Source organism: Triturus cristatus, chromosome 3_2, assembly GCF_964204655.1.
Source record: "Triturus cristatus chromosome 3_2, aTriCri1.1, whole genome shotgun sequence".
Taxonomy (NCBI): domain Eukaryota; kingdom Metazoa; phylum Chordata; class Amphibia; order Caudata; family Salamandridae; genus Triturus; species Triturus cristatus.
In genome coordinates, this window is record NC_140584.1 from 368,869,240 (window position 1) to 369,157,597 (window position 288,358).

The following is a 288,358-nucleotide window of genomic DNA, read 5'->3' on the forward strand; positions in this document are numbered from 1 at the left end:
CTTGTACAAATTCTTTCTTTTTGTGTGGTCTATTCTTTTCTACGTCTGTTACTTTAAAGTTTATTTCTCTGGGATTCAGTACTGGGACAACACATGCTTCCCAGGATGATGTATAGGCTGGGGGCATCTGGGTGGAGTGAGGTTGGGTTGAAATGATGTTTATTTAACACAGCGTCACAGACATCCCAACACGTAGTCAGACACGCATCAAACATTAGATGGCGGGCTCAGCTGCACGATAACTCGAGGAGTGTACAAGCTCCTAAGTTGGAATGTAAAGGGTCTCAATAACTGCAACACAAGGGTGCTAGTCATGCACTTCATCAAGAGGCACACCCCACAGATCCTGTTCCTACACGAGGCATCTTTAGCCATCTTTAAGTGTACTTTCCTGGGCAGAAATAGCTATGACAGAGTGTTGCATGCTGGCTTCACCTATAGTTCTAGGGTGGTAGTGATTCATCTTCAACGATCCAGGACAGTGGATTGGTTAATGCCAGATAGACTGGGCAGATACGATCTAGCATTAACCAGGAAGGCTGCAAGGGTGGACCCTCCCCTAGGTGTATGTTCTCCCCCTCACCAACCTTACTAGAAGATATCCTCAAGCATCTCACCTCACTGGTGGCACACTCGGCCCCAGGAAATTGCTAATTTCTGTGAAGTTTAACAGTGTTATGATATTGACAGGGACACATGGCACAGACACACCACCTCTATGCAAATAACTCGTAGACTACCAGAATGGGGTAGGGGGGCACCTTTGGGTTTTAGAGACAATGGTAGTCCTGGTAATATGTGATAGGGTATATCATTATTTTCATAGCCCTTAATTTGTTTTCATGCATCAATCGCTTCTTTCTCCCTCCAGTTGACACCCAAGATGTACTGGGACACCACTATGGAGTCCCAACAGTCTGGGAGTTTGAGGGATGAGACCACATAGGCCTCTCTAGGCTGGGAGATGTCTGGTGTAAGATAGGCGCTTGATGTTCTTGGAAGAGATCCTGGGGGAGGTCAAGCTATATATTTCTAAATACTTCCATTTTCTACAATAAATACACATGCTATACCTCATTCAAGCCCTCCCAGAAACCTTGCTAGAGTTCATGCCCTAAAGACCAAGCTAATGCTAGGACCAATTGGCATATCAAGGATTATACAGATCTGTTAAACTTAATGTCCCCAACCTCTTAACTGAGCTGCAGAGGCATGGCAGGGAGATCTGGAAGAGCTAGATGAGGATGAAGGGATGGATGCCAAAATGTGCCGGTGAGTGCTGGCGATATCTGCCGGTTTATGGCTAATTTTAATTCCATACCTTCATAAGGTTTATTATACACCAGTCAGATTGTAGAAGATGAAAGGTAGGCCCGACTCAATTTGCACTAGGTGCTCGGCAGAGAGAATGATGTTTCTATATATGGTCTGGGAATGTCCCTGATCCAAAAATACTGGTCATCTGTTAAACATTCTGTGGAATTTGTGCCAGACAGAACGATACAGCTCACAGTGTTGGAGCTGAGCTGCATATGGGCTAAGAGGGACATAGTGTAACAATGTACCCTACCTCTGAAACTGAAAGAAGGCAATGGACTGTTGTTCAATTATGGAAGGAGAGGTGTACATGGTTAGAGGATAGTTGTACGACATTAGCATGCATGCATGTATAATGCATTCTTTTACCAGGCATCTATTACAACGTAATGCCTTTACCAAACATATACCTTTTGCCATGCATGCCTTTGTAATGCAAGGTAAGTATATATAAGGTAAGTGAAACCCCTATATATAAATATATTCACTGAAAAAAAAGAAGGTTACAGGGGCGTTTCAGTTAGGCTGACTTTTCACTCATACAAAACCAAAGAAATTCAGCAGTTATAGTTAGTTGAGCTAGCCCTAACTCGGGCCCCTGCTTATAACCTCACATATTAAATCACTCATGACATGGTCAGTGACATCACCGATGACATCTCAAATGACATCACTCATGACATCACTCATGGCATCTGAAATGAAATCACTGATGACATCATCCAGTGATTGTGAGTGTTTTAGAAAAGTAACCGTGTTAAACATATATACTAAGGTAACTCACTGTGGAAGTGCCTGTATGGGTACGTGGGTAGGTGTGTAAGTGGTGTATAGAAGAGTGACTAAGTATGTAAGAGACTGTATACATGTGGGTGTGTACGTTTTTGCATAGGTGAATGGGTGTGTTAGTGCATGTATGAGTAAGCGAGTGGCTGTGTGAGTATCTGTTTAGTTGACTGAATTGGTGTATTAGAGGTTGTAAATAGTGAATGGGAGGTACATGAGTGGCTAAATCAATGTTTGAGGAGATACATGAATGTCTATATGGACAAGTGACAGGGTACATGAGTAGCTGTGTGAGTAATTGTATGGGTGAGTTAGTGGCTATGTGACAAATGACTGAGTAGGTGTGTGAGTAGGTATATGATTAACTCATTTACCGTGTCATTAGCTGTATGCATGTATGAGTGGGTGTGCAAGTGTCAATATGTCTCTGACTGAATCTGTGACTAGCTGTATTGGTAAGTCAGTAGGTGCATGAGTGTCTGTATATGTGAGTTAGTGGTTCTGTTAGTGGCTCTCTGGGTGAGTTGATGTGTTTTGGCTGTATGGATGAATAATGATATGTGTGAGTGTTTGCATGGGTTCTGAGAATGAGTTTGTTGTGATTGTGTAGGAGTGGGTATATGCCATGTTTTATGGGGAAGTAAATAGGTGTCAGTGTTTCTCTGGATGATGTCATCAGTGATGTCATTTGAGATATCATGAGTGATATCATCAGTGATGTCCTTTGAGATGTCACTGACCATCACATGAGTGACGAAATATGTGAGATCATAAGCAGGGCATTGCTGGGTCGCGAGTTATAGTTAGCCGAGCTCACTATAACTGCTGAATATCTCTGTACGAGTGAAATGTCAGCATAAATAAAATGTCCATGTTACCTTTTGGTTTTTTCAGTGAATGTCTAAGGTTTTTAAAATGCTAATTCATAACTATAATGTTCCTGTTATCTTTATTGTTTTCTTAGAGAATTTCTAACTTTTTTAAATTTAATTGCATAACTATAATGTCCCAGTATTTTTTTTCTATAATTGGATATTAAACATTACATGTGCATGGTGCACCACTTATTGTTGTATTTGTAATCTATTCATTTTTAAAAAATACATTAATTATCTTATTTCAAGATATTTTTGATTTTCACAATGATGTCGCGATTGCCGAGGACATACCGCGAATACCGCATATTTTTCACAAAGTGTGAAACGCATATATAGACATATTTTACATAAAGTTTGAGTCTAGCTTTTAGTAAGATATTAATTTCACTTTCCCCTTTGTGTTCATTTGTTAAAAAAAATAACAACATCAAAAATGCATTTTCCTTCTTCGCAGTAACATCGGAGGTCGCGATGACGTCAGTAGTCATAAATACAAGTGCCAAAGTGTAAAACAGATATATAGACATATTTTACACAAGTTTGAGTCTAGCTGTATATGAACATATTGGTTTACCATTATTTTAACAACTCATTAAAAAAAAACTTTCAACATAGGAACTCATGAATTCAACATAGCTACCAAATAAAAAATGTCATTGCTTTGCACAGTTTCCTTTATGAAAGGAAGTACACACCCATTTCTCTCTTCTTGAACTTTCCAGGTACTGGTTAGTTTCATGTAGAAGCTGTCCCAAACTGATCTTGAAATTGTGCTGGTTTAATGCTGAAGTACAGAGAAGGTGCAGCGAAGTGTCACCAGAACTAAAGTGTTTTGCTACCTGCAGCATGAACTATAACAGCATCATAATAGCTAGGGTGCAGGATGTGGATCTACCTTTCCACAATGTGAACAACAATAGTTGTTAATTTGTATTCTTATTTGTATTGCAGCAGTTCAAACACTGAAAAAATGTAAACAAAGAAAAATGTATTAGGATTTCATTTTGAACATTAAACAACCAAAACAAGAACAACGGTGAAGTGGAGACGAGACTTCTTAGATGCAACATAAGACTGCTGGTATTATAGTACCTCAGTTTAGTTTTTATATGTAGTAACAGAATGTAATCCTGTAATGTATTATAAATTCCTTTTCTTCAGTTGAGTCTTTCATTTCTGATAACTTGCTGTACACAATACCACTAATAGGCCGAATAATGTCTCAGAAACTCACAGTTTATATACATTTCAACAGAATACCACATTTTGTTATCCTAAATTTTGCATAGAACTTAGGTTCTAGAAATGGCAGATAGACGTTTGTTAACTTTTTACTTAGTCTGGATTTGAATGACGTGTATGTCATTGCACTCTGTCCATCCTCTTTGACCTCCTTAAATTAAAGACTAATGACTTTGGTAGTAACGGTGCTGACAATAGTGATAACAGTAGTGATGGTAATGGTAATGGTGACAGGGCTAATGGTGGTGGTAATGGTTGTGGCTGTAATGGTAGTATAATGTTGATGTTGAAGGTGGTGGTAATAGTGATAATGGTAATTACATGTTGATGGTTGTAATTGTAGTGATGGGGATAATGATGGTAGTTGAATTGGGCCTGCATCATAATTATGCACAGTGAATTGTTTGAAAAGCACACTGATAACGGCCACGAGATTTGTTACTTTTGTTTCCCTGCCCGCTTCATATGACATATAAATACATTTGTATGATAGATAGACAACTATAATGAATATAAGGTATGATTAAATTCAGGCACATTTACATTATTTGCCATAGTTGTTTCCTTATCAAGAGGAATGTACAGTACATGCAATAAAAACAAGTGTGTCCTGGAGATCTCACTCAAGGGATACATGAGCTCTGATCTAACTTCATCACAATACTCAATTATATTTAAATAATGGACTATGTAGCCGTGAGATGACAATACTTCGATGATATGACAACCAGGGACTCTGGCAATAACCCCTGTTTGTTAAAGTCATACAGAATCTTTCAGTGTAAGATTTGTGATGGGTTTTAAAGACATCATTTTTGTTTATAGTGTGTGACTACAGGTGTGGTCCCCCACTGTAGTGACTTATGTGGTTGGACCCTGAAGACTACAGGGTAAGTGCGAGCACGGGTGGTGCATGATCACATTTTGTTTTTTCCAGATGTAATCCAAATTAACAGAAGTGCATCACATGAGGGATATGTAGTAACATCTGGAGAGGCTGATTAATTTTCCTGTGAAAATAACTCGGCGTGATTTTCCTATAATTAATTGTGAACATACTACCCAGTTTGAATTATGGATGTTTTTTCTCGTCACTTTTTCCATGTATGAGACGTTGTTTTGACAGAGGTAAACTTCACTCTGACCTTAGGTCATGACTAAGGCATGTCGGACGAAATATAGGGGTACTGTTCTATGTCCTAATAAAGGCCCTGAATCCTCCCATGGGTTTTTGTTGATTGAAAGAGGTATCCAATAGGAGGCTGAAACAGGTTGGCACTTAATGGTTTTTTTGAGTCATTGAATCTCCGAATCACCCATGTTTAATGGAAGAAATTTTTAATCCTGCCCGGTGTACCTTTTGAATAAAGCATATTTCCTGAGTTAACAAAGAGGTAGTTTTAACTTGAATGTCTGGACCCCTAAACTGACCAGAACTACTTTATTCTGAGCTCCCATTTCTAGTAAAAAGGTTGAGACCACCATGTTGGCATTGTCCTAACACAGTGGGGCAGACTGAGTGATGATGAAGCATGCCACAACCTAGTGGGTGTGAGGCCTTTCCATCAATAAAAACCTGGGTTTTTGTTTTTTAGTTCACGAGAATAGCAAAGGTGAGCCGAATAACTAACTGCCATACCTTTTGTGAGTTTAAGTTGGTTGAAATGCCTCATTGGGAGAGCACATGGGGCAGCAAAAGCAGAGCTGTGGGTGCCCTAAATTGTACGCAACACCACTCGAAAAGAAGAGTCAGTAGGGCAATATAAAGCTGGAGCTAGGAGGAAGCTAAGGGAGTGGACAGTCTGAGTTACTAGGTCAAAGGCTACATTTTAAACACAAGTGCCTGGTAGGAGCTCATTGAACGGTGGGCTCTGAGGAGCTACCAAACATTCTCAAAGTGTGAGCTCCAGCCCTGCATTAGAAAAGCCACCAAAACAAGGAGGTCGGGGTTGAGCTGGAGTGGAGATCTCATTTAATGGGATGGTCATCTTAGAGTCAGGCGAAAGCAATGAAAAGATCCTCTTAAAGTCCTGACAAAAGCATTAAAAAACTGTATATCGCAGTAAACCAAATACAAAAAGGGATTGTTTTTGTTACACAATATATGCATAAAATAAATAACTAATACGTGTTGATTATGTGCATTTTATAGATGCAAAGGTTTATTTGACATATATGATCCTTGAAGATGTATGTGTGTATACATATATATATATATATCGCTAAGGTAAGTAGATGTTAAGTTGAGGACATTTATACGTGCCTATATATACCTATCTGCATGCTGTTCGGGAAGTCAATATTTTTGCCATATATAGGGAGGTCCTTATTTTTGTCCTCGATATACTGACACACAGTCACACCAAACAACTAATAGCATGTGGTGAGGCAAGCTACAGTCCTGTGGGTAGAGACAAAACCCACTCTGTTGTATTGTTTTTAAAGAATTGGCAATAAAACTGCTGGTAGGTAGCTGCACTGGCAAGCTAGATCTAAAACTGGATGTCTGCTTTAAAATGTTTGAGAAATATTATTGTTTTTAATTCCGTGTGTGCACATTTTGAAATTCTCAGATAAATGTGCAATATTTGAATGTCTAGTCTTTCCATTTTTTTAAATCTGCGTTTCAGTTGTATTGGTTTCTGTTCTGGCACTTGTATTCATAGTCTGTTTTTTTTGTTTTCTTTTATTTTTTTCCAACTCCTAAGTAAAAGTATAGCATATACTGGTTTTAACAATGTAACCTAATCTGATTATGAGATTAATGTAATATATCATCATAAAATGGGGACCGATTGAGTGCATGACAAGGAAATTAGAAGAATATCTAAAGTCAGGGAGTTTGATTTATTTTAAAAGCTGCAGCTCCAGTTTAGCAAACGTATTGAGGTAGAGCCACTTGTGCTGCCATCCTCACTTTCACAATAAGGGTGTACAATTAGAATATTAATAATAATTTGTAATTTTTATATTTCTTCTTACCACACATGCCACATTTCAGGCCTTTGAAAGTGCTGTAACTGTCTAAGAGATCAAATACTGACTTGGCTTTGCTGGATTTTAACTTTTGCCCTGCAGAGCACAACAGATATGTTTAGCAAGCATGTAAGTCAAAGGCCCATCTTTACTGGCTTTCTTGAAGGTTACCTTGAACTTGTGAAGGCGATCCATAATTTACTGATAACATTGTGTAGGCCCATCACTTACAATTGCTGAGTCCTGTGTCATAGAATGATACATATGATAGACAGCAAATTACATTGAAATTTTATTGACATTGAGAAAACTGGATATGACCCTTTCAAAGAGAAATTAATAAACGTGCACCAACTACACGTTTTAGAAAACATGACAGAACAAGATAATTTTAGTTACTGCATCATTAAAGCATGCAGAAAAAGTGTAGCTTAGATAATATTATTCAGAGAAATAATATAGATTGTGATTTCTAATGGACAAAGAACTATATTTCATTAACGTGTACTAGAAATGTGTAAATGGTGAAATCTCACGTTATGGAGTTTATCTCTAATCATTCTTTATTATCATTTATGTATGAACAACTACTGAGAATTAATCAAATATAATGAATGACTTTATGATGTTGAATATTATTGAAATTATTTGTTTTATGTGTAAAACGTGCACCGAAATGACAAAAGAAAAGTAGGTGTCACACATTCGTAATTAATGATGCTTTTATGAAACATTCATAGATTTATTTCATATACGAACTAATGCTGTGCATCCATAACGAATAATCAAATAATTATTTTAAAATATATTTACACGTTTGTACATTCGAACTGTAGAAATCTGTTACACTTACACGTTATTTGTAACCATACTAAATGATTTCAAGTGCATCAATGTCATATTAGAATCATGACATCTTTCTATTTCATATGAATGTATGCTTAATAATTCTATATTTCATGTTATATTAGCACGATTTAATGTAAGCCTAACTGCATATATGATGTTTTTTGACTCTTTGAATCTACTGCTTGTGAGAGAATTCCTCAGAATAATAAAATATTATGAAACCGTGTTTTCTTTCCAGAGTTCTCATGTACTGTACAAGATACTTTGCTACATTTATTTGATACAATCCTAACCAGCTGTCTGGGAAACTGTCCTCTTGAACTATGTGTTTATGCTAAAGGAGCATTGTTCCAACGTTTCACATACTGGATTGCTTAAGGACTGCGTAATAGCCCCACCTTTTTCTCTGCATTTTGTGTCTTCTTTGTGTCGCTTGACAACCGTCCTATATGAACTGACCAATGGACTGAATGGTCTGATCAAATGAGGTGATACCAGGAGGTGTCACCCCCGGAACTTTAAGAATATAATATTGCTCGATTTAACAAACGGGGGTTCGGCTGGCTATGCTTAAGGGAGGAGAGAAGTGGCTGTTGGATCTGGATGGTGACGGAAGGGCTGCTTATTATTCTTTGCTGAACTTTTCTATTGGCAAACTCAACTTGCCTAAATGGAGACATACCTAGCTTCTTTTCTGAACTGACGCATACGCTGTGTGCACCTTGCGGTCTCTTCCTTTTAGGAGACTGTTTGAACTGGCATACTTCATGAGCCTTCCTGAACTTTTGAGCTTTGATATTTAAATTGTCTTATTAGATTTTAACTGAATTGTCTATAACTTGATTATTGATGCACTTATTTACCTTAGAATGTATAAACTAAACTAGATGGCGGCCAGTCCATGGCCGGTTGAGTTGGTCTGAGACTCTCTCCTGCTGAGCCTCGCCACACTGAAAATGCTTACTTGAAAATTTTCTAGCGGCTGATTTCAGCTCAGATCTCCTCACGTTGGAATGCTGTCACGACTCCTAATTTTCTTCAATAGGCATTTTAGTCGGGTACTGCTGTGTCGCCCTGCATCCCGGGTGCGCGGCTCTGTCTCGGCTTCTCTATTACGGGGGGTCCTCTTGTGGAGATCAGCGGGAATGCCTCCGAAAGCCTTGAGGACTCTGGTGCAGGCACGGACCGTCGCAGCCTCTGCCTCACTTGCTGGAGCCGGCACCAGCCGTAGGGCGGTCACCCGCACCACAGTGCCTCTTACGACGCCCATGCCTGCAATCAATGGAGCCGCAGCCTCATCGGATGTGCCTGCAAGAGCTGATTCCTTGGCTGATGGAGCGGGAACAGTCTCTGCTGATATTAACATCGTGCTCGGGACTTGTAAATCAGGTCAGACCATTCCTACTATGTTTCGTAAAGCTGGAGAGCAGCCTAAATCACCGCAAACTGTTGGGGGAAAAGGAGAGAGAGCAGCTGCTGTGGCGGCAACAGCACTTACTACCAAGACTACTAAGAAATTTGCCGCAAATCGGCCAAATGTCCTCATTGCTTCCACAACTTCTCTAGTCTCAGAGGGAAAAGTCCTTAGCCAGCCGATTTTGAGTATTGGAGAGGCTAAATCGGCTCCAGTGGAACCCACTCAGTCAGAGGGCATTCTGGGAGCCGTAGTCCCGGTATCTGATATTTCAACTAGCGGTGCTGGGGCGGTAATCACAAACTTGGAAGGACTTCTGCAAGATAAGCCCCAGGCTGTAAGGTTGGATGCTGATACAGTAGACACATTTTATTCTCTCTCAGACCACACTATGTCCTCGGAGGAGGAGGATCCTGCAGATGGCAAGGGGTGGTCTGATGCTAGTGACCCAGGGGATTGGGACAGCAGCGAACCAGCACACACAGTCAGGGGCACAGTCCAGAAATCTGTAAGAACCCCAGACCACGAGTGCCCGGATGCAGGCTCCCTAACCTGGGACTATTCTTTCTCTGGACGGACCCCATTTGAAGATCCCCCTACACAGGGGTTGACAGCAATAGACGCTGGTAATTACGGTACAGCATGGAAATTACACTGGCAGTGATCTACCAATCTATTATGGCCCATAGGGAAGTGTCAAGGCAGGAAAGTGCTCGGACACAAGGAGCTTGTCGACGCATGCAGAATTGTATACGGCGTGTTGCTAAAACCTGTACCGAGATCGCCACGCGAATAGGCGAGACCGAAGAGAGAATTTCCACACTTGAGGATGACATGAGCGCACAAAAAACCGTAACTGCGACCATTCAGTCACAAAGGGACGATATTTTATGGAAACTTACGGACCTTGAAAATAGGGCACGTCGGAACAACCTACGGGTCCTCGGTGTTCCGGAAGGGCTAGAAGGGTCAGATACTAGGCAATTTATTGTGGAACTACTCACAGAAGCATTCCCAGAGATCCAGCAGTGGGACTGGGGGATGGAGGTGCTACGTGCTCATCGCTTCCCATTTAGGCAGAGTGGGGTTTCCGGTCAAGCTCTAGATAAGCCAAGAGCTATTCTTATTTGTCTAAACAACTTTCTGGCCAGAGAGAAGCTCTATGACTTGGCCAGGCCGGATAGAAAGAGGACTGCTAAGGGGTGCCAGTTTTTCGTACGCCCCGATCTCTGCCCAGCCACTGTCGAGCAAAGGTGGCACCTCCGCCAACTAATCGCCCCATTTCAGTCAAAAGGGGCTCAGGCTTTTTTACTTTTTCCCTCAAAGCTGAAGGTTATATTTCAGGGTCAAGTTAAATATTTCCAATCCGAAGTTAAAGCCAAGGACTACCTGGACTCATTATAAGGGAGTGTATAGTATAGTTAGACATGGGGTGAGGCTTAGGTGTCTTAAAATATAATTGCAACAATTCATGCCCTTCTACCCGTTTTTTCTCTATGGGGCTTTTTTTTTTTGGTGGGGGGGTTGGGTTGTCCTGGACTGTCCTGGCTTTTCATAGCTTTTTCCTTAAAGTTTGATAAGGCTCTGTGCCTGTATTTCCTATATGGCCCTTTATTGGTTCTGCATGCTGCGACCTATGGCTTAAAAAGAAGAAAGAAGGGAAAAAAAATAGCCAGAAGCCAGAAGAAAGTAATCTACTTAGGTTTTCCCCCTTTTTTCGGTGTGGCGATGGCCTTCAGGAGCTTGAGTCTTAACCGACTCCTCCATCTCAAGGGCCTACGCCCTGTTGCCTTATGTAGGGGTTGGGGGTGGTGGGGTGGCTCAGTGTAGGGCCCTGGTGGGGTTCTTACTCGGGTGGGGGTGGCTTGGGTGGAGGGGGGTTAAATTGAGCATTAAAAAAAGCTTGTGGTTAAACCCAATTGCTTGCAGCTTAGTAAATTGCGTTGGATTCAATACAGGAAAAATATGTGTTGGTAGTGCTTTGAAGTTAGATGTTTATTACCATAGCACAGGTATTTGTATTTATGTTGAATGGCACAAGCAAAGATTAGGATAGCTTCCTGGAATATCTGCGGGCTAAATAATGGGAGGAAAAGGGCTCTATTTTCGAAGATGATTGCGGCCTTACGGCTCGACCTGATCTGTATTCAAGAGTCCCATATTGCTTGGAATGAGCAGGGTATGCTTCGGATACCTGGATTCGAATGAATCTGCTGTTCGCGCCAAACATCCAAGATCAGGGGGGTGGCGGTCTTGTCACAACAGGGCCTGTGTACTTGTAGAAGGTCTAGTCAAGATCGTGCAGGCAGGTGGGTGATTGCTGAGGTAATTTTAAACGCCAGGTCTTATACAGTTTGTACGGTTTATGGGGCAAATTTAGATGACCCGGCTGTCCTGCACCATCTGAATACTGAATTAGCATTGTATCCATACCCTACTTTCTTTTGCGGAGATTTTAATATCAACTTGGCTGCTAATTTTAATTTATCTGTGGATCAACCTTATTTTGGGAAAAAGCCTAGGGTGTTCCGGGCACTACAAGCTTTGGTACAAGAACATTCCTTGATAGACTGTTGGTATTTTCATAATCAATCAGACGGTTTTACATATTATTCTGCCCCACATAATAAAATGTCTCGTTTAGATTATTTTTTTCTGTCCGATCAGCTAGTTATGTCATCGTCCATTTCACTTTATCCAAGGGTACTATCGGATCATAATCTATTTATTGTAGAATATATTCTGCCTCAGAAGGTCCCAGAATTTAGGGCCTGGACGTTTGAAAGGAAACTGCTGACAGAACAGGCCTACATGGATCATATGAGCTGCTGGATCAAGGAATTTTTTGATTTCAATGTTGGTACAGCTTCTGAAAATATGGTGTGGGATACATTTAAGGCGGCCATGAGGGGCGAGACGAAGAGCTTTTCTTTTTTTCGTCGAAAATTAGCCCAGCAACAAATTTATGAGCGCCTGGCAGAGCTAAGTACAGCAGAGACAGCATTGATTGAAGCTGTAAGAGCAGGAAAGGATATTACGCAAAGCCAGGTAAAAATAGCTAAGACAAGGGCCTCTCTGCTGGAGTTTTTTGGCCAGGATCTAGCCGCCAAGTTTTTGCAATATCGTTCTGAGATGTTTGAATTAGGTGAACGATCAGGCAGGGTTCTGGCAAAGAGACTTCAGCAGAAGGGGCTGGCCAATCATGTTACCAAGATACAGAATTCACAGGGTCAGCCTCTTGAAACTCCGGAAGGGATCTTGGAAGTTTTCCACCAGTTTTATAAAAACTTATACAATGAAGCCAGCAATGATGTCTTACATTCAGACCAGCAGGCTGCAGCCTACCTAGCTAGCATACCAACTGCTCAACTCACAGTCCATCAGAAGAGCATTCTTTCGGCCCCCATAGAATGGGAGGAGGTCGGGACAGCAAAGGGACAGCAATTAGAGCACTCGCTAATGGCAAGGCAGCAGGTCCTGATGCAATTCCTCTGGAGTTTTATAAACTGTTTATTCAGGAGATTCGTCGGGCCCTTCTCCCAGTCCTCAGGTCAGCACAATCGGGAAGCATTCCTGAGTCCTGGACCCTGACCAATATCATTCTCTTTAAGAAAAAAGATAAACCTGAAATGAATCCCGCCTCATTTAGGCCAATTTCACTTATAAACTCTGATAATAACATTTTTGCCAAGATCTTGTCATCTAGATTAGCAGCTATGATCACCCCCCTGGTCTCGCTACGACAGCACGGATTTATTCCAGGCAGAGATACAGCAAATCATGTATCCCGAGTAGTTGTGTTATTGGATTGGGCCCAGGCAACATCATCACCTGTAGGGGTGATCCTGCTGGATGCTGAAAAAGCGTTCGACAGGGTCGCCTGGCCATTTCTCTGGGCGGTTCTTGATCGGAAGGGGCTAGGCCCTGAATTTATCCATGCAGTCCAATCTTTGTATATTTTCCCTAAAGCTACAGTCTCAGTTTCTGGGCTAGTATCTAAGCCATTTACAGTAGGAAGGGGCACCCGTCAGGGTTGCCCGTGTTCCCCCTTGCTCTTTGCGCTATATATAGAACCTTTTATAAATTTAATTGAGAAAGCGCAGGACATTCATCCAGTCACGATCCACTCAACTGACTATAAGGTACTAGCTTATGCTGACGACATTGTCGTTGTGACCTCTGATGTTTCGTCTGCCTACACAGCTGTGAAAATTATAGCAGATCAGTATGGGGCCTATTCGGGTTACAAACTTAATGCTGCTAAGACTCAAGTAATTCAATCTGCAGCTATGGGGTCCTCGGATGTCCCGATAGTGCAGTCTGCAAAATATCTGGGGGTATATATTCCAGCGCGTGTCAACAGTATCCCTGATCTAAACATTCTGCCTATAATTAACTCAGTAAAAACAACACTGTCAAGGCTGGATAATCTCCATCTCCCACTTTATGGCAGATGTAATGTTCTTAAAATGCTGATTCTGCCTAAATTCCTATATTTATTTAGAACAGTACCCTTAGAGGTGCCTCAATCTAGCTTAGCTCTGGCGGATAGAATCTGCAGTAGGTTTCTCTGGGGTTATAAGCAGCCTAGGAGGACGGCTAAATGGATGCTTTTGCCTTGCTCACGTGGTGGCTGGGGAGTTCCTAGTTTATTACTATATTTTTGGTCCTCGATGGTTCAACATTTTGGCTTACCACTGTTGGGAGATGCCGCCGGCCCCCCTTTGGCTTGTAGGCCTTCAATTTTTGAAATCGGGCTGCGAGAAGATGCCAAACGAGTCTTAGTTCGGGTCCTAGAACCAAGCTATTATAAAAGAACTAGGTTTAAGGTTATTTTGTCTATGTTCTCGGTATGGCGTAAGATTTGCAGCAAGTTTTTAGTTCCTAATATCAACTTCTATACACCCCTCTCTGCAGCCCGGCTTTTGCCAGTAGTTTTCCAGGATCAAGTCACCTTTAACTGGTCTGCTTTAGGAATAACAGTACTCGGCAACCTTGGACATGAAGGGAGGCTGGCCTCTTTTACATTTCTAAAGGAGAGGCACATGCTTAATACATTCGATTTTTTTCAAATACCTACAGCTACGTAGTTTTATAGAGAAAAGTAAATTGAAGCCTGAAGCATTATTTGGGAAGATAATTTTGTTTGAACTTATTGCGACGCGCTCTAAAATTGGGTTAATCTATCGGCATTTACTTACAAGGTTCCCAGATGATATTACTGCTTCTACGTCAAAACTAGAAGCCAAATTCGGTGTAACTGGGATAGACATAGTCACGTCCTTGGAATTAGCAGGTAGAGTTCTCATATCTGGCAGCCTACGTTCCCAGTGTTACATGGCTATGTTCGATCTATATTATACGCCGGCCAAGATATCTAAGTGGGCGGGTCGCGGGGGGCATAGTTGTCCAAGGTGTGGGTTAATGGCGGTGGATGATTTACACATGTTTTTTGGATGTCAAAAGCTGAAGCCTTTTTTGAAGGAGGTAGAGCAGTTTCTTAATGTCAATCTTCGGATCCCTGCTGTTCTCTCCCCCGAGTTAGTCATCTGTGGGTATCAAAGTGATAGTGAGCATATCAGGCCCCGCTATTCCTCAGATTTCTTGTTAATAGCCATGGCCATGGTTTGCCTTTGTATTACCTCAGAGTGGATAAGTCCTGGGTCACCAACATTTATTGACTGGAGAGGGAGGATCCTAGCATTACATAATCTGGAGTCTGCAATTTGGGCTAGATGGGGCCAGACGTGACTTCGGTAAAAAGATCTGGGCCCCACTTGAGGCTTGGAAAGGCCAATAGTCGATGTTCTTATCAAGCCTCTTGGAAATATGTTATAATTCTGTCTGCCATTACTAATGTACACTGTGCTGTTTTTTTTCTCTTTTTTTTTTCTCTCCGCTGTAACCACAAGCTTAACAATAAAATAAAAAATAAAAAATAAATAAAAAATGAGAATTAATAAAATATAATGAATGACTTTATGATGTTGAATATTATTAGAATTATGTTTTATGTGTAAAACGTGCACCGAAATGACAAAAGAAAAGTAGGTGTCACACATTCGTAATTAATGATGCTTTTATGAAACATTCATAGATTTATTTCATATATGAACTAATGCTGTGCATCCATAACGAATAATCAAATAATTATTTTAAAATATATTTACACGTTTGTACATTCGAACGGTAGAAATCTGTCACACTTACACGTTATTTGTAACCATACTAAATGATTTCAAGTGCATCAATGTCATATTAGAATCATGACATCTTTCTATTTCATATGAATGTATGCTTAATAATTCTATATTTCATGTTATATTAGCACGATTTAATGTAAGCCTAACTGCATATATGACGTTTTTTGACTCTTTGAATCTACTGCTTGTGAGAGAATTCCTCAGAATAATAAAATATTATGAAACCGTGTTTTCTTTCCAGAGTTCTCATGTACTGTACAAGATACTTTGCTACATTTATTTGATACAATCCTAACCAGCTGTCTGGGAAACTGTCCTCTTGAACTATGTGTTTATGCTAAAGGAGCATTGTTCCAACGTTTCACATACTGGATTGCTTAAGGATTGCGTAATAGCTCCACCTTTTTCTCTTCAGTTTGTGTCTTCTTTGTGTCGCTTGACAACCGTCCTATATGAACTGACCAATGGACTGAATGGTCTGATCAAATGAGGTGATTCCAGGAGGTGTCACCCCCGGAACTTTAAGAATATAATATTGCTCGATTTAACAAACGGGGGTTCGGCTGGCTATGCTTAAGGGAGGAGAGAAGTGGCTGTTGGATCTGGATGGTGACGGAAGGGCTGCTTATTATTCTTTGCTGAACTATTCTATTGGCAAACTCAACTTGTCTAAATGGAGACATACCTAGCTTCTTTTCTGAACTGACGCATACGCTGTGTGCACCTTGCGGTCTCTTCCTTTTGGGAGACTGTTTGAACTGGCATACTTCATGAGCCTTCCTGAACTTTTGAGCTTTGATATTTAAATTGTCTTATTAGATTTTAACCGAATTGTCTATAACATGAATATTGATGCACTTGTTTACCTTAGAATGTATAAACTAAACTAAATTTACTCTATTGACTCAGATATCATGATTTATTGCTATCCAAATGAATGTGTATTCTCAATTTGGGATTGCTAATGACAGAGGAGATCATATTAGAGAGATCTTAGAGCATCAAATATTAATGCTGTTATTCTGAAAAGCTTTGTCTGAACTCTTAGGGCCTGATTACGATGCGGTTAGGAATGGCTTTGACCCTCGGTCGGAGCCATTCCAACTGCATTGGACATGCCCGTTCGGATTCTTTTCCGAACGAGCCATTCCGATGGGCTCGGTCAGAAAGTAATCCAACTCGGTTTTCCAGATGGCTTCCGATGGGCTTGGAGAACCCGTCCGCCATCCGGAAACCCTTCAGTATTCCCCCAGCAGGCTCTTTCCTGCAGAGGGAGAACGGTGGCAGTTTCCCACTGCCTTTCTGTGCCGGCCTTTCCAACACAGAAAGGCAGTGGGAAACTGTCTTTGGGGGCTACAGCATGGTCCCCATGGGTGCGAGTCTGCCGAATGGCAGCCTAGGAGGTACTGGTGCTGCCCCCCTGTTGATCCCTGCACCAGGTGGCAGGCACCTTGAGCTGCCTGCCACGGGGTGCAGGGATGAACTGCACCTCTGCACTTAACGATACGAGCATGCATTCCGATTGGAACGCATGCTCTCATTGTTAAGTATAGGATTGCGACTTAACAGGGTTTGGTCACATCCAACTTGCAGGTCTGGAACCGACCACAAGAGGTAGTTCGGTTCCATTTCCTGACGGACATCGGAATCGGCCCCTTAGTGTGTATGAGTTTGGCTCGCCTCCGTTTCTTCAGCAGATTTGGGCTTCCAGAGATAATCTTTTATTTTTATAGTATTGCCTGGAGAGTAATCTATATGAGTCTGACCTCTAGTTTGTAGTTCTGTCATCCAATTCTTGGTCCTCATTGGATGACTGTTGGAACCAGTTATATCCAACCGCTCTCAGCATGAAACAAGATCCAGCGGAGGACCAAGAGGGAGAGAACTGATCATTGAGAGGGAAACGAGAATAACGTTATCTGGGTGAGGATGATAAATAAGTTTACAAAAATAAAATTGATATGGACCTAGTAATGCTACGACACATATAACACAGAATTGTGCATGTAGCATTATAAAAAATTGGGAGTTTGATTGGGAGTCTTCAGTGTTGTAACCCTTGGGAACCACAGCAATGAGGTATTAGTAGCGCCCAACACAAATAGAGAAGAAATTATACACATTGCTATGACATCACCACTGTGCAGAAAGACGTGTGTAGTGCACCTGTATGATCTGAAATTAGTGGCTAATCATCAGTTGCCTTTGAATCCGACTGGTAGCTCCTTCGTTTGCATACAAGGACTACAAGCAACAATTGCATACTGTTAAGGGTGGGGGATAACACTGTGACATAATTAAGCCTCCCTTTTCCCTTACCTTGTTCTGCTGAGGTTCACAACTAGTCCAGGGCTCTGGTGGTAGTGAGTCCATTTGATGCATGTATCTGCTAATGGACTGTGTTAAGCAATATACCTGTAAAATGGTCACTATAGGATGACCACACAAAGTGATGTTGCCCTTGGATACATGATGCTATTTGAAGTCTCTAGCAGAGTTATGCATAATGATGCATCAACATTCTAGAAATAGGCCGACTGTTTATTACACCCTCAAAGGCCATAAGACAGATGGGCCAGTGCTTTTGTTTTCCTACTAAAACCTGACCTTTTTTGTGGTGGTCTCTTTTGCATACTGTTGGTTATTGTTGTGTTTGACTTAGTCTTTTTAGCTTTCTGGATCTCAGATCCTCAAATGCTATAGCTATTTGCAGAGTGGTTATATCCGAGTTCAACTCATTTTCTTCCTTGACAAGAGTGAGTTAAAATACTACATTGGCAACGCAACAGTTAATTTTGGCAGTAAGATGTTTCTGTATTGGAAAGTAATCAATTTTGTTTTCAAATAATTAGACTGCAGACTCTCTCATGCAAAATATGGTGAGCCAAGGGAAAATAGTTTTGTATTCCAGTCATTTCACACTGCAGATCTTTGAAGAGCAGTTAAAATTTTGGATCACGTTTGGTATTACCTATTAACAGTATGAAAATAAAATGGTATCAGTGTGGTTGATGATCCTATAGCAGATGAGATATTGATGACCTGAAAAGATGTTTTACCTTCAATTTTTTTTTAAGTATTTCAACTTTAGCTTCTCAGTAGTTGACAATGTAGATTTAGCAATACCCTCGGTGATGGAAGGAAAGGCTTTGCACTAATGAGGGCATTCTGCCAACAGCTAATTGCAGTGTTCCAGATTGCTCCTTCAGAATCATCTGAAGGTACATTGTTGGCACCTCCAGCACATATTTCATAGGCAGTGGCGGCTCCTCTGCTAATGCAGAGGAGCGTCGCCCCACTCCTGTGCAGCAGTGAAAGAAAGGAAAAATAAAATGATAGTAACTTGATGTTATTATCATATTATTTGTTCCTGCTGCATCGGCATCAGGGCGGGGCGGGGCTGCTCTGCTGACAGAGCAGGGCGGGAGCGGTGGGCACACTGAAGTGCGCATGATGCTTTGGCTGACTGACTCTGGCCGGCCTAACAGTCATGCACTCTTAGCATGTACTTCACCCAGGCTGCCTTACAGCTTGGGTAGAGAACATGCCAAGGCCCCCAGTCCCTGTCTGAGGGCCGGACTATGGCCCTTAGACCAATCACCATGCTGCCAATACAGTGTTCTGATTGGCTTTGGGGAGCCTGGCTGCTTCCTGTTCTGCTGAAGCGGAGGAGACATGATGTGGGAGAGAGCGACGAGGAGGTAAATGCCTTTCTTTTTTTACACCCCTTACCCCCTCGCTCCCCGCCCTGCCACCCCAGATCCGTGACGGCCACCACGGCCCATTGGGTCTGCCTTAGTGCACAGTCCTTTCATGTAAGCTTACCACAGTTTACTCATGCATTTAGGTGACTCTATTTCATTTTCTGTATCAGCTTCTGCATATGAGGCAAGAAGAATGGCTCTAATAACGTACTGCACAATATGACCAATCACTAGTACATTCAGAATTGAATGAAAAAAATATGATACACCTGCTGCCTACTCCGAGTTCCTACCTGTTGGCTCAGCCAGACCTATTTTAAAAGTTGGCATTACTAGCTAGCTTTGTTGCTCTGAACCTTTTGTCGTCCTACACAATATTTTCTCATCAAGCAACGCAACATTTTTTTTTTTTATCTCGATTCTCACCTCTCTCGAGTCTCTTTTGGAAATTACATGTGAATGCCTTTGCAACCTAAAACTTCTCATCTCCACGTCTGCGTCAGAACTTTTATCCAAGCACTGAATCAGAAGGTGATCTATAAATTATCAGCCAGAACTTCTTTCATATCAGACTGCCTCAGATACCTGTGGCTGAGGCTTGGAGGGTCTCCATTGCATCCAGTAAAGGGGAATTTCACCAGAAGACAAAAGCTGACAAAATGGCGTAGTGGGTAAAGTGCTTGCTGCTGACATCTGGTGTGACTTACTGGTCATAAGTTTGGAACCTGGTAAGACAACATAGACTTTCATCTTTACAAATGTCATTCGTTCACTAATTACAATGCCTGTTAATTGCAGCGCTCAGTAACTTAAAAAACTGAAGCATGAAACGCTATGTAGAAATACATTATTATTTTGATTCCCATAATTACTACTACTAACAAAAATAATGTCCTGGTTTTTTTTTTGGAGTCTTGGACTAATGTTGTCCATCCAGAGCACCCAGGGGGGTTTCACAATATGTTGTGTCTCACAAACCTACCACTCACAAATGTATGCACATATATACATTTTGATGTAGTCGTCTATTATGCTGCACTTCCTGTGCCATGGTGGAAACTATACAGAACTGAAACACTTCGCTGTGGCTGAAATAAAAGGTAGGTCTGAAGATGTGCTGACAGACAAACACCGTTCTGCAAACAATTGCTGAAGCAAACAAATAAATCATCCTGCATATGTCGTCCTGTACCAATGACAGATGCGTTATGTGTGGATTTTGAGGCAAATTTATATTTAATCCATTTGGTTCAAAGTGGCAATTTTTCTGATCTGGGTTTGTGATTTAGGTCTCGTTTCTGTCTTTCCTACTTTAGCTTTCTATTTCATTCTTCAGAATATTGTATACATATTTTGTCATTGTTTTTCTGTTATGTTGGTGATGTTTTATAAACTCACAATTGTGTTTTCCTGAATTTGTATTTTACAGCGTATAGAGACCTCTCTGACTTAGGATACACATAATGCACACATTTTACAATGGAAATGGCTGCAAACAGTGAATGCGACATGAGTACTTCGATTCACCAAAATACCAGGGGTAACAGAAGCGACCTTGCATGCCCTCTGACCGTGATAGTCTTACAGAAAGTGATTCCATTTGACCCGAATGACATCACAGGAAGTAATGCCACGTGATCTTTGGGTGATATTACAGAAAGTAACATCGTTCAAGTAAACAAAAAAAAATACAATTAAATGATAAGGAAAGAAAGCTAAAAGTATATTTTAGTTGCCTATTCTATGCTGAATGGACTGCTTTCATGATATGTCTCGCGTACAACTAAAAGAAGTCAGGAGAAGAGCCATGATAGGCCAGCTATAGTCATCCAATTTTCAAACATAGCAACAAATGGGGAGGCTCAGCTACAAATGTACAGGCAGTGTAGTTTCAACCACCAACAATCATCATTTGCCTAGGAACAACCATAATGTGCCCAGACACCATCTCAAATACCTAAATATAGCCCAAAGGTCTAGGCTGAATCTCCTCATGCGAAGACAAAATGAACGTGTGTCCAAGCATAATGTAGAGATCTAATGTATTATGTTGTATTATCTGTATTGGGTATTATGGTCTGTGGGGCTGCCAATGCTTAGTGGGTAGAATGTAGTGGGAGAGGTTGGAACATGGAACTCAGAAGGTAGACTGTTTATGAGTCGGTTAACTTCTGCGGGTATTATGGTTTATGTGGCTACCAATGCTTAGTGTTTTGGGAGAGGTTGGAACATGGAACTCTGAGGGTAGAATGTGGATGACTCAGTTTCCTCCTGCGTTTGAGGTGGCTGGGACGTTTCCCTGGCTCTCTGATATTTAATTAAAAGTAACTTTAGATCAACCTTGGTGTGGCTGCCTGCTAATTACTACATTTGGTGACTGTTGAACTCTGGTGCTGTTCCTGCCTTTGCATCAGATTTCTGCACCTGCGACATTCTTCACAGAATACGGGATGCTCAGTTAGTGACGTTATTTACGTTTTGAGGGAGGTCATACTACAGTTTGGTCCAGTATTGTTGAAGTGAGGAAATGTCCCATGACCACGAATGTCCCATGACCAAGAACAAGGTAATGTGTCTAAATTGTATTATTTGCGCCACGGGCCACTGTAACGTGCTACACTGATAGAGGGCGCTTTAATGAAAACCAGTCTCTTGGCGCTGCTGTACTATTGTTTTAAGTGTGAATACATCTGTATTATACTGTCACCTAAGAAAACCAGCCCATCGATCAAGGCAGTAGTGATGTGGTGGCAGCATCAGCCCATATTCTGCAAACCTAGGGCCAGATGTACGACTGTTCTTTGCGGTCGCGAAGGGGCATTTTACCCTTTTGCGCCCCCAAAAAACGGTAGCACAATGTACCAACCCTATTTTGTGAGTCGATAATGTAATAGCGACTCGCAAAATAGGGTTAGAGACTCGCTATTAGAAAGGGGCATTCCAAGGGAGTCCCTTCCTAATAGCGACTCTGAACCCTTTGTAAGAATGTTTTACGACCGCATTTGCGGTCGCAAAACACTCGCAGTTTACCACTCTCTTGAAGAATGTGGTAAACCATTCGCAAACAGGAAGGGGTCCCCTGGGGAACCCTTTCCGAATGTGTGCGCAAAATTTTTAAGAGCAGGCTGTGGGCCCAGGTACCACTCCCTGCCCTTAAAAAATTAAACGAAGACGTTTCATTTTTTTTTTTTTAATGCATCCCGTTTTCCTTTAAGGAAAACAGGCTGCATTTAAAAAAAAAAATGCTTTATTGACAAAGCAGTCCCAGACATGGTAGTCTGCTGGCCCCGGAAGGCCACCAGCCATTCTCAATGGGTTCGCAAATTGTGACAGCCTCATTAATATGCATGAGGCATGCAATTTGTGACCCCATTGGGAATCGCAAACAGTGTCTCGGACACTGTTGTACATTGATGTTTGAGGCTCGCAATTTAATGCAATTTGCGAGTTACAAACATCAATGGTTGTACATTTGGCCCCAAGCGTTCTTTATAATCCATTACTGAATCCAAATGCCTGCCTGAGGCGAACGTCCATATGTAGCGGGGGGTCGGGGGGCTTGGGGCCAAGGAGGGGGCGGGGCGTGAAAACCTTCTGCTGCAAGTTCACTTCCTATTGCTTATCATGAGCATAACGACTCGGGCAACGCGACGCTCACTTCTTACCTATCGGATCACTACTACGACAATGTGTCTCCTGAAACCATGCTTCGAAGTGGCACATTGACCCAGACCTGCTCAGAAAATGCTCATGTATTTAATTTTAAAAGTGCAGATGACTTCGATGAAAATTCAACTTGAAATCCTTCCTGACCTGAAACAGGGTACCTTGGAATGAATGGAATGTGTTTGTATTTTGTTCAAGCCATTTACTAATTCAAACTGTTTTAAAATAACGAGAGGTGCATCACTTCATACATTATTGAGGGCCTTTCCTGCTACCCTGTTTTGACACTATCCATTATAGGTGAAGCGGCGATGGACTTTAGAAAACGTAAATAGTCAATTGTCCATGTTCGCATTAAAAGACCATAATCACTGTTAAGGCACAAAGGGGTTTGTTTGAGAGAGAGGATGGAGCTCTGAAATCGGGATGAATGACAGATGTGCTGATCCACCTAAGTTTATCATTTGTATAAAACCCAGTGAAAAGGAATCTGGCCCTCACCATGTCCATGTCCACTGTTGGGGCAGTTACAGTCAGTTGTATTTATGCTGTTGGCACCCTGACACACCTGGGCCCTGGAGCAACTGGATTCGCTGCTTCGGTGACAGTTATACCCTAGGCACACCGCTGGTACCTGCTCCGGGTGGGAGATTACGCAAGTGGCCAGGCTGTCATCTGCTGCTGTACCTATGATGCTGTCTACCTTTCACTTCCCCAGGGTCAGGGACAACAGGCAGAAAGCGCAATAACACGCACTGAAGTGGCGAATGAGCAATGTGACGTGCGCATGTAGTCAACAGTTTTTTGATTGGTGACTGGCGGCAAGGGTCCACTGCAGTCATCCAGCACTCTTCTCCCTGCCTGAGAGAGGATGCTTGCAAAACACACCAAAGATGGTTGAAATAAAAGGAAAATCACACACCAAACAGCTACCGGCAAGAGGGTTGTAGGAGCGCATTGTTCAACTTGAAACTGCATCCAGATTCACAGGCAAAACACAAAGGACAGCGGGCGGTAGAGTTTCTGAAACAGGGAGTGGGCAGATGGGGGTGGAGAGAAAACAGATTGCAGCAGAGGGGAAAACACAAGCACTTGTGGGGAGTTCTGGAACATAAAAGAAACAGAGTGGAGCAGAGTGGCAAACACAGACACTCATGTGCAGTGCTGGAACACAAAGAGAAAAGTAGCTCCAAAAACATGAGCAGCGGCTAAACACAAGTACTTGGTACATGCTCCAGGGCAAGGCCAAGCACAAGGACAAGGACAAGGCATGTCTTCACAAACAGGAATGAAGGAAATGAGAGTGATACTGCAGCAAGCAAATGAAAATCTGTTTGGTTTGCTGAAGTCCACAATCTGTAAATAACGTCTTGAAGAGACAGTGCATGCGCCGTCTAGCTGAGACCTACAACTGGGAATCAAAGAGCAAGGTCTCCTTCCTTCAGCACTGCAGGACAGGTATCACATGCAGTTTTCCAGAGTAGTTAGCTGGTTTCAATTGCCACCTTTGGTGACCTCTAAATAACAGTCATGGTGGGACACGGGTATGGATGTGGGCAGTTTCTTTTTATTGCCAATCACCCAAGGGCATTTCATTTCTGCTGGACAATATCACTTTGTGGAAAATGACCTTCCATCAGCCTACCAGGTAAAATTCACACATGGATAATATGAAACATAAATTTAGAAATTAAGATTTAAAACAATTTTATTGAAGAGCTGTAGTAGGTGCACACATTTCGCACTTCCCATCCAAATGCACACAGTCAGGAGTAAAATTGTCTTAGAGGAGCAATACAGGCATGAAAGATATAACCTGTTTCATACTATTCCTTGACTACACGGAGGTACCACTGAATGCCGTAAGATGAATAGCTTCTGGAGATCTGTGGAGAACATAGATTAATACTTCGAGTACTCTCACTTTACTTTTTGAAATTCCATACCATAAAGATGCAAACTTTTGGTTTCATTCACAGGCACAATAGAAGAAGCCCCAAGAAAAAAGGGGACCAGATTTAAAACCCCCCAAATGCCAATGCAGGTTACACTTCGGAGACTTTTCAATACTTAGCTATTCAGCTTTTGTGTTTTTTGGAACATCTCAGATTTCAAGTGAAACTGCTGATTTAAAGTTGTAGCATCCACTTGCTGTGTTTCTACTACACTAAGGTTCTCTCTTTGCTCTGCAACTCTTTAAGCAAAAGCTATCGGAAGACATAGTCTCCCCTTTCTGGTAGTTATTGCTCAATATAACAGGTCAATGCAAAAAATCTTCTTCTTCATACTTCTTCTTGGACATCCACTTTCAGCTCATTACAATAGTCTTGAAAATATGTATCTGCCTATGGTTTCCTTAAACCACTGTTGGCCATATTCAGCTCAAGTAGATTTGAATACCTTTAAAGCCACTCATCTACTATTTACGAATGCATGGCTTGCCTTGGCGGAGGGACTTCCCATAAGCCGATGATCTACTTCTTTTGGAAACCCTTTAACCACAGGCCTTGGTATTCTATTCATGCAGGGGAATTTCTGCCCATCACATGAGCCACTGCTCTTTCTCCTTGTTGAAATATAGCGCCCACTTGCGAGTGAGTTCCAAGTATAAGTGTGGCTCATGGGGAAGGTAATCAAGGTAGAGGCGTGTCAGGGTCTTCTTGGGGGCAGACTTCTCTATCTGAGTGCCTTCATGCCACTCGTTGAAGGAGGTAATAGACACAATTTCTGGTCTCACGGTCAGAGCTGCTTGGAGCGCCGTCTCATAGTACTTGCCATTGACACGGTTCCTGGTATTGTGGTTGTTCCATGGGCGGATACTGGTGTCTATGTATCCCGGACCAACACTGGGAATGAACATGAGGTTGTTGGTGTCACAGAAGGTCTTGATGGCCTTCCAGTTTTGGTGAGAGGAGCCAAAGGAGAATCCATTGGACGCAAAGTAAGTGTACATCCCATCAAACCCAGCAGAGAGTATGTCTTGCTTATGGGTCTCTTCCACCAGCAGCGCAATGAAGACTGAGTCGTAGGGTGTGTTTCGGATGGAATGGGATCCAGATGTCGTGAGGAGGTTAGTCCAAGACTCTGTTGAAGTCAGGTAGGAATCATAAATGTAGAAAAGTGGGAGGGTTCTGCCGACACTCGTCTTGTACGCGTAAAATGAAGAATGCGATCCATACCTATAGAATGAGAAAAGAAAATTCTTTTTTAAAATGGAATAGATCCTGCCACACTGAAATGTGTTAAACAGTTAAAGAAAATTAGACAACTTTTTTTCAAATTTAAATTTCAATGCTTGCTTTTATTCTATTGTGAACTTAAAAATGTTTGTGAACTCAAAATCGTAATTAAACTTTGCTTCTCCTTTCCTCCATGTTTGGACTATTAAAGATCACCTGTTACTCCTTTTGTACCAGCCCTCCAGTCTACACACGCAGTCGTCCCTCTACTGTTTTCCTCTCACTATTCTGTCCTTCAGTCATTCACCCTGGGCTTAAGTAGATGGAAGGTAGCACAATGAACTGAGAAAACCACATAAAATAAATCCTAACTGAAAATTTCGTTTATTGTTTGGCATTCCACAATTGCCTCAGCCCTCACAGCCCGCTTTCTTCCCCCTTTTATATTTCTTCTTCTTCACCCATCTCTGCCTGCCTTGTGACTGTCATCTCACTGTATTACTTCTTCTCCCCCTGCCCCCAGTGGTTTGAGTTGGCAAACGGGCAAAATAGAATGATGCAGCTTAAAATAAAAATAAAAGAGCTTCTTGTTAAATTGCCTCTTTCATTTACGCTACAATAGGAATGTAGTTTCACCTTTTTTTTTTTTTTTTTAAAACTACTTTATTGCATATTTATTTCTGGCAATGTGCTGGTTATATGCAGCAGTACTAACTAGAACCAGTTTTTAAATCTGTCGCTATTGATGTTGTAATGGTTTCATTTTGAAAAACTGCTCCATTTCCTAAAGTTCAATGAAAAGGGATGTAGGGGGTGCACCTTTTTAAGACCCAAAATCCAATAATGTCTCTTGTCAGGGTGGCCTTTCCATACGCTTGACACTATTATACTTTGCATGTCTAAAGTGTGAATAAAGATTTGGCCAATTGTGAGTGCTGGTTAATTGAGGGAGGGAGTGTGAATAAAGATTTGGCCAATTGTGAGTGCTGGTTAATTGAGGGAGGGGGTGTTCAAGCTATTGAAATCAGTTCAGTAAGTAATTTACGGCTTGTTCTCACAAATAAATACTTTTGACAAAATTAGCTGTTAACTGTGGTTGCCATTCTGACCTAATGTCACTTTTTAAAATGATTTACATTGATTTTTATGTTGTAGATTTGCCCGATGCAGCAACAATACACAGTAGATAGCCCGCTTGCATCCTTGAACAACACAACACCAAACCATTTAGCAAAGCAAAGCCTCTCAAGTGGCATAACTCGCCCTTCCCACAAACTTCTCCCACCGAGACAACAGAACACATTAGTCAGACCATCCCACACACTCACTAGCACAGTACTAGAGTCATATCAATGGCCATCTAACACAACATGCTGGCAAAATACAATCATTCACTTTCTTGTGATGAAATAACTGGCGTGGTGCTACAGTTTACTCACAAACATAAGCCCCTAGAGTCCCACACCAGCTCAGTCACAGAGGGGATTCCTCCAAGTAACAATGTGAATATCACAAAGAATGGACAGACGGATCGCTAACACTGACCCATCCCATGGGTACAAGACTACCACGAGAAAGGTCAATGAGAAACCACCCTGCACAGCCAGAGAGCAAGGAGGAGTATTAAATGGCTGGCAGGCAATAAACTAATGTTGGCGACAGAATTCTTGCCATACTTTTAACCACATGCTCAACTTTGTCGGCCCACTAAGGCTCAGTGTGCATATTCTGATTACATTCATTATTTGAAAATTGTGATTAAAAACATAAAAAGAATATTTTATTGCATTTTGAAAATGAGGGACAAAAATATAATGTAACATAACAAGTGACTCGTGCATACATAATGTCATTTAGTGTAATTAAATGCCTAAATGAGAAAAAAATGACTTTCTTAAAAAAATATTTTTATTCATGCACAGAAATAATTGATGACGGCATACCAGCATCCAGAACCTTATGACTGCTGGTGTGTCTCTCCGGGTGTCTGTGCGGGTCAGTACCAGGTATATTTTCAGATGTTTACCAGACCTTGTTATGGCTCGTGCCCATGACGTGTACACACATCGTAAGGGCAGTTTGATGTCACCTTTTTATGATATCATTTTACTAGATTACCTTTTTGTAACATGGACTGGAACGTGATGGGGGAGGGGCAGAGTCACACAATAATTTCTTGAGGTAAGTTAAGAATTACAATGTCGCTCAAATACCCAACATTAGATGGTTTGTGTAGTTTACATTTTGTACAATTGTAATTCCTTTAGCTTTTCGATTAGCATGAAAGTTTCTTATAGGATAATTTTATGCTATTTTAATATCAAATACAAGCTTTATTGACAGTTTTCATAGGAATTTCCTTGTCATTACTTCCTTATCATATTTCCTTCTTACTGCTGTCATAGCTCGACATTATACTTTCTTTTCTGAATCCTATTAGATTGTTGTATCAGAAATTTCACCAATACTTTTCCTACTGTTCACATACGACGTTTTCATTCGTACTGTAATAAATAAATCCATAGGATTCCATTAGAATGTGCTAAGACAAAAAGTACAGGCTGTGTAGTCGAAAAAGGTTATGGGGAAATGATGTTTCAGGGTGTGACTAGAAACGCCCGTTGGCCTTGGAAAGGAGTCTTTCTTCTTGATGCACTGTAGGCTGCAGGTTGTCATGGCTCCTGTAACGACCCGATTCCCAGCATCCTCTGGTGCACCTCCATCCAATTCACATTTATGGACGTACAGCCTCTCGTCTGTTAAAGCTTCATGAGAGTTTCTTCAAACGAGCTGGGCATTAGTGATTGGGTCTGCAGATACGGAAATCAATGGCCATAATTTCCTGGTCAAGGATTTAAGGATTTATACATCTAAAAACCACTTTCAAGATTGATGTGTGTGCCTCTTTGACCTTGATATTTTGGCTACGGTCTGCTTGGCTTTCTTTCTTTAATGCAGCATTGTTCTGACTTATAAGAGGCGAGAAACTATAGCACACTGCCATAGAACACTTGCATTCCTTTCCTATAGCACATTACATTTCTTTGGTAAAGAAGATGTCTGTGGGTTTCAGTGCACAAGGAGGCACTGTGCCCTTTGCATAGAGATGTGCGTATGCTGATAAACAATGGAGTTCGCCCTTTCTTCATCTAAGGGGGCATGTGCAGTGCATTCGCTGTACACTCGATGCACCGTGCTGCACCGTGCATCCACTTCAGACTTCCATCCTTCAGAGGTCTTTAAATGGTGTACCATGAAAATCGGTGATATTAACATTTGTGATTCAGAGTTTAGACATGGCAGACTTCTCCAATGAAGTGCTCAATGAAAAGCTCACTATAACTGGTTCCTGGAGAGACAGCACTTTTTACCATTGGGAGTGTGTGCCTACTACTAAGTTCATGGAACATGAAGTAACAAATGTGCAATTTACGCTGCATTGCATATTGTGTACTGCTGCATGGAACTGAGAATTGATGATCATTTGAAACATTTCACGACCACCTGCATGATCACAGTAAAAACGTGCCACATCTGCAAAGCGTCCATTGGAGAGAGTAAAGAGACGATAACCTTCTACTACAGCATTTCTCAACCATACCCATATATTCTACACCCTAATAAGGACAGAGATGTCCCTTCTCGTGGTGTCTCTTCACACATCTGTGTATGGGGGCGAGCGTGGTGCTTTTATACTTAAGGGCATATTTACAATAAAGTGGTGAAGCGTGTTGTGAAGCCAAGAAGGCTAACAACCACTTTGTCACTTTAGAAACGCAGGGCTGCCCCATATTTACTAGAATATGGTGCAGCCCTGCATTTCCCCCTGTACTGGCGCGAACTTTAGCTGCCTACCGCCAACGCAGGCACCCTTGCACCATAGTGCAAGGGTGCCTGTGTTGAGGGAAATTTTGTTTATGTGCAGGAAGGGGGACTTTCCTGCACATAAAGAATCATAGGTAATTTGCTGTTTCTATGTGTACAGCACACATGGAAAGAGCTAAATCAAGGAGAAATAAAGCATTTCTCCTCGTTTCGCCTGTTTAAGAACCAGGTTTTGCTTGGTCTTAATTTTGGGGCTGCCTCCTATTTACGCTGCCCTTGTAAATAGGGGCAGCGTCAAAGTCAATGGGTCTTGTGGGTGGAACACCCACTCAACACCCATTGCCCTCCCCTTTCATGATAAATACAGCGTGAAAGGGTGCCTTATTTACAAGCAGCGTTAAGCCGCGTAAAGTGGCTTAACGCTGACTTGTAAATAAGCGAGGTCCCTATCGCCAACACAACGTCACTGTAAGTGACATTGTGGTGTCGATAGGGGCTTGTAAATATGCCCCTTAATGTGCCAAGCATCTCCTTTCTTAACTCAGACCAAGCCCAGCTGTGCAAAATAATTTCAACAAGTATAGCAAATACACAGAGCTGAAGATGACTGATAGCTGCATCATGAGGACAGGAAGAAGAGGGAACTGGATATCTGGAAATACTAGAGAAAGTAGAACCATTAGAATTTACACCAAATGAAGAGTCCAATAACAAAAAAGAAAAGAAAGGTAAGGGAGAAGAGAGAGGCATTGACCCACTCATTTCTCTCTTGGCAACTCAAATGTTTGCACCATGGAACTCAAAGTCTTTGTGAGAAATTAGTTTGCTGCTTGACGGCGTTGAAACCCCTACTCAAGCAACAGCCACAATCCTTTTTAGGGTGGAATACATAAAGTCACTAAATTAACCTGTGCTTAACCCTCTGGTAGCTTGGTCAGCAATGGTAAAGTGCACAAAGTCCTAAAGCCAACAAAAAACAAATTCAGCAAAACAGGAGGGGTGAAGGCAAAACGTTTGGGGGTGACCCTGCAGAGAGGGCCAGGTCCAACAGCCTTCATGTTAGGTAGCTGAGGGTCCTTTACAGTAAGATAACGCTGCTCAACCTTGCTGACCTGATAAATGGAGCTTAAGAGGCCTTTTGTCAAGCACATCATCTGTTCGGTTATTTGGAAATTCAAATTTTATGAAGTTTCAATCCTACAAAGAGGTATAAAAACCTCTTTGAATCTTTGCAATTGAACGTTCAAGCCATTGCTATGCGTGATAGGCCTTATCTTTTACGTGCCATTTAGTTGCCAATCTGCAGATTGTATTCCACAAGGAGCACAATTATTTTTTGATTCTTGGCTGGCTTCATAGGTTTAGTGAATAAATTAACCAACAAAAGTGTAAATCTATGTAAATGACTATGCTTGATTCCAAATAACTTGTATTTTATCTAGTGAACACAAAATAAACTGCATGGCTTTATGTTCAATGATGATGCATTTGAAAACAACATTATGATATGAATTCCTTAATGATATTATTCCATAGTGCTTGTTGCTATCTTGTTTACTCATCCAGACATGCAGCGGGGATTGAATGCTTATGCTTAATGAATAGAAAGACCTTGAAAGTCTCAGAATAACTCATTTCTATTCTAATTAGTCAAATGCATCAACTAATATAAAATGTGTCAGTCAGCACTCACGTTGTTCCCAATAACATTGGTACCAGAGGCTTTGAAACGTTTCATTATATGAAGCAAGATGCCACACACCTAGGGGCATATTTACAAGTCCCTTGCGCCACTTTTGCGTCGCTTTTCCCATGTTAAAAATGACGCAAAAGTGGCGCAAGGGGCTCGTAAATCTGCCCCCTAGAGCTTAAGTATGACAGACTTTCTCCACTGCTATTTATTCTGCATCTACTCCTTTGGCCACCCTGCTCCACGATCAAGGTCTGCCTTGACGTATACAGATGATACTCACTTCCAACTAAATAACTGAGAAACCGGGATGAAGCTGCAAATGACCGCCCTTTGCCCTTGGACACAGTGCAAGAATGGATGTCACTGAATTTTCTCAGGTTCATCCAGGCTAAATCAGACATATTGCTTGTGTTTAACTCTCCCAACTTCTGGGATGGCAAATTAGGATGAACACCATACTTCCATGTCATTGTGGGCACTAACTCCAATCCTGAGCTACAATCATTGCTTTTGTGTGTGTTAGCCTAATTAACACAAAGGGAGCAAATACAAACTACAATATCCAGAATGCATCAGTCTATCGCGCAAAAATCCAGGACTGGAAATGCTGTCTATAATGTCCTGGGGGAAGGTAGTCATCCGACAGCACACTGTGGCCTCTCACTAAGGTTTGTATGGGCTTCCTATAAAAAGGATAATTGTATTTAGGATTCTATATTTAGACCACAAACATGTTAAAACAGATCATCTGAGTTGTCTCGCTACTAATTTCTCTCTTCATCTTCCTGCTAGAAAACTGTGATATGCATCCTGTAGATTGTTAGATGTTGCCAAATTTAAGCTACCCAGCGGGGGAGGCAGGGTCTTTTGAGTCTGGAATAATTTTACTCACTCTTTCAGGATGAAGAAAACCTACAGAACTTTAGGACCAAGCTTAAAATGTGGCTTTGTCCACGTCTTTCTTCAGCATCATTTTCATTATTTCCTTTTCCCATTTTATCTGAGGCAGACTCTATAGCATCAAGCTACCACTTGCGGGGAGAATGCGGTGCTCCATAAGTGTCCACAGACGCAGATGGACTCACAAGCCAGCCCCCCTGAGAGCTGGCTCAAAATAGTTCCTATTTAACTCTGGGTTCAAAACAGGACCTTTGTTGCTGCAGGAGCTAAAGTGATCCAGCAATGGCTTTTGCTTAGCGCTGAACGCAATATTTTTCTTCACACAGGGAAATGTGCCTGATTAAAACTAAAGTGTTGGTGTAAGCATACATCCCCTATGTTGCACATCATAAAATTCCAAATCAAGAGGTGGGGATTGGAGAGTCAAATGTCCAGTGGGTAGCATCTTTTCTTTAACTGTAGTTTGACCCACGCCTGCACTTTGGTAACATTTGCTTTATCAAGGGAATTCCTTATCAGTTTGCTTACTGATTAGACATTTTGAGGAATCTCTTAGCTCCAGGGATTTCTGTGCCAGTCTTTTTAACACAACATTATCAGTATGGAGATAAGACTCCATCCTGCAACATGAGCGGACCAACATTCTGAACCAGACCAAGCAAAATGCTTGGAGAAGACCAATGTTTCTCCAGGCCCCTCATATGGACTACAACCCACTGCAACTTCATGTTTGTTCTATACCCAGTTTGTTTGCCTGCTTCCCCAGTGCAGTTTATTATAAAGGATTGTGTGATATTGATTTGGATTCCAGCAATGCTATAGACCTAGGAAATATAGGATGCCAACAGCCCAATCATGGGTCTCCTTAGAGGAGATTTATTGTTCATCCTCGATGACTTGAAAGAGTTAGTGCCAGGTGCCGGACATGAATCAGCTAGCAGCAATCCTTAAATCAACAGCTGTATTGCTTGAGGCCAGCTCTTATTATGAAGCTGACTATTTAATGGTGACAACATTTGGTGGTCTTGTGACTTCTTGTTGAACCGCCCCACAACAGTAGTCCCAAGTGGTTACAGGCAATGCTTCTGTTCTGGTATCCCGCTGACATTGTGGCAGACGGAGGCAAGAAACTAAGGGGCATATTTACAAGCCCCTAATGCCACTTTCAGTGACGTTGTGAATGCAATAGGGGCTTCGCCTAATTTACAAGGCAGCGTTAAGCCACTTAACGCTGCCTTGCAAATAAGGCACCCTTTCACGCTGTACTTAGCGTGAAAGGGGAGTGCAATGGGTGTTGTAGTAGGCGTTCCACCGCAACACCTATTGATTTTGATGCTGCCCCCTATTTACAAGGGTGGCGTAAATAGGAGGCGACGACACAATTAATACCAGGGAAAACCTGGTCTTAAACAAGCGAAACGAGAAGAAATGCTTTATTCCTCCTCGTTTTTGCTGTTTCCATGTGTGCTGCATTGTGCAGCACACAAAAAAACAGCAAATTGCCATTGATTATTTACGTGCAGGAAGGTGTCCATTTCTGCACATAAACAATCCAAATAAAAGAAATTACATTTTGCAACTTCTATGTGTGCTGCAATGATTGTTTATGTGTAAGAAGGGATACCTTCCTGCACATAAACAATCTTCCCCTCAACGCAGACACCCTTGCACTATGGCGCAATGCAGCATTGTGATTGCTAAGCACCCAAGGCTCCCCTGAACAATCACAACGCTGCAATACAGTGTTGTGATTGGTCTGAGCATTGCGGTTCGACACTCAGTCAGGGAATGGAAACCTGGGCATGTTCTCCACGCACGCTGTAATGCAGCCTGCACGGAGAACAGGGAAAATGTGCATGACTGTTTGGGCTAAAGCGGCGATAAGGGGCTTCATAATATGCCCATGTGAATTCCAATAGAAGCCCAGGTTTGATGTTCTTGACACCAGAACCTGGGCTTCTATTGGAATTCTCCAGGGCATATTATCAAGCCCATTATCGCCGCTTTAGCTGCAGTTTCCTGCCGCTAAACCGGCGATAATGGTATCGCCGTTCTTGATAATATGGCCCATTGGGTTTTGTGCCAAAATGAAAACTGACTGCACAACGGTTCATCCTCATTCGCCATCCATTGGAGGCTCCCCGCATGCCACGAGACTGCACTTCTGGAGCGCTCAAGCAAGGTCCCAAACATCGTAGCCACCATCTAATAATGGCTTTCGGATACCGTGCTGTCAGCAAAAATGAAAAAAAGATGTACGGTAAACATGAAGCCATTGTGGGTTTTGAATGTCAACTTTAACTAAAGCCCGTTTGCAATTGCTTCGGCTCCCTCCCTGAAAGCCTGTGCTATAAATGAAGACTTTAGAAAACTTGACCTTTGACCTAGATATTCAAGTTTACTACCACTTTATTATGTTAGATATAGCATATGGTGATAGTATTTATTATTCACCTATTGTGGAAAATAAATGAACAGAATGTAGACTACAGCTATTACCACGTTTTATCCAGCACCAAATACCTGCAATTTAAACCCCCAACTTCAAGGAAAGGCCTGTCCTTCGCCTCGGGTTAAGGTGACCCAATCAATGTTGCCGAGTCACTGTTTCCAAGCTTGCTCTTGTATTTGTTTTCATGGAGCTCAGACTATCCGGCGCCTTTTTGACACCACCGTGGACTCCTGCTTCTGTCAGCAGTAAATTCTTTCGAGCCCTCTTGTCTTACAGCAGCAGTACAGCCGCTCTATCTCTTTCTCGCTCTCTGTCGCTCTATGTTATATACAGTGACACTGGAATTATGCGTCGGGAGAGGGCCAAAATATGCGGCAGGGTGAGTCAATTATGCAACAAGAAAAGGCAAATTATGCGGCATAATGTGCCACATTTTGTAACAGTATTACTTCATTATTTCATCATTTTTAAACTTGGTAACACAGTATTAGCATTGGTTACACCGCAATAGTACCAGTTCACAACCAAATATAGCAATGAGCTACAGAAAGGAGACCCGTCCAGCTTTCCAAAGGGCTTTCCACTGCACAGCAACACGTGTCGCTGCATTTTTTGTAACTTTTGAACTGTTTGCACTAGAAACAAAATAGTTTTTTTGTTAAAATCTACAGATTATGCGGAAGACAGATTTTGTGGCAAATGTGGCAATTCTATAATTCAATCAATCGTTGTGGTCACACAATCGCATAATTCCAGTGGCCTGGATATATATATATATATATATATATATACTCACTGAAAAAAACAAAAGGTTACAGGGACATTATAGTTAGGCTCGGATTTCACTTGTACGAAACCAGTGAAATTCAGCAGTTATAGTTACCTGAGCTAACTATAATTTGCAGCCCCCCACTGCACAGCTTATGACCTCACATATTACATCACTCATCACATGGTCAGTGACATCACTGATGACATCTCAAATGGCATCATCAAGTGTGTGTACATGTTTTTAAGAGTTTAGGGGTGCTACACATATATACTAACCTACTACAAAAGTTAAATTAGTAAACTTGGTGCACTACTGTTGAGTGATTCTATTTCTAACATATATTATGTGAGTGGCTGTGTGACTATATGTATCCTTATGTGTATAGGTGTTTGAGTGGCTGTATGGCTGTATAAGTGGGTGTGTGAGGAGCTGTGTGGGTGAGTGAGATGCTGTGTGAGTGGCTGTATTGGTGAGTGGGTGTATCAGCGGCTGTATGGGTGAGTGAAAGGCAGTGTGAGAGGGTCTATGGGTGGGTAACTGGGTGTGTAGTGACTGTATGGGTGGGTGAGTGGGTATCTGAATGGGTGTATGAGTGAGTGACTGGTATGTAAGTATCTGGATAGGCTGTATGTGTGAGTGAGTGAGTGTGCGAGCGACTGTTTAGGTGAATAAGTGGGCGTAGTAGTAGCTGTATGGCTGATTATGTGGCTGTGTGAGTGGCTCATTGGGTGTGTGACTTGTTGTCTGAGTAGCTGTCTGTGTGAGTGAATGCTTGTGTGAGTGACTGTGTGAGTAAGTGGGAATGTGGAAATGTGAGTGACTCTGGAGGAGGGAGTGGGTGCGTGAGTACTGGTATGGGTCAATTGGGGAGGGGGGTCACACAGCCCCCTCCCAGAGCCAATTTTTGCCCCAGGGACCACATCCCCCAGGGGCTGGCCCTTAAAAAAAAAAATCGCTTTAGTTAAAGGGAGGAGGCCTGCCTTTAAAAAACAAACAAATAAGGGGAGGGGGGCCGTGCGCCACCCTCCCTGGCCAATTGTGGTCACGGGAACCCCATCTCCTGGGGCTTGGCCTCTATTGTGGCTGCCCTGGTGTCACCCAGGGCACCTACACACCAATGGTGGGAACCACTGGGGTGACTGAAGGCCCCTACGGTCCTTGCCGGCTCTCCGCCTCCTACGGAAGCCAGCATTACTTTTACAGATAGGAAGCTGCTAAACATGCAGCTTCCTCTGTGTAAAAGCAAGTTTGCTCCGCTTTAGGCAAGCAAGAGCATTTTAAATGCTCTGGCTTACTGAAAGCAGTGCGTTTGCTTTGGCTTGGCGGGAGCGCTAAAGATCCCACCAAGCCACAGCAAACAGCTATGTCCCAGGGTGGGCAACCCAGGGCACAGCCGGAGCTTGCCCTGTGGGGGTGTCATCTCTGGGGGGGAGTGGCCCCCTTACATTCATTGAAAGCAAAGCCCCTGGGAGGTGGTGGCCCCTGGGTCTGCGTGGTCCCTCACACTTATTTCAGGTAATAAATGGAGAGGTGGTGATCCCGGGGTTGGGGGTTCGAGAGGCCCCCTCATTCAATCCATATAAGCCTCGCAGTGGTCCCAAGCGCAGCGAGGGAGGCTGTACAGGACTACACCTCATTCATGTATTTTGAAGCCCTCAGGAGGTGGTAGTCCCTGGGCAATATTAAGCCCGGGGGGGGGGGGGGGGGGTGCCATGCGCCCAATTCCCTTACTAAAAAATGCCCCTAGGACCTGGCCCACTCACAGACTGATAACGAAGCGCAGAAGCCAGCGCTTCATTTTTATTTTTCATTTTCGGCGAGATCTGCAAATCCCTCAAAAATAATAAAATAATACTTTTTTGGCCCTGGGACCCTCACAAGAGACCTAGGGGGCCATGGTGTTCTATCCTACCCCCTTTTCGTTTTTCTTTTTAATGTATTTTTCTGGGACTCGGCTCAAGCAGAGTCCCAGGATGGCTACCAACACTTCCTGGTTTGATGTGTTGGCAGCAACCAGATCTCAGCACGAAGATCGATAGGGTCGCGGTTCCTCCATGTCCCTATATTTCTTTAAATTACTCAGAAACTACTGAACAGATTTACACCAATTTACAAGAAAGGGGCTTTTTAGACCAACAGCTACCTTTCTGCTAAATTTGGTGTAATTCCTTTCAGCAGTTCGGGCTATAGCTGTGTCTAAAGTTCCTATGGAAATGAACATGGGGAAAACTTGTTTTTTGGACCCCCCCTTTTTCTCTTCCCATGCTTGACGGATCGCCCCGAAACCTCCAAGACAGCAGCTCAAGTGAGCGACAAACTAGTTTTGAAAATGTCTTGGGGATTCATCAAACAAGGCCAACATTATTGGCAAATGAAAAAAACGCTCTTCCTATGGAAAGTGCACCCTAACTATAACTGCTATATACCTGACATCCTTGGGTGGTGGGGAGGTAGTTCCCTACCTTTTTTGCCTTTACCCCTCCTGTTTTGCTAAATTCAATTTTATTAGCTTTAGGACTCTGTGCACTTTATGACTGCTAAAGTGCTTGTGCTCTCTCCCTCGAACATGATACAATTGGCATACACCTACATGCTATCAATTCAAACAATCAAAAGAGAGGGGGGACCGGGAGCCTATTATTGGTCCAGTGCCGTGCTCCACAAGGGTACTATGTAAATAAAAAAGGGGGGGCACTGTTCCAGGATTTGTGTATACAAATAGTAGACACTGTAGTCTTCGCAATTAGGGGGACTAAAAAGAAAAGGAGAGAGAGAGAAAGCAGAGAGGAGAGGGAGGGAAAGGGGTGTCAGGTCATAGGTATGAAAAAGACATAACTTGTCTCTTAGAACCCTCACACATCCCAAGGGATGTCATGCTTCATCATTGGGTTTTTGCTCCTCGTCGGGCCGGCGGTGCAATGCCCTACGGGTCCCCCGAAGGGTCTCTTTAACAGAGATCTTTAAGAGAGCTGCCGATGGGTGCATGTGGGTGTGTGGGTAACAGGTAGGGTGTGAAGGGCAGTGCATGCGTGCCGTGTGAGTAAAAATGCCTAAGGGTATCCAAAAAAAAGGTTTTTAATGCGGAGGTACCCTTGGCAGAGTAAAATAACCCGTAGGTTAGGGGTTACCAGCGTGGGCGCAATGTGCCTTTGGTAACTGCATAAAAGGTCGACATGTTTCACGCCTGAAAACGGTCAAACGATCCTTGGCGTTTCTTCAGGACCAGGAGTGTAGGTGAGGTGTAGTGAGTGCACGAAAAACTGTGTACACGGTGGGGAGATAGTAGCCCACACGAGGTCTAATAAGAAGGAGAAAAGAAGAGGGGGGGGAGGGAGAAGCCTACAGTTACTAGTCAGTGGCTCACATGCATCCTAATAGGATTAACGCCCCCTTCAAAAATAACCTGTGGAAACATAAAGAACAAGAGATAACACACATGGGTCAGAGTGCAAGGTATTCTGTCCTCTGGTGTGCAAACCCTGCCAAAGAGGGTGCAGGGGAAACACTCGATAGAGCAGGAGTAAGACAGTGGACACAAGAGATCTAAACAAGATCTGAAAAAGTTATAAAGAGCACCTGAAGGGTGGTAGTGTCATAAACCGTGATGGGGCACAGAGAAGGGGGAAGCAATTCAAATCCCGAGTCAGCAGGTAGAGGATGAATTCCCGGGCTCAAAGGATGAGAAAGACCTCCTCCTGTCATAGAAAAGACATACAAACAACACGAAGGTTAAGCGCGAAGGGGCTCTGCTTACCTAAGTGTAAAGAAGAAGTGTCTTCATGAGCATGTCGACCCATGTTTGTTATCTCTTGTTCTTTATGTTTCCACAGGTCATTTTTGAAGGGGGCGTTAATCCTATTAGGATGCATGTGAGCCACTGACTAGTAACTGTAGGCTTCTCCCTCCCCCCTCTTCTTTTCTCCTTCTTATTAGACCTTGTGTGGGCTACTATCTCCCCACCGTGTACACAGTTTTTCATGCACTCACTACACCTCACCTACACTCTTGGTCCTGAAGAAACGCAAGGATCGTTTGACCGTTTTCAGGCGTGAAACATGTCGACCTTTTATGCAGTTACCAAAGGCACATTGCGCCCACGCTGGTAACCCCTAACCTACGGGTTATTTTACTCTGCCAAGGGTACCTCCGCATTAAAAACCTTTTTTTTGGATACCCTTAGGCATTTTTACTCACACGGCACGCACGCACTGCCCTTCACACCCTACCTGTTACCCACACACCCACATGCACCCATCGGCAGCTCTCTAAAAGATCTCCGTTAAAGAGACCCTTCGGGGGACCCATAGGGTATTGCACCGCCGGCCCGACGAGGAGCAAAAATCCGATGATGAAGCATGACATCCCTTGGGATGTGTGAGGGTTCTAAGAGACAAGTTATGTCTTTTTCATACCTATGACCTGACACTCCTTTCCCTCCCTCTCCTCTCTGCTTTCTCTCTCTCTCCTTTTCTTTTTAGTCCCCCTAATTGCGAGGACTACAGTGTCTACTATTTGTATACACAAATCCTGGAACAGTGCCCCCCCTTTTTTATTTACATACACCTACATGGTACATTTAATTTACTTGTATGTCGCTAGTAAATGGTACTCCATTTATTCAAGGCCTGTAAATTAAATGCTACTGGTGGGTCTGCAGCACTCATAATGCCACCCACTAAAGTGGCCTTTTAAAACATGTGCCACTGCATCCTTAAATTGCCATTTTAAACACACAAACTAAACCTTTTACCAGGCCTAAAACTTATTTTTGAATACATATAAGTCATACGTAAAGTAGGCCCGAAAGGCTCATAGGGCAGGGAGCACCGTATTTAAAAAGTTTAAAAAGTAGGATATATGGGTTTCAGTTTTACATGCCCTAGTAGGGAAGGCCTGTCTCCCCATAGAAAAACATTGGGTTATCCTATTAGACGTAGTAACTGATAACTTAAGTTTGAGAGCAGATAGGAAAATGATGTTTACACTCAAATGACTTTCAATTTTAAATCATCTTTAATGGTAAAGTTGGATTTTAAGTCACAATTCGGAAAACGCCACTTTTAGAAAGTTAGCATTTTTTTTTCCTAACCATTTGGTATCTGCTGCCTGTGTACTGGGCCAAATGACTGTGAACAGCTTAGCTGTTGGCCTTTGTGTATTCTTCGAAGACAGTGAGACAATAGGGGGGCTCGATGTTGCCAGGATGGTTGTGGCAGAGCTGTTCCCTACCCTGCTTATATTTCAGAAGGCTGCCTCCACCACACACACACACACAAAAGAACATCACACCAGTCGTTTGCAACCTCATACTATTTGGAGCATTGCCAGGAGAAGGGAAGAACGTTCCTGAATCTGATATGGGGAGATAGCATGGGGAGTCCCCCCACGTCAAAGGATGGCACCAGGTGTAAAAATTGGACCTTCTGAACTACTCATCAGATTACTTCTGGACCTGTTGAAGACTCAGAAGAAGGACTGTCCTGCTGCTGGAATGACTGCTCTGCTGCCTGAGGATGGCCTGCTCCTTGAACTCAGGACTGCCATAGTAACTACAAGGTCTAACTGGCTTGCCTTCTTTGTAAGGTACAGGTAGATAAGCTCCAGAGACTTGTCCTGCAGCTGACCAGACCTGCAACTTGACCTGCCTAGGCCCTGCTGCCCCTTGCTAGAGAGAGAGAGAGACAGTCTCTGATCCCTAAGTGGTGCCTCCCCAGGCCCTGGACCCTTAGCTGGCAACAGAGGGCACTCCTTTGAAATGATATGTGAAATCCTGAAGTTTTGGGCTTTTTGCAACTGCGATAAGGCCTGTTTGTGGCGAGGCTCTGTCGCTTGTGACTACTGCCAAAGTGAAGCTCTGGTGAATCTGACTCTTTGTACTACAGCAACTGCAAACTATGACCGGCAACACAAGATCTACATTTCACACTTCAGCAACATCAGCCCATGGTGACTCACCAATGCGAAGCTTCAGCAACGAACAACCGCGACGCCCTACAGGCTCTTTATTCTTCAGCAACTACAACCGGTGATGCAAGGACTGCTCTTTGTGCCACAGCGACAACCATTTGCAACACTGCGAATGGAATGGAAATCCTCGCGCCAAATTTTGAGAACATCGCCTAAACTTGTGACTTTCCCCTGGTCTATCATGACCAGGTGACCGCGATTGATGCTTTATGCTTTGAAGTGCATTATTTACCTAAAACTTTGATGTTTAATATCTTGGTTTCTACTGATTGTATTTTTGTTGTTCTGGATCATTTTATTTATTCAAATGTACTCTATGTTTCTAAATTGGTGTGAGATTTCTCTTGCGCTGTGATTTTGCTTTATCACTGTTTGTGTGCTGCATAAATAATAATAATAAATCTCTATTTGATAGTTAATTAAAACCATTCAGATTTTAATATTAAGACATGCATTTCATATACAACAGAGATAATTCTCATAAGAAATAACAAAATATGTTTAAACCGATAAAATCTTAAAACGGATTTGGAGCATACATACTTTACACTTTGCCTCTAAGTTTAGCCTGACTGCTTTGTGCCAGAGGGTTAACCACAATTTAAATCAGTGACTTTTGTGGTTCACCCTGACAAGGATTGTATTTATTAATTGAGTGGGACTTTCACACTTCATAACCCAATTTCTCAACTATACATATTTATAGTTGGATAGTTATAGTTAGGTCTGCTGTTCCATAGCAAGAGCATTTGTTGGTCAGCTAATAACTTTGGTGCTGTTTGAGAAATCTTCACAAACCTTTCCAAGAAAAAAGTTCATCCACCTCAGCTCTTTCCTGGTAATTTTCACAGTGATCCATCAAGTGGAAGCTGAGAAAAAAGAGGGTCCTAAAATCAAACTTCCCCATGCATATTCCATGGACTTTTTTAGGTAGGACAGCTGCAAAAACTGCTGAACGGAAATACCCTACATTTGCAAGGAAACTAAATATTGGCCCAGAAACGGTGCTATCTGTGATTTGATGGAAATCAGTGGGGGTATTTTAGATACAACCAAGATCAAAAATATTTGTATATCTGGCCAGCTGGGTTTGAGGGACTCTCTCTCGAGTTGCTCAAACCCAATTTAAAATAATAGATCGTAGAGCCTTCTGATTGACTCAGAAGGCTTTTTTTTCCTTGGGGCCAATTCGCTCCCATGGGAGACACTCCAGCAGGAGCGAGTGCTCTGATTGGCTGCTTGCAACATGTGGAAAAATGTTGAAGGTAGTCATTACAGGAATCAATGTCTTAGTACCCTGTTCTGTGTTTAATTAAAAAAAACTATATGTATGAGGAAAAAGATTAGGGATATTCTTCACCCCTAGACCTCGTGGAGGGGGGTCACAGAGGCCAAAATCAATTTAAAACAAATTTACGTAGCGATTTTGCAGGACTCTCACAGGGATCACAACTTTAAAAAAAAATGACAGTGAGTGTTTTAATCATAATTAAATTAGATCCCCAGGGTGGGCCATTGCCTGGAGGTCTTCACCAATATTTTTTTTGGGGGGGGGGGGCTTGAATTTGGCTCCCCCTCCCTGAGCTAGTCAGGGCCCCGGAGACCCTCTCTCCAAGGGCCAAATGAAGAATGAAGGGTAGTGGAGCACATGCCCCCCTCCCAGAGGCAGTAATGGGCCCTAAGATCCCATCCTCCAGGGCTGAATGCCTTAAAAAAGGCGAGGCGGTCCCACTGCCCCCTTCCCGAGCCTTAATAGACCCCAGGACCCCATTCCCCAGGGTTGGATGCATTAGTACAGGAGAGGGCTTCCCCTGAGACTGTAAAGACCTTGGAGATCCCATCCACTGGGGCCAGCTGAATTGTTGTTTCCTGGGGAGCCTATCCTCTGGACGCAGTAGTTTCCCTTTCTGCAACAGCGCCGCAGAAAAGAAAACAAATGTCTGCTCCCACTTGGCGAGATAATTTTGAAAGCTTCTGCCAGGCGGGAGCAGACATACCTACACACATTGGTACTGACTGGAAGAGGAGAAACAAAAACAACTTCTCCCGCCAGGCAGGAGCAATGCCAGCTCCTGCAGAACCCAATGCGTCACCCAAAGTATTGTTTGATGGGTGCCCCGGGCACCAACCACAAAGCCCACAGGCCCTGGAGGATGTTGTCCTTGGGAGCCCATAGCGGCATGGGCAGGGGGGCAGTGCATACCCCCTTTATAATAAAAGAAGGCCCTGGCGGATGGTGTCCCGGGATACCATAGTGTCATGGGAAGGGCCTCTGTGTGCTGCACTCCCCTTTATAATAAAGTAGGTCCTGGGGGATGGGGTCCCCAGAGCTCATAGTAGCAAGGGAGGGGGCTGCACTACCCCATCATTTTAATAAAAACTAAGACCCCAGGGATGGGGCCCCCAGGGCCCACAGTAGGTCAGGGATGGGGGCCATGTTCTACCCTCGCCCATAAAATAAATATTTTGGGCCTAGGGATGGGATCCCTGGGGGCACTATTTGCTCATGGAGGGGGGCCGCGTGTCCCTCTCTCCTTGCAGGCCCCGAGGGATGGGGTCTCTAGTGCCGCTTGTGGCACAGGGAGGGGGATGAGCATCCCTTCCCCTTGATAAAAAAACAAAGGCCATGGGAGATGGGATGTCTTTGGACCAAAGTGGCTTGGGGAAGGGGGCTGTGCACCCCCTCCCCTTAAAAAAAACAAAGTCACAAGGGTATGGGGTCCCTGAGACCCAAGGTGGCTCGGGCAGGGGCTGCGGGTCCCCAACCTGGAATTTATGTTTCCCCGGGATGGGGACCCCAGGGCCCGAAGTGGCTTGGGGAGGGGAGATGCGCCAGTGGGTTAGATGCAGCACCTAGCCACAGGCCAAGCCTTGTGGCGAACGTCACACTGTGCATGGACAAAGGCTGTGCACTGCATGGGGTTGGCTGCCTGCAGTTAACCTCCTGGGAGGTTGGCTGTATGTATGATAAGACAATATTAAGTTTGGTGAAAATTACAGTGACAAAGTAACGATTTATGCTAAAAAAAGAAAAGCCACTGAAATGCACCAGTTATAGTTGTCTCAATTAACTATAACTCATGCCCTTAGCTTAATACAACTCGTGCCCTCGCCATGTACAGCTGATTACTCCACATATTACATCACTCATGACAGGCTCTACAACACCGATGATATTATCACTACAACATTGCATCCACCAATGTTTTTTTTCTTGTATGTTGAGATTGTGTAACGGGGTGCCAGAATAGAGTATAGTTTCCATTATTGGATGTATTTTGTGATTTTTCTTCCTGACGAACAGTGTTTTTTGCCATTGGGTTTGAGGCTTCACAAGTAGGAGTAGTCTGGCCGCAAAGTTCTGAATTCTCAGTCATTTCCTCATTGGTGATAAAGGTGAGCTTATTCACTTCGGCATTGATGGGCAGCTTGGGGCCCATGGAAATTCCAAGGTTTCTTACCTCCTTGGAAGTTTTCCATAGAGGTCATAGATTGTCAGGCCAGGCAATAGAGAGTCATAGGTTTTTGAGTCATCATGGGTGAGCATTTCGGTTTTGGAAACATTCAATTTGACATGGCTCCTTGTCATCCACTGACCAACGGCCTGGAGGCAACTGAAGATTTTGGAGCTTCCAAAGACCTTGGGGCTTTCCAATTTATGAAATGTGTCATCTATGGAGTTGAATCAGGTGAACTCAAAAACACTGATCAGACCTGGTAATCATTTCATGTAGATGTTGAAAAGGAAGGGTAGGATAATAAAGACTTGAGAAACTCCTGCTTTTATATTGCAGGGTTCTGATGAGAAATGATGAGAATGGATCACATTTGTTATATCATGTAGGTAAGATGAGATTAAAGTGAGCGCAGCACCTTCTATGCCCTCTGCATTAAGTCTTAGGATTAATGTGTCATGTTTGACTATGTCGAACGCAGCTGAAAGGTCCAAGGGAAGCAGTACAGCAACCCCATTCTGGTCTATGTCTGTTTTTAAGGTCACCCCAGATAGAGACTATGGATGATTTAGTGTCTTTTACAGGACGGAATCCTATTTGGAAGTCGGAAAGTAGGGAGTTTTCTTCAATGAAATGTGACATCTGGGGTCAAGGCAGCTCTTTCAATAAGTTTGCCTAGGAATTGTCTATTTGCTATAAGTTTGAAATTGTTGCAATCTTGAGGGTCCAGGTTTGTTCTCTTTAATATCAAGAGTAATGAATGACTCTAAGTCTTCTTAAAAAACGTCTGTCGTTAAGGAGTTGCTGATCAGTGTTCTGACTCGGATGGCTGCTGAAGTTGTTAGACGGATGTTTTTGAAGATTTGTGGAGGACAGCGGTCAGAGGGGCTGTCGGCTGGCCTATTAGCTTTAACAATATTCTGAAATTTAGTTGTTGATAGTTCTTTGAAAGAGTGTGGAGGCTTTGTTAACCTACTCCTGGAGGAGGTTGATGAAAATGGGTTACTGCTGTTGGTTTTTTGTATATTAAGTATGAATCCAACATGGCAGCTTCGTTTGCGTAATGAGTGGGAAATTTCTGAAAATATTTTGGGAATATTTAAAAAAAATCTTTATTGCAGCATTTTGCATTGAAATTTAGGAGATGGTGTATTCTAGTTTTATTAATGTTGACTTTGTGATTCGTTATTTTATTTATTTAATTTTGTTGAAATCTAGATTCATCCAGGGGCTTGCTTTCTTTAGGTGTTTTTATGTTTTTGTGGGATTTACATTTTTTGTGGGATTAATATATCAAAAGCTTCATGGAGTCATCCATAGAGTTTCTGAACTGAGTTTATTTTATCCAGATCTGTGTTGAAGTAAGCTGGGTTTAAATGTACTCCAAATTCAGCTTGTTCCAAGGTTGATATGTATTTGTGAGTGAAATGAGTTTGGCTTGGGTGAGTTGTGCTGTCTTGTTTTATAAAGCAAAAACCAAAGGAAATGATGGACGGAGTGTTGAACATTGCAAGCACTCACCCCCAGTCAACTGATCTGGGTTTAATCCATCACCGTTCTTTAGCCCACTCTGCCACCCCAGTTCAGACATAGCCATATGCAAATCAGTCTTGACCCTGTGCCTCATGGGAACAGTCCAGCCCGAACTGCCAAGCCATGTCTTCCCTGGACCGGAAACAAGCTTCCTAGGACCGGTTTCTGGCATTTCAGCCGTCTTCAGCCAGGCTTGCTTGAATCCAGTGGCAAAGTGAGCTAGGGACTCACGTCTGAGCATACCCTGCCAACTTATGGCGAACAAAGCAAAAACCAAAGGAAATGATGGACGGAGTGTTGAACATTGCAAGCACTCACCCCCAGTCAACTGATCTGGGTTTAATCCATCACCGTTCTTTAGCCCACTCTGCCACCCCAGTTCAGACATAGCCATATGCAAATCAGTCTGACCCTGTGCCTCATGGGAACAGTCCAGCCCGAACTGCCAAGCCATGTCTTCCCTGGACCGGAAACAAGCTTCCTAGGACCGGTTTCTGGCATTTCAGCCGTCTTCAGCCAGGCTTGCTTGAATCCAGTGGCAAAGTGAGCTAGGGACTCACGTCTGAGCATACCCTGCCAACTTATGGCGAACAAAGCAAAAACCAAAGGAAATGATGGACGGAGTGTTGAACATTGCAAGCACTCACCCCCAGTCAACTGATCTGGGTTTAATCCATCACCGTTCTTTAGCCCACTCTGCCACCCCAGTTCAGACATAGCCATATGCAAATCAGTCTGACCCTGTGCCTCATGGGAACAGTCCAGCCCGAACTGCCAAGCCATGTCTTCCCTGGACCGGAAACAAGCTTCCTAGGACCGGTTTCTGGCATTTCAGCCGTCTTCAGCCAGGCTTGCTTGAATCCAGTGGCAAAGTGAGCTAGGGACTCACGTCTGAGCATACCCTGCCAACTTATGGCGAACAAAGCAAAAACCAAAGGAAATGATGGACGGAGTGTTGAACATTGCAAGCACTCACCCCCAGTCAACTGATCTGGGTTTAATCCATCACAAGAACGATGGATTTAACCCAGATCTCTTGACTGGGGGAGAATGTATGCATTGTCAGCATTCCGTCCATCATTTGTTTGTTGTAACGCTTTTCGCCCTAAGTGGGATGGGTATTCCCAGACGTGGGACCCGTGCTCACTAAACCACTGGAGTCAAGCTATCCTGGCTGATGACGGCTGATAGCCAGAAACCGGTCCTAGGATGCTTGATTCCGGTCCAGGGAAGACATGGCTTGGCAGTTCGGGCTGGACTGTTCCCATGAGGCACAGGGTCAAGACTGATTTGCATACACATGGTGGTGTAGTGGGCAAAAGAACGATGGATTTAACCCAGATCTCTTGACTGGGGGAGAATGTATGCATTGTCAGCATTCCGTCCATCATTTGTTTGTTGTCTTGTTTTATAAGGCAACCAGGTGGCAGTCCGACCATATGAACAGAGTTTGTAATGCGAGTATGTATGGGTTGCCAAAAAGAATACGTTTTTGTAGGTGGAGCGTGTCTTGGCCAGTGAGGATTGTTTTGGAGTGCGGCATATTAGGTTTGTGACAACATATGTTCAGGTCACCAAGGATGCATAGGTTTAAGTATTTGGTACATAGGTTCAAAATGCAGTCTAGAAAGGAGTCTGGGAATGTCTGGGAAAGGTGGTGGTCTGTAAAGAAGGACAAAGTAACAGGACACATTAGGTGTAGGGGTTGCATTTGACAAACATGGACTCACTGCCTCGCAAGGAAACATCCTCAGCTTGGTGACAGTTAAATATGATGGCTAAGCTGCCTCCTTCTTTGCTATGCAATTTTGAGCGATAGGTTGATAGCTTGGTGGAACAGCTTCATACAATACTTGCTCCATGTCTTCCCCCAGCTAAGATTCAGTTATGAAGAGTAAGTCTCGGTCTATGTCTGTCACTAGGTTGATGATGTGCTCTTTGTTTTTGGACATAGAACAAACATTTATTGATACCCATTTTAAAGGAGCTGTTTTGAAGGGGGTGTGATTATGTGCTGTGGAAGAGTAAATATTGTCTTTGGAGGTTGTAGGCGGTGTGCTAGGGCTGTTTGTGTTTCCTGTAGGAGGTCAGAAATTGTGTTGGTTTGCGATGTTGCTATTCTCATCCAACAGCAGATTGAAGAAAGGTGAGCAGAGCGAGTAAGTGCTGCTGGGGTGGGGGCAGAAACACGCAGGGGGTGAATGAAGATGAAAAGGAGAGAGCACAGAGTAGCCAATAAACAGAAAAAAACAGAGGGTGCAAAATGGGACAGCAGAGCAAAGAAAATGGAGCAGAGCGAGTAAGTAATGAGGGGGGAGTGGAGAAGAAGAGGCAAGAAAGAGAGTGCAAAGTGGAAGATAAACATAAAAAAACAGGCTGCAAAGGGCCGAAGCAAAACAAATAAAGGGGCTTAGGACCAGTAAGTGGCAGAGGGTAAAGGAGGGAGTGTGGCATCACATTGGAGAAACAATTGATATTATTTTTAGTTTTGTGTTGCGAGTCAATTTGGCTCAGTCATAGGAAGCTGCTGCTCCAGAACCTTCAGCCACTGGCTTGAGACAATGTAAATCATATCCTGTCTAGGAGAGGCCCACATGAGTATTTTATTACACGTTTTTTTCAATTTGGTGTTTGGGTGTGTCATTTTTCCTCCAATAGAATTGCATGAGTGACTATTTTGGTAAACATCAGTCACCCCGCATCCGTCACCCCGCATGTTGTTACAAAGCGGTTGTTACAACGGCTGCATTGTAACAATGCAATACCATTACCCCATAAGTCGTTACAACCACTTGCAGAGGGGGGAGAAGGTGTTGGATTTAAAATCCAACACCTTCCCTACTGTCCGCACAGACTGGAGTTGGAATAGTAAATTATACTATTCCAACATCCAGCGCCCCCCTCCGCAAGTCGTTGTAACGACTTGCGGGGTAATGGTATTGCGTTGTTACAACGCGGTCGTTCTAACGACCGCGTTGTAACAACATGTGGGGTGAGGGAAAGCGGGAAAAGGAGTCATATTCACTATTTTACCTCTGAAATAAGTCGGCGAGGACAACCTTTTGGGATTAAGCATTGTTGAAAGCATCTTAAAAATTGATGCTATGGCAAAGAAAGCGACCCTTTTATGGAATTGTCAGATGGAATTGCCTGCACTCGATATTTTTGCCAAGCAGGCAACTATTGTCGAAACCAATAGCTTTGACATTTGTTCTGGGTGCGCAAGCCTGATCCGCACACATACCAACATCAACCCTATTGGCTTTGCTAATGCTTCTTTATTTATGTATTTATTTCACAGCATTATATAGCCGTCCTGCACTGAAGTAGTGTAAAGGGCCTTTACACTTGAACAATGGATACCTACCTAACTCTGGAGCTTAGGGTAAGGGAAGGTTTGGTGTGAAGTAAAAGTAACTGAAGACATTACTAGGCACATTGACACAGTTGTAGTATGTGCTCTGTTACACTACATTACTTGGGTTTTGTAGCGGTGGGCTCGGCACTGAAAGGGTGTTTGCCAAAACCTTGACTGTACCTCGGTGTCTTTCTTTCATGAACTGTTTAAATGTATATGTGATGTAACTTTTGTGGATGTAATATTTCGATCCAGTAGCTCATTGTAAACCTTTATTCGACAATGTATTTTCAATAATACATTAATACTAATATAGTGGTGATGAAAATTGTAAAACGTGAATGGAAATGCAAAAGGAAATAAAAAATGGACACGTGAATAGAAAATGCGATTTATTTTTCCAACGTCCAGACACTGCTCATGAAGGTGCAGTCAATAATATATTAGATTTATTTCCTGCACATTGAACCACAAGGCTAAATTGTGGTGTTCTCTAATCCAAACATGGGTAAGCTGTTTATCTGAGCAGGGGGAATATTGTGTTTCTGTGGAGAGTAACTCTATGATTCTTGACTCTACGAACAAATTCTTAATGAGGCCTGAGAATAGTTGTTGGTATTGAGAGGAGAAAGGATTGCCTGAAAGGGAATAGGTGATGTGAAGTCCTCTGGGTGGCGAGTGAGGGTGTCTACAATGTATAGATGAACTGACTAATAAAGAGCTTTAACACATCTTACATTTAGAGGCATGAAAATGGTCGAATTCATCTCACAAGCTTCATGATGTTTGTGTGATAATTTCCTAGACAACACACTGTGTGCTAGTAACCTCTGTCCCGTATGATGTCACTTCCGACCTATTATCATATTTCTATACCAGGAAATCAAACAACCTCCCTATATGTAATGCCTCTAAATGCCAGGTTGTCTAAGGGCGAGGGCAACTGGAATTTTGAGATTTTGCAGCTAAGGAGTTTTCCTCCATGTTTATGAAAATTGTTTCTAGCGCACACACGTCAAAAGTTACTAAACACTCAGCAACTTGTGTTTCTGCGCTGTGGGAGGCCCTTTTCAAACGCTGACCCGTCACCTTTCTGTTACTAATTACAGCATTCGTGTGTTGAACTAATGAGATGAAACCTTTGCCCAGTTATTACATGTTTAATAACTGACAAACAGTGAAGTAATACTAGTAATTACTTCACATTTCCTATTGTTTTATTACTGTTTTCAGAGGTCACACTTCCTCCCTATAGGAACTTCTACAACAATAATATAAGACTCTCCTATAGGACTCCTTGAATAGCCGTGTATTACTGTTCACCTAGAGGCTTCCTAGACTTCCTGCAAAACATTTGCACTGATCATGTGTGACTCACTACGATCTGCTTTCTAAATAGACTATTGGCCAAGGAATGGTGTTGGCAGAGGCAATTAACAATGTGTGTTCAATACGATGCACATTGAGAGAAAAGCAAATTGATGGATGGGATATTGGAATTGTATCAGCCACTGGTTATCACTTTGAGCTGCATTCCAGTTGAGCTCTGTCTTTGCTTGCTGTACCACTCCAGAAATGGAACAACATATCCAAACCAATTCAGAAAGGACTGTTCTTACTCGAGCAGGGCCAAGACTGATTTGCATGTGGTTTCACTCCATCTGGACTCAGTGGGCAAAACAAATGATGGGCTGGAATGCAGCACACACTTTTGCTAGTAACTGAGGATTATTATGTACTTAATGTCCACAGATGATAAAAAAAAACAAAAAAACATAGTGGAAATGGTCGAGATGATGCTTCTTAACCTATGATAATATCATGGACACAACACTGCCACCGATCTTTGGCTCATGTGCACCGATATAGGGTGAGATCTACTTTATGCAACTCTAACCACTCCTACCCCAAAAGTAACAGTCTTTCCTAAATTGCCAGAAAACATAATCTCCGCAAGAGATGACAAGAAAACCCAGATGTGCTTTGTTCTCATTGGTCTCTGTTACTACGCTGTTGCTTGAGTCTTTTCTCTGCACACAGGGAAAGGGCCCCACATGCAGATAAGCCTACTTGACTTAGAGAGACTCAGTAGAGATAAAAGAGTGACTGAAGTGCATCTTGCCCTGAAAAGAGGTGAGGCCCAAATGGGTATACCGCCCACCCCCTTTTACTCAAGGTTAGTGACTCCTAGAATTGCAACAAAGAGTGTCTTTGCTCAGCCCCAGTCTCTTCAACATCGACATGGCCGCCATCGTCAGACAGCACGGAGCCAGCATAGTATCCTACACCGATGACACCCAGCTCATCCTCTCCCTCACTCAGGACCCAATCACCACCAGACTCCAGGAAGGAATGAAGGACGTCGCATCCTGCATGAGCAGAAACTGCCTGAAGCTCAACTCGGAGAAGACAGAAGTGCTTGTCCTCGTACCCTCCCCCTCGGCATGGGACAACACCTGGTGGCCTACTGCCCTCGGCAGCCCCTTCACACCCACAAACCAAGCCCGAAACCTCTGCATTTTACTCAACTCCTCCCTCTCCTTGACCCGACAGGTCAACGCCGTCACCTCCAGCTGCTTCAACACCCTCTGAATCCTCTGAAAGACCTTCAAGTGGATCCCACACAAATCAAGGAAGGTCGTCACCCACGCGCTCATCACCAGGAGACTGGACTGCGGAAACACCCTCTATGCCGGGATCAACAAGTCTCTAATCAGCTAGCTCCAGACCATACAGAACACCACAGCCAGACTCATCCTCGACATTCCTCAACACCAACACACCACCCAACACCTACGGAACCTCCACTGGCTCCCAGTTGAGAAGAGAGTCACTTTCAAGATACTCACCCACGTCTACAAATGCATCCACAACACCGAACCCCAATACCTCAACGAAAGAATCTCCCTCCACGTACCCAAGAGAAACCTCCGATTCGCCGACCTCACCCTCGCCGAACTCCCGCGCATCCGCAGAATAGGCGGAAGAACCTTATCCTACATCGCAGCCAAGACCTGGAACGAGCTCCTGCTCAATATCAGACACACCCCTACCTGAACATCTTCAGGGAGACGCTCAAGATCTGGCTCCTTGACTGAACTGAGCTGCTCCCCCCTATTCCCCCCGCAGGTGCCTTGAGACACTCACAGGGTGGCAGCGCGCTTACAATTCCCCTGATTGATTGATTGCCATAAATATAGTCCTAACTTTACCGTTTCTAAAACAGAATAAATTACACGCCTCGGTTCTTCATATATCTTTAAGAAGAGTAAAAAAAAAATTGTTTTTATTGTGCTGGATTAATTCCAGACTTTTACCCTTTTAAAAGTAATTTAACGACAGATGTCTTCAGAAAACATGGTGACAGTTAACGTATCCAGTGTGTAGCTGCTCCTCATCATCTTATGCCTTTAGTGGTATTTCAGGTCCTGCAGTGTGCTTAAATTGTAAAACATTAAGTTCCAGGGCACAAGTATTTCACACAGGTCCACATCAGCAGGCACTACCCACATGTTACTTAAAACTTCAGGTTTAAGTCCTAAGTTAATAATATTTTTAAATACATTAAATAGCTAAATGCTTCACTAATGAACTCTACCAAAGACATGTACACACAGTGCCTTTATGTGGTGGACTCTCATAAATACTTGTTGATGTTTACAATAAGCGTTGGTGCTGAGCACTGGCAAACACCGCCACAAATGAAAGTACTGAGGGGGTATATTATCAAGGACGGCGTTAAAATTATCGCCGCTTTAGTGGCAGAAAATTGCCGCTAAAGCGGCGATAATGGGGGCATATTATCAAGCACGGTGTTAACATTATCGCCGCTTTAGCGGCAGAAAACTGCCGCTAAAGCGGCGATAATGGGCTTGATAATATGCCCGTGAGAATTCCCATAGAAGCCCATGTTGACACCAGAACATGGGCTTCTATGGAAATTCACAAGGGCATATTATCAAGCCCATTATCGCCGCTTTAGCGGCAGTTTTCTGCCGCTAAAGCGGCGATAATTTTAGCGCCGTTTCTTGATAATATGCCCCATGAGCTTGATAATATGCCCTTGAGAATTTCAATAGAAGCCCAGGTTCACACCAGAACATGGGCTTTTATTGGAATTTTCCAGAGCATATTATCAAGCCCATTATCGCCACTCTAGGGGCAGTTTTCTGCTGCTAAACCGGCGATAATTTTTAACGCTGTTCTTGATAATATGCCCTTGAGTTCCTGTATTATTACCCTTACCTTCCCTATCACCTGATCTGCCCGTTCACCGATACTGCCTCAGTTTCTCAATTACGGTGACCATGTTGACAACTGGAACGCTTACAAGTGCCCCTTTTGCAGCATTAAGCAATATACAAATAATCAAAACAGCTAAGTATCCAGGGGGGGAAACATCCTTTACCACGCAACCATTACAACGCGGTATGGTTACATCGTGGTTTTAACAACGCAAGTCGTTACACCGACTTGCACTGGAGGGCGCTGTAGGCTAAGGAATAGTGTGAATTACTATTCCAACACCTTCCCTACTGTACGTAGACTGGAGTTGGAATAGTAATTCACACTATTCCTATGTCCAGCGCCCTCCAACGCAAGTCGATGTAAAGGCTTGCGTTGTTAAAACCGCGATGTAACATACCGCGTTGTAATGGTACGCGTTGTTACAACATACATCCATCCAGGGGTAATAAATGGTGAAAAGCAGTGATGCTTTGATGAATGAATCCTAAACTACCTTTCAACATGGTTTAAAAAAGAAATTATTCACCCTGTGGAAATTTAGCTCGCAAACTGAACATTATCTGCGCCATCTTGCCCCTCCCCAGCACCACGCGCAACGAATGCACGGCCGCCATTTTAGGCACCCCGCTCTCTCCGCTCACTCTCGACCGCCAGCGTTTTCCCTTGGCGCTGCAAGCATCCCCCGCGCGCCGGCCACCCCCGCTCTCTCATACAGGCCATAAACCCTCTCCTTCTGCGCGACCCTGCTACGGAACCACTTCCAACCGACAACCCATACATGGTCATGCCTCTCCTTTGATAACCCCCTTTCTCTGCGCCCCATTGTCTGAACTGGTCCCAGGCCATCACCTAGCCCTGCGGATGCAGTTTACTGCCCCTACTGTAAGGGAAACACCCCACATCAAAGGGATTACAGTAGATCAAAGCCCCTACCCCCTGAGACCCGGCCAGTTGCACACACCCCGGGAATTAGCGGAATTCCCTGCTGCGCGATAGCCATCTCCCACTGCGGGTAGGGTGGGAACTTCTACTGTATCTATGTGTGGGATCGGATCTGAACCGGGGCTCCAGGGGATATTCCCCCGTACTTCAAAAGAATCTCAAGAATGTACTATGTGTAATAAAGCAATAAACCAGTGTATAAGAGACCAGGTCTCAGAGATGCGGTTAGAGCACCTCGTGACGATACCTTGCTGTCTGATCTGATGTGTTCTGCTCCGACGGAATAAAACCTTGTTTCCTGCCTTCCAGTCTCCGGCGCCTGCCTCTTTTATTGGTAAATTATCGAGTGGTATGAGAGGCGATTATCGCCGGGCAAATACTTGGAAGGTTATCGACTGAAACTGCCGCTACCATTTAACAATTGGCGTCCCAAACGTGGGGCCCATCAGCGACACGTGGATCCAGTGGGAGAGGTCCCGACGACAGAGTGAACGACTGCAACGATCGGGAGAGCTCCTGCCCAATAGACCCTCGTCTGGCAGCCGATCATCCGAACTTCACTGGTTCCGAGCAGACCTCTCTCGAGTGATCTACGGTCCTGACTGGGAACCATCAGGAGTGCCGCGGCAAATACGGAGAATAGAGGACGATCGGGCGCTGGAGGCGGAAGACGAGAAACTGTCCATGCGGTCCGGGTAAGGTCGTGAAACACGACAAAAGTGCGAAATAATTGATTGATTGTTTGAATACTAGTATTGCTCATTGATTGTTCTTTTTGAGATATTCGCTGTCTACAAACGGGGAGGAGTAGAAATACTCTCTCTCTCTCCCTTTGCAGATAGTGAAGGGTAGGTAACGCAGACTTTTGTCCCCATTGAAACCCGTCGTGCCTATCTTTATCTCCCCATTGATTGATTGTCCGAACATTGATTGTTTTGAAGAATAGTGCTTTTTGAGATATTCTCTGTTTGCAAATAACGTAGAATAGGAATATTCTGTCTAGTCTTTGCAAATAGTGAAGGGTAGGTAACGCAGACTTTTGTCCCCATTGAAACCCGTCGTGCCTATCTTTATCTCCCCATTGATTGATTGATTGATTGTCCGAACACTAGTTGTTCGATATTGGTTCTTTGGAGGTATTCTCTGCTTACAAATAACGAGGAATAGAGATATTCTGTCTAGTCTTTGCAAGCAGTGAAAAGATAGGTAGTGCTGACTTTTGTCCCCGTTGAAACCCGTCATGCCTATCTTCTCCCCACTGATTGGTAGTTGGTTCTGCCCGGACCGCTTATTAGAGGTGAACCACCCGGCTCCACTGGAAGGCACCCCTAATAAGGACATGTTCACTAAATATGGACTAGTCGCTGTGGCTTATAGCAAGCTGTGGCATAAATATACCAAGAAGGAGCCCGAAAGTCAGTGGCCACTGATGGGATCCTCCGACGACCGCAAGATAGAAGCGCTAGAAGTAGCTCTGCGTAGCAATAAGACAACGCCTACTATGCTTGACAGTATTGGCATGTGGCGCAAAGAAGCAACGCAACGGAAAAAGAGGGAAGAAGTAAAAGCAGAAAAGGAATTACGAAAGGCAGCTCACCTTGCCGCTAAAAAGTTAGAAGAAGACATAAAGGAGAGAAGGGAAACTAAACTAAGACAGGAGCCCGAAACCTCAGGCCAGTACGCTGTTAGGACCCCTTCTTTGCTCTACCCTGTGTTGTCCTCCAAGCAGCAAACGAATGACGAATTACTGTTAGGTCCCCCGACCATTTACATGCCCCCTCCGTATGCACCCTCCCAACCAGTAGTGCAACACCCACAACCCCCGAACACGAACGAAGGCAGTACAGGGGCCTCGGCCCTCACGGCCTCCGCGCCGGCTGAGCCTCTTGTACTGAACCCAACGTCGGCTATAACGCTAGATGACCATGAGATGAGAAAGAACGATTCCACCAGAATGAATCGATTAACCAAGGATGAACGAGCAGGAATCGATAGGATAGTAGGGACGCTGGTGAAGCGAAAAGAAAGTGAGGAGTATATAACGGATGTGTATAAATCGTATGCCGACAACCGCAGACGACACTTTGTCGTACGGCTCTGTTATCACGCCCTGAATGCATATGAGGATAGGTACCGCGATAAAGGTCCCGAAGGCTTAGCGGCCCTATATAGAAAGATAGACATCGGGGAAGAAAGAGAGGGCGATGTAGCGAACCTCTTCACTCGTACACTCGAGGTCTACCGACATCTTAAAGAACATGGACAAACAACCGAAACAGAAACCCCCATAGCAACTAAACCCAAGGGAGGAAGGGCCGATGCCATGATGCCCATTAAAGAAGCTGCCCCCTACTGGGTCCCCCCACGGGGTCAGGGAACACACGACGACATCAACCACCAAGATGCGAAGGGAAGGGTTGTATATAACTGGGTCTACCAGCCGTGGGACCGGCAAGATATTTTGACCTTTAGAAAGACCCTACCCGACTTGAGAAAGAACCCGACTGCCTTCTACACTGAATTAGGTACAGCCTTAGGCTCAACGATAATGACGTTAGCAGATATCGACTTGTTCTTTGGGCTATGTCTGCCGGCTGATGTGTGGAAACAAATCCGGAAAGTTGACCACGCTGAGCCGTTCGGATATACCTGGGTACAACTCGATACCATAGATAAACAGCGAGAACCAGGACAGAAACCCCCGAAAGCCATCCTAGAGCTCCCAGATAAGATTGTACAAAAGCTGAAGACTCTAATCCCTGAAAGAAAGGTAGACTGGTCGATAGTGACGGCTTGCCGCCAGAAACCCCAGGAAGACGTGTCTGAATACTTCTCCCGATTCGAGACTGTGTTTTCCGACTACAGTGGCCAAGACATGACCACCGCAACCGGACACCACCTCTTTGTCCAGAATTATGTAAAGGGTCTGTCGCCAGAAGTTTCCCAGAAACTACAGACCAGCGAGAGTAGTTGGGCAGCCTCCAAACCCGCAGCCATTCTCCAGATGGCCCAATACTACGAAAACCAGAAAAACGAGAACGATAGGGCGTCAGAGAAGAAGAAAAAGGAATTAAAGGAGAGGGTGATGATAGCACAATTGCAAGGGGTGACAATAGGAAGGGAACCCCCGAAGGAGAACTACCAACCAACCGCCCCTAGAAAGCTACCCCCTAGAGACCATACACCTACACCCTACAACGGACGGAGAGACTTAGATGGGAACCAATGTGCGTTCTGTAGAGGGTTCGGACACTGGAAATCCCAGTGCCCGGTCCTTTTGGAACTGAACAAAAATAGGGACCCCAATAGACACAACCGGAAGTTTGTTGATACCCACCATCAACGTCACCACACTTGATTAGGATCACGTGCAATCGAGCAAACGCCATTTTTTTCCGAATACGCTAACCAGATCGCTGATACGTACAACGCTCCAGCAAAATAGTATGGTCAAACATTTTTAATAAATTACAAGTATAACAACATTCCGGCAAAATGAACAGGATAAAAAACGTTTTTAAACAACTATTTACATAACAGTCTGTTGCAACCTCCATCCCAAAGCCTTAACGTCCACGTGACACCGTCCTCGCCTCTCCTTCCTCGAAATTGCAACATTGGCCTGTTTTGGGCGGTCCCTCTTAGTTGACTTTGGGCTATAAAAACCATGCAAAAATCCATTGACATCAGTGGCGAGCGATTGTGCGAATAGGCCGGAGGCTATGCGAAGCGCCGAAGTTCTGGCAACACCGAGGCGGAGCCCGCCACGCTGTGCGGACCTTCCCGTTTTCTTTCTTTCTTCAATTATGGCTGCTGCCCTGGCGGGGGGAGGCGACGCGGACGGACCTCCCCCACCTCCCCAGGTGGAGGCTTGCCAGGCACCCCAACCGCCTTTAACTCTCCGGCCAGCTAAGCTGCACCCAGCCATCTTTTTCATCGGCCTGCTGAATTTCACCCTGGCACGCTGTGCGGGTCTTCCCAGTCACTTCTTCCTTCAATAACGGAGGGTGCCCTGGCGGGGGGAGGCGACGCGGACGGACCTCCCCCACCTCCCCAGGTGGAGGCTCGCCATCAGATGAGGGCACCCCAACCAGGTCTTTCACACGTCGGCCAGCTGGGTTGCGCCCTGCCACTTCATCCGCCGTTCGGCTGAGCCGGCACCCCTGCACGCGGCCACCAGGCAACCACCCAAGGACAGGGTTCACCAGGACTGCCGCTAGCACCCGACGCGGGGAGTGGGCCCCCGCAGCCAAGAAAGTAGGGGCCCACTCCGATGATGATGTCCTCCGGACTGCTGTTGTCGCTGCAACTGATGCCACTCCGGTGGCAGCACCACCCGAACTGCTGCTGTTACTGCTGCTGGCTCCTCTCCGGTGACTGTACCGAAGAGCTGCCGCTACTGCTGCCCTTGAACTCCGGCGGTCGACCCCTCCGGTTCCAGGCCTGGCCCACCGTGAGACAATTCTGGACTCGAAAGCTTGTTTGCTAGGGCATGGGCCCCACCCTTGACAGAACGCTCCCCTCAGCCTTGCAGAATTGGTTGGAGTCATTTGACGTTCGACTCCTGCGGACTTCCGGTAAGGACAGAACCACCACCATTGCCCTTTTTTGCCCCCCGGGCGGCAGCCACCTTGCCTCCGCTTGATACAGGGAGACAGTAAAGCGTCGGCGGAAGAACCCGCCTGCTGCCCCGCCCTAAGAACAAACCGTGGCATTGCTACAAGGTTGCAGTGACGCAAAGTTGACGCTAACGAAAGTTCTCGAACTACCGAAAGGAATTCTGGTTCAACTGCTAATTCATGGAAAGACTTAGACTGTGCACTGGCCCGACCCCGCCCCAAGATGGCGCTGATGTAGGAGTGGCCTATAACTCCTTGTGGCGTTCCAGCCACGTGACATTTGTGTTAAAAAGACATATATATATGTATGCGATGCTTTCACACATGATGGTGGGGGAAAGGGGGGAACCGATTTTTTATGTTAATCTAGTGTTGCTCATGTTGCTCGACGCCTCTCACACCGTGGCCGGTCTATGGCGGCTGTAGGCCCGTATTTCCATACTGACATTGTTTTAAATAAAGGGCTTCTTAAAAAGGAATTACGAAATCAGTGTCATGACTAATCATCTAGGTTGTTGAAGGTTTTTTCTTTTCAATAGATGATTGTTACTCCTAAGCGAAGGCATACAGATAATACAGACACAATTTGCCTAAAAATCTTTTTGTTTAACGGAATTTGTACCCATCACGCCTGCCCTTTTTCCAAGAATTGTCAAATCAATAATGAACTATAACTTAAGGTATATATCGCATGCAAGGTATGGTATCCTGCACCATAATACACGACCAATTGAGAAATACATGCACGACCAGGGAACGCGAATTTAGGAGATGAATGAACTAGAGCATCTTTGCCTCAAACTAAAGAATAATGGGTCCGTGGTATTACCCAACCCTGCGGCTAGCCTGGTACATGGTAGGTAGAACCTTTCGTGTCTGCGCGCGCTGGGGTATTTTGAATACTGCACCTCCCCTCCCCTCTTATTTCCCCTCTATAGGTCACGACGAAGTTCCGACTGAAGAGTGGAGTGGACGTGGACCGCACCAAGTTCAATATCAGGGAAAACATAGACAAATGTTGCGAGATAGTGCGAAAAATTACAGATCATCATTGGGAACATGGAAAACTGTATGACGTGATTGTGCGTGTGTACTACGACTATACGATATGAATGTGTATGCATTTCATGTTTGGGTCACTTGAAGAGAGCGTCATTGTATGATTGAAGTACTCGTCCACCGATCAAAGGGAGGAGAATAAAGGGTCAGACAACCCATAAGATAAACTACCAAAATACTAAAGGTACGCAGCATTGCATAGGAATGGAGGACAGGAAAGGAGAAGGTCCCCGTGCTCAACGCAGCCCTGAGTCCCCGTCTTGATGCATGTACTGTCACACCCTATCCAACATTTGTGTGTACGTGATCATCGAATTTATGTCTTTTCCCCGCTTGTGTTTTCTTACATGGAACAGACCCATGCTACTCCATGTTGTGTGTGCACCAAGTGACCTATTATCTCTCTCTCTCTCTCTCTCTCTCTCTCTCTCTCTCTCTCTCTCTCTCTCTCTCTCTCTCTCTCTCTCTCTCTCCCCTCCCTCGCAAAAGGCTCTTTCTTGCCCTCTTTCTTCTTGAATAAATTAACGACATACACCTCTTTGGTAAGTGTATAATTGGCCTGAACACAGTGGTGTTCGAACAAATTGATAGAAACAAAAACGACCATACTTTACCACGTTACTACCTCTCCTTTTTACAAACATTAAATCGGCTGAGAAGGAAAGGACAGGTAAGACGACTGATGTCTCCCAATCTGACCCACAACACGGGGACTATATGTCAGTGGTTTTTGTTCTTAACGGACACCATCTCCACCACCCAGAATTACCCCTGACCAATTGGCCCGGAATAAAATGTCTAAAGCACCCTGTTCTCCCAAAGATAACTCCAGCCCTATACTAGCCGTCTCAGAAGTATCCCGAACAAAACAGCTGATGGCCCCTGTTTTAAACTGATAAAGGGTCACCTACTGTATGAAAAGGATGCTCGTGAACGCATGACCATAGCACCTCGCACTTACAGGTATTACCAAACCTTGCATTATAGGGCGCAGAAACTGACACCTAGAAGGCCAGACGATGGACAGGGACACCCACAGAACCCTGCACCACAGCAGTAATTAATAGATTAGTAACACGCACCTTAACATCAGAGTTAATAGACACCAATCATATAGTAACAGATAAGAGCATTTCCGCAACTACTCGGTGGTTGGGAGAGAGAATGAAGTATGTAAATGTCTTCCCTGCCAAGATCTCTAAGACTTTCGTTTCTTATAACCTATTCAAGGATAACCTGCAGCCATCGGAAGAGAGGGGTCGGATGTGACGCACAGTCTGGCTGCGGATCATAAAACATCTATGACATCGACCAAGGGGGAAGCGACGAAGCAACAAGAGCGTGAGACGAGGCACCATTATCAGAACGATGAGCGCGAAGGGCTACATCGAGGCCCCTGCTCACTGACCAGCGTGCCTGAAGTCTTAACCCGTCGGGCCCGATTGATGGGCCCAGTGCTGAAAAGATTCTGCTCTCCTTGGTCCGCATTTTTGATCTGATCCCATGCCACCCCATTCTCTCTTCCTCTTTCATTTGGACTATGACTTTGACCTACTACCGAGGAACAAAAGGCCGGCACCCTGTCTCAAAAGTACCTGTGGTGAACTGTGTTAAGGAACAGGACTGTGATCAAAGAACAGTGAGTGGTCACACCCTGCAACGTGAAGAAATCGGATTTGAGCTGGACCTTAGTTCCACCGCCGGTGCTCAACAGTGCCAACGAAAGAAGAACAACAATGAGAGCTTACCAGTGATAGCTCTTTATAAACAAGGACACTGGAAAGAAGAACCCATGTCAAAGTTGAAAATCCTCTCCCAACCACCTTATTATATTAACTATCTTCTTATCAAGTTTTCATGATGTTGCATCAATCACTTCCGACTGTACACTGAGAAGTTAAGAAAATGTAACTTTGTATAGTAACCTTCATACAACACCAGCCATATACACAACTATACTGTAACTTTGAATGTACTTCCTCCTCGCCTGCTTCATCAAACTGTATGAGACAATGTACAAATGTGTCAGATTACTCCTGCCTACCCTAAAGACTCTGTATCTTTAAATGTGTGACGAACATTGACGATACTGTAACTGAAAGGCTAACAAAGGCGAATATTGGCCGGACAAGCTGGCGAGATATGTTAAAAGGGAGGACTGTGGAAATTTAGCTCGCAAACTGAACATTATCTGCGCCATCTTGCCCCTTCCCAGCACCACGCGCAACGAATGCACGGCCGCCATTTTAGGCACCCCGCTCTCTCCGCTCACTCTCGACCGCCAGCGTTTTCCCTTGGCGCTGCAAGCATCCCCCGCGCGCCGGCCACCCCCGCTCTCTCATACAGGCCATAAACCCTCTCCTTCTGCGCGACCCTGCTACGGAACCACTTCCAACCGACAACCCATACATGGTCATGCCTCTCCTTTGATAACCCCCTTTCTCTGCGCCCCATTGTCTGAACTGGTCCCAGGCCATCACCTAGCCCTGCGGATGCAGTTTACTGCCCCTACTGTAAGGGAAACACCCCACATCAAAGGGATTACAGTAGATCAAAGCCCCTACCCCCTGAGACCCGGCCAGTTGCACACACCCCGGGAATTAGCGGAATTCCCTGCTGCGCGATAGCCATCTCCCACTGCGGGTAGGGTGGGAACTTCTACTGTATCTATGTGTGGGATCGGATCTGAACCGGGGCTCCAGGGGATATTCCCCCGTACTTCAAAAGAATCTCAAGAATGTACTATGTGTAATAAAGCAATAAACCAGTGTATAAGAGACCAGGTCTCAGAGATGCGGTTAGAGCACCTCGTGACGATACCTTGCTGTCTGATCTGATGTGTTCTGCTCCGACGGAATAAAACCTTGTTTCCTGCCTTCCAGTCTCCGGCGCCTGCCTCTTTTATTGGTAAATTATCGAGTGGTATGAGAGGCGATTATCGCCGGGCAAATACTTGGAAGGTTATCGACTGAAACTGCCGCTACCATTTAACAACCCTCGAAGTTTTGCAAAGATTCAGAATTCTAAAGTTTACACAGTTTTATGTTTTTTCTTCGACTTCTCCAAAACGTTTTTTTCAGCATTTACCATTTCTAGGCAGTTTAATGCTAACAGAATCCATCCAAAGTCCAAGGTGACCTGATGAGCATGATTCACACTACTTGATTATCTGAATTATAATCTGCCCTGGAAAATTCATGTTGAATTATTCCTCTGCAACGTTATATAATATTCAGCTTTTTTCTAGGCAGAATTGCAGTGTTGGGAAGAACACTGCTTTTTTCAAGACAGATCCATCACCAAAATAATTTTTTCATGGAAAACAAGGATAGAAGAGTACAAACATTGTTATAAAATTATTTATTTTGCATAGAAATTCCCAAGCCAAATGCCTGCAACCCCAATGAAATTTGCACAGGCTGCATCAGGCATTTGTCAATTTTGTAAGACAAGAGTTGCATCTTTGCTCATCCCTCCCTTTTCCATAATTGGTAATGATTCTCGAAGTTGTTATGAGGTGCGAATTAACCACAGATCTGTTCTCTCTAATGAAGTAACTGTGCCTCCTAAAATCGTGTGTGTTGTGCTTAACTTCCTCACTTTGCTAAGACAAATATTTTTCACATTTCCAATAGTGGTCAATTTCCATTTTCTTCAGGTCAGAATGGGATTCCTGTGCTTCTAACAGATTTCTTGTGCTGATCAATGCATTCAGAGCCTGTGTTGGATGAAGATCCTTCGCCCAGAGAGCACTATGCGCATCTACGTCGTGTCGCAACATCATTTAGGACTCAGGCTCCGTGGAAATGGGATTTGATAGCGACAGGGCAATTACTAGGGAGAAGCAAAAGAACTATAGCTAACCCCTCATTTGGTATTTCTGTGCACTGTAATTAATTTGAATACTAAATCAATGGAGACACCGCCGCGGGAATAAATAGAGTAGTCAGTCAAGGTCAATGAACAATTCACAGCAGTAGCTGTTAAATACCATGTCTGGATAGGAGTCCAGCGGTTTTAATTGCAGGCGGACAGGGCCCATTAACCAAGCCACATAGACAGCAGGATATTATTCTGCATGGGTGGTCGCCTTTTTCATTAGGGGCATAATGGCTTCCACTGCGGATTCTTGTGAAGTCGTTATTGTGGACAGTTCTGTAGCTTGTTGGGTGGAACTTGAGACCCAAATGTTTAGGACAGCGCAGGATGGACTTTCAGTTATAGTTGATTGATGCCGCATTGATTCAGGGTGCTAGTGATCAAATGAACACCTCATCTGGTCGCTTGCTTGGCGGCCTACAGGAAATGTGTCGGGGATCTTACCCAATCCTCACAGTGGGTCTTGGTCACTTCATACAAAGAACTAAAGAATGGCATTGCAGTTTTAACTCATCATCATCATCAATTTCTTTATTCGATCCATTTAAAATACAGATCATAAAAGTACAAAGGCACATAAAAAAAATAAAATGTAAACATTTGACACTAAATTCATTTATAAATAAAGAGAGCCATTCATGTAAGGCTCAGATTTTATCCCAGTGTGCAGAACAGTACTAATATACTTCATAACCATTACAAATTTTTATACTGAATACTTTCAATATACTTCACGGCCATAACATGATTGCAATTGGAAAAATAATAAAACCAACCGTATGTCGATAAAACTTTAGGGCCCCCCGGAGTTAAATTCAATGCATAAACTGATCAAATTATCTTATCAGCACAAACGCCTTATAGTCACATTTAATGAAAGGTAGGGCTACTCAGTAGCATCTTTGACCGCAGTCTTCAAGGCACATAAAGGAATGAAGTCAACGTGAAGGTTTAACTTGCGCTATTAGCTAGAGCGAGGAAATCTTCAAGCAATGTATGTGTAATTTCAGGAAGTGTGGTGAGTCTGTAGGCAATGTGGTGGATCCTGCAAGTAGGAAGTAGTCGTAGATAATTTCTGGTAGGTTGGAGAAGCTTGCAAGCAGTTTTTGGAAGCTTATGTATAGTACGGATATAGCAGGGCCAATGGAAAAACGAGATTGCGTGCCTGTTGCATTTTCTGCAGTTATAGATTTAGCACACTTGCCACATATTCCATCTTTATCAACATGTTTTGCAGATTTCTACAACAAAACATTAGTTTCTAGCTCAAATGGATGAAAAGTTACTAAAAAAGTGCCATATGTGGTGCAGTACAGTGTCAGACTCCTTCCAAAAATGAACATGTTACTGCTACCTTTCCATTGTTGAATGAATTAGTAAGGTATTAAAACAGCACTAATAAGATGAAACCTTAGACCAGGCAGGATTGATGCCCCCATGTGATTGACTGCGGAAGGGTGTTCGCCTGCAACTTGAGATTAATCCTGACATATTTAAATTTTATTTCAGAAAGGAGATATGACGATTCCATCTTTATATTGAAAATGTTTGGTATCATTATTCATGAAAATTCATGTCACACCACAGACAGCAGTTCTTACAGAGGGTTGTCCGAGTATTCAAAAGTGGCAGAGTTTAGTCAACACTGCTGCAAAATGTGGCCCTCCACTGCCACATTAATCAAGTAGTTCTGTTTATCCATTACAGGCACTCAAGAGAGTGAAAGGGAGGTAGAAAGTCTAGGAAAGTTCATTGGCAAAACAGGGAACCCTGCAGAAAAGATCTATCTATCTATCTATCTATCTATCTATCTATCTATCTATCTATCTATCTATCTATCTATCTATCTAGATATAGATATATAGATAACTATATATGTGTTTATTGTTAGATTGATTGTTTAATGGCATCTTATTTTACACTAACTTACAGAAACCTTAAACGTACAAATTGCAAATAGTGTGGGGCAGCCTCAGGTATGCAGGCAGTGTGTGAAAACCTGCAGACACAAATGTAGTGATGCATGCTGATGAAGTGGGGGATCCTCCAGGCCACAGATACTCACAAACATTTTCCCAGGGACCATAAAGTATGGTCTGTGGTGAGCCCAAAGGCCGCATTGATGCTAGCAGGATGCAAGTGGGGCTTTGTGGGTGGTTAACTGATGCAGGATACTTTATTTGCTTCTTTTCCTTTACTTGAGCTAGCTTGTAAATTAAAGCGTCCCCATTTATTTAACATCTTTCTGAATGTCAGTTCTCTCTGAAGTAAACAGCAGCCCAGTGCTGCTGTCAACCGGGGGCCGCATGTGAAGGTTAGTAGAGCCGGAGGTGGCCCCTGGGCCATACTTTGAGTATCACTGCTCCAGTCGGTGAGGGTAATATTACAAGAAGAGTTTGGCATCTTGCTAGCAGCACAAGGAAGCTTGTAGGTAGGTAGGGAAGCCTCTGGCATTGCTGGAATACTACGGGAAGAGAAGAGAGTTGTCGAGGTAGTTTTTTGTAGCTTGCAGCCATGGGTTGAATGAAGGTTACAGGGTGGGCACATAAGCTGTGAGGAGTCGTCATTATAGTACAAGTGATTTGCAGGAAAGGTGGTGAAACTTGAAGATGGAGTGGAAGCTTGCAGGAGGTATGGAGCCCACAGGCACTGTGTAAGGATTTCATGAAGTGTAGATAGCTCGCAGACAGTGTGAGAGGCTTACATACAGTGCGGGGATCTCACGTGCAGTTTAGAAAGTATGTATGTAGTGTGGAAGCTTGGAGACACAATTGGACTTTTCGTTTTGCAGGAAGTATGTGAAACATTACAGGTAGTAAATAAAAGGTAGTAGACACTGTGGTAGAGTGGCTTGGTACTACATTAAGACCACCGTAGGCAGCTGTCTCGCTGCAATACCATAAATTAGCATAGGGTGGTGCTAAATTACAGCAAATGTGCTAAATAATACCTTGTTCCTAGAAGAAAATAAGGTACTAGATGCTAAAATATTATTTTGCCTTGGGCTCAAAAAGTCAATGCACTGCAGGTGGCAACACTTGCAGGCTGTGTGGTTATGCTTGTAGAAAGTGTGGGAGAGTTTGCTGGCATACTGAACTTGACGGCAGGCTGTGAAACCTTGTGGAACGATTTACACTGCTTTAATGGGTATCTTTCTTTACAATACAGTGATAAACACTAGTTCCTCCTGCTGTTTCTTTGAATACACTATTTATCTTTTACCTTTGGGTATTAATTGTTTAAATCTAAACTGTTCCCTTTTAACTTTATCCTAACGTTACAGGTGCTCGATATTTCTTTGTGCGCTACCTTCGTGCAAGGTTTTCTTGCTCTCTCATGAGTGAATATTTCTACATGAATCAAGTATTGATTGATTTCATCCTGCATGCTACGGACATCTTTAACACCCACCCACCAAATTACCATTTACCATTACAAAAATAGGATCAATATGGGTTCCGTTTCACCTCTTTTGAAATGGGGGGACATATTTACAAACATTTTGCACCGGGTTTGCTTCACAAAAGTGATGCAAACCTCCACGATATCATACACCTCATCACCTATCACAAATTTGAAGCACTCTTCATCATAGAAACAGCTTTTACTCTCATATTCTCACACATCCTAGACATCAAAGTTCCCACAGGCAACCATTGTGTGAAACACACATGTAAAAGAGAAAGAGGCCTCGCTGTCATCCATAAGTTCTGTTCTTGCACCCTAATCAAGTGAGACTCGACTCCATGGAGCTCCTCAAATGCAGCTTCCTCTCTTTTCAACTCAATCCGCAAACTTCAATATAATCTACAGGCTGCTAGGGCAGAAAAAAGACTTAATTGACAAATTCTCAGATCCTCTCACCATCTCATCCATCCAGCATGCCAACACAGCCCCTCTAAGTAATATCAGCCTCCCAGACGCACAAAAAACACAAGACACCCTACTCAAAGTGGTACAGCATGTAAACCTACCAATACACTGCAAATCAACAACCTCAACCTCATCTTGTCTACATCACCAACAACCTTGTGCAAACCACCAAAGCTTCATCTTAAATATGCAATTCGTAGGCGAAACCTTCAGCACTCAAGAACTTCAAAGACCATGTCAACAAAAAATCCTCCATGCCCAGAAAGGAAAGAAAATTGACGAAATGCAGAACCCCCAAAGTCTTCATACTACTCAGGTTCTGTCGTGCAACACACAGACAACAAATCAAATCAGCCAAAGCAAAGTATAATACCAACACCATCAATTAAGCTGCTAACAAAAGCAAAATGCTCTTCAAGACAACCAAGCACAACATAAACCACCTGCCTGGCCCTCCTATCCTACACACAACAGGCAAGTGCAATGTTATGAACCTCCTCTTCAGTGACAAAATAGAGAAGACCCAACAGGACATTGACAACACCAAAGCTGCTTATACTTTGAGACCCACCTCGAACTGTAGCATTGTGAAATCATTATCCTTCTATGGCCAATATCTTGTAGATCTTTCCAACATACTCAATCCCCTCAATGCCACCTTCTATGAAGAATATGTCTCACATGTACCTAATATCTCTGGAAAAGCTCTCTCACTACTGCTCTCCACTGTCAATGCCACCCTCACTCAATGCATCTTCTCTGAAGCTCCCAAGATGGGCCAGATTCTCCCACGTCTAAAGAAACCTACAAAAGACCGTAATGACTTCATAAAGTATCACTTATCACTTGCCTACTCTTCTTTGTCAAACTCATCAAAATCACAGTTTATGCTCAACTCCAATATCACATCCATGCCAACCATCTCCTGCACAAAGATCATACTGCAGCATGGAAACAGCTATCTGATACCTCGTAGATGATGTCCTCTGTCCACAGATGAAGAGGACTATTCTCTTGATGTTGCTGACCTCTCAGCTGCCTTCAACACTGTCAAAATCGTCCGCACCCTGAAATCTGAAATCTTGAACGGGCTTTACTAGAAACACCCTTCGATGGTTCTCCTCCTACCTTTCCAAATGACACTCGCTCATTCACAAGGACACCTTCGGGTGCCAGAAGATCCCTATCACCTGCGGAGTTCCCCTGTGTTTAAAAGTGTCTTATCATCTTCAGCCTCTACATGGAGGCTCTGGGGCACTATTCACCCATGACAGCATCAAAATTCATCAATATGCTGATGATACACAACTCTTCTTGAAAGTCTTGTCTGCCCTAGACATCCAATGCCTCAAACACTGTCTGCACCTCATCTAGACAGGGGTGCCCAGCACCTACCTGAACATCAGGCTTATCAAGACAGAATTCCCATTATTTGTCAAGAAAAACAAAAAAGCAATATTAAAAACCTGGCTCAATAACATGCACCTTGATGGTTTCAAAACCCAACATACACCCACTGTCACTCGAATTGGTGTCCTGGACACCAACCTCAGTCTCAAAGAACACTTTGCCAAGACAATAAAGACCACCTTGTTGTACCAGATAGCTCCACTGAAGAAAGTGAAACCAATCCTCCCAGAAAGCAACTTCAGAACTCCTCTCTTACTTTTGCATCTGTATGGTTGAAACACCACAACCCATGGTCTCCCAGACCTCGCAGTGTCCCTGCTTAAGAGCATCCTACATCCACAGCATCTGGGGCCAAAAGAAATATGATCATATCAACCCATCCCTATGAAACCCCACTGCACCTTCTTCAAAACCAGCTGCATTATTTACAAAGACATCACATCATGCAGCCTCATCTAGATAATGGACAAGCTCACCAACCATCCAAGGGAGATCTCGGCACATCCACAGCCAGCACACTATTAGACTGGAGACAAAGAAGTGTAAAAGAGAAACACCATACATGGTATGATTCATTTTTAAGCATTTTTAAATTCAGCTGTGAAGGTACAACGTGGAAGGGGTCAGTAGTTTGTAGGCCTTAAGTAAAATAAAAGTATTTTTTTTTAATTTGCACCTTTGCTATTTCAATTGAATTGCAGTCTGAACTTCCTACCCTTCTTTAATGTCCCTTCCTGTTTCAATTTTTGCTAGGGGAAATGCTGAGGAAAAGTTAGAAATATGCCAGACTGCATTAGATTTGGATTTGTAGCAGGAGTACAAAATAAATTATTAACAGCAAGCTATGTCATATCAATTTTTATTTACAATGTATGTCACCATTTAGATGGAAATATGAATTATAGACCAAAAGTGAAGATTCAGATAGCATTCTCATTAAGACACAATATTGATTATTTACCAGAAGACTTACTTATCAATGATGTACTTGATGTTATCGTGCACAGTGTTTTCATTGCGCCCCTTGTACGGCTGTATGTGGAAAGCAACCTTCAAAAGACAAGAGATTAAGATATGAGGGTGTGAAACATCCTTTTATTATTTTTTTTTAAATTGGTGCAATGTGCCATAAGCGTGCTGTGAAAGCATTATGACTGCTTATAGGGGTTTCATTTACAATTGGCATATCAACAAATAGGTACTTGCTTAACGTAGAACAACCATGTTTAAAGGTTTACAAAAAGCACCGCCCACATTCCCATTGACCAATCAAGGTCTATCATAGGTGCTGTCTTGTCAACCACTCCATATAAGAGGCTGCTATTGGTAGGTCAAGAAAAATGGATGCAACCATACCAAAGAACCTCCAGAAAGACAATTCATCAATAGAGCATCAAGCACTACCTCCTATAATAGGCTGCCAAATTTGCGCCACTGAAGACCTCACTGCATTTTCTGTTGTCTCCTTTTCTCTTGTGGCCTCTGTCAAAGCTGACCTTTGATATGAGAAGTAACTTCATGGGAAACTTGATAATTCTTTCACAACAATCTGAAATTTGATACATAATCAATACATTTTGCCAATGTACCGGTTAGATATTATTTCACTCTGTTCTCTTCTAATCTTTTCCTTCCACAGCCTTTCCTAATACCTCTCCTTTTTTTCTTTTCTAACAGGGTCATACTTATTATCTACATTATAGTAAGTATAGAGAGACGCTCAACCTAAATGAGTCATTAAGGGGCATATTTACAACGAGGCGATAAACAATTATCGCTGCTTTAGCTGCCGTTATTGGCCGAAAAGCGGCGATAAATTTATCGTTATATTAGCAAGGTCCCGCTAACGCGTGATACCTTGCTTTAGCGTGGGGATTTCTAACGCCCAGCTTTGCATCTCTAATGAGATGCAAAGTGGGCATTCCTGACCTGACATGATAGGAGAAATGTCGCTAAGCGACATTTCTCCTATCATCAAGCCCCACGCTATGAAGCATAGCGTCAGGAAAAGTAGCGATAACACCTGTTATCGCTACTTTCCTAACACCTGCTTCAGGACTGATTTAGCCATGATATCCTATGGAAGGTGGATATATTGGCTAAGTTTGTAAGTCCCTATCAACTAGCTAACGTGAGATTATCGCTGGGTTTCCAGCGATAATCTCACGTTAGCCAGTTAGCGCTAGGATTTTTATCGCCGATGAGATAAGCGTTGCTAATAGCACTGTATCTCAGCGATAAAAATCGGCGCTAGCCGGCGATAATTATCCGAGCGCTAAGTGCGCTCAGCAATAATTATCGCCTGTTGATAACGTTTGTTGTACTTTTTTCTTTCAGATAAAAAGATTTTGTAAAAAGCACAAACATTTATTAAATATAATCACTGGAACCTTTTTCGGTTTCTGCAAGCCACAGACTGTGTTGCAACTCATCACCTTAACTCTTGCTATTTGTTGAGCTACTCTCTGTCTATGTATTTTAAAATAATACGTGTGTGTATTATTTCCCTCAAATCCACCTTCATAACATGTAAGACTGAGAGGCACAGGATGGAAAGAGCATTGAGTCTGAATGGCCTGTTCACCTGCCAGAGCGGGTCTGATGCTCTCTGTGGGGCATTGGTGGACAATGTGAGATGCTTTCACTGATATGTACAACCTGAGGCCGCACTGCTCACATTTGGACCTATAACGAGTACTAAACACCCATCTTTATCTCATATTTGCTACACAGATACGTCACGCATTCCTTGAAGATATCAGCTTTGAGCTAACCGCAATAAACAAGGGGCAGGTTAGCTCTGGTGATCTTTAAATTAAGGTGGTGCTATGCTGGTTGCAAAGTGATTGCATTAATTAATAGCAATAATATTAACATGCTTTCTTACACCGAATGTTTAACCTTTTTGATCTGGGGCACTGCAAATAACAGATGCTCATTTTCTGAAAATATAATACTCATTTTATCGACCTCTAAAATATGAAATGCTGAGTCAACCTCCTGAAGCTCAAACAAGTGGCATTAACCAGTGAACTTTCATACCAGATAAAACACTGAAAGTTCAGACCAATATCATGAACAATTTACTTAAGACTGACATTAGGACTAGGAAATTGTATTAATAATTGGGAAGCAAATATGAAAAAGTCTATAGATTAGTCAAATAGTGAATATGAGTAGTATTTCTGCTGGATTAATATCCGTGAATCTTTTTTCGTTTCTTTAATTAATTTGCTTTGTTGACTTATGTTTTTAGGGCTCAGTTCATTTTTGTCACACAAGGTAGTTGCTGATTCGGTGCCATAGAGCGTCGTGGCATAGGGTGAGGACTAAGACAGTTCTATTCAACAAACTCCAACCAATGAACGTTTTAACAACGCCCGAATTTCATGCACAAAATGAATTCTTTATAAATTCTTCACAGTTGAAAGGTAAAATATTCATTAAATCAAATGCATTTCAATGAAAGTCCATTCTGGATCAGTTGGTCTAGATTAAATGGTCTTCAGTGCAAGCTGTGCTACATTTGTAATAATAATAATATTAATTGGAGAGTCTCAAAGTTTTACTTATGACCCTGCCCCTGACTGACACATGCTGGGGTTGCCAAAGACCAAGACTGCCTAGTTTTGATTCACACTCATTCTTCTTTCCACCAACCCCCTACACTTCTCTTTTTCTCACTCCTGCAATAGTTTTTTTTAACATTATTTTTTTCCCTTTGTCTCTGTTTCCCTGTCTTTCACTTCCTCCTTCTGTCTCCCTTTTCTACTTTTCTGTGTCTTGTGTTGAGTCAAATTCTATTGATGAAAAATAATTCCAGGTCCTCAAATATAAGTGCTGCTATCCCCTACCATGTACCCCCAAAAAGTTTGCACTTGTTTACAACTGAATTTGCTTTTGCGAGCAGGGCCCAAAGTGCTGACCGATTCCTTGCAGAATAGCCAATGTACAGGACCCAGAATACCAACTGCGGAAAGTCCTTTACAATCTGGGACTCTACTTACCACAGCATGGTCGGTCAAGCAATTAATGTCTGTTAGACCCTTAATGGCTGAAGCTAGAAGATGAAAGGCCTGCCATGCAAGTTTAACATTGTTCAGAATATTAAGAACTGCTTACGATATTGCAACATCACATATGCAAAATGTATGAAACTTAAGATTGAATGTTTTATAGTTTTTAGGTCTCGCCTGACCCAGCGCATGCGCTGGTCTGGCGAGACTTATTGAGAGGGCTCCAAAAAGTGCTACCAGGCCAGCATAGAGCTACAGTGCATGTGCGCGGGCCCTGCGCTTTACCGCAATTACTTTCACTTTCGCGGCCGCACGGCCGCTTTGATGTTTGAGCGTGATCGCGATCACTTTCACTTTTGGGGCCGCACGGCCGCTTTGCATAGCCAATAGGTCACGCTTTTGGACCCTTATAAGTATTTAGTTATGCAACTGTTGCATGGCTAAACACTTATAAGGTACCAAAGGCGAGACCTATTGGCTATGCCAATGCTTGTTTTGTAGTGCAATGAAGATAGATGACACATCTTCCGTGAAAATGATGATGTTTGCCTAGAGGGTCGCTAAGTTTTTTTCTGTTAGAAATTTAGATTTAAGGGGTGTTCGCTGGGCACCATTTTTATGTAAGAAAAGATGTTATGGAATTTACGCTGGGCCACTGAATGTGGAAAAACGATGTTAAAAGTTGATAGCTGTGGGATAGGACATTCCTGTTTGTGTTATACTTTAAGGTACATATATTGTCTTCCCCTGACTGTAATGACATATTATGATGTGTACACTGAGACTTTATAGCAGTTGTTATCACAATAGTTATAGCATCATGCACTCTCCATTGAAATTTCTCTACAGAAAGCTTGTTTTTCCTTACAAAGTTTGTGAACACAATTTATTTATTTTCTTTCTTTGTTTCTTTTCACACATTTTAAATCGAAACTGTGCTGGAGAATACAAGGATTACATATTTCGGTGTTCCAATAGGCAGGTCTGAAGTTGAAAATTAGTGGCCGATGCAGTTACTGTTGTGCGGTGCACACACAACACTTTACTACAACACTATCCTGAGCAGCGAGATTATCGGACACAATTAAAACAAGTCAATGAAGTGTCCATGTTTTTCAAAGAGAGGCAGAAACGTAATCTGAGCCTGCCAATAAAGCTCTCATTTGGAGGATGCATTCAACGAGATGGGACTCTGTTCAGAGGTGAAGTTGTCAATAATCAGCATTTCACATCATTCAAAAAAGCACATTATCTAATGGCAGAGGTTCCTAACTTCACTGACGCCCACTGCACATCAGCACTTTCAGCATCTACCTATATGCAAGGCAGAAGAGCTAGGAGGTACTTTCAAAATGCATTAAAAATATTAGCCAACAGAAGATAAATTCCTAGTAAAGTGATTGCTTTGTCCAGATACTTGGCATATTGTAGATTTAGCAGAACTCATTTGATTGTTGTACAGATACATTTAACAATACAGACCCTAACAGCTGAGAGGAAGTCCACGTCAACTCCGTCATTCTTGCCAGGCATTTAATTGTTTTAAATGAGAAACTGTAATTACAGACTCAGCCGGCAAACTATATCATTGAACTGAAGAACTTGTGGTGATATTGATTAGGTTCATAGGTTTGTGAGACTCCTCACAAACAAGGATGTAAAGGAAATGATTATTGCAACTATTGTGGAGAGAGGGCGGCAGAGCATTTGCCCCCTCCAGCATAGACCAGTATGCCCCGAGAGGTAGCATGTGGTGACTAGGAAGAAGGCCGGGGAGTGGGAAAGGGGAGCCGGTGCCAGAGCTGTGATGTGGATCCTGGAGCTCACCTTGCCGCAGGACTCAAGCTGCGTCTCAGTGACAAAGCCCCTGTGTGGCAGAGATGGGACTGATAGGCATAGGCTGGTCTCTGGCTTCAATGACGCATACAAGCTAAAAATGATGGAATGAAATGTGACCCATAGTAATTACCAGTAGCATAGGTTAATTCAATAATTCCATTCAGATTAATTCAAGCATTTCATGCATCACTTTTTGAGCTGGCTGATTCACATGAGGTGGGAGGCACACACTTTGTTTGCTCTCTTATTCCTTTATTTTCCTCAGGAACCTGGCCGCATGGCAATGTACGCTTCCAGATGTTACCCTGGCAGGTAGAACAACTGGTAAGAGGATTGCTGCCATTTCTTCTCCGGGTTTGTAGACCTGGCCTAGATGGTGGAAAAACCGTGTTGGTAGTAGCGGCCAGTGTGTCGATAGGGTGGCGGGGCAGGGAGGAATGGGGGGACAGACAGACAGATGCCGAGACTAATAAAATAAGCAAAATACTACGTACCTGTCACATCACCAATTCGCGCTCCTTTCCACTGCAGGCACAGTTTCCCAGAGTCCACGGAGGCCAATCCTGACGCTGCTCTTATGCTGCTGAAAGCAGCGTCAGGATTGGCCTGAGCGCCGATGATTATCGCTCCCAGTTAGGCTGGGAGCCTGTGCCTGCTCTCTCCAAACTGACAACGCAGCTTGGGTTGGAGAGCGCTTCAGTGTGCATGACGGTCTGGCCATTTTGAGACGGCTGGCCAGATCGTCATGCGCACTGAATAGCAATGCAACCACTCCTCCACCAGCCTGTCATCCCCCTGCTTCTGCCCCCAAGCCTCGACTCTGAGAGCAAAAATAAAACAATGATAAACAAGGGTTTATTATTGTTTTATTTGACATTTTTTGGGCTACTGGCAGGTGGGGAGACGCGCCTCCGCCATAGAGGAGGAGCCGCCGCTTCGTGATGGTAGTGTGAATCTGTTAAACACCATATGATTTCCTACAACATGAAGTGGCTCAGGGCTTTTTAAGAGATTTGTGAATCCCCCTATATTCCACGCTATATAGATATAAAAAAAACACTGCACTTCCTACCTTGTTTTTAACAAGGTACTTTACAGAATAATGAATAATTAAGAAAACATAGGAACACAGGAAATAACTGGCAATTATAATTCCAAAGAAATGTCTGTATCTATCATGCATAAATACTGCTCTTTCAACAACTGTGCAAAGACATAGAAAACAGAAACAAGTAACAATTTGTTTGGTCTGTTATTGATGTGGAGAATCTCGCTCCTTATTTCTAGGTGTGTGCGAACTTGCAAAGCCAAGCAACTTGCAATATGTGAATTTACTCCTCCCCATTGTGAGTGTCTTTCGGGTTTGCTGGATGAATTAGGCCCGCTTTTCTCCCCAGTTTAAAGAACTTCTATGCATTGTTTACAGTCCTCCTCTTTCTCACTGTTTCCGGTGTCAAAGCAAAAAAGTAACACTTCATGCTTTCCATATCGTAGTCCTTCCTTGTCACATATTGAAGCCATGAGCCTGGCCTTGTCTCTTGAATCAATCACTCTAAATGATGAGGTTGGCCACATCCTTGCCGACCTGTATGCAACCTTTCTTCATTATCTAATTTGAATGTTTCTGTCATCCAATGTACTACACAGAATATCTAGTCCTGTCTTTCCACGCCCTATGTCACTCCCAGTACTCTAATGTGATTTTACTCTATAGCATCTCCAGGTTCTCAGTTCTAATGGATGTGTTCCCCTTTTAAGAGTTCCACTATTAGTTTATCTCTGGTGGTAACACTTGTAGTAACTTACTACCTGTTGATATTTTCCAGGTTGCTCTCAATGCCAACCATCTTGCTCTCTCCTCCTTGGTGCAGCCAACTCTGAGCCCATCATATGCAATGCAGGCCCCATGTGGGTCTTGTCTCTGATATGAATCTCTGTATATGAAGGTCTCTGGTGCAAATATATTTAGGTTACCTTCGATTTCTTTTTACTTATTTTTGACTTTGGCCATAGTCTTTCACTGTTTCTAGCTGGAGTATATGGTGTGACCCAATTCTGTGGCCCCTGCCTCTGGCCAGACCACTTGCAGCAGCTGCCAGGAACCAAGATGACCACATACAGATTTTAACCACCTGACTTCAAAAGGACTGCCTATCTTGCTCTCCTTGTCATTTCGTTTTTAGTTCGAGCCGAGCTGCATGCTGTAGTCGATATGTATGCTGTAATTTTATTACCACTGCGCTTAGAACACACACTCGCTGTCTGAGTCCTCACTGGCTCTTTCCCAAACCACTACTCTCTGGCAGTTCACAAAACTGTCCTCTCAGAGCCCTGATACCATTGGATCCTCCAAACCCTCACTCTCTACTGAGAGCACTCTTCTCCAAGGGCTCACTCCCCGCTCGGAGCACTCTTGCATTCAATGTGAGCTGAGAAGAGCAGTCACCATGCGCTCGCATCACTCTGGTCTCTCACTCAGCGCACTCTCCTTGGCAGTGTGACAGCTACTACCCCAGAACACTCTCCCCAATGCTCACTGACTGCTCAAAACGCCCTCCCCGTTCACCCACACCTCTCACACATGGTCCAGATTACGCACTCTGTGGGCAGGGATGTGCGGTGCATATGGGGGTGGGGCGTGTGTATGATACAGCGGAGTTTGTGTGTGGTGGGTGATATATAGTGTGATTGATGGGCTCTGGAGAGTAAAGGTGTGATGCTGTTGGGCACATCATAGGGGGGACGGTGTCTAATGTGTGTTATGCAATACGAATGATGGAGGCGATATACATGTAATTATGGCATGCCTATTCGGCAGATGCTGGGCTATGGAGGTGTGCCCTAAAGCGTTTGCAGAGGGTTATTAAACTACTGTGAAAAGGCTGTGGTATAGAGATGTTAAGTGTGTGAGGGGATAAGGTGTGATATGTACGTGCTGAGAGAAAGGGGTGTGCTGGGATATGTTTTGGCATGCAGCGCGTGTGTATCTGTGAGTGTGGGTGTAGATGGGGTGTGTAGGGGTGATGGAGGCTGTATAAGTTCTCCTAAAGGTGCAATATTAGGTGCTAGGTGTGTGTGTAGGGTGTGTCCAAAGGTCAGTCGTGGGTGTGCCGGGTGTGACGTTGCCATGCTGCAGGGATGCTGAGGTCCTGTGTTGGTGTGCTAGAAGGCTGTGTACGTGGGTAGACAGCGAGCTGTGTATTTTAAAAGATGCTTTAAGTCACAGTCATAGTGCTTAACTGGTCCATAATTACGCCCACCAGTGAGTGCGGGTGCCTTAGTTGTAGTTAGGAACAACTCCCGGCACCTGTATACACCTGTCTGATTAGCTCACCCTTCCGGGCGCTCTGCACACCCACAGCCAAGACACTAGAATTCTATGGTTGAAGAAGTACAAAAAAGTAAAACAAGCATTTGCAATGCAATAGATCCCGCATTTGCGAGAGTTTAAGCTATTAGCATTGTAAATGACTTTGCCTTTTATTTATGTTTTAAAAACTAAAACATATATAAAAGACATGGTCATTTACAATGCCAATAGCTCAAACTCACGTAAATGCGAGACCTATTGCATTGCAAATGCTTGTTTATTTTTGATCTCTTGATGTGTCAAATATGCTTCTTTTTAGCATACATTTGTAAGAGCTCAGAGGGTTCCATGTTTAAGATACTCACCAGACTGTTCATGCTGTCACACAACTCCAATGGAACCATTCAATTGAGCTAAATGGGATTATCAGACACATGGAGCTCTGAGACATCCTGTCTCAGGCCTCTGCTGCTGCAGGGCCTGCGTGTGCACTTTACTGCCACAGTGACGTGGCATTTAAAGTTTTTGCCAAGTCTGAAACTCCAATTTTAAGACATATAGGTCACCCCTAAGGTAGGCTCTAAGGCAGGGTGCTGTGTAGGTAAAAGGTAGGACATGTGCCTTTGTTGTGTGGCATGTACTGGTAGTGACAAACAGCCTATTTGGTTTCTCACTGCTATGAGGCTGCTCCTCTCATAGGTTTGCATCGGGACTTCCCTGATATGTGTTTCAGTGGTAATTTCTGATATGAAAGGGGTGGTGTGGCCATGTTTGGTATGTTTGGAACAGTGGTGTTAAACCCTGCTTATTTGTGAAAGCGGATTTTTTGTTACTATTTTAGAAATGCCACTTTTAGAAGTGGGCATTTCTGCATGCTTATGACTTTTTGTGTTTTGCAGCCTGATTCCAATCAAAGTCTGGTTTAGACTGACGTGGGCATGTTTTGTGCATTTGCTCTAGACGGTCACAAAGGGGGGTTGAAGTGTGTCCTAACTATCCTGGGTGACTCATAGCCAGGCTGAAAAGACCTGTCTGCATTTAGAGTGGTGGGAGGACTTTTCACTAGCTCCTGAATAGGACTGTGCCTGCCTTTTTACAATGCTGTCTTCACCCCCCTGTAGTGTGTCTGGCACCAGGGCTGGGAATTGAATGGGGGTGTTGTGCACTTCTGAAGTTTATTTGAAGTATACCCAGAACAAAGACTTTGTGAGTATAAGTACAGGAGCTATGACCCCATGACTCTAGACACTGTGTGGGACTTGTAACCAGAACCTGCTGGCTATACAGACTGAACCTCTGCCAGAAGAAATTCTGAACTGCAAAGTGACTCACTGGATTGCTTTGCTGAGTATTGCCCTGCTGCTGGCCTGCTCCCGGACTCTTGACTACCTAGGCACTGCTGGACTCTCAGACAGAAATTGCCTCTAGGATGCTGACCTCTCTGTCAACTGCAGCCTGCCTTGTATTCGCCCTATCAGGGTTGTCCCAGGGGTCCAGCACATGGTGAACGTTGGTTGCTGCCCCTGCATCCAGAGCGCAAAGTGAGGGCTTTACTTTTCCCTTTACTCTGAGGCTAGAGGGCTGCTCCGGGAAGAGCTACTGATTTCCTCCTCAGCGCGGGGTGAGCGCTTTTTGTTCTCCCCTCCTGTGAAAAGCTGAGGCTACCTTGGTGAGCACATGGGGTGTACTCCTCACCTGTCCAGAAGAAGGCCCACACTCCACGGAGACAAGAAGCAGCATTTATGCCCCAGCTAGTGTCTCCCCTTCCCAGTGCATGGTGCCGGATGTGGCACGAGGGGGGCTGGCGAAGGTGTTGCCAGTTCGTCGGCTGCCTGCAGTATGAGGAGGCAGGTCCTGGGCGCAGGAGCCTAGCGCTGATGGTGGAGGCGGCCCGAGCTCCATCCACCGCAGCCACAGGAGACGGGAAGAGCCAGGTCCGCCGACCTGAGGAGCCAGCCGTGACCAAGGTCTTGGTCTGGGACGCTCACTGCGGTGTTAGCAGCTGGGGACCTAAAAAGAGAAGTAAGGCCATCCCACACCCCTTAAACGATCACAGCCCAAGGCGCCCAACTCCGGCAGCTCACAGTATCCCCCTGAGGGTATTGGGGAACTTACAGCTGTACCAGGGGTAAGCGGGTAGCTGCTTTGTGTTTAGTTCCCCTGCGGAGGGGATCTAGTGAGGTCTCCCTACAAAATGTGACAGTGGGTGCCCCCTCCCCATGTATGCACACATTTGGGTTGCATTTGTCCGGGTAGAGCATTGCGGGGTGGAATCTCCAAGGAGGCCTCCGTTCATTAAGTAATGCTCGAGAGCAGCTATCACCATATTCCCTATTGAAGGTGGGCATGGGGCCCAGGAACCTACGTGTAGAGAGCAGGGACACTGGACACTATATAATACGAGCACAGGTGCCACACTTTGTGTGTTTGTGGCATTGCCTCGTTATTTCCACGCCATGGAGGACTTATGGTGATCTGCTGATGTTCATGGGTTGCTTCCTTACATGCTGCATATATATGTTCTGAAATGGATTTATGACGTTTTGATGCCTTCTACTGGCCAGAATAATGAGCACTATTTTAGATACCCGCAGGATATGTCTAGTGATGGTATAAGGTGATGTTTTCATCGTATTTTTATGTTGTGTGCAATTTACTTTATGCACTAACTGTGATGTTATGACAGTTGCAAACACAAGGAGATGAGCGCTGACATTTTTCAGACACTCGCCCCCAGTCACAGATCTGGGTTGAGTCCATCATCGTTCTTTAGCTCACTTTGCCACATCGGTTCAGACCCAAACATATACAAATCAGCCTTGACCCTCTTCCTCATAAGAACAGTCCAGCCCGAACTGCCAAGCCAGGTCTTCCCTGGACCGGAAAAACAAACAGGAAAGTGAGCAAGGGACCCACATCTGGGCATACCCTGCCAACCGGTCCCAGGATGCTTGTTTCCCATCCAGGAAAGACGTGGCCGAGTTATTTACCCAGAATCACAGGATGCTGTAACGCCGCCGATAATCAAACCTGGTTCACCAGCTACAAAGTTGGCAGGTCTGGCCATTACGCCACATCCTCTCCCCCACTTTCATGGTTAATAGTTGGTTCTGTTTTAGGTGGCCCTAACAGGAGTAATGGGCTGGTGCAAGCTGCCTCTTGATTTTTTTTCCAAATTAATCACTGGTTTTAACATCTGTGAGATCAAATTCTGCTCTCAAAGAGTTCATACCTTGTTAAAGTGAACTTAGGTGTGTGACAGAGGAGTGTGCAAGCTGGCGTAAACACATGTAATTAGCAAAGCACACAAGTGGGAATGATATGGATACGAGGCTGATTGTGTGTACACAAAACTGAGAGATTATGCGCTGTGCCAGCGCTTCCTGTTGTTCATCACGTCCTCCATTCTCATTTGTGAAGATTCTTTTGGGCCAGTGGCAGTGGCCGCCGTTCAATTGGAGAGGAGGAGCACCCCCCTTACTCCCCCCCAGCAAATTAAACGATAATAAAATAGGTTTTAAACCTGTTTTATTGTTGTTTTATTTTAATCCCCTTGACCGGCCCGCGAGACTCTGACGAGGCTTGGGGGTGGGTCCAGGGGATGACTGCTGTGAGGGAGTGAGGCACTCCCTTCACTGCCCATGAGGTGTTTGGCGGCTGTCTCAGGCCAGCCAAACGCCTCATGCGCAGTGCAGCTCTCTCCAGCCCCAGCTGCGTTGCTGGGGCTGGAGAGCAGGCACAGGCTCCCAGTCTGCCTGGGAGCACAAGTTGAAGGCGCTCAGGGCAATCCTGATGCTGCTTTCCTGCAGCATCAGGAGTGGCCCCAAAGCATTCTGGGAGTCTGTACCCAGAACCAGGAAGAGAGTGATGCGGTGGGAGACGGTGGCGGTGGTCTTGCATGAATTATCTTGCGGAAGTAGACAGGTGCTTTTGTCTGTATGAGGGTATTTACTTGATCTTTGACTGTAAAAAAAAAAATGTAAGCCGAAAGCTTGGATGTCTTTGTAAGATTTAGGCTGGCACGTCAAGCCACAAGAGGACACCACACAGATGAGGGATAGTCACAGTGGAAAGAGAATTGCAAGACTATTTAGAGTCTGTTCAAAGACATGGCAAGAATTTGTGTCTTTCATGTCATGCAACTGACTCTTCCGGGGCTGTACTGACCTAAACAATATGCTGAAAAAACAGATTTCCCTAGAGGCCTTTAAGGAGTTTACAAACCGTGTGGCACCATAAAGGGATTTCTCACAAATGAATGCGGCAGAGGAGAGATCAACTGCATTGCGAACATCTCAAAGATGAAGACTTGTGAGCCTGGCCCACTACTGTCAGTACATCCAGTCAGTGCATCAGAATGATCTATCTATCTATCTATCTATCTATCTATCTATCTATCTATCTATCTATCTATCTATCTATCTATCTATCTATCTATCTGTCTGTCTGTCTGTCTGTCTGTCTGTCTGTCTGTCTGTCTGTCTGTCTGTCTGTCTCTCTACCTTTCTAGCTATCTATCTACCTATCTACCTATCTATCTACAGAATGTCTCTGGGCTCTGTCGTAGCCAAACATGGTAAGGTTCGCCGACTAAGCCAGTGGAGGACTGTTTCAACCAGCCATGCCTTCATCTTGTTTTCACGAATCTAAGGAACATAGTAACTCATATAGGCCCTCACTGCGATGTGAATGGAAAACTGCCAGGATTTACCCCACTCTCGGAATTACCATTACTGGCCCTATTGGAATTAGGAGGTCACTCGTAATAAGGGACATAAAACTTGGTGGGAATTGAAAATCCTCTCATTTTTGGAGGAAACTTAAAATACAGAATACATCCCACTGGCAGCATTTCCTCCACCATAGGGATATTATGGTGGAGGAAATTCAGCAGGTGGATTGTACTACATTCTAAAAGTTTCCTCCAGAAATTGGAAGATTTAAGTCTCCCTCCATATGATTTTCAGCTCCCTCCATTTGATTTTCAGCTCCCTCCATATGATTTTCAGTTCCCTCTATATGAGTTCCTTAGTCGGTCCGATCTAGTGGCTAAAAGAGTAACATGTTTATGGTCACCCATTCCCTGGTTCACAAGAAGTATAAGGCTTTGTGACAATATTTAATCCTATAGCACTAGCTTCAAAATGAGAAGGCATCTCATAGCATGCACTTTGACCAACAGAGAAATTGAATAGGACCACGCACACTGCCTACTTTGAGGACAGTACAGTGAACAAAGTACTTGCCTTTAACCCTGTCAATCATCAGAGTGGGGTTTTTGATTGATTCCAGCCTTTCCTCATTTGTTTAATCTCAGTAGACAGCCCTTCCATCTTTACCCTCCATGCTGGACAACCTTTTTGCTCCCACTTAATTTGCATCTATGTTGAGCCTCTGCCTGATGACATATACATCTTACATTGACTGAGCGGTGGACCTCGGCGAATCTGTTCTCCTTTCCAAAGTTGGATGAGAGATGTTTTGGACTGGCTCAAACTAAATGAATGGTGCGAGAGACAGTCAGCCGTAGGTGGTCTTTAAAATGGCCTTTGGGAATTCCCTATTGCCATTCTTTAGTCTAAGGCCCTCATTAGGAGTGGCCCGGTTAATTGTAGTGTGTGCAGTAGTTCTTACTAGCGTACGTATCACAGTTAACACCACACTCCAGCAGTTTCCCCTGTTCGATTTGGTCAGCTGAAACTTGCCGCAATTATTGGGTGAAAAAAGCTTGATATTTATTGATACATGGATAATTTGGTGTGTTAGTACCATGATCCATGTGTTATTACCCCAGATCAGTTTCCACTTAGAGATCGGATCAAGGTGAACAGGAATGTCATTAAGAATCCTCTTAAACGATTTACTGCGATCCGAAATAGCCACACTTTACAAATCTGTTATCCTGTTCAGCACTTGTTTGAGTTTCCACGACTCATCAGATATGACACGATTGTAAGATACATCTTTGAATCCCTTTTCATACTAATGCATAACCTCCTTTATGATGCACGTTTCTGTCTTTTGCTTATATTGTCAATCGTTTTTGTCCTTTACCCTGCACAACTTATATTGTTAAACTGGATTGCTTAATTCTCATGCTGTTGTGTAACGCACTCTACTACCCTGGTAAGTCTGGCTACCACCACATAAAACCTTAAATGAACGCATGAATTGTGGGGGCAGTAAATCTCTGTGCTAAGGACTTATTCAACAGAGGAGTGGTAGAAGGAACTGCAGCCATGTACGGTTAGCGGAAAAAAAACAATAATAGCACACGCCTCCTTGAAAGCTATTTCATATTCAGGGGTGACTCTCCTCCGTTGGAGTGGAGGAGAGTTGCCCCACTTAAAATCCCCTTAAACCCCTGAAAAATAAAATGGTAATTTATTACCATTTTCTTTTCTTCTCCGTCCTGAACAGAGCATCAAGACAAGGGCAGGGCCGCTGCTGAGTGACAACAGCATGTCACTCAGCAGGCTGGAGGGTGAGATGGCTGTGCACTGTTTAAAGTGTGCCTGTCTATTTGGCTGGCCGTCTTGCAACGGGCAGCCACATATGCACACTTTAAACAGCACTAACAGAGAAAAGACCGCTGGGCTAGAGCAAGCCAAAACCTCCAGAGGGATGTGGAGTGCCGAGTGAGACTGCTCCCTCCAATCAGGGCACTGCTGTCATGCTGCATGAGTGCAGCACTCTGATTGGTCAAGAGAGTTGCTGCATCCAGTATTGAGAAGAGGATCGGAGCGGAGGATACAGAGTCGCGTTCAGGAACGTTTTTAAATATTTTTATTTTATTTTGCGCGTGCATTGACCCCCCCCCCCCAGATGCCAAAGGCCACTGTTTATATGTGCATCCTCTGAAAGGAAACAGGTTCAGAGATATAAGACAGGAACCAGTCACTCACAAACCGGTATTTCTTCTGCAGAACAACTGCAGCACCAAATGCCAATAAAGCTCAAAGGCGCTCACAAACAGTGTCAGGCAATGTTATTAAATCCAAGTAATTTGCGTGGAATTAATATGAGTATTCCCTCCGGGACCGGAATATTGAACGGCGAGAGCAAGAGACGTCGTTTACATGGATCTCTTGTAGGGTTACTGCGAGCTTAATAACATTTCTTCTCAGTTGTCTCTTTAATATAAAACAATTGGCTCTTTCCCAACGTGTGCACCAGACAAGCTATTGCAGGTCTTAGAACTGGGAGTGCTGCCATTGTGCAGAACCGGCCCATCTTTCTGACTTTGCTGCATGATTGATAACTTTCTTAGCATAAAAAGGGAAATTGCAGCACATAACATTGTGTACTGTATTTTTGCACCACTGTTTACTACCCCCACCATGCACAAACATCTATACCTAGGACTTTAAAGAGGAGGTTTTATTGTAGAAAGAGCTTCTCAAACAGGAGAGGGCCTTTGCTACACAGCACTGTGTGTCTCAGTGGCAGCAGCGGCCCCTGCAGGTAAGAGCGGTGGGACCCGGTGGGTGGGGATTCCGACAGACGACCAAGAGGGGAAATTAAATAAATAATTAATTTTCCCTCGTCATCGTAGTGCAAGGGTGCCTGTGTAGTTGGCAGGATTGTTTTTGTGCAGGAAGGAGCACCTTTCTGTACAAAAAATATTCTGAGAGGCGTTTTCTTCTTTCTATGTGCGCTGCAGAAAGTGTTACATTTTCAGATACCCACTTTAGAAAACTCCCGAAGAAGAACAGAAAAAGACTGGACTTGCTGTCTTTGACCTAAGAGGAGGCCTGAAAGGACTGGACCTGCTCCCTCTTGTCTCCAGGACAAAGAATTAGACTCCAAGATCATAGGACTAACCTTCTTTAAAGCAACAAGGACACAACAAGCTACAAGAGGTCTTTTCCTGCAACTATCCAGCTGTCCAGTGGCCATTGGACTGGACCCTGCTGGCTGGCCTCTGCCTAACACCCTGTCATTCTTTAAGTGATTCACATGTGGACTTGGAGGGCTTCAGATGCGTACTCCTGTGGTGGATTGAAACCTTAAGGACTAAAGTCATAAGGTAGAATCTTCGACAAGGACAGACCTGGTTGGTGTTTCCGACCCGTGCTCCATCGCAGTCAGTGTCAAATTGCATATATGTTCCAGTCTACTGCGACCACTGTCTATCATCAGCACCTCATGCTTCTTGCCGCTAATCCTACTTAACATTTTTAAAATTAATATCTCAGGTTTCCCTTATTGGATTTTTGGTGTGATTTTGTTTATTAAACTAATTGAAGCTTTTTGTTGTTTTGAATTTCAACTTAATTACTGTTTTGGTACTGCATAAATACATTTCACATTGCCTCTAAGTTAAACCTGTCTGATCTGTACCATAGTTAGCAAGGGGTTGAACTCAGGTTAATTTAGTGACTTTGAGGGTGCAACCTGACAGGGGTTGTGATTTCTCCTCCAGGTGGGTAGTCACTCACTCCAAATAATAATTCAATTGATTGCACATATACTATTGAAAACATTGTGATGGACATCAGGAAGTGTGGCATACTTCACTACTACCAATATTCACTTTTGTGTCGGGTGAGGCGGGAAAGAGCCCAGTAGGCAGCTCCCTCCCTTTGCTGTGAAGAGTAACTGTTTTTTTTTCTTCTCAGCATATCGGGGTCCTGCTCCTCCAAGTGGCGAAGTTCAATCCACAAAACTTTCTTGAAATTATTTTTATTTGTTGGGCATGATGCAATGGTTTTGCAGTTTGAGTATTCATTACTTGCCACAGGATTTTTTGAACACTGGTTTTCATGGCTACATTTATACAACTTTAACTTAATGGGCCAGCATTTAGAAACTACTGAATACTGGGTTGAGAGTGTTTCTTAGCATGCCCCATTTATCAGACAGGAGAACTGGAAGCCTGCCTTCCTCTCTCTAAGGCAACTTGAGTGGCACACCTTCCTCCACCCACCAAACCACCCACAGCTAATAAACCAAGCGCCTGAAATCCATTGGCTCTCTGTATCCAAATCCTGACTTCTGCCTTGTCGATAAGCACTCTAAGAGGCAGTTAGTCAATATTTATGCCTCAAAAACATCTATATGCATACTATAACGAACAGATTTTTATTGACAAATATGTACACAGATTTTAACTCACTGCCCTTTTGACATATTTCTTATTTTCTTTACTTTCTCTCTGCAGACTGGGGCTTCATGTTCTAGTATGAGCTGCACTCAGTTCACGTCTTGGGATGAAATTCATTCAATAACTCCACATTAATAGGCTATGCTCGTATATTATATGATATCTGATCTCCAAATGCCGCTTGACATTGCCACATACACACACAAATAAGACAAATACTTTATCCAACGATGCAGTTGATTTTTGTCGATAAATATCTCTTAACTTCAGAGTAGGAAGGGTGTGAAGTGTATTATTCATTCTTTTATCACTTGTTATTTCCACATCTGTTGACAGCACTGACCCACCGTGAGGACCCAGTGGATTCATACTCTGGGAGCGAGTCTGGGCCTCGAAACATGGTTCAGGGTCAAAAGAATCGAGAAGCTGCTTATTGACCAAACTATATATATCAGGAGGGTGTGCCAAGCATGGGCACTCTTTTGTGCTGTGTGCATACTGTCTTCTGTGCTGATACAACACCAGCTACCACAGATAGAAGGGAAGAATGAAGGCCAATGACAGATCCTTGGAGCTCTGTGTACATGGACACAGACACACACACACATTTGCTGTCTGCTCTGAAGGAGACCGTCCCACTTATTTATTTTTGCTAATCTACATGGAGGTTTCTAGACACACAATATCAAAATAAATTTCTTTGATGGGGTTGGGAGACAACAGAGAAGAAACTACTGGTAGTGTATCATTGCAGATCTAATGATTGTTTTTTTAGCAGATGGGCAGCAGGAGAGCAGAGAAATCACGCATTACACATTTTCATGTTTTTTTCTCTTTTCAAAGGTGGAAGTGGGACATATGTTTAGAATGATGCAGATATCTTTTCATAATTTCACCATCCTCTCTTTAGCAAGACAGACTGGACTAACAGACTGGACTAGCGCATAGTATGTACTATTGATGAATTGTGCAGTTGGGGAGAAGGAAAAAACACTTTGTATCCTTGTAGTTTGTGGATACAACATACCATGGTTTCAAAAAAGTTTTTAATACCCTTCATGTGTACTTTTCTCACAAAAGTAATAGCATTCATTTTAAAAGAGACATATATTAATGTTTAAGTTGGTTCTTGTTTTTTGTTTTTTGTTTCCTGTGTTTTGTTGTTTCACGATGCCAAAAGCAATGTTGCAACCATATTTTTTAATCTGACATTTGTGTTTGTTTATCAAAATCAGTCTATTTTCAACAGAAGTCTATTTTTTTGCAGAGGAGCAGCATAGAATCTTAAAACCTCTTCCGCAATCTACAAGATCAGGTATACTTTAAAATGTATAAAGTTTGGATGGAATACAACCAAAGATCTAATGTGCATATTTTTGCAAAAGCTCCTTGGTGGCAGTGTATTTGTGGAGATTATGTGTCTGATTTGCAGTTCGGTACTCCTACACAAATGTGACGGATATCCCTACTGCCTTATTACAAGTGGATTAAATCCTAATGCACTTGAGAGAAAGGAGACGGGATATCATCACGTTTGTGAGAACTGGTCGGTGAACTATAAACCCGGACCTGTGTCTACTATCTATGCTGTTTGATGAGAACCCAGACGAGCATCTGCAATGCAATAGGTCTCGCATTTACGCGAGTTTGTGCTATTGGCATTGTAAATGACAATGCCTTTTATTTATGTTTTGTTTTTTAAGTCTTGCAAATGGAAGACGTATTGCATTCCAAATGCTTGAAGTCATTGCTGTGTTGCCCACTTCTGTCTCCCATGGCCCCTGAAGAGCTCCCCGTTTGTTATGAGTTAAATAAACAAGCCAGTGGTCACAACTGCGTATGAGAGACCCTCCTTCCGTAAGAGAAACTCATTAAAGAAAATAGTGCTTACAGACTTAAGAAGATGTACCGTGTAACAACCAAACTAAAAGGGCCAGTCCTACTGGGAGGTTACAAATGAAGACAAGGCTAAGGAGGGAGTAACAAGCCTAATAACGAATCAGAAGCCATCATTTACTAAGGACAATGATACAAGTCAATGAAAAATATAAGCGGAGAGTGGTTGGGCTTCAACTACATACTCCAATACAGCATGGCTCACAGAGCAGCGTATGCGCTGCCCAGGCTCGACCTAAAAAAAACCACGTTCCAATCATGACTTCAGCACATCACTCATTCGTGATATCCTGGGCAAAACCTTTCATATCCCTGCGCTGCAGTTCTTCAGTGCTAAAATTGGGAATGTTTAGAAACAGCATAACCCCAATATTACAAGCTGTATGAAAGCTGAAAATTCTATTTTAATGGAAGAGCAAAAGCCTAAAGATGGTATAGCTTTCGCGCTTGTGTTCTATACATCTGTGTACTTCTTGTGCTGGGCCAGTCAAGGGTATAACAAACAGCAACAACAGAATTGTTTCTTGGAAAAGCACGGCAATAAACAACCAATTTGCAGGAGCGCGAATCAGGAACAAACAGCAGCTTATGGTCTTAAGGGGATACACCATGGCGTGTTTTTCAATTTGTCAGAGGAAAGCTATTTACACTTGATTTGTACGTCCACCCTGAGTGACTGAGCTTCAGAAGAGCTTTGTGGCTTTGAGATAATATTTTCAGAAAATTCTTCTGGGTCACAGGTCACATTGATCTACAGAGCTGTGTAGTATGGCTCAGTCTTGCTGGGAAAAAAAGAGTAGTAGCAGGAACATCATTAACGATCCATGGGCCCAATTCACAAAGCATTATTCCTGGTGTGAAAAAAGACCTTATGTTTGGAAAAAGTCAGGCGTTGCTCCTGCACAAGATATACATAATCCACAGTGCCCTACACGCCCCACTCATGTGGCTGTGCATACTACTTATATGTAAAGCACCATACCACGGTGTAATTTATTCAGTTGTAAAGGTTATATAGGCTTCAAGTGGTGCGATTCACAAGTGGGATGAAGCTCTGTGAAAGGTTGTGTCTAAGTAGTTGGAGCCAGCACAGGTAAGAGCGGTGAGGCGGAGTGGGAACCGGGGAAGTTTACATACGACGGGATAAGTTCGATTTAGTGTAAAAAAAAAATCTGAAACCACTTACCTTGCGCTCGTCGCATAGCCACCGATGCTGTGAGCGCAAGGTAAGTGGTCTTTATTTTTTCAATTTAACTTATCCCGTCGTATGTCGACTTCCCCGACTCCCACCCCGCCCGCCCGCCCCACCGCTCTTACCTGTGACGGCCGCCACTGTGTCTGAGGAGTGGCCAAAGATACACAATGTACATGTGATCTAAAAAATCTTTTCCCAATGCACTTTTCTCACTTTTCAGAGGTCTTAAATGACCCATATATAGGACAAGCATTCATAGAGCAAAACGCGTGACACTGTGAACTTTAGAGCCTGAGTGGAAGGGGAAGTAGCCTATGCTTCATTTATCCTGTTAGTTGCAGTTGGTGGGCACCAGCATTCCTTTTGGGGAATGGGGCATATTTTTCTGATTAGACTTTGGGACAGAACAAGAGAAAATAGGCAGAAAAGGGAGGAAGGAGGAGGAATATAAATTTAAGAAAACAGTAACAAAGGGAGAATACATGGACGAGAAAGAGCCTACAAGAGTAAACTATAGACACATGAGGTGTAGGGTGATGGAGGAAAGAGCCATGTATTGGAATCAAGATTAGGCATATGTGGGATTCAGCAGCCCCGGGATTCGGCATCCTGGATGGTGGCCTAATAAGAAAACATTTAGGCCCCTGCGCCTGCCTTCTTTTACAAATTAAGATGGGAGGGAGGAACGGGAAACAGTGGCGGCTGGTATAGGATGGGTGGTGAAAAAGAAAAAAAAACCTTACCTCTGCACGCTGCTGTCTCTCATCCATAGTCTCTCTTCTCAGAAGCAGGAAACACACAGGATCCCCTAAGCCAATCACGACGCTGCTGTCAGCAGCATGACAGCAGCATCGTGATTGGTCTGAGCGCTGTGGTTCGGAGCTCAGACGAGGACTAGGAGCCTGTGCATATTCTATACCCAGGCTGTGCAATACAGCCGAGTGGAGAATATGTAAAGTGCGCATGACTGTTTGGCCGGCCCAAGATGGAAGGCCAAACTGTCATGCACACTTAAGTGCACATATTTCTGCCCTAGCCCAAAGCAGGCTTCAACGCAGAAGAATAAACAAGGTGTTATTATCATTTATTTTTGCTTTTTTGCACTGCTGAAAAGCAGTGGGGCGAAAATAGAAAACCGTAACAAATAAGTATGTTTGTGAACCTGACTAAATCATTTGCATAACACAGGCCATCGGTAGGGACCTGACATTGAAAGAAACATAGGCCCTCATTTATGAAAAGTGACGCATCGCTGCGAGAAAACAGCGGTGCGTCACTTTTCATTGCACCCTCCTTGCGACACCAATGATGCGTCATATTTACAGTATGACGCTCCATGTCACAAGGAGTTACAGATACGTCAGTATTTCTGACGTATATGTAGGCGCAAAAATGACGCATTGCTGGAGTGTGTCACAAAAGTGACGCAACTCCAGCAATGGGTCATTACACATGGGAAAGTCCCATGTTAAATGTGCCTGCGTCAGTCTTACGCCTGCCATTGGGCAGGCATAAGATATTGACGCATTTGCGTCCTAGAAGTGGCGCAGTGAAATCTCATAGATTTCACTGCGTCACTTCTACTACCCTTTCTTGCCTCCCCTGCATACATTATACCTGGTGCAGGTATAATGTGGCGCAGGGGTTTATAAAGTGACGCATCTACCTAGATGCGTCACTTAGTAAATATGGCGCATTTTTTACACCGCTGGTGCGTCACAAAAAGTGACGCACCGGCAGCGTAAAAGTGATGCAAGGGCCCATAAATAACCCCATAGTGCTTAACATCTTAATGCACTTAAAAGAAAATGGTTGAAAGGGATGCACACATTTTTTGACATTGAAAAAGTTATACATCTTTGGCATTTTTTAGGCGGGCGTTAGATAAAGCCTCATTTGCATTGGTACTGCTATACTATTTTGACATTGATTTCCTTTTTTGTGTGTAATCTTTATGGGTCAGAATACGAACGAAAATATACCATCAAGTTCTACCTTATTCTTGGTCATTATACTTAGATTAAAATCCATCTTAATGGTGTGGGGCGGGCAGTAAGGGCAAAGGAAATATTCAGCCAAGTAAATAGTGAATGACACCTAAGTGGCCAAGTACTGAATGCCGTGCCACTTAAAAATGCATAACAAACACTACACAATATTGTAGCACTTGATTGATAATATGAAATGCTTCTGAATTACTACAATGCACACTGTGAAACAAGCACGTGCAACGAGGTTTTGGGTATATAAGGGTCCACAGATACAGGGACAGCACAAAGCAGTAGATTTTGAGATAATTCACAAAAGACTGCCCTAAGCCGAAGACATGCATTAGGACCAACCTCAAGGGGTTACCACCCTTTCACCATTGCCTTATGCTCAATAATAGGAACTGAGAGCGTCGCATTAGAGAACAGTATGGAATAAAGCTGCGACTTTAATCCAATTTCTATACTAAAGGAAACTTTCTCAGCCCATTATTTCATCCTTGAAAACCAAAGTGTTTTATAGTCTTTATCCAGAAGTCCCTCGTCGGTGCCAGCCCATGACTCCCCTGGGTTATATTATTATTGCGAGGGAACCATTAAATCTGATATTTTGTTTCTGAGATTTTTGTGCAAGGTTTTTACATATGAATGTTTAGATTATTTCATTTCAGAATTCTAGGCAATCTTGCATTTCATGCAAGCAAAAAACGGAAAATAAACAATATAAAACTCATTAAAGCATGTTCTGTGACGTACAAAAAAATGATATGTGAAACATTTATTATTTTTCTCAGGTTTCTATGATTGAACTCGCACTGAAATCCTCTTTAACTTTTGGATGCAATATTAAGTTTGGGCGATACACCCAAGCTAGCAGGGATTGTATGAGACATTTATTTTGCATTTTTAACCCCTTCCGTGCTCATGACGAGCTCAGCTCGTCATGAGTCACAGTGGAGCTGATAGGTGGTGATAGGTTACCGACTTGCAAAATAGGGTTAGTACATGCCACACTTTTCTTTAGCGGTCGCAAATGTACCGGTTCTCTGTTTGTAACCGCTAATACGTACCGTAATTTTAGCCTGAAAAGTTTTAGCGGGAAAACATGGAAACTCAAGTCATGCAAATACTGAGTGACCGTGTGTAGAAAATCACCAGACCATCATGGTGAGACTTAACGGGCCAACTAGAGTATGACAGCCGCCGGAGAAGAAGGAGAGTGCTGGTGGTTGACAATAAAAAAGAGAGCGTCTGTGGGCCCAGGAGTCTCACCGGGTGACAGTATGCACCAATGTGGCCATGTCACACTCTAGGATACTGAACGGGACTACCAGGCCTCTGTCTCAAAGCAGATGCAAAGATGATAGTGGCTGCATGTCAAACAGGCAGAGGGCCTGCACTGGAGCCTGGTGACCTGGTGGTGCTGGGACCTGGAGCGTCTTGAACACTTAAATGAGAGAAGTCGGAGTCTGCCAACTGCCAGGTTGCCGGAGTAGGTGCATTAACTTGAGGAGATGAAACTGAGGGACGGAAGCAGTGCAGTGTGAATGGTGGTCCTGGGCCACTCTGAAGAGCCAGTGGATTGACTAACACCTGGAGCAGTAGCCATGGGATATGGTGAAGGAGCCGAATGCAGCACACATGGACGGTAGAGTCCACAGCTGTTGCCCATTTGAAGCAATGAACCAATGGTTCTGGATATCAATACTGAGCCTAACTGCTGCGCTGAGAGAAGATGGATGCTCTCGGGAGTCAGAAAATGAATTAGGGGAACACAGTTGGCTTAATTAGGAGGTTTTTTCTTAGTAGTGAAGAAGATTAGAGGAGAGAGGCTGAGGACGGCCCTCCTATGTCCTGGACTAAGAACCTAAAGCAATGACGAACTGCCTGAGGCATCAGGAGTTTGACTGGGATTGACTGATTTCTGCTCTGGAGAAACTGGTTGGTGCTCAAAAATTAAAAGAGCACAAACACTCACAGAGGCAGGACTGCAGGATCCCAAAAGAGTGCCCCACAAAAAAGGGTGGGTCCAAAGGGCAACAGGGTAAGCTGCAAGCAACACATGGGGCAGATTTCTGAACCTCTGGTGGGGGAGACACCTTGGGTTTGGTGTGAATTTGAGGCTGACTAACAGTCAAGAAATGAGGAAAGATTAAAAGGGCCAGTTACCCCAGAGCAACAAAAGTAACCAGTGCACAGCAGTGACTGGTTGGAACAGGTCTGCTAACCGCAAGGGGCTCACGCTAGTTAGAAAAACAAAGGCATGGCACTCTCAGATTGCGATAGTGGCACTAAGAATTGCTGATAAAAACTATCTCTAAAGATGTACTTCTTCTAAAGACTAACCTAAGAAAGGTCGCACAGCGCACTAAGGAAAATTAAGAACTTGTTGAACAAGCGAAAACGAAAGTCTCAGACCCACAAATGAAGATTAAAATGCCTTTAAGACTCACCCACACACTAAATGACAGAACAGAAAATGCCGAGGGCAGATCCCTGTGATTTCTGGGATTTCCATAGAGGGAGCTGTTTCCAAACGCCTGAAACAGTGAGCTCTTATTTCAAGGGTACCGTCAACACTTTTTCTGTGGAACAAGCGCACTGGATGCTGGTGCGGCAAATGAGGCACCGCCTAGAGTGCTAAATACAGAGACATTATTTTGCAGCATGTCCTTAGGGACTTGCATACCACAGTTTGCAAAAAAAGATCCAGATTTTTCTGGATTACATGCAATAAACAAGTAGCACTGCAAGTCCCTTGAAACAGTAAAACTGAAAGTGAGAGCTGTGGTACATGCTCCTATACCCAGCCAAACTAATGTTTATGTATGAAGGAAAAATACATTTTGAAGAGCCAGAGGCTGCCTGAGAATTGCTGGAGATGTGGGACCTGGTGCGACTGTTATGAGCATCTACAAGTCAAACTGGAACATTTGGCACAACAATGTGGGCACTAAGAGCCCCAGGAAGTGCAGATGAAAGAATTTGAAGCCTCTCCTTAGAGTCCGCTGAATAATAGTGCATGAAGATGGCAAGTTAATTGAGAAGGACACAGCAGATCCAAGAACAAGAGAAGGAGGTGCAAAATGTGATTTCAACAGAAGATATTATGAGAAAGAACTGAGCAGACTGCGATGCATGAAGCTTAGAACAGGCGAGACTACATCGACTGGAGAGTATACATTACATTACTACTACACAGAAGCCAAAGATCTACGGTTTGCTGAACTTTGCTATGACATATACTGCACACAGAATGTGGGTTGGATGTGTAAGAAATTGTCAGTGGATACATGCTTCAGTTTCTTTATTCTCAGGAGTAAAGAGCATATGAAAAATTAAAAACAAGGAGTCGGGATAGGTATGGTATGGTAGGAGCTGGGGGTACTTACGCGATGAGGGAAGACAAATAGGTAGAGGCTATACTGAGTTTAAGCTATTCAGACAACTATCTGGGGAGAGGCAAAGGGGCCGTTGCTCCCTAAAAAATAAGTGGGGTAATCTTCAGGCTTATCAGAGGTTTTTGCATGGTCTAGGGCAATCGCAGCGGCGGGCTCTCTGGATGCTTTCACAGTTTTGCCAGGAGCCCTAAGCACTTGTTGGTCCATTTTAATAAAGCAATGTACTCCATGTAAAGAGAAAACATGGCATCTAGTACAGTAGCAGCTGGGGAATGTAGGAAAAGGTGTGGCATAAACAAAGTCTTTGATTATGATTAAGCAAGCCAACGGCTAAATTTCTTGAGGGGGCTCCGGCACCAGGGGGTTCACCGCACCAGAAAAATTTATCTAATACATTTACTAAAAAAAAAAATCTAGAGGGTGGGCGAGCCATTGAATCTTGAGCCAGATGCCTGGTTTGGCTCAGGTTCAGTCTTCTTTGACCCTCAAGCTCAAAACAATACAATCTTTCATGTGGCTTCTGCCTGCCATCTATGCTTTACCTTCATGCGCCGAGAAAGACTAAACACTAACCTATGATGTAAAACAGTAGTGATGATATCCATGTAATATTGTCAAAGGTTTTTAACAAAGAAACCCAATACAATAAAGCTTATTTTTCATTCATTCATACCTATCTAGTGGCTGATTTAAACAATGTGAAACTAGAAAGCCTAGGATAAATTATGGCTTCCCAGTCTGACCAAATTGGGGGATCCTAGGCAAATACTTTATTTTAGTGAACCTCCTTTTCTTCCATTGTCACATGAGAGCACCTTCAAATATGTGAGTTCAGGATATGTGCAGTACAAAGATCTCTTTTATTAGATTTGATAAACTATAACGTTCCTTCATGTATAATAAGAATCGAGGCCACATTTAGGATACATATTACAACACTCTTGCATTTTAGTTCACCAATGGCATAGTCGTCAAAAGACTGGGTAGGTGGGGTGTGTTTCTAAGTTCATGTTTAAAAATCCAGGAGGTCGATGTGGCCTAGTGGCTTCCGCTAGACCATGCAGCATGGGGAAACAGTTTTGAATTCCAGCAAATCGCCCTGTGCTGAAAAAAGAAATGTAGTCTGTGTCTTTTTTGAAGCACCCCTAAGTCCTTGGACAAGGTTCACTATATGGAAAATTGCCAAAAATAAAATGTAATTTCTGTCTGTCACCAACGCTCTGATCTCATTGTCTAAGAATTAAAGACAAAGAATTAACATTTGATGTCAGAAAATAGTTTGAAATAAAGATGTCCTGAAACAATCTGTCCTGGGTCATATTCACTAAAATGCGATTTCTATATCTCCTCATCTGGGCAGAACTCATGAAACTCACTATTGCCCCCTTGCTTTTTTCCCTGTTTATAGCTGACCTGCCCTTAGAATTAAGAAAGGTTAGAGGGGCCAACCCGAAATTAGGAGGAAACCATATCCCCTGCTTATTATATGCAGATGATCTGGTCATTATGGATCAGACGGAGATTGGTCTGCAAAGACAATTAAACATGTTTAAAGAATATTGCCAAATCAAAAAACTAGTTGTGAACATGGAAAAGACCAAAATTCTGTGTTTTGGAAGAAGCAAAACAAAATTCTCCTGGTATCTGGGCACTGAGATGCTGGAAAAAGTAACAGAATACAGATATCTGGGGATGTGGTTTGCGAGTAGCCTCCATTCGCATACCCATCTAGATGCATTAAAAATTAGAGCTTCTACTTCAGTGAAGGGATTAAAAAGATGTAATAGTGTATACGGTGAAAGGTCTGATAGTCCGATGTTAAAGGCCTATCAAGCAATGGTCCCTCCACAATTTTTGTATGGCGCAGAGGTACTCTATATAAGTGGCAAAAATAGATGGGATAAAGAGGAGGGAAATATCCTCAAATGTTTGTTTGCGCTGCCAAGTTTGTCTATGGTACAAGCGGTAAGATTAGAATTGGGAATCACCGCATGGAGTATCATAGCCTGCACGTCCTTCTAATGTTTCTAGCAGCGGCTAGGTTTGGGTGAGGACCAAAAAATCTCACAGTGGTGTAAAAATGAAATTGCCAACAGTGAACTGACCTGGGCAAAAGAGACGAGAGCCTCAATTAATAAAGCGTATGGTGTTTTAAATCTAAAGTGGGTCCCTCAATCCCTTGAACTGAAGTTAGATAAGAAAGATCTTAGGAATCTGGGATTAGAAGTGTCTCGAATCCTTGATTAAGAGTACCTATCACAGAAAAGTTCAGTCTCCCATATGGCCTCAGCATGGAAAAATTATCTACATTATCCTTATAAGGCGGGAAGTGCTACGATTGAGAATTGGGATAAACCCTTGTTACATGAACAAAGGGGTAAAAAACCGTATGATAAACAGTAATGGAAAATGCACTTGCACTTTAGGTACTACGTGGGATATATTACACATATTGGTAGATTGCTGGATGACGTTAGATATACGAAGAGAGTTTTATGCCCGATTTAAAAAAAAATATGATATTAAAAATAGGATGCAAGCTGTAAATCTTTTAGTGGGAATGATGAATTTAGATATAGCCTGTGAAATTGGTAAATATCTAAATAAAGTTAAAGAGTTCCTTAAAGGTAAAGAGTATTGATGAAATATAGATCTTTTAAGTGATAGGGAGTATGAGGTATATATGGATAGAAGTATGGTGTGAGACATACTTGAAGGTCGATGTGACCCAAGAAAGGACAGCTTGTTTTAAAAGAGAATTTTTAAAGATATTTATCTCTTATTTTAAGGATATGTTAACTATAAGCTTAAGAAATGTATTGTGTATTCTATGGTTCTAATTGCTTACTTTATTGTCTTATATGCTGCTTAGTGTATACTTTTATGGTTGTATAAAACCGAAATAATGTTTTTATTGATTGATGAAACTCAGTCCATGCATTCACTAACTCACCCATCTCCCGCCCGCCATACAGGCCCCTTAATTACCATGCAGTTTCATTATTAAAAAGCTACAATTAGTGGTGTAGCCAACAATTCATTTTACTTCCGGTTCAGTTCTTTCATCATGGGAGCCAGTCTTCAGCACTGAGGATTGTTGTACTTCCAAGAGCGATCGTTTTATTTAGCATGTATTACATTTCCAAGCACTGAAGACAAGCCAGCAAGTATACTCTAAACGCATAAACTATTTCCACACGTTCCGTTTGTGTTGTGTTCAGTTACACTGGGTTTGGTTATGTCCCATTCAACAGTCCTTTCCGATTTTTTACGCATACAGTTAATATGTGCATATTGTGATGTATGGGAATTCAAACCCAATAAAAACAATCCTAGCTCATGCCCCTTATGAGGAATCATACTGATCGGCCAAGGTGCACAATTTATACCTGGTGTAAGATATTTTAAAAGAAATGCCCATGACAATATAAGTAGCCATTTAACTATCAGATGAAAGGCCATTTTGCTGGCATACACTTACAACATCTCAACAATAGTTTTTATAAAACGATATTCAGGACTCAAATTAGTGCATTTAAGGCTCTCATCTGTGCTGTTTATTTTGGCTTGCCCACGCCTAATGTTTGCTACACTTTTGCCAAATTCTGAAGAATCTCACATGCAAACACTCATATGTTATGTTATGTTATGTTATTGTGATTTTATAGCGCGCACAGCTACTCCTAGGAGTGTCCCGGCGCGAGCTAAGAGGATAGTGACACAAAGGAAATTAGAACAGGAATGTTTTGAGGTGCTTCCTGAACAGCATTGAGTCCTGAATAGCACGCATGGATAGCGGCAGTGCATTCCACAGCATGGCAGCCTTAAAAGCAAGAGATCTACCCCCATACGATGAAGACGAGCGCATGGGGTGGACGCAAGAAGCTGAGAAGAAGATCTCAAAAGCCTGGTAGGCCTGTAGAAAGAGAAGCGCTTCCTAAGATAGAGAGGACCTCCATCATATAGAGCGCGGTGCGCAAGAACCAGAGCCTTGAATTCGACGCGTTTCCTGACTGGAAGCCAGTGCAGCAAGTGAAGCGAAGGCGCAATACAGTTTCAGATGGGAAGATTTACCACCAGCCGGGCTGCCGCGTTCTGAAATACCTGCAATTTTTTAAGTAAATAGTCGGGAAGACCAATATATAGACCGTTGGCATAGTCAAGACGAGAGAGGATCAAAGCCCGGACCACTGTTTCCTTAGCTGGTCTTGGTAGCAAAGGTAAAAACTTTCGCAGAGATCTGAGAATACCGAAGCAGCAGCCTGTAAGTTTTTTAATCTGAGTCTGAAAGGACAACTGCTCGTCAAACCAGACCCCCAAGTTTTTGACTGGAAGACCCGTGCAGGAAGGAGAAGGATAGGCTGAGGGCCAGAGAGAGTCTCTAAAATGAGGAGGAAAATTTACCATAGAGTAAGATTTCCGTCTTATCCTCATTGCATTTCAATTGAGCGCCGGATAGCCAATGAAAGACGGCTGACAGACAGCCCTGTACTCTGGTAGTAGAGAAATCAGATTTACCCCATGTGAACAGGAGCTGAGTGTCGTCAGCATATGCAACATCCTTGGCCCCACATTCCTCTGCCAGTTGAACTAGGGGCGTGACATAAATATTAAAAAGCAGGGGACTCAGCGAGGATCCCTGAGGCACTCCGGTAGTCACAGGCTGAGGAGGAGACGCAAAAGGCAGGAGCCAGACCTGTTGTGACCGTAAAGAGAGAAAAGATTCCAGCCACTTCCAGGCCTGACCTGTAATACCGATATCAGCTAGCCGAGACAACAACATAGCATGCGGAACGGTGTCGAATGCAGCCGACAAATCCAGAAGGATAAGGGCTGCACTTCCCCCCGAATCCAAACACTCACGGATAGCTTCCAAAACCTCAACTAAGGCAGACTCAGTGCTATAGGAGGCTCTAAAACCCGATTGAGCCGGATGGAGAAGCCTCGATTTCTCAACGAAATCAGTCAGCTGTCTGTTGACTACTTTTTCACAGATTTTTGCCAGGCAGGGGAGTAAAGAAATCGGGCGATAGTTGGCAGGGTTGCCGGTGTCAAGGGATGGCTTTTTTAACAACGGGATGATTTTAGCTTGTTTCCATTCCCGTGGAACAACAGCCTCAGTGAGGGACAAATTGACAAGTGAATTTACCTCCGTCTCGGCAATAGAGGCCAAAAGCCTAGCCGGGCACGGATCTGACGGGGACCCTGACTTTAAAGATTGCAATAATTTCAGGGAATCGGAGAGGTCCACAGGAGAAAAGGTAGAAAATAACAATGCAAGTTCACATACACACAGATAGACACATAATTAAAATAAGCATGCTCTTACTCATACACACAATGTGTAAACTTACCTGTGGTAGTCCTCGGCACACAGTTTCCTCTGCATGCCGATTCCCAACTTTCAGTTCAAACAAACGAGGCCCCAGAGCGAGGCTCATACCCTTATGTCCAATCAGAAGCACAGCTACAATGGGAGGCTGCCTTTTTAGGTGGAGCCTGGGCAGCGACATTTTTCATTGATTTGTGTCATTGTCCTTTGTAAATGCTGGCTTCTGATTCGTTAATAAGCTGGTTAGTCCCTCCTTAGTACCGCCTAGTCTTCATTTGTAACCCCCCATGAGGAATGGCCCTTTTACTTCTGTTATTACACAGTATGTCTTATATGGTCTGTCAGCACCATTTTCTTTAATAAGTTTCTTCTACTGAACTACTGAAGGCACCACATTCTTTCCTGCAACATTTAGCACTGCATGCGTGCTTTCACTTTCCAAGTAGACAGGGACAATGGTGGCCGCTTCTTTGAAATGAAACAGGTCTCGTATTTACAAGAGTTTGAGCTATTGGCATTGTAAATGACAATGTCTTTTATTTATGTGTTAATTTTCAAAGCAGATAAATAAAAGGCATTGCCGTTTACAATGCCAATAGCTTAAACTCTCACAAATGCGAAACCTATTGCACTGCAAATGCTTGTTTCCTTTATCATGGCTTTTGATGGGGGAATAAGGGTGCATGACTAACAGGCCCCAAATCACCATTATCTGACATGCTGCACTGCCTGAAGCAAAAGCGGCATGTCAGAAATGTATTACATCTGTGTAGGGATGGGCTGTAGTAGCTCACGCATGACACATGCACACTACAGCCCAGAGGAGCCCTCTTCTGGTGTAAGGTGATATTGCAGCTTTTACATGTAAACAATGATTAGTGAGATTGTTTTCATATAAAAGCTGCAATATTTAAGCAATGAGATGCGAGTGAGACGTGATTGTGTGTGGTCTCCGCCTTAGCACCCCCTATGAAGGAGCCACCCCTTCCCTAGTCGTATACCCATTTAAGCAGCTTAACAACGACGGCAGGTTTGCTTGCAATTAGAAGTCCATAAATACATTTGTTGAATGACAGAGAGAGGACCCCTCTGCCCCCCTCTTTCTGATTGCCTTGGCAAGATCAGCAAAAAACAAACCCTTGGCTAAAAAATCGCAGCAACTCTACAGAAAGAATAATTCTAGCCATTTTTTGGGACAAGGATCTTAAACATCAGATATGGTCTACACCGAACTGGTTTATTTACTTTGCACTGAAACCGTCGGACAATCCACCACCATACTCAAGAAGTAAGACAGGGATTTGGTGAGAGATAGCATAATATTTATGGTATACACCACAATACAAAGTGGCTTATAAAATAAACCACAGATGACCAAAAATTGTGTCCTTGTATTGGTTAATGGTTTAACAAAAAAGGAGTTAGTACCCTGAGCCTGCAAGGGCATAGAATGTTTACAAGTTCAATGTGCATAGTTTACAATGCGGTATCTTACACAAAATACTGCAATGGGCTGTCTCTATATAAAAGACAAATAATACATTTTACAAAAATACCTCTCCCATAACAATCTCATGATCAGCCAATCAAAAGCACTGGAGATGCCCAACGTTTACATTAGCTCCTCTGCTATGGGAAAGGAAGCCTGTACTTTCAAGCTCCTTCACATAGAATAATCTTGTGAAATGAGACTGGAAACATTCCCTCCTAGGCGAAATTTACAAAGGCTGTGACATCTGATTTGCCCTTGTGCTTAGATGAGGTTAGACTCTGACGTCCTCCACATACATTTCTCATTCAACTACTCACTCAATACTCTCCTAGGGAAGGGTGAATGAGGCCTCGCCTTCTCTCCGCCCATATTTTTGATTGGCTAGTATCATTGTCCTTGGTAAATGCTGGTTTCCGATTGATAATGAGGCTGGTTAGTCCCTCCTTGTTACCGCCCTGTCGCCATTTTTACCTTCCATGAGGACTGGATCTTTTACTTGTGGCGTTACATGGTCTCCTTCATAATTCGGTAAGCACAATTTTTTTTTTTTTTTATTTGCAGCGTGGTCCGCTTTCACTTTAGCGGCCGTGCTTGTTTCTTTAATTAATTTGCCGCACGGGCCGAAAGGGAGCATTTCTATTCATTAATCTAACAAGCATTTGCAATGCAATAAGTCTCGCATTCACGCAAGTTTGAGCTATTGACATTGCAAATAACAATGCCTTTTATTTTTGTTTTCAAAACATAAATAAAAGGCATTGTTATTTACAATGCCAATAGCTTAAACTCACGTAAATGCGAGACCTATTGCATTGCAAATGCTTGTTTTGATTGGTTATCTGGATGAAAAAGGTATTTAGTAATATCTAGGGTCACAGTTATGTTTGTTCAACTACTCTCAAACAACCACTGATAATCACTGCAGTGCAAGGGTGAAGATTAGTAATACTTGGGCTGGGATCACACAGAGGTTACTGGCATTGCATTGTGTTATACATAGCTTCACCCTTTGCCTGCCAAAGGTTTCACTAATCCTTTCTCAGAGACGTGACCCCTCATTTATTTTAACGAGATGGGAATTGCTACTGCATCTTTTTGCGCACAGCCACAACTGCACGGACATACGTCTGCAAAGGACAGAAGACCTTTGGCTCAGTGTTCGCTATGTGTCACCGTGGGTCCAGGTCCTAAAAGGTGCAACAAAGTGAAAATGAGAGCGCTAGGAAAACATTACTTGGGAAGCACAGAGCGGTCCATGGCATTGGTCATTGCACCTCCCAATGCCAGCAGCATGCACAGGCATAGTGGAAGCTGTAATAAACGGAGGCCCATATTAACTAAGGGCTTGACGCAAGGTAACACAAGGGCATTGCAAGCTCTAAAGTGAGATTTACTGTGCCAAGCAGAGCCGCCTTGCACGCAGAGCCACCTTGCATGGCTCTGGGTGGCGGAGTAAATCTGGAGTAACGCAAGTTGCTGCCTTGTGTTACTCTGCCATGGGAAGGCGTTCCATGGGTGGAGAGAGAGTGTTCCTACACATCCACTCATAGTTTCTGGTGCATTGCCAGATTTACTAACAATAGTATCAAATCAAAGATAGCTTTATTCGATTTTACATTAAAATCATAAAAGCAGATAGAGTAATTACAACCAGTATAACAGTAACAATTAATGGTTAAAAATCTATATACAATACATAGTTCGTAAATACCAAAACCCCTTGCTCCAAGGGTGCAAGGATAGAACAACAGTCATACAAACTCATGAGGATTTCAATCAAACCATGGTGGATCTACATCTAATCACATATTTCAGGTACCTAGACACAGCGGTAATAGTTATTTCATCAGATAAGGTCAATAATTTAAATAATGCTGGTCTGCATTGTCTCAGGTTCCAAAGTTTAAGGAGAGGTAGTAAATATCTTTTCCGCCCCCACTCGTAAAATCTACAGAACAAAACCGAGTGAAGGATTGATTGGGTGGAAGAATCATCACACGGACAAGTCGTTAATTGCGATGACCAATCATTTTGGGTAGGAAAAGTTAACATCCTGAAAAAACTTCCAGTTCTCAAACGAGCTAAAAGCATTCTGCTACAACTTGTCTGATCGGGTGACAAATAAAGCGGTAGCTCGGGATTTTGCAGCAGGAATTGATGATAAACAACAGAGGCCTTTTTTACCTGGAGGCACCAGCGTCGATCTTCCAGACAGGCAAGGCAAACTTCTTTCAGAGCCTGTCTGGAGATCGAAGACATTGTCCTGGGGGAATCATAAAATTCAAGGCGTCCGATATTCTTAAAAAATTCCTGAACATAAGAGAGCCACTGGATCTTTTTAGAGCCTTCAAGTTTGATACAATCAGCAATAATCGCCCTATTAAAAGCAGTTTCTGCTGTAGTCCAGATCTTATGCCACAACAAGAGAGGACTGATTTTAATTAGATCCGAAATAAAAGACAAGGCCAGTTCTTTGTGACAAACATAGGACGAGGTGGAGCGGGGAACAGCGAGCAGGTAGCAGAGAAAACGATTTTCCTTTATTTGAATTTCATGGCAATCTGCAACCCCCCATATACCAGCTCCGTACACAGCCGTCGATACACATTTCGCCTTATATATGTCAATCAGGATGCGTACTGGCCTACCCCCTAGCTTATTTGCAAATTGCTTCAGAGCGCCAATAGCCCGTGAAAACGCTAAATTCCTAGTCGTAATTGCTGATCTCCAGGTACCCCTCTTGTTAAAAACAATTCCTAAATAGGAAAAGGTATCGATTAAGCCTATCTTTGATTTTTCTAAGTGAATATTACAGGTAATATTTACCTTATTCGAGGAGCACATAGTATAGGTCTTTCCAATATTAATCCTAAGGCCCCTATCTCCCATGTATGCCGAGAAGCTGGTTAAGGCCTTCTGGAGGCCGGTTTGTGTTCGGGCCATAATGACCGCGTCATCGGCATACAGAAAGATAGGGACACGTTCACCATCTATTTGCGGGTAGTCCGCCTCTATTTTTAATAAATGGTCTGCCACCCCATTTATATATATATTAAAAAGAAAAGGAGCCAGGATACATCCCTGGCGGACACCTTTCTCAATTGGGAATTTGGGCGTGCATTCTCCCAGTTTTCCATAGCGGACTTTAGCCCCTGCTCCTCTATATAGCTCTTTCAAAAAATTAAGAATATGAAAATCAATACCAAGATCTGCTAAGGTAGCCCACAAAATATCATGATTCAAGCAGTCGAAGGCCGAGCTGAGGTCTACAAAGGTCATAAATAAATTTCCCCTCTTTGCTGCCGAATATTTACCTATTACTAAGGCCAAGTTTAGGCCTTGTTCGACAGTGCCAAGACCTGACCTAAAGCCGTACTGGAATTTCGAAAGAACGGTTTTCTCCTCAGCCCATGATTGGAGGCGATTTAAAATTTAAAAGAATTCTGCCCGCTACCTTCATTAGCGAGTCAAGGAGGGAGATTGTCCTATAGAATTTAGGATTGTTTCTGTCCTCCTTCTTAAAGATGGGGACTACAATGGCTTCCTGCCAGGTAGTTGGAAAACCCTTGATGTTACAACTGTTTAAAACGTTGGTCAGGAGCGGTGCCCACAGGGCGACGTTATCCTTATAGATGTCAAGTGGAATACCGTCTGGTCCCGGGGCTTTACTATTTGAACTATCTGCCAATGCTAATTCCACCTCATCTAAAGAGAAGACTACATTAAGGGGAAATAGGACTAATGCATCCGGTTCTGTGGTGCTCGTAACTCCCACCAATGAACTCATTAGTCCAGTACGAGTCTCTTGTTTGTATAACTCGGTAAAATGTTTAACCCAAAGCGTTTCTTCAATGACAATCTCTACCTGGTCAGAATTTCTCTCCACAAAAAATGGGGCATTGACTGCATTCCAAAATGCAGTTGTATCTTTTAATGCACTCGCTTTTAATAGGGCTTCCCAGGCAGAGTGCTTCAGATCCTTCCTGCGTTTTTTAAGGCATCCTTATAAGAGGCTTTGGCTACTCTAATGTCTAGCTGGTTTCTTGGTTTTTGAATGAGCTTTGGTGCACTCTTGATTAAACCATCTCTCTATTCTACTGTGACCCCCTTTTCGTGCTGTACCAGTTAATTTGTTGCTAATGTGGACTGAAATCTTGTCAAAAGCTGCAATGACCTTGGTGGGGTTAGGGTTCTCATCTAAACAGGTCATAAAATCATTTTTCAGTTCTGCTACCAGGCTCTCTAAGAAGTTAGTCGGATTTACCTTACTCCATTTAATAACGTATCCATTGGTTCTAGCCAAGGAAATCCCATGTAGATAGATATTTTCCACCACATTGGTGGCTTTACTGCCTCTCTGCCCTATTTCAAAACTAGAGCCAATTGGATAGTGGTCACTAAGTGCAATGTGCTCTAAGTTAAACGAGAGTACACTGCGGTGATAATTGTTAGAGACCAATATAAAGTCTATAATAGTCCGGGACCCCCGCCCACAAAAGGTGGGTTCGAAATGGATCGGAGGAACACAAAGTTCATTTACATAGCCAAGGTCCCACTCAAATAGAAAATGGTTTAGTAAGTTTCCGAGTACAGAATGCTCAAAATGAGTACAGGGATCACCCCTAAGATTCACCATGCCACATATCTCCGTATCACTGTGCATACATAAATGGCAATTAAAATCCCCCGTTAAAATGATAAAGTGTTCTTTTTGGTCAGATCCCAATCCCTTACGGATAACATCATTTAGTTCCTCTAAGGTCCTTTGCAAAGCAGCCTTTGGGATATTATTGTAAAAATTAATCAGGAGGATAGGGTGGTTTTTGCCTGACCTTAGGGAGAGAAGTTGATAGTATTGAGATCCCCCGTTGGGTAAGCATTTACTGGTTATATTACTTTTATTCGATATGTAGGTACATAGCCCCCCAGAACACCTCCCTCTATAGTTAGTTTGCGCTGCAAGGAAATGTGTGCGAAACCCCACCATATGTATCTCATCCTTCACCCAACATTCCTGCAGGCAAATTACTTCAAACCTATCTATAAGTTCCACAAAGATAGGGTCCCTAATTTTGTTTGAAAGGCCCGCTATGTTCCATGATAATAACCCCATCCTAGTCTTTTGGGCACGTCGTGATGATCCTATGTCTAGCGTGGTGGGATTCGAAGTATAACCTGGGCTTAATAAAGGAGCCAAAGTTATCTCATCATCCCTTATGATCTCAACAGGAGACATACTACATGCTGGACTATCTATCCTGGGCGGCTCGGTTGAGGTTTTAACTTGTAAGCTTAACCATGGATTTTCGTTTACTATGGGGCAAAGAGGGTTGGAGGGTACTACTTGTTCCGTAAGCTTTCCCACGGGAGTCGGGTCCAGTCAGTCCACCATCTCCAAACACTCATATCTATTGGTGGTCTGTATGCCTCTCCAAGGTTCTCTAAAGGCTCGCTCTCCATTAAAACCAAAGTTACCATTCCAATCCCCCCAATCGCTCCCCCAGTCACGTCTGCCTACTCTGCGCCAATTTGCCTATATGTAATAGTAAACCTGGCAATGTGTCAAAACGTCATTCTTTCCCAGAGGAGTAATGAGGAGAAATATGTTTATTTGTCCTCGCTTTTCCTCTTTCTACGTGCGCCGCATTGTGCAGCAAACATAGAAAAAGGAAAAAGCCTCAGTTGATTGTTTTCGTGCAGGAAGGATTCCCTCCTTGCAAAAACACAATCCTGCCAGCAACACGGGCCTCCCTGCAACCATGGTGCAAAGGTGCCTGCAATGGCTCTTGGCATCCATTAATGCACCAGCTCAGAGAGAGAGCAGAAATACACCATATCTTAGTAGATATAGTGCGTTTGTCCCCTTTCCATTTGAAGCAGTGCAGCAAGTTGTCTTGCTGCGTTGCAATGCATCAAATGTTAGTAAAACTGCCCCGGAGTGTCCACTTTGTGACCACTGGTGTAGCAAGAGTGCTGTGAGCCCTGGTAGAAGCCAAGAAAATGCCCACCCCCCCACCTATCTACAGGTTGGGTCTTAAATACAGAGATAATTGTGGCTTTGTGGGCTCTGGTGCCACTGCACCCGTTGCACTATCATTAGCTGCTCCCGTTTGCAAACAGTAACCACCTGCCCCTGGCAGTCAAGAACCATTCAATGCGTCAATCTTTTTCGACCACAAGAACAGCTAAAAATCAATGGTGCATTTCTTTCCGAGTCACAAGGATTGGCGGTGCCCTTTTAACACCATGCAGGCCCTGTGACTCACAAGAGCTCGTAAATGGCTTGCATTGTGATTGGAAGTGGTAATTGTTAATTGCAATACACATAGCTGCATTGTGAGCTAGTAATTTGCATTCTCAAAGAAAGCTGCACTGGCTCGGAGAATGTCCTTTTCTGAATCTGTCCACTTGTGTATTGGGGCAGAAAGGGGGAATATAAGATTGATGGAGTTGAATTTGTGATTGATCAGGATTGCAGAGTCGGTTCTTTTCTTGATATCCTGAAGGGACTTGCTGGTCCCAATGGAGGCGAGTGCAACATGATTCATGTACCCGATTTTTGGGACGCTGCCTGCATCCACATGTGTACTTATTAAATAAAGGGCACAGAAGGAGAGACTAAACTATTGAAATTGTCTGTGCGCCTTGTCCACCAATGAAAGATGGATAAGAATTCATACCACCATCGACAGCCCCTTTTACTTTAATTAGATCTCAAGACATAGCGTTATCACTTCAGGCGAATGGTGCCATCTGCTCGAGGACACTTCAAACCCAAGACAATACAAACATTCCTCTCATAGAGCTGCCCAAGGTGATCCAGTGGACATTGTAAAGATGCATGAAATTCAGAGACAGTGCCACCGAAGAGATATATTTTCGTATTTCCTTTTATCAATTTTAACCCTGTGGTGTCATCACTAAGCCTCATATGAGGAACAAGCAAAACCAGCAGACAAGCGTTTCCCAAACTGTGGGTAATGACCCACTGGTGGGTTGCAAGTTGATTTTTGGTGGGTAGCGAAAGTCCTGGTCTGTATGTAAGTAATATTTTAATTGATTAGCCGTTTGTGCACCAGTGCAAAGGTGCTGAATGATGTCCCTAAGTTCGGTTTTAAAACAATCCCTTGCAAGTATTCGCTAGCATGGCTGTGAGTGAACCTGACAGTATTTGACGCTTCTGGTTTTTTATTCACAAAGCCATTTTATTAGAGAATGTGCTCACTATACGTGAGCGTACACAGCCATACCACCTGCATATGACTTACACATAAAAAATGATTGGGAACATGGATGTGGCATAACAGCCGGAGCTGCCAAATTTGAAGCTGGAGAACCTGGTTCATGTCCAAATTACTTAATCTTCCTTTCTTAAAATAAACTTTATCTGACCTTTTGTAATGTAATCTGATGCTCATGTATAGAGCTCCAATGGCCTTGGTTTGTGCTATATAAAACTACGATATAAATATTTATATATATTAGGGGTGGGCGGAATTTGCGGAATTAACCTTCGCAAATTATCGCGAGAATGTTTAAAATTATCGCAAACAAGCAGAAATATCGCGAAGATGCGGAAGTTTTTTTCCGGCATGTTCGCGAGATTTTCTGCATGGTTGCGGGTCGCCAACTTACCCATGTGGTTGCTTGCGGGCGCGGCCATCTTGATTTGAGTTGTTCTCGCGGTGCATGATCGCGAGAAGAAAGACGTGATCGCGCGACGCATGACGTCACTGCGGGCGCGAACTGTCGCGAGACAGCGCAAATGGCTAAAAACAATACAACATCTCATGGAGAACGCGACCGGATCAAGAAAACTTGTCGGCGAACGCAGGGATTCAGGTAAGGCGATCGCGCGCGCGCGAGAATGTATTATTTTACAGCGCGAGCAAGAAACAAATTATCGCCAAGCTGCGGAAACCGGAATTTTTGACATTTTCGCGCTCTCCGCGGAACGCAAAAATGTCAAATTATCGCAATTTCCGCGAACGGAACGAAATTTTTGCCCAGGCCTAATATATATATGGAGTCCAAAATGCACTCTAACACAAAATTTGATATGTGACCTTACCCTGTACACTGCTGCAGAAGGGTTTTTTCAAATTTGCTAAAATCACAGCTATCAACACCAACATCTTTCAGAAGCCTTGTGATTTTAGTGAACAGATACCTCAAGCCAGCAACCCACCGTAGCGCAAAAAAGGCGCCAAAGCAGTAATAACTAATCCTGAGAGTAGACTCAGCATGTAAGGAGCCTGGTTAATGCAATTAAGGCTGCCATCCTTACAGGGAGAAAAGCCAGATTTTTAAGGCCTTCCTGAAAGGAGTATGCAACTTTATGCAGGTCAGATGGTGGGGGAAGGAATCCCAGAGTCTAGCCACAGTGACAAAAAATACTCTGCCTCCACAACTTTTCATGCTAAATCTGGGAATGACAGTTAGATCACGGGCTGCCAAGCAAAGATGTCTACTGGGGGAATGCCATTGGAACATGCTTTGATTCCACCGGGCTGGCACTGTACAGGACTTTATGAACAATGCACAGAGATTTAAAAGTAATACACTTCTGTACTGGAAACCAGTGAAGTTCAAGCAGTCCTCTCGAGACCACTGATGGTTGGGGATGTCTAAGATCATCCTTGCTGCTGCATTTTGCACCATTTTCCGCTTCGATTGACCTGTCCTATTGGTATCAAGATAGAGCGCATTGCAGTAATCAATTCTGGAAGAAATTAGTGCTAAGGCTACATGTTTCTGAGCAGGAAGAGGAATAACTGGAAATATGTTCTGCAAGGTTCTGATAATCCAGAAACAAGACGCCACAGTATGATTGACCAGGAAGTCCCAAGACAGGTCACAATCCAGAATAACTCCTAGATTTTTCACTGAGTCCGTTGGGGTGGGTAGAGTCCCCGGGCTACTCAGCTGCCAATTTGTGTTCCATAGAGATAGTTGGCTCCCAAAAATCAGCACCTCTGTCTTCTCACAGTTCAACTTTAGGCAGTTCTTGCCCATCCATATGGCCTCCATCTTCTCAAGCAGTTATTGAAGTTGGCTGCAGTGGCATTCATGTCTTTAGAAATAGACACAGTAATCTGTGTGTCATCAACATACGACATGGTCTGCAACCTAAAAAAGTGTATAAGTTTGGGTAGTGGGGGAAAAGTATAAAATAAACAGTATAGGGCTCAGGGAGGAACCCTGAGGAACCCCACATAGCAAGGAGAAAAGGTCAGATTTAAATTGATTTACAATCACAATCTGTGATCTGTCCATAAGGAACCAGGTAAGTAGTTTCAGCACCATATCTCCTAAACTCAAATCCTGTAAGCGTGCAGTGAGTAGGATGGGAGAGATGGTGTCAAAGGCCACGGATAGATCCAAAAGAATCAGAGCTGTGGCTTGCCTGTGTCAACAGACACCTAATGCTGTCTTTTGCAGATACCAGGACAGTTTCTGTTCCATGATTGCTTCTGAAATCGAACTGTGAGATGTCCAACAATCAATGTTTCTCCACATGGATTATCAGATGCTGGTTAAGATGTTTTTCTAGGATCTTGGCCGGCATTGGAAGCAAGGAGATGGGGGTGATAGTTCTTCAGGTCACTTGGGCAGATCAATATTTTGGCCACAGTCCAATTTTGGAGAGCGTGGTCAAAGTTGTGACGCTTACAAACAATTGCTGGTATTACTTCAATAAATCACTTTAGTATGCTTTAGTTCGTTATGATGCCTAGTGCACCTGTCTTTGTGAAAGGAGATCGAATGTGTGTGAATACGCTATAGAGGGTTACCCAAAAGAGCACTTAGATTAACAACTTTCTTACATGCCTCTTTATTAATCTATTCCACTTGTTGGATCCTATTGGGGTCTTGAATGAATTCAACATTGAAAGACCACCCTAGTAATATTACACAAAGCATGATTCTACAGAAATTGGATCAGTCGATAAGAAACTGAGATTCCATGCAAATTTGTGAGGTACATGTCCGACCGCTTAAAATTCCCATTTTAGTGAGAGACTGCAGGAGGGAGGAGCAGCAGTAAAGTAGGTCTCATTGACGCCTTTGCTTTGGCATCACCAGAGAAGGCTCCTCTGTTTGAGAGAAGGGGCGTCGCCCCCCACAGGGCAGAGCTGAGAAATAAAATGTTAATAAATTTATTTCATTTTTATTTTTGAGCAACTGGCCCTTCCTGAACTGAGTGACAGGCCGGGGTGGGGCCAGTGCTGCCATGCCGAGTGGTAGCAGCAGGGAGCTGTGTGCTTTAAAATGTGAATGTCTGTTTGGCTGGCCGTCTAGCAATGGCCAGCCAGACACAGGCATTTTAAAGTTCTCTAAAATAGCTGTATCAGACAGCTAGGTTAGAGAAAGCGCAGGCCTCCAGCGCTCTTAGGAGCCCTGAGAGAGGTCGCTCCAACAAATCCTGGTGCTGCTCTCGTGCTGTGAGAACAGCACCAGGTTGGTGCTGTTTCCTGGTCCCGCGTTGGAGCCTGCCTGGAAGGGAGCTGACCGATGGAGGAGGATGTCTTGTTGCACCTCAAGGTAAATGTTTGATTACATTTGTCTTTTTTAGTCCCTCCTCCCCCTCCCCGCCACCCCAGGGACATGGCATCTGCCTCTGGGCATCACTGTATCCTTGTAATGTAATAAGAGAATAGAGTATTGTATCTCTGCTATAGGAGTCATGCATGGCCTGGGGAAGTGAAAAAGGGGCAGTGATCAAATACAGAGATGCTGCCTTAAGCATCAGGGGAGCAACCCTGGCGGCTTTGAAGCACTTCACTGGCCTAGCATTTGTTGAATAAGATTAATAGCTATCCCACTCCCTAGGTAGAAAAAGTACTTGCATAAGGTGTGTGCCTTTTGTGAAGCATATGTGTTTGGTGGAGATTTAAAGTCATCCTAAATTGCTTTGGCATACTTGTCTATTATGTTGTGGTGAACTTTGAACACACTGCATAAAAACTGTAGAAACACCAGCTGCCAAAAATGACATTAAATAATGCTGTGCATTAAACGTGTTTAGTATCTTTGTGTTTTTAGAGTACTTTTTGCCTGTTCCATTTTTGTGTACCCATGGGACTGTGTGGACTGAATGTCTGCAGGCTGTGCAGAACATGAGAAGCAGGAACATTTAAAAAAATATTTTTACCTACTGGCACGCTCTTCCTACATACTGTGAGAAATAGGGTTGTAAGTTGTCTAGGGAGGGAGCCCTTTTCAAGCAACAGCCACAATCAATGTCAGGGTGAACCACAAAAGTCAGTACATTAACCTGTGCTTAACCCTCGGGTAGTGTGGTACAAAAACTGTCAGGCTTAACTTAGAAGCAATGTGTAAATTATTTATGCAGCACTTAAGCAGTAATAAATTGAAAACACAACAGAAGAAAAATCCCACACCAATTTAGAAAAATAGAGTACTATTTAATAAATTATTTGATACCAAAGCATCAAAAATCCAATCAGCAGACCTGTAGATACGCAATTTTGAAGATTTAAAAGTATAGCACCTAAAAGCACAAAGCATCAACTGTGGTTATCTAGTTGCGCTGGACCAGGACAAACTCACAAATTTGGGCCGACATTAATGGGCTGCGGGCTGCATACAGGGACCAGGTTCTTCCCACTGAGGATTGTACATTATGTCCTTGATGTGGGGTGTTGAGTGACGCTGCAAGGTTTTGAGTCAAGCTGGGGCACGCTGTCTTGGTTCTGATGAGGAGCTGCAAGGGCTGCGATGCGAGGTCCTGTGTCAAGTTGTGTTACATTGTGTCAGTCCTGAGGTAACCCATAGGTGGGTAAGGAAGCATCCACTCTGATGCCAGCCAAGGGATCAGGACCTGGGGGACACCTATTGGGGATCAGGACTCAATCCAGTGGAGGCCAGCAGCAGGGCACATGAAGGTCCAGTTCAGTCCGGGTAGCTGGGCAGATGCATGACAGGTCTCTGGTCTGGAGCTTAAGAAGCAGGTCCAATCTTCCTACCTGAGGTAGTAAGGCAGTCCTTCGTGTGGCAAAGCAGCTGGGCAGTCCTTCCAGCAGCAGGGCAGCAGAGCAGTCCTCCTTCTGAGTCTTCCACAGGCCCAGGAGTGATCTGAAGATTGAGTCTGAGGGTCATACTTCTATACCTAGTGCTAGCTTTGAAATGGGGGAAGCTTCTGGAGTTTCCCCCCACAGAGGTGTTTGTCATTTCCTGCCTCCCTGTCCTGATCCCAGTCTGTCTGTATTCACAATAGACTAATGTGATGTTCTCTGTGAGTGAGCTGAGACAATGTCTTTAAAGTGCAAGTGTTACAGGTGACATCTCAACCCCCCTCATCAAGTCCGGCTGGCGAATCCTGCCAACACTCAGGTCCTTTATTGCGATAATATATGGGCAGAACACACAAAAGCCAACTTCCAACTACACCTAGTCACATGACCCAAGAACCAGGCTGCAGGCACCATATGGTTAGGACAAGAAAATGGCAACTTTTTGAAAGTGGCATTTTCAGAATTGTGACTTCAAGTCAAGTCAAGTCAAGTTAATCTTTATTCGGTTATTAGTACAAAATAACCATAAAAGTACAAAGACAAAATTACACATATAAAAAAATTACAATTATAGTACCACATATAATAAAAAACCGAGTAAGTTCAGATCTCAATTGTTTTCCGTAATTTAAAAACATTTTTAAGGAATGAGGAAATAAATACGACAGTTAAAATATTATCAAGTTTCTGTACAGCTAAAAAAGCAGGGCGACACCGATTAATTTCCATCATTTTTAGCAAAGGAACAACAAACATTTGTCTTGGTCTGGTATAAAATTTACAAAAGAAAAGTATATGCATATCTGATTGTACTGATAAATCATCGCAGGGACATTTGCTCATAATTTTTGACCAATTATTCATAACTGGAAAGCTGAGTGATCTGAATAGTAGATTAAATCTAAAACGTGTCACTAAAAATCTTTCATAATCACTCGTTTGTAACTTTAAGTATGGCTGTAAACTATTGCAAATTACAATTTGCTCGTGAGCTACTACCGTAGATTTCTTAAACTCTGTTCTAGCTCTGGTCTCTTGCAAATAGGTCATACATCTATCTTTTAGACATTTCCTAGAAATATTACAAAGAGAGGGCGGGTCAGTATAATAATCCCCTAGCCCTAATAGCATAAGAAAATTATTAATGTAATTCAGCCATCTAATTTTCCCACACTTCTCTAGGCCCATTGCATTTTCCATAATCTTTCGGTTTAAACCAGATTCATCTGCGGTCCATATTCTATGCCATAATAGTACTGGTGCAGTTTTTATTATATCTTCTAAGTATGGTTCCCCTAGTTCTATATGGCAAGCATATGTTGAAACACTCTGTGGGACGCCTAGGAGATATTTCATAAAATTGTTTTCGACAACTTGTAATATGCTGACGTTTGCATATCCCCATAGGCCTGCCCCATAAGTGACGATAGCTACACAAGTTGCTTTGTAAACAGTCAATATTTCCTTAATTGGTTTCCTCCCTATTTTCCGACTAAAATTTTTTAAAGCCATGATAGATTTACAGTACAGCAGTTTCCTTGTCTTAATTGTATTGTTCCATAGCCCAGAGCTATCAATTAAGACCCCTAGATAGGGAAATGTTAAGGTGTCCTCTACTGGGGTAGTTCCAATATAAATTGCTTTTTTCCTCCTCTGTGCACCCGACCCACAGTGCATGGTGAATGTCTTAGAACAATTTATGCTTAAATCAAGCTGATTCATAAAATCCGAAAAGGAAGTAACTACTCTTTGCATGGCCTGCGGTGTTCTAGCCATCAGTACCGCGTCATCTGCATATAACAGAATCGGGATTGATCTATTTCCTACCATTGGCACATCCCTACACTCTGTTATCAGTGTCTTTTCCACGTTGTTAATATAAAGTGTAAAAAGAAACGGCGCCAGGACACAGCCCTGTCTCACACCCCTTCTGATTGCAAAAGATCTAGTGCATTCACCATTTTTCCCATATCTTACTCGGGCCGATGCTCCTGCATATAGATCTCTCAGGAAGTCAATAATCTGCTTATCCACACCCAGTTTGTCCATTACTAACCAAAGTTTGCAGTGTGTTACTGAGTCGAACGCTGAGGTAAGATCCACAAAAGTTAAAAACATTCGTCCCTCTTTCACTTTGGTATATTTTTCAATTAAAATATGCAAATTCAAACACTGTTCAATAGTACCAAGACCTTTCCTAAAGCCATACTGCAGGTCACTTAAAATATTAGCTTCATTAGCCCATATATGTAACCTATCTAAGATTACCCTTCCTAGAATTTTAATAGTAGAATCCAGGAGTGATATTGGGCGATAACACTTGCAGTTTTAACGGTCGCCTTTTTTAAAAATTGGGACTATCAGGGATTCACACCACGATGGGAGGAGGCCTTTTTTCAGAGTGGCATTAAACAAACGTGTAAGGATTGGTGCCCAGAGTTCCTTGTTATTTTTAAATAGGTCAACAGGGACTCCATCAGGGCCAGGTGCTTTTCCCGCCAAACTTGCATCAATACATTTCTGCACCTCTGTTATTGTTATTTCAGGTTCAAGTTGAATACTCCTCTGTGCACGATCTCTCAATTGGTTATCATCATTAGTACTAACCCTGTGAACCTGTACAATGGAATACAACTTAGTAAAATATTCGGCCCACTCACTCTCGGTGATTGCTACATCTAGTGGGTCCGTATCACTGAAATTTAGAAAGGGGGCATTAACAACTCTCCAGAATGAGGCAGAATCTTTACTTAACGAGGCGTCACATAAAGCATCCCATGCTTCCTGCTTTAATGCATTTTTCCTATTTTTAAGGGTCTGCTTATAGACACCCCTACACTTCCTGATTAAGTCAGCATCCTTCTCTGTAGCATGTATAGCATGCTTTAGACTTCTGTAAGCCTTTGTACATTCGGAATCAAACCACCTCTTCTTCCTTGTGTTCCCTCCATTTGTACCAACCCACAATAACTTCCTTGTTTGGGCAATAATCAATGAAAAATTACTAATAAAATCAGAATCATTGGCCTTTACATCTGTACATACATAAAATTGAAGCAACATGCTTTTAATTAGTTTCTCCTGGAAATCTATGGGGCAAATTTTTGTCCACTTCAGAGCATAGCCATTTTTACGGGCCATAACGATGTTATCTATTATCACTTTAGATTTGGTCCTACCACGACATTTCTTAAATCCCATGGTTATTTTAAAGCTTAAAGGGAAATGATCACTAAGTGGGCAGTCCAGGATTCTATAGTTCTGGATCATATCCCTATGTCTAGAAGTCATTAAAGCATAATCAATAGTTGTATTTGCCCCTCTGCCATTAAACGTTGGTAAAAAGGGGATTTCCGGGCTAATCAGCTTATTTACAAAGTCCAGATCATTTTCAAATATTAATTCATTTAAACAATCCCCTCGTCCAGAATGTTCAAAATGACTAGAGCCAATGTCTCTATCTAATTTTATCCCACATAGCCCATTCTCACCACTCCTGCATATTTGGCAGTTAAAGTCTCCTACCCAAATAATACAGGTATCCTCTGTCCTCCGCCCAGTTGCTGAGGTGATGTTACTACCTAATAATCTAAAAACATCCATTAGGTCTTCTCCTTGGATGTTATCATAAAAGTTAATCAAAATTATGGAAAACCCCTTGTTAACTGTGATCCTTATGATATGATAATATACAATATTAAAAACTAACTCAGTTTTAACTCCTGCTAACAAGTTCGAAACATACGTACACAAACCTCCTTTAGCCCTACCATAAACTGAGCTGACCGCTGGGGAAAAGAATGTTTTAAATCCATTAATGTGTATAGGTTCAGTTGTCCATGTTTCCTGGAGGCTAATTACATCAAAATTGCCTACCAGTTTTTCCCAGTTTTCATTGCCCACTTTGGACCTCAGTCCTGCGATGTTCCAACTCATAAGAGACCAAGCCTCCCCACTAGATTGATCATCCTCTAAATCATTACTACTATCAAGAGGTATTTCCTCACCACAAAATACTTCAAATTGTGGACTATCACTAATAGGGACCACCTTAGCTGTCTCTATTTCGGCGGAGGTATTCCGAGGCCCTTGGTCCCTTGTCTTATAACTTTTGAGAATATTCAAATCAGTGGGTCTGTTGTCTCCCTTGAGTCAGTCAATATCTTCTAGCCCCTGCAGGATCTGAAATCTATTTGCTAAAGGGATTTTAAAATTTGGGCTAACATTACCTCTATGTCTGAACCTATATTCTCCAGAATGCCAGGTATCATCTCTCCTTAAATCCATTAACGGGTAAAAGTAGGTTAGATCTAAAGTATGAATTCTGCCAGTATTAAAGTTTGGTTCCCATTGACAAATAAAACTCACAGCTCTTCTGTCCCTCAAGTTTACGATAATACAATCTCCTTGAATATCTTTATGCCTCTGTCCAATCCAGTGTACCCTCCTAACATTTAGAATTTCTACACGAGTTTGTCCAGGCAATGGCCTATTATGATTCAGCCAATAAATTACCTTATTCTTGAGTTCCTGATAGTTTTCTACCTTTCCGTTACTCAACTCTGGTACCCCGGTTAGCACTACGGTATAGGGTAATGACTGTGGAGGGAGGTCAATATGTATTCTCTTATCCTTATCATTTTGATTATAGACTTTTTGGTCTGCCATTCCCTCCTTCTCATCACATCCCTTACCTTTCTCTTTTTCAATTCTTTTTCCACCAGTATCTATTTTATTCGGCATATTTGTCCCCGTAGGTAGAATAAGGGGTGCATCATCCTTATTGCTCCTTTCAGGTAAAGTCGCAGGTGCTAGTGTGTGCGGTACATTAATAGCGACATCGTCTGTATTAGTAGTACTTAATGCAACTTTAGATTTAATTAATGCACTAAAATGTTCCAAAGTTTCTAGAGTACCTGCCCCTTGCTTTTCTAAGCCCTCAATTTTATCAAAAAGGGTCTTTAATCTTCCTACCACTGGCAATATCAAGGACTTCATTACCTGCTCTATTTTTATCATGAAGTCTACCAAATCACTCAATGTAATGGCTTCTTGTAGGGTGGAGTTATCTTCAATACTATTTAATGACTTTCTTTTGACTCCGTTCTCTTGGCGGGGGGGGGTAAAACAAATTTCTTATTTTTCCCTTTTGGTTTCCCTTTCTTGCGCACAGTCTGCGCCACTTTTGTTTTTGGTCTACTCTCCTGTATCTCCTGCAGGGAGGTTGCACCAGTTGTCGAACCCACAGTGTTTATATCTTCATTTTCACAAACAATTATCTCCTCCCTATGATCAGACACATCGTTTGTATTAGATTGTCCCTCACTTAATCTAGGAGTTAAAGACAACCTATTTTCTCGATTCATAAAATCATCAGGAGGTGTACTTTGCGAGATTACAACACAGTTCGAGTCCTTGACCGGGAAATCCGCATAAGAGGCCATTAATATAGATTCTTGTGATAATTGCATACTCAGCATAGCATTAGAGTGATCCTCTGTGTCCTGTTGCTGTTGCGCTAGCAAACATAGGCTAGGAGGTAGTGATAGCCGCCTCTCGGTGCTCTCAATCGCATTGGCGACTACCCCAATTGTTTTTTGCAACATCCTGTCTATTGCTGTTAGACTTGGAAGAGAGGTCTTGGTTGGGGCTTTAGTTTTGACAGATGAGCGAGTGGCCATCCGTGTAGTTTTCCCCATTATTCACAATCAACATACGCTCAGTATATACACTTAAACCCTTAGATTAAGAGAGCAGCTAAATACCTGTGGAGCAAATCAAGGGGGGTGGCCCAGCCCAGCCACGGTCTGCCCCGGACGGCCACAGACGGCCCGCCCTTTGCCCGGGCTTAGCCCGGCGCTGCCCGCGCGCGTCCCGCGACGCGGGGGCTGAGTTCGAATTTAAGCGCCTCCGTGCGCGAAAGTGACGAAAGCGGACTTCCGCCGCTAAGGCTCCTGGGGGCTGTAGTCCCTCCTACGCTCTGCGGCCGCGATGTGATGGAAGTGCGGCGGCGGCAGGAGGGCTGCGTAGATGGCCAACAACAGCAGCAGCACCGGGACCAGGTAGGGAGAAAGACACCAAGTGTGGCAGGGAACCGCAAAGTTCTGAGGACGCCCGCTCTGCCGGGGCTGAGTTCGAATTTAAGCGCCTCCGTGCGCGAAAGTGACGAAAGCGGACTTCCGCCGCTAAGGCTCCTGGTGGCTGTAGTCCCTCCTACGCTCTGCGGCCGCGATGTGATGGAAGTGCGGCAGGAGGGCTGCGTAGATGGCCAACAACAGCAGCAGCACCGGGACCAGGTAGGGAGAAAGACACCAAGTGTGGCAGGGAACCGCAAAGTTCTGAGGACGCCCGCTCTGCCGGGGCTGAGTTCGAATTTAAGCGCCTCCATGCACGAAAGTGACGAAAGCGGACTTCCGCCGCTAAGGCTCCTGGGGGCTGTAGTCCCTCCTACGCTCTGCGGCCGCGATGTGATGGAAGTGCGGCAGCGGCAGGAGGGCTGCGTAGATGGCCAACAGCAGCAGCACCGGGACCAGGTAGGGAGAAAGACACCAAGTGTGGCAGGGAACCGCAAAGTTCTGAGTGACTTAAAATACGACATCACCATTTTATGAAGGTTTTAAATTACAATTTCTCAGACACCTAAACATGACAGTACTATGTGCTCCCAAACAAACGTTATCATTTATTAAATGTACTAAGGCAACCCAATATTATCCTATGGGAGAGGTAGGCCTTGCAATAGTGAAAAACGAATTTGAGAGTTTTTTACTACCAGGGCATGTAAAACTTAAAAGTACATATCCAACTTTTTAAATGCAATGCACCCTGTCCTATGTACTGCTATGAACTGCTTAGCGCCTACCTTAGGGGTGAATTATAGAATTGTATGTAATAATAAGGAAGATTTATGGCCTGGCAAAAGATTTATTTGCCAAGTCGAAATGACAGTTTAAAACTGCATACTCAGGATGCAATGGCAGGGCTGACACATGGTTTCTAAGGGCTACTTAAGTGGGTGGCACAATAAGTGCTGCAGGCCCACTTGCAGAATTTAATTTACACGCTCTGGGTACATGTAGTACCACCCTACTGGGGACTTACAAGTAAATTAAATGTGCCAACTGGGTGCAAGTCAATTTTACCATGTTAACATGGAGCGAGCACAAGCACTTTAGCACAGGTTAGCAGTGGTAAAGTGCACAGAGTTCTAAGGCCAACAAAAACAGATTCAGAAAACAGGAGGGGGTGAAGGCAAAAGGTTTGGGGGTGAACCTGCAGAGAGGACCAGGCTCAACAAATATGATTTGTTGCTGTTTTGGTCCTTATGCTATATTTTCACCACCACTAAGAAGCAATAATAGTCTAATGCCTTAACCCACCAGTACCCTTTACCACTTTCCAATGGACACAGTTGCTCAGCTGAAAGGTCTCCGTTTAATAAAAACAATAGCACTTACAGTATGGGTCATTGTTGTAGCTACATACCTTTATGTTGTACGCATGCGCAGCATCCAGAATGAGTGGCACCAGGTCATCAGTGGGCTCCCCGTTATCATCTGCCAAGCCGGGTGGAAACCAAGCCAGCACGAGCACACCTGAAACACAAGATCAGGATTATATGTCAGGCACCGCAGGTCACCCATAGAAGCAACCCTTTCCATCCTCATTAAGGAGAAACGGCGTCAGTAATATGCATACTTGGGTTTCTTATACTTTCTTATTTATTCAAAGAAAGGAAGGATAAACAAACACAGAGGGTCATGGAGGGTGAAAGGTGACACTTCGATGATTCTTTTGTGTGCTCCCTGTTCAATGTTAATTTGGAATCTGCTTGGAGAGGATTGCTTGTTGGTTAAACCATTGGCAATCTTTGCACTAGCATATACTTATTGTAATATTAGAAAATACGGAGTGCTGAAATTATTTTCAAATTACTTCCAAATGTAATTTTTGGAATCTGTGAGGTCAGTTTTCTGTGGTCGGTGATATTGGGTGTGCGTGTTCAGTATCACTCATTTTTTAAAGGTAGACCATAAACACTCTGTGTCTAATAAATGCAGCTATAAGGCATAGAGTCAATGTGTTTATATGTAAATGATATGGTTCAGTCCTTGTACTGTGCCTGGACAGGTTGCAATCTGGAAGCCATTACCATAACTCATTTAAAGCCCCTCTCTGACTTTGGCCTGCCCCTTCAATCTCGGTCCAACGGGAATATATTCACTTGTTTTTATGTACTACAGTTTCCAAAAAGCACTGCCGAGTAGGCATGAAAACCTGACAACCACTGTACAATAATTTCAGTTCTACTAGTTCTGCTGTGAATCAACAGTGGATTCTCTCTTCCAAGCGCCATTTGAGAATCGGATTTGGACCCAAGGGCACGGACTGGCGCTAAAGGGCAGCAGGGCTTTTCCCAGGCACCTGGCAGGGCGTGGGGCACGTTTCACTCCTGGTGGGGGGGCAGTTTTGTTGCTGGGGTTCGGTGACCATGTTTCATACCTGCCAACTCACATGGAGCCACCGTGTGACACACGATATCGGCTCCCATCACACGGATTTCCTGTGAGAAGCCGATTTCACATGGTGGCAGGGAAAACGAGCTGAAAACCGCTGTAAATAGAAGTTTTCCAGCCCGTTTCTTGCGGCTACGAACTGCTAACGTCCATTAAGGGGTGAGATTGTTCCTCAAGTTGGTAGGTATGGTATTTCCTACCTGCAGGGCTAATAAATAAACAACACAAACGTATAGCTTTAAAGTGTTTTCCAAAACCATTTTTTTTTTGCATTTGGCTGGTTCCTGCCTCATGCAGGGCTGTCACCCGCAGCGGTGAACTTCAGGGCTTTGTGGGGCACAGGGGGAGAGGCGTTTGGTATTGCATAGCTCACAGAGTCCAGTAGATTTCAGATAAAGACTTTTTCAAAGTTCAAAGACGTTTAATCCTTTATAATGTGATTTATGTAATGCATTTTAGTTTAATATATGAAATTATACTATTGCATTGAGTGTCAGTTAGAGGCGACAGACTCTAATCATGAGCTTAGAAATAAATATTCATACTGTAACCACAGCCCTGTTGACAAAGCAGTCAGTGAACAAAGAGGAAAGCTGTTTTTTGTAACATACGCAGGCTAGGCTGTTACTATAGATGGAACAACATTATAGACTTTTGCTTTTGTGCAGCGCATGCCTAATAAGATGTGTTTAGGATGTTCTCATATGGTGATGAAAAAACACAGGCACTGTGAAAAAAGAAGTTCCTTAAGATCACAGAATGTGGTCAAGTAGAAGCTGAGATTCATGCAAGGTTTATGTGCAATCCAGCCAGTAAATTGTTATCTCAGTCCCTCTTCCAGTTTAGATCGAAGTGTAAATGTTTTGTGCTCAATTCTTCCAGGTGATAAATCAGTGCACTGTGTTAAATACATCCAGGCTAGGCATGCTTCATAGGGATTGGTGGTAGTAGTGTTTTGAGGAGGGTGATGTTTTAATTTGAAAGCTGAAATAAAAACGAGATGCCTACCCTTGGTCAGTGCATTGAGACTATTTGCTAGACATTGTTAAAAAAAACTCACAGTCTTTATTCATTGGCATCCATCTATGAAGTAGTTCCTCTATCCACTCCTCACCATCAAACTATTTATTCATCGTGCTCACAGCCCTTTCTTCAATCCTCATCCATCCATTCAATAGCTGGACAATGTCCGATAATGAAAAATGTGTAGGAGAACATCACATTTGCAATATTTTTCAATAATTTCTTGAGGTGTTCTTGGGGTGATCTTGGGTAACCCAGTATGTTGGTCCAATGGGTACACAGTAGGGTTTCCTAGCCTCTGCTCCCTGGCCTTCCAGATCCTACCCGCTTCTGCCGTTACTACTATTGTCAGCTCCACATCATCTCTACATCATCCCACTGCACTTTAGTTTGACATTGCCTGATCTTAATGCCAATAAAATAAAGCCCTTTACATGAAACATTTTATATACACATACATAATCAAAACTGTACTTAGTTTGTTGACCACAGAAGGATTAAATGCTCTGCCCACCCTTCTGTGATCTGAACCTGTGTTCCCTGATTTATTTTACGGATTTACCACGGAAGACCTAGAAGGCATGTCATCCAAGAATCCCCTTCGGAAGCCTTTGTCACCTGACGTTCAGAGGTCTCCTGGGAATCTGAATCTCTGAACCAATATAATCAAGTCACACCAGAAGGTTAGAGGTGCCAGTTCTTGTTTTGTCAATGTATCTTGTATGTTTGTTGGCATATGTGACCGGAAACACTTGGGGATGCTTTCAGCCATGTATGTGGATTCAAAGAAGCACCTGGAAGGCGAACGTATCTACAATATACACATTTCAACAAGTGTTGGCATTGTGGTGACTGTTGTGAAAATGTGTGTGGACGAAAAATACAAAAGGGTGGAAAACGTGTGCAGTACGATATAAAAATAAGGCCACAGACTATGAATTCTGCTAACAAGCAACACACTGAGATTGTTTAAATTAAATAATAGAAATTATTGGTGGAATATCATCTGCAATATGCATACTATAAGCAACACTTTAAAAAAAACGAATTGCTTGTGCTTCATCCTGCAGAAGGAGCACTCATTCACAACTGATTGCACCGAAACATTGCTAAATGTCATGTTTTTTTCACTAGAACCTTTTGTGATTATTCATGTACCAGTGATGTAAATGATGTTACCATTTTTATCCACTATCCACTAGTACCACACATTAGTCTTTAATACATTCCAGTGTGTTCTACAACTTCATTGGGCTGAAACATGTGCCAACTTAGAATTTGAGTGGTGTTATTTCCCAAGGTGTACAGTTTGTGGACTGTCATGTTTGATCACCTCAATTACACATCATACCTGCACATACTGCCCCCTAATCTACAATTTGTTATGCACACCAACTTTGGCTCAGTAGAGTATTTTGATTGCGTATGCAGTTTTATGAAATGACTACTTATTGTAGCAAAAATATAGTTGGGTGCCAGCTCAACAATATTTATGCATATACCATTACAACTAAAACAGCATTATGCATATGGAACCTTTATAGTCCTTGCACTAGGATACTGAGTATCACCGTGAACTTCTTTAAATGGATGCAAATTGTAGGTGTAGGGCCACCCCGTGTGTAAGGACCTAGGCTTTGGGATCTGGTGTAGAAGAAGGGGATATTATTGAAAAACAAAAAGCCTTATTTACAGTTTGAGGGATGGGACACTCAGTCACACTCTGGGGGTGTCGCCTCCGCCTTATGACAAAGTACACTACATTTTATGGCACTGGTAAAGCGAGGGACCGGATATCCGTCATGTTTTGACAATTCATCTTGACTGCCAAGCTCAAAAAAATGCTAAATGTTATTGAGGAAAACACAAGGAATATTTAATACGTTTTTTTAGGGGCCAATTATTTGAAATGGGAGTCGACTGACACAGGCTGGCTTCTTTATTGTTCATGACATTTACCCCCAAACCAGCCAGTAATAGTGCAGAAATGATACGTTTATTGCGATAGGTATATATAAACCACAATGCACAGTGCATACAAAATTAACACTACTTACAAAACGTATAAGAACTCAGAGTCAAGGAAGGTAATAAAAATATGCATAAATGAGAGAATTAACCTGTGCTGTTGTTTCTAAAAATAAGGATAAGGAACCCGAAATGCTCGCCTTCTGCTCCAACCGCGGTGGACTCTATTTCTGTTTTTGTTTGCTCTGATTTTTGTAAACTGACAATGGATCGCAGCTGGAGGCTGAGGCAAGGGATCGATCCGCCGAAAGCAACTGGTGCCCGGGTTCACAAGCAGGAACCTGCACTGTGGCAAGGCAAGGATCCGCTCTACATGCAAGGAAGACACAGGTATTCTGCAGAAGTGGCAAAGACTAAAAGAAGGGGGTCAGGGGGACTAGTTATAAGGTTTGATTAGAGACTGTCGGATCCTCAATGTTATTGGGGTGGGGGCGGGGCTGCTGTGTCTTACTTTATAGTCAGCAAATCAGGCCCTTTTGCTTTTCACGTTTTGCACAGGTCGATTCTCACTTTATATTTAGACGGGCTGTGAAGGGTGGCTGGGGGGCACACAGGAGTCTTTTTTTCCTGACAGCCAAGGAATGGGGATGCCTTTTTCCCAGGTGTTACGCGAGAGCGGGTGGGGAGGCGGCTGCATCTCTAGTTGTTTATTCTTGATACACTGATAATAATTCCTATTCCATTGTCTGTCGACATCCCCCCGCCCCGCCCCACCGTGCTTACGTGCACAAACCGCTGCTGCATTTAAAGATAGGATGCTGCTTCGGAAACTAGACCGCAATACTTTCTCATGCACCGCTCAGCAGGTCTCAACCCGAGGGGTAGCCATCCTAAGACTTTACCCCTTCGATTGTAAAGTTCTACAATTCGCTACTGAGCCACATGGCAGATGGGCAACCTCCCAGATCAAGGTGGCTAACCAAGTTTATACTATCTCTGCTATCTATGGCCCCAATAAAGGTGACCCAGAGCTGTTAGATGTGCTAAATTTGGAACTCACGCGGTGGCCCGGAGAGTAATTGGTTCTTGGTGAATTTAATTGTATCATGAGTTACAAGCATGACACAAAAAATAGAACTGCCACTCGGCACATGACTTAAACTAGGCAGTCTATTAAGGAGCTACTTAGAGCGCATGGCCTGGTAGACCTTTGAAGAATTCTTCATCCAGCCACCCCTGGGTATACATATTACTCCTTGGCTTATGGCCACTACCCCAGGATTGATATGACATTAGCCTCGCAGAGTTTGATCTGTGTTTCTTGTATTGAGCTGTGCCCCAAGATTACTTCAGAACATAATCCTTTATTGCTAACACTATTTTTGACTCCCAAAGTGAATCACAAAGATGGACTTTCCTTAGATCATATTATTAATTATGGCGTATATAAAAAGGATGAATATCCCGCTAGCAGAATTTATATCTCTTAATTTGAGCTCTTCCCCTCTTAAAATCACCAAGGACACCATGAAAAGTTCTGTGCGGGCAGTCACGGCACAGTTTACTTTTTAGCAAAAAAGATTCGTAAACGTCAAGTACATCTATTGTATTCTGAACTGCTATGGAGGGAGCAGAAACATGCTAGAGCGGTTCTAGAGAAGCATCCAAATGAGCTAAAGATACAATTTGATATGATAAAGTGGCCGAGCAGTGTCGAACGTACAAAGGCCGCTGCGGCCAATACTGCTAGTAGGGAGATTTTATTTGAATACGAGGAATAATTGGGAAGGTATTGGCTTACAAAATTGCTGAAAGCAAGAGTCAGAATACAGTTAAATGCCTTAAAAGCAAGGATGGAAAAAAGCACCATGGCTCCGATCATATGGGAAATGGAGTAGATATTAGCAGTTAATATTCCTAGGCTGAGCCCATTCAAGCTAGAGGCACTAGAAGATGCGATTACTTTGGAAGAGCTTAACGGGCCTATGATGAACTCTCCCCTCGAGGAAGGCAGCAAACAAGGATGCCTCACCGCCGGAGTTTTATAAAAACACTTATTGATACAGTGGCACCAGTCCTACTTATGGTCGACATTCATGTTGACCAAGGGGGTGATACTCCAGATTCCTGAAAGTAGAGTAATATAGTTTTCTTTCTCAAGAAGGATGTCAGCTGACAAGAAGGGGTCATATCGACCTATATCTCTAATTAATTGAAATGTTAAAATCTATGCTAAAGTATTGGCCTTGAGGCTGATGTGCTCGCAGGAGCATGGTTTTATCCTGCGTAAGGACACCATCAATAATATTAATATCACTATAGCATTATTTGATGCAGCGAACACTTTGGGAAAAATGTAGGATTGATATTATTAGATACCGAAAAGGCGTTTGGATAGGGTCTCTTGGCCTTTTTTGTGGATAACTCTGTGGTTTATGGGCATCAGGATGGGTATTTCAACTGGATCCATTGTTTATATCCGCACCCAGGGGGCCACGTGGTTTTAGCAGGACATAGTTCTTCAGTGTTTAAGTTATCTTGGCAGGGGGTTGCCCACTAGGCATTCTTTTGTTTGCCTTGTATGGGGAACCCTATCTGCGGCATATAGCCAAGAATCCTGGGATAATACAGGTAGTGCTGAACAGAATCGAGATTAAGATCAATGCTCATCTAGATGACGCAACTGTGTACTCATCCGCCAAATACGCAAACAATTCTCAATTATGCATCTACCGCAAAGAAACCACGCGTAGTTGGAGTGGCAACCTATTTAGAAGTGAAGATCACCTCTTCCATTAATAGCATAACAGACTTACATTATAAACAGTGGTTGCATCAGTCTATAGCTAAAATGCATTTATGGAATCAGCAACCAATTAGTAATAGACTGCTGAAACACCATCAAGACGAATATCCATCCTAAATTTCTCGATCTCTTCCATGCGATCCCCATCCGAGTGCCAGACTCTTTTTTTAGGACACTTGAAAGAGCAGATGGTAGCTTCAGATGAGGATACAAGAGGGCCAGGCGGGCTATTCCATTTTTGAAATTGCCACCTAATCAAGTGGGGTGGTCACTTCCTGACTTCAGGATTTATTTCTGGACCACTTTTGGATCTCATATTTGGCGCCTCCTCACAGATTGCCATACACTAGTTTATCAAATACTGGCTGGGGAAGAATGAAAGTTTTTTGTGTAGACTATTCAACCCTAATTATTTCAATAGGATACATTTTAAGTTAGTTACTGATGTTCAGAAAATATGGTGAGATATGTGTTTGGCATTTCAAGTTCAACCTTTACACTTTTACACCCTTATCTTGTGGAATCCATCTTTACCGCCTATTTTTCAGGATACTGCTTTTAGATCTTGGTATTTTAGCGGAGTTCAAATGGCAGGGCAATTATTCAATCATCAAGGTTTTTGTACCTTTGCTGGACTTCAATTAACACAATGTCTCCCCCAAAATAATTTCTTCAAATATCTATAGGTAAATAACTATTTTCAATGCAATGTTTCTAGTAATGCCATCAGTGAAGATTCAGAGTTGAAGTCATATATATATATATACATATATGTCTATCTATCTCTCTATCTCTATAAATATATATTCCAACCAATACCTCTTCATGGAGTTTAAATCAGGCTCAGACACAGCACAGGGTGCAGTTATAAACCACTCTATTTTATCCCAGTAAAGCAGCCATTGTGATGCGTTTCGGCCGAGGTACCAGCCTTTCTCACACATAGCAAGCACCATATTGCATTCGCTTTTCAAAAAGTTAAACGGTGCACGTGATATATACTCTAGAGATGGTAAACTACCTATTCAGAAGCTTTATCACATGATGACTGAACATAGAGAGGGTGATCTAAGTAGTCTTGCAGGTAAATAGAGCCTTAAGATCGGTCGACCGGTTCAGACGTTGGACATTAACGATTAAGGATGCTTTTCAAATCATTTCTTCTTCAGTACAACAATCTAGAATCCTCTGCATGAAAGAAGATTGATAAATGGGATACTAAAAGATCCGGTAAGAGGGGTCTTTGTCCAAGATGCGGGCTACATGCAGCAGACATAGTTCATATGTTTGCAAGCTGTCCACATTTAAAGCAATACTGCAGTGATATAGCCTAGCACCCGTCCCATCATTTACAATTCGATCTACAGCTAACTGTGAGAGATATTATGCTGGACTGGAAAGAAGATGCTTGTCAATATTTCTATTGCAATAATTATATCACGCTTATGCATTTCTAGAGAATGAGTAGCAGCGGTACCCCCTATGGTTTATCAGCTGTGTACATTTCTTAGTCAGGTTTGTGAGACAGAGATCGCAATACTTTGGCTGAAGGGGGAAAAAGGGAGCAGATGTATAAGTCAGACTAGGGCACCTTTGTTTAGATGCTAGAGGTTGTTTTCTTTCTCTCTCTCTTTTTTGATTTAGTCTATTTTATCAGTATGGGGCATGACATTTAAAATTTAAAGTGGAACTGCTCAAAAGTTTTTATTCCTTTTATGTTTGGCTATAACTATTTTTTTTGTTTCTTCTCTCCTCCTTTATTTCTCTTTGCTTTTTTCCTCTTCTTTTTTTATTATTTGAATGCATGTTTAAGCATTTTTATCACATCTAATTCGAATAAAAATTAAATTTAAAAAAAAGAAACTGAAACCCAAGTAAATCACCCCCTATGCATACACTATAAAATGCAAATGTATAACTCATACTGCAAAAGAGCAGTCCATAATCGTTACCACTAAATAAAATTGCACCATTGTTCATCCGAGGGCATATAAACAGAGCCTCATTCATACCATTATGGCCCCCACTGTAGAAATAAGCATTTTAGATATGTGTTCCCTCGCCCCATGAAGGCAGTGCAGATGCATAGCTAGTAACGAGGCGTTGCCTAGACCACAACCTTCACAAGTGAGCAGGCTTGAGACCAGAAACCAAGCACGAACTGATGCCTCAGGTGCAAGAACTCCACATTTAGGAGGGACTTCTTTGGCCTCTTTCTTTATTTTCTATGTTTGTACATTTTCGGGCTAGCTATGCAAGCTTCTGTGCCTAAATCTCACTTAAGAAGAGCTCAAAATAAATTAAGCAATAAATAAATATTGTGTAGAGCTATTTATATATCAAAGATGAGGTATACTTATACATCTGTATCCTCTGGCACAAGGACTTAACATCTTTGTTTATGGATACTTTTCAAAACAGCATTGATGTCCTGGCAACAAAGAGAACTCCCTCTTGGGTTTCCTTGAAATGACGTTTTTTGAGGAAGCCACGAGCATGGCTAACACCGCCAGAGAGCAATAATCCCCTTTAATAAGTAATTACGGAAGGGATACCAGTCAGAAACATATGCGGGCCGTAACTGCTTGTAAATGTCGGAGTAGACACATACATTAAACAGGAGTATGCCAAAATCAACATGGGATTCCATTCATCAGTGGACTGAGCTTCTGGTCGACAGGAAATCTGGGTGCTGATGGAATGTGGAAAAGCCTTGCGTCCGGGCCACCCCCGTCATCCGTAAGTACTGGGACTGCCTCCCACCTGTGGCTCAGGCTCCGCCTCCATGTGTGGCCCATCAAGTGGCACGCCAATAGCAGCCACCAACAGTTGTGGACATGAGTGGTGCACTGTGGCCACGACTGGCGAGCCTAGGAGATGCGGGTGATGGAGGTAGACAGAGGGCAGTAGGTATCCGTAAGTTCTTCTGTTTCCAAAGCATCTGGGCAGAATTCTTTTTTTCTGTTTTTTACTGAGACACAACTCGTTCTCAAAACCGTTCCACAGCTCTGTACATCCAAATCATATGCAGCAGACCAGATTCAACCACACCACATCTAGGTAATTTCCTTCGGTAGGTGGGATATGATATACGTTGTGATCTGTGTAGGTGTTTAACAGGGTAGGTGATATCTGCATTTGTATGTTTTTCTCAATAATAAACCAGATGTATTCTTTGCCTCTTGAAATTCTGTTTATCCTCTCTCCTACTCTGGTAATGAAGTAGGCAGCAGCAAGCTTGTGCCGGCGATTGAGATTGTCTCACCCCCTAGCAATGTTGTGGTAATGCCAACATCTACATGAAGGGGAGGCGAGAGTACCCCACCATGCCTTATGGAACTTATGATAATGGGTGTTCTCAAAGCTGCCAGGTTTATGCATTTACATTTGGCCTCTGTTTGCATTTCTGTTTGCATGTGCATACTTCCTTTACTTGACATTCTCTTCATCTTTTTTTTCTTCTTAATTTTCATATAAAGCTACAGGTAAACCTATAGTACAGTAAATAAAACAGCTATATGTATTGGCTTCCTACTACAGCCACCAGGTTTCACTGTACTCTTCCTAAGTCGTCGAATAAGCATCAAAACATTATAATTCAATGTCTCAAAACACTGAGGCTCTATGGTCTGATGAACTCTATTATGGTTCGGTTGTTACAAATACATATTTAAATAGAAAGTATAATATTTAGTTTGAGTTATGGTCGGTTTTGTGGTGTCATATTCAATATATATGTATATTGAAGATCAGCCATGTTATATGTCTGTATTTAGCCGGAGTGGGTAAGTTGGTCCTGTAGACCATAACTGTAACCCTTGGGTGCACCCTGAATACTAATTTGTGATCAATAGTTCTCAGCAGTGTGTTTATTGCGAGCTTCAACTCTACTTTAATTATTCTCAACCATGTTTAAGACTCCTAGTCGCGCATCTCAACTCACGAAGGAGAGTCATTACCTTCTATTAATTTAAAAATGACTAGTAGCTTATTGTTAACCTGGCATCCTTGACATGGTTTTGCCCTAACGTTTTGCCTTCAGACTTCCTGTTTTTGCTGACTTCATTTTTGCTGGCCATAAGACTCTGCACACTTTAACACCGCTAGCCAGTGCTGAAGTGCTTGTGCTCCCTGCTTAAAACATGGTAAAATTGGCTTATACCCAATTTGCATATTTAATTTACTTGTAAGATCCTAAGTTCCTAGTAAAGTGCACTACATGTGCCCAGAGCCTGTAAATTATATGCTTCTAGTGGAGCTGTAGCAGTGATTATGCCACCCACTTAACAAGCCCTTTAAACATGTCTCAGGCCTGCCATTACAGAACCTTTGTGTGCAGCTGAATGTGCCATTTCTACCTGCCAAAATAAAACTTTTACTAGGCCCAAACCTTCGCTTGTTAGCCATTTAAGTCAACCCTAGTGTAAGCCCTGGACAGCCCAGAGGGTAGGGGCAGTGTATTTGAAAGGTAGGACATGCACTTTTAAGTTTGACATGTCCAGGTAGTGGAAAACGCAAATTTATTTTTCATTACTGCGAGGCATAATCTCTCCCATAGGATAACATTGGAGTTGCCCTATTACATTTCTTAAGTGTAATTGCTAAATGCAAAGATATAACCAGTTTACGTTTGGTGTCTCTGGACTCACAATCTAAAATCCTAACTTATGGTGAAGTTGGATTTTAAATTGCAATTCTGAAACTGCCACTTTTAGAAAGTTTTTTTTTCTTGCCTTAGCCATTTGGTGGCTGCAGCCTGTCTTTGGTCACATGATTGTGTGTAGTTGGCAGTTGGTCTTTCTGTATTCCTCATAGGCAGCCGAACACAATAGGAGCTTAGTTGTGACTGAAAGGGCCATCACTGGCAGGATGAGTGGGAGTAGCTGGGCCAACCCTCATTTACATCTGAATGGGCTGTCTCCTGTCTCCGCACAAAGGACTGCATACCCCCTGTAGTGAGTCTGGAGCCAGGGCCAGGAACACACGTCAAAGGCATGCTTCTAGAAGCTTCTTCCCTCTTCAACCGCACAACTGTGTACAAAAGAAGGACTTCAGACACAAACTCTTCAGTACACTTCTGGACCTGTGGATACTCTGCCAAGAAGAAGGACTGTTGTGCTGCTACAAGGACTGCTATTTTGCTGTATTCCTGTACTGAAAAAACTGCTGTCTTGCTGTGCTTACCTGCTGCCTCTTGCCTGGGCGAGAAGAGCAGGACCTGCATCTCTTGAATCCAAAGTGACTTCAAGGGCTTGCTGGCAGGCCTCTTGAGCTGAAGCCTTAGGGACATAACAGGCTTACATCAACCTTGCATCTGCACCAGGACTTTTCCAACTGAGAGTCTACCCTGCCAAGTGATACCTCCCAGACCTGGATCCTTTGACGTGGGCTTAAGGTGCTCTGCCACCCTCTGTGGATCCAGTGGAACTGATGCATCTCCTCTGTTGCATGGACATGCAGCTAAGGACAATGTGCTTGACTATGTAATAGGCCTGAGATCTTGCATGGCAGAGTACATGTTCAAGGCAAGCAGGAAGCTGGAGTCCAACCAGGAGCTCATGAAGCACTAGTACGACCAGAAGGCTGCAATGCCCGAGTATGCCCCAGGTCAATTGGTATGAGTATTGGAGTCTGTAGCTCCTAGGACCTCCACAACAAATGGACTGGCTCCTATCCAATCCTTGCTAAGAAGGGTGGGGTCACCTACCTGGTAGACCTTAACACCCACAGGAACCTTTACAGGGTTCTGCATGCCAACAGACTGAAACCCTACCATGCCAAGGTAGACAGGACCATGTTGTTGGTCATAGATGAGGGTGGAGATGAGGAGACTGATCCAGTGCCTGATCTCCTCTCCACCAGTTTGCAAGATGGGTCAGTGGAGGGAGTTGCACTCTCTCCCAAACTGACAGACTAGAAACAGAGAGACTGCAAGCAGGTGCTGGGACAGTTTGCTGGTCTCCTCTCTTTGACCGCAGAGGTCACTAATTAGTGTGTGCACCACATTGAAACTGTTGACAGCCTACCTGAAAAAGTGTACAGGTTATCAGACCATGTCAGAAACAGCATCAAGGCTGAGGTAGCTAAGATGCTGGAGCTGGGTGTAATTGGGCCCTCTGGCCATGGACCAGCACAGTGGTGCTGGTGTCCAAACCTAATCCCCGAGGAAAGAAGAAGTTAAGGTTTTACGTGGACTACAGAGGAATGAATGCAGTCACAAAGACTGATGCTTATCCTGTAGCTAGAGCTGGTGAGCTCATTGATAGGTTAGTGGCTGCTAAGTATCTGAGTACATTTAATTTGACTTCAGACTACTGGCCGATTGCCCTCACTGAGGGAGCAAAGGAGAGGTCAGCATTCTCCACACCAGAAGGCCATTCATTACCAGTTCAAAATAATACGTTTTGTTTTAAGGTTTGCCCCGCCACCTTACAAAGGCTGGTGAACAGGGTTCAGGCGGGGTTGGAGCAGTTCAGTGCAGCTTATCTGGATAATACAGCTGTGTACAGTTGCACCTGGGAGAATCACTTTAACCACCTGAGGGAAGTGCTTCAGGCCATGCAACAGGCAGGTCTGACTATTAAGGGCAGCAAATGCCAAATAGGGCAGAGTTCTACAGTGTATCTGGGCCACCTGGTAGGTGGAGGGCATATACAGGCTCTCCAGGTCAAAATCCAAACCATTTTGGATTGGACAGCTCCTATTACCCAGACACAAGGCAGGGCATTCCTTGGGCTGACTGGGTACTATAGAAGATGTGTCCAGAATTATGGGACCATTGTGGGTCCCCTGACAGAAATTACATCTAAGCAAATGCCAAAGAAAGGAATGTGGACCCCAGAGTACAAGAAGGTTTGACACTCTGAAGGATGGTATGTTTTCAGCCCCAATGCTGCTGGACCCGGGGCACACCAAGGCATTTGCTGTTGAGATAGGTGCTTCAAAGTAAGGGATTGGATAGTGTTGGCACAGGTAAACAAAGAGGGCCTTGATCAGTCAGTTGCCTTCATTAGCAGGTGACTTTTCTCAAGAGAACAAAGATGGAGTGCCATTGAGAGGGAAGCTTTTGCTATTGTGTGGTCCCTGAAAAAGCTGAGGCATACCTGTTTGTTACTCATTTTCATGTTCAAACTGACCACAGACCTCTCGATGAGGGGGGAGAATCCCATGCTCTTGAGGTGGTCTGTTTCTTTACAGGGAATGGGCTTCATAGTGGAACACAAACTTGGGGTTGCCAATGCGGGTAGACTTTCCAGGTTTTTCCACTTAGCTGATGAGCACTACCTAGGTGCAGGTGAGTGACTGGTGAGCAATGTAAGAAAGTCACCCTTTTTGGCCTGTTCTTCCCCATTTTTTTGTGCTGAATCAAACTGATGGTAGATGACTCTGACTGTGTCCTGGGCTCTGCTAGTCAGGCCCAGGGCCTGTGCTATGTTAAACACAAACACATACATTGAGCTACAAATAAAATTGACATGACCTACCCTATACGTCCCTAGTAGGTAATAGGGCCAGGGGATACAAACTACTTGTAAGTCCCTAGAACAAACCATGGCATGGCAGTTTAGAGGCCAGCAGCCTTTGTTGCACTTGCATGTGTGCACTTCTGAAATCCTGAGGCGATTTTAAAAGCAACCCTGTGTTGCAGAAGTTCTTTCAACTGTACAATTCACTGCAAACTCGACTTTGGTGGTATGGGCACTTTAAAAGTGATAATCTCCCTTATTTTCACATTGTGGCCAGCCCCAAGGTCTCCCATGGAGGCACCCCGGGTGGGGTATTATGTAACTATAAGCAGGGTCCCTATAAGATATGTTTTATAAACGATGGAGGGTGAAAGCTGCCCATTTTAGTTTTCCCCAGTATAGGTAATTCACTACAAAGTCATCCTTGGTGCTGTGGGCACTGTGAAGTAATAACCAAAATCATTTTTGCACATTATGAACCACCAGGTCTCCCCTAGGTGTTCCAGGGCTGGGGGGAGCTATAATTATCAGAGGACACTCTGGTTAGGAAGAAATTGCACATTTTGTTTTCCCCATTGAAGACACTTGGCCTCATAGGCTAACATGGCAATATTTTATGGACGCATAACTACTGCTAGGAAAGTATACAAAACGTTATTCAAAGATTTAAGAGAATGGTACTGATAAATCCAACAGATTGCTCTTGTTGAATTTATCGTAACGTATACAGAAAAGAGGTTATAACAATTTCCTGTCTGTAAGCCAAAATCCAGCCTTCCTTCAGTCTTCCCTGATTAGTCAGTGCTATCAGGCTTAGCAAGGCTGCCATAAATAGATGATGGACTTTGGAGGAATATTGCTTTCTGGAACAAGAAGATGCCACACTTTGGAGGAAGTGGTCATGCGCCTGGGTGGCACCCTGCATCCCGCTGGTCAGGGGTGCCCCCCTCTTGGTGACCAGAAGCTGAGATCAAATATGTAAGAGGTTCTGCTGCCTGATACTACAAAAAGAAGGAGGATTTACCTGCTGGCATCCTGATCTGCACCCAAGGGCCTTCTTGGTGAAGACTGTGCCTGCTGCACTATCTGGGACTACAGCATTGAGGACTTTCCCTTGCTTCAAGAAGGAGTAAGAAGTTGACTCCCTGCAGCTACAGGTTAACAGAGTTTAAATGGCCATTCTCCAGCCAGAGTCTCCCCTCCTGGAGTGAGTCCAGTAGAGTTTTAAGGGGTTGACACAGTGCATTGTGGGAAGTGAATACAGGCTTGCCAAGGACCATCTAGGAGATTCCAGATCCTTGGGTTTGTGCTCTGGATACTATCCAAGAGGTGACCTACCCGACCGCGAGAGCCACGCCGGCCACCTTTAATCAGATTCATCCTGCTGAAGAGCTCCAGAGATCCGACTTCCAGAGTTTGATTGGGAGCTCACTGAAAGTCAAGCTGGCGAACTCTCACTGAATCCAGACTGGTGGAGAGAAGCGTAGGCTCTCGCCAGAAAAAGCTCTGGAAACGTTTCTAAGTCCGAAGGTAAAATTTGGATTGAGGTCTACTGCAAGGGGTATCCGAGCAGAGCTCCATCACGGTCAGCCTCAAACTTTGACTATATCTTGGTCAAGAGCAACCAGCTGTCCAGAAGGGGCACTATTGGTTTCTAAGCACTAGAAGGGTTTATTCTTTAAAAATTAATATCTCATGTTCCTTACATTGGAGTTTCATTGTTTTTATGTCATTTCCTATTGTTATAAATTGAAGTGGGTTTTGTATTGTGAGTTGTGTCTTACTCATTTACTGTATTGGTGTTTTTAAATGCTTTACATGCCTGTCTCCTATGTTAAGCAAGGGACTCATTTATAGAAACCCTATTTAGGACCCAGTTGGTGGCCTGGTTCCGGGTGTTAGGTGTCTACCTACCCTCCTGATAACCCACCTTCCAACACATCCAATTCAACGGATGACAGAAGACTACATCTGAGCGCGGTACAGCAGAAGACCATTCAAAATGATGCAGACCGGTTTAAATGTTGTTCACCGGAAAGCATAGTGCCCAAGAGAATGAGAATTCTTTGTAATTAAATAGAAACAACGTTAATGAAAGTAGCTATAATGTAGAATTAATAAATGATTAATGTAACAGTGGGAATGAAAATATGGACAATTTAAAAAAAGCGGTATACTATTTCCTGGTGTGAATATTTGCAATTTGTAATTTAATCAACATCATTGACGCAAATTCATAACAGTTGATCAAATAAACAGGAATCTCAATGCAATTGGTTTACAGCGACACCTTACGCCTTTTAAAAAGGCTAAATATATGCCAAACCGCATCATCCACTCACCAACAGTAATTGAATATTTAAACGAACCAGAGGGAGTTCAAGAGAAAGTGGAAACAAACAGCATGCATTCCAAAAGATATGGTGATAGTGTTCATGGAAAACAAACACCTTTCGGTAACAGATTGCAGCTCAGTGAGTTGAAAGCTTGCATCGCAAACGTGGTGATCTGCATATCTCGAGTCGTAAAAGGGTGACTCAAGCTTCCATCCTTCTGGAGTCAGTCAATTCAGTGCAATTCAACTGGATAACAATAATACCTATTACTTACACTGCTTAGAAACGACCGTATGAGGCACTACATAGAAATGGGTAAATATGAAAATGAGACATGCCCAGTGAATAAAACCCTTATTAGCATTATGAAATGTAATAAAGCAAAAAAATCGGATACCTTGATCTTAAAACTATCAACTCATTTGGACATTTCCAGCTAAGGACCGCATAAACAAAGTTTTGACATAGCAGTGAAATACCACATTTTTCTCTTCGAAGAATGCTACTCCCTGAACGCACCCCGGATAAAGAGAAAGTAATTGCTACCTCGAATACCAGAGCTCTTTGCTCTCCTGCCTTCCTGTATTTTTAATGAGGGAGCTGTCCGTAGAGCCGGGTGCTGAAACCTTATCTGTACTTAATAAGCAGTGTAGTATGACTGCTTGTGGCACAGGGGAGAGCTCGCGTCGCTGTTTCCCCTCCCACCTTTCACCGCTGCACTATTTTCAGTAGTGACACGCTTTCTTTTTCAACACGGCTTGCCAAAAACGTTTTAGACTAGGGCGTCCTGTTTGTTGAGTCTTCTAAACTTATGTTAAATACAGTTCAATTCGGAGACAGAGAAAGCTTCATTGGAATGCATATATGGATATGATATTTGTATAGCGAAGATCTCGTAATACAGTACATTTTCACGTACATTTTAAGGACATGTAAATATGTGTCTAATGAATTGGAGCCTTCATCCTCCGTAGGTAAAAAAGTATTCCATGTCCTTACTACACAGGCTAGTTCTGACATCACTACTGAGCTATAAAAAGATAGTGACATCATAACTCCACGGAGGTACTTGTAAGCCAAGACCCTTTGATTTGACTAAAATTATATAAAATGTATTTATTCAAGGGCACTTTCACCCAGCCCTCTGCATCCATTGGTCTGCTGTAGTGTCATTCCCACTTTGCTACTGTACACCACAGTATAAATCATAGTGTAGTGGGTCAGCCCATTTCATCCATTCGCTCACCTTTTTATAATATAAGTGTCTACATGTTGCTTATGTACAAATCAAACGATTGTTTAATTAAGTTTAGAGTGTTTTTTGATTTTACTGCAGACTGACATACGAACCCAGGGCCAGATTTAACACTTATTCACGCAGCGCAGTGCAGCAGCCGCAGATGCTGCGCTGCGTGAAAAGGAGAGAGGAGTAGAGTGCCATATTTAGAGAAATATGTCTCTCTCCTCCCCTTTCCCTAGCGCAGAAGCTGCCGTGCTCACGGAGACATCTTTGTGCCATGGTGCAAGGGTGTCTCCGTGAGTGTAGCATAGGTTTTGTACTGAAAGGGTGGCCTTCCAGTACAAAATACCAAGCTCAGACTAACTTTAACCCTTTTCCCTCTTTGTATGTGTGCTGTAAAGTGCAGCACACGTACAAAGTTGGAAAAGGAAGGTTGCGCCGTCTGCAAAAGGGGGCTCTTTTCTGACACTAAACCCGGTCTACTTTATTTAGAAAATAGGGTGTAGCGTCAGAAACCTTGGGTGGTTTCACAGGAATGCCCATGCTCCACCCATGGAATACCCCCATGGCGCTAAGTAATATCCGCGTTACTTTTACTTTATTTCCAGCGCTGCTGGAAAGTAAATCGGGAAAAAAAATTACATCGGTTTGCGTCACTTTTGTGACGCAAACACGGCCTAAAATCTTAGTAAATCTCCCTGTCAGTCTGCAGTTTGTAGTTTCAGTTTACTGTGCACGCGCTATACACAATGTTTGATCTCATGCTTGGCTCATTCTCACTGTGGCCTCCCCTCCTCGGATTTCATGATATAAGTAGAAAGGAAATGTAATATGGATTTTCTCCTCCGGAGTTAGGGACAGGCCAGAAAAAGGCTGCCGATAAAGGGTGAATGACCTGATCTGGTAGTTTAATAAGGCGGGTTTGATGGTATTCCTGCTCTTTTTAAATGCCTCGGCCTTCTGCAGTGTTTGGGAGTTGCTCAGCAGACTTGATTTTAATCTTTTGTCTGACCTTGAGCGTCAGTCCTCTTCTAGGAGCCCGGCCAGATTTTCTTTCGGTTAGTTTCATTTATTATAAGCATGCAAAATGCTGCCTCCCACCTATTTACGCTATTACACTAGTGGTAACTTGGGGTTTGCTTGTCTGGCTTGGCTTGTAATTTTTCAAAACAGCAAACGAGAGAATTTATATACAGGAAAATATGTGCTGGAGTTAAAGCAGCCAGAACTTGTATAAAGAAATTCACGTATAAAAGAATACATGCTTTCATTTGGTCGGCTTAAACACCACATTCGATTCCACTCCCCCAGACACACATAGAGTTTGACTATAACAAGTTGATGGCTTAGACAGACATACATACAATTTAATATGTTCAACGTGGGAGTTGTTTTACATTTTCCCAAGTAAATAACAGTGATTCACAGATCGAGGCATTTTTCCAAAATGCAATAATATTCATCACAAACAGAAAAAAAGCAAACCTGAGCAAGACATGAGGCTAGGATGGTCTGCCAAGTATATTCAGCATGTAGGTGAGATTGGAGTCACCTCAGTGATGAGCTTCCATTCCCACTTGGCACATGAGACGAGTGTTCTGATAGCTTCGACAGTCAGAATTGTAGCATGTAGATTTCTTGGGAATTATCTAAATGCCTTCTCCAGGCTGTACTCTGATGGTGGGGTTGTGGTGCCAGACATGAATAACTATGCAGTCCACAGCATTGTATTGTCAAGGCACAATGACAACACTAGTTATTTGGCCCCTATGTTCGACATCTGTGTTCGCTCTTATATACTTTTAGGCATCGTCCAACGGCGAGAGGTCCTACAGGCCATAAATGTAAAGACCACCTAGGTGTTCTCTCTTTTTTTTTTTAACTAAAACCACAGGCATCCTCAAAAAATAACACAAGGCTTTCTCAGCCCATTTTTTCCCATTGTACTCAATAAACCTTTTCTATACTGTCTTAGGTAAAGGCTAGCAACAGCTTTAGCTCCCTAACCAGTCTCATGTCCTCCAAAAATATTATGCTAGATCACTTACAAATACACATACTGGGGATTTGTGTGTGCCCTCTTCATCTTTTGGGCTCACACTTGTCACATTTTACTTTCACCACCCACAGCATACAGCTGCTGTACTGAGTCCACCCACTATATCAATTAGTTTTCTTGCACTGACAATGACAGAATTTTGCATGAGGATTAAACACAGACAAATGAAGGAAAGCACACCTCAGTGCCAGGGCTGCTGTGCTGCGCCGATCAGCCACTCTTTTATTTTTATTTTTTAATGTTGCATAGATTTCCAAACACAAAAAAAAGAAAAAAACATTGAACTCTTGCCAATACCAGACTTTTTAGCTTAGCCAATGCTTGTTTAAGTATGGTGTGCATTGGAAGCTTCTATTGTGAATAACGGGATCCAATGTAACTATTCACTGCTGTGACATAACAACAGTAGGAAACAAAGTTGCTGCCGACTGTTGCTACGTCATAGGGGGAAGAGTTAATTTCCCTTCTATCCCCTGCCTCAACCACATCAGTGGCGACCAGAGCAGGGGGGGGGGGGGGGGGGGGGAAATGATGACCCCACCTGCCTTCTTCTGCTTATTCCAGGTCTTCACAGATCCAAGGGAAGTTGGAGGATGCGGGGGCATATTGCTTCAACCAACCACCTTCTCCCTTGTCAGCAGTGGGTCTTTGTATTGATAGGAGAAAACAGTCTGCTCTGACTAGCAGCTCTCATGAAGCGGCTGTCAACGGGGTGCCAGATCTCAATGTCAGCGTGGAAAGCTCAACCTTTGCGGGGAGGGAAGGGAAGGCACAGAGGGTGTTCCGGGGGTGGCACAGGGCCAGATATTCATTTTTCAGTTTGGTCAGGGTGTGGGTTGTACAAAGAAGTGCGGGTAAGTTGCAGGAGATCAGGTACTTTTTTCCAGTTTGCGTATGGTTGAGTGGGTATATGTGGAGGGCGGTGCGGGTAGGTAGCAGTAGGCCAGGTATTTTACATTTTTTTAAAATATTTAATTGGGGTTGGAGAGGGTTGAAGAGAGAGGGTGGTGTGAGTGGCTGGCAGGGCACCATGTAAATTTGTGCAGGTGCAGGGTAAACATTGAGGGGGGGTGGAGGGTGGGTAGAAAAAGGTAATTGTTTTTTAACCTTGGGAAAGGAGGCTGTGTTATGACTCTCCCATAACTCCTCGGCCCCAGCAGAGATGTTAAATTTATGGGCAGATGATGTGAGGAGGCCATACATAACTGAGGCTCTCACTTTAAAAAATGTTACTGATTTTTACAGCTAAATAGAAACAGTAAACAATTTTTTTCCTTTCTGTATTTATTTTTCAATATGGAAAAATACAGAAAATAGTTTTTTTTTGCAAGATTCTCACTACTGTCAATCATTAGTGTTAGTTCAATAACTGCTGATTGACATGTAGGAGAGTTAAAACAACGAGAAAATAATGATTTTCTAATTAAGCATGAGAAACTGTAGCAGTGCAGCTGTTTAAGCTGTCCTACACTGCAGATGATTTAAGACGACTCTACTCTATTGTACTGTAAATGACCAAACCCCATCGGACATTCAAACACGAGTAAACATTTGTTGGTTATAAACATGGAAATATACCCACTGCAGCTTCATTTTTTACACTAAGCACAAAATAAATATGGATAAATACTAATCAATCAATCAAAATAGCTTTATTTCGGCACAGAGCCATAAAAGCAGAATAAAACAAGTGATAAAAATAGTACAATAAAACATCTTCAGCAAAACATACAATAAAGGAGGCAGTCCATTAATCTAAATACTACTTCCACTGACTCCTGAGATAAAATGTGGTCTCTCTCTCTCGCTCATATAAAGACACTTTACTTAAATAAATAGTAAAACAATTATAAATACACATCTCCACTTAAAGTGACTAGTTCAAAATAGACTATTACTGCCTGTCTCTAGGGTATCTGATTTAACAAGGATACATTACTGGATATCATGATGGTAAAATTCCCCTTAAGTTACGTATCACTAGTACATATACACAGAAATAAAAGTATAGAGCAATACACTAGATGATTTACACGCCCGTTTCTACCAAATCGGAGACCATCTTCTGTCTTAGTCTCCATACTAATAAAATGAGACAAGAAATAAAGAGATAAATACAGATGTAAAAAAAATAACATATAAGCAAGAGTCCTATACATAACATAATTTTATAGATGGATAAAAACTAAATAACAGTGATGTTTTTCACATCAGGGCTCTGAATGACATCATGCTTCACTTTCATTGTCTATTTGATGTCTCTTAGAACCTCTTGGGTAAAAACATATTTAGTTACCCATTTAAAATTCTTTATGTTACGTCCGGCACTCACTGAGAGCCACTAGCGTGAATAATGGATTCTAAATCTGGTAATTTGCTGCTATCTAAACAAGAGAGGGACTGTTGGGCTTTAATTCAAGGAGGTCCAGCATACATGCCCAGTTTAGTCATGTGTGTAGAAGAGAGTATGCAGTTCCTCAAAGAAAGGCGGGGGGGTGCCAAAGAAAAGAAGAGACCGTGCAACAGAGGAATACCTCTATTCGGAACTAGGGTCCTCACACACCCAGCAAGCTAGGTGTCATGCTTCATCATATGGACCTGCTCCTCGTCGGGCCGGCGCTGCAATGCCCGACGGGCACCCTAAAAGGGGCTCTTTGGCGGAGATCTTCAGTTCCTGGCCGTATGATGCAGTGTGTGTGAGAGGGACCTAGTGGTGTAGATGTGAGTGCAGGTAAGTGAATTAAAACAAGTTAGAGAGTCCAAAAATAATTTTATTGGGGATGGCTCTCTACCTGAATAAAAACTGTGTGGAAACAGAATGGCAGCTAACTGATGTTAAGATTCAGTTTGGCTATGCTCATCTGCGCTGGTCGACATGTTTCTTGCCTATTGGTCCTAGTGATCTGTGGCAATTCCTCAGGACCTAGAAGCTGTCAATAATCTACACTGGGTGGTAAGTACAACTGTTACCTACTACCTGTTGTGAGGGAACGGTCTCGCCATCTGTCTAGGGAAACCTAAAAAGAGAAAGGATCATGAGCAAGGCATCCCTAGCAAAGGCAATGTCGAAAGTGGTTATATTGCACAGGTCTAATTCACAGAGTGATATAAACCCCCTTATTGACTATGTGGTCTAACATGACGTCTATATATACAAAGTGTCAGTGACTCCATACAGTAAGTAGTGATAGACCTAATATTAGTGAAATTAAAAACCAATAAAAATTAAAACAGAAGACTGTAATTCACATGTTGTCCCTAAGGTGTTCTAGACGCTCAAAGTGAAACTCAACGGACACTCACCTAATATGGTTTAGTACCATACTCCTATCCGTGGCCGTGGCGCCACCTGGACACCAAGACTCAGGTGTCCTAGTAAAAATAAAATGATACATGGGGTGACTACAACTGGTCCGACAATTATTAAGGGCAAATACACCCATCAACCCTGATGCCCATGTGTGGTCCAGTTGTATGAGCTGCTGTGATGCGAGTCCCAGCCCGCTGGAGGTAATCAGATGGTTGGATAGCACCACTGAGCAAACTTAAAAACAAATAAAGAGGAAGTCACAATAATTGTTAATGCCAAGGTCGGTCAGGGTATCAGCCAGTGGAAACCGCGTGACCGAAGACTGAAGGCACCAATTCACACTCGCTCGTACCACTCAGAGAATCAGGGGCAAATCCGGGTCTGCCGTCAGTGTTTAATCGGCAAAGTGTCAAGGAACCACCAGCTCTGCCCAGTATCGAGTGAGACGCGTAATTGCGCCCGTTGTGTCTGTCCCGTGTTACTCACTAGCGAGATATTGTGACAGGATCTAAAGCGGAGCAGGCACTGACAACAAAGTGTCCTAATCATGTATTGTCAGTTTGGCGGCGGAAGTAAGAACACCAACAGATATCCCAATCAAGGCAGAAAGCGCAAACACACCACTCACCTGACCAGTCAGTAGCCTCAGAGCGTGCAGTCATATCGCCGTTCTACTTACTTTGAGGTTGTTGCAGGAAGTGCTATCAACCTACCCTCGCGCCACTCGACCCGGGAATGCGGATGGCCGGTGTAGTGCCAGAATAGATATACCCGCTGAATCGTTAAGCGGAGGGCGTATCGCGGAGGGCGTGTCTACTACCCGGAAGTGTATGGAAAGCGTGAGTGAAGATACCGCCTCGCATGAGAGTGTCGGACAATGGCGGCCATCTTGGAATGGTGTCTAAGTTCATTAAAGTATACGTAACCCTTGAAAAACAAATCCGGTGATAAAAAAGAGACAAGCATGGCCGTTGTACCACATAGGGTGTCAATTGCAGCGGCCATCTTGGAATGGTGTCTATGTACATACAGGACTAAGTCAACCTAAGAAAACGAGTATGGTTGTTATGTTGAATAGCATGGCTGGAATCCCACATAGGGTGTCAACTACAGTGGCCACCATAGATTGGTGTGTTTATACACTGTAATCTAAGGGACCCTCTGGAAATGGGGGTAATCAGGTGGAGACATGGAGAGTGTAAGCTGCTAAGAGCCGTGGAAGACTGCTTTATCTGTCCATAAGTGCTGCCCACGGGATCTGATCATTTAAGCCTTCTCGGTCTGTCTTAAGGCGATGCACCCAACGCTGTTCGATCTTGAACAGTGCTCTCTGTGTAATCCTAGGATGTGCCTCAAGGATTATCCATCTGAGAGAGTCTGGTGTGTGGTTGTTTTCTTTGCAGTGGGTGTACAATTTAGTGGTGACTCTCTGACATCTCACATTGCTCTTGTGCTCAGTTATGCGTGTTTTTACAGATCGCATGGTCATGCCTATATATCTCTGTTCACAGGGGCAGGTAATTAAATAAATACACTTCAGCGTGTTGCAATTGGTATGCCGTTGTAGCCTCCATGTGAATGAGTCAGAAAAAACCACCTCTTTAGTCACAGAAGTTTGGTGGCATACAGCACAGGATCCACAGGGGTAGTGTCCTCTCACAGGGGGGAGACCCCAGAGAGTGTTTTGGTCATGGTGGTGAGTCTGTCTGGGCCTCGTGTTGATAAGAATATCTTTCAGATTTTGTGTGCGCTTGAATGCAAAGCGAGGGGGCGGGATAGTGAGGTCACCTGCATTGAGTATTACCCAATGTTTCTTGATTATACCCTTGATGGTAGTGGAATTGGGAGTAAAAGATGTGACACAGGTTAAGGTTTCTGTCTTCTCCTTATTGTTAGTTTGTAGTAGAACTTCTCGCGGGTTATTGCGAGCCCTTTTCAATGAGTTCTTAACTTGGCGCTCAGGGTAGCCTCTTTGCTTAAGGTTCTTACTCAACTGGTCAGCTTCAATTAAGTAGTCATTGGTGTTAGAACAGTTCCTCCTCAGGCGGAGGAATTGCCCAAAGGGCAAATTATCCCTAAGGGCCTTGGGGTGATGGCTACTGTATAAGAGTAAACTATTCCTATCAGTAGGTTTTTTGTAAAGCGTGGTGCTCAGGCCTGTGTCCCCTAGTGTGACCATGAGATCCAAGAAGGGTACATTAGAGACAGAGATAGTGTGTGTAAACTTCAGGAAAGGGTTCTGGTTATTGATCCAATCACAAAATGCTAGGCATGTCTGCTGGTCCCCCTTCCAGAAGATCAAAATGTCATCAATAAAACGCCTCCACAGAGTTAGATTAGTGATAAAGGGATTACTGGGGTGCCTGATGACTTCCTCCTCAAAGCTGGCCATGTAAATACAGGCCACACTAGGGGCGAAGGTGCTCCCCATCGATGTACCCTGTGATTGGTGGAATAGCTGTGAATTATACTCAAAGCAGTTTTCAGTTAAAGCCAGTGTGGCGCACTCCATCACAAAGGGAATAGGGGTAGGTGATGTCCATTCCTCTTTCATGAGGGCATCCTCGATTGCTACCAAGGTAGCACGTTGGGGGATATTCGTGTACAGTGCCTCCACATCCAACGTGACCAGGAGGTCGATATTGCTCGTGTCATGTGTCTCCTCTATGATTTGTAAGATGTCCGTAGTGTCACGGATGTAAGATGGAGTTTTCTTAACCAGAGGCTGTAAGAAGTGATCAACAAATCTAGAGAGGGGTTCCAGGAGTGAACCTATACCCGATACAATAGGTCGTCCCGGGACTGGTGTTGTGCCCTTATGTATCTTAGGTAAAGTGTAAAAGTACGGGGTCCTGGGCTCCCTGGTATTGAGGAATTCAGCTTCCTTTTTGCTGATCCATCCATTGCTCTCAGCTTCAAAAGTGATGGTCGCGATCCTGGTGGACACACTAGGGGACACAGGCCTGAGCACCACGCTTTACAAAAAACCTACTGATAGGAATAGTTTACTCTTATACAGTAGCCATCACCCCAAGGCCCTTAGGGATAATTTGCCCTTTGGGCAATTCCTCCGCCTGAGGAGGAACTGTTCTAACACCAATGACTACTTAATTGAAGCTGACCAGTTGAGTAAGAACCTTAAGCAAAGAGGCTACCCTGAGCGCCAAGTTAAGAACTCATTGAAAAGGGCTCGCAATAACCCGCGAGAAGTTCTACTACAAACTAACAATAAGGAGAAGACAGAAACCTTAACCTGTGTCACATCTTTTACTCCCAATTCCACTACCATCAAGGGTATAATCAAGAAACATTGGGTAATACTCAATGCAGGTGACCTCACTATCCCGCCCCCTCGCTTTGCATTCAAGCGCACACAAAATCTGAAAGATATTCTTATCAACACGAGGCCCAGACAGACTCACCACCATGACCAAAACACTCTCTGGGGTCTCCCCCCTGTGAGAGGACACTACCCCTGTGGATCCTGTGCTGTATGCCACCAAACTTCTGTGACTAAAGAGGTGGTTTTTTCTGACTCATTCACATGGAGGCTACAACGGCATACCAATTGCAACACGCTGCAGTGTATTTATTTAATTACCTGCCCCTGTGAACAGAGATATATAGGCATGACCATGCGATCTGTAAAAACACGCATAACTGAGCACAAGAGCAATGTGAGATGTCAGAGAGTCACCACTAAATTGTACACCCACTGCAAAGAAAACAACCACACACCAGACTCTCTCAGATGGATAATCCTTGAGGCACATCCTAGGATTACACAGAGAGCACTGTTCAAGATCGAACAGCGTTGGGTGCATCGCCTTAAGACAGACCGAGAAGGCTTAAATGATCAGATCCCGTGGGCAGCACTTATGGACAGATAAAGCAGTCTTCCACGGCTCTTAGCAGCTTACACTCTCCATGTCTCCACCTGATTACCCCCATTTCCAGAGGGTCCCTTAGATTACAGTGTATAAACACACCAATCTATGGTGGCCACTGTAGTTGACACCCTATGTGGGATTCCAGCCATGCTATTCAACATAACAACCATACTCGTTTTCTTAGGTTGACTTAGTCCTGTATGTACATAGACACCATTCCAAGATGGCCGCTGCAATTGACACCCTATGTGGTACAACGGCCATGCTTGTCTCTTTTTTATCACCGGATTTGTTTTTCAAGGGTTACGTATACTTTAATGAACTTAGACACCATTCCAAGATGGCCGCCATTGTCCGACACTCTCATGCGAGGCGGTATCTTCACTCACGCTTTCCATACACTTCCGGGTAGTAGACACGCCCTCCGCGATACGCCCTCCGCTTAACGATTCAGCGGGTATATCTATTCTGGCACTACACCGGCCATCCGCATTCCCGGGTCGAGTGGCGCGAGGGTAGGTTGATAGCACTTCCTGCAACAACCTCAAAGTAAGTAGAACGGCGATATGACTGCACGCTGTGAGGCTACTGACTGGTCAGGTGAGTGGTGTGTTTGCGCTTTCTGCCTTGATTGGGATATCTGTTGGTGTTCTTACTTCCGCCGCCAAACTGACAATACATGATTAGGACACTTTGTTGTCAGTGCCTGCTCCGCTTTAGATCCTGTCACAATATCTCGCTAGTGAGTAACACGGGACAGACACAACGGGCGCAATTACGCGTCTCACTCGATACTGGGCAGAGCTGGTGGTTCCTTGACACTTTGCCGATTAAACACTGACGGCAGACCCGGATTTGCCCCTGATTCTCTGAGTGGTACGAGCGAGTGTGAATTGGTGCCTTCAGTCTTCGGTCACGCGGTTTCCACTGGCTGATACCCTGACCGACCTTGGCATTAACAATTATTGTGACTTCCTCTTTATTTGTTTTTAAGTTTGCTCAGTGGTGCTATCCAACCATCTGATTACCTCCAGCGGGCTGGGACTCGCATCACAGCAGCTCATACAACTGGACCACACATGGGCATCAGGGTTGATGGGTGTATTTGCCCTTAATAATTGTCGGACCAGTTGTAGTCACCCCATGTATCATTTTATTTTTACTAGGACACCTGAGTCTTGGTGTCCAGGTGGCGCCACGGCCACGGATAGGAGTATGGTACTAAACCATATTAGGTGAGTGTCCGTTGAGTTTCACTTTGAGCGTCTAGAACACCTTAGGGACAACATGTGAATTACAGTCTTCTGTTTTAATTTTTATTGGTTTTTAATTTCACTAATATTAGGTCTATCACTACTTACTGTATGGAGTCACTGACACTTTGTATATATAGACGTCATGTTAGACCACATAGTCAATAAGGGGGTTTATATCACTCTGTGAATTAGACCTGTGCAATATAACCACTTTCGACATTGCCTTTGCTAGGGATGCCTTGCTCATGATCCTTTCTCTTTTTAGGTTTCCCTAGACAGATGGCGAGACCGTTCCCTCACAACAGGTAGTAGGTAACAGTTGTACTTACCACCCAGTGTAGATTATTGACAGCTTCTAGGTCCTGAGGAATTGCCACGGATCACTAGGACCAATAGGCAAGAAACATGTCGACCAGCGCAGATGAGCATAGCCAAACTGAATCTTAACATCAGTTAGCTGCCATTCTGTTTCCACACAGTTTTTATTCAGGTAGAGAGCCATCCCCAATAAAATTATTTTTGGACTCTCTAACTTGTTTTAATTCACTTACCTGCACTCACATCTACACCACTAGGTCCCTCTCACACACACTGCATCATACGGCCAGGAACTGAAGATCTCCGCCAAAGAGCCCCTTTTAGGGTGCCCGTCGGGCATTGCAGCGCCGGCCCGACGAGGAGCAGGTCCATATGATGAAGCATGACACCTAGCTTGCTGGGTGTGTGAGGACCCTAGTTCCGAATAGAGGTATTCCTCTGTTGCACGGTCTCTTCTTTTCTTTGGCACCCCCCGCCTTTCTTTGAGGAACTGCATACTCTCTTCTACACACAATTTGCTGCTATCGACAGAGAGAAACAAATTGTGCTTCCACTTTTGATATGTAATAAAAGAATTCCAGGCTACTCTAAGAGGAATGTTTGGGAGCCTGTCACTGTGGCATTGGCTCTCTGCTTTGATGGAGAGCAGAGCAAAAAGAACAATTGATGGATTGGCTGTCAGATCGCTTGACTGGGGATGAATGCTTGTTTGTTCCACCTTCCGTCTATCATTTGTGTGTCTTTTGCTTTCTCGCCCTAAGTACGTTGGGTATGCACAGACGTGGGTCCTGGGCTCACTGTGCCTCTGGATTCAATCTAGCTTGGCCGATGAGGGGCGATATCCTGAAACCGGTCCCATGATGCTTGTTTCTGGTCCAGGGAGGACCTGTCTTGGCAGTTCTTGCCGGACTGTTCCCATGAGGAGCAGGGTCAAGACTGGTTTGCATTTGGCTGGGTCTAAACTGGGGTGGCTTGGTGAGCAAAAGAACAATGGATTTAATGGACTTAACCCAGATCTCTTGACTGGGGGTGAATGTTTGGTTTGTTCTGCATTCCGTCCATCTTTTGTGTGTCTTTTGATGGAGAGCAGAGAGCACATTTTTCAGTGGGGAAGACACAAAGGGACATGGGGGTAGGTGGCAAGAGACCAGCCATTTTTTTATATACTTGAAAGGAATGACAAAGGTGTAGATTTGAGAGAGCGGTTGGTGTTGGTGTTTGGCAGGACATAATTTTTTTAAAATGTTGTTGGTGAGAAGGTGGTAAATGCAGTGATTGGTGAGGGTGGCTCGCAGGACACTGGGTATGTTTCAATATTTGGGGGCTTGATAGAAGGTAATGCTGGGGATGGTGTAGGAGGGTGGAAGAGTGCAAGATATTGTTTTTGCAAAGGTTGTGATGGTCAGAGGGTGGTGGGGGTGGGTTAAAAGAGACTAGGTTTCACACCAGTCAGGAGAGCGAGTAAGGTTGGCCACACTATGTATGGCTTCCCATTGACTCCATTCCCCCCTAAGGCTGTGGAAAGTAGGGGCAGACGTTATTCGGGGCCACACATAACATATGATTGTAGATGGGTAACTGTGGATAATTGGAATATTTTTCACCTCAGGGTTATGAGTTACATAAACAATTCAAGCTTCACGCTCATCTATTAGATGTCAAAAACATGACCATTATAAACTGCTATACATCTATAATTCTATATATTTTTGTTGAATTGTGCCATCACAATCCTTTGCTGCCACAGCCCGCCAGCCATCCAGCAGTAAGTGTGAAAAACGACTTTGTGGCCAAAACCTCAACTTCTATAGCAACTTAAACACCTAAAGGACATAGAGCCTGCCTTCACGTAACTCCATCACAGACATGACGAATATCCAAGCCACCTTATTAGATAAGGGATAGATCACCCTCTGCCATAAAGTATAAGGATATTGTAAGTCGCTGATGAGTTTCATAACCATATAGAGGAACGAAGCAGAAGGCTGTGGATCCCAAAGTGGCTTGCAATATCATTATTTTTTTTTTATCAGAGTTTTATATAGCGCGAACTTGACCTAAATCCAATCAGGTAGCAGAGCGCTTTACATAGCACCAGTTACGTTATATGAGGACACACATTCATTTTTTTCATTAGGCACGGGGAGATTAAGTGATTTCCCCAGAATCACAGGAGGTTTAGCGTCGTTACCGAGTCTCGAACCCAGTTCCCCCAGGTCCGAGGTCGAGCGCCCTAACCGTTAGGCCAACTCCTCTCCCCGAGGGTGTTATTATGTAGGGTGTATACTTATACATATAATAAATGGTCACACCATCATCTTTCCCACATACCGGTAAAAACTTGGTGCACAGCTCTTTCACGTGAAAGAGAGCACAATTACAAACATAAGGAATACAAATAGAACTTCTAGTGGCAAGTTAAGCAAACGTTCGAAATTTGTTGCAAAAAGATATTAGAAACCGTTCAATACAAATCAGTTTAAAAACAGGCTGCAGTAGTTCAGAATGTGTTGGAATATGCAGAGAGATTCTAACTTTTCTATGATTATCTAAGGAATTAAAAAAATAATCATGTTCTTTGTGCTAGTAACTGTAAGCTAGAAAAATAGAGCAGAAGAAAGAAAAGCAATGGTTCATTTTTGTTGCTTTAAAAAGCTGCTCCAAGACCTGACCTGCCTTTCACCTAGGCTGTTAGCTCTGTCAGAACTCAACAGCAATAACTTATTACAGTTGAGTTCTGATGATGTTTCTTTACAATCGGCGACTGGGTGCATCACGTTGCTGATTTTAAAGAAATGAGAGACAGTCATTTATACAGGGATTACAGAATACCATGTATTATAAGTGCATTATATCCTATGCACTGGTAATAAGGATGTAATATACGGGCAGAAATTCAACAGTCAAAGTCTAAATCAGGTCCACTGCCATTTTCCATCTCGCTTCCTTTTTCTTTCCCCTGCAAATTCAGTCATTGACTGTTAAGGAGATTTGTATGATAGCAAGTTTATTTGTTGCAGTGCTGGAGTTTGGTAGAATGAATCTGAATGTTAATGCGCAATATAAACATCAATGTTAGTGACTCACATCAAAATACTTCAAAAAATCTTTGTATCAAGTTACAATCTACATTCTGGCATGTTTATTTTTAGTGCACAGATTAGATTTGTATTCTATACACATGAAACCAGAAGAGCTCTTTAATTAGGAGGAGCAAGATACAAAGGCTTTAGTTGTCGGTTAAGGGGGGAGTAGTGGTTCAACCATGTGCCGTAAGGAATGCAATGAAATGCGCTAAATGGGTATTGCACATCTGGGATTTCCATGATATATCGGCCTAATTCATATAAGTGGTCACATACCTCAACGGTGACTTACAATATGTTTATAATTTAAGGTATGGGGAGTGTTATCCCAAATATCTTTTAATTCTCTACAAACATATAAACAACACACCCCTGAATTCTAAAGACCTCTGAGATAATAGAGCAACTCATCAAAATAAGCAGTTTAAGGAAATATCTTGTAAAGATATATTCCTAATGCGTGTCTATATCATTCTATAAACTGGAAATCCTCGGCTTTAGGCACTAATCCTTTTGATGATCATATAGCACCGTAAAATATAAAGAAACAATGGGTATGGGGTTGGCGTGACAGTGAAACATTGCTTGACAGAACAGCAGTATTGACCATTTTTCTCTTCCAAGAGACCTGTCAGAGCAATGATGGATGAGTGGCTTTCCATTGTCAAAGTGATACATGAGTAGCCGATGAATGTCAATAAGAAATATTGATTAGTCATACGCGACAAAGGAGGCCAATTGTGCCCATGAGGCATGAGTTCTTTAACATTGTATATACAATATTTTTCAGGGCTCATTTATTGGCAGTAACGTTCCCCCAAATAATACATTTCATATGTCTTCTTCCCAGGGTCCACACGTCAGGAATGTCATTTTCAGAGTGAAGAGGCAAATGAAAATGTATGGCACGTCTAATCTGAACTATATACATATAACCGCAGTCCTTCTGACAAGGATGACGATGCCACGTGTAGTTGCTTTTCAAAGCTTTAATCTGCCACCATGGTGGCCGATTAAAGCTTTGAAAAGCAACTACATGTGGCGTCGTCATCCTTGTCAAAAGGAGTGCAGTGATTTATACGGACCCTCTCTCATTCGGTACCTTGAGGCGACATGCCTTTCGTTCAGGAGGCAGCGGATGGACACGAGAGAAAGTGCAGAGGATATATATATAGGCTGTCATGTGATCAAGGTCCGGCTGGACTGAGACACGTTATGGCCGATGTAAAATAAATAACTGAAGCACTTACTTTGTGGTCCACCCCTGCTTTGGTCTATGAGGAGCTGATAAAGAAGGAAGTTGAATTGGATATATATTATCTACTGGCGGTCGCCAGTAGATAGTTATAGTTAGGACCGTGTTTCCATAGGAAATCTGAAAATTCTATTTTGAATAACTTTGGCGCCGGTTGACGAATCCTCGCGAAATTTTCAAAACTAATGGGGTGCTCCGCTCAGCACCTACCCTGAAAGTCTCGGGGTGATTCGTCAAGCGGGGGCTGAGGAAATAGGGGGGTCCCAAAACACGTTTTCCCCATGCATTTTCCCATAGGACCTTTAGTCGAAGGTACAGCCCGAACGGCTGAACAGAATTACTTGAAATTTGGCAAAGAGGTAGTCCTCAGTTCAGGGATGTGCCTTTTGCATATATGGAGTCAATCTGTTCAGTAGTTCCTGAGAAAATTGCAGTTAAAAGTACATAAATATCTATAGGGCGCACCGTGCGCGCACGGTCCGTGGGCGAGCGTAATTCTGATTGGTGGTTTCATGTCAGTCAACGTTCGAATCGGTCGAAATCAGGAAGTGTCGGCCGCCATTTTGTGTGTTTTGTGTGTGACAGTGAAAAAGAAAGGTGGAGAACGTGAAAAGGGGGCAGGGTAGAGAGTTCCTGACCCCCTAGCCTTTGTCAGGGGGTCCCTGAAGGACCCCGAAGGGTGACATTTTTATTTTATTTTTGTTACAATGAATCGCGGGGTGCGCGCACGGTGCGCGCACCATGCACGCACGGTGAAAAATCTTTAAAAAAATATATATATAAAAAATATAATAAAATATACATAACTTAGCATTTAAAAAAACTTACAATTTCACTTAAAAAACCATAGGTTTCACACATGTTATAGTTAGCTGGACATTTCACTCGTAAAAAACCATTGAAATTCCCCTGTTATAGTTAGTTCAGATAACTATAACTCGCGCGACCGCCACTCTATCACAAGGATGATGTCATCAGTGATGTCATGAGTGATGCCACTGACCATGTCATGAGTGATGTAATATGTGACGTCATGAGCAGTGGATTGCGGGCGCGCGAGTTATAGTTATCTGAACTAACTATAACGGGGGAATTTCAATGTTTTTTTACGAGTGAAATGTCCAGCTAACTATAACATGTGTGAAACCTATGGTTTTTTCAGTGAATATATATATATATATATATATATATATATATATATATATATTCACTGAAAAAACCATAGGTATATATATATATATATATATATATATATATATATATATATATATATATATATATATATATATTCACTGAAAAAACCATAGGTTTCAGGGGTGTTATAGTTAGCTGGACTTTCCACTTGTACAAAACCATTGAAATTCCCCCGTTATAGTTAGTTCAGCTAACTATAACTCGCGCGCCCACAATGCACTGCTGATGACGTCACATATTACATCACTCATGACATGGTCAGTGACATCACTGATGACATCTCAAATGACATCACTGATGACATCATCCAGTGAATGTGTGTTTTTCTGAAAATTAAATATGTTTTATATATGTATATCTCAAGGTCGATGGAAGAATACATGGGTATATAAGTGTCTAAATGGATGATTTGTTTTTGAAAAATTGATTGTGTAACTGACTGATTAAGTGTATCATAGTGAATACATGGCTTAGTGAGTAATGTTTAAATATGTAAATATCTGTATCAGTCTCTCACTTTGTGTATAAGTGGCTGCATGGGTTGGTGAGTAGCTACATGGGTGTCTATATAGGTTATTAGTTGGTTTTTTGAGTATCAGTCTGAGTGTCTGCATGGTTCGGTGGGGGGTATTACGTAGTGCATAGGTGCATGAATGAGTGACTCACTCTTTGTATGTGTTGAAGACAGCATGTGTGCAGGACTGTATGGGTGGATGAGTGTGTGTATGGGTGTGTTAGTGAGTGAATGACTGTCTCAATAGTGTCTTTATGAGTAACTACATATGTTTTAAACTAGTATATGTGACTATTGGTGTATATAAGTGAGTATATGTGAGAGTGAGAGATTGAAAGAGTTCCTGTATGAAAAAGTATGTGTTTCTATAAGTGATTGTTTAAAAGACTAAGTATGTGTAAGTTTCCGTAGAAGTAAGTGTGGTGGTGTGTGTATAACTGTATATGCAAGTAAATGTATGTTTGATTCTTTATTAGCATGAGTGACTATGTGTGTGAGTAACTCTATGGATGAGTGGCATTGTGTAACAGGATGTATAGGTGTATGAGTACATATGATGAGTGAATACATGTATGAGTGACTGTATAGGACTGTTGGTGAATGAGTGGATGTGTATGTGGATCTTAGAATTACTGAAGAGGGTGATGTAACTGGTATTGGTATGTCCATTGTTTTGAAAAGTTTAGTCTATTTTTGAATGTGTGTATCAAAGGTTATATTAGGGTGAGAGGAGGTCTGTCACTATCACAAGGATGATGTCATCAGTGATGTCATCAGTGATGTCATTTGAGATGTCATCAGTGATGTCATGAGTGATGTCACTGACCATGTCATGAGTGATGTAATATGTGACGTCATCAGCAGTGCATTGCAGGCGCGCGAGTTATAGTTAGCTGAACTAACTATAACGGGGGAATTTCAATGGTTTTGTACAAGTGAAAAGTCCAGCTAACTATAACACCCCTGAAACCTATGGTTTTTTCAGTGAATTTCTGAGGTTTTTTAAATGCTAATTCCTAACTATAACGTGCCTGAAACCTATGGTTTTTTCTGTGAATTTCAAAGGTTTTTTAAATGCTAATTTCTAACTATGCCTACAGAGATAGGACATGTGAAGAAAGAAGAAAAAATGCACAGAAAGAAGCAACAGAAGTCCTCAAAGACGAAGAAAAGTGCAGGAAGAAGGATAACGTGCAGAAAGAACAAAAAGAAGAGCAGAAAGAAGCATTGTTGCAAAATCATCCTGTACCCTCAACTTTTTCAGACGGATACTGGTGGTAACTGAGTCTGACTAACCAGTCCTAGAGCCAGTGCTATGTTAAAAGACACTTAGAATACAGTGAAAACACCTACATACACTAGGGAACATTATGCGTTGGGGTCCCCCTGTGATTAGCATGACCTCCTCTGTAAGCCCCTAGTATATAATAGGGCAGGGGGATTAAAACTACCTCTTAAAACAGGCCACAGGGCGTTTTTGCACACGTTAACTCAGGCCCCGTCCCCTCCCTTCACCACTGTGTAAACACGCCCTGTGTCTGTTTTTAGTTGGGAGATTAAGTTCATTTGAATCCTGAGGGTCCCTAGGGTCCAACTAGCCCACTAGGTACCTCCAGTAAGTGCCACAGAGCTGCGTTGCAGAGAGGTGTAAAAAGTGGCACGGCCTGGACCACCTCTCTGCAATGGAGCTCAGTGGCGCTTACTGGAAGCACTTGGTGGGCTAGTTAGCTCCCAGGGGCCCTCAGTATTGAAGGAAAATTATATCCCCAATTTAAAACGTGCCATAGTGCGTGTTTGCAGACGTCACCTCAGGCCCCGTCCCCTCCCTTCACCACTGTGTAAACGCGCCCTGTGGCTGTTCTAAGTTGAGAGATTAAGACCCCTTGAATCCTAAGGGTCCCTAGGGTCAAACTAGACCACTAGGTACCTCCAGTAAGCGCCACAGAGCTGCGTTGCAGAGAGGTGTAAAAAGGGGCTTGGCCTCAGAACACCTGTCTGCAGCGCAGCTCCCTGGTGCATACTGGAGATGCCTGTTGGGCTAGTTGGACCTCAGGGACCCTCAGTATTGAAGAGGAATTAATTCCCCAACTTACAACTCGCCAGGGGGCGCGTTTGCAGAGTGCTGCAAGGAGGGGGCGTGGCCTCCGGCACGATGCCAGTCTTTTATTTAATTTTTTTAAGAAGGGGGGCTGTGTGGTTCCCATTCTTATTCTAATTTATTGGCCCTGATGACCCCATCCTCCAGGGCCTGTCTCCTAATTATATTTTTTTTACCCCAATCCCCAGGGCCGGCCACTGTTTTTTATTATTGTGTATATATATTTATAGACACACCTAGGACATGCTGGACAAACCGTACGTACCTATCACCATGACGATTTGCGTGATATTCATTAAAAGGCGACTATGCATACAATGAATCCACGTGGAATGTATTTTCACCACTAGTGATGCTCTGACATGTCTGATGCCCTACCGTGCCTAATCCCGGTAGACACCCTTGTCGTTTATTTATACAAACATGGGTAGCTATTGACGGGCACATTTAATACACATGCACACCAAGCCATTCAAAGGGGATTCGACAAAAATTCGACCAAAACTATGCAAGAAACCCCCCTCACAGTTAATAAAACACACATCCACTGCCGGATGTGTAATACTTTTTATTTTACTCTCTGGAAAGGGGACGAACATCACTTGAGAGTCACAGCGCGCTCCTGGCAGAGCCCAATGCTGTGTTACACCCACCATTGCCTGCTGAGTGCCACATACCTCTGTGTTGTATTCCACTAGCTAGTGCATATGCTATGACACTCTCTAGCCCATGTGCACTGTAACACCACCCCGTGAATATGTCATGCCACACTTGTCTTCGCACGTGTTATATTGCCCCATCTAACGTGCCTTTCTCGATGCCTATGTTATAATGCACAGTGCTATGCCATACATATTACAATCTGGGATCCATATCTTTGTCACAGTGCATATGCAACGTTACACTCCACAGCACATATTTTATATCACAACTTTAGAGACTAGTTAGGTTACACAACACTGCCCTGTGCATATTACACTCCAAGGCGCATATCGCATAGCACGCGCTAGTGCCTGTGCTATCTCGCGCTCTCCAATGAATCTGTCATTGCGCACAATGTATTGCATATTATATTTCACGCCCGGTTCATCTTATATCCCACTTTTTGGTGCATAGTTTATACCATACACTATATCTAGTTTTCATTTTCAATCGTGCTCTCAGGACTATGTTCTATATAACACTGTGTTCACCTACCCTTTTCACGGGCATTACATTTTGCGATAGGGGGTGGAGGGTCAGGGGGTGTTTCTGCCAAGTGAGCCCGGAGTCACAGTCACAAACGTCCTCTTCTTCCTGAATAAAAGTGAGATTATGCTGCATACTTGTTCATATTTTAAGTAGTTCGCACAGACACACGTTTTAAAAACAATAAAGTTCCTAATACCCGCCTTCACTGAACAGTTAGCTTGCTGCCCCATCCCCCTCCTCCCTATCCTCTGTTGTGTGAATCCATGGACTAGCCTCCTCCCTCCTGCCATGCATGGTCTGATGTGCTGCCACTGCCCTCAATTTAGTATGATGTACCAGTCTACTCCTCCTGCCCTCCATTGCCCAATTCTATGCCCCATAAGTGACCTCCTGCTTAAACTCTGTGCTTAGCTTGCTGCCCATATTCTCCTTCCCCCTGCCCTCCGATGTCTTTGTGTATGCCCCTGCTCCATCCTTTTTGCCCACCATGTTCCATGGACCTGCCACTCCTATCTACTCTGAGTGTTCTGTTGAGCTGCCACTCCCCTCCCACCTGCCTAGCATTGTCAGATGACTGTAACCTGTCCCTGCCACCTCCACCCTGCCTGTCCACATGCCATGCCCCTATCCTCTTCCTCCTGTCCTACATGGTCCATTGTACTGCCACACCCTTCTGCCCTCCCTGGTCTGTTGTGCTGCAACTGCTCCTCCTGCCTGCCCCGTGCGGTCTGTTGTGAGGCCCCTTCCCCTGAACTTTCTTGTCTGTGCACAGGTCCTGACCCTCCCTTCTATCCTCCATCGTCCTTTGTGCATGCCCCTGCACCCTCCTTCTTGCCCATCATAGCCATTGTGCTACCACTAACCCTCCCATTTGCCATGCATGGTCTTCTGCGCTGCCATGGCCCCTCCTACCTTCCCTGTGTGGTCAGTTAGCTGCCCCTGAACCCCTCCCACCTTCCCTCCATGGTCTGTGTGTATGCCATCACAGTCTCACTAATGCTCTTCATGGTGTGTCTTGCTTCTAGTGCCCATCCTGCCTGACCTCCATGGCTATCTTGCTGCTCCTGCCCTGCCCCCTTGCCCCCAGCCCTCTGTTTACATGTGCAGACCCCTACTCCCTCCCTCCTGGCTTGTCTGTTCCATTGTAATGCCCCTGATCCATCCCTCCTGCCCTTTATGGTCTGTTATGCTGCAACTTTCTCTCCTGTCTGTCCATTATGGTCCTGCCTCTTGCCCCTCTGTTCTCTGTTGTCCATGTGCATGCTCCTGTCCCCTCCCTCTTGCTTTCTATGGATTGTTGTGCTGCACTCCTGTCCCGCATGCCCTGTGTGGTGTATTGTGCTGCTGCAAACCCTGATGCCTGCCCTGCAGGGTCAGTTTGGTGCACCTCTCCATGTCCCTCCTGTCCTCTGTTATCCAAGTCCATGTCCCTACCCCATTTCCTTCCATGATCCAATGTACCATACTTGCGAACATTTTGAACTTGGTAAGAGGGAGATTTTGGAAAAAAACTGGGGTATTGATTTTCCCCTTTGAGTTACATTGAAAAAGAGGAGATTGTAGACAGGAGACAGATAAAATAAAGCCCATTTGAGCTTAAAAACATTGGACGTTTCCTGGCTGAATCGGGTCTGTTGGCATGTATGGTTGTACTACCATTGCCTCTTCCTTCTGCCCACAATGGTCTATTACATTGCCACAGCCTCTCTTGCAAGTCCTGTATTGTTGGTTTGTTGCCCCTGCCCCCCTTTCCACTGCCCTCCATAGTCTGTTGTGCTGCCACGGCCCTTCCTGCCTGCTCAGTGTGGTTTAATTGTTGCCTTTGCACCCTCCTACCTGCCTTCAATTTTCAGAGTCCGTGCCCCTGGCCCCTGCCTCTCAACAGTATCCTAATGAACAACTAGATTGCTAACATTCTATATTTATTACAAAAGTGTGGAACGCCTGACGTCATCTTGATGTAATCAAAACTGTAATACCTAGAGCATTTCCTTTAGAAATTACATATATGAGAGGGTCTTATTGGCATCAAAATTATGGTTAGTGCTCTAAAAGACTAAAATAAGGACATATTTTCTGAGTTTTCAAATAGCGAGAAAGCACTTTTAAATTATTTGTTACCTTTATGTTTTTTTATCCAGTTGACCACTTGATTAAATGTTGCACTAAGGGGAGAGGATGTGGTGTTACTTCCAGAACTGCAGACTTTGCAACTGGGGAACAAGGTTGGAGTTTCTGCTTCAGCTCGACATTCTGTGATGCTGGTCAAATCACTTAGTCTCCCCATGTCTACAACTAAAATGAATTTGTTCTTGTGTGATGTAACCAATGCTCATGTAAAGCACTCCAATACCTGACAAGTCTGCACTATATAACACTGCAAAAACACAAAATAATAAGTGTTTTGCACACTTCTGTCATTGGGCTATATTTGGGCTACATCTGGGTGATTTTGGGCTACATTTGGGCTCTTTTGTCTCCGGTGGCCATCTTGGGAGATTTATTTGTTATGAAGTTTCCTAATTTCCTCATGTACTGCAGTCTCCTCAGTAGGAAATGCTTTCAGTTGTTTACTTTGATTCCATCATGAAGGTATTCAGATATGTCACACATTTGCCATAAATTCTGAATGTTAGCACTCTAGTTGCTCATTAGATCACTGTAGTAAAACTACTGTTCACCATGGAAGTCTGCTCCTGGTATTAAAAGTGCATGTTTCAGTCTGCATGTCAGAATTTTTTAATGAAATAGAAGAGGATTTGAGAAGTCACTCAAAATGTGCCCTCATTTTCTTTCTTCAGCATTAATCATAATTTCTATGGCAAAATGAACCCCCTCATTGTGTTCCTTTTTAAATTAAATGTTTTAAGTGTTACCAGTTTATTCCAATCAAGATGGCTTCAGGTGTGCCATACTTTTGTCATAATGAAGACAGTAAGCGCTCTAGTTGTTTTTAAGAACACTCTGGGACATTCTGTCATTGGGCTATACTTGGGCTACATCTGGATGATATTTGGGCTACATTTGGGCTCTTTTGTCTCTGGTGGCCATCTTGGCAGATTTATTTGTTATGAAGTTTCCTAATTTGCTCATTTACTGTAGTCTCCTCAGTAGGAAATACTTTCAGTTTTTTACTTTGATTCCAAAGGCATTCAGATGTGTCACACATTTGCCATAAATTCAGAATGTTAGCACTCTTTTTGCTCATTAGATCACTGTAGTAAAGCTACTGCTCACCAGGGAAAACTGCTGCTGGTATTGAAAGTGCATGTTTCAGTCTGCATGTCCGAATTTTTTAATGAAATAGAAGAGGATTTGAGAAGTCACTCAAAATGTGCCCTAATTTTTCTTTCTGCAGCACTAATCATACTTTTTATGGAAAAATGAACCCCCTCATTTTGTTCCTTTTTAAATTAAATGTTTTAAGAGTTACCACTTTAATCCAAGCAAGATGGCTTCAGGTGTGCCATACGTTTATCATAAGTAGGACTGTTAGCGCTCTAGTTGTTCTTTGGAACACTCTGGGAAGCTGCAGTAGAACACAAAGGAATCAACTGACAGTCTCTGCCCTTGTTGGATGTACATGTTTTACTGAGAATGTCAGACTTCATTCTCACATGATTGAGAAAGATAATATGAATTTACAGAAAATAAGCTCTCAGTTTAGCTTATAGATCACCTTCCAAACCTCTGTGGGAAAAGCATGAGAAAATATTTTTTTCTCAATCATGATATCCCAGCAGAAGGCTTTTTCACATGGTGAAATCACCTTAGAACATACCACAATTCCTAAAATGAGTATGGTACCATCAACAAATGATTTATAATGTAACTAAAGTCTTAAAACCTTCTATTAACTGCAATGCTTTTTAATGAGGTGCTATCATGTATATTGGTCCCAAGATGGCTGCCAACACTTCTTGGATGAAGTGCTGACAGCCAATCAGATCTCAGGATGAGATGTGTGGTTAGGCTCCGCCCACATATATATATGATTTTACTTTTGATTTTCTCAGGAACTACTGAACAGATTGACACCAGACCTGCAAAAGGCACATCCCTGACCTGAGGACTACCTCTCTGCCAAATTTCAAGTAATTCTGTTCAGCCGTTCGGGCTGTACCTTGGACTAAAGGTCCCTATAGAAAATTGCATGGGAAAACGCGTTTTGGGACCCCCCTTTTTTCTCAGCCCCCGCTTGACGAATCCCCCCGAGACTTTCAGGGTAGGAGCGGAGCGGAGCGCCCCACCTATTTTGAAAATTTCGCGAGGATTCGTCAACCGGCGCCAAAGTTATTCCAAATAGAATGTTGCGGATTTCCTATGGAAACACGATCCTAACTATAACTATCTACTGGCGACCGCCAGTAGATAATATACATACACACACTTCATATTAGGCATGTCATACATTTTCATTTGTCCACTCACTATGAAAATGACATTCCTGACGTGTGCAATCTTCACTTTTGAATCTTTACCCCACTTCCATCCTACCTCTTTCCATCATTCCTACTGTTTATATCCACATTTCCCTCACTGTTCCATTACTTGTTTTCTTCTGTTTTGGCTTTCTTCATACTCATACTGTCCTTGCTCCTAAGTTTATTTTCCTGTTTCAATCTTCTCCTTCCTCGTTGCTGCCTTTCCTGTTCTTATTTCCTCCTGTTTTCTTTCCTACATTATTTTGCCCATGAGCTCTTTCCCTACCCAGGCTCTCTCATCTCCTGCTCCCCCCCTACTATTTCCTCCAACCTTTTGTTCCAAGTGCACATAGAAAGTATGCATCTGCATTGAATTTAAATGCAAAGGGTGACATCACTGACACTGAACCTGTGTCAGGCAATTGTGAGCTGTTGTCCTCTAATCTGATCTGTTGTAAAGCAATGTTATGGTGATATTTGTATCAACGACCAATGGAAATAAAATTACATTTCCATCTGCTGACCAGTGCAGAAACGACATGTTGTATAACTGATCAATGCACATCATTAGGAATACTACAGTATGGGCCAGCCAAAAGCGCAAATGATCAATTACAGGCATTATTTACATGATCTGCCTCCAAGTGTGGCGAACTGTTCTACACTTATCCAACGCTCAAGCAGCAAGATGCTGAAAAAGCACAGAGATGGGTGAACAAGAGAAGTGTGGGACATGGCTTAGTTAGATATTTGGACCACTAGAGATGTGATTTATATGTCGATTCACATTTCAGCATACTGAAATTCGAGGTGCGAAATTAATAAATTTCCACATTCCAAGTTTGCAAACTTGATTCTTAACTGACCTTTTTATTTTACCTATTGATAGCATCTGAGGTGTAGCTATTTATGGTCTATCACACTTCCGGCCTAACAGCATCGGGAGATGTGTTTGCAACCTCTCACATGGCATAGACTGTTCTGTCAGCCTCAATTGAATTCAGGATCTGGTGACAATCTCAGATAAAAGGTTCTGGGCAGACGTTATAGCGTCTCTATTTTGGTGTAGTAACCCATCACTTTAACAGGCTGTCCAGTAAAAAGAAAATCATCCCAATCTCTTGATCCAATCCCACATCACCAATAACAGCTGGGATTATAGAACGTACCATTGGTTGCTGATATTTGATTGAGACATGAGAACTGTTATGTCATCATTGACTAGAGGGCGCTCTTCAATCATTTTCATCGCCATCATCCCACAATATCAAAGAAGAGTGTTGAATTCTTGTGCTGACCAGTCGACAGATCCACTAATGGGAGGCTGAGAGGCGGCCACACACATTGCTTCTGCACAACAGAACTGATTTCAGGGCCAGCATAAATGCTGATTTTATGTGAGTGTTTGAAGGTCGAATCCACTGCGATTAATCAATAGCCCACATCATTTTATTCATTTTGATGTTTTCTTTCATGTGTAACATTTACCTTAGTCTCTGCATAAACTGCATTTCAAGGGGAATTTGTTGCTATAGTTTACTGTAGTGTGCTTCAAGCTCTCCTACAGCGCATGAATAGATGACGTTTCCCAAAGCCCTCATTATTCCAGGACGTCTCTACATGACCACCACCTACACAACCTGTTCTCTGCCTTGAAACTGAAATACTGTTTTGTTATTAGAACTACTTAAGTGCACACGATCAAACGGAGGACAATAGAAGGCCCTCCAATAAAAAACACACATCGACAACAATAGTCCTGAATGCCTTCACTTTCGAAAGCACAGAAAAGGCCAGAAACAGACACAATTCAGCACCAGAAACACCAAACAGCGTTTCTGCTGCGAAGTTACTGTGGACTGTTGACTGCTGCGCCCGAGGATGCTCGTCACGATTCTTTAAGGGAAGTCGTTTGCAAATCAGTTACCACCTCAACCTGGGGATCAGCGGCTAATTATTGGGGTGTGACTGCAATTGCGGTCACAAACCACTCATACCTACCTTAAACAGGAGGGGTGTCCATTTCACACTTCCTTCTATTTGGGATTCTGAATGGGTGGGAAAACTCTTTTACAAGTAAGACATACTTTTCTGGCTTGTAAAAGGAAGAATGTGCATTGTTAAAAGTACTTTTGTGGTTGCAACCCTTGTGGTTTCGTAAATAGCACATTTTTCATTCCAAAAGGGATTGTATATCAACTCCTAGAACTGTTTTTGAAACAAGGTTGGGGGCACAGTCCTTTACTTGGTAAGGTTTAGTACTTATATGGAGATGGAATTTGGGTAACGACTGAAGTCATTTGGGTAGCACATCATGAATTTTAAATCTTATCAGGTGTATAGGACTTCTGCCCTCCACGAACACATTTCATTGGGATTAAAGTGGGGAAAAGTAAGGGTAGATGAGGTACTTTGGGATCCCATAGGTTTCGGGGAACATTGTAAAAATATTAGCAACATTAATATGCTTGTCCTAGTGAATTCAGGGGCCAGGACTTTCCTACAGAGCTGTGTGAACAGTGTCCATGGCATCTTTAATGTATTCAGTGTGGGGGGTTCAATTTGACCATAGAGAGGATATGGAGCCCCTCTGCATTAAGGAAGCTTTGGAGCCCCGTGTAAATTGTCCTTCATGGAGATCACATGTTTTAACTCACTGAGGGGTGCTTTAAAAATGTAGCTCCCCTAGAACTCAGAGGGAGGCTTGAGTGAGCACAGTCTGTAAAACCGAATAAACTGGCAGCTGCAAACTCCAGCGACGCCATGAGGCACAACATGCATTTCCACACTCGGCAAGACTAAAGAGGGTTGTGACCTCTTGTGTAACACCAAAGTAAGCCTGGTGCTCACAAACCTAGACAAAAAAGTGCTCTGGTCACTTGCCAGTGCATGTTTATATAATAAGATCCATTCAAAATTCTTCAAATTATGGTAGTCTGCTGCATTCACAAAATGTTCAGGATACAGCAAGTTTCCAGAAAGCAAGATAGCTAGTGAATAGAACCCTCGCCGCTGACAAATGTGGGAATGTATGACGTTATAACGTATACATTTACAACGCATGCCTTTACAATGCAATTTCTACATCGTAACATCCTTTACAATGCATACATTTACATAGCATGCCATTACAACAAAAAATTTAAAACTACATTTACAACGCATTCTATTACATCGCATTATACCTTTACAATGATACCATTACAACGCATACCATTACATTGCATTTAAGGTAGGTGTTGGATAGTGTAGGGGTAAACATTACTATTCTAACTCCAGGAGGTGCAACAGTAGGATAAGTGTTGGATAGTGTAGGTGTAAAAATGACTATTCTAACTCCAGGGGGTGCAACAGTAGGGTAAGTGTTGGATAGTGTAGGGGTGTTATGCGTTGTAATGGTATGCGTTGTAATTACATGCGATGTAATGGCTGCGTTGTAGTGACATGCGTTGTAGTGTCATGCGTTGTAGTGACATGCAATGTAATGGCTGCGTTGTAGTGACATGCGTTGTAAAGGATGTTGCGATGTAATGACTGCGTTGCAAATGTAGTGCGATGTAATGACTGCGTTGTAGAGGTTGTTCCCCAAATGTGGTATGCAGTGGCCTATTTGAGTTCCAGCAAGACAAATAGGCCTACTACCCTTCCGAGATTGGTAAACTGAGTACCATAAATTGGGAAATAGTTATCTTTGTCATTCACAGTGCATATAAATGGACGAAGCGTGGGATGTAGCACGATACTATAAAATTGAGTTGTTCTTTTATTCATTGTTCTGACAGAACGACATTATTTTCATAATTTATACAAATATCTCTACCTTCTTATGTCAACTCTTTTCTGCACCCTGTTAGTTTATGCCATTCACACCTCATTAAACCTCAGTAACTGTCTAGTATGTATCGCTGTCAACTAAACAGTAAATCAGGCACGGTCGGTACATTTAAGAGTGGTGGGGCGGGGCGGAGGGGGTGGGGGGAAGTCGACAGGCGAAGGGATAGGTAAAATAAAATAAAAAATGAAACCGCTTACCTTGCACTCGTCGGCGATGCGGAAAGCGCAGGGTAAGTGGTTTTATTTATTTATTTTATTTTAACAATCCCATCGTCTGTACGCCACACCTGCTGCCCTACTGCTCTTACCTGTGCCAGCCGCGCCTGAGCAGTATATTCTCTAGTTTGACATAATATTTTTTGATGCCAAAATCAGTGAGTTAATTTTTCAAGCATTTGTGTTACAAACTTATCTTACTGCAGAAAACAGTAGACTGTGCCCGAAACCGGGCATGCACTAGCTTGGGGTATTTCTTCTGAATTCACCAGCCGACCTGTCCAATGGGCGGACCTATTGCGTCCTATGCACTTGCAGAGTATGTCACTGATTGGCATTCAGACCTGATAAAGGCTGTGACATGGCAATCCGCTCTGCTAAGGGCAGCAGAGGCAGGGTCTGAAACACAGCATGTTCCCTCTTGCAAGGAGCAGAGAGCTGTGGAGAGGAGAGTGTAAATAATTCAGCAGAACTTCAAATATCAGTTGCAGTGAAGGTTGGATGGAGATGTCTCTAGGGAAATAAAATATAAGATCTAAATTTACATTAAAGACTATTATCGAAATGATGTGATTACCTAGACAGTTCCTATTGCAATAGAATTAGCTCTTGCGGATCACAGGTTGAGTTTGACAGATCTAAAGCGAGCTGAGATGGAGATTGAGTGCGCTTTAGTGTACTTAAGGATCCAAAACCTCTGAGATAAGCGCTGAAGAGGTAAAACATTTAGGAGGCCACAGGGTTCCGCACGCCCTCAGGCACCTGCTGTCTGTGCAGTCCGCGTGGACCAGTCATTCTTCCATAGCACAGAAGACCCTCGGAAGTCGCAGTCTGTGCGCTTGTGATGTACAGGTTTGAGGGATACGTTTATAAAGCCATCCGCGGCTGTGAGCTCGTGATAACGGACAGTGGCTTGATTGCTAGTGTTGAATGGTCTACATTGGTGGTCTTCTGTTGGTTGGTGGGGATGAAGGACTGACCTCATCACCCACCTTCCTTCGTAGTGTGACGTTCTCCTCCCTCTGGTGTCTTCCAGGAAGCATCCGATGCAGGAAACTGCACTACCCAATCCTGGCGCTGCTTTCACATCAAGAAAGCAGCACCAGGATTGGATAGAGCAGCCTCTCTCAGAGCTCCTAAGAGCACTGAAGGCCTGTGCTTTAAAATGCGCATGTCTGGCTGACCGTCCGAAGACGGACGCCAAAAGAGACATGCACATTTTAAAGCACACAGCTCCCTGCTGCTGCCACTCGGCAGCAATGGCCCACTCCATTCTGACAGTTCAGAAAGGGTTGCTGAAAAATTAAATGGTAATAAAGAAACTTTCACCGTTTTATTTTTCAGGTCTGGGGCTCGTGGGGCGATGCTCCTCCGCTCAAATGGAGGAGCCGCCCCTGATTAGGTGTGTAAAAAAGTGATCAGCCTTTGAGTTTGTGTGTAAAGCTCTAAGGAATAGATGCAGCTTCTCATCAAATATTTATTTCAGAAGGTGGTACACCTTATCGTATCCTCTTTTGTTTCATCTACGCTACTGGGTGTCATTAATTCTCCTGATCACAGTGCACATTTGAAATAGCCCTAATTTTAAAATACACTGACTACTCTTACACCCAGACAGGATGTGGCTGAGGGTTTTTTGCCAAAACTAGCCGAGGACAAAGTCAGTGTAGAGTTGGGGTGAAGGGCAGAGATGGGCTCTCTTGGTGGGGTCCAACAAGCCAATATTAAGTCATAGCTCACTCAAATCATGTTGAAAATTTAAAATTAAGGTATCCCTTTCACACACAGTCGAATTCCTGGACCCTAAAAATAGTTGGTTCACATAAAAAAAAGAACTTGGGGAAAATCTGGTTGAGTCAATAGGGTGTTTTTGACCACAGCAATGGTGGGTCGCTGATGTACATGCTGTGTAATGAATGTTTGGTGATTTGCTATAAAAGCTAAGCTGCGGTTTCCCATCTCATTGTTTGGACCTCTTGGAAGCCAGCCTTCAGGGCCTGTGAGATATCACATACACATGGCCTGCTATACGACCCATGCTTGAGTACACGCAGATCTGCTTACACTTTCCAAATGAGTGTTAAAAAAGAGGGTATTGTGCATCATTCAGAACCATGGCCGACTTGGTATCAGCTAAGTGTTGATAATTACCTCAAAACTTAATCTACTCTGAGTATTTTCTGTCATTGCCAGATCTACAACAAATACAATAATCATCAACGTCGATTTCAAGGCCTCACATAGCACTGCACAAGACCTTTAACTGCTTGCGTGCTAATGACGAGCCCAGCTCGTCATGAGGCACAGTGGAGCTGTGCTCATGACGAGCTGGGCTCGTCATAACGGCCGCTGCCCGCCCACGCACAACTGATTCCCCGCCTGTGCGGGAGAATCAATCAGTGGGCGGGGTCGTGACGAGCTCGTCATGAGCATAGCTCCACTGTGCCTCATGACGAGCTGGGCTCGTCACGAGCACCGCGGCGCCACGCGCGCCCCCCGCGCCATGGGGGAATTAGCCCCACGGCAAAGGGGTTAAATAAATAAGTACATGTCTAGCCGTATTGATTTCCCCTCTTCTAAAGTACCGATTCATAATAAAACCTGTCATGAGGGCTCGTCTTTGGTGGATTCAGTGTTTACAGTGCTTTTTGTACTTTCCTATTTATCCTAATTATGTTGTTTGGATACGCAAACAAAAGGATCAGATTCTGCTACATAACATGGCAAAGTGGGTAGGCATCAATGTCCGACTGGACTGACACAGTTCACAGACCTGACATGGGACAGGTTAGGACCTCTTTAGATTTCGTCTGCACATTGCCTGCGCTGTGCTTGAGAAATCTATTGTTTTTAATATAAACATAAAAGGGACTTACGTCCCACCTCCTCTCTTTCCTGCCTTGCCTGTGGTTCCTGTGTGAGTCACTTACCTTTCCTCTATTTCTATTGGCTGTAGCATATTTTCCTGCATTTCCCAATGCCTGTTCCTCATCAGCTTCTCTTATCAGTTTCCCGCAGCTGAAATACTGTTAACATCTGCTTTAGTGGACCTATATTTTCATGAAATGTTGCCTTTTACTATTGCAGCATATTTATATATCAATTTATCACCTGGAGATATGTAAGTGATTTGCAAAGAATCACAGCATGTTGTGCGGTGCAGCTGGGACTTGAACTGGGATCCCCAGCTCTAAAGTCAGCAGCTCTGGCCACTGCACCACATCCTCTCCACTCCCTTGTTATCTGTCAGGGAGCTCTTTCCTTCTACCGGACAATGATTGATGAAAACAGCTCTTTATTCAATTCATAGGTGAAACTGATGCAGTACCAATGCTTGTTTTTAATCGTGAACAAAGCAGATGCCGACCTGGATTTAGGACATTTTACTGTGTCCAGGTAGGCTGGGTTCTCAACACTGCTTACCCCTACTGATCTATCTCCACATGGAGAAGGCGTGGTCCCTTTGCAAGCAGTCTTGAATCTTTGAATGGAACTAAAAACAGTCATAACAAAAATACAAAAAATAAAATGCTAGAAAAATACGCTAGGCGAAATTCCCCCAAAAAGTAGTACACTGCAACGAAAGTAGGACTTCTATGAATGGGTGCAGATTTTCTACTTGTTGGAATTCACGAACATCCCCAATAGTACACCTGGAAAGCTGTGCCACTCACTGTGTGTGGTAAGAATGCCGGCACTACCTACTATTGAATGGCTGACTTCTATGTTTAGTGACAAGTGCTGGCAGGAATGGGGACAGTTTGTCTGTTTGTCTGCATATATAGTGTGTGAGTATGGGAAGTCCCAATGTTATTAACCATTAGCAGCTGTTAATTATTGTCCTTCTCCTCAATATTTGACACTCTCTCGCCTGTATGGATGGTCCAATGTCTGCAGCAAGTCGGTGTCTGTGGGACCGCGGTGAAGCTCTTCCACTCCTTTCTAGCCAATTGAGTACAATTTGCCAGCTGTGGGGTTTTAAGGCGGAAACCTTTATCCTTCTGTGGGGTGGCCCAAGGGCTTGTCCCTAAGCCGACACTTTTTAATGTGTATGCTGCCTCGCTGGCTGAATTGGTGAGTTCTTTTGACTTTCAAGTACTATCGAATGCCGATGACACTCAAATCATCGTGTTAATTTCCAATGATCTGACATTTGTGGGTGAGAAGTTCAATCAATGCATGTCCAGCGTTAGTAGGTGGATGAAAGACTTTGCCTTAAAACTTAATGCAGACAAATGTGAGGTATTGGTGTTTGCCACTCAGTAGTCCATCTGGTCCAATATCTGGAGGACGGAGGATTGTGGACCCCTTCCCACTCCTGTTGAGTCATTCACAAATATGAGTGTAATCTTCGATAACACCTTGAGTTTTGATACTCACGCCTGCTGCACCACTAGTAGCTGCGTCCTCATAAAAAGAACCCTGAGAAAGATCTTCCCTTACATTCCCCTGGAAATGTGCCAATCAGTCATCATTGCATTTGTAACCTCGCGATTGGACTATTGTAACTCATTGTACCTCAACATCGATGCTTCCTGTCTCAATAAACGTCAAGTCACACAGACTGACCGCCTCATCCTTGATATTCCCAGACATCTCTCAGTCAGACAAGGGATTTGTTCCCTTCACTGGCTTACAGTCAGAAAGAGGATTACCTTCATGGCTCTTTGCATCTTTTTTTTAGCCCTGCATCAGAAAGGCCAATCAACTCAATTCACTCTTTCGCTGGTACGCTCCCAGCAGGCTTCTCAGATCCTCCTTCTGTAAGAAGGTGAGGATTTCCAGCTGTCAGAAGGCCAAACGGGGAGGACGTTCCATTTCGGTTGCCACTGCAAAACTGTAGACTACCCTACCTGCTCAAATTTCTGAAGTTGACTCGTTTGCTGTTTTCAAAACACATCTGAAAACATGGCTTTTTTCCTCTTAGATCCCTTCGCTATCTTCTGTTCGATTCTAGACTGTTGTAGACTGCCTTCCCTTAGCGCTTTGACACCTTCTGGTTTAGTGCGCTCCATACATTCTTTTAGTTTCATTATATTTCATTTCAAGTATGCGTCCTTGCCGCAGTCCCATAATTGTAGGGTTGGCACGAGTGGCTAATGCCTTCTGCACAGGGTGTTATTCACTTTTAATGTCATACACAGAGAGAAGTAGCTATTTATTAGGTCTCTCCCTTTCTACTCATTATTTCCTTGAAACAGGTTGTGAAGATTTGAGCTGGCTAATCTCTCTTGCAAGTAGCCCCTGCTCATTTAGCAAGACTCCTACAAAATCCCAGTTTACAGCTTATGCTATCTGAAACCCCGATAAGTGGAGGATTTAGCTTTGGGGAGTTAATTGGCTAATGACAGTAGCCCTCATGGGCCAATGTTAGACAATCCTGATAAAGAACAACCAAATGCTTCTACCTTACTGCGATGACTATTGTGAATCAGCCTTGGCATTCAGTATAAAATAAAGGACCGACCCCAGTTGGTTTCCATCTCCCTTTGTTGAGAGATTTCAACATATCATTTCTTTGTCCCTACACAGGTCCTCTGGCACTTAATCAACTAAAGGGAAAACGCCAACAGCCTGGTCTACAGATAATTGAGACAAGCCTTGCACTGGAGAGATACCAACCTCACACATGCTGGGTGAGATAAGAAGGAAAAGGACACCTCTCTCTTCAGGGAGATCAAGGCACATCTCATTTTAGTCAGACTTATCTCAAAAGTAGTCCAAATCTGTAAGTGGCTAGTGGGAGGCACTCTGCCATCCTTGTATTCCAACCTTGAGTAGGTACAGCTTGGATGTTTTAAGGAAAAACAAAGCTCTTACTGACTGACAATGCAAAAGAAAGTCTGCACATAAACTAGAATGGGGAATATATATATACACACACATATTCACACACACCAGCACCCCCCCCAAAAAACATATCTATTATTATGAGTAATAGTCATTGACCGTAATGAAGTGTATATTTACTCTTCTAACTCCACACACGCTTTGATGGTAGGGTAGGTTATAAAGCAGACCAAGGCAAATATAAGTGCACTTTTAGCTTTTTGATAAACTTGCTCGAAAGTACCTAAACACACTACGGGGACCGGTTCTCCTCACGCACCAGTCCTCACAAAGATAGAGTTTACCTGGCTCTGACAAGGTTAACCCAAGCTATGAGGACCAAGTAACTATTTAGTGGCTCTCTGAGCCGGGGAGTCGACGGACTCAGGTTACGCACCTGCGTTGCTACGAGAGGTACTAGACCTGATAATGACTAACTATTTAGTGGCTCTCTGAGCCGGGGAGTCGACGGACTCAGGTTACGCACCTGCGTTGCTACGAGAGGTACTAGACCTGATAATGATTTTAGCAGCTTACATTGCAACCCTACACTCTTTCCTACTCCCTGCTGACGAGAGGCAACTACCTCGAAACACGTGTCCAGGGATGGCTAACGCTATTCACACTTGCACTCACGACACGAGCATAGGTGTATCCGCCGACGCTAACTACAGGGACCACAGTTCTTTGGGGTAACACGCAGGTAGGTCAGCAGTGTGCGACCATTTTGTTGTAACTATTTAGTGGCTCTCTGAGCCGGGGAGTCGACGGACTCAGGTTACGCACCTGCGTTGCTACGAGAGGTACTAGACCGGATAATGATTTTAGCAGCTTACATTGCAACCCTACACTCTTTCCTACTCCCTGCTGACGAGAGGCAACTACCTCGAAACACGTGTCCAGGGATGGCTAACGCTATTCACACTTGCACTCACGACACGAGCATAGGTGTATCCGCCGACGCTAACTACAGGGACCACAGTTCTTTGGGGTAACACGCAGGTAGGTCAGCAGTGTGCGACCATTTTGTTGTAACTATTTAGTGGCTCTCTGAGCCGGGGAGTCGACGGACTCAGGTTACGCACCTGCGTTGCTACGAGAGGTACTAGACCTGATAATGATTTTAGCAGCTTACATTGCAACCCTACACTCTTTCCTACTCCCTGCTGATGAGAGGCAACTACCTCGAAACACGTGTCCAGGGATGGCTAACGCTATTCACACTTGCACTCACGACACGAGCATAGGTGTATCCGCCGACGCTAACTACAGGGACCACAGTTCTTTGGGGTAACACGCAGGTAGGTCAGCAGTGTGCGACCATTTTGTTGTAACTATTTAGTGGCTCTCTGAGCCGGGGAGTCGACGGACTCAGGTTACGCACCTGCGTTGCTACGAGAGGTACTAGACCTGATAATGATTTTAGCAGCTTACATTGCAACCCTACACTCTTTCCTACTCCCTGCTGACGAGAGGCAACTACCTCGAAACACGTGTCCAGGGATGGCTAACGCTATTCACACTTGCACTCACGACACGAGCATAGGTGTATCCGCCGACGCTAACTACAGGGACCACAGTTCTTTGGGGTAACACGCAGGTAGGTCAGCAGTGTGCGACCATTTTGTTGTAACTATTTAGTGGCTCTCTGAGCCGGGGAGTCGACGGACTCAGGTTACGCACCTGCGTTGCTACGAGAGGTACTAGACCTGATAATGATTTTAGCAGCTTACATTGCAACCCTACACTCTTTCCTACTCCCTGCTGACGAGAGGCAACTACCTCGAAACACGTGTCCAGGGATGGCTAACGCTATTCACACTTGCACTCACGACACGAGCATAGGTGTATCCGCCGACGCTAACTACAGGGACCACAGTTCTTTGGGGTAACACGCAGGTAGGTCAGCAGTGTGCGACCATTTTGTTGCAACTATTTAGTGGCTCTCTGAGCCGGGGAGTCGACGGACTCAGGTTACGCACCTGCGTTGCTACGAGAGGTACTAGACCTGATAATGATTTTAGCAGCTTACATTGCAACCCTACACTCTTTCCTACTCCCTGCTGACGAGAGGCAACTACCTCGAAACACGTGTCCAGGGATGGCTAACGCTATTCACACTTGCACTCACGACACGAGCATAGGTGTATCCGCCGACGCTAACTACAGGGACCACAGTTCTTTGGGGTAACACGCAGGTAGGTCAGCAGTGTGCGACCATTTTGTTGTAACTATTTAGTGGCTCTCTGAGCCGGGGAGTCGACGGACTCAGGTTACGCACCTGCGTTGCTACGAGAGGTACTAGACCTGATAATGATTTTAGCAGCTTACATTGCAACCCTACACTCTTTCCTACTCCCTGCTGACGAGAGGCAACTACCTCAAAACACGTGTCCAGGGATGGCTAACGCTATTCACACTTGCACTCACGACACGAGCATAGGTGTATCTGCCGACGCTAACTACAGGGACCACAGTTCTTTGGGGTAACACGCAGGTAGGTCAGCAGTGTGCGACCATTTTGTTGTAACTATTTAGTGGCTCTCTGAGCCGGGGAGTCGACGGACTCAGGTTACGCACCTGCGTTGCTACGAGAGGTACTAGACCTGATAATGATTTTAGCAGCTTACATTGCAACCCTACACTCTTTCCTACTCCCTGCTGACGAGAGGCAACTACCTCGAAACACGTGTCCAGGGATGGCTAACGCTATTCACACTTGCACTCACGACACGAGCATAGGTGTATCCGCCGACGCTAACTACAGGGACCACAGTTCTTTGGGGTAACACGCAGGTAGGTCAGCAGTGTGCGACCATTTTGTTGTAACTATTTAGTGGCTCTCTGAGCCGGGGAGTCGACGGACTCAGGTTACGCACCTGCGTTGCTACGAGAGGTACTAGACCTGATAATGATTTTAGCAGCTTACATTGCAACCCTACACTCTTTCCTACTCCCTGCTGACGAGAGGCAACTACCTCGAAACACGTGTCCAGGGACGGCTAACGCTATTCACACTTGCACTCACGACACGAGCATAGGTGTATCCGCCGACGCTAACTACAGGGACCACAGTTCTTTGGGGTAACACGCAGGTAGGTCAGCAGTGTGCGACCATTTTGTTGTAACTATTTAGTGGCTCTCTGAGCCGGGGAGTCGACGGACTCAGGTTACGCACCTGCGTTGCTACGAGAGGTACTAGACCTGATAATGATTTTAGCAGCTTACTTTGCAACCCTACACTCTTTCCTACTCCCTGCTGACGAGAGGCAACTACCTCGAAACACGTGTCCAGGGATGGCTAACGCTATTCACACTTGCACTCACGACACGAGCATAGGTGTATCCGCCGACGCTAACTACAGGGACCACAGTTCTTTGGGGTAACACGCAGGTAGGTCAGCAGTGTGCGACCATTTTGTTGTAACTATGAGGACCAAGCAGGTCGCCACGGCGTGGGTTATAAATGCGCGTGCACACACACACACACACTCACATACACACACACGCACGAACACACACACGCACTGTCTCTCTCTCTCATCTTCTCTCTCTCTCGCCTTCTCTCTCTCTTTCGCTCGGTCTATCGACATGCAGCAGCTACCAGGTGGTACTGATGAGTTCGATGCAGAGCCCATGTTTTCACAAGAAAATACCATTTGACGAAAACACTAGTCTGCAAAATACAAAGCAAGTTCCTAAAAGTGGATCGCAGTATACTCAAACCTCACAGTCATCCAGAAATAGCAAGCATTAGCATAGTTGGGAGGTGGTGGGGGTGGTCAAATGGGTGGGTGCCATGCCGACTCGGGGAAAATGGCATGCATGCAATGAATAAACATGAATGAAATTACTGACATGCATTGCATTATCGTTCTAAAGTTAAAATGTTTAACTTTAAAATGTTATTGTAATGGATGTCATCGATTTAGTGTACATTAAATAAAGTAAAATAGAACATTAACTTATCTTTCTGCACGTCCTTGCTCTGGTCCTGGTGGTCTTCCCGTCATCAAGCATGGACCCCAGCCACCTACCCTAGCCAGTCCAGATGCTGCTCTCATGGTGTTAGCCAGTATGAGAAAAGTGCCAGAATTGGATTGAGTGGGCTCTCCCAGACCTCCGAAAGGCATTGGAGGCCTATATTTGCTTGCCTCCCAACTGTATAAGACTACTTGTTTGGAATGGTTGGCTGATCATTGCAAGACAGTTGACCAAAGTGACATGCGCACTTTTAACTTAGGTGCCCGGCCCTCCACTCCTTCCTGCTACTGCCGCTCCGCAGCATTGGCCCCGCCGGCCCTGACACTCGGCGCGGGATGGGGTCGTGAAAAATAAAATGGTAGTATAATAACTTTATTACCATTTTATTTTTCATCTCTGGGGTATTTTTATTTAGTATGGCAACGCTCCTCCGCCCTAATGGAGGAGCCGCTCCTGAAAAGAACAGCATATTGTTGTTACACTGCAATTACTTTTTTGGCCTTTAAACATCAGGCAAATACTTTTAAAATAAAATGCACACCTTTACTGAAAAATAAATATCTGTTAAAGTTATCAGTGGGAACGGAAATCGTACATGATAAAGGCTCATTTGGTTGATCAGATGAGTGTTTGTGAGTGAGTTACACTATATCGGCAGCACTGATGCTGGTTGGCGCAATCTGGAATAGTGACACGTGCATTTACAGTGCTAAGAGGTCCCAGCCTCCAGTTGAAAGCTTTGTAAGTATGCAAGTTATGACTTTTAGAATGTTATTACAAACAGTAACACTATTTTCAGAAATAAGAATTTATTTTTAAAGGTAACCAGGAACATTTTGTTTGCAAAGGAGAGTGCAAAAGGGGAGGTGTGTCCTTGTACCTGGTTGGAAGGCAGAGCATTTTCAGAGGTTTGCTCACCTTTGATGTTAAAACAACTCACAGCCCCACCTGTAACTGGGAGACGAGGCCCTTAGGCTCCATTGTTTTCAAACCTAATATTTAAAAGTTGGTGGATGAAGCAGGAGATGAACTGTGGAAGATGGGAACAGCAGTTGTCTCTGAGTCCACACAGAGGGTGGCAAGCACAGATTTTCTGTTAGAGCAAGCAGTAAAAATAAAGCACCCCCTCCGGAGAGGGGAATGGAGTCATGGGGAGAAAGAGACGATTGCAGCAAAACCACCGCCAACCCAGCCACCCTCCGAATGGGTGGGTGAGAAAACTTTCAAACTGCTCCCAACAAGCACACGTAAGCAACAAAATGGCATCAGACATACCATAAACGGCACCCGAGGAGAGCTGGAGACCCATACACAAACCACATCCTGAGGTCAGGATGGAGGGAGAGGTTTTTAGTAAACACGGATGCAGGAAGATGCATGCATTTTTCTTCCCGATATCATAGAGTGTGTGCAGCGACACAGGAGTGAGGGAGGCCAGGTCCAAGGAATGACGCCGGATGAGAAGGGTGGGAAGCCTATAACAGATGTACTCTCATGGAGTCTTAGAACTGAAATGAAGAAAAAGCACCTCCAGATGTGCATGTCCAGTGGAAGGACACTGGCCGCTGACCGGAAGCTGTACTTAGTCCATGCTCCATGGAAAACAACCATTACAACACAGTATTTACCACACAATCATTACCACACATAAGTCTTCACCACACATTCCACTAACACGCCTATCCCTTTACATGCATGCTCCATGGTATGGACTAACATTCAAAGGCAAAGTTAAAGCACAGGAAGAAAAAATGTGCTGATCAATGACAACCATCGAAATGAGAGCAACATTGAAGCCAACCAATAGTAAGTAACCGGCAGGCTCTTAGCCCTTCTTAAGTTATTTAACGTTTATTTTTTAAGAATAATCGACATGCAGACAGAGCTGTCTCAGAGTCCACCTAAAAATGCATGATTTCATATTTATAGTCACTGTTATGGCTAAGTAACATATTACATACATCTTTTAGTGCTTCGTACATTTTGGGATCACCTGAATATACGGTTAGTGGTACCGACATGGAATAAATTGAATGTCAAAACAAATTATCTTACCAATTGCAGCTTCTTTCAGCTGTTTCATGTGTTCTTCCAGCACATTTGGGTCTCTTGAGCTGTACGGGCCAAGTTCAGGGTAGAAGCTGGAGCCGATATCCTCTGGAGGGCTATGCCTTCCCTTTGGGTAACTGGCAGATATCTTGGGATCCCAGTGTGGCACCATCACGTGGTCCCAGTGCACAAATTTGCCATCAAATTTGGGGTTGCCATACCACGTGTAGTAAAATATATGGATATCATGGTAGACAACTGGTTCGGTGTGGCCATCTGTGCCTGTAACTCCATGCGATGGGGGCACAGCCTTGTGGGACACAGACCGCCGGTCCACATGTTCCATGAAGGGCACCAGCTCTAGTCCTGGTGCCAGGTCTGAGAAACCATCACTCGGCTTCAGGGTCCGTAGCCCCATCATAGTTCCAAAGATGAAAAGGGTGAAGAGGAAGAGAGCTATGCCTGCTTTTTTACGTAGCCTTGCCATGTCTAATCAGCTGATGTCTGGGCTGCCTCCTCTGGTTCTTAAGTAGGTGGTCTCTGCAGGTGAATGTTCTCTAGTAAGATCCCCTGTAGTGGTGGAAAGATGAAAAAGCGTCAGCAGTGGTAAATCAACATTGACAATAATACAACTTTATAAGTCAGTGATTAACAGAGAGCAATATGAGTTGGTAGAGCTACAGGTTAAAGCTGGAGGCTAAGTATGTCTCTGTTTGCTAAAATTTGTGAGTACATTTGGGAAAGTGTTCCTTTGCAGCTGCTTTCTGTGACTCTCTGTAAGTTAGCAGGGCAGTAAGTTAGGAGAGCATTAACCCCTTCCATGCTGCGCAGATTCCGCCGCTGTGCTGACGGAATCTTGCGCGGGCGTGGTCATGACGGAACGGTTCCGTCATGAGCACAGCTCAACCGTGGCTCATGACGGAACCGTTCCGTCATGAGCACCGAAGGGGTTAAGTGCAATGTGATGTATGCTCTGTGCACAGGCATGCTCACATGATGCACATAATTTGATGTATAGGATTGTATTTTCTGAATTACATTATTACTTGTTTTTACTTATATGTAGTCTTATGCAAATTGTTGTATTTTCAAAATTATATTATTACCTTTTTTCTTATAAATATGTACAGCACCTGAAATCTAGACCTTGTTGAAATTTGAATTACACGAGTAAAATTTACAAATTCTGCCATTTGAAAATCTTGATTTTTTTTCCCTTTCACATTATTCAGTTTTGCTTAATTTTTGCTCACAGGAGACTTGCAGAAAATATCTTCCCGGGAGACATTTTCTGCTGAAAGTGTAGTTTGATAATATTTTCATGGAACTTTGTGAAAATGTGGTGCAACTTTCACAGCCTAACTCAAATCCTTCTAAAAAAGTGTGCCTTTCATGAGTAGTTATAGACTGCTGATTGTACATTCTCCGAGTTTCTAAGCTACCCTTTAATTTGACTATTCCTGAATACTGCTCTCTAAAAGTGAGTCTACCTTCATCTTTACCAAGTTTTGCTAACGGTGTGATTTGATTGCTACTGTTCTAAATCACTGCTTATCAATTAAAAAATGCTAAAAAAAGAATTACAGTTCAGACTGTTCATTAGAATCGAAGCATGTGGGGGGCGTGGCTTAGGAGCCGTCGGAGATGGCAGCCGTTCTCGGGAGCTCTGTAGCGGCATGAGAGACGAGGATCCTCCAGGCTCTTCTTCCTGTGTTACGGACCTCGGAAGTCAGCTCCACAGACGTCGGAACCTCTCCGCTATGCTTTGTGACCGTTGCAGAGGTATGCGGAGCAATTTAATGATGCCGGTTTGACTTTTTCCCTCAAGCGCGGAGCGTCAGAGTTACGGCCGCCATTTTGTTTTGTTTATTTTCCCAGTGCTTCTTTCATTTTGCCGCCAATTGCCCTGCAACCTGTTTTCCTCACAATTAACACTGGCTATGAGTGGCCAAAGGCTTTTCTTTGCCTATTTTTGGTATTTCCTCATCATTTCATGCAGCGTTCACTACAACTTATTCTCCTGGAAAGTTAGTTCTTTTTTACTCACCTTAAAGCTCCATACTGTACTTTCCTGCATTGGGGTTTATACTTATTACGTGACTTTATTTGTCCTGCTGTTCTCTCTGGGTCTATTGGAGGGAACCTCTGCCTCCTTTTCTTCATGGCAATGCCTCGTAACAATCGTAATGGTGCTCAGCAAGCCAGCAATCCATCATTGGCAGATCCTAATCCTTTCACTGTCTTGCGTGACAATATGGATGAGGTGTCCATTGAAACTTCTGACCCTAAAGGCTCTGCTTCTTCGGTCACTCGTCCCAAACAGAATTCTAAATTACCAGCAGCTTCGACTTCCGCATCAGGCAAAAAGGTGAAAGTTAATCCTCCTTCTCCTACTAATCCCTCATCTCCCATCTCCATGGAGCTCCTACTTGAAGAAATTCGTGCTCTGAAACCGTATATGGAAGAAACCAATCTACACTTACAAAGCCTCGAAGACAACTGGTCCCACACTGCTCAAATGGTTGTGGACCTAGAGAAACGAGTTGGCTCAGTCCAGGACTCCATAAATCAAGTTCCCCTTTTGCATAAAGAGATTGGTCACCTCAAACAACAAGTTGAAAATTTGGTAAACCGCAATAGACGCAACAACCTACGCATTTATGGTCTGGTTGAAGATCTTGAAGGATCCAATCCAATTTCATTTTTTCAATCGTTTCTACCAACTCTTCTTGGTCTCCCTGAAACTCCTCCATTAAATATTCAACGTGATCATTGCTTGGGACAAAGCTCTCACTCCTCATCCTCTTCAGCAAAACCTAGAGGAGTCATTTTATATTTTTTGGAATACACAGATATAGTCAAAGTGCTCCAAGCTGCCAAACAACGAGGAAAAATTTCATGGCATGGTTCTAATCTATTTTTTGCCCAAGACTACGCCACGGTGACTGCGGACCGCCGGAAAAAGTTCCTGGATATGAGACCTACTCTTCGCAGTCTCAATGCTCGATACGGTCTTTTCCACCCTTGTCTTTTTAAGGTGACTTACAACAACAGGACAACAAATTACGAAGACCCAGCAATACTTCAACAATTTTTGAACACTTGTCGACAAGATCCCATGGACATATCTAGAGCATAAATGTCTTAACTGTCTTCACATTGGTTACTTGTTGCTTATTTTGTTTGTGTTGGCAATGTTGTTTTTTACTACTGATGTAGTTTGTAATTTTTTGTAATGTTTGTTGTTAACATATTTGTTCTTTCTTTTCTTCATCAGATAAGAATATGTGGTCCCCCGTATGCTGTTTCTTTCATTTCTCGTGGATGACGTACTCCTTGCTGTTGTTGATCTGGAGTTTCCTGTTCGGCGTCCCTTCTCCCCTATGTGGCTCCACCATCCCCATCTTTATTGTCTTTTTGTGGTATGTCTTTTTGTTATTGTATTTTCATATCAAAGGCTTCTTTAGCTCTGTCCCTTTATCTTTGTCTTGTTCTTCCCCTTTACTTTTTTCAGATTCTATTTTATTCTTTGTTTATCTATTTTCCTCTTTGTTTTTATCTTTTGCTCTTTTCTTTCTCTCTATTTTTCTCTTCTTGATCATCTGGCTCGTTATACTTATTGGTTCTCTTTTTCATCTTCTTTTTTCAATCTCCTCTTCTTACTTCAGTTTCATATGTTTTTCTATTTTCTAATTTCCTCTGTTTTTAAATACAGTTTGTCTATGGCATTTCTTCAACTTTGTAAATGGTTATGTAACTTTTCTCTCTTTGCATATATAGATAATCCTTTTGCTTGCATTGTTTATATTCTTCGATTTACAATTTACCAGTTGTTGTTTATACTTTAACATTTATACAACTATTTCTTCTCCATTTTTATGTCCTATTTCATATCCTTAGATGTCTCGGAATATTTTATCTTGGTATGTTAAAGGTCTAGGTTCCCCCATTAAACGTCAACGAGTTCTGTCTCATATAGCAAATTTAAAAGGGGAAATTGCACTATTGCAAGAAATTCATGTTAAAGATATTGAAATTTCTAAATTACGTCGTTATTGGGTATGTCATGTTTTTGCATCTCCTGGGTCTGGAAAACGTAATGGTGTTGCTATCTTATGCCATAAACGGTTAGATGTTCATCTCGTTAATCAAGATAATGATTCGGAAGGTTGGTGGGTCGCAGTATCTTTGTTGATTAATACAATTCCTCTAACTATCTTTAATGCATATGCTCCCACTGTTCAGGATAAGTTATTTTGGCCCCACATTCTCTCCTCTCTGATGCAAAACGCTGATAATTATCTTATTTTGGGTGTTGATTGTAACATTATTATGGATCCGTTTTTAGATAGAAGATCTGATTCTAGATTCTCTCCCTCTCCCATGCATACTCTGTTTACTTCCACTATTTCTCAAAGAGCTCTTGTGGACTCCTGGAGACTTTGTCTCCCTACTCTAAAAGAATACACATTTTACTCACCCCCTCATTCCTGACAATCCTGGTTGGATTATATTTTTATTTCCAAAGCCCTGATTCAACACATTACTCACTCTGACATAGGTTCTATTTTAATCTCTGACCATGCCCCAGTTTTCCTTAAGTCTAGATTTATTCCCCCCCATGAAAGGCACTAGGAGATGGAGGTTTAATAACTCTCTTCTATTGGATCCCAACTTTACACAGGCCTTTCTTGAGTTCGCCTCATGATTTTTTGATGACAATGACTCTTCTCAGGTATCTCCTTCTCTTACTTGGGACACTTTTAAAGCTGCTTCTAGGGATTTCATTATTTCATTTGTTGCCCAAAAAAGACGTATGGCCTCTCAATCTATACATTTACTTAACACTCAAATTAAATGGCTAGAACATTCCTTTTATTTAACCAAGACACAATCTGACCTGGATAAACTTATTAGGGCTAAACTCTCCTTTAACAAGCTCTCCACTGAATCTGCAAATTTATTTTTACTTAAGTCTAGTGCTAAATATTACAGCGCGCAGAATAAAGCTGGTAACCTGCTTGCCAATTACCTCAAAGTCAAAAAAGAACGTACTAAAATTGAATCCATTGTCACTTCCTCTAATGTTACGATCCATAAAGATGAAGATATCCTAGCTGAATTCACAGATTTTTACCAAAAACTTTATACACCTGAATCCCCACCTTTACTGTCTGACATTACTCATTATTTGTCCTCCATTCCTCCGCCCTCCTCTTCGGATGTTGATTTCTCCCCATTGGAAGCTGATATAAGGCCTATAGATATTCTGGAATCCATTCAGGTTCTTAAAAGAGGTAAAGCACCTGGACCGGATGGGTTTACCATAGAATTTTACTCTCATTTTTCCTCCCTGCTTATCCCTAAACTTCACCATTTATTTTCATTTTTTATAACATCACAGAAATCTGAAGGATCTTTTCAGGAAGCTTTAATTTGTCTTCTTCCAAAAGAAAATAAAGATCATACTTTATGTAAAAATTATAGACCGATCTCGTTAATTAATCTAGATTATAAGATTTTCGTGAAAATTCTTGCGCTTCGCTTGGAAAAAACTTTACCAAAATTTATTGGTAAAGAACAATGTGGTTTTATCAAAGGCTGTCACCTTTCTGACAATACCTGTCTCTTTTTCAATTTTCTAAGTACATCTAATTCTCATAAGAAATCATTAGCTGCTGTTGCGTTAGACGCTGAGAAAGCTTTTGATAGAGTTAATTGGCAGTTTATTTTTTCTTGTTTTACTTGGTTTGGTTTTGGTCCTAAATTCCTTTCATAGATCTCATTACTTTATTCCTTTCCTAGATCTTTTATTTAAGCCAATGGTCTTGTCTCTTCTTCATTTCCTCTCCTCAGAGGTGTCAGGCAAGGATGTCCACTTTCTCCACTTTTATTTATTTTAGCTTTAGAACCCTTTTTAACAAAAATTCGTATGAATGAAGGAATTTCTGGTTTTCCTTATGGTGATAAACACCTACAGATTTCTGCTTATGCAGATGACATTCTTTTATTTATTTCTAATCCTCAAACCTCTCTACCGATGTTTCTATTAGAGGTCTCAGATTATGCACTGGTATCAGGTTATAAACTTAATGTTGATAAATGTGAGATCCTCCCTCTAAATAAATTCTGCTTTCATGCTGACTTTTTATCTTCCTCTTTTCTTTGGAGTCCGACTAAAATTAAATACCTCGGCCTCTGGTTCACACCTTCTATTAAAGGTACTGTAGCATTACATTTAAAAAATCTGCTAACAACCCTCTCCACCTCTACTACCCGATGGCATCCCCTGTTCTTATCTTGGTGGGGTAGATTAGACTCTATCAAAATGATGTCAGTTCCAATAATTTTATTTTTCTTATCTAACCTTCCAGTTAATATCCCTAAATCCTGTTACCAAAATATTTATTCTATTTTATCAAAATGTTTATGGCAAAACAAACCAGCTAGGATGTCCTTTTCAAAACTTAAGTCTCCTAAGCATTTAGGTGGCGTTAATTTCCCAGATTTCTCTTCATATCACCCTTTGTTTTTTCTCACTCACTCTGCTACTTTCATATCTGAACATATGCCTGATCCCTTTTCTCAGCCTTTGTGGGTAGAGGTTGAATCCTCCTTTTTTATCCTTTTACGTTTGAGGAATTTGTTTCACTATCATATGCCCCAAAGAAATTCTCTTCCCATCCATAACAATACTCGCAAAGTCTTTTGTCCTATCATTTTGGATGGTTTGGATGATTGTACTCGATTTTTACAATCCCCTATTTGGTGTAATTAACATATCAAAATTAAAAATAGGACTCTTTTTTGGAGTGATTGGTTGGATTTCGGTCTTAAATGGACTCACCAGCTTTTTCAAGACGGATCCTGTATTCCCTTTTCTGTTCTTCAGACTCGCTTTTCTCTACCCCTATCTTTCCATCCCAAATATATATTATTGAGAGCAGCTGCTCAAAATGCTTATGATACCCTTCCACTTTCCTCCACTTACTCTAAATCTTCTTCTATTGCTTTTTCATTTTTATATTCATCTGCCTCCGCTTCCCAGATTTATAAAAAATTACGGGATGATTCTACCACTCGTGAGAAGTCTATTGTAGAATGTGCTTGGGAATCAGATTTAGATGATTCTTTCTCTATTTCCACCTGGGATAAAATTTGGATCAAAATAAGGAAATAAGCAACTACAACTCAAACTTTATTTTTTGTATACAATAGACTTCTGATTACCCCATCCAAATTACATAAAATTGATCCTTCTATCCCATCTACCTGCTGGTCCTGTTCTGCCTTAGTAGCTGACCTTAAACATGTTATTTACTTGTCCTTCTATTCATAATTGCTGGGGTAAAGTGTGGCAACAAATTAATAAAAACATTTCTTCACATTTTCCCTTTTCTCTTTCCCATATTTTCCTTGGTGGCATTTAACAGATATGGTCCTCCTCCAATATTAACACGTCCATTGTTGATTTACCTATAGCTGTAGCATTTCAACAAATCACCAAGGCGTGGAAAAATGCCTCAAATGTTTATTTTCAAGCCTGGTGGTATGGTGTTTGTTATAACCATAGACTAGACAGGGCCTATGTTCACCCCATTACTCTTGCTATTAAACGAGACTTATTATGGTTGCCCATCACTAACTCCCTGAATATATCTGCTCCATCCCTTCCTTTACATATTCCTTGCAATGAGGAAGTGTCCAAACCTCCTTGAAGCTGTTATTATTAATGATTGTTGATTATTACTTGTGCTTTATATCCTGCTATTTTATAAGTTTTTTAATAGAGGAATTATTTTAGTTCAATTGTTATATTTATTATACATTGTTTTGCTTTGTTATTTGATACATCTTTCTTTCTCTTCTTCTTTCCCTCCCCTTCTTTCTGTTTCTTTCTCCTTTTTATAATTCCTCTGTTTATCAATAAAATATATTTGTAAAACTTAAAAAGAATCGAAGCATGTGGTTTTATCAAACTACGTTTTTATAATTTGCATTTTTTCTATACTACGGACTTGGCCCATAGGCATTATAGGTGCACTAGATTACATGTCAAAAGGTCAGAGTTTAATTTATATACCGTGAACAAGCCTTGATGGTGAAACGCGTTGGTGGCAGTGGTGAATAAAACCCTCTGATTCATAAAGTACTGGAGTGCGACATCGTCTTGTTTGAAAAAATGATAGGGGATCTGATTCCACCTAATCTTGATGTATGCACCGCGCGCTGCTTGGCTAAAGGAATCAATTTGTTTGTATATATATATATATATATATATGTCCCCCAACCTGATGCCAGTGAACAAGGGCTATCAGCCTGAAACGGGTTTGGCCATGAACTTTTACTGAAAAGGTGATGCTTTGCTGCCCTCCAACACTGCCAATAAAAAGGTGAACAACATACCGTGTGCGGCGCCTCAATTGTGGTGTGCTTTCATATGGAGATATATAGATATATATATATATATCTCTCTAAGGGGGAGATTAAGTGATTTGACCGGAATAATAGGATGCTGTGCCCACACCTGAACTCGAAATTGGTCTCCAGTTCCATATATGGCATCTTTGGCGGTTAGGACACATCTCCTCCCGAGAATTATATTAAACAATAACTAAATACATACATTCTTTTTCTGATCAATGATCCTATTTTTATAGTCTTCGTGCCCCCGTTTTCTTACCATGCTTTAATTCTAAACCATAATGATGTGTAAACTGACATATCTAGGGGGTAAAAGGTATATGCACATTTTTATTCAGACAACTTTCGTAATATTAAAATCCCTGCTGCTGTGAAAGTATTTCCAGATATTGCTATATGTCCCTTGTTTAAATGTTCGGGGCTACAGTAAAATGTACCACTTCACCCCCCCTTAGCCAGGAAATGGCACCACAAATTTGCTTTGTACCTAGGTCAATTTTAGTAGATTTTGTGCAGCAAACATATTCTGAACAAATGTTTTGTTCTAGCATCTTTGGGTGCAACACACGCCTTTTGATGTCTACAAAACCCATCTAGGGTGAATTCCTGATGCTTTCAGATGTTTCTTGCAAATAGCTGGTTTGTAATGATTCCGGTGGGTTTGAGATGGTGTTTGTTTCTTCAGTAAACCATCCCTTGTTGAAGTGGGAGGGTCCAACCAAAACTATTTTGCAACTGATCAATTGAAGTTTCTACCAGGAAACAAATGGCACAGACAAAGCCACTATTACCTAACACAGTTGGTGAAAATATATTGTTTAGCACCTAAATTACCCCCAAACTGGATAGTTTGTGGCAGGATTCAATTTTTTTCTTCTGCTGTAGTCAGATGTGAACAAGTGTAATTTTGCAGCTTCATCACATACTGAATATATTCAACTACATTTGGTCTTAACACGGAAAAAAAATCGGAAGCACAAAAAAACCTTCTTTAAGCGCTCTCTATGGACACCTCGCAGAGCTCAAAATACCAGTAGTCCCTGCACCAAACACAAGTCCCTCCAGGACCAAGGTTAACTGCTGTAAGCAGCACTACACTGAGCAGTACATAGGAATCGAGATCCAACGACATTCGGAAAACCTGCCGACCAAAGCTCAATTGGTAAAAGCTCCGGGACGTGCTCCTTGGAGTAGAGTGCTCCAAGTGCTTCTGCTTAAATCACAGCTACAAACTGCTCTTCTCAATCCATTTAAGTGCATATGCAGGCCTTGAAATACATCAACGGAGTACAGATGGACGCAGTACATATTTTGTATCTTTACCCAGTACTTATTCAGTGGCGGCTCCTCCGCTAAGGCGGAGGAGCGTTGCCTCACTGCTCAAAAATAAAAAATAAAATTATAATAACTATTGTTATCATCATTTTACTTCTCCTGTTGAAGTCAGTGGCTCTCGGGCGGGGTGGGCTGGCCAGAGCAGGGAGAGGAGTGGTATGCACTCCTCAAGTGCACACGGCTGCTTGGCTGGCCCTCACAGCCATCTGGCATAATGACATAATTTCAGGAATTTTGCATTGCAAGCATTAGGTGAAATTTCTTAAATTATGCTGGTGTAATTAAAGTTTTGCCTGGGCCTAATTCACATCTCTTACTGTGCTACACTTGACCTGAGACTATTGTCCTTGAAAGGTTTCAAGCCAGTCTGCAGAAACCAGCTCCTACATCTTGAGCACACTTCCAACTTGTCTAATGCTCATCAAGTATGTGCCTTCCACACTTATTGTAGGATCGAATATACATACAGAACTTATCCAACCGCCCCCCCCCCCCATCACCCACTCCCACCAATCCTGGGTAATATTTCCTATACAACATTTGTCTCATCTCTTCTTCAAAGTAGAACATTCTAAATACATTTTGAAAAGTTCTACCCATTTTTTAAGGTGGGGTGTCACTATATTGCATGTGACATATCACGTAACAATGATATCCTGTCCACTGAACCAACATACACTATATTGTAGGGTAAATGTGTATTCCCTATTCTTAATTACAGCTATACTTATCCACCAAGCTAATTCTAGGCGGAATGAAGATAATAGTTCTATACTTACCTTATGATGGTGCCGTAGTCTCCATTGTATTAAATGCAATAATGATGTACGTTGATATGAATGACCTTCATAAGGTGTCATAAAATGGTTTAAGTGCCTTATGAATAAATACGCCTAAGGTGTAGACGCATAATCACCTGTAGAATCATCACCAGGAAATCTGGGGTTGTGGGAGCAAGTCCAGCCTAGTCATACTCAGCTGTTAGAGTGGACTTTGTCCACTCTAAAATCTAAAATCTCTCTCTGTAGAATCAGAGGTCCCCTGCTGCTTTCTAAGGTCATGTAGGGGTTCACTGCCCTCTCTGAACATGCTACTGAGATGTTTGTCGATTCACCTGCTTTTACTCTTTTTTTTTTTTTGGTAGTACCGAGAATTATATGTTTTGGAATGACATGCAAACTAATTAACACAGAATCCACCTTCTTCATGATTTTATTCACACCCCTCCCACCCGCCCGAACATTAGAGGAGAGAGAGAGAGAGAGAGAGAGAGAGAGAGAGAGAGAGAGAGAGAGAGAGAGAGAGAGAGAGAGAGAGAGAGAGACACTTCACAAGCCTGGTGCAAATGGCATTGCATAAAACATTAGCAAACATATGGAATTAGAGCATGTAGTTCTGGAGCTGGGAAATCAGGAGAAAAACTACAGGTATGCTTTTTGATGTTCATGCGGGGCTGGAACCAGAATGTGTGTAGGTGGCTTCTGAAAAAAAGACACTTGGAGCCTACCACTGTTGTATTTTATATGCAGAATAACACTTCTAAGAACACTACTCCAGGAACATATTACATCTATTTTAAATTACACATATGAGTTTGCCCCCATGACCTGCCTGTAGTATATTTGAAAAACAGGTTTCTTTCATTTAACAACAACTTCATTTTTACATTAAGCATGAGGCAAGAGAGAGAGAATGTGATCATGGAAAGCAGTAGAAAAATCGGCCCCACTCCCTGCCTTGATGTGTAAGACATTTCTGTAAGTCAGGCACTGTCTGCTAGGATCTGTGTCTAACCTGCTTCTCGCAGGTTCCAATCGCCACCACTGCATTTTGAGGCAGATAAATGGAGTACCATCAAATTGGGATGTAATGAATGCCTGTTACTGCAGGAGCTTTCTATGTAAAAAGTGTTAATAAGTATTGTATCGCTAGGATACCCAACTTGTTTTTATAGATTTATCCTTTTAAATTATGCGCTCCTATTGCCCTACACCTCTATGTTTCAGTGCCCTTCACTTTTAATATCTAGATTGTGTACCCTGCCCACTGCCCCCTGCCCCTTTTCATGGCGATACAAATTTTTGCCATGAACTCTTCTCATGCCCCAGTTATGCAGGCAGGCCCTCACTGGCCTTGTCATGTTTCCTGCTTTGTGAAAACAGGTGGCCAGGCTAGTGACTGACTGACACAGTCTCCTCTAACATCACTCTCAGGCACCCAGCAAGCACACAACACCTTCCTGTTCCCAGGCTCAGAACTCAATTCAAACTGATATTGAGTGTCAGTGATATCTGGTCTCACCAGATCCCCTCTATCAATCTTTCAACCCTGAATACCCTCCTTTCTACATCCACCAATCTACCCAACATTGAACGAATGAATGAATACTTTATTGTGTGATTAATTTAAAAAAAGATACAAAACATCTTTTTTGTTTGGGTTAATAAAAACCGTAACAATGTTGCTACAAAACAGAAACAAAATGTAGGGCAAGATTCAAACCCAAAATTCATAACATTCACGGTCTCACCGGAGACTGTAGTCTTTGTAAATCATTAATGGAGAATTTAACCATCAGAAGATTACAGTTTCAAAAAATGAAGACAGTAAAATCCCCTTTACTTGTCAGTAAGTAGTCATCAGCAAAGTGCCACAGTGCTCTTAGTGCCTAGATCATTAAAAAGTAAAAATTGTTATGCACAATCCAATTTGTCAGTAAACATTATTGAGCATAATACTGCCTTTATATCCAGACCAGCGTGCCATTACCCCGCATTTTTTACTCCGCAAAATCTTTTACAACGCAGTGCTTTGCAACGCATTCCATTACAACACATTATCCATTACAACGCATTTTACTATTCTAGCTCCACTGGGGGTTGTAATGGGGAATGCATTGTAATGATTTGCAGTTTAAAGCCCTGCGTTGTAAAAGTGTTTGCTGAGTAAAAAAATGCTGGGTAATGGACTGCGTTGTAACGCAGCCGTTGTAAAGGATGTTTACTGAACAGAACTTGGTGATGTATTGCCTGTGCTCTTGGAAATTTAGTCTAATATCTATGTACACTCCTAGAAATTGTAGCTACTGTCCTCCTCTAGGACATCATCGTGTAGCTTAATTTTGAGGGGTTGCCAAGGTCGGTTAGTTTTAGTTTTTGTTATATTAATTTCAAGTTTGTGGACAGTAACATATTTTTTTAATTCGATGAGCGATCTTTGGTGTCACAGTCTTGTTAAGCTAAGCAAAACTATGTCATCTGCATAGGAGAGGTGTGCCAAACTTAAAGGCCCCAAGCGAGGTGGATGAGAATTTACCTGGTTGAGTATTAAGGAGAGATCAAATTGAACAGGTGTAGGGCTAACACCCATCCTTGTTTGAGGCCTATTTCTGTGGGTATTTTCCTTGATAATTTGGTAACATTGGCAACTTTAACTTGGGTTCAAGTGGGAGTGTACAGTTGTTTAATAGCACATAGTATTCTAGCTGGGTGGTCCCATTCCCTTAGTTTTCTCCACAAAATCCCCCAATCAACACAGTTGAATGCTGCTTAAAGTCTATGAAGTAAACAAGCGGCTTTTTCCAGAGACGCTTGCACGTGTCTGCTATTAGGGAGATGGCTAGGATATTCATAGTTGTTCCGACTCTCTTCAAAACCCTGTCTGGTTGGGTGGAACCAGGTTGTTCACGTTTGACCATTCTATAAGCGCCTCAAGAATTAGTGATACATAGTACTTTGCCTCAGAGTTTGTTAGCGCTATGAGCCTTTAGTTTGCAGGGTTAGATTGGCCTTCCCTCTTACAGACCAGATTAATATCACCCCTCTCCAACTCATTGGGATCGAGCGGGTTAGTGCGACTCCCTTGTACAGTGCTGATAGAAGGTTTGCCCAATATTCAGAATTTATTTTAAAAATAGCCTGCCGGGTGGCGTTTGGCCCCAGCGCTTTATCTCTTCGCCTTGCCATTATTACTTTCACTACGTCACTATGTGAATTGTGCTGGGCTTTATACCCAGGTGAACTGACTGAAGTGATGCACAGGTTTTGTTGTTGCTAATATCTTCTGTTGCAATTTGCTCAGTATTGCATTACTTTCTTTATTCACCGACTTATCCATGTTGAACTTTTTTTTTTTTAACAACAAAATTTATTGTTTTGTGTGGAAATTTAGCTTGTAACTGAACATTATCTGCGCCATCTTGCCTCTCCCCAGCGCCACGCACAGCGAATGCACGGCCGCCATTTTAGGCACCCCACTCTCTCCCCGCTCATTCTCGATCGCCAGCGCTTTTCCCTGGCGCTGCGAGCATCCCCCGCGCGCCGGCCACCCCCGCTCTCTCATACACGGGCCATAAACCCTCTCATTCAGCGCGACCCTGCCATGGAACCACATCCCACACCTGACCGACATCCCATACATGGTCATGCCCCTCTTTGATAAACCCCCTTCCTCTGCACCCCATTGTCCGAACCGATCCCAGGCCATCACCTAGCCCTGCGGATGCAGTTTATTGCCCCTACTGTAAGGGAAACACCCCACATCAAAGGGATTACGGTGGATCAAAACCCCTACCTCCTGAGACCCGGCCGGTTGCACACACCCCCGGGAATTGGCGGAATATCCAGCTGCGTGATAGCCATCTCCTACTGTGGGTGGGGTGGGGACTTCTACTGTAGATATGTGTGGGAACGAGCTTGAAGTGGGGGTTCCAAGGAATGTCTTTCCGTACATCAAGGTCTCAATAAGAATGTACCATGTGTAATAAAGCAATAAACCTGTGTATAAGAGGCCAGGCCTCAGAGATGCAGTTAGAGCACCTCGTGACGATACCTTGCTGTCTGATCTGATGTGTTCTGCTCCGACGGAATAAAACTTTGTTTCCTGCCTTCCAGTCTCCGGCGCCTGCCTCTTTCATTGGTAAATTATCGAGTGGTATGAGAGGCGATTACCGCCGGGCAATACTTGAAGGGTTATCGACTGAAACTGCCGCTACCATTTAACAATTGGCGCCCAACGTTGGGGCCCATCAGAGACACGTGGATCCAGTGGGAGAGGTCCTGACGACAGAGTGAACGACTGCAACGATCGGGAGAGCTCCTGCCCAATAGACCCTCGTCTGGCAGCCGATCATCCGAACTTCACTGGTTCCGAGCAGACCTCTCTCGAGTGATCTACGGTCCTGACTGGGAACCATCAGGAGTGCCGCGGCAAATACGGAGAGTAGAGGACGATCGGGCGCTGGAGGCGGAAGACGAGAAACTGTCCACGCGGTCCGGGTAAGGTCGTGATACACGACAAATTGCGAAATAATTGATTGATTGTTTGAAGCTTTGGAATACTAGTATTGCTCATTGATTGTTCTCTTTGAGATATTCGCTGTCTACAAACGGGGAGGAGTAGAAATACTCTCTCTCTCTCTCCCTTTGCAGATAGTGAAGGGTAGGTAACGCAGACTTTTGTCCCCGTTGAAACCCGTCGTGCCTATCTTTATCTCCCCACTGATTGATTGTCCGAACATTGATTGTTTTGAAGAATAGTGCTCTTTGAGATATTCTCTGTTTGCAAATAACGTAGAATAGAAATATTCTGTCTAGTCTTTGCAAATAGTGAAGGGTAGGTAACGCAGACTTTTGTCCCCGTTGTAACCCGTCGTGCCTATCTTTATCTCCCCATTGATTGATTGATTGATTGTCCGAACACTAGTTGTTCGATATTGGTTCTTTTGGAGGTATTCTCTGCTTACAAATAACGAGGAATAGAGATATTCTGTCTAGTCTTTGCAAGCAGTGAAAAGATAGGTAGTGCTGACTTTTGTCCCCATTGAAACCCGTCATGCCTATCTTCTCCCCACTGATTGGTAGTTGGTTCTGCCCGGACCGCTTATTAGAGGTGTACCATCCGGCCCCACTGGAAGGCACCCCTAATAAGGACATGTTCACTAAATATGGACTAGTCGCCGTAGCTTATACCAAGCTATGGCATAAATATACAAAGAAGGACCCCGAGAGTCAGTGGCCACTGATGGGATCCTTCGACGACCATAAGATAGAAGTGCTAGAAATAGCTCTGCATAGCAATAAGACGACGCCTACTATGCTTGACAGTATCGGCATGTGGCGCAAAGAAGCAACGCAACGGAAAAAGAGGGAAGAAGTAAAAGCAGAAAAGGAATTACGAAAAGCAGCTCACCTTGCCGCTAGAAAGTTAGAAGAAGAAATAAAGGAGAGAAGGGAAACTAAACTAAGACAGGAGCCCGAAACATCAGGCCAGTACGCTGTTAGGACCCCTTCTTTGCTCTACCCTGAGTTATCCTCTAAGCAGCGAACGAATGATGAATTACTATTAGGTCCCCCGATCATTTACATGCCCCCTCCATACGCACCCTCCCAATCAATAGTGCAACACCCACAACCCCCAAACACGAGCGAAAGCAGTACAGGGGCCTCGGTCCTCACGGCCTCCGCGCCGGCCGAGCCTCCTGTACTGCACACAACGTCGGCAATAACGTTGGATGACCCTGAGATGAGGAAGAAAGATTCCACCAGAATGAATCGACTAACGAAGGATGAACGAGCAGGAATCGACAAAATAGTAAAGACACTAGTGGAGCGTAAGGAAAGTGAGGAGTATATAACAGACGTATATAACTTGTATGCAGACAGCCGCAGACGACACTTTGTCGTACGACTTTGTTATCATGCCCTAAATGCATATGAGGATAGGTACCGCGATAAAGGTCCCGAAGGCTTAGCGACCCTATATAGGAAGGTAGACATTGGGGAAGAAGGAGAGGGCGATGTAACGAACCTCTTCACTCGTACACTCGAGGTCTATCGACACCTTAGAGAACACAGGCAGACCACCAAAGCAGAAACCCCCATAGCGACTAAGCCCCAAGAAGGAAGGGCTGATACCATGATGCCCATCAAAGAGGCTGCCCCCTACTGGGTCCCCCCACGAGGTCAGGGAACACATGACGACATCAACCACCAAGATGCGAAGGGAAGGGTTGTATATAATTGGGTCTACCAGCCATGGGACCGACAAGATATTTTGACATTTAGAAAAACTCTACCCGACTTGAGAAAGAACCCGACTGCCTTCTACACTGAACTGGGTACAGCCTTAGGTTCTACGATAATGACTTTAGCAGATATCGACTTGTTCTTTGGGCTATGTCTGCCGGCTGATGTGTGGAAGCAAATCCGGAAAGTTGACCACGCTGAGCCGTTCGGATATACCTGGGTACAACTCGATACCATAGATAAACAGCGAGAACCGGGACAGAAACCCCCGAAAGCCATATTAGAGCTCCCAGACAAGATTGTACTTAAGTTGAAGACTCTAATCCCGGAAAGAAAGGTAGATTGGTCAATAGTGACGGCTTGTCGCCAGAAACCCCAGGAGGATGTGTCTGAATATTTCTCTCGGTTCGAGACTGTGTTTTCCGATTATAGTGGCCAGGACATGACCACTGCAACCGGACATCACCTCTTTGTCCAGAATTATGGGAAGGGTCTGTCACAAGAAGTTTCCCAGAAGCTACAGACCAGAGAGAGTAGTTGGGCAGCCTCCAAACCCGCAGCAATTCTCCAGATGGCCCAATATTACGAAAACCAGAAGAACGAGAACGATAGGGCGTCAGAGAGGAAGAAAAAGGAACTGAAGGAGAGGGTAATGATAGCACAGTTGCAAGGGGTGACCATAGGAAGGGAACCCCCGAAAGGGAATTACCAACCAACCGCCCCTAGAAAGCTACCCCCTAGAGACCATACACCTGCACCCTACAACGGACGGAGAGACTTAGATGGGAACCAATGTGCGTTCTGTAGAGGGTTCGGACACTGGAAATCCCAGTGCCCGGTCCTTCTGGAACTGAACAAAAATAGGGATCCCAGAGACACAGCATATGACCCCAGAAATAGAGGACAGGGACGAGGGCACACGAACGACGCCATCAACGACAGGCCAGGCAGACCAAACACCTTTGATCGCCCCCGACAAAACCAGTGTCAACAGTCCGACTATGAAAGCACCCATGACTTCGCATAGGACCGCCAGGGGCAAGGGAGGGATCCAGTCGGACTCCGTGTTGACCAGCAAGGTCCTTACGTCACTGCTAAGGTCTTGGGCACAAAATCTCCATTCCTGGTAGACACTGGGGCGACACGTAGTGCGTTATCCAAACGACTGATTCCTAGGGCACCCTTGTCTGGCTCACATGTAACCTCAATAGGCTTCGATGGAACGCCCTCCACTAACCCCTTATCAGCACCAATCTCCTTTGACTTAGAAGATAACACCACCAACACGACCTTTCTGCTCTCCTCCAACACCCCCGATGCTATTATGGGACTTGATTTGCTAAAACATTTTCGAGCTACCATCAGATGCTCCCCAGACGGAGTTCGAGTCATCCTACACGATAACCCAGATCTGTCCAGACCCTGTCACACACGGCGTATGCTCTCTATAACCGATGCTGACATGTCCCTACTCGACACATTACCTTCACATCTATGGGCTAAAACCGACTCAGATGTAGGGCGCATGGTGATCGACCCGGTACACATAACCGTCCGGCCGGACGCAGTGCTCCCAAAGCTTCCACAGTATCGGATATCACCCGAAGGCGAGAAGGCATTGGTGGAAATCATCGAGTCCCTAGTCGAGGCAGGAGTGGTAGAAGAAGTAGTCAGTAATGTTTGCAACAGCCCTATCCTACCCATTGTAAAGAAGCAAGGCGAGGGAGATGAGAAAGCCTACCGTTTCATTGTTGATTTGCGAGAGGTTAACAAAGTAGTCATACCCCAGTACCCCGTGGTCTCAGACATCACCACCATCCTCACCCTGATTCCATCCACTGCCACCACCTTTACTGTTATTGATCTCAAGAACGCATTCTTTTCCATCCCCATCCACCCAGACAGCCGCTACCTGTTCGGCTTCACTTTAAAAGCCCGTTCGTACAGATTCTGCAGGGCACCCCAAGGCTACACTGAGAGTCCCAGTATTTATAGCCAAGCCCTCAAGAGGCAACTAGATGCAGTCCAACTACCCGATGGAGTGGTGTTGATACAGTACGTCGATGACATTCTTTTGGCGGCCGACACCACTCCACTTGCCGTCACAGCCACCATTCACCTCCTCCGCTTCCTTGCGGAGAACGGTCACAAGGTCTCCAGAAAGAAATTGCAATTCTGCCAGCCCCAAGTAACGTATCTAGGCCACCTACTATCCAAAGACGGGAGGAAACTTACCCCTGACCGAATTCAGACCATCCTAGAAACCCCTGTTCCCAAAACTCAGAAGCAAGTGCGGTCCCTAGTAGGCCTCACCTCCTTTTGTCGACAATGGTTGCCAAACTTCAGTCTTATCGTAAAACCTCTGCTTTCCCTGCTGGCTAAAGATGTCCCCTTCCCCGTCCCCTGGACACCCGAATGTCAATCCTCCTTCAAAGAATTACGAGACGCCCTCTGTTCGGCCCCAGTCCTAGGAACCCCAGACTACACTAAACCTTTCTCCCTCTACACCCACGAAAAGGAGGGATGTGCGTTGTCTGTCCTAACCCAGTCCATAGGCCCTAAACAACGCCCTTGTGCCTACTTCTCTGCCACTCTTGACCCTGTAGCCAGAGCTTTGCCCGCATGCCTTCGAGCAGTAGCCGCCGCGGCTATCTCTATCCGGCAAAGCGAGGGGATCGTACTCTCAAACCCCCTCACAGTATTGGTACCCCATGCGGTTGACACCCTCCTGAACCAAACCAAGACTCAACACCTGACTAGCGCACGACTGACCGGTTACAAACTGACTCTGCTTGCACCCCACATCACATTGAAACGATGCACCACTCTGAATCCAGCTACTCTACTACCTCTCCCTGACACTGATCCCAATGCGTCCCCTATACACGACTGTGTGACCCTCACCGACGAACAGACCAAGAGTAGGGTCGACCTCCGAGATACTGCCTTCCCGGACCCTGACGGAGAACTGTGGGTGGATGGCTCATGCATCAAGCTCCCCGATGGCACCACCTCAGCTGCCTATGCAGTCACCACAGCCCGAACAGTTGTTGAGACAGCCCGCATCACACAACGATCCGCACAGGCGGCGGAACTAATTGCTCTCACACGAGCCTGCATCCTGGCAGCAGGGACAACCGCAAACATCTACACAGACAGTCAGTACGCCTTCGGGGTAGTTCACCACTTTGGGCTCTTATGGAAAGAGAGGGGATTCTTGACTTCTCATGGCACACCCATCCTGCATGGAGATCTAGTCTCTGCCCTGACCGAAGCAGTCCTCCTCCCCACACGGTTAGCTGTGATCAAATGCCAGGCACACAAGAAGGTGACAGACATTATAGGACAGGGAAATGCACTGGCTGACATTACTGCCCGAACCACAGCCGAGAATAGGTCCACGACCCGTATGTACGTGACCAGGTCACAAACTGAGAAATGGAAGGATGCTAGGGAAACAATTAGGGATATCCAACTAGCCAGCACACCACACGAATTAACTGAATGGGCCCGGGTGGGATTAAAGGACGATGACGGTTGCTGGCGAACTAAAGACTTGAACAAATGGTTGCTACCAGATTCATACTTGATCCCCATGCTGACCATGGCACACTCCCCCGCACACATAGGGTCTGCCCCCATGATCGAGCTCATCTCCAAAGTCTGGCACAACGACAAAATCCCAGACTCAGCCAAACGTCTGGTCCAACAATGCCTAGTATGCCTCCAACACAACCCTGGGAAGGGAACTGCTGTACCCCGGGGAGGGTTTGGGGTCCCCAATCACCCCTTTGAAGTCCTACAAATGGACTATGTCCAGTTAGAAAGGTGCCAAGGTTTGAAGTATATACTTGTCGTTGTGTGTGCCTTCAGCAAGTGGGTGGAAGCCTACCCAACCCATGACAACACCGCTATGACTACCGCAAAAGTACTACTGAAGGAATTCTTCCCCCGATACGGCCTCTGACGAATTTTGTGGAGCGACAACGGCCCCCACTTCGTAGCCGAAGTTATCCAACTCATCTTAAAAGGGTTGGGTGTAAAACAGAAATTCCATGTGGTCTTCCATCCCCAATCTGCAGGCTTGGTTGAGCGACACAACGCCACATTGAAGCTTAAGATAGCAAAAATAGTCGCCACCACAGGACTGAGATGGCCAGACGCTCTCCCGCTAGCATTGCTATCAATGCGTTCCACCCCCACTAAACACCACTTAACCCCCTACGAGGTCGTTTTCGGGCGGCCCATGAACCTTTGGGCTGCTCCAAAGCCAACATCCATCCACGACGTCCCGGACGTCCTCATGTCTGACTATTTGTATAACCTAACTAAAACGTTGTCTGTCATCCATCAGCAGGTGCTGCACGCCATTCCCGATGTTTCCAGGGGCCCCGGACACGACATCCAACCCGGTGACTTCGTCTTAGTGCGTAACTTCCAGCGCACCAAGAGTCTGGAGCCCCGGTGGACGGGCCCCCTGCAAGTCCTGATCACCACCCGAACAGCTCTTCGAGTGGAGGGGAAACGCAATTGGCTGCATGCACACCACTGCAAGAAGGTATCACCGACCCTGACAACCACGGACAACATCACCGCCCAAGAAGAACTTCTGGACAAAGACCGACCATCCCTGAGCCGCTGCACAGATACAGAGACACTCGAGTTAGTAAGATATCCTGATCCCACCGTGCCATCCAAGGAAGGGTATAACTTGCGACGAAAGGAGAGAACTTCGGCTAAGCAGACCACAGGCTAAGTGGAAATCTCAGAGCGGTAGCCTAGTCACCTCAAAGGCCACCAGGAGAGAAACTAAACAAAGTCTGTGGTTCTGCCCGCTACCGAGTCTCTTGAAGGTGATGGAAGCGCCCGACATGAAGATGATGGAAGCAACCGGACGTCCGAAGGTCCACTACAAAAACCCAAAGACTGACCGAATGCACAGCTTAAAGACTATTGCACTTTTCATTACCCTTCTCTTTTGCCTTCTCCTCGTGGTCACCTTCTGGATCATGGAGGAGAGCACACCCGCTCATAAGACATTGCTGACCACCGTTCAACCTACCACCACGAAAGAACACCATCTGATCTCACTTTCACCCCAACTCCGAGAAAGGCGTAAGGAGTTCTGGAATAACTCTTTTGTGCAGTTGCTCCACCAACACAATCTTGCTGCCAACGCCACTAATTGCTGGATCTGTGGATTGCTACCACATGCCACTGGACACTCTATCCCTTTCATCCCTTCACCTTTTTCTGTCCATGGTTCCTGCCTCGCCTGGCTAATCCTCCTGCAAGAAAGCTACAAGGACAATGCCACTTCCGGCAGAACCATGTCACACTTCTACCATGGGTTCTGGCTGAACAAAACTGGAAGAACTTCTGCCCTCTGAGATCGAACACTTCCTTTCACATGGACATCCCTGCCAAAGAACGAGTTGAAATGCAAGTGTTCAACAACCCAGCCAGACCCACCTTCTCTTACCTCCGGAAACGGACGGCCGCCACCCTAACAGTGGCCCTGTCCGTCATCAACATCACTGGATTTGTGTGCCTCGAAGGCCTGGGGGCGCAGCTGGTGGGCCACAGCTCCTGCCTCATCACCCGAACATTGGACTCAGTTGACCCACCCTCCTTTGTTGCCTCCCCGAATATGTACTTCGTCTGTGGTACTAAGGCCTACACCTGGCTTCCGAAAGGTTGGGGAGGCACCTGCTACATCGCCTTTGTCCTTCCTCCGACATATGTGGCTCCAGCAAACCATCACTGACAGAAACGGGCCAAAGACATTGTGCAAGCCGACTCCGCCGGAGCACAGTTCATGGACGCAGTGAAAGGCCTTGTTCCACTCTGGGGTCCAATGGCAAACAGCCGTGCCATCCGCCACTTAACCCAGGCAGTCGAAACGGCGATGAACATTATGGCTGGCGCCCTCGCCAACAACACCGCCGAGCGCCAGGCCGTCCGCTTAGTGGCCCTTCAGAACCGCCTCGTTCTAGATGTGGTTCTGGCTGATCGTGGAGGAGCATGCCGCATCATTGGGTCCAGCTGTTGTACCTACGTACCGGATAACTCACCCTCAGTCTACAAAGCAATTGAACACCTCCACAGACTGTCCGCAGAGGTCCATCAAGAGCAAGAAGAATGGTCACTGGGGAGTTGGTTTTGGGACACTATTAAAAGTTGGGGATGGAGGCTGTTTTCATTTATCCTCATACCAATTGTGATACTATGTGGATGTTGCTTGGGGATTCAGTGTCTGACACCTTTATGTTCGCTTTTTATGAACTGCATCTGCCCTAAGACTTTGGACTTTGAAACAGAGCGAATGAAAGCTCTGTATGAGGTGGAAGTTCGAAGTATTATGGGGATAGATCCGAACTAGACAAGCTGGCGAGATATGTTAAAAGGGAGGACTGTGGAAATTTAGCTTGTAACTGAACATTATCTGCGCCATCTTGCCTCTCCCCAGCGCCACGCACAGCGAATGCACAGCCGCCATTTTAGGCACCCCACTCTCTCCCCGCTCATTCTCGATCGCCAGCGCTTTTCCCTGGGGCTGCGAGCATCCCCCGCGCGCCGGCCACCCCCGCTCTCTCATTCACGGGCCATAAACCCTCTCATTCAGCGCGACCCTGCCATGGAACCACATCCCACACCTGACCGACATCCCATACATGGTCATGCCCCTCTTTGATAAACCCCCTTCCTCTGCGCCCCATTGTCCGAATCGATCCCAGGCCATCACCTAGCCCTGCGGATGCAGTTTATTGCCCCTACTGTAAGGGAAACACCCCACATCAAAGGGATTACGGTGGATCAAAACCCCTACCCCCTGAGACCCGGCCGGTTGCACACACCCCCGGGAATTGGCGGAATATCCAGCTGCGTGATAGCCATCTCCTACTGTGGGTGGGGTGGGGACTTCTACTGTAGATATGTGTGGGAACGAGCTTGAAGTGGGGGTTCCAAGGAATGTCTTTCCGTACATCAAGGTCTCAATAAGAATGTACCATGTGTAATAAAGCAATAAACCTGTGTATAAGAGGCCAGGCCTCAGAGATGCAGTTAGAGCACCTCGTGACGATACCTTGCTGTCTGATCTGATGTGTTCTGCTCCGACGGAATAAAACTTTGTTTCCTGCCTTCCAGTCTCCGGCGCCTGCCTCTTTCATTGGTAAATTATCGAGTGGTATGAGAGGCGATTACCGCCGGGCAATACTTGAAGGGTTATCGACTGAAACTGCCGCTACCATTTAACAATTGTACAGTGCAAGGGTCAATCAAGAAAGGCGACTTCGTAATAGTGTGAAACAAAAGCCCCCTCACTGCAATTTCCTCCCACTTCCCTGGTCTGCAAACATCAGACCCCTAAACCCCCCCCTCCCTTCCCAACTCATGCCCACACCCTCTTCTTCCTCATTGCACAACATGACAATTACCACAATACTGTAGGGTTTAGACACCTCCTTGATACAGCAAGCGAGTCGTGCTACGTGGTTCTCAGCAATCTTTCTATGGGGTCTCCCATATCGGGCTGTTCCAAAAACGCCAGGTCTATACCTCTATATGTAGCCCATCTGGACCATATTTTCCCATGTTTTGCTGGGCACCCCCGGGCCTGAAAGACCGCGATTTCCGCAATCATACAGCGGTCCAACGCCTTCTTCCAAGGACCCTCGGCCCAGATGCCCAGGGGTCGGTCATATAAAAAAGGGCGTCATCAGCGTATAGTGCAATCTTATCTATGTAGTCACTAGACCACTCCATTCCCCGCATCACCGCGTCCCGGCGCACCCAGGCGCACCCAGGACGCCAAGGGTTCAATAGCGAGGGCGAAGAATAGGGGGGAAAGCGGACACCCTTGACGGGTGCCACGGCGGAGCGGAAACGAGGTCGACTGGTGTCCCGTGACCCGGACCAACGCCGTCAGGCCCGTGTACAAAAGTCGAATCCATGTTGAACTTTTCCTTAGTAAAATGTCACATACATAAGTAGGTTCTTGACAGGAGTCCCATCAATGCATGTATCAGTCTGAAGCACGGCCCAATCCTTGGGAGAAAGATGTATATGCTCACCCTGCACTGGGATCTCCAAGCGTGAACCATCAGTGAACGCCTTAGTCAGGTGGACGACCCAGATTTCTAAGACACATTTGGGATGTTTATTATACTACTAGGCCTGCCAATACCATTTATAATCTTCCTAGATGCTCCAGAGTTAGATTGCTTAGCACTAAATAGCAGCTTTGTTCACAATGTATCTGTTTTTGTTTTCCGATCTTCCCAAAGTTGTTTTTTATAACGGGGGTAGGCGCTGGAGAGTAGGAGGGAGCCGCTGTGGTAGTCACTGTAGTCATCAGGGGTTCAAAAAATAGGCCAGCAGGCACCTGTGTTGATGTAGGTTCAAGAGCTTGTGTGGAGGATTAATGAGCTGGTAGTTGGCAGGTAGCTGGATTAATCTTTATGGGCCTTACTGGAGTTGTTTGGCCTTGTTACCTTATTGCCCACTGCCCTGTGTCTCGGACAGCTGTCCTGGTGGCTTGGAATCTTGGGGACTAATCGGAGGTTGCTTTTATCGCAGGACCATGTAGGACCATGCTGCCAGTGCAGCGCCCACGGCAAACAGCAGAACCAGACTGTCCGCGATTGCGGTGAGTGGCAATGGTGGCAGGAAGTGAGCGGTAATGGAGACGAGCCCTGCCGCATCTGAGCTTGCTTGCCACTTTCGCCCTGCTGGCACACGGAAATATTGTGGCAGACTCGCGCTAGACTCACCGCAAGCTTGGGCCTCATCGTCTTCACCCAAGATGCACGGTTGAAGTGTCAGCAGGTTCTCACAGTCTCTCCTTTCTCCCCTTTGGCCCGGCAGCTTGCTCACTCAGCTAGCTTGCACACTTGCTCCTCCCCCTCGTTAGCGTCAGCGTAGCAGTGTGATTAATTAAAATCTTTACAATATTAAAAACTTGCATGCTCAGACTGATGAGACACTAATACATAAACCCAGTAAGAACCATGACTCCTAAAAAAAAGAAAGGTCATTTGGCAAGAGGCTCATTAGGGCTTGCAATGTTTAAAATCTAATTAATCTAGAACAGAGAAGAAATATATCAGCATTGAATTAAGTTATGTTATCTGTTATGCTATCTAATTTGTCAAGCGCAATGGTTACTCCAACGGAGTATCCCAGCGCTAAGATTCCACACTATACAGGGAAAAAGAACAAGATATTATAGTTGTCTGAAAAAACACGATTTTAACTTTTTCCGAATAATAGTTTCGGACCACTCTTGCCTTAGCTCAGCATGAAGAGAGTTCCTCAGTTTTGTGGCCCGATAGCTTAAGGAGTGACCTCCCATGCGTACTCTGGTTATTCTGGGAACTTTAACCAGCACAGCACCGGCATCCTCGGATGACAAGTAGGTTGCTAAGGTTTAATCAGGGTGTTTAGGTAACAGGTGCCCCTTGAGTTCATAATCCTGTGGCAAAAGCAAAGTGCTTTAAAAAAGATTCTTTCCCTCATCAGGAGCCAATGAAGATGTTTTAGGGTAGAGCCCGTAGGGGAGAACCTAGGGGCATTAAGCAGCATTCAAGTCGCAGCATTCTGAATGCGCTGAAGAGCTCTCATGCTGTCTTGGGGAGCCCTCAGGTATAGCACATAACAGTAGTCCAGCCTAGATACTAATAAAGCTTGGACCACTGTCTTTTTGGTCAGATCCGGGAGCAATCCCAATGTTTTAAGAAGCATCTTTAAGATGACAAAATATATCCCTGCTAGGTTGATTGATCAAAAGAAAGATTGCTGTCAAACCAGATTCCTAGGTTTTTGATCTTGGAAAAGGGATAGGTCCCTGGGCATCTGGCCACCATATGGTTGACCAGATAGTGGGCTGTTTCCCCACAACCAACACCTTTGTTTTTCCAGCAGTTAAGACAACTATGGTCCATCCAATCAACTACACTTACCAGGCAATTCCTGAAATTAGTTGCAGAACAACCCTCATCCTGACATAAGGAGACAATTAACTGGGTGTCATCGGCATTGGCCACGATTTTGGCTCCTAAGCCCTTCATCACATCCGCTAGAGGGCGCATGTATAGATTGAACAGGGTCGGGATAAGAGCCAAAGTCTGTGGCACCCCCTGCAGTAATTTAAAGATCTCTGAGGCAAAAGGCTGTTGGATCATCTGAAAGCTGCAATTCTGGAGAAAATTTTCTATCCAACTTGAGGCTACACCCTCAACACATAAATCCAACAGCTATTCAAGAAGGCTATCTTACCCTCATCAGTGTAGACAGTACCATAAAGGGCTTAGTCACAGTTGAAATGCTTGCTGTGGTAATCCAGAGTTCGGCTCTTGCAACTGAGCTGAAACAACTGGCTGCCATAGTACATGCACAGGGCAGTGGAGGGCTATGTTTAACAACTTAAAGAGTCTTCTGCTGATGGTGCTTGGGGTGCTTGTTCTCTTATGAAGTGGCTGTGATGATGCAACCTACGACTCCAGTGGTGAAAATGGAAAGTGGTTTAGTAGACTGGCTTATGAGGTAGGTACAAGGGACGATTGGAAAAGAAATGGTAATTTGGAAATCTGGCCTCAGAAATACGTACAAGTAGCGATTGTCAACTGGGTTATTTGGGTCTTGGCCAGGCAGTTCGAGCACTGTTATTTGTCGGTAGTTAACCAGTTCCCGAGTTGGCTGTCTCTGAGGGCGAGTTGCTGCCATTATTTGCCACTTTTATTTATGATTGTGTGAGGCTGATGTATTTCCCACATTTTGCTAATTCCATTGGCACCATGATAGTGAACACCAAGTTCATGACCTCCTTCATGTTTGGATGCCGTGTGCAAGAAAAAGTTGTTTAAACAAACTGCGGCATGGTAGCAAAAGTGACATGCAACAAAATAACAGGTGGTTGAAAGATTCATACTTATAGTTGCAGAGTCTACAGTTTACAATTTTAGTGAGCAACAACCATCTCAGATTGACTTCTTTAGTTTGTAGGCCATTAGCCATGCAAAAATGTCTTGCATAAGGCAGCTTCTGCGGATGGCAGAGGAGAGATACGTTTGAGGTCTGAGGAAGTCCGGCTGTGCAATAACAAATGATTGCCCCATCGCTTGTAGTAGTCTTGTTTTAATGAGTTTATCCAAATCACTTACCTTCAATAGTATTTTTGTTTGTTTTTTCAGTGTGGCTTTGAGAGAGGCACACAAAAGCTGTAAATTAGAATTATGTAATTTGCTTCTGCCCAGCGCTCCAGTTCCTTCAAGAAGGTGGAGGCATAGGCCTTGGCTTCAATTTCCAGGAAGGCTATACGGTGATAGTTCGATGGATACCCTTCAGCTCTCAGAGACCTGAGTGGTCAATAGACAGGTTTGGTAAAGGGGAAATATTATTGCAGACCACAGGTCGGGATCTCCTTTAAAGACCTTTGCAGGTATGCCAATTGGTCCGGGAGCTATTGTTTCTCTAGCCTTCTTCAAAAAATTAGAAATACCATATTCTGCTAGCAGGGCCCCTGGGTACTGGATTTCAGGGCAATGGTTTTGAGGCTTTGAGTCGTCAACAGTAGCTGTTATAGCAGCGTATAGGTTTTATATGTGCAGAATCCTCTGCGATTCAGAGATGACGTTAATTCCACCCGTTGCTGAGCTTGTTTTGTTTTCTAAGATACCTCCATAGGGTAGCATGCCCCCGTTTACCCATCAGTGAATATACGTGCATCCATTCTCTATCCATCTGTTCATGTTTTGCAGTACAGCAGTTTAAGCTGTTTATTTAAGATCTACAATTGCGTTTACAGTTTGGCTTTAGTTGTTGCTTTATGGCAGGCTTTTGGAATTCTACGTATCTTCAGTTTACAAACAGTAATTTGGGATTTTTGGGGGAGAGCAAGCTGTTGCCAAACACTTAATGTATTTCATTAAGAATTGAGTCCGAGTTGGCCAGGAGGATTTTACCACGCATGGTCTTAAGGTTTGGGCCTCTGGAAGATTCTCATTCTTTGAATTTCCAAAAATTCATTAGTCTCCATTTTGTCATTCTAATTAGATGCCAGTTTTCATTGCCAGTTGAGTCAGCTATTGTCCTTGGGTTTTTGTGCCTGGTGGAGCTGAGATTAAAAGAAATGACTAGAGGGAAAGCTTACTAGAGCGTCATTGATTTTTGCTGTGGTGAACACATAGTCCAAAGTACTTACTCCCTTGCAAGATTTCTGAAATGCAAGTGTCGGAGATGTACTTTTGATTGTGTGCTGAATTGACTTTAGACTATGGTAATGAAAGAGAGTGACAAGAAGACTAATCGCATGGCACCCCATAGCCAGGTCTGTTGGGTCGATTCCCAGATTTCGCTGACTGAAGTCGCCACATATGGTGACTGCCTGGGCTGTGTTTTCATAGAGCATGGATTCAAGGGAGTCACAAAGTTGGATCAACCTATCTATATGTCCTCCACCAAAAGAACTGAAACATACATTAACAAACAAGATCTTCAGGTACAGGTCATTTATTCATAGTCCTTGCAGCTTCACTAGCTGGAACACTTCATCTTGCGGTTTAAGAATTTTAATTTTCAAATCCAGATGCAGTCTTACATAGATTGAGAGGCTGCATGATGGACTACCGAATATATCCGTTCTTGTGGCTGCTTGGTGGAATTTGCAGAAGCCGGGAATTGCAGTTAGGCCGGTTGCCCATGTTCTTGGAGTCGCTGCTAGTCACCAGTCCAGCGCAACCTGGTTGCCTTGGGTGGATGCATTATATAGACTAGAATTTTCTTGGTTAGAGCAGTGAGCCACAGCTATCCTTCAATAGGTCTCGGCCGGCTCCCTGGCTGCCATGGGGGAGGCAAGGCATCTCATCCAAGAGAAGGTGATGTGTGGTGTCCACGACAGGGGAAGTTGCTTGTCTTGGCGGTGAGGCGTCTGTTCTGGTGACGATGCGAAGTCAGCAAGTTTGCGGAGTCACCCTTGGCAGTTATCGGTGCAGCAATAACAGGTTGCAGGTGCTGGCGATGACGGAGTCTATGTGAGCGCTGGTGTCGGGCACGGACGATAACTGCAGGCATCAAAGGGCGTCGGAGCTGCAGTGCAGACCAGGCGGTACGTCATTCACTTCACGAGCGGGGCCCTAGGCCTAGGAGCAGTTCGCAGCATCACGGCGGCGTGGCTGATGGCGTCAGAATCAGGTTTTCTTGCTTCTTATAGGTTTCTTCCAGCTCCCAGCAGCTCAGAACTCTCAGCAAGGGAGTTTAAGGGAACTGGGAGGGAAGTCTTTGTATCCCTCAGACTTCAGAACAGGAGGCCAGCACACTTCAGGCCCTTGGAGCTCTTCTTCGAGCAGGTTCAAAGCAAAGTTCCAGACTTTGTCCTCTCCTTGGCAGAAACAGCAACTTCAGGCCACCCCCCACATTACACAGCAAAGGGGCAGTACTCCTCTCACAGTTCTTCAGCTTTTCTCCTTGGCAAAGGTTCTTCTTGAGTCCAGAAGTAATCTAAAGTTCTGGGGTTTCGGTTGTAACACTTATACCCCAAAATGTCTTGTTCAAACCATTTCTGTCCTCACTGGTGCAGTATGACCACAGGGGGTGGAGACAGCATTAATCAAGGGAGACAGGCACTATTCAGGTGCAAGGAAATCTCCTCCCACTACTCTAAATGCACCCAAGCCCCATTCAGCTCAGCTCTGAGTCATCCAGGAAGGGCCAGACACACCACAACCACCCCCCTCCCACACCAGTGGCTGTCTACAGTGAATGCACATCCCCAGCCCCTGTCACTACAAACCAGACAGTCAATACAGAAACAGGCAGAAGCACAGATTGGTTAAACAAGAAAATGGCTACTTTCTAAAAGTGGAATTTTCAAACACACAATTTAAAAAACATCTTTACTAAAAGATGTGTTATTAAATCCTGAGTTCAGAGAGACTAAACTTTATTTCTTTAGCTTGTCCCAATGGGAAGTTATATTTGTAAGATGTTACAGAGTATTTCCCATTCTATCCTATGGGGCAAGATAGACTTTCAATAGTGAAAAATGAAATTTGCAGTATTTCACTATTTGGACATGTCACACACACCAGTACATGTCCTACTTTCCCATACACTGCACCCTGCCCACGGGGGTGGAGGTGGGGGGGTACCTTGAGCCTACCATAGGGGTGCATTACATGTAAAAAAAGGGAAGTTTAGGGCCTGGCAAGTGGGTGAACTTGCCAGGTCGACATGGCAGTTTAAAACTGTGCACAAACACTGCAGTGGCAGGTCTGAGATACCTTAACAAGGCTACTCATGTGGATGGCACAACCAGTGCTGCAGGCCCACCAGTAGCATTTGATTTACAGGCCCTGGCACACTCAGTGCACTTTACTAAGGACTTAATAGTAAATCGAATCTGCCAATCAGTGAGATCCAATTGTAATCACTATTTACACAGAGAGAATATGCACTTTAGCACTGATTACCAATGGTTAAGTGCTCAGAGTCCTATAGCCAACAACAACAGGTCAGGAAAAATAGGAGGAAGAAGCAAAAAGTTTGGGGATAACCCTGCAAAAAAGGGCCAAGTCCAACAGGATAGTGTATAGGGACATCTGGCGCAGGACTGCCAAAGCTGTGGTGATGCTGCCCACCAGATTAGGACTTCAATCCTGGTCTGGCGCGAGGTCCAACAGTGGTCTGACAGTGGCAGTCTGTGAGGCTCATAGAAGAGCCTAACATGCAAACTGCTGCTGCCAGAGTGCAGACTGCACCTTCTTGAATGGTGTGGCATACATGCCACATCGTGCAGGAAATAGGGGTGCCAATATAGCGGGGCAATACGTGTGCCCCCCATGCACCCCCAAGCCCAATTCTGGCCTGGGGCCCTACTGGGCCCCCTGTATTGCTTTCCACCAACCTTTTTATGGTGTCTTCACCACCATGAAAATATGCTCAGCGGTGCCGGCTGCAGCACTGCCAGCATACTCCTGGCAATTAAAGACTGCCAACCAAGGGTTATCTATGATCCTGGTGGTGCAGGCAGTCTTGTGGCAGTCCGACTGCCACAATCATAACATTGTGGGCAGGTGTGCAGTGTAGTAATGATCAGACTGCCACCACGGATTCGGCAGGTTCTATGGACCACCAAACTCATAATAAGGCCCTTACTATTGTAAGGGAACAAGAACTCTCTCTGGGACTCTACCTACTGGCCATCAGAGCTCTGGCCCACACCTACCAACTCGGCCAGGAACCTGGGAATCATTCTGGATGACAAGCTCAACATGAAAGCACAGGTCAATCCGGTCAGCTCCTTCTGTTTCTATATTCTCTGCATGCTCTGCAAGATCTTTGAATGGCTACCCCAGGACACCAGGTGCACTATCATGCAAGTCCTCATCCCAAGCAGATTAAACTACGGCAAAACACTTTATGCGGGGATCTCCACCCATCTGCTCCATCAACTCCAGACCATCCAGAAAGCAGCAGTGAGACTCATGCTTGACCTCCCAAGATGCACCCACATCGTACCACATCTCAGAGAGATCACTGGCTTCCCATACACAAACGCAGCCAATCCAAACTCTGAATGCATGTATGCAAGACACTGCACAACATCGGACCAACATACCTGAAAAACCACATTCACTTCCACCGACACCCCAACCCACCGGACACCTGCACTCCGCCTCAATCTCACTCGCACTCCTACCCCTCAGCATCTACAAAAGAACTGGAGGTCTAGCATTCTTCTACATCACACTATAGACCTGGAACAGCCTCACTCAACACATCAGAGCCTCAACCTCACTTCTTGAATTCCGTAAGAAGCTGTAGACCTGGCTCTTCGACTAACTCACAGAGGCCGACTCTCAACACCTTCAGCCTCACATCAACAAACCTGCTCCAGTGCCTGGATACCCTCACAGGTAATAAGACACACTAGACAAATCCATGTAACATAACATAACATTGCATTACAGGTCTCCAAGGAGAAACTACAAATCAAACCTTTTTAAAGATAAATCTAGCCACATTATACCCATGCTTGATAACACTAAAAATTTCCCAAACCTAATTTTTGATATCGTAAAACAATCAAAGTTTCACTCATCCTCCAGCACAGTCACCACACCAGCATTAAAATGTGACAAATTGCATTCTTCTTCTTTGAGAAAGTAAAGTCTATTGAGCAATTCCTCCCCCCAAAACCTACTATCCCTGATGATGGCACACTGACCCGCATACTTGGTCACACTTTGAAACAATTACTGAGTCAGAGTTAAATGGATCTATAACTAGGGTCAATCCTTTCAATCATCTCTCACTGATGCTTTGCCTGGCTCACTAAGCAAGGAAATGGCTAAGATTCTGCTACCTTACAGGACGTCCCTAGTGAAAAGTCTGAAAATTGTTGACATCTTCCCCATCCTCAAAAATCCAATGTTGCCCCCAATGACCTGAAGAACTGTTGCGTGGTTTCTACACTTCTCTTTTTATGGAAGGTATTCGAAAGCTGTACAGCATCACAGCTATCTCTTCATATCCAGTGCAATAACCTTCTCATTGTTTTCCAACCTGGCTTCAGGCAGGGTTGTGACACAGAAACAGCCCTTCTTTGTGGATGGCTTTCTCCCACTCCTCTACTCAGGGAACTCTTGTTTTCTTGTGCTCCTGGACGTTTTGGCTGACTTTGATACAGTCAACCATCACATTCTGCTTAGTATATTGAAGGAAAGGATGGGTATAAATGGGGCAGGCCTAAAGTGATTGACTTCTATTTGCCTAACCCTTCACAAATAGTGAAAATAGGGATCTTTGTCTCTGGCAAAAACAGCCTAAACCAAGGGGTTCAAAAGGGCTCTATTCTCTCCTCAACCCTGCTTAATCTATATCTCTTTGTGAGATGTTGAGAAAATCTGGACGCCTCTATCATCAATATGTGAATGGCATCCAAATCTACCTGATGATTGTATCCCCTGAAGACATCTGTGTTCTCTCCTCCACCTTCAACAAAGATCCAAAATGGATGTCCAACCACCATTAAAAACTCGATCCAACAAAAATGGATTTTCTACTAATCTCTAAAAAAAAAAAAGAAAAAGAAAACAACCTCCCTATCCAAGAGTAGATGGAATCTTTCTTGCCCCTGAACAGCAACCTGCTCATTGTGGAGAATGCCAAATAATTGATTTTATTCTTGATAATCATCTGGATTTCCAGTGACATCCTCAGCCATGGCCAAAAGTGCATGCTACCAGCTAAGACTGCTCTGAGGTGTCAAGCAGTTCATTCCTGAGCAGGACTTGGAACCTTTGGCCCAGGTGTTGGTTCTTTTCAGACTGGATTATGGAAACCTAAAGCTCATCTTGCTCCTGAAAGAGCAGTGCTACATCCTGCTGCCCCTAGTGACAGGCAACAAGAATTTCAACCACATCTCTCCTGTTCTCCAATCCATGCAATGGCTCCCGTTCGATGCAAGAGCCCTATTTAACAGTGAATGCATTACACGTAATGTCCTTCCCAATTCCATTCCTGCCGACCTGCTTGGAAAACTGAAAGTCTCTGAAGCTCAGTGAGACTCAAGAAAAACTAAGTCGCTCCTGCTCAAACCAACAACTTTCGGGCAAGAATGTTGCATGAGACAGGCATTCTCTGTAGGCCAGACATAGGACTAAAGCCTTAAGTCTTACTCCTATGTCTGGCCTTTTCCTGTTTTTGCATAGCCTCATAAATATATATGTATTGCTCTGTGGCAGTCATCGCTGAGTAGCTCTAGTTAGGATTGTTTTTCTATTGGAAATACATTTATCGTATTGCAAATAAATTGGTGCAGTTTGACAAATGGCCACAAAACTTTCCAAAAAAGTGCGATTTTATGACTAGTTTGCACATGAAAAGTTGAGAGGCGATCCATCAAACGACAGTTGAGAAAGAGGGGAGGGCCGTAAATATGTTTTCCCTATTCATTTTCCAGTAGGAACTTTAGGCAAAGCTACAACCTAAATCACTGAACGGATTTCTACCAAATTTTAGATCTAGGTCCAAAAAGAGTGATTTCTGTGTTTTGGTTTAAATACATTGGTAGTTTTTGAGCAATTAATACTCAAAATCATTGTTTGTCTTGGAACGCAGAGCCTCAGAGGATCCCAACAAATCTCAAGCTGATATCTGATTGGCTGCCACCATCTCAAACAGGAAGTGGTGGCAGCCAAGAAAGAAAAAAAGACACAAGTGGGCAGGGTTGGAATACCGTGACCCCCCACACCTGGTGCCGGGGTCCTAGTGGGAACACGCCAGTGGACAACATATATTTTTATTTTGCTGCAAATTCACAGAGGATCCACAAATCTGCTGCAGAATTGAAAAAAGAAAAACAGCAAGCATGGGCTCCTGGATTTGTTTAAAAAAAAACCTCAAAAAAACCCACAGAGGGCCAAAGTGCAAGGCTGAAGAGGGGTTTGTTTTTGGGGTAGGAAACATGTGGCCCTACTCCCTAGGCTAATATTAGCCCCATACCCCAGGTCCTGACATCTTATTTAGGGGGAGAGGGGCATGCAAAACCCACCCTTCATGGATGGATTTTGGACCCGGAAACCCCATCCCTGGGGTCTTGGGCCTTTTTTCATTGGGAGGGAAGCATGAAGCCCTCCTCTTTGGGCTGATTTTGGCCTTGGGAACCCATCCTCTGGGGTCCTGTTTTTTTTTAAGGAAAGGGGGTACACAGCTCCCTTCCTCATGCCACTTTTGGCCCTAGGGACCCCACCATCCAGACCCCAGTCTATTTGTTAAGGTGATGGGGGCCACACGGCCCCCTCCCCAAGCTTCTAAAGGACCCTGTGACCCATTCCCTGGGGCCGCGTAATTAAGTAAAAGGGAGAGGGCCACACAGCCCCCTCCCTTAACCATTAATGGACCCAGGAACCCCATACCCAGGTCTGACTCACGGGCTATGTCTCGGGGAGCCCACCCCCCAGCCATACCGATTTTCCTGCTGGCACTGGCATGGGCAGAGAAATCTGCGTTTGCTCCCGCTAGACGGGAGCATTTTCAAAACTCCTGCCATGAGGGAGCAAACACAAAGGCTGCTTCCAGCTGACGGGAGCTTTGAAAATGTACCCGCCAACTGTGAGCAAACTTTTAATCGGTTTCTCTGACCGCAGTAATGTGGGCAGGGAAACAGATCAAAATATTGCTCCCACCTGTATAGAGCAGCATTAGTAGCTAGTCCCTCTGGGCGGGAGCAATGCGCGCACCCACTATATACGGGTAGCCGGCTGGGACTGCGGGGTCTTGGGCGCCCCCCGCAGCTCCCAACAAGTATATGGTGCGAGTTATGGTTGGGCACTGGGAACCTACCTTTAATAAATGTGGTCTCCAGGGGATGGGCTCTCCGGGGCCAATAATATATCCGGGAGGGGGGCCTCCCTCCCCTTCATTTGTAGTAAAGGCCCCAGGGAATGGGTTCCCCAGGGCCTAATACCCCTTTATTTTAAGTAGTTGCCCTGGGGAATGTGATTCTCAAGGCCTAATAAGGCCGGGGGTGGGAGGCCATGCAGTCCCCATCCTCCTTAATAAAAAAGGCCCTGGAGGGTGGTGTCCCCAGGGCCTAATATGGCTTGGGGAGGTGTGATCACGCAACCCCCTCTGTAGAGAGAGAAAGAAAGACAGGGACCCACATTTACAGGGCCAGTTTATATAACATTACCTATGGCAGAACCTCCACCCCACTGTTGTCTCACCATTGCTGGGAGCTGGTAGCTGACCTCTTCATGCACAGCCTGAAAGAAACAGGTAAATTACTTTTTTTGTTTCAGACATTAGAGACATATGTGGGAAACAAGTGCATATGTTTCAATTCTCCTTTGCAGGATGACTTAACCTGGTCAGAAAATGCAGGATATGTACTTAAAATTAGGAAAAGCATCGGTACACGGGACAGTCCTTTGAAAAACAGGACTGTCCTGGGAAATCTGGGACATCTGGTCACTCTAATTCTCTGGTAGTGCAACAAGGTTTTGGAACTTCCTTCAACTAGCCCTTCACACAACTTCTTGTCTACTCACTTCTAAGGAAAGTTAAAATCCTCTTATAAGAGAGATACTTTGGTTAAAGTGGGTATTGCTGCAGGGGGGGTGTCCAAGATGGTGGACAATTCAGTTGCGTTGTAGCGAGCTCCTCTTGAATCGCTCCTCATCAGCATTCTGAGTGAGCGCACACTGAGTTTGGCCTGTGCAGCCTGCCATGGTGCCTGCAGCACCGATCTCAGCTGGGCACATGCACCCGAGCGAGGAGATACCAAAGACGGTGTCTTGGATCTGACATGAGTCTGACATGCGGCGAAGTGAAGCTACTGGTGCCTGGAGTTAGGCATCGAAAGGACTAAGGTGTCCTCACCAAAATAGACAGTACACAAGGAGCAATGGAACCTGAGGACACGCCATGATCACCCAAGGGGCAAGCATCCCCTCACACCTCTCTGGTTTGAGCGTGCACTCTAGCATCGCTGAGGGTCTCACTAGCTGAACGAGCCACCACCCTACCTGGATTCACAGCATGGAGAGGAGGCTCCTGCCACCCTGCTTCATCCAGGGCCCCCGGTTGTTAGGGAGCCTCCCCTAATACTGACTGCCAGGGGTACCCGGGGGTGTGTAACCATCATGGGCACCGGGCGCACATGGCACACAAAATCCCGAAGACTTAATATCCAATAGCTCAATGGGCCTGCAGCTCCTCCGGGTTGCCTGCTTTGTGGCCCCACGGGCCTACCCTGTTTGGCGGGCTACAACCTGTCCCCCCCCCCCCCCCCCCCGGAAGCATAGGAGATATAGATGGCATGGGAGGTAGAGCCAATACATGGTCAAAAGGCGTCTGAGCTGATCTGGGACTGTTGAGAATGTCACAATGACCTCCTTGCCACTGTGAAAGCCACAGTCCTAGGGAGCTACAGACTACTGCCTGTATGTGCCCCACAGGGAGCCCCCCGCTTCTCCAAGTGGCCCTTCATAATATGGAGAACCTCCTCTCCTTCAGGGTGGGTAGCACCAACAATTGCACGAGCGGCACTGAGACCCAATGGCTGCTCGCTATGCCACAATCTGGCTGTGAGCCACCTGAAGTGCTGAACTGTTCATGGCTGAGCTGATTTCCCATGGTCTGTAGCACCTGATATATATTTGTGGGTGTAATCATGGACAAACATAGGGGTCCCAGCAGAGGAGGACTACAGGAAGATGCTGATTGCACACTAGAGGACACATGCTCCAGACAGGCCACCACCAGTGTGGTTACGCAACATTTAGGGAGTACATGGGCAAATATAAAGCAATCATGGATGTAAAAAACACATAAGAAAAGAGCCCAAAATTGATACTGTGGCACTGGGCCTGGGGCTGCTACGAGCGGACCACAAAAAACACCTGCAGCGAGTGGAAACCAACAAACCTGTACTGGAAACAATGCGTTCCTCAGTGCACAAGGTGCAAGCTCAACTCAAGGTGCTACGCGATGAAGTGGACTATCCGAAAATAAAAGCAGATGATGCCACAGTTTGCTCCAGAAGAAATAACATATGTATTCTGGGCCTCCCCGAGAAGGTGAAGGGGCCACGCATGGTCAGCTACTTAGAAGACTGGTAAATATATACAGTGTTGGCTAGAAAACAATGTTTTGTCCATTGAGCGTGCACATAAGGTCACGAGTCATCTTGCTCCATAGGGGCTCCTACCTAGCCAGTGGTTGCATGGCTCCTTAATTAGTGGGACAGAGACCACATATTGGAAACCTCATGCATTAAAGGACCCTAGACTGTTGAGAACTGTGATGCGCACATAATTTCCGAGATGGTGAGATTACCAGATACTTCACTTCTCCTTCAGACACCTGGGTGTGGCTGGAGTGGAAGGGGGAAACAAGGTCAGACTATCCTGCTGACATGGGTGAAGGATGGCACAAAATCCACGCCACGCAGATGTGAATACTCCTGTAGACCATGAAGCAAGCTGACTACAGAACAGGCCACCAGAGAACTCGCAAGAGTGGTGGAGGAACAAGAACTGCAGCATAGCCCACAAGCAGTAACATCACATGGAGATGAGACTCTTCACTTTGATACAGAACCAATGGATTTTGATGATGCTGTGGCAGCTCTGATACCTGGTCCAGAACTAACGTCTATGACTTCTGGACTTCTAAAGAAACTATATGACAGAGGAGGGGTGCCTTGGGCATTTTACTTCTCTGTGCATGCAGGGCTTTGTGTGGGGAATGAAGCTTATCCACGGCAGACAGGGTGACTTGAAAGCATACCCGCAGACATGGACACCCATTCTCTCTTGCTGAGATGTACTCGTTTTCTGCACAGTTCCAATGTTCACATTGTATTGTGGCGGAGTTTAATAGCATCCCTGCCAAGGACAGGGAGTTGGGGTTTGTTCTTTTTCTGAGTCATGATAGTCTGTTCCACTAAGTGTTCTGGGTGGGCTGGCGTGGCTGTGGAGGTGACGCGGGGGGGGGGGGGGGGGGGAGATTGTAGTGTGATTTCCAAGTGCTAGTCAATAGACATGATGGGAGTTGTCTCTCCACGATACACTGGCCTAACCGGGCCTGCCCAAGGCACGGCTAACCACATTTAATGCTACAGAATATTTTCTTATCTAAAGAGGTATCATGTTCACTTTGCATTGCTCCAGGAGACACACTTAGTCAACATCTAGCTAACCAAACTTCAGTGGCATTGGCAGGACCTTGCGGTGGGCACCATCTAATCTGGCTATGCTTATCTGGACGGCCCCCAGGGTTCCAGTCATTCCTAATTCCAAAAGGGTTGGCTTGTATACGGTTCTTGAAGGAGAGCTAGATGGAGCCCCTCTCTTGCTGGGGGCAATTTCACGCCCTAATGGTGGACTGGTCACCTTCCTATCCACTCTGTTCGTGTCCCTCCTAGTCAAAGTACAGGCACCTTTCATAGGGGGATGAGTTCAGTTGTGTACCAGATGTGTTGCAAGACCGCTCTACACCCCCACCTCCCCTTACCGCAATCCATTGTACCATCAAAGTGCCTGCAACAATGTGCACAAGACATACAGGTGCTTGACCAATAGCGCTCCCTATATCCTGTGAGTCGAGAGGGCCCATTTAATCCTGATTATTGCTGTATTTTACAATTCTAACAGCCACTAGGGGGCCCATTTCCTACCTTGCACTAGTGACCATGACACACTGGCTACACTACTGATGCTGGTGAGCCTGACTTAGAGCCTACTAGTACCCTTTTGTAATTTCTCAAAGCCAAAAATAGTCCGGCGAGTAGAGCATGAGTAGAGGTCAGTGTGCAACCTGCAGACCGAACTTTTGAATCGCACCATGGTCACTTCAGTCTTTCATCCTTATAAGGGGAATAAAATCGCTATCTCTGAATTGCACAACATAGACCTGCTATTATTTGTTTAAGTGCACTGTTCCAAATGTGAAATATTATTATCTGCTCCTGATAAGATAGGTGACATAAGATAAGTCACCTTGTCGTCACTTTCCCCACAAGTTTCTAGGCGCTATGCAAATTTGTACGCAATAACACGATTACCTAAGTAATTTCATTGATCTAATTTTAAGGTAAAAATTTATAAGGCCTGCTGGAAATCAAAATAGTCACTTGAAGTTTGCAACAAGAGTTCTGCAACTGATACTGTCCTCTTTAGTGGTATCAAGGCAGCACAATAACCATTTGACACAGGTATTAGACAGTTTTGTAGAGAATGGCACTTTGGTGTACTGTAGTTGTATTTGCATAATGCTTCAAAGCCTTGATAAGGGACCAAAGCACATTAGCAGACGGGTGGCAAACTGCACCGTAGGTTGTGCTTAGCTGGAAAGATGTTGCATTGTAGTGTGAATTATGTGGTAAGTATTTTAGTAAATACAACAAAAAGAACAGGCTCGAAAAAGTTTACTGCATTCAAAACCAATTGTGTTGACAAAACCAATAGTTTTTTTTAGAAGAACCCTCACCCACCTACCTAGTTAGTGGCATGGTTCATCACTGGGTTTCCACCTAAGGTGCCGAGTGCATTCTAGGTATGCTTCGATGCCTGAATACAGCGGAGCAGGATTTTTTTGTTAGTGATAGATTGTCAAAGTGGTGAATTAAAACGGTCTCCAGTATCCCCCTCCTAGCCAGGAGTATTTTAATAGTGGGGCATGTGGCAGGGCTAAAAATGAAATGCTGATGTCTTGGAAATATAATTAATCTCCTGTATCATTAAATTCTGTCTAAATGTTTTTAGTCAAATGAGAGTGGATAGTGAGAGGCTTTCGTCAGGACCAAAAGTGAAAGGCCCAAAACTATTAGGCCTTGAGTGATGTGGAAGCACACACACTAAGGTGTGCTAAGTGGTGGAGATACTCTCTCTATTTTTCTAGGGTTAAACAGTAACTCACGGCTTTTACCTAGCAAGTTTTACATGTGTCTCTCTAAACTTAGGCGACATGGATCCTGGCGGGGGCAATGCCTGTAGTCATACTTTCTTCAAGATCCACTGCCCATGTCAGACACCTATGTATACAAGATCCCGGAGTATTTTAGTTTCATGTGTGATGATCAGAGTGGTGCTCTTATACTGAAATTGTTTGCTATGCTTTAACGTGCAGCAGACTAAAGAACAGTAACAAATAAACATGTGACCTTTATAATATTCTGGTGACTAGTTGAATGGTATGTGTTATGAGTGCAGCCTATGAGGGACGTTTTTGGTGCCTTGAATAATGAGTTATGGAATGTATTCCTGAAGCAAGGCCTTATGCAGGCCCCTTCAGCCACTGTGGTGCAGAGGGTGGCCCAAAACCTTCAAGGGGCCCCCAGCCATCCAGGGAGGCTTGTTTCAGCATGGCTGATGAATATGTAAGAGATATTCGAGACTCAGGCGACCCTCATCATATCCTGTAAGGGGGGCATCATTTTGCATTACACCACAGTTCTGATGTCACTGCAAGCGTTTAGCTATGCTCACACCTGAACTGGAATGAAGTAGAGTGAGAGATAGTTGTGTATCTTTGTTGAAAAAGGCCCTCTTTGCAGGGTCACCACCTAACACTTTACCTTCCTCCTTCCACCTTTTGCTGAATTTGTTTTTGTTGGCTTTAGGAATCTGTGTTCTTTACCACAGTTAACCAGTGCTTAAGTGCTTGTGCTTCCTCCCTAAAACATGGCAAAACTGACTTATACCCAATTAGCATGTAATTCACTTATACACCCCTAATAAAGTGCACTAGATGTGCCCAGGGCCTGTAAATTAAATGCTACTAGTAGGCCTGCAGCACTGCGTGTGTCACCCACTTAAGTAGCCTTTTAAACATGTCTCTGGCCTGCCACTGCAGAGCGTGTGTGTGCAGTTTAACCTGCACGTTCTACCCTACCCAAACCTTCTTTTTTAAAATAAACAAGTCACCCCTAGGATAGGCCAAGGACAGCCCAGGGGAAAGGGTGCAATGTATTTAAAAAGCAGGAAATATACATTTAAGTGTTAACTGTCCTTGTAGTGCAAGACCTATATCTACCTTAGGATAACATTGGAATTAGCTTATGTTGCTTTAATAAATGTAGTTTTCCAATGGGAACATATGACTGGTTCAAGTTTGGTGTTTCTGGAATCCTAATTCAAAATCCTAATTTTTAGGCTATTCTGATTTTAAATTCCAATTATGAAAATGCCACTTAAATTTTTTTTGCATTTTTTCACCTTAACCATTTGGTGCCTGCAGCCTGTATCTGGTCACATGACTGGATGCAGTTGGCATTTGGGCTTTGTGTATTTCCTCCTAGACAGATACACACAATGGGAGCTTAGGTGTGACTGAGGGGGCAATCACTAGCAGAATGGAAAGGAGGAGCTAGGCCCAGCCTCACTTACATCTGAATAGGTTGAGCCTTGTATCCACTTAAAGGGCTGCATAACCCCCGTAGTTAGTCTGAAGCCAGAGCAGAGAAGGCATCCCTGTCAACCAGCAACCCAATTTCTTACAATCTTGTAAACTTTTTAGAGCAAAATGGATTTGCATAGATACAGCTTGCCATACAGGTAGTAGGGCCGGCTATTGTGTGGCCAAATGTGGGACTGTCTGTGTACAGGAAAGGTTACCAGGGTCTGCACTGCAGTTCCCAGTCCATTGTGTGCATCATTTCCACAAAGACATGGCTAGTTCTTTGAAGCTGACAAGGCTGAGGTGCAAATTTCCTCATTTGAGAAATGGCTCTTCCCGTAATTGAAAGAGGTGGTGTTTGAGTTTCACTCCAGTTCATAAGTCTGGCACCAGCCAGAGAAACCATTTAAGGTATTAGAATTCTGTTTTGAAATACATAATTTTTTAGATGCAAGGCACGTAACAAAGTAAATGATCTTGCTTTGGTACAATTTTGCATTTCAGGAGTGACATTTTGTGTTAGTATAATACTTTAGATGTGGGTTAGCTGCCAGTGCTTTAATTGTTGCTGGTGGCGACCACTGGCACTCATTTTTGGGGTCTGACATTTATTTTTCTGCATTACCCAGGGTAAGGAAGGGAAAACACACAAAAAAGAAAGAAGGAAGAGAAAGATTAAAAAGTCAGAAAGGGAGGAAACAGGAACCTGAAAGAGTGAAATAAAGGGGCATGAGTGAGTGTAAACTATGCAGCCTCGGTATTCAGCACACCGACATGTAATTTCACTGGCCCAGGCTTCTGAGCATAGCTTTGTGCACTGCCACTCTTTGTTTTACAAACTAGGCAGTCTTTCTGATTAAGGATCTGAGAAACTTATGTTCAGATTTAGGCTTCCTTATTTGACCACTCTATAATTCTGGACAGAATATTTGATCTCACTGTGCCTCTGTGCACACATCTACAAACTTCTTGCAATGTATAGCAACACACACAAAACAGGGCAGCTTTTGGATGAATAGCAGAGGTTTGCTTTTAGTGAGACATGCACAGATGGTAACTCGTATCTGTATGCCCTCCAAGGCAGGTAGAAGGAGGGAGCGTGCAAAAATCCTATTATTTGAAAATTTGTAAAGAATGTTCATACTAGCCATGCCTTACATACATCAATATTGCTGCCTCACCGATTATGTTCATCAAACGTCCCAAGCAACAGCTAATGACTGATTGGCTAATGCTCAAAATGTTAAAGGGGTCACTGGCCCCTCCCAAATAAAACAAGCATTGGCAAAGTTAATGGGTCGGGTGGTGGCAGCCAACCTTTTGGCTTTGGTTTTGCTTTTGTGTTATGGTTTTTAAAAACGTTATTGTTGGAAAGATTTCAGGCCCTCATCAATCTGAATAAATAGGTAAAATTAAAAATGATGTTGGTCTCAAAAAGTACACGTAGTCCCTGGCTCTTGGGGTAATACTTTGCGTGCCTTTGTGATCCCTGTGAAAAGGCAGACTGCAGTCATTCACAGTGAAGTTAGCCAATGGCTGAAATGACCTGACTCACTGCCCCAGACTGCATGCAGTAGCAGGCGTAAGGAAAATATAAATGACACAAAAACAGACAATGGACGAAGACAACCGGCTGCAAAAACCCCTAAGAGTAGGTATACATAGAAATGTCCTAAAATCAAAAGGTCTTGAACGCTAGGCCTAAAAATGTCCAAGCAACTTTGAGCAGCTCTTTTGAATAGCACCTATTGTGTGTAAGCTCACAGTGGCGTGTGGGATGTTATGTTTGTTGCTTGCTAAGTGCTTAATGCAGACCTGAGTTGCTTCAAAGCACTGGGGTTGGAATAGAAAAGGAGGGATCGAGCTGGGGAGAGCAGATAAGGGAGACACCTAGTGAAAAGAGGTGCTAACACCCAGGGCTGTATGTGGGCCGGATCCTCCTGGTGCTCAGCACCGACAGTTCTAAAAAGCAGGTGCCGAGACAGGTCCCTATCGGGCTATAAGCAGGTGCTGAGACAGGTCCCTATTGGCCTCTCCATTTTTGCCCTCACCCTCAGGGTGAAAAAAAAATCTTAACTCTGCAGCAGTGCCACCCTTCAATGCCTTTGATGTAGCTTTAAAGAGACTCGTTATAGTTCTTTCACAGTCTCACCATTTCAGAACTGAAGCGTTTTCAATATTATATACAGCAAAGCCGCCGTTGTTGCTTATTTACCGTATGCAACTAACAACCATTGACAAAGCCAATAGTCCTGGCTTGTTGTAGGTGCAATGTTACTTGTTTGTATCATATATCTGGATGTAATGACAGAATCAGAAAAATACCAGTCGGGCGGCATACTCAGCCAAGCACAGATATTTAGCTTATGTGTTTTTAAGCCACAACCTTGATTACATCGGCCACGCCCCTTTGAGATACCGAAAGTTTTTTCAGTCCATTTAACATCACACCAGCCGTACAACTTATTTTGTGATTATGTAGTTTTAAGTTGAAAGTCTACCTCTCATGCCCCAAAAATCATTTTTTTTGCAGTGAAAGTAAAAGTTGGAGCTTGGAGGGTGCAGCCTCATTCAGCCCCAAACAGGCCATTTCTACAAAATATTGAGGTGGTCTGAAATGTACCTGATCATTTACAAATTTAGGCCCTGATGAGTGAGCCGGTAAATGCCGGCCCGTGTGTAAACCCCTGTTTAAACACAGCCATAAACAACCTGTGCGTAAACTCCTGCTTATGCATGGGTTGGAGTTATGAGTTTGGCTGAATTTAATGCTTCTGATAATTATCGGATGTGTTAAATACCTCAGCTGTCATAAAATTTTGGCAGGTTAAACCTGCCAAAATTTAACAGGGTGAATTGCATTGTATTTACAGTCCCACAGAGATTATGGTGCGTTTAACACCAAAATCCGAATGTTATTCCACACAAACTGGTGCTAGGTGTTTTTTTTTTATCGCACACGATAAATAACGTACCCTGTGGTATTGTTACTTTTGATGTGCCATACATAGCACCTCAACTCGAAATTAAAGGCCTCTGACTCATTATGCATTCTGATGCGGGACAGACTTTACAGAAACACAGTGAGATTCAAGAACTCCTGCCTATATGTCCATGGAGTAAGAGTGTGTTCTCATACTCCAGACCTCCTGGATTCATGTGTCCCTTGAACACGAGTCGCAGACCAGGCTGTTATACAACGTGTGTCGCACAGTTAATGATTGAAACACACACACACACAGAGCTGGCTATCTTACCAGCTGTATGTCGCCAACTTTAGTAGAAAGCATTTTTCCCAGGAATAAAGTGTGTGGCAATAGTTGTGTGTTTTTTCCGGTGAAACAGACTAAATGCATTGACAGTGTTACAGTCTGCGTACACCCTGCATTTTCTTAGCTGTCAATGGAGGTGGAATCAAGTACGGATGCAACCAATTTACAGCGCCCTGTCTCCGAGTTAAGCCAGTGACGCTCTTCTGTCAGGCCTTAAACGAATAAAGGGTTGCACCGTAGCCCTGGGAGCCTCGGCAATACCTTAACTATAGAAACACCCGGCTCCCTGCGAGAGAGCTCTCAGTCTACGCTCCCTGGCAATTCCTTCAAAAGGAGACACCACAGACACGATCAGCTGTGTGCTCAATCCCTTGATTTCTTCAAGTGGATGAGTTGTGTGCCTGTGGACATGTGTTACTCGTCAGCAGTATGGCATTCCTTGTAAATACCTCTTGCGCAAATTGCGCGCCAATATTCACTTTTATCTCAAACCAATTGCGCTGCGCCAGTTCCAGGAGCACCTAGAATGGCATGTATGTATATAAGGCAGTAAAGAATTCAACGAATTGAACATGCAACTGATCGAGTATGTAGTATGTCCTTTCTAAGGAGCTGTCAGGGACAGATACTGGAAGCTCTCCCAGAGGGGGCCGTGTGTTTGTGTTGGTTCTGTCCCTCCTGTGAATCTGATTCCAGGAGGCCAGCGCGAACAGGCCAGGCTTGGGGAAATGGAGAGCAGCAAGCCTCTCACCCCACGTTCTAATATATAATGATAATACAAATAATCTATATAAAGATACAGTGACGTAGCAAAAGTGCCATGGGCCCTGGTGCAAGGAAGGAAAATAGTCCCCCTGAACACTGGCTCAGAAATTAAATGCAGCAATGATCAGGGTTCAGTGGCCCCTCAGGCCTGTGGGCCCTGGTGCCACTGCACCTGCTTCACCATTGATAGCTACGCCTCTGTAATAACGGGGCACCTACTGCCACAGCATGGCATTCTCTTTGGTACGATACAGTGATCTGCGTTGCAACATACACTGCACCACATGTATATGTAATCATCATTACCACAAAGTTGCACAAAAAGTCCTAAATTGTAATACTTGTCAGTCAGAAGGTTGGCACTTTAAAAGAAAATGGATCATGTTATGAATTATATTTTATGTTATTAACCTTGCCTAAAAGGCTCCTCGGGGCCACAAGCTCCATGATGAGGTTCACAATCAGTCGTCATGAACCGTAGCCACTTAAGTACTGAGGAAGGATGAAAGACTAAGTGGGCCCAACGTGTTTAGAGCAGAGGCTGCAGAGTTCCCACGAGTTCTCAAGAGCACCGCATTTCACCAGCCGATATGGAAGTACAGAAAGTCCCACAACCCCATTTCTAAACTACCTAGAGGAACCGCGTGTAACGAAAAATACCCTGACACGATTCAGTTCCCAGAGCCCGACTATATGAAGCATTTAATTCAGTGCTTAATTTTAACCGGTGGTTGCAGGTGGGCCTCACTGGCATTAGTTTTTGGGCACCGGCACTTATTTTTCCTCAGCAGTCTTTGACCCAGAAAGAAATACAAACGGGGGAGCGAAGGAGGAAGAGAAAGACAGAAAAAGAGCGGCAAAGTGAGAAAGCAGGGCCGAAAAAAGAACGTGCAGAGTGAATTTGAAAGGCAGGGATTGTGTGGTGATGGATTAAATATGCAGGAGGAGGATTAAGACTACACGTCCTTGGCATTCAGTACAGAAGGCATCTGATCAAATGTCGGGCCCCAGTACTCACTATTTTACGTATTAAAGCACTTGATGCCTAAAGTTTCAGACTTCAGGACTGGGACACCTCGAATTGGATCCCAGCTCCCCCACTTCGCTCAACTGCGTGTTCCTAGGTAAATCACTTTAGTCACCACCCTCTCCCTTCAATTCCCTTATTTGCCAAAAAGTGGGAGCGCCTAAAGACAATTCACTTCACAGTGTGCGCTATACAGGAACAGTTGTTCATGCTCATTTACCTCGGTTCCGATTCCAGCGTCGCTTTGCCCTAGGAAGCTCCGCTTATGTGAGCAGTGTCCCGGTTCAGCAGGTTTCCGCCTCAGATCACACACTCTGCTCGCCACCCTGTGAGCGCGAAGACGCGAAGCCGAGAGCATCCTCCTTCCGTGGGATCAGCTCCCATCTTGCATCCTCCTCTCCCCACGCCGTGCCGGAGCTTACGGTCCCCGCCGGGTGACTCACTGCTGCTTCTGGCCACACAGGGGTAGAGTTTCCACGGGGAGACTCTCCGATATCACGGGGACAGAGGTCCAGGCAGCCACAAGCCCCGGGGATCACATATCACAGAGCTTTTGTGATCTCCGAGACAGCAGCCATCCACCACCCCTGCACAAGTACCATGTGCCCTGAATCATTAGCAGGACAACGCATACACAAAAGAAACCACGGCCTCTACCACTCTGCATAGGGGGAAGCCAACAGGTGGATTGTTAAATACTTGGTGGTACACTGGCACTCGACCCGTTAAATTATAGCCTTTTTTTCTAGAATACAAAGAAATAGCCAGACTATAGCTACAAGCAAAAAAAAATGTGACTGTTGGATATATTAATTTTATCCCCCTCCCTTTAAATGGTAGGTTCCGTGCTTCAGCATCATGAAGAGGAGGCAAAAGCTGTCTTTATGTAAAGCCCCCGACACTGAGGGAGACCTTAACCCCTTCATCGCCACACACGCAGCATTCACCGTTTGTTAATACTTGCCTGATTTCCATTATTTTTGCACGGTGGGATTGTATTGTTAAAATATCGCATTGCATTTTAAACATTGGAGGTGTTGAGGGTAAAGTCATGGTGTAAGAGGGAAGAGAAGGGCGGGGTAAGAGCATGTGTGTCCAGGTCCACATCCTCGAACTATTTAAATTTTATAGTTGCAGTAAACTCATCCTTCACTTGTTAAAATCCCTAACGAAAGACATTGATTTCTTATTATTTCCATAGTTGCGGTTGCATTAAAGAATTGAGCTAAGTACTTAGTCAGTAATTAATTCAAATTTAGTCACAGTTAAAAACCGTTAAAAGCAAAGATGCTTAGCAACTGACATTCAAGTTCTATCAAATGCTCAATGTTAGATTGTCTTCAAATTGCTAAAGAATTAATCATGTAATCATATATACATTCTTACACTAAATGTATAGTAGCCTTATATTTATTTTATTTCTATTCATACAAGAAAGGACGATGTACATGCAGATTAAATTAATTAATAAACATACCCTGTTTAGGGTTAAATGACATATCCCAAGACGCGCCACGAGTTATGAATTTAAACACGTGTTGGCCCCTAAAATTACTATTCTGGACCTTCACCACATGAATGCATCTATCATATATTAGCCTCATTTAAAGAGGAAGAAATATATGGATTGAATAAAATCACAGAAGTAAAATTTGTCCCAGGATTTGAGTTAAACTGATTTGGAGTGTTTAGTAGCACAATATACATTTTTGATCGTCTGCAGTCTTGTAGGGTTAAAGTTGAAAAATGACAATGTACAAAAACAATAGGAGGCAGAAATAATATAATATTAGTGATTTTTTGTTTACTATATTTTACTTCCTGTGCACACTAAGCCACCAGATGCAAGCTAGCCTAGCTGATGAGGGGGGGGCGGAACCCTGAAACCGATCCCATGTGCTTGTTTCTGGCCCAGGGAGGACCTGGCCTGGCAGTCTGGGCTGGACTGTTCCCATGGGGAGCAGGGTCTAAACTGATTTACATATGGCTGGGTCTAACCTGGAATGGCGTGCAAACAAGAAATGGATTTAACCCAGATCAAGGACTGGGTGAATATTTGATTGGTTCAGTTTTCCGTCCATCATCTGTTCTTTTTGCATTTATCGCCCTAAGTGGGAAGGGTATGCCCAGACATGGGCCCCGTGCTCGCTACGCCCCCAGATTCAAGCTAGTCTGGCTGAAGAGGGGTGTTAGCCTGAAACCAGTCCCAGGATGCTTGTTTCTGGTCCAGGGAAGACCTAGCCTGGCAGTTCGGGCTGGACTGTTCCCATGGGGAGCAGGGTCAAGACTGATTTGCATATGGCTGGGTCTAAACTGGAAGGGCATGGAGTGCAAAAAAACGATGGATTTAACCCAGATCTGTGACTGGGGGTGAATGTCTGATTGGTTTAGCATTCCGTCCATCATCTTTTCTTTTTGCATATTTTACTTTATATGCAGTTCTGCAGGTTTCCAGTAACATATGTCTTTACATAGCTCAGTGGAATACTTTTTTAGTGACCTTGCCTGGATTAAAGGCTCAGTTGCCCTACCTGAGATACCAGCCTCAGACCTAAAGACAAAGCTTAATTTTGAGTACATCTTGGGATGGATGGATGCAACATGCTGTAGACCTCTCTCCCAGGTTTGGATGCTGGGTTGACACTTGCAAAAATAAACCTGAGCTCAAGGGATAAGTCAAAGGTATGAGATAAAGCCTCTTTAGATACACTTGTCTACAGACAGTTTAAAACAACCACTTCCTGAAGGCTACTCACACATTTCTCTACATGTCTTACCTTTTTTTCAATGTATTTTATTTGATATGTGTGAGAGGCAACCGCCATCACACTCACCTTACATCTCTCTCAAGATTTTCAATTTGTTTCATGGTTTATCTGCCTGGATCGAAATTAATTACACTGATGGAGATTAGGAAAAAGAAGTGTTTGCATAATTAGTTTTATTTGTAGGTGGATGTCAGCCTTTTTTCCTGGATCACGAATTTACAGGTCCAACTATCAATATAGGAGCTGAATGTCCTAACTAGGTATGTAAATACTTGGTTTGAGATGGAAAGTTTGCCTTCTAGGTCTCCTTGCCTTATTACAGTAGACGCACATGAACATTTGGTGACTCAGTGCCTCAGTTCTTGAAAAAGGCCCATCATAGTGGACACAGTGGAGCTACAAGTTTGTGCTAAATTAGCATGGTGCAATTACTACCGCTTTCACTTTCAAGGTCTAGCACAAGGGATGGATGTAGGGTGAGCATAGGTACAGCACACCAAAATTTCAGAGGAGCAGTAAAGGTGTCAATGTCCAGCAATAGTTGCTAGAACCCAACAATCTAAATTATCTCAAAACATATAAATATGAAATATATTCTTCCAACTGGTATTGTGCTTCTGCTTTTTAAAATGGGCATGCTAGCCCCACTCCTCTAACAGTCTAGTATTAATTCTTCATGCACAGCTAATTACAGACACACAACCCTAATCCCTGTTGCTACCAACATCCTAGAATAATATGGCAAAATAGCTATGTACCTTTCTGGAATCTAGTCGAGCACTTGACACTTTCGTCCTGGAAATGTTATGGAGATAGTACTTGATGTCGAAGTCCTAGACAATTTTAACCTGGTTATCAATTTCAGCAGTGTTAAGCCCTGATTTTATTATATTTATCAGTGGTGATTAATGCTATTAATAATTTAAAAAATATATATTTTATTGAGGATATTACATAATACATAGCACATTGCAAATACAAATATGTGAGTATTGAACTTTAACAATCTAAGAGATATATTAAATGAGAGTCACACTAGGAAATACAAGAAGTTGAGCAAGGAGGGCAATGAGAGATCAAACAATACGCTTTTGAATAAAAAGAAAGGAGCAAAGAAAAGAGAGGGGAAGATAGAAGAAAGAAAGAGAAAAAAGCTAGGTGAATGAAATTGACTTATAGCCTCATGAGTGTACAGAATGAAGAACAAAAAATAAATAAAAGTATAACGTTAATAAAAATACAGCAGAGATAATAGCAAAATAAAACTTATTCAATAATGAGTGTAGACAAATTGTAAAGATCTATTCCAAAATAAACACTGTACAGTTAGGTGGGAGAGGAGGGATCAATTCCCTTTGCAGTGCGTGATAGGTAGCTAGTGAATATGTGACGTTACAATGCATGCATTTCATCGCGTGCCGTTGCAACGCCAACCTTTACCCTGACTTTCTGTCGGGGGAGCGCTGGAAGTTGGAATAGATTAATTTTCTATTCCAACTCCAGTGTGTGCAACAGTAGGAAAGGTGTTGGAGTTAAATCCAACACCTTCTACCCACTGCTGCACGCCTTTTTCGTTGCAACGGCTTGCCATGTAATGGCATGCGTTGTAACGGTTGCGTAGTAAAGGCTGTTTCCCGTAGCTAGTGAGTGGCATCCAAAACTGGTTACATTTGGTAGATAGTTGCTTTAAGTTTACTTTATAACTGTCCAGTCTATATTAGTAACAGACTAGGTTCCACCAACAAAGAAGGGTGATATTATCTGTAGATTTCCAATTAGAAGTAATAACAGAAATAGCTATAGAAATTAGGAGATCAATCAGTTTCCCAAGCATCCGATGTGAACTCCAGAGTTCGTGCAAACTGCCCAGAAAGAATACATCACGTGAGTAAGCTATATAAATCTCGGTTATAGCTCTAATGCCATTCCATATCAAAACTTAGAAGGTTGGCAGAACAGGACAGGAAAAAAAACATGAAAATCCGTACCCGGGTGAGCGTGGCAGAGCCAACAAGTTTCTTGTTGTGTAAGTTTGAGTTTGAAAAGATGAGCAGGAGTTTAAAAAAGTCTGTTGTAAAAAAAAATATAGTGTTTGAATGAGACTACCTGTGCGGGCAGTGGAATATGCTTTGCGCCAAAGTCTACCTCAAACAGAGATTGGCCAAACGAAACCGAAATGTGATTCCCGATATCTTTTGGAAGTGTTTTGACCCTAGTTGGATCAAACATTCTCAAAGTTTTTATATGCAGGCCACTTTAGGGTGAATGGATGTTGAGATTAGGTGAGGAGATAAGTTGGGATGTCAGGTAGCAGGAGGAAAGTGCTGCGTAAGAGTACTTTGAACCAGGGTCCAGAGTTGGTGATACTGGGAGAGCGTATGAGGTGGAAGGTTGTAGGTTGTAGGGGGAGGATAACACGGAAAATGGAATAATGGAACCTGAATTATACAGTTGTGAAATAAGTAGAATACCTTTGTTCATCTAGGCCTTCCAACATAAAGTCCTACCCTGCTTCTTAAGTAGAATATTATACCAAATAAGGCTGTTGAAAAATTGATTGATGGGAGGTGAGATGAAAAGCAAAGTTTTTTTTTTGCATTATGCAAGCATAAGAGACAGTGCTAGGAAGCCAACATTAGGGGGGGTTGGACATAAAAAAATGTGTTTATGAGAGAAGAATGACAAATGCTTTTGATAATCAACTACTCATGTTCAAACTTTGTAGGATCGGCGTGGATAGATTCATGTACATCTGGTTTACATCCATCCTTTCTGAATTCCTGCAGCATATTGCACCTGTGGTGTTCCCCTGTGTTTCACACCATCCCTGCATCTATTTAAACTTTATGTTAATACAGTTGTCAAGGCTTTCAGCTTTACAGTTATGCTGACTATACTCAACCCCTCGTTAGGACGAGCAGGCAGCTTTCGGGTGATCCTGCCCTTCAGAAGTGTTTGCTGAGAAGATTTTTTGTTTTGTTTCAGATTTATATAGTGCAAACTCGACCCAAAGGTATTGGAGCGCTTTACATAAGCACCAGTTACGTTACACAAGGACACACTCATATTTTGGTAGGCATGGAGAGATTAAGTGATTTGCCCAGAATCACAGGATGCTGAGCTGACGCCAAAGCTCGAACCTGGTTCCCCAGCTCCAAAGTTGGCAGCTCTAGCCGTAAGGCTACATCCTCTCTCCTATCTTAAATAAGATTAAGGTGATAGCAGAAATCCCTCCTTCAGTCCTTCTGAATTCAGACCTTATCCTACACTAACGCCAGTAATGAAGAGCGTACAAGTCAAAATTGCCTCCACTTTCCAAATGGCGGCTAAGGTTTCAGCAGTGGGGTCCTTATGTATGTTTCAAATATGGAAAATCCACAGGATCCTGGAGCTTATGGGCTCCCGCCCAGCCACTTACTGTAAGTACCAAATGTTATGTACTCCATCGTCTCCAGGTCTTGCAGAACCCGGCTGCCAAACTCGTGACTGCAGCGCTTTTGTTGCTGCCAAGCTTCATCCATCTTGAAATGACATCATTGGCTTCAAAGTAACCCATGGCACGGTCTTGCTCTAAACCCTCTATACTGTTTTTCATTTAATTTGTGAAACAGCTCAGAATTTTGTTGTCCAAATGACCAATTGAATATGCATCTGTGTGGTGCATTTTTCTAACACATCTTTATCACAAGTTCCCCGCTTTCACAAGGCCAGAACCAGAAGGCACACCTTTTCTACTGTAGCTCTATCCTTGTAGAATTTTTTGCTGGCCATTTAGAATCAGGAAAACCTCTTCACACCGCCTGCTTAGAAAGAAACTTAAAATGTATCCGTTCAGTGCATAGTTTAATTCAATGCGCTTCCTCTTTAATTGTGCTGCCAGTGACCACGTCAGTGCCACGAGGCCCTACAGGATGTAGTGCGCTATATGTGTCCTATTAAGGATAACCAAACAAAACAAAATGATAACAATACATGAAACACAATTAAAGCAGTAATGTAACTAATATTCCCTCTAATTCTTTCCTCTAGGTGCGTAAATAAAGGAGCTTCTTGCACTGCAGCTAAGGCTACGTGCACTGAAGACAAGCAACAACTTAATATGCAAGCAGGTGTGGTGTGTAAGCTACCACAATCAGTGGCTTAGTAAGGGTGTCATGAACCCTAATGCAAATCAGGAAAAAATGCCCACCTAACCTCTGGGTTGGTATCAACAGACACCCATTACAGTAGCACAGTGGGTTCCTTGCACACCTGTCCATCACTGCCACTGCATCTTGTGCCCTTATTATTCTACCTACATTTGCTCTCTGTTTGCCATCTCCATGCAACTCTTATCTCCTGGTACCTTTTCTTATGCCTCTCCACTTCCACTCAATCCCTCTCACTTGTCCTTAGCTCCTCCCTCCGTTTTTTAGCCTTTTCTTTTCTCCTTGCTCCTTCTTACCCTCCCCACTTTTATTTCTCGACTTATGCTCTGCTCCACTTCTACCTCATCCAGTCTCCTCACTTCAATCTACGTCCTACCCTTCTCTCTTCCACAAAATCCCTCTAATTTCCCTGTTCTCTCTCATTCCAACCTCACTCTATGAAATCTATATCTGGACAATGCTTCTTTCTCACTCCTCTTATTCCTCTTCTTGTCTCCGACCTCCTGGTTTGTTACCCCTTGGTCTACCTATCCCCTTTTGGTTGTATCATTTTCCTTTCCCTATTTATTCTTTTCTCTCCCTTTTTCCTCTCTATTCTACTTTTAACTCCCCTTTCTTTCTTTCCTTCTTCATTTCTTGCTCATTCTCTTGTTTCTCTGTTTATCTTACTTTCATAGCTCATATTCTCCATAGATGCCTCCTTTTCTCTCTACACTTAAAACTCCCCTCTCTCTTTCACTTCCAAAACTTATTTCCTGTCTCTCTCTATTATTTTTCTCCTTTCCTAACCAGTACCCTTTTTTTCTTTCCAATACTAATTCTTATAAGTAGTATAGGTTGTATACTACTCGTCACCATGTATTTTTTGACAGGTGGCCACGCCCCTTTGACCACGCCCCTTTGGTCCGTGTGTCTATATTGGACGCGTTCCAAGTCTGATTTTAATCGGGGTTTTAATCGGTCCTTATAACGTATTGATAAGATTATAGCATTTTATTGTTTTATAGGTCGTTATTTTGTGAATCATGGCTTATAAAATGATACGGCGATGAAATCAAAAAGCGTATAAAACGATAAGTTAGGATTTGTGAATCAAGGCTTATAAAATGATACGGCGATGAAATCATAAAGCGTGTAAAACAACCAGGCATGCCCGGGCATGTCTTGCTTTAGGCATGTTTATGGGGGACTCAGTACGTATAAATCGACCAGGCATGCCCGGGCATGTCTTGCTTTAGGCGTGTTTATGGGGGCTCAGTAATCGGATATATGGGGTGCAGCTACGAATTAAAATGATATTTTATACATTTCCCATCATCACATTATTGAAAAGAATAATAACGCGTTTTAGAACAAATTGCTTTTATTAAATGTAAAATGAAAGCTCGGAGAAGTTTTATTTTGGGTCAATATTTACAATTTAATTGAAACCATTTTTTACATAACAGAAAATCACATTTTATGTAATTACAGTTTCATTATATGGAATTACATATACTGACAGCATTTAGTGACAATAGAAAAAAAAAAGAAAATCAAGCTTATAGTTGAATAATGAGGTAGAGGTAGTTATCAAATATAATATGCACCATTGCATATAAATCACAGTATCAACAGCACACATAAAATCTGCGGAAGTTACATTAAAAAAGGAATCACAGCATATTTTTGGTACCCGGTAATAATCACAGATAGCTATAAAACATTTGTAAAGTATAGAAAACACATAGTCAAGCTTATAGTTGAATAGTGAGGTAGCGGTAGTTCTCAAATACATTATAAACCAAGACATATGAATCACAGTATCAACAGCAGACATCAAATATGCGGAAGTTACATAAATTTTTTAAAAGAGGAATCACAGCTTATCGTTGTTAACTTATAATAATCACGGATAGCGATAATACATATATAAATATAGAATTCACATATTTAAGCTTATAGTTGAATAATGAGGTAGCCGTAGTTAGCAAATACATTATGCACCTTGGCATATAAATCACAGTATCAACACTGAAAACAAAATGATGTACATAAAAATCAAGAAACCATAGCGTATTAACATCAACCAGTAATACGCAGTATGGCCACCGGGCATAAAATTATACAAAAACTATATGTTGTGATACAGATGAGGTATTTACATAAAAAAATATTTAGTTACCCAGTAAAAAGCATAGGTCTCTATTATAAGTCACGGGTGCTAAACAGACAACCATGGCAATCTCGCGAAGTGTTTTCTTTTTTTTGGCGGGAGTGCTTGGCCGTGTGTTGTTACGGGTTCGTGAGCATTGTCAGCGGTATCACGGAGGGCAAGCGTCGGTGCTCTTCGAGGGGTCAGTGAAAATGGTGATGCGGGGGGAGAAGGGATAACAAATGGTGCAACGGCGTTGTTCTTTAAATCTTCTAAGTGGATACGATGACCACCATTTCCTAGCACCGATGTCGGAATGTTCAGTTCTGCTAGGCTCTGCATGAAGGCATCCCAACCGACAGGCGCTTTATTATTTGCAAAAGAGTGTGTTTGGGTGGCGCCTCTGATCAAATCATGCAGGTTTGAACCACGTATAACATTACCTTTATAAAGAAGTTCCCCCTTATCATTCCAGAAAGCGATGTCTTTATTTTGATGAATTTTATTAAGAAGTAATTCTGCTTTCTTTTTGTGCCGGGGGTTAACGTTGTCAAGGATTTCATTAACTAGATTAAAGGCGTGTGATTCTGGCTCTCTGACCGGTGAAACGGGTGGCTCTTGACTTTCAGGCATGAATAAAGTCAGGCCCTCTTTTTCCATTTTACCATGATGGACAAAGTTCAGATACTTTTGAAGGATAGCGGTATAAAGCTTAGCTTTCTCGTGCACCGGTAAATCACTACGATGAAGAATTTCGCGCATCTCAGCGTCCAACAGATCCGTGGCTGATTTTCTAATGTCGGTATCGGCGCTTGGGGGACTCCGCATTCTGTCTAGCTGATGTTTAGGAACGAGATACATTTTTTCAATGTGAGCCATCACCGGCGGCGCAGCAGGCCCGAGAGAAGCGGGATAGCAATGCCTAGCAGCGATCCTATGAAGCCCCCAGACTGCTTGACAAGACTTTTTTTTGTTTTAATAGAGATCCTCTTATTGCTCAGTTTTTTAACAAGATTACTTTTCTTTTTAAGCACTCGGATCTGTTGAGGACTCAAAGGGACATTGCCCTTCAAGGTATTTAGGGCTATCTCCGATATCGCTGCTACTAAATCGTCAGACGCGGAGCATAGAAGAGCTTTCCTTTGTTGTGGGGATGATGAAACCAACAGTCTTAAAAGAGCTAGATTGCGCGCTATCCGGCTGGACATGGTCATGAGTGTGTTGGAGCTCTAAACTGGAGCGCTGCTTTTTATTTATCTTCTTTTTATAGCCGGGTAGGACTTTTTTAGAGTATAAGCAACAGGAAGATCCGGTGGGAAAAGCCCGGTCCTTAATCTGTAAGCCTCCGGCGTGCCGGCGTTTAAATCTACAAAAAGATACCCATAGGGGCTCTGAGTGGCGTCCTCAAAGGCTTCTAGAAAGAAACTAGAGCGACCCGGGTACATCTGTCTGGCTAGAGTCGTTATTTGAAGCTTGTCTCGGGGGTTTTTGAAAAGCACCATGTACTTGGTGTTCAGAGCGATGGTTCGTGAGCTCTTACCTCGGCAGAAGACGTTTTGCACAATGTATAAAATGCTAAGATTACGATGGTGAACATACTGAGTAAAAGCTTTTTCAATTTCACCGCTGTCACAAGCAGAGGCCATTAGATCATCTACAATTAACATATTAACACTAGAGGGTGGAAATAAAATGTCATCATTTAAGGCGGCGGGGAGCCCCTCGACAAATTTGAGGTGTGGAAGCTTTAGCGCGAGTTCTTGATAGAGCCGCTGCCAACAGGAATAGGCCCACACTACGTTGGTGGGTGGCTGGGTCAGCATTTGATGCGCATTTTCCAAAAGTTTTTTTACAAAGTAACTTTTACCAGAATTGGAAGGACCTGCGAGGATGCATGAGAACGGATGTTGCAATCTAATATCCATACTTTAAACAACCTCTAATAAACTATACACACCAAAAGCGGAAAGTCCTTTTTCTCGCTAGCCCCGTGTTTACACAGAGGCTGCATAACTCTTAAAAGCCGTAGGGCAGGGTTTTATAGTCCTCTTTAAGAACGCGCTTATCATATACAACCCTCAACGTTTTGCGAAGCGGGCGTGTCTCAATATCCCAACGTTTTTTAATTCTCACAATGCAGGGGTGCTGCACTACTAAGCTTTCATCTTCTGGAACACATTCACCTCTTTCGGCGTGCTTGGCATATTGAGTGACCAGCTCTTTTAAGTTTTGAAAATTTACTTTTTCGCGGTTCTGAACATTGAGGGTGATCCCCTTCACCTTCAAGCAGATTTTACCGCCTGATAAGCGGTAACCGTAGGTTTTGGGGCCGGCTGAAACAAACTCTGTGATGTGTTCATCGGGAGGTGTTTCGCTAGTGAGTTCCCCCAGATAGTCACCCACCGGAGGGTTAACATCGCCCTTTTTGCTCACAAAAATCACAGAGTCTGTGTCGTGGTAAAGACAGCGGTCTTGAAGCAACTCCAGGAGCTTGTACAACTCCAATCTAGCATAAGCGGTGGTGAAACTGGCAATAAATATGTTAGCGTTGCATGAAGGCGGGTAATGTTCTTTGGTATACCGCCAACACACACAAGCGGTATCATCATCTATGAACTCGCAAGATGACACCTCGCAGTAGGAAGTAAAAAAGTACTGATCAAATTCATCCGGCTCTGTCACTAGAGTAGTTTCTGAGCGGTCTTCTCTCTGCCCCAGTTTTCCCCATAGAGAGTTGAGAAACAGTTTAGCAATCTGTCTTTTAGTGGGGTTCACATGGATTTTATTAGAGCGCAATCGAATACCCTCTTTCTGAAAATATTCCCTCCGGTACTTCTGTTTCTCGGCATTATCACTACACCACTGGGGGTAACCCGAAGCTTCTTGCTTGTCTCTAAGGTGCAAGTTGATGTAGTCGGTAAACAGATCACTAGAAACATTTTCAAAATGCCATATCTCATAAATGCGATCTATCACATAGCCTTTTTTCAGAGCTACATTCACTTCTACGGTGCACCAGGTGCCGGTCAGAGCACGTTCGTCATCAGAGTGATCACACCGGAAGGTCTGTCTGGCTTCTGTGCAGGAGCGGCACAGGGTAAATAATAGTTTTCCCTCGAATCTGTAAGGAAGCACCGGGAAAAAAAGTCCTCTAGGCGGACGAATTCTACATCTGATTAGACCGAAATACATTTGAGGGGCTCCAAAATCTTTATAAAGGATCTTAGGATGTCCCACAGGGTAGACTTTTGTCTTGTTAACAAAGGGGTATAAGCTGGTAAAATCATAGTAAAAAATCTTTTCATCACCAGAGGCCTTTCGATAAAGAGTAACGGCGTTGGTTCGTCCTCCGTAGAGAGAATCACGCGGTTTCAAGGGCTCGGGTAAGTCACGATCCTTGATAAAAGTCTGCAGATCTAGATTACATGTTAACTGCTCACGCCACGCGTGTTCCCAAATACTTCTGACGTTGAAGCCGCGTCTTTTTAAAAACTCCTGTTTAATAGTTGTGCGGTTAAGCAACTGACCATATGTACAACCGGTCATCTTGTTAAAATCGTTTCCGGCGTAACAAATTGGACAGCCGTGAAAAAAGCAACCATTAAATTCAAAGGCAGTAGGGACCCCGTCAATATTGGCATAACCATCTAAAAAATAGGACCCAATTTTAAGCTCCCCGCCCCTCAAAGCGTGACGGATGGTGATTTTTTCACTGTATTCCAAATACATCAACCATTGAATAGCGGGTGTTGAGAATCTCTTTTGCTGTCTGTGATAATTATCACGAGGTAGCAACGCTAATGTGTAAGGTTTTAAAAAACAAAATCTGAACATCGCCAAGCAGACTGAAGCTAAAGTGATGTACTGAAAGGGGTCGATGAAGTCAACATAGGCATACTCATTGGCCTGACCCGGGTTCACCAAGATTTGCTTGCTAGACATGGCAATGACGCCTTCTCTAAAGCGGATACACGCCTCTCTTAAAATGTTCACATCTTGTTGGCAGTAATGAGACAGCTCCTTCTGGAAATCAAACTCCCGATCTTTGTTCGATTCGTACCAGGACACAAATTCTGTTTTCTCAGAGGGTGACATATAGTTTACACCGTAAAATTCTGCTGAGGGCATAGCACCAACGTATTTTTGGTTCTGCAAAGTGTTAAAGTAATGCGGGAAATACCCTTTAGACTCTTGGAAACCCATTGCCTGTGGAAGTTTACTGAGTTTCATGGGCAAAAAGTTTATAGAGTCTATAAACCTGATATTGAGTACTTTGGTTGTAACGCACATGAGCTTTCCTCCCTGAGTGATCAGTGACATTGCCACCTTTTCAAGCACTAGAGCTTTCACTACAAAATAACAGTCATATCCTTTAGAGAAATGTGCGAGAAAACTATAGTTTTGAAATCGGGGTGTAATGAATGTGTTGATAAAATCATTGACGCATGTAGGACCTGAAAACTCCCAAGTAGGCTCACCATTAATATGTCTGGCAAAAATATAATTTGGCTCGTGAATGATATTTTCCTGACGGCACTCCATATCGTAGAATATATAATCATTTGTTTTGGTCGGCGGTTTGAGTCTGCTCATAAAGCAGAGATGTGAATCAAATGAAAACACCCGGGCTTTACAGACACCGCATTCAAGGCCTTCGCATTCATGACTTTCGGGGCCGTAGAGACCGCACGAATCACACAACTTTTTGCTGAGACAGCTCACCTCCCCCGCCACGGCTAAAGCACGATGACGCTCTAAACACTCCGAAGAACGACAAAACAGTCGACACCGCGGACACCTTTGGAGATCGTTGGCAATGTCATGGCAATCGTTCGTAACGCACGCTTTGCAGAAGTCTGCGCACGAGTGATTGTATTTGTGGGTATAGGCCGAATGGCAATATTCGCAGTAATACCTAGCGCCGAGGAATTTTTTTATATCTTTCACACCGTAAAAATGGCTTTCATGTAAAAGAACAAACAGAATTTTAGATTTGTTGGCGGTACCGCTGGTGAAATAACGCCAGCCGCCTTCGTGATATAATACTTTAATCGTCACACCCAAGTAATTTTCAAATGCTTCTATGTCTTGCAAAGAGACATCCGTATCTGGGGGGATGTTTAGGGCATCGTGCATTAACTGTGCCTGCTCTGTCAACGTTCTATCCGTAGATTGACCGTGAGCCAATAACCCTGCCAAACACCCCGCCAGGCACAAATTTCCAGCTGTGTTGTTCAAATCAATCAACCATCGACGTTTCTTTTGAATGATCTTAGTAAACAATACAGAATTTAGAGCCCGTCTGGCACCGCCGCCCCTACTTTTTATCACAGTCACAACAAGTGTTAAACTTTGTGACCCCAGAATCTCTGCATTGCTATTCATCATGTCAACAATTTTGTTTAAGAAATCTGAGGCATCTAGGTCGTGATGCGGTAGCCTGCGAGTGTAAAAAGAGTTAGCCAGACCACCGCCGCTCAGGCGAATTTGTACATAATCGTTGGGGCCTATGTCTGGGGCCATTTGGTCCAGCAGCAGTTGGATAGAGTTAATAACCGCTTCTAGGGCCAGTCTAATAGAATCTATGAGATGAAGATTGACAAAACGAAATTCTTCATAAAATTCTATAGCTCTAAATTTTTTGATAACTCTTTGATATTGTCGCACGCTTTCTAAAAACACCGGCGCAGGGTTGTTACTGATGCTAGAATTATCGCAAGCGACGGCTGTTCTCTGAGGTGTTTGCTCTAACTGCGTGGGGCTCGGTGGTAAATACCCATTGTTGCTTTGAATATTACGGCGTATATTTCTCAAATGGTTTTTGGCTCTTTTTAGGTTTTTGGCTAACCGATTTCTGACTACTTTAGCGGCTAACCATTTCTCTTTACGTTTGGCGACTGTAGTTTCAGACCTTCTCGGCGACCTATGCTCTTTGGGGGTCATTATCAGTTTCCCGAGTCGAGACTCAAGGAATCAAGGTTGGCTTGGGCATCTGCTAAAATAGATGCGAGTGAAGTCTGAGTATTTTGGATCACGTCCTCTACTGCTAGTTTGACATCTGTTATGCCGCCGATATGTCCGGAAGCTTCCTGTACACGTAGAACATTAAAAACGGATGAACTGACGGGTGCAGAGTTCAAGCCTAATCCTTCTAGGGTATTTATTAGGGGAAAAATGGCGTAAATTGCCTGAAGTACAGCCGCGTCGCTGGGGAGTGAAGCTTTAACAGCAGCAGCAGCAGCCCCACTGCGGGGGTCAAGTGGTGTCTTTATCTCAACGTTAAGTGATTTTTTGACACTTAGGACGTCATCTATGGCGCGTGAGGAGACAGAGGACTCTAGCTGATTTTGAGCAGTTACTAAAGCAGCTGAAAGTGATTTCTCTAAATTTTGCTGTATAAGTACGATGCCTGCTTTGATGCGTTCAATGGCTTGTATCTGAGCTACTGTATCACGATTACTTAAAGCAAAAATAATAGCTTCGCAGAGAGGTGCTGTGTTCAGAGTGCTTCCCCTAAGGTTTGTTATTAAAGGTAAAATATCGTGGAATGCTGATGTTGCTGCGGTAATGTTTAGGGGTGGTGTGGGGTTATGTCTAGGAGCTTGTAGCGCCGCGGCGGACGCCCCGTTTGCTGCAGCACTGTGGGCAATTTCAGTCTTTAAATTATGGTGAATAGCACCTGGTGCGACCCTTACTGGGGGGATGGTGATGGCTGGTCCTCCTCCTATTGTAACATCTGTGTGACACCCCCCTTGTGAGCGTGGGTTCTTGGAGCATTCGCTGTGTACAGCTGGTCCTGCTTTTGATCTGTTTTGTTGAACGGGTACATTCGCGTTTTCCCCCCAACAGTCATCATCGTCAAGCAGCGAAATTATTTCTTGTTCATCGGGGGGAATAATGGCGTTTGCTGGTTGCGCATGCAAGTTCTTTGATGGTTGAGAGTGAGACTTGGGGGTAGGAGTAGGTGGGGGGTGCACTAATACCGGAGTATCGCTGCAAGGGTGCGTTGTGACACCTAGAATCTGTTCTGAATTTCGGCTGGGGAGAACGCAACCAGGGGTAGGCGTGTTTGAATTCGAAACCTGGAAGGTCTGTAGAGTAGCAGAATTGTTATCATTAGCATTCGCTTTCCTATTGCGCTTTTGATCACCCTTTTCTTTACAGCCAGAGTGTCTCTTTCTCAAACCGCCACCATTTACAGACACCGGTGGAAACTCATGCAATGCAGGCCCCCCAACAGTACTCCCCCCAAAACCACCCTGCAATGTTTGTGGTGGCCCTCGCCGCCTCGCTTCTTTACGCTTCTGACCTTTGCTTTTCAGATCGTCAGGCGGCAACCTTGAACTCCTTTGTACAACCGGTTGTTGTGTATTTGATTGCTGCACGTGTTGGATGGAGATTGCATCATCAGTTTTATCTAAGTAAGAGCAAAAAACACAATTTTAATTCAAGCAATGAACAGTCGGAAGAGTCCTCAATAGTCATCAGTGCTACAACTAGACTGAGAGTGGCAGCGCAAGCACGCACACACACACACACACACACACACACACACACACACAAGCACACACACACACACACACACACACACACACACACACACACGCACAAGCACGCGCACATCAGCATGGTCTATGGTAGAACATACTACCAGTAGAAAAGAGAATTAATTCTTACCAGCATGCGCGCTGAAGCCGCAAATTTGACTGGCTGCGATAGGATTAGGGCCTTCAAGCGCAGTGTCGAATAAAAGTGCGTCTGCCGCCTCGGCCACTTCCTGCGAAGACAAAAATGCAAACAGCTGTAACACATTTCCTATATCGGTTTAAATTAAATTACTTGAAAGCACCGCTATACGTATTTACAAGCTCATGCAAACAAAAGCACACACACACACACACACACACACACACACACACACACACACACACGACCGCAGAAATAGACCCAGACCTTAGTTGTCAAATTATTTGCTTTTCAAGCCGCAGCTCAACCCCGGCTCGCTGGCCCCAGGCTATATAGTGACATTATTTAAGACCTCGGGCGCTATTAAATCATGATCTGTAAAGCAAGGAGGCGGACTAGTCCTTGACTTAAAAACACGGATCAATGAGCAGATAGTCTTTGAGGTAAGAGCATGTGCAAAATCTAAACACGCCGAGTATCATGTCATATTTCCTATTGCTTAAAATGCCAGCTGTTGTAACATTACTAAAAACCTTTTGACAGAGGAGCGAAAGACTTAATTAGAACCACATGCTAGAACATTTCAGACGGGGTCCGGCAAAAAAACCAAACACACACACACACACACACACACACACACACACACACACACACGCTTTTTTTTATGCATCTTTCACGGTTCCTGACTAGCAGTTACAGTTAATTCAAAACACCCCGAGTTTCACCTAATTTTATCTATTGCTTAAAACCTTTTGACAGAGGAGCGAAAGACTTAATTAGAACCACATGTTAGAACATTGCCCGGGACTTCGGTCTAATTCGTCTTAGTGTGACAGTCTGAGCCGGAAAAAAAGCTTACATCCCTGATAAAAAAGCATTTAACCTTTGAGAGATGACGCTAATAGAAGCGCAACTTCAAAAAGAGCTAGAGGATTATATAAAAAACATAAAACAATCTTCTTACCAACAATTCTTGGTCCTCAGACATGTTCATAAATGGAAACGGTGCTCAGTCATCAGGTGGTGAAATCTTTCAGGGGCTTCAGCTTTTCAAGCGACCGATGTGGTGGGAGAATGAAGGTGTCACCAGCGCCGTTGGTTGGAGCGTCGTAGCTTTCCTGAGAGCTCCAGCCTGAATGTTCTTGCAGACCTCACGTTTTATACCCAAAACCCGACAGTTTCCCGCCACAATTCACAACGGTACAATCCACTAAGCATTTCAGGTTGAATATAAACAGCTGCGCGTTAACGTGGCAGCTAGTTGCTGAAAAAAAGTCAGACTGCCAAGTAAAGTTAGGCCCCCCTTTTTTTTTTATTCATATTTTTTGCAAACCTCGACCGGACACTAGGCACCATATGCGTACAATAACCTGTCTAAGCATTTCAGGATGAATATAACAGCTGTGCATTAACGTGGCAGCTAGGTGCTGAAAAAAAGTCAGACCGCCACGTAAAGTTAGGCCCCCTTTTTTTTTATTCATTCATTTTTTTTTGCAAACCTCGACCGGACACTAGGCACCATATGCGTACAATAGCCTGTCTAAGCATTTCAGGATGAATATAACAGCTGTGCATTAACGTGGCAGCTAGGTGCTGAAAAAAGTCAGACCGACACGTAAAGTTAAGGGCTTTTTTCATGCAATTTATTTAGATACATTTTATATCACAGAGTAAAAATGTTCGGTACAAATATGATTTTAAAAGTCCAATGAGAGCGTAAAATAGACCTTGTGGATGTCTGCTAGTTATCATAAACACTGTAAACATGCATATTATCAGTGAATGAAATACAATTTTGCATCGGTCTGTTATTTACACGGCCTCTTTTCAATCTGCGTAATTGCCTCAACACAAACCTTGTTACTAGAGCATCATTTGCCTTCAAATCAGCTGAATACATTTTTAAAATGCTTTCAAAGTCTACACCACGGCATCTATGAAATAAATAAAACAAACAATGTGCCCCGCAGGTAAATGATACATCATCCTGAATCTGGTTTTCATGAAATGTTATTAGGCCTGAAGTGTTTCTTTTTAAAAATTGCCATATGGTATTGGGGTACAGATAACTGTTTGGTGGCACGCCATAGGAGTCAAAAAACTCAGAGTCCTTTTCCGTTAGAAATATTGCTAACCAGTGTCGACCCCTTTGATCTTTACCGTCTGTATTAACTATTAAATGAAGCGGTCGCTGGCGATTACCCAGATACATTGGTAGAGTGTCAGCTGCGAATACACCTAAAAATGAATGTTTTGCCGTCTCGTCTTTGGCGAGAAAACGTTCCAGTTGCCACGTATTCATCACATATAGTCGATTAGCACCTCTCGCCTATGGTTAATCTGTATAACATTCTGAAAGACAGCGTAAATCAGAAGGTTTATAGTAGACGGTAGAGCGGCGCTAAAACGGAGCTCCAGACGTACATTGCCTGATTTTTGTATCGAAAAATGGCCGCCACCCACGTCGTTGTCAGGGCATAGATCGAAAGCCAGCATAGAATAGCCTTTCGAATACTCTACACGATCCACAAAGAAGGGTCGGTCTGATGCGTACTTCCCAGCAACTTGCAGCACACCCAAATATTCTCTAGCCACACCCCCAGTTCCAAATGACGGCGTGTATGGTTTTGCCGGTATAGCTTGGCCGTCTACGGAGAGGCTGCTGTGAGATATATTATAATGCTTGAAATTAAAGGGGTTTCTGCCATATTCACCGCTAAATGCTGCGTTATCGACCAGCGCTACTATTACAGTTCTTGGCAAAAATCCGAAAAAAATATTCTCAGTATTCGATAGTAGCGCACCGGCTGGGATGCTGAACACTTTGAGCTCCACTCTTTCGATGGGGTACTTGGCATTACTGGTTAACAGAGTCTCGGCGTGAGCTAAACGCACCACCGGGCTCACTTTGACACGTTTCACAAATAGTGACGCCGCTAAGATATGCACTTTGTAATTTTCTGCGTCGCCGCTCATTAAGCAAAAAGTGTCTTTATTTCGAATCAGTTTAATCTTCACATCTAGACCGTTAAGCATTAATTTGTCTTGGAAAAATAAATCGCAGTGTAATTGCCCAATCAGTTCCACTTTACGACTTCGGGCTGTAAAGCTAGCTCTGCTCTTAAATCCCGCGTTAGCACCGGTTAAAGTCGTGTCCTCGTGCTCTCCAGCGGTGTCTCTGTAGAAGAGACCTGCAGAAAGTTGGCGTTTTAAAGTGGGGTCCCCATAATTAAGTACCGTTTCGAGATAAGCCCTGTATGGATACGTGTTGTTTGACTGGCTGATGAGCCGGTCGCCGAGGCTCACATCCAGTTGGTTAAAAAGTGAGGCTATGGGGTATGGAGAAAACGCCACTCGGGCTGCGGCGTCCAAATCGGATCCGTCTGCGTTAGTAATTTTGCACGACAGATAAATCAGGGTAGCTGAAAGGTCCAGGTAGTCATCCGACCGAGCTATGAAGAACTCTAAGGGGGCTGTGTCTGACAGGGCTGAAAGTGGCGGTACTTCGACATATAGAGAACTTTCAATGCTGGTTTGCGTTGGTGGTACTTGGAATAGGTCCAACTCTGACTTTGTGCATTCCTGGGAACCGCAAGGGACGGAGGCCATGGTCCGATTTAAAATATGTTGCCCTTAGAGACTCGTTTTTTTCCGTGTCTTCTCCGGGTCTTAAGCGAACTCTTTTGAGCCGGTCGCCGGCGCTTCACAACGCTTTGAAGGAACGCGGGCGGCCCCCTTAGTGATACACCCCTTTTTCTCTTCCTTCCTCTTTCGAGATAGATTAAACCTGAGCCTTCTTGACCCGTTTTGGTAAACTTTTTCATCACCGCCCCCGAAACGTGCCCTGCGACGTCTCGGGCAATATTTGCTGCAGCGGTTTTCACGTGCGGTTTTACCAACTGGAACCCTCTTCTTAAAAGCGGTACTGCTTTTCTGAAAAGGCTTCTGAATATACCGCCAACACCCGCCCCGTACATAATAGGTGCCCCGTGGAACCCCGGGAGGCCTGAGCCGGCTTGTGCTCTATAGTAATCCCTATAGAGCGACGCGTCGCCGTAATTTTCAGGTAAAATCATTATTCTAGTACACTTCACCACGTCGCGGCCTGAAATGAAGCTTCGCTATGACTTTACCCACTTTAAATCTTATATTAGTGTTCAAATCGTCCTTCAGTTCCAAAGTTATTGTGTGAAAATGTTTTTTGCTGATCGGTACATAATCTCTTTTGGTGTAAATGATGTTTATCATGCTATTATTCTTGCCTGTGATTTCCACGCACCGGAGGAGAGGCACGTAGCTATCCCCCACTCTCTGATGCTCTATCACGTCGCAGTATACAAACATCATATAAAATCCGCCGTGTACATCCGTGTAGGCTTTCCCCGCTGATGAAGAGTGGTGAACGTTAGGCGTCAGCCCCAACACTCTCCCCAGTTTTTCACGCACCAAAATACCGTAGTCTTGAGCATTCCTCAACTGCACTTTTCGAAGTCGTGGTTCATACGTTAATCTAAGGTCAACAAGTTCCGATATGTTACCAATGGATTTATTCATTACTTCTACAATGTCTCGTATGTTGTCATAGTGCCCCGGCGGGAAAGAAAGTTCGTGGGCGCTTTCCTTCTTGCGTACCACCGTAAATCTAACATCCTCTGTTTCAAAAGTGTCCCACGTGTGCGGGTACTGAATTTCTGTTAGGGCCACCTCCCAATCTCCTTGTAGATGAATAGGTTTTGCTAGTTTCACCGTAAAATTTGAAATTTTGTTATTAGGGAAAGTGTCCAAAGACGCGTTACTCGGGAGCGTCAGATAAAAAGGTCCGACCTCCATGGCGCTTCCGCGGTACCTAAATGCCTATATCCGCTGTTGTAGACTTTGTATATCCTTTAATTCACTCTCAGAGACCCAACTATTAAATTTATCAGGCCACCCCCGCCATTTAACTAGGCACTGTCTTTGTGCCCCGTGCCCCTTCTTTGCCAAAACGTTCTCAATACGGTACACACGATCTTGATCCTGTTTTATTTTTTGCAGCTCTTCTTTGTAAAAACACCCTTCGACCTCCTCCCCAGCATAGTCTTTTAAGTTAAAAACTGTAACGCCTGAATGCTTGGAAATCTTGTCTATCACAAAGATCTCATCTGTAAAAGTCTGCTCATACCCCTTTTGAAATACCCCCTTGCATCTAGATACCCTAACATGATCACCTTTTTTGAGAGTGTTTTTTGAAACAGGGTTGTTGGTGAACACGGACCCGTACACAGTTCTCCAAATTTTCAACTCATTTTGCGGGGATACTTCTACAGGGGACGTCTTAATGGTTCTATGATAGCTATGATTGTAACTTTCAATAAAATCTTGTAAACGATCTATATAACGAAATGTGTTGTACGCTGTAAAATACCGCCAAATTCGTGCCTTGAGAGTTCTGTTGAATCTTTCTACAATCGCCGCCTTCACTTCGTTGTTTGTAACAAAATGTTTTACACCATACTTGTTCAGCAGAGCTTTTAGCGTCTTGTTTTCAAACTCTTTTCCTCTATCTGTTTGTAACTTTTTAGGAATTCTCCCGCTGCTGAAAATGTAATCAAAGGCTTTTGTGACCGAGCTCCCCGATTTTTCCTTCAGGCCAACGGCGAATGCATACTTTGACAGTACGTCTATCACCGTTAATATAAATTTTACACCATCATTAACCGCGGCATGTTCACGGACGTCTAGAAGGTCCGCTTGCCATTGATGATTTAAGCCGCTGACTATCACACGCCGTCTTTGAAAGCGCTTTCTCGACCCCTTATGTAGCGTGTAGGCATCTTCGCCCGATAACCAGTCGCGTACCTGTGTTCTTTTAACACCGTCGTTGTGGATTTTGCTCTCCTTGTACAAGGCTTCTACACCGCCAAAACTACCAACTTTCGAGGGGTTGTAATAAACTCTTTTGAAAAGCTTCTGCATCGTAGCGCTTCTTGAACTAAAATACCGCAACCCCTACTCCCGCCCCCCTATTCTATTAATTCACTTTTGTTTTATTATTTTTCTTTATCAAATAATCAGAACTAGAAGCCGGTTTATTTTACAATAGTAGATTATTTAATAACACACGAATTAAACAGTGTATGATTTAAACTGGTAATATAGGAATGTACAGCGCTATAAACGATAATAACGATAAAAACATAGATATTTAACACAATGCTCTCAAAAACTCGTGACGTAGAATCAATATTTGGATTTTGCTAGCTATGAACGGTACCAGTCTTCTTACATCCTCCCCACGCCCCTTCAAGAAGGCTCGACAAAACAAATCAGATATTGTATTCATGAAATTGAAAAACTGTTTCTTATTCAGAGTAGTTCCTAGGGTGCAAAATGTCCGCCTGATATAATTGTCGATGCAATCTTCGAGCACGTCGTCAGCGCCCAAGAAGATTTTGCTCTTTTCAACGTCGTAAAAGCCTCTAGGTTTCTGACCCAGTTCTTTTTCAAGCTCTTCGATGATTTCACATCGCTTGTTACGACATAGCGCGGTCGGGCGAAACACTGGTTTGGGGTACGCCATCTTTGCTCTGATCAGAAAATAAAAAGCGTCTTCCAGGCATCTAACGCTCGGTCGCACGCCGATCTCAACCATGTGTCGAAACACACTTTCCTGCAACGGAAAAACACACATACATAATAGTAGCAATCGCGAAGATCATCATGTTTTCATTTACTCTACATTAAGAAATGTCATGTTCCTCGGTTTTAAACTCCTGTAAAGATACTTGATCTTAAAATATCTACGGTAATTCTTCCTTCTCAAATGCTGTTTCATTATCAAGCGTATGTCTTCATCACCCGCTTCATACATACTTTTCACATGCTCTGATGGGGACTGTACTCTCTTAATATACTTTAAAACATTCGCAATCATCTTACTACAATCTTCGGGTACTGACATTTCTTTCAAGCCATAGACCGCCCCCAACGTCGCCATAATCTTATAGGGGTCCAGCTTGTAACATAGTTTCCGTATCAAACTGTCTTCATATTCATCACCCGTCGTGAGACAGTCGTGATGCAACTGACTCGGGTCGTCAATTTTACAACCTTCGCATTCGTCGTACCACCCCGCCTTTAAGCACAATTTTATGATCGCGGCTATCGCTGTCAAAAGTCCGCGATATCGATCCGTGCTCCAACTTTCACCACGACAAAATTGTACAATTGCGTCTAAGCGCTTACAGCTGCAGTTTTTATGCGTTACGGCAAGTTTTTTCTGTCTTGAGCAGCAGAGACATGAAAAACGTAGCGATGGCTGTGTGACTTCCATAGTCGTGCTAGCGGTTTTGTCGCCTGGGGCTCCTCCTCCTCTCTTTTGCTGATAAAAAGAAAAAAGGGGTTTTTCGACCTCAGCCTTCCTCACAACTACACGCCTCATCATCACACTCTTAAACACCCCAGAGGATTTGCCGAAAAATTGCGGTTCGTACTTACTTTTCGTTTTCCAACTTCGCACTTTTCTGTTTCGTTTACAGATTCTTCTCCGGAATCCATCTCTGTACAGTCGCTGGAGTCCTCGGGTTCAGGCTCTTGCAGGTCAATACCCTCGTCATCTTCACTTGGTTCCGCTCTTCCACCGCCGTCTGTAGCATCGGAGGTATTGCACGCCATTTTAGCAACGCCACCAACCGCCTCTTCGCAGGCTCCGGTCTCGGGCTTTATATTCGGCATAGCCGATGCCTCGACGTCTGTCTCGGGCTTTTTATTCAGCATCGCCGACGACATCTCCGACGTAGTACCCGCAGGCGTTGTTGGCGCGCAATTTTCCTTATCACTATCGTCGAGTTCTGCAGCGTCGTCTGCAGCATTTGCCGCTTCCTTCAGCATCGCTGTTATAGTTTCTCCAAGGGGCCCCGCTTCCACGCTAGAGCAAGACATTCTCAAAGTTGTCTTAAAGCTCGAGCTTTTCTTTGTCGGAAAAAAGCGGGGGTTTCTTAACACACGGTCCTCGGAATGCTGGCTTATATCCTCTGTGAACATACTAGACACGCCCCGCGGTATGTTTGTAGACTCGTATTTCACACTACCCCCACTTCTTAGCAACCCTCCTGCATGCGTGGTCGATTCATACGTTTTTGATTTCATCGCAGTATCATTTTATAAGCCTTGATTCACAAATCCTAACTTATCGTTTTATACGCTTTTTGATTTCATCGCCGTATCATTTTATAAGCCTTGATTCACAAATCCTAACTTATCGTTTTATACGCTTTTTGATTTCATCGCCGTATCATTTTATAAGCCTTGATTCACAAATCCTAACTTATCGTTTTATACGCTTTATGATTTCATCGCCGTATCATTTTATAAGCCTTGATTCACAAATCCTAACTTATCGTTTTATACGCTTTTTTTTTTTTATTTTTTTATTTTTATTTTTGATTTCATCGCCGTATCATTTTATAAGCCATGATTCACAAAATAACGACCTATAAAACAATAAAATGCTATAATCTTATCAATACGTTATAAGGACCGATTAAAACCCCGATTAAAATCAGACTTGGAACGCGTCCAATATAGACACACGGACCAAAGGGGCGTGGTCAAAGGGGCGTGGCCACCTGTCAAAAAATACATGGTGACGAGTAGTATACAACCTATACTACTCTTATATTTTCTCCTTTTCTCTACTCCCCCATCTTTCTTTACATTCTGTTTTTACTATCTCCTTGTCCATTTCTAACGCTGTCCTTCCTCTTCTATGATTCTCTGTACTTCATAGCCCAACCTCAGCCTTCTATTCTTTCCCTCCTTAATATCTTGTCTCCACAGCTGACCTCCTCCTCCCAACCTCATTCTATCCAGCTGTTTTTCATTCCACCCTTCTGTTTTTCTCCATTTCTGCTGCCTTTTCACCTCATCCATCACGTTCCACCCTGTCATCTTGTCCTCTTTTCTACCTCATGACAAGCTCCTGCACAACCCATCAAACAAATGTTTGGCCTCTGCTCTGCTGTGTTCTCTGTTCTGAGTTTTACCAGTGCCTGTCTGGGACCAGTTTCACCAACCCCTCCCAGAGGAAGAGACCACTCAGGGCTAAACCCAGGGAGACACTTCAAAAACACCTTAGCAAAATAACGGCAAAACTGTGCCTGGGATGCTGTACTCTGGTTCAGGTAGGACCTGGCCTGGCAGTTTGGTTGGACTGTTCCTATTGGAGCAGAGTCAAGACTGATTTGCCTATGGCTGTATCCATACCGAGTTGGCATGGTGGGCAAAAGAATGATGGTTTGGAATGCTACTCTGAGTGATTGCTAGTCATTAAAACTATTGCAAGCATTCCTCCCATCACAATTTGCGTGTTTGATTTAATGCACTAAAGGGCCAAGGGTATGCCGAGATGTGGGCTCCTTGGTCACTGTGCCACTGGAACCAAGCTAAACCCAACTGAAGAGTCACCTTCAGAGAGAAACTGGTCTTGGATTGCTTGTATGCCAGTTCAGGGAGGACCTAACATGGCAGTTCAGACTGTACTGTTCCATGACTGTTCCTATTGGAGCAGGGTCAAGGCAGATTTCCATACGTCTGGCTCCAAACTGAGGTGGCATGGCAGGCAAAAGAACAATGGGGTGGAATGCTAATCTGAATGATTGCCAGTGGTTAGACTTATTGGAAGCATTCATCCAGTCACCTTTTATGTGTCTGATATTAAATAAACTGCAGCCAGTGCAGAGAAGATGGGAACTCTCTCACATGTGAGCCATGATGCCTTTGCACCGGCTGCAGCAAAAATAGTCACAGCCTTGACTCAAACATATGTTAAAATCACAGTATATGGTGACAACATTTGCTCTGCATTGACCATTTAGTAACTTGCAGTAAGAACACAAAGTGCACTAATAATATTGACAAGTACTTCTTTAGAGATTCTGGTCGAGATTTACTAACACTTTGTGATAAGTTTTCATCACAAAAGTGACACAAACCCAGCAAATCATGATTTGTGTGGGAAAATTTCCCACAGTAATGCAAAGTAGCAGTATGCCCTAACTTGTGCCTCTTTGCATCAAGGGGGAGTACCATGGGTGGTATGTGGGTGTTCCCGTGCACCCACCTATGGGTTAATCCCTATCTACTAACATTTACAACAGGGAGTTGAGCCAAAAAAATTCTCCTCGAGACAGACATAACAGTGGAACAACTTTCAAAGCTCTTTATATTTTTACACTTTGTATGTGTGTTGCACTGTACAGTACACATTTAGTGGGAAAAGTCTTAAAAGATTAATTTTGTTCACCAGTGCAAAACCTATGCTTGAAAGAACCCTGTGACCCTTGTTCTAAGGTCAAGACCACTCGAATTATGAAACGCCTTTTCCACATAACTATGGATTTGCCTCATTTGCCACATAATCCATCATCTGCTGAATAGCCCCAAATAATTGTTTCTAGCTTGAATGGAGCAAAAGTTACTAAAACCATGACTTCCTCTATTGCTGCAAAGTGGAAGACCCTTCGCAGACGTTGACTGGTCACTTTTATGCTGCTAATTGTTGTATCTGCGTATTAAATTGTTACAATTGGTAAATTGCCTAGACATTGTTTGTATGTGTAAAAATAACAAAATAATAAGTAATTCTATCACAAACTGTGCCACAATATTCTGCATAATTTGCCTTTTCTTGTTGCATAAATCAACCCTGACACGTGATTTGGTCCTCTCCTGCCCCATAATTCCTTTCCTTGTCACCCTGACTACGGTGCCAGGTACAGGTGAGCGAGCAAACAAATTAACAGGGACAGCTGAGCCATGGATCAGCTCTAGCTCTTAAGAGCCGTGCATACACAGAACCTTGAAAATATGGGCCATGTCAGTCAAGAGGCATAGATCACGTGAGAATATGGTAAGGTGTCTTCAAAATTCAAAAATGCCACAGCAGACAGGGGATTTACTACTGTACTGTTTTTTGGGATGCTGGTATGTCAAATGATCTGTGCACAATGTCGGTTCGGGTGTCTTGTTGTTTTTGCCTGTCATGAAAATAATAAAAATTCTTTAAAAAAAAAAAAAATTCAAAAATGCAAAACATGCAATTGTTTCACCTCAGCCAAAACCACTGGAATTATGTGATTCTGATGTCACGGCTTTGTTCCTAGCTCAAATGGATCAAAAGTTACAAAAATGTGGCTCCATGTGTTAGAATGCAATGGAAGGCACTTTGGAAAAGTTGACTGGTCATCTTTCAGTTGCATATTTCTGCATTTGGTTGTTAAACTGGTAGTAATGAGGTGAAATATTTGCAGAGACAATATTACCATATGAAAAATTGTGTAAAAACGTCAAAACAATTAAGTAATACTATGAAAAAATGTCCAGCATTATGCTGCATAATTTGCCATTTCGTGCCGCAAAATTTAGTCAACCCTGTCGCATAATTTGGTGCTCCCATGCAGCATAATTCCAGTGGCACTGACCTTAGTACATCAGATTATGTCATATGTATTTATTAAAAGTTGGAGTTTTTAAACTGAACTAAGAAACGTTCCTGACCCCCATCTAACAATGCTATTCATTAAATAAAAGGCAAGTCAGGGATCATGTGTACCCTATATGTGACCTAGATTCTAATTAAAATGGAACAACTTTATAGGCTACTAAATCAAATACAAGATATGTATTGTACAATGCACAGTCTGAATGTACGTAGTTGAAGGTGCCCTCATATGTGAGGATGAACAAAAAGGAGGATGGTAAAAAAGTATTTCCAGCTTTATATAGCAAACTTGACCAAAAATTAAATTATTGGAACGCTTTATCTAAGCATTGATACTGGAACCTGTTTTTCAAGTTCCAAATTCAGCAGCTCTGCCTGTTATTGCACATACTCACCCTCTCATTGTGGTGTAAAAACAATCACACATATGTTTCTTTCACATTGCCTGCTGCTGGCCTCATTAAACACTCCAAACTTAAAATCAAAGAAACAGCCCCTTTTGTTATTGATGGATTTTTGGGCCTCCTGGTGCGCCACCTGCCACAAAAATAGACAAGGGGAGTTTTCACACCTCCTTTTTATGTCTTTAAAGCCTGGAAGGGACAAGCACGCTCCATGAGAGAATTTGGGTGCTGGAAGCAGTAAGGCTGTGCGTGTGCACATATTCGCAGCCTAAAGGGAACATAGAATGTAGCACGATGCACTTGTAAAATCAGGGCCCTCGCTGTGCAAGTCTATACTGTTTGTGTTCATTAAGTGATAGTTGTGAGAAATTGAGTTGTTGACTGACTGAGGTGTGAGCCCTGGTCAAGCAGTAACAAAAATGCTTGTCAGGGTGAGGCACAATCCAACCCTCAATTAACTTGTGCTCAACCCTCTAGAAGCTTGGCACAGAGCAGTCAGGCTTGATTCACAGGCAATGTGTAAAGGATTTGGTCAACACTTCAAACAGTAGAAAAGTGAAAACACCACACTAACAAGATCCCACACCAGATTAGAAAAATAGAGTAATATTTTAGTAAATAAAACAATACCAAAATGACAAAAATCCAATTTGTAGTACCAGAGATGTGCCAGTTTAAAGATTTTAGTGAACATTGCACCATATAGCACAAAGTACCAACTGTGGATTTCTAGTTGCGCAAGGCCATGACAAAGTCACAAATTCAGGCCGCTGCAATTGAGCACAGGACATCTACAGGGACTCAGTTAGGCCCGCAGTACTATGTACCTTAAATCCTGGTTTGTGGAGCATTGCGAGGGTCCACGTCGAAGGTGCATTGTGCAGCCATAGCAATGCGTCGGTTCTGAGATGCGACGAAGCTACGATGTGAGGTCCTGCATCGTTATCGAGGATCCCGTTGATGAGGGCTTGTGATGTGAAGTCCGGTGCCGAGGATGCGTTGTGCGGTCAGGGTGGTACGTTGGTTCTGAGGAGCTGAGAGGCTGCGGTGTGGAGTCTGGCGTCGTCATCAAGGTTGCCCTCGATGGGATATGAGGGCCTGTGCTAAGAATGTTGTACAGCGGCGGTTCCTAAGCGGGGCTGGCGTACGATGCAAGGCAGGTCTTTGCGATGGGGAAGACCCACGCAGCGGTGATAATGAGTCGGGTTTGCTCGGGGTTCCATCGCACGGCAGAGAAGATGCATCTATTCCACTGGATCCACAGAAGCTAGTAGAACACGTTAGGCCCACTTCCAAGGCTTCAGGCCTGGAGTAGGACCACTTAGCAGGGTAGCCCACATGTGGCAGAGTCCAGGTGTTGGGGTCAATGTTGTAGGAGCCTTCTGTCTCTGAGGCTCAAGTCATAAGGCCGGCCAACCAGCCCTTGGAGTCACTCTGGAGTCCTGGGTTCAACAGAGCAGGTCCAGTCCTAACCCAGGGAAGAGGGTATTAGACAGCAGGTCAGCACATCAGGACAGCAGTACTTCAGAGCAGCAGTCCAGCAGAGTAGAAGGTCTATCAGCACCACAGCAGTCCTTCATCCTGGCTGAGTATTCATAGGTCCAGTAGTGTACTGCAGAGTGGTGTCTGAGGTTCAGTATTTATACCCAGGTGTGCCTTTTAAGTGGGGGAACCCTCCAGAGGTTTGCCTTTGAAGTGCACAGATGCCCTGCGTCCCTTGCCCTGACTAATGACTAACTACAAGGGGTATGCAGTCCTTTGTGTAGAGGCAGGACGCAGTCTATTCAAGTGCAAGTAGGGCTATGCCCAGCTCCTACCTTGCATCTTTCAGGTAATGGCCCATCCAGGCACACCTAAGCTCCCTAGTGTGTGTGGCTGTCTAGGAGGAATACACAAAGCCCAACTGTCAACTACACCCAGTCATGTGACCTAGAGACAGGCTGCAGGCACCAAACGGCTAAGGCAGGAAATCGTTAAATTTCTAAAAGTCGCATTTTCAAAATTCGAATTTAAAATACGCCTTCACCGTAAGTTAGGATTTTTCATTGCAATTCCAAAGAGACTAAACACAAATTAGTTACCTGTTCCTATTTGGAAGTTTCAGTTTATTAAATGTAATGAGGTAACTCCAGTCTTGTCCCTTGGGAGAGGTAGGCCTTGCAGTAGTGAAAACGAATTTAAGGGCATGTAAATCTTAAAAGTACCACTTTCAAAATACATTGCACCCTGCCATCTGGACTGCCCCTGGCCTACCCTGGGGGTGACTTTTATGTACTCAAAAGGAAGGTTTGGGCCTGGCAAACTTTGTCAGGTTGAAATGACAGTTTAAAACTGCACATACAGGTTGCAATGGCAGGCTTGAGGCATGTTCAAAGTACTACTTAAGTGGGTAGCACGAACGGTGCTGCAGGCTCACCAGTAGCTTTTCATTTACAGGCCCCAGGGAACAGGCATTGACACTTTACTAGGGACTTACCAGTAAAATAAATATGCCAATCGGTTATAAGCCAATTTTACCATCTTTTAAGGAGAGAGCACAAGCACTTTAGCACTGATTAGCAGTAGTAAAGTGTCCAGAGTCCTAAAGCCAACAAAAACAAAGTCAGCAAACAGGAGGGTTGAAGGCAAAAGGTTAGGGGGTAAACCATGCCAAAGATGCCAGATCTAACAACAGTGAACAGCAGAACAATCTGAAAAGCAACACACTAAAACAATACAGTTTTACATAGCACAAATGTAGACCAAAGTCATCGGAACACTTTAAATGACCACCAGGTTACATTACACCAGATCAGATTTCTTTTATAAGGCAAGAGCAGATTACGTGATTTGCCCAGAATCCCAGGATTTTGGGCCTAGACCAGATTCAAATGGGGTTCCCAGTTCTGGACTGTTCCGATGAGGCACAGGGTCAAGACTGATTTGCATATGGCTGGGTCCAAACTGGGGTGGCGTAGTGGGCTAAAGAACAATGGATTTAACCCAGATCTCTTGACTGGGGGAGAATGTTTGAATCATTCAGCATTCCGTCCATCATTTGTTGCAGTTACACTTTTCACCTTAAGTGGGATGGGTATGCCCAGACGTGGGTCCCTTGCTCACTGTGCCACTAGATTCAAGCTAGCCTGGCTGAAGAAGGGTGGCATACCCTGAAACCGGTCCCAGGATTCTTGTTTCCGGTCCAGGGAGGACCTGGCTTGGCAGTTCGGTCTGGACTGTTCCCATGAGACACAAGGTCAAGACTGATTTGCATATGGCTGGGTCCAAACTAGGGTTGCGTAGTGGGCAAAAGAACGATGTATTTAACCCAGATCTCTTGACTGGGGAAGAATGTTTTGAATCATTCAGCATTCCGGCCATCGTTTCTTACAGTTACACTTTTCGCCCTAAGTGGGATGGGTATGCCCAGACATGGGTCCCTTTCTCACTGTGCCACTGGATTCAAGCTAGCCTAGCTGAAGAACGGTGACATACCCTGAAACCGGTCCCAGGATGCTTGTTTCCTGTCCAGGGAGGACCTGGCTTGGCAGTTTGGTGTGGACTGTTCCCATGAGGCACAGGGTCAAGACTGATTTGCATATGGCTGGGTCCAAACTGGGGTGGCGTATTGGGCAAAAGAACGATGGACTTAACCCAGATCTCTTGACTGGGGGAGAATGTTTTGAATCATTCAGCATTCCGTCCATCGTTTTTTGCAGTTACACTTTTCGCCCTAAGTGGGATGGGTATGCCCAGACATGGGTCCCTTGTTCACTGTGCCACTGGATTCAAGCTAGCCTAGCTGAAGAAGGGTGACATACCCTGAAACCGGTCCCAGGATTCTTGTTTCCGGTCCAGGGAGGACCTGGCTTGGCAGTTCGGTCTGGACTGTTCCCATGAGACACAGGGTCAAGACTGATTTGCATATGGCTGGGTCCAAACTAGGGTTGTGTAGTGGGCAAACGAACGATGGATTATACCCAGATCTCTTGACTGGGGAAGAATGTTTTGAATCATTCAGCATTCCGTCCATCGTTTTTTGCAGTTACACTTTTCGCCCTAAGTGGGATGGGTATGCCCAGACATGGGTCCCTTTCTCACTGTGCCACTGGATTCAAGCTAGCCTGGCTGAAGAAGGGTAACATATCCTGAAACCGGTCCCAGGATGCTTGTTTCCTGTCCAGGGAGGACCTGGCTTGGCAGTTTGGTCTGGACTGCTCCCATGAGGCACGGGGTCAAAACTGATTTGCATATGGCTGGGTCCTAACTGGGGGGGCGTATTGGGCAAAAGAACAATGGATTTAACCTAGATCTCTTGACTGGGGAAGAATGTTTTAATCATTTAGCATTCCGTCCATCATTTGTTGCAGTTGCACTTTTCGCCCTAAGTAGGATGGGTATGCCCAGACGTGGGTCCCTTGCTCACTGTGCCACTGGATTCAAGCTAGCCTAGCTGAAGCAGGGTGACATACCCTGAAACCGGTCTCAGGAGGCTTGTTTCCAGTCCAGGGAGGACCTGGCTTGGCAATTCGGTCTGGACTGTTCCCATGAGGCACAGGGTCAAGACTGATTTGCATATGGCTGGGTCCAAACTGGGGTGGCGTAGTGGGCAAAAGAACGATGGGTTTAACCCAGATCTCTTGACTGGTGGAGAATGTTTGAATCAATCAGCATTACGTCCATCATTTGTTGCAGTTCCCAGTTCTGAAGTTAGCAGAGTTCTGTGAGTGAGTTTTTTATGGCTGGAAACCTGTTCCTTGGTTCTGGTTTAGTGGTGCTGGTCTCCTAAAATGTGGATATCTTGCTGCCTGAGAGACCTTGAGGTTCTGGATGAGCAGCTTCTCCCTCAGGGAAGAACCAATCTCGATGAGGAATGAGCCGTACAACAGACGCAAGCATACAGACACAGTGATGCTTTAGATCACAGAAGCCTCACTCTCCAGCTAGCTATTAAATGAACAGAAGCTGGACCAACAGGGAACCATCGTGGTTAATTGAAGAACAAAAGGTGGAGAGATTGGTGCAGGGAGATGTGTGTTGTCCTCTTACAGACACCACATATCTCTCCTGCACTTGTAACAGCTGTTTCTTGATCAGCCCAGATCTGAGGGCATATTTACTAAAAGTTCACACAACACAGGGAAGGAACCAAAGTTGCTTCATTATGTTGCAATAATGAGATAGGGGTGAACAATGACCTATTTACTAAGAGATGGTTCTCTTCAGCTCTCTGCCTTGAGTAGCACAGTTGTAGCTTCTTAGTGGCAATGTTGGCACCCTTGTGTCATGCTGGAAGGGTCCTGCGTTACAGGCAAGATTGTTTTAGTGCAGGAATAGATACCTTCCTACACAAAAGCAATCCTAAGAGGCAATTTCCTCTTTCTATGTGTAATGCAGAATGCATCAGGCGTGGAAAAAGGAAGTAATGAGGAGAAATAAACATATTTCTACTCTTTATGCCTCTGTGTGGTAGGCACACCATTTTGGCACAGTCCCAGGTTTACACACTTTTGTAAATCTAGGATTGTGTCAGATTCCATGGGTGGATGCATCGGAGCGCCCACGCTCCACACCAAATGCCTACGACATCGAAATATAATACAATGCAGCGCAGGCTGCTGCGAGGCGTTACATTTCTTTACAAAGTCACACGAAGCGACGCAAATAGCCCCTTGCTTGGCTTTGCAAATCTCATTTAAGGACTTGTTTTGTCTTGCGTCAACTTACGTCACCAAATGACAGGTAAGTCCTTAACAAATCTGGGTCCTAGTCTCTGGGAAGGGGGAGACAGGGCTTAAAGTCTCTGTGCCTGCTTTGCTGGACTCATTGAGCTGGCTTCCTGCTTACATACAGGCAAGGCCAGGAACAGCAGGTCCAGGCAGCAGAGCTTCAATAGTGATTTAGAAAGGAGAACTGCACTGATCATTTGCCCAATAAAAATGCTATCACCTTATAAAAAATAAATGTCCTCCTGTCACAGGCAATGGTTGTCATGATTATTTAATACTCCCTGATCAGACACTATTTTGCCTTGCCCGCTGTTCTTTCCCATGGAATCTTGCCCGGTAGGTGCAGCCTGGCATACAGTCATGGCTGAAGACACCCTGCGGGTAGAAGTGATGCACTGGCAGACCAACACACAGTACACATATGAGCCATGCGGGCATGCTCACAACTGCAGTGGCCTCAGTGCAGCACCACAGCAGCATGACACCACTTTACAATGATGCAGACCTGATGCCCTCATATCATTTGAAAGGGCTGCTGCACCAGTACCTTTTGTATGCCAGCTGCAGAAGTCTTGACACCCATCGGAGAGCAGATGGCTGTGCCATTGCCCCACAGGTGCCCCTACAATTGCTGAAGCATGGGTAGGGCTGGATTACAGCCATGCCCATATGAGGGCCGTTTAACAATTTCCTCCAATTGCATCACTGTCAGGAGATTAGAAATGAAGGTTTCACGCAATTGTAAGATAGACAAATTGCTTATGGGGCGTCTTTATGCTGGCTTAAAACATTGAGTCAATTTTCAATCAAGTTTTCATTGCATTTTAAAACAGTAAACTGAATTCCCTTCCTCAACCTAGATGTACGGTGAGTACCTACATGAGTGGGTAAAATCCCTCTCCCCCGTCATATGCTTAAAATGCAATGTCAGTAGTAGAGGATGAATCTCAAAATGCTCATTAAAAAAGAGGTCTCACAAACTTTAAACTAGGGCCGTGAAATCAGTGGCGGCTGCCACGAATAAAGGGTGGTGGGGGAGGGGGAGCGTGGGAGGGGTCGGGCGGGAAGGGGTGCGCGGGAGGGGGAGCGTGGGCAGGGGGAGGTCGCGCGGGGGGTTTAGAAATACTGTATTATTTTAAAAATAAAAACTTACCTTCATCCGTCAGCCACCTCATCTTCTTCCTGGGTCCCAGCTGCCCCTGGGATAGACACCCATCCAATCCCCATGCTGCAGAGCATCGCAGGGATTGGCCTGAGTGGGCTCAAAAGACACCCTGCTCAGACCAGGGAGTCTGTGGGGTTTCTCCAGCCCGGCTGCTAAATGCAGCTGGGCTGGAGAAAACCTAAGTGCGCATGTGTGTTTGGTCAGCTTGAGACGGACGGCCAAACACACATGAGCACTTAGGGAGTAGAGTGCACGTAGCACTTCTCCTCCTCTCTCCCATGCCTATGCCTCGCCCCTCCCTACAGCACTGGCTAATGCAAAATAAAACGATGCAAGAACATCGTTTCATTACATTAGTTGGCTCTGAGCCAGACAGTGGGGCGACGCTCCTCCACCATTGCGGCGGATGCCACCACTGCGTAAAATAACAATTATCAATTAAGGAATCATGGCAACTGTTAAACCATTGAGCATTGCTAATGGTGCTGATTCGAAAATTCTAATCATGCCTCCACCCCATTTATCAATGTAAGGCTTATTAAAGTGAGTTTTTAGGATGGATCATATTATAAACCAATAATACTTCATCATTCTCAACGTCATCCTATATGCTGCAGCATGACTTAAGGCTGGCTCAAAGAAGTCAGGCCACATCACTGCAAAATTTAAATAATTTCATTGGCTCCCCTTGATAGAGAATTTACTTTAAAATGCTCTGTAACTCATAAAGCACTGAGCTCGACTCACCTACCTACCTACTCAAAAACTTCAACTTGTAAACCACAGGGGGTGCCAGAAACACAAGATGACAACATCAGCCACTTCTGGTAATTCTGAAAGGTAGAATACACAAACCTCCCAAGGAAGCATTTCACTGTCAAGCTCCAAAACTATGGAATAAAATGGTTGAAAATTTAAGAATCAACTCCGGCTTATTGGTGTCACATGTATGCATGCGTTTTCTATATGTTTGCTAATGTTATATGTGCCTCGTACTATTGTGGAATGGATGGGTGCGAGTGCTCAGGTACTGTTTCTAGGTACTCTTCTAAAGTTAACTGTAGATTCATTTCTGTAGCTAATCTGGTTTGTGTATGCTCACTTGTCACATATTATTTGTGCACATTTTCTCCTGATCCTGTTATTAAAAGCAATAGGGGGCTTTTTCGAGTTGTCTACTGCACCTTGGTTAAATGATCTGTGTACAAATGTAACCTTGCACAAGTTCCGTGTGGGGGAAACTAAAAGACACGGCAGCGTCTGTGTGCTTCCCAAGAATGAACAGAAGCATTGTTTTTCATCCTGTGTAGCAAATGCAAGATCTGAGCGTGAAGTGCCCTCCTTTGTCCCCTGAGCCTTAATGGAAGAAAAGGTCCTACGATTGGGGCAGTATGATCAGTCTGACTGGTAGCTGGGGAGAGATACCGAAATGCTGAAAGTTAACATTTTGACTTTCAGACCTACTGCCTGGTATGACGCAGGCAGCATGAGATGAGCCAAATGTTATGTTAGCTTAATGCATTGAGCTGTAAACCAGCTGAATATAACGCAAATAGGGAATTAGACTAAAAGGTTAGGGATGCATGACCGATGTAAGCAGTATTTGGCGTGTTTGTAGGTGCCACCTTTATTTCTTTTTAGTTGCTAAGATGTTTATAATTATGGTGGTAATTCTTGTCCACACGATCCATATATATATGTGGGGGTGTGGCCCGACTGCCTCTTTCAACCTAACTGCCTTTGAAGAAGTTGCTTAACGAAACGCGTCAGGCTTCTGGTTGTGTGCCGATGAGAATACCGAGGAAAGCTGCCTGTATACCAATAAAGCTATGGAAAGGGGACAAGCTAAACCGCGTTCGAGTGCTGCTTGAAGTATGGACACCCCTATGAGCCTGGATATATATATATATATATATATATATTTTAGATTACTCAATTATATAGCCTTTATTTTGTACAACACATTTAAGCTTTCACAGCAAATTTGCGAATTGGGTATAGGTGGTCTTTTCGAACTTGTTTTTGGGTCTTCAAACCCTCTTCGTATATGTTGAGTCTACTGCTCAAAGCACGAGTTTTCTTCGGCCTCAAATCAAGGGGCTTGTACTTCTTGCCTTTGTAAGATTTCCGCAGGTTTTCCTGCTGTGTCCAGTTGATGACTGTGAGGACTCTGGCAATGGATTTTCGGACAACCCGGATCTTGGACAGCTTGGATGCAGCTCCACCAGTCACTTTGGCAACCAGGAGCTGCGACAATTCGACCTTGAGGTCATCAAGCTTCTTCAGAAGATCTTCCTTCTTCTTACCATGCAGATCACGGGCCTTAATTGTTGCCGTATTTGCTGTGAGCCGCCACCAGAAAGGGTCCATATGATCACTGCATCATAATGGTACAGAAAGTGTTTGTCTAGGTTGGGTAAGATGCCGGGCATGGACAATAGGGAGCCTCACAGCTTTTAGCCTCAAACTATGAGTTATGGAAGCCTCAAACAACCCATGGTTCAAACTGTCCATGCGTGAGGGCTAGGGAACTGCAAGGGTTGTGATACATGATTAGAGATAGACATGCATCTGACCTCTCCACTAAAAACTGCCACTCTTTGCACATATAAAAGCAAACTTGAACAATGAGAAAAACAGCATCAGATGCCAGACATGGCCACTGGTAAGGAGATTCCCAGATCCAACCACTCACCTTGGGTAACGCAGAAGATACTGCAACATATCTGTGGCATGCCTGCTTGTTTTACATTATCTCAAAATATTATCCTATTACAACCTTTGATTTACTGTGCGCTATTGCTCCGCATTCCACATAACATCGTATACCTGGAAACGTCAGTATAAACACAAAATTCAAGTGTATAGATGTGGTGTCAATCAATCAATCATGCGTTTGTTAAGCACGACTACTCACCAGTAAGGGTCTCAGGCGCTGGGGAGAAGGGGAGGTGCAGGTTCCAGTCCATCAAGGAGGTCTATCGAAGAGCCATGTTTTGAGGTTTCTCGTGAAGATGGGGAGAGAAGTTGTCTGTGTGAGGTGGAGCGGAAGGGCGATCCAGGCTCTGGCCGCGAGGAAGGAGAAGGAGCGGCCTCCCGATCTGGTCTTTCTGGTGCGGGCGACCATGGCGTAGGAGAGCTGGGCTGATCGTAGGGTTCTTTGGGGTGTGTGGAGTTCGAGTCGGCTGTTCAGGTATGCTGGTCCAGTGTTGTGGAGGGCTTTGTGTGCATGGGTGAGAATCTTGAAGGTGATTCTGGCCACGATGGTTGAGGACCAGTCTTGCGGCGGCGTTCTGGATGTTCTGTAGCTTGCAAGTGAGGTTTTTGTTTATTCCGGCATAGAGTGCGTTGCTGTAGTCAAGTATGCTGGTGACGAGGGCGTGAGTGATGGTCTTTCTGTGCTTGAGGGGGATCCATTTGAAGGTCTTACGTAGGAGGCGGAGGGTGTGGAAGCAGTGGGATGCGACGGAGTTGATCTGGCAGTCCATTTTCAGCTCGGAGTCCAGGATTATTGCAAGGTTGCGTGCGTGGTCTGTGGGGGTGGGTGGGCTTCCGAGGGCGGGGGGCCACCAGGTGTCATTCCAGGCATCGGGGCATGGGCCAATGATGAGTACTTCTGTCTTGTCAGTGTTGAGTTGTAGGCAGCTGCTTTTCATCCATTTGGCGCCAGCTTCCATACCTTCTTGAAAGTTGTTTTAGGCTGCGTTGGGTTCGTTGGATAGGGAGAGGATGAGTTGGGTGTTGTCTGCGTATGAAATTATGTTGTGTCCATGGGTTCTGACAATGGGGGCGAGCGGAGCTATGTACATGTTGAAGAGCGTGGGGCTGAGAGAGGATCCCTGGGGGACTCCGCAGGTGGTTGGTGTAGGGTCCGAGAGGAAAGGAGGGAGTCTGACCCACTGCATTCTGCCAGAGAGGAAAGAGTGGATCCAGTCGAGGGCCTTGTCCCGGATCCCTGCGTCATGGAGTCTGCGGTGAGAGACTGTGTCGAAGGCCGCTGAGAGTTCGAGGAGGATGAGGGCTACTGTTTCTCCTCTGTCCATGAGGGAGTGGATGTCGTCTGTTGCGGCGAGGAGGGCGGTTTCTGTGCTGTGGTTTTTTCTGAAGCCTATTGGGAGGAGTCGAGGATATTGTGCTCTTCGATGAAGGTGGCGAGTTGGTTGTTGATGGCTTTCTCGATGACTTTTGCTGGGAACGTGAGCAGGGAGATGGGTCTGTAGTTTTTGAGGGCGGTGGGGTCCGCCGAGGGCTTCTTCAGGAGGGGGTTGATCTCGGCGTGTTTCCAGTCATCGGGGAAGGAGGCGTTCGCCAGGGAGCGGTTGATGGTGTGGCGAAGTATGGGTGCGATGGTGTTGGTGTCTCTGTTGAAGATGTGATGGGGTCAGGGGTCTGCGGGGGCCCTGGAGTGGATTGACTTCATCGTCTTCAGTGTGTCTTCGGTGGTGAAGGCTGTCCAGCTGTCAATTGTTGGATTTAGGGTGTCGGGTTGGCTGGTGAGGGTTCAGTGTGTTGGTTGTCTTCGTCGAAGTTGTCATAAATGTTCTTGGTTTTGTGGTGGAAGAAGGTGCTGAGTTTGTTGCAAAGGGCTTGTGAAGGAGGGATGTCAGTGGACTCGCTGGTGAGTTGGGCGAACTCCTTGATGATACTGAAGAGCGATTTGCTGTTGTGCGCGTGTGTGGAGATTCTGTCTTTGATCGCTGTTTTGAACACAAGTTGGTCGCACACTGCTCGTCACACCAGCAAGTTGCCCCAAAGGACTGTGGTGAATGTAGTGGCGACGGTGGGTACGCCTATGCCACGATGTGTAAAAAGAAAATAGTATGTGTTGCATTTAGCCATCCCTGGACACGTGTTTCGAGGTAGTTCCCTCTCGTCAGCAGGGAGCAGGACAGTGTAACGGGGTGCCGAGTGGACTGCCAAAATGTAATTAAAACAGGTCAAATACCTCTCATGGCGCGCAGGTGCAGAACCAGGGCTCGTCAGCCCATTAGCTCACGGGAGCCGTAATATTTTGAACACAAGTTGGTCGCACACTGCTCGTCACACCAGCAAGTTGCCCCAAAGGACTGTGGTGAATGTAGTGGCGACGGCGGGTACGCCTATGCCACGATGTGTAAAAAGAAAATAGTATGTGTTGCATTTAGCCATCCCTGGACACGTGTTTCGAGGTAGTTGCCTCTCGTCAGCAGGTTGCAGGACAGTGTAACGGGGTGCCGAGTGGACTGCCAAAATGTAATTAAAACAGGTCAAATACCTCTCATGGCGCGCAGGTGCAGAACCAGGGCTCGTCAGCCCGCTAGCTCACGGGAGCCGTAATATTTTGAACACAAGTTGGTCGCACACTGCTCGTCACACCAGCAAGTTGCCCCAAAGGACTGTGGTGAATGTAGTGGCGACGGCGGGTACGCCTATGCCACGATGTGTAAAAAGAAAATAGTATGTGTTGCATTTAGCCATCCCTGGACACGTGTTTCGAGGTAGTTGCCTCTCGTCAGCAGGGAGCAGGACAGTGTAACGGGGTGCCGAGTAGACTGCCAAAATGTAATTAAAACAGGTCAAATACCTCTCATAGCGCGCAGGTGCAGAACCAGGGCTCGTCAGCCCGTTAGCTCACGGGAGCCGTAATATTTTGAACACAAGTTGGTCGCACACTGATCGTCACACCAGCAAGTTGCCCCAAAGGACTGTGGTGAATGTAGTGGCGACGGCGGGTACGCCTATGCCACGATGTGTAAAAAGAAAATAGTATGTGTTGCATTTAGCCATCCCTGGACACGTGTTTCGAGGTAGTTGCCTCTCGTCAGCAGGGAGCAGGACAGTGTAACGGGGTGCCGAGTGGACTGCCAAAATGTAATTAAAACAGGTCAAATACCTCTCATGGCGCGCAGGTGCAGAACCAGGGCTCGTCAGCCCATTAGCTCACGGGAGCCGTAATATTTTGAACACAAGTTGGTCGCACACTGCTCGTCACACCAGCAAGTTGCCCCAAAGGACTGTGGTGAATGTAGTGGCGACGGCGGGTACGCCTATGCCACGATGTGTAAAAAGAAAATAGTATGTGTTGCATTTAGCCATCCCTGGACACGTGTTTCGAGGTAGTTGCCTCTCGTCAGCAGGGAGCAGGACAGTGTAACGGGGTGCCGAGTGGACTGCCAAAATGTAATTAAAACAGGTCAAATACCTCTCATGGCGCACAGGTGCAGAACCAGGGCTCGTCAGCCCGTTAGCTCACGGGAGGCGTAATATTTTGAACACAAGTTGGTCGCACACTGCTCGTCACACCAGCAAGTTGCCCCAAAGGACTGTGGTGAATGTAGTGGCGACGGCGGGTACGCCTATGCCACGATGTGTAAAAAGAAAATAGTATGTGTTGCATTTAGCCATCCCTGGACACGTGTTTCGAGGTAGTTGCCTCTCGTCAGCAGGGAGCAGGACAGTGTAACGGGGTGCCGAGTGGACTGCCAAAATGTAATTAAAACAGGTCAAATACCTCTCATGGCGCGCAGGTGCAGAACCAGGGCTCGTCAGCCCGTTAGCTCACGGGAGCCGTAATATTTTGAACACAAGTTGGTCGCACACTGCTCGTCACACCAGCAAGTTGCCCCAAAGGACTGTGGTGAATGTAGTGGCGACGGCGGGTACGCCTATGCCACGATGTGTAAAAAGAAAATAGTATGTGTTGCATTTAGCCATCCCTGGACACGTGTTTCGAGGTAGTTGCCTCTCGTCAGCAGGGAGCAGGACAGTGTAACGGGGTGCCGAGTGGACTGCCAAAATGTAATTAAAACAGGTCAAATACCTCTCATGGCGCGCAGGTGCAGAACCAGGGCTCGCCAGACCGTTAGCTCACGGGAGCCGTAATATTTTGAACACAAGTTGGTCGCACACTGCTCGTCACACCAGCAAGTTGCCCCAAAGGACTGTGGTGAATGTAGTGGCGACGGCGGGTACGCCTATGCCACGATGTGTAAAAAGAAAATAGTATGTGTTGCATTTAGCCATCCCTGGACACGTGTTTCGAGGTAGTTGCCTCTCGTCAGCAGGGAGCAGGACAGTGTAACGGGGTGCCGAGTGGACTGCCAAAATGTAATTAAAACAGGTCAAATACCTCTCATGGCGCGCAGGTGCAGAACCAGGGCTCGTCAGCCCGTTAGCTCACGGGAGCCGTAATATTTTGAACACAAGTTGGTCGCACACTGCTCGTCACACCAGCAAGTTGCCCCAAAGGACTGTGGTGAATGTAGTGGCGACGGCGGGTACGCCTATGCCACGATGTGTAAAAAGAAAATAGTATGTGTTGCATTTAGCCATCCCTGGACACGTGTTTCGAGGTAGTTGCCTCTCGTCAGCAGGGAGCAGGACAGTGTAACGGGGTGCCGAGTGGACTGCCAAAATGTAATTAAAACAGGTCAAATACCTCTCATGGCGCGCAGGTGCAGAACCAGGGCTCGTCAGCCCGTTAGCTCACAGGAGCCGTAATATTTTGAACACAAGTTGGTCGCACACTGCTCGTCACACCAGCAAGTTGCCCCAAAGGACTGTGGTGAATGTAGTGGCGACGGCGGGTACGCCTATGCCACGATGTGTAAAAAGAAAATAGTATGTGTTGCATTTAGCCATCCCTGGACACGTGTTTCGAGGTAGTTGCCTCTCGTCAGCCGGGAGCAGGACAGTGTAACGGGGTGCCGAGTGGACTGCCAAAATGTAATTAAAACAGGTCAAATACCTCTCATGGCGCGCAGGTGCAGAACCAGGGCTCGTCAGCCCGTTAGCTCACGGGAGCCGTAATATTTTGAACACAAGTTGGTCGCACACTGCTCGTCACACCAGCAAGTTGCCCCAAAGGACTGTGGTGAATGTAGTGGCGACGGCGGGTACGCCTATGCCACGATGTGTAAAAAGAAAATAGTATGTGTTGCATTTAGCCATCCCTGGACACGTGTTTCGAGGTAGTTGCCTCTCGTCAGCAGGGAGCAGGACAGTGTAACGGGGTGCCGAGTGGACTGCCAAAATGTAATTAAAACAGGTCAAATACCTCTCATGGCGCGCAGGTGCAGAACCAGGGCTCGTCAGCCCGTTAGCTCACGGGAGCCGTAATATTTTGAACACAAGTTGGTCGCACACTGCTCGTCACACCAGCAAGTTGCCCCAAAGGACTGTGGTGAATGTAGTGGCGACGGCGGGTACGCCTATGCCACGATGTGTAAAAAGAAAATAGTATGTGTTGCATTTAGCCATCCCTGGACACGTGTTTCGAGGTAGTTGCCTCTCGTCAGCAGGGAGCAGGACAGTGTAACGGGGTGCCGAGTAGACTGCCAAAATGTAATTAAAACAGGTCAAATACCTCTCATAGCGCGCAGGTGCAGAACCAGGGCTCGTCAGCCCGTTAGCTCACGGGAGCCGTAATATTTTGAACACAAGTTGGTCGCACACTGATCGTCACACCAGCAAGTTGCCCCAAAGTACTGTGGTGAATGTAGTGGCGACGGCGGGTACGCCTATGCCACGATGTGTAAAAAGAAAATAGTATGTGTTGCATTTAGCCATCCCTGGACACGTGTTTCGAGGTAGTTGCCTCTCGTCAGCAGGTAGCAGGACAGTGTAACGGGGTGCCGAGTGGACTGCCAAAATGTAATTAAAACAGGTCAAATACCTCTCATGGCGCGCAGGTGCAGAACCAGGACTCGTCAGCCCGTTAGCTCACGGGAGGCGTAATATTTTGAACACAAGTTGGTCGCACACTGCTCGTCACACCAGCAAGTTGCCCCAAAGGACTGTGGTGAATGTAGTGGCGACGGCGGGTACGCCTATGCCACGATGTGTAAAAAGAAAATAGTATGTGTTGCATTTAGCCATCCCTGGACACGTGTTTCGAGGTAGTTGCCTCTCGTCAGCAGGGAGCAGGACAGTGTAACGGGGTGCCGAGTGGACTGCCAAAATGTAATTAAAACAGGTCAAATACCTCTCATGGCGCGCAGGTGCAGAACCAGGGCTCGTCAGCTCGTTAGCTCACGGGAGCCGTAATATTTTGAACACAAGTTGGTCGCACACTGCTCGTCACACCAGCAAGTTGCCCCAAAGGACTGTGGTGAATGTAGTGGCGACGGCGGGTACGCCTATGCCACGATGTGTAAAAAGAAAATAGTATGTGTTGCATTTAGCCATCTCTGGACACGTGTTTCGAGGTAGGTGCCTCTCGTCAGCAGGGAGCAGGACAGTGTAACGGGGTGCCGAGTGGACTGCCAAAATGTAATTAAACAGGTCAAATACCTCTCATGGCGCGCAGGTGCAGAACCAGGGCTCGCCAGACCGTTAGCTCACGGGAGCCGTAATATTTTGAACACAAGTTGGTCGCACACTGCTCGTCACACCAGCAAGTTGCCCCAAAGGACTGTGGTGAATGTAGTGGCGACGGCGGGTACGCCTATGCCACAATGTGTAAAAAGAAAATAGTATGTGTTGCATTTAGCCATCCCTGGACACGTGTTTCGAGGTAGTTGCCTCTCGTCAGCAGGGAGCAGGACAGTGTAACGGGGTGCCGAGTGGACTGCCAAAATGTAATTAAAACAGGTCAAATACCTCTCATGGCGCGCAGGTGCAGAACCAGGGCTCGTCAGCCCGTTAGCTCACGGGAGCCGTAATATTTTGAACACAAGTTGGTCGCACACTGCTCGTCACACCAGCAAGTTGCCCCAAAGGACTGTGGTGAATGTAGTGGCGACGGCGGGTACGCCTATGCCACGATGTGTAAAAAGAAAATAGTATGTGTTGCATTTAGCCATCCCTGGACACGTGTTTCGAGGTAGTTGCCTCTCGTCAGCAGGGAGCAGGACACTGTAACGGGGTGCCGAGTGGACTGCCAAAATGTAATTTAAACAGGTCAAATACCTCTCATGGCACGCAAGTGCAGAACCAGGGCTCGTCAGCCCGTTAGCTCACGGGAGCCGTAATATTTTGAACACAAGTTGGTCGCACACTGCTCGTCACACCAGCAAGTTGCCCCAAAGGACTGTGGTGAATGTAGTGGCGACGGCGGGTACGCCTATGCCACGATGTGTAAAAAGAAAATAGTATGTGTTGCATTTAGCCATCCCTGGACACGTGTTTCGAGGTAGTTGCCTCTCGTCAGCCGGGAGCAGGACAGTGTAACGGGGTGCCGAGTGGACTGCCAAAATGTAATTAAAACAGGTCAAATACCTCTCATGGCGCGCAGGTGCAGAACCAGGGCTCGTCAGCCCGTTAGCTCACGGGAGCCGTAATATTTTGAACACAAGTTGGTCGCACACTGCTCGTCACACCAGCAAGTTGCCCCAAAGGACTGTGGTGAATGTAGTGGCGACGGCGGGTACGCCTATGCCACGATGTGTAAAAAGAAAATAGTATGTGTTGCATTTAGCCATCCCTGGACACGTGTTTCGAGGTAGTTGCCTCTCGTCAGCAGGGAGCAGGACAGTGTAACGGGGTGCCGAGTGGACTGCCAAAATGTAATTAAAACAGGTCAAATACCTCTCATGGTGCGCAGGTGCAGAACCAGGGCTCGTCAGCCCGTTAGCTCACGGGAGCCGTAATATTTTGAACACAAGTTGGTCGCACACTGCTCGTCACACCAGCAAGTTGCCCCAAAGGACTGTGGTGAATGTAGTGGCAACGGCGGGTACGCCTATGCCACGATGTGTAAAAAGAAAATAGTATGTGTTGCATTTAGCCATCCCTGGACACGTGTTTCGAGGTAGTTGCCTCTCGTCAGCAGGGAGCAAGACAGTGTAACGGGGTGCCGAGTGGACTGCCAAAATGTAATTAAAACAGGTCAAATACCTCTCATGGCGCGCAGGTGCAGAACCAGGGCTCGTCAGCCCGTTAGCTCACGGGAGCCGTAATATTTTGAACACAAGTTGGTCGCACACTGCTCGTCACACCAGCAAGTTGCCCCAAAGGACTGTGGTGAATGTAGTGGCGACGGCGGGTACGCCTATGCCACGATGTGTAAAAAGAAAATAGTATGTGTTGCATTTAGCCATCCCTGGACACGTGTTTCGAGGTAGTTGCCTCTCGTCAGCAGGGAGCAGGACAGTGTAACGGGGTGCTGAGTGGACTGCCAAAATGTAATTAAAACAGGTCAAATACCTCTCATGGCGCGCAGGTGCAGAACCAGGGCTCGTCAGCCCGTTAGCTCACGGGAGCCGTAATATTTTGAACACAAGTTGGTCGCACACTGCTCGTCACACCAGCAAGTTGCCCCAAAGGACTGTGGTGAATGTAGTGGCGACGGCGGGTACGCCTATGCCACGATGTGTAAAAAGAAAATAGTATGTGTTGCATTTAGCCATCCCTGGACACGTGTTTCGAGGTAGTTGCCTCTCATCAGCAGGGAGCAGGACAGTGTAACGGGGTGCCGAGTGGACTGCCAAAATGTAATTAAAACAGGTCAAATACCTCTCATGGCGCGCAGGTGCAGAACCAGGGCTCGTCAGCCCGTTAGCTCACGGGAGCCGTAATATTTTGAACACAAGTTGGTCGCACACTGCTCGTCACACCAGCAAGTTGCCCCAAAGGACTGTGGTGAATGTAGTGGCGACGGCGGGTACGCCTATGCCACGATGTGTAAAAAGAAAATAGTATGTGTTGCATTTAGCCATCCCTGGACACGTGTTTCGAGCTAGTTGCCTCTCGTCAGCAGGGAGCAGGACAGTGTAACGGGGTGCCGAGTGGACTGCCAAAATGTAATTAAAACAGGTCAAATACCTCTCATTTTTGATGAGTTGGTGGTGGGCATTGATGGCGGCTCTGAAGTTGTGGGCTTCTGTGGATTTGGAGTTCCTCCAGGCCTTTTTGAGGCGGTGGCATGTGCATCTGGACTCTCGAAGTACGGAGGTAAAACATCTGGCTTTCTTGGCGTGTGTGTTGTTGTTCTTCTTAAGGGGGGCTATGGTGTTGGCGCTGTCGGAGATCCATCTGTGCAGAGTTTGGGCTGTGGTGTTGGGGTAGTCGTCTTCCGCGGTAGTTGGGGTGGAGTTGCCGAGTGAGGAGGTGAGATGGTCGTTGGTGATTTTGGTCCAGTTTCTTTGTGGGAGCAGGTGCTGCTGTCTGTGGATGGTGGGTGTTCTGAAGGTGAAGTGGATGCATCGATGGTCTGTCCACGGGAGTTCGGTGGTGTGGCTGAAAGTGATGGAGTTGCCTGTTGTGAAAAGGGGGTCGAGGGTGTGTCCTGCTGAGTGCGTTGGTTCGGTCACGATCTGGCAGAGTCCAATGTTGTGGAGGTTGTTTAGGTGGGATGTGGTGCTGGGGCCTAGTTGGTTGTTGAGGTGGAAGTTGAGGTTTCCCAGCAGGGTATAGTTGGTGGATGCGATGGCTTGCGGGGAGATGATGTTCGTGATGAAGTTGGTGAATGGTCTGCGGGGTCAGATAAGAGTTCCTCAGAGGGTGGTGGTAGGGCTGGCCTGTATCTTGAAATATAGGTGCTCCATCAGGTCTGTGGGCTCGTCGGGTAGTGTGCTCAGATGGAGGGTGGATTTGTGGACGATGGCGAGTCCTCCTCCAGGGCGGTGGGGCGGTCCTTCTGGGAGATCTTGTATCGTTGGGGAATGGCGATGGCGATGTCCGGTCCCGAGGTGGTGTTGGTCCAGGTTTCGGTGAAAAATGGTGTCAGTGGTAAGTGGCAGATACACTAGGTCTGTTTAAAGATTTCCCACAATGCTTTTCTTCAGAGGACCTCCTCGAATACACAATACGATTTGAGAAATTCGTTCCAGTTCCATTCCCATGGGCCTTCCAATTTAGAGAAAATGGATATTAACGCTTACTATTTCTAAGGGTACTCGGGTATGTTAGGATTTGAGTGCATGGTCTGCAGTTAACAGTATATGTTATTAGCAGTGAGAGTTTGACTCACTGAGCCATCTTGCAGCTCATTTCAATTGTTATGTTTGTCTTGCTGAAACTCAACATCATCATCATTGGGTTTGGACTGAAATTGTTAAACTGTCTCCATTCAAGGACTAGGGAATTTGAGAACCATAACAATTTTTGATGCTAAACATAATCTTAGTGAATAAAAAACTAATATTGGGGGGATTTGATGGGCGTGCTGCACCACCAGTTTTTTATTAGTAAGAAAATTCAATAGATTATGCAAAAACCTCTCAAGATGTTTGATTGCCTAGAAGGGTCTCATCAATGTTAGAAAACCGTTCAAGTAAATTGAATCTTGTTCAGGCACTTGAGTACCCGTTAAAGGCATGTACACTGATTCTTTTATACACCACTGCCTTTGAGAACTGCGCAAATTACATCCACTGTGATCACCCTTGTAAGCTGCTCATCTGAGAGCCATGAGGAAGTAAGAATCTTTGACAGTGTAACACAATTGTATAAAGTATACGCAATACTATATAGTGTGACTTTGGTATAATCTAAGCATACCCTGTCAATAATAACAGCTATTAACTCTGAAGAAAGGACCTTTGTGGTTCCAAAAACTGCTCAGATTAATTTCAGCTAAGCATATTACAGCAAAACCAAACTCAGTTATCTCCTTAGAGTACCCATAAAGGAACTAAATGCTAAACGACACATATTTATGGACAGGATAATTTACTATTTCTAGCTGCAGTGTTATTTGAGGTGATAGTTATAAGAATCATTCTTGTGATATGCATGTTAAAACATTACCTCTTTGTCTGCCTTCCCCATCCTAGTCCTTATCTTGTGAGATTTGCCTCGTTACACATATAGAATTAACCTATCCTAACCCTAAACTAAAAAACTTTGTGGCCTATTCACAAAGCCATTTTGGAGTACATAAAGTAGCACTCATGTTGTACACTTTTATGCACTCTTTGTGAGTTGCCCCTAAAACATCTAAAGAGAGAATGAAATGGGAATATTCATATGTAGTTAGTACAAACAGAATGGACTGTGCCCGCTTTGCACTTTTGATAATAAGGAGTTGAAATGTTTTCTAGGTTATTCACAAAGACATGTATGAGGAGATAAAGGAGTATTCCTGCAACAGAACTCTGTCGCTGGAGCTCCTACAAGGGCTCAGAGTAATGAAAATTACCAGTAAGTAATCAGGACATTATTTGAGCTTGTTCTGACTTATTACTGCTGAACCGTAAAGCACAAATCGCTGTAATGCTTATTGCCAATTGGTCTATAGAGTCAATGGTGCTTGTGAGCCTCATACAACCTGTGGACATGTGGAAGGCAGGCCTGAAAGTTCATTAGTTATTGGAGTAAGCAGTTTCTACTTTCCACCATGATCATAATTACACAAGTTACGCAGGAGATAATTCCGTGTAAAGATTGTTGTCTTCATCCATTGATCTACTTTTTCAACTCTTTGTCTCCACTGCTAATTTTCAGGTTATTGCAGAAATGATAGTAGTTTGAGAAGGTTGTAAGGGTTCAACATTCTGCATATTACCCGAAAATCTTCATTATGAGTGTTCTGGTTTTTGGTGCAGGAGTACCAGAGGGCCACAATCTCTGCTTCCAGCTGGTATTCCCAGCTGGGGCCCGTGCAGGTACGAGCGGTGAGCGGTGGGGCTGGGTGGCATGGGAGGGAATTACGACAGACACCGGTGAGGGAACATTAATTATTTATTTAATTTTCCCTTGTTGTCGTCTGTCGATATTCCCCCAACACGGCCCACTGCCCCACTGATTTTACCTGCACGGGCCGCTCCTGGGTATTCCTGCACCAAAAACAGCAATTCTGACTTTTTTCTGCAGAATGAGAGATAACCACGTTTATGCGAAAATACCAGGCCCTTTTCTGAGTGGTTTTATCTGATTGTGTGGTTCATGGCAAGCTTCGGGCTGTCTGGGGTGGGGCACTGTCTCTGCTCCTTCTGTACTACTGCAGGCTGTGCTGCTGCCCCTAGATCTGACACAACAGCATTAAACAGGGCCTGGTGTCTCCAGTCCTGGAATTATCGGGTCTGGACACACTAAAGAATTGGAAGTGGAGGAACTTCACCCAGAGTTATCGCTCCAGGTGAGGAAATGCAGGCACTCATATCGAGGGTCTACATCTAGAAGCTCCAGAGCCACCAAAGATGGTAGCAAATTTTCCTAGCTCATTGTCCAAGTTCAGCCGGAACCTATTACCATGCACTGATAGAATAATGAGCTATACTTCCCTTTTAGGAGAGCGCTCCATCAATAGGCACGGCTTCTTGAACAGCAGTTACCGCGCCTGCTGTCGCTTGGCCTTGTGTACAGTCCCTTTGTCGGCCAATCAATGGAAGAGCGCATTTATTCCCTTTGTATGAGTAGAGGTCATGACTCCAGCATCCATTCTCATGATTGCCATCTTTGTGCTTGCTAAAAAATAAGCTACTTCAGCAGAAGCGTGCACGCCTACAGCCGAGCGACTCAATGGCCAATCAAACTGTGTGCTCTTCGGCAATCCGGTTCAGTGGAAGGAAGGATTCTGAGATATGAAGAACGAAGTCTAATGGGACCTTTCATTCAGCAAATTTTCATTCAATTACGTTTTCACTGAGCCAAAATCAAAGAGTGCCCTTTCCTTTTCTTCCAATTTTATCATTATAAAATCTTCTTCTGGGATTCAATCGCAATAGCAGATTTCAAACTGGATATGAAAGGTGGGTTTAGCTTGGTGGAAGGGTGGCAGTTGGTGTCGTTTTGGGGTGTTTGGAGTGGAGGTGCTCGCATTTAATGTCCCTTGCCTAGTAGAAAGTTAGTAGTAAAATTAGTAGGTGGAAACGGTTTTTGAGATTTTTTTTTAAATTGTTCATTTGAAATAAATATTAGGAACATGCCTATATTACAATTTTTTTTATACAATTACAGTTAATATTTTATTATTGCAAAAAGAGTTTCATACTTTTTACCGTTTGCTTTTTTTTACTCATGGAATTTGATTTTCAGTTTAAGTTTTAAAGTGCTTTTTAGATACGTTTGCAGGAGATTGAATTGACTCCCTTAAGGCAGCAATAAATGTGGCTGGAATGTAAGGCCAATTCACTGCAAAACAATAATGAAACGAGCGAGCCCAAACTGCTAGGTCTCCACCAAAATGGGACACAGGTTAATCTGAGAAATGATACAGCTTCATTTTGGTGCCACGTGCATCCTTTGGGGCTTTAAGCTCACCTCTGGGCCCAGCCGTGCCTCTGCATGACTCACATAGATAGTAAGGGATTGAAGGAGATGCTAAAGTCGATTGGGACCACTCTGAGCTAAATCCTTTCAGTGCTTTCACCACATTTATGCCACCGCAAAAACCATTGTCTGCCCTACTCCACGAGAGACGGTTAAACTCAAACTGTTAGGCTATTTTCCTTCTAAAGCGAAACACAAATATTTCCAGTTGCTTTTCATTTGTTTTTTTGGGGCCTCAGTGAAATGCAACGTGATTCCCTGTGGCACATCGATCTCAGGACCAACATCTGGGCCTGCTATTGCCACTTAGGACCCAATTACGAGTTTGGCGATGCAGAGGCGGGACCACCCGCTGCTGCACCGCCAAACCCGCGAGAGAACCACCTGCCGTATTATGACTTTTTTAGTCACTGGAGAGCGGATCCTTTGGCGTTCCAAGGTCCAGCATGGCATGGACTGTGAAGTCCATGTCGTGCTGGAACTGGGGGTGCATGCAAACGTGGGGCACCCTGTGTGCATACACATCAAGTGAGGCACAAGGGGCCCTGTGGCAGCAGCGGCCTGTGCAGGTAAGAGCAGTGGAGCCAGGTGGGGGGATTTCGACAGACGACAAAGAGGGAAAATTCTAATAATTTATTTAATTTTCCCTTGTGATAGTCTGTCGAATCCCCCCAACTCAACAGGGCCCACCGCCCCACCGCTCTTACCTGAACGGGCTGATCCTGCCCTGTAGGGCCCCCTTTCTTTCCCCACCGCCACTGTTTTAATGGAGAAAAGACCTTCATGAAATCAGTGGCGGTGAGGAAAGTCAAAATATGCTTGGTGGGACCGCAGCAGTCCTGTCAAGCATATTACTGCCTCAAGACGGACGTGTCACCAACAGGGAATAGACTGCCCCACCTCGAGTCTGGCGGTCCGAGGACTGCCAGACTCGTAATTAGGCCCTTATAGTGTTACCCTCACAGACACCAAAGTGATGGATGGAGAAATAACAATAAAATATAACTCAATGAAAATGAGCTTGATAAAAATAAATAGATTTGCTCTATCTACTGACCAGACACCTAATGCTGGCTGACCAAAACCTGTTGTGCCCTTCCACTGGAAATATAAAAACACTTAGGTGGAAGATCATTCAATTTTTAGGGCTCTGCACTCTGGAATTTCTTCTTACTTTCCCCACTGGCACAGACTAAGTTGTCTCCCCCATCTCCCTTAATTGCCTTGTTCTGCCCTCTTCAAGTCATTTAGTCCTGTCCTATGACTTTAGCTGCCTGCATCTCAAGGAATAGTAGCCATGCCTTTTGAGGTCAGAAGGTTCTCTTCAGAACGTGTTGCCTAGAGGAACGGAGCAAGGATTTTCAGGCACAAGGATTTTCAGACTCAGGGCAAAATAGCATTTTTCCATTGGAGCGCTTCCCTGTCACTTTATATAGAGAACATTCCTGATCTCTTATTGTCAGGGCTTGAGTCAGGGGTACACGCAGGTACACGGCGTACCCCCGCTCTTTTCACAGGGTGGACACCGTCCCCCTGTCAAGAAGTTGGTCCCCTCAGAAATATGCTGAACTTGTCCCGGTGTAACTTTCAGACACAGGGACACGTTCAGCAGCACCTGCACTTTGCTTGCATTCCATGCCCCAGTGCAACCTGCAGGCAGCGAGGGAGCCTTTTTAGGTCTCGCCTGAGCCAGTGCATGCGCTGCACTGGCAAGACATTTAGTGAGTGGGCTTTCAAAAGTCCGACCACAGTTTTTGGGGTGGCATAGAGCGTACGGTTACGCGCACAATGACGAGCAGAGGCACCATCTGGCTTTCCTCTCTCATCATGGTGCGCGCACATCGCTCGCGATCACTTTCACTTTTGCCGCGCCCACCACTCGCAGGCTCACCTCCTGCTCCCCTTCTCAGTTAACAGCCGCTCCCCGCCACACAGCGCGTCTCGCGGATGCGCGTCTTGTTGCTTGTGTTAGCGAGTTGTATTTTATATGATAGAGCCACGTTCTGGGCAAATCTCCCTTCTGTTCGATCCTGAATTGTCAGTTAAACTCCCCCTGTCATGTATTCAAGGCACTGCCCGCTCATGCGCCGAGACCTTCACTTTTACTGCTACCACTTGGACCCTGCGCAACCCTGCTCATTGATCACTAATGCAGGACAGTGCCCGCGTGTTCTTCAAGTGCCTACACAAGTAATGAGGTGCTTGCGCTGTAAAATTAAACTGTCAACTGTCAGCGATTGATAACCACAGCGAGAGCTGACCTAGAACACCTGCACCCCTGGCCGAGACAGGTGTCACACGTTTGATTGCTGAAGCCTGCTAGTCATTGTGACCCGAGAGTGTCCCTCCTGGGCTTCCGTTTACGAGGCGGCCGTCGCGGGCCGGAAGTATATTTCAAACCCACCTCAAAACAGTCGCGGTGCTGGAAAAAAAAAACTTCTATTGTTCGTCGTGCCTTTATTCAATAAACAGATTTGAACAATGGTGCTAATATTTGCAATCTGATTGGCAAGACAACTTTCTGAAAATGTAGGTCTGATGTTCCCAACAACCACGTCTACAGACGCGCAAACTGCAGCACCTCACCTCAGTGTTTTGCTTGGCTGCCGCTTCTCCGTCAGTGCTCTGTCACCCCCATCTGCTCCTGTTTTTGGGAGCCAGCCAGCTCTCAGCAAGTGTCCGTCCAACCAACCCTTCCTCCTGCCTGAGCAGACTGCAGCAGAAACAACAGCTTCTTTCTTTATGTTTCTTGGATGAGGTGGCAGGGGGGTCTTGGCAGGGGGGGTCTAACTTTTTAATTTGCTTTACTGTGAAGAACAAAGTACTCCTAAAAAGGGGAAATGTTTTATGAATACCTTTATTTTTTCTTAAAAGTACGAGATGTTCCCCGTAAATTGCACAGTTTAAGAAAGCGCTTTGAAGCATCTCGCCTTCTTTTAATATGTTACAGGATTCTACAGGGTGCTTTCGTTACTCTACAAGCCTGACAGGAACGGTACGAAGATTATCGGCTCCACAAGCAAAAATTAATTTTTTGGTCCATGACTTTCCAATCACAGTCGGACTGGCCTATAGGGAACTCAGGCAGTGCCCCATGGGCTGATCTGAGAGGTCAGTGTGTGAGCCTGTTTTTTGGGATGTTTGTGGGCCTGTTTTATAGTCAGCTGGGCCGGTTTCTACTGCTGATTTCCCTGATATTAAAACTAACATTACCTGTAGTCAAGCTCAAATTTATATAGTCATCCATAACTTGCAAAACACTTACACAGCTTGTGTTTAAAGTTTAAAACTGCAATTATTATGCAAACATGGGACACTTTTTAGGCATCTAATTCAGTAATGGGGGGACCCTTTTATTTTGATGCCCGAACATATAATCTGTCGTAGTCCAAGCCTCGCCTCAACAAAAGTGCCATATTTGCATTTCCTTCCAACAGTGCAGTAGACCCAGCTGCCAACTTCTGGTGGCACAATAAGGCCTTACATCACCTCATGGGCGTATTGGCATGCAGTCAGCTTTTACAGGACAAAGCAGGAAAGCCCACGGGATACATTTTTGAAATCTATTAAAATAAAAGTCTATTTAGACTGATTACAATGGGATCTTGAGGGAAAACTTGTAACCCACGATCACCGCTGGACATTTCGGGCAAGTGGTGTGTTCAAGCATTTTGGGAACTTATAAGTATTTAGTTATGCAGCAGAATATCATTGGTGCAACAACACCAACTGTTGCATGGCTAAACACTTATAAGGTCCCAAATGCGAGACCTATTGGCTATGCCAATGCTTGTTTCACCTCCAGCTGGGCCGAAGTTAAGAGGCCATCCGGCCTCCTTTTGTTTGTATATGCTTACTGGGGGCCGCCTGGAACCGTACATTTAAATGTAAATGCCGCAGAGGGAAACAAAAGCACACAGCTTGCCTTCTCTTCACAGGTACTTAAGAGAGGCATGCTTTTGCCTTTGTTCTGTCCCTGTAGATAAATGCAGACACTGTAAGACTGTCAGATGGGTTAGCCTGTCCCAGTATTTACACAAATAATTTAAATAGCACTATTTTATTTATTTTATAGCGCTACATCGTGACGTCATGAGGTCATTTACATATTGTCTCACTTGGTCAGTCTCCCCACTTCTTTTTATAGGACCTGTGCCCTGCTTATTGTCATATGCCACCATCTATTAATGTTGGAAAGAGCAGCCTTTACCTCGCCTTATGAAAGTGTTGTTGGCCACGGGTGCCTGCTTTCCTATGTGCTTCTGGAGAACCCAGCGTGAAGAGAGAAAGTACGTCACGTGCTTAACCATATTCATTAGTATTTATATTTGAAATTATTCATCATCATCATAAAACTTTATTTCTGTTAAAACCATAAAAGCGCATATATGCAATACTTATTGCACATTAGTAAGAGTTCATAGATCGTACTACTCCACAATACATTTTCTAAAATAGGAATGCAGTACAATGAAAGTTAAGTACAAGATGGAATCAGTTAAAATGCTTAGAAGTGATAATAAAGAAATAAGACATTAAAACAAATCAAGGTCCAATTTGAGGACAATAAAGAACAGGGGGTAGCGCCGTGAGGCTATGCCCCTTTTAACTTGATTATTGCACTTCTTGCATACCACATAGAAAGAAAGAATCTCGAAGTTACGAACACAAATACGGGGGTCGTATCATATTTTGATAATCTGAAGACCTCCCTATAGTCCCTAAGGCCCCTCGATTTGCAAAGGGGGACAATAAATTTGGTTTGGGCCCCGATGTAGGAGGGACAAAAAAGAAAAACATGCAGCTCAGTCTCTTCTGCAGAGATTATTAACATTTTGTGTTTTGAAAAACAGGACACCAAATTGCTTCGTATGCATTACAGTAAGACTTTGGCCATCTTGTTAACCTGGGTGTCGGTCGAGTCGGGAAAGTGGGGGAAGGCAGAATGTTTAATATTTGCATACTGACTTTCAATCATCCACGCGTTTGCGTGGATCAGTGTGCTAGGCATCCTCATTAGAATTTTTCGTTTAATCTGCACTTGAGAGTTTCAAATCTTGAAGAACGCAACTGAAACTGTCATCCTTCCAATGCCAATAAAACGAGCACCATTGACGAGTAATAATGCCTCATTTTATTTAAATGGAATGCAACAACACTTTCTATATAGATGGCGCATGATTTTACCATTAACCGAGCGTGTAGCGTTCCTTGCTATGAAATTCTCAAACATTGCCTGACAGATGCCTTTTTGTCACAGACAAATGTGGCATTGTTATTATCACAGTATAACTATTCTTTTGACTGGCTGTTAGGAAATGGCGGTGATAGAATACGATGGAGCTAAACGAACTGGACGCCATTTTATGGAAATATAGCCTTCTCGTGACAGTGTCTGTTCAAGGCGGCTCCTGGCAGCTACAAACAAATTGTTTTAAGATCTTGTCGAACAAGATGTTTGTGTTTACATTTTTAAAGCCCAACTATCAATGTAGTCATTTATATTCGAAAAATGGTTAATTCGTTTTGAATCATATTTCAAACACTACGCATCTATGATTTTAGCTAGTTATTAATTTTATAGTTTGATTAATTAAAACTACTGCAAACATGTTAAAAAGGAATCAACACGTACCTTTACCCCTGGCCTGAAAAAAAACAGAAATTAAAGGAGGTTAACCACGTCGGTAAAATGATGAAGACCAATACATATTAATGTTCCATGTCTTCTGTTAAATCATACAATAAATAGTAATACATTTTTCAACAAAATAGGCAGGTGGTTAGGAGTTAACAAATACAGTCTATCATTTTTTGCATACATATTGAATCTTGTCTTCGCCATAATTCCTTGCCAGCTTTTTACTTGCCCCCTTATTTTTCACTGCTAGTCCACTGCTACTCTTATAGAATACAAATATTTCACATTTTCTGGAACACTGCCAATCTCTGGTATATAAGCACCAACATAATACAGCTGGAAGGGAGACCATGGTGAAGAGAGAAGAAGGTGAGTCTTTAGCAGAATGCAAGAGACTGGTGTGCTCCACATGAGGGCCTTTCCGGCCTGCGGTAAGTTTTGTTGCGCACTATGAGGCATCTGATGCGGCTTCCTTTGGATGGCTTTTTCTGCATGAACGTTCATTGATGGCTACAGAAGGGTCTGTTGGAGCCATGTGAGAACAAGGTGGGTGGATGTGGGGAACTGTTGGGCTCTAAGAAAGCATCTGCTGGGGGACATATGAGGGTCCGTTGTTAATGGTGCACCCATATTACTTCGACACACTATTACTTTGGCAAACTTAACTCGCCACGCTGCCACTTCGGCATTACTGATTCACTTACTCTGCTCATACTTAGATATCAGTATGGAGGCTAGGGTTAACGCAAGGGTACTTATTACATTTTATCTAATTTAGTTTGTGGTTAGCGTTAGCATTAGTTTAGTGTAAGTTTACTTAACTTATGCCAATTTAATTTATTATTCTTGTTATGGGAATGTCTTCAACATGGTAACTGGGCATGTAGTCCTGCCATGAGTGCCTGACTGCATATGATACTGGTATCCAGATTTTTGCTTGGTCTTGGTACCACGATAATCTAGCATATGTGCAGAGACCTAGGGCAGTCACTGGTAATGCAAGGTCTAGATGCTGTTCTGTGATCTGGCGGAGCACACAAAGGGCTTTATTACAAGTCTGGCAGACTGAGGACCGCCAGACTTGTGTGGCAGATCTAGCAACTGTCTCACCGGCAGTCTGACTAACCGATTACGATTCGGGCAGTCGGACCGCCCTGGGACCGCCGGCTCCGCCAGGTCAGAGGCAGCAATATGCTTGGCGGGACCTCCACAGTCCCGGCAAGCATATTACGAGTTTCCTTTCTGTCAGGCTTTCCATGGCAGTTCTACTGCCATGGAAAGCCTGGCAGAGAGGAAACAAAGGGGGCTCTATAGGGCCGCCTGTGCCTCAAAAATATATGGATGTACACAAGGGGGTGTAACATGTGCCCCCCTGTGTGCATGCACATAGATTCCCGCACGGCATGGACTCATAAATCCATCCCGTGCAAGAACCTTGCAGTGCGGTCCGATTGCGGTGGCTTTTTCAAAGGCACTGCTGCCTTTAAAAGAGGCATCGCCATGGGACCCCCACACTGACCGCCTGCCAGGCTGCAAAAAAGTCATAATCTGGCAGGCGGGCGGCGTGAGCTTTGGTGGGGCAGCAGTTTGCACCGCGCGCCACTGCTCCACCAAAATCTCGTAATTAGGCTCAAAGTGTGCACAGCTGGCATAAGACTAATGTCTGGCTC

General features: G+C 44.1%; 3 protein-coding genes and 1 pseudogene across 4 annotated transcripts; all 4 read right to left on the reverse strand.

Moving 5' to 3' along the window:
* Window positions 1-24,725: 24,725 nt before the first annotated feature.
* MANEAL (mannosidase endo-alpha like) lies at window positions 24,726-230,033 on the reverse strand. The gene is made up of 5 exons (XM_085647889.1): window positions 229,645-230,033; window positions 181,681-182,244; window positions 123,298-123,407; window positions 71,173-71,249; window positions 24,726-26,214 (listed from the first exon to the last, which is right to left on the reverse strand). The coding sequence occupies exons 2-5, from the start codon at window positions 182,159-182,161 to the stop codon at window positions 25,578-25,580; spliced, it is 1,305 nt and encodes a 434-aa protein (XP_085504015.1). The 5' UTR covers window positions 182,162-182,244; window positions 229,645-230,033; the 3' UTR covers window positions 24,726-25,577.
* A 14,174-nt stretch (window positions 230,034-244,207) lies between these two features.
* On the reverse strand, window positions 244,208-249,769 carry LOC146857395 (uncharacterized). The gene is made up of 3 exons (XM_085647040.1): window positions 248,965-249,769; window positions 246,152-246,289; window positions 244,208-245,891 (listed from the first exon to the last, which is right to left on the reverse strand). The coding sequence occupies exons 1-3, from the start codon at window positions 249,767-249,769 to the stop codon at window positions 244,420-244,422; spliced, it is 2,415 nt and encodes an 804-aa protein (XP_085503166.1). The 3' UTR covers window positions 244,208-244,419.
* Window positions 249,770-252,227: 2,458 nt separating this feature from the next.
* LOC146857396 (uncharacterized) lies at window positions 252,228-254,424 on the reverse strand. 2 transcript variants are annotated; one of them, XM_085647890.1, is made up of 2 exons: window positions 253,637-254,424; window positions 252,228-253,520 (listed from the first exon to the last, which is right to left on the reverse strand). In XM_085647890.1, exons 1-2 carry the CDS (start codon window positions 254,285-254,287, stop codon window positions 252,870-252,872), a joined length of 1,302 nt encoding a protein of 433 aa, XP_085504016.1. In that variant the 5' UTR covers window positions 254,288-254,424; the 3' UTR covers window positions 252,228-252,869. The 2 variants fall into 2 exon arrangements, with proteins under 2 accessions (XP_085504016.1, XP_085504017.1); XM_085647891.1 differs by having other exon boundaries at window positions 252,228-252,809; window positions 253,637-254,401.
* Window positions 254,425-266,844: 12,420 nt separating this feature from the next.
* Window positions 266,845-267,286, reverse strand: LOC146857397 (large ribosomal subunit protein uL29 pseudogene; annotated as a pseudogene).
* Between the last annotated feature and the right edge of the window lie 21,072 nt (window positions 267,287-288,358).

Coding starts and splice junctions, on each gene's coding strand:
- MANEAL (XM_085647889.1), bottom strand. CDS start 182,161: ATGGCAAGGCTACGTAAAAAAGCAGGCATAGCTCTCTTCCTCTTCACC. Junction 123,408..181,680: donor GCTGAAAGAAGCTGCAATTG/GTAAGATAATTT, acceptor CTTGTGTTTCAG/GTGTGCTCGTGCTGGCTTGG. Junction 26,215..71,172: donor ATCAAGTACATCATTGATAA/GTAAGTCTTCTG, acceptor CTCATTCTATAG/GTATGGATCGCATTCTTCAT.
- LOC146857395 (XM_085647040.1), bottom strand. CDS start 249,769: ATGGCCTCCGTCCCTTGCGGTTCCCAGGAATGCACAAAGTCAGAGTTG. Junction 246,290..248,964: donor AGTGTTCAGCATCCCAGCCG/GTGCGCTACTAT, acceptor AAACCGATATAG/GAAATGTGTTACAGCTGTTT. Junction 245,892..246,151: donor CGGCTTCAGCGCGCATGCTG/GTAAGAATTAAT, acceptor GCTCTTACTTAG/ATAAAACTGATGATGCAATC.
- LOC146857396 (XM_085647890.1), bottom strand. CDS start 254,287: ATGAAATCAAAAACGTATGAATCGACCACGCATGCAGGAGGGTTGCTA. Junction 253,521..253,636: donor GCGAAGTTGGAAAACGAAAA/GTAAGTACGAAC, acceptor TCTTTTTATCAG/CAAAAGAGAGGAGGAGGAGC.